General features: G+C 51.0%; 67 protein-coding genes across 67 annotated transcripts, besides 2 other annotated features; 30 read left to right on the forward strand and 37 right to left on the reverse strand.

The window, feature by feature from the left end:
* Positions 1-290: 290 nt before the first annotated feature.
* On the reverse strand, positions 291-1,811 carry TGAM01_v200090 (hypothetical protein; the record flags this gene model as incomplete). Its single annotated transcript, XM_018804640.1, has 1 exon — positions 291-1,811. The coding sequence occupies one exon, from the start codon at positions 1,809-1,811 to the stop codon at positions 291-293; it is 1,521 nt and encodes a 506-aa protein (XP_018662180.1).
* A 3,107-nt stretch (positions 1,812-4,918) lies between these two features.
* On the forward strand, positions 4,919-5,736 carry TGAM01_v200091 (hypothetical protein; the record flags this gene model as incomplete). Its single annotated transcript, XM_018804639.1, has 2 exons — positions 4,919-5,025; positions 5,079-5,736. 2 exons carry the CDS (start codon positions 4,919-4,921, stop codon positions 5,734-5,736), a joined length of 765 nt encoding a protein of 254 aa, XP_018662179.1.
* Positions 5,737-9,498: 3,762 nt separating this feature from the next.
* TGAM01_v200092 (hypothetical protein) lies at positions 9,499-12,272 on the forward strand (the record flags this gene model as incomplete). The annotated part of the gene is made up of 3 exons (XM_018804638.1): positions 9,499-10,488; positions 10,555-11,832; positions 11,892-12,272. 3 exons carry the CDS (start codon positions 9,499-9,501, stop codon positions 12,270-12,272), a joined length of 2,649 nt encoding a protein of 882 aa, XP_018662178.1.
* A 2,487-nt stretch (positions 12,273-14,759) lies between these two features.
* On the forward strand, positions 14,760-16,571 carry TGAM01_v200094 (hypothetical protein; the record flags this gene model as incomplete). The annotated part of the gene is made up of 1 exon (XM_018804637.1): positions 14,760-16,571. One exon carries the CDS (start codon positions 14,760-14,762, stop codon positions 16,569-16,571), a length of 1,812 nt encoding a protein of 603 aa, XP_018662177.1.
* A 609-nt stretch (positions 16,572-17,180) lies between these two features.
* On the reverse strand, positions 17,181-18,416 carry TGAM01_v200093 (hypothetical protein; the record flags this gene model as incomplete). The annotated part of the gene is made up of 2 exons (XM_018804636.1): positions 17,181-17,899; positions 17,969-18,416. 2 exons carry the CDS (start codon positions 18,414-18,416, stop codon positions 17,181-17,183), a joined length of 1,167 nt encoding a protein of 388 aa, XP_018662176.1.
* A 1,471-nt stretch (positions 18,417-19,887) lies between these two features.
* On the reverse strand, positions 19,888-20,691 carry TGAM01_v200095 (hypothetical protein; the record flags this gene model as incomplete). The annotated part of the gene is made up of 2 exons (XM_018804635.1): positions 19,888-20,184; positions 20,257-20,691. The coding sequence occupies 2 exons, from the start codon at positions 20,689-20,691 to the stop codon at positions 19,888-19,890; spliced, it is 732 nt and encodes a 243-aa protein (XP_018662175.1).
* A 3,285-nt stretch (positions 20,692-23,976) lies between these two features.
* Positions 23,977-24,882, reverse strand: TGAM01_v200096 (hypothetical protein; the record flags this gene model as incomplete). Its single annotated transcript, XM_018804634.1, has 1 exon — positions 23,977-24,882. The coding sequence occupies one exon, from the start codon at positions 24,880-24,882 to the stop codon at positions 23,977-23,979; it is 906 nt and encodes a 301-aa protein (XP_018662174.1).
* Positions 24,883-26,810: 1,928 nt separating this feature from the next.
* On the forward strand, positions 26,811-27,800 carry TGAM01_v200097 (dihydrodipicolinate synthase; the record flags this gene model as incomplete). Its single annotated transcript, XM_018804633.1, has 1 exon — positions 26,811-27,800. One exon carries the CDS (start codon positions 26,811-26,813, stop codon positions 27,798-27,800), a length of 990 nt encoding a protein of 329 aa, XP_018662173.1.
* Positions 27,801-28,726: 926 nt separating this feature from the next.
* Positions 28,727-30,687, reverse strand: TGAM01_v200098 (dihydroxyacetone kinase 1; the record flags this gene model as incomplete). The annotated part of the gene is made up of 4 exons (XM_024548479.1): positions 28,727-29,352; positions 29,414-30,027; positions 30,095-30,605; positions 30,681-30,687. 4 exons carry the CDS (start codon positions 30,685-30,687, stop codon positions 28,727-28,729), a joined length of 1,758 nt encoding a protein of 585 aa, XP_024406694.1.
* A 2,210-nt stretch (positions 30,688-32,897) lies between these two features.
* Positions 32,898-36,308, reverse strand: TGAM01_v200099 (tRNA(Met) cytidine acetyltransferase; the record flags this gene model as incomplete). The annotated part of the gene is made up of 4 exons (XM_018804631.1): positions 32,898-33,111; positions 33,181-35,967; positions 36,033-36,218; positions 36,292-36,308. The coding sequence occupies 4 exons, from the start codon at positions 36,306-36,308 to the stop codon at positions 32,898-32,900; spliced, it is 3,204 nt and encodes a 1,067-aa protein (XP_018662171.1).
* Positions 36,309-37,247: 939 nt separating this feature from the next.
* On the reverse strand, positions 37,248-38,292 carry TGAM01_v200100 (hypothetical protein; the record flags this gene model as incomplete). The annotated part of the gene is made up of 2 exons (XM_018804630.1): positions 37,248-37,927; positions 37,986-38,292. 2 exons carry the CDS (start codon positions 38,290-38,292, stop codon positions 37,248-37,250), a joined length of 987 nt encoding a protein of 328 aa, XP_018662170.1.
* Positions 38,293-39,118: 826 nt separating this feature from the next.
* Positions 39,119-39,898, reverse strand: TGAM01_v200101 (protein SYM1; the record flags this gene model as incomplete). Its single annotated transcript, XM_024548480.1, has 3 exons — positions 39,119-39,504; positions 39,643-39,803; positions 39,879-39,898. The coding sequence occupies 3 exons, from the start codon at positions 39,896-39,898 to the stop codon at positions 39,119-39,121; spliced, it is 567 nt and encodes a 188-aa protein (XP_024406695.1).
* An 889-nt stretch (positions 39,899-40,787) lies between these two features.
* On the reverse strand, positions 40,788-45,215 carry TGAM01_v200102 (hypothetical protein; the record flags this gene model as incomplete). Its single annotated transcript, XM_024548481.1, has 3 exons — positions 40,788-41,440; positions 41,499-44,961; positions 45,015-45,215. The coding sequence occupies 3 exons, from the start codon at positions 45,213-45,215 to the stop codon at positions 40,788-40,790; spliced, it is 4,317 nt and encodes a 1,438-aa protein (XP_024406696.1).
* Positions 45,216-45,288: 73 nt separating this feature from the next.
* On the forward strand, positions 45,289-46,494 carry TGAM01_v200103 (40S ribosomal protein S11; the record flags this gene model as incomplete). Its single annotated transcript, XM_018804628.1, has 4 exons — positions 45,289-45,332; positions 45,753-45,928; positions 46,120-46,358; positions 46,426-46,494. The coding sequence occupies 4 exons, from the start codon at positions 45,289-45,291 to the stop codon at positions 46,492-46,494; spliced, it is 528 nt and encodes a 175-aa protein (XP_018662168.1).
* A 719-nt stretch (positions 46,495-47,213) lies between these two features.
* TGAM01_v200104 (hypothetical protein) lies at positions 47,214-48,225 on the forward strand (the record flags this gene model as incomplete). The annotated part of the gene is made up of 2 exons (XM_018804627.1): positions 47,214-47,684; positions 47,788-48,225. The coding sequence occupies 2 exons, from the start codon at positions 47,214-47,216 to the stop codon at positions 48,223-48,225; spliced, it is 909 nt and encodes a 302-aa protein (XP_018662167.1).
* Positions 48,226-49,583: 1,358 nt separating this feature from the next.
* On the reverse strand, positions 49,584-51,383 carry TGAM01_v200105 (hypothetical protein; the record flags this gene model as incomplete). The annotated part of the gene is made up of 1 exon (XM_018804626.1): positions 49,584-51,383. One exon carries the CDS (start codon positions 51,381-51,383, stop codon positions 49,584-49,586), a length of 1,800 nt encoding a protein of 599 aa, XP_018662166.1.
* Positions 51,384-51,778: 395 nt separating this feature from the next.
* Positions 51,779-55,284, forward strand: TGAM01_v200106 (folylpolyglutamate synthase; the record flags this gene model as incomplete). The annotated part of the gene is made up of 4 exons (XM_024548482.1): positions 51,779-52,831; positions 53,696-53,830; positions 53,904-54,805; positions 54,864-55,284. The coding sequence occupies 4 exons, from the start codon at positions 51,779-51,781 to the stop codon at positions 55,282-55,284; spliced, it is 2,511 nt and encodes an 836-aa protein (XP_024406697.1).
* Positions 55,285-55,459: 175 nt separating this feature from the next.
* TGAM01_v200107 (hypothetical protein) lies at positions 55,460-56,896 on the reverse strand (the record flags this gene model as incomplete). The annotated part of the gene is made up of 1 exon (XM_018804624.1): positions 55,460-56,896. The coding sequence occupies one exon, from the start codon at positions 56,894-56,896 to the stop codon at positions 55,460-55,462; it is 1,437 nt and encodes a 478-aa protein (XP_018662164.1).
* Positions 56,897-57,454: 558 nt separating this feature from the next.
* TGAM01_v200108 (hypothetical protein) lies at positions 57,455-59,531 on the reverse strand (the record flags this gene model as incomplete). Its single annotated transcript, XM_018804623.1, has 3 exons — positions 57,455-57,499; positions 57,568-59,352; positions 59,418-59,531. 3 exons carry the CDS (start codon positions 59,529-59,531, stop codon positions 57,455-57,457), a joined length of 1,944 nt encoding a protein of 647 aa, XP_018662163.1.
* Positions 59,532-60,456: 925 nt separating this feature from the next.
* On the reverse strand, positions 60,457-61,377 carry TGAM01_v200109 (GTP-binding protein ypt5; the record flags this gene model as incomplete). The annotated part of the gene is made up of 5 exons (XM_018804622.1): positions 60,457-60,804; positions 60,873-61,064; positions 61,125-61,151; positions 61,215-61,234; positions 61,302-61,377. 5 exons carry the CDS (start codon positions 61,375-61,377, stop codon positions 60,457-60,459), a joined length of 663 nt encoding a protein of 220 aa, XP_018662162.1.
* Positions 61,378-62,383: 1,006 nt separating this feature from the next.
* Positions 62,384-63,622, reverse strand: TGAM01_v200110 (hypothetical protein; the record flags this gene model as incomplete). The annotated part of the gene is made up of 1 exon (XM_018804621.1): positions 62,384-63,622. The coding sequence occupies one exon, from the start codon at positions 63,620-63,622 to the stop codon at positions 62,384-62,386; it is 1,239 nt and encodes a 412-aa protein (XP_018662161.1).
* A 2,772-nt stretch (positions 63,623-66,394) lies between these two features.
* Positions 66,395-67,924, forward strand: TGAM01_v200111 (hypothetical protein; the record flags this gene model as incomplete). The annotated part of the gene is made up of 1 exon (XM_018804620.1): positions 66,395-67,924. One exon carries the CDS (start codon positions 66,395-66,397, stop codon positions 67,922-67,924), a length of 1,530 nt encoding a protein of 509 aa, XP_018662160.1.
* A 2,756-nt stretch (positions 67,925-70,680) lies between these two features.
* Positions 70,681-72,078, forward strand: TGAM01_v200112 (hypothetical protein; the record flags this gene model as incomplete). The annotated part of the gene is made up of 1 exon (XM_018804619.1): positions 70,681-72,078. One exon carries the CDS (start codon positions 70,681-70,683, stop codon positions 72,076-72,078), a length of 1,398 nt encoding a protein of 465 aa, XP_018662159.1.
* A 663-nt stretch (positions 72,079-72,741) lies between these two features.
* Positions 72,742-75,012, forward strand: TGAM01_v200113 (hypothetical protein; the record flags this gene model as incomplete). Its single annotated transcript, XM_018804618.1, has 3 exons — positions 72,742-72,967; positions 73,050-74,782; positions 74,842-75,012. 3 exons carry the CDS (start codon positions 72,742-72,744, stop codon positions 75,010-75,012), a joined length of 2,130 nt encoding a protein of 709 aa, XP_018662158.1.
* Positions 75,013-75,881: 869 nt separating this feature from the next.
* On the reverse strand, positions 75,882-79,568 carry TGAM01_v200114 (hypothetical protein; the record flags this gene model as incomplete). Its single annotated transcript, XM_018804617.1, has 1 exon — positions 75,882-79,568. The coding sequence occupies one exon, from the start codon at positions 79,566-79,568 to the stop codon at positions 75,882-75,884; it is 3,687 nt and encodes a 1,228-aa protein (XP_018662157.1).
* Positions 79,569-80,625: 1,057 nt separating this feature from the next.
* TGAM01_v200115 (hypothetical protein) lies at positions 80,626-83,632 on the reverse strand (the record flags this gene model as incomplete). The annotated part of the gene is made up of 3 exons (XM_024548483.1): positions 80,626-81,088; positions 81,187-83,514; positions 83,583-83,632. 3 exons carry the CDS (start codon positions 83,630-83,632, stop codon positions 80,626-80,628), a joined length of 2,841 nt encoding a protein of 946 aa, XP_024406698.1.
* Positions 83,633-83,993: 361 nt separating this feature from the next.
* Positions 83,994-84,940, forward strand: TGAM01_v200116 (hypothetical protein; the record flags this gene model as incomplete). Its single annotated transcript, XM_024548484.1, has 2 exons — positions 83,994-84,228; positions 84,318-84,940. 2 exons carry the CDS (start codon positions 83,994-83,996, stop codon positions 84,938-84,940), a joined length of 858 nt encoding a protein of 285 aa, XP_024406699.1.
* Positions 84,941-88,204: 3,264 nt separating this feature from the next.
* Positions 88,205-88,396, forward strand: TGAM01_v200117 (hypothetical protein; the record flags this gene model as incomplete). The annotated part of the gene is made up of 1 exon (XM_024548485.1): positions 88,205-88,396. The coding sequence occupies one exon, from the start codon at positions 88,205-88,207 to the stop codon at positions 88,394-88,396; it is 192 nt and encodes a 63-aa protein (XP_024406700.1).
* Positions 88,397-101,147: 12,751 nt separating this feature from the next.
* Positions 101,148-101,327, forward strand: TGAM01_v200118 (hypothetical protein; the record flags this gene model as incomplete). The annotated part of the gene is made up of 1 exon (XM_024548486.1): positions 101,148-101,327. One exon carries the CDS (start codon positions 101,148-101,150, stop codon positions 101,325-101,327), a length of 180 nt encoding a protein of 59 aa, XP_024406701.1.
* Positions 101,328-104,065: 2,738 nt separating this feature from the next.
* On the forward strand, positions 104,066-105,238 carry TGAM01_v200119 (hypothetical protein; the record flags this gene model as incomplete). The annotated part of the gene is made up of 1 exon (XM_018804614.1): positions 104,066-105,238. One exon carries the CDS (start codon positions 104,066-104,068, stop codon positions 105,236-105,238), a length of 1,173 nt encoding a protein of 390 aa, XP_018662154.1.
* A 230-nt stretch (positions 105,239-105,468) lies between these two features.
* Positions 105,469-106,910, reverse strand: TGAM01_v200120 (phosphatidylinositol glycan, class U; the record flags this gene model as incomplete). Its single annotated transcript, XM_018804613.1, has 3 exons — positions 105,469-106,327; positions 106,397-106,664; positions 106,754-106,910. The coding sequence occupies 3 exons, from the start codon at positions 106,908-106,910 to the stop codon at positions 105,469-105,471; spliced, it is 1,284 nt and encodes a 427-aa protein (XP_018662153.1).
* A 395-nt stretch (positions 106,911-107,305) lies between these two features.
* TGAM01_v200121 (hypothetical protein) lies at positions 107,306-109,282 on the forward strand (the record flags this gene model as incomplete). The annotated part of the gene is made up of 1 exon (XM_018804612.1): positions 107,306-109,282. One exon carries the CDS (start codon positions 107,306-107,308, stop codon positions 109,280-109,282), a length of 1,977 nt encoding a protein of 658 aa, XP_018662152.1.
* Positions 109,283-109,687: 405 nt separating this feature from the next.
* TGAM01_v200122 (hypothetical protein) lies at positions 109,688-111,721 on the forward strand (the record flags this gene model as incomplete). The annotated part of the gene is made up of 2 exons (XM_018804611.1): positions 109,688-109,948; positions 110,045-111,721. The coding sequence occupies 2 exons, from the start codon at positions 109,688-109,690 to the stop codon at positions 111,719-111,721; spliced, it is 1,938 nt and encodes a 645-aa protein (XP_018662151.1).
* Positions 111,722-112,366: 645 nt separating this feature from the next.
* TGAM01_v200123 (hypothetical protein) lies at positions 112,367-114,133 on the reverse strand (the record flags this gene model as incomplete). Its single annotated transcript, XM_018804610.1, has 1 exon — positions 112,367-114,133. The coding sequence occupies one exon, from the start codon at positions 114,131-114,133 to the stop codon at positions 112,367-112,369; it is 1,767 nt and encodes a 588-aa protein (XP_018662150.1).
* A 2,020-nt stretch (positions 114,134-116,153) lies between these two features.
* On the forward strand, positions 116,154-117,476 carry TGAM01_v200124 (hypothetical protein; the record flags this gene model as incomplete). Its single annotated transcript, XM_018804609.1, has 1 exon — positions 116,154-117,476. One exon carries the CDS (start codon positions 116,154-116,156, stop codon positions 117,474-117,476), a length of 1,323 nt encoding a protein of 440 aa, XP_018662149.1.
* Positions 117,477-118,416: 940 nt separating this feature from the next.
* On the forward strand, positions 118,417-120,504 carry TGAM01_v200125 (hypothetical protein; the record flags this gene model as incomplete). Its single annotated transcript, XM_018804608.1, has 4 exons — positions 118,417-118,827; positions 118,914-119,161; positions 119,229-119,867; positions 119,928-120,504. The coding sequence occupies 4 exons, from the start codon at positions 118,417-118,419 to the stop codon at positions 120,502-120,504; spliced, it is 1,875 nt and encodes a 624-aa protein (XP_018662148.1).
* A 531-nt stretch (positions 120,505-121,035) lies between these two features.
* TGAM01_v200126 (hypothetical protein) lies at positions 121,036-122,674 on the reverse strand (the record flags this gene model as incomplete). Its single annotated transcript, XM_018804607.1, has 2 exons — positions 121,036-122,017; positions 122,082-122,674. 2 exons carry the CDS (start codon positions 122,672-122,674, stop codon positions 121,036-121,038), a joined length of 1,575 nt encoding a protein of 524 aa, XP_018662147.1.
* A 2,983-nt stretch (positions 122,675-125,657) lies between these two features.
* On the forward strand, positions 125,658-128,186 carry TGAM01_v200127 (hypothetical protein; the record flags this gene model as incomplete). The annotated part of the gene is made up of 3 exons (XM_018804605.1): positions 125,658-125,897; positions 126,048-127,722; positions 127,885-128,186. The coding sequence occupies 3 exons, from the start codon at positions 125,658-125,660 to the stop codon at positions 128,184-128,186; spliced, it is 2,217 nt and encodes a 738-aa protein (XP_018662145.1).
* Positions 128,187-133,037: 4,851 nt separating this feature from the next.
* TGAM01_v200128 (hypothetical protein) lies at positions 133,038-133,424 on the reverse strand (the record flags this gene model as incomplete). Its single annotated transcript, XM_024548487.1, has 1 exon — positions 133,038-133,424. The coding sequence occupies one exon, from the start codon at positions 133,422-133,424 to the stop codon at positions 133,038-133,040; it is 387 nt and encodes a 128-aa protein (XP_024406702.1).
* Positions 133,425-134,968: 1,544 nt separating this feature from the next.
* TGAM01_v200129 (hypothetical protein) lies at positions 134,969-135,190 on the reverse strand (the record flags this gene model as incomplete). Its single annotated transcript, XM_024548488.1, has 1 exon — positions 134,969-135,190. One exon carries the CDS (start codon positions 135,188-135,190, stop codon positions 134,969-134,971), a length of 222 nt encoding a protein of 73 aa, XP_024406703.1.
* A 2,347-nt stretch (positions 135,191-137,537) lies between these two features.
* TGAM01_v200130 (hypothetical protein) lies at positions 137,538-137,874 on the reverse strand (the record flags this gene model as incomplete). Its single annotated transcript, XM_024548489.1, has 2 exons — positions 137,538-137,612; positions 137,761-137,874. The coding sequence occupies 2 exons, from the start codon at positions 137,872-137,874 to the stop codon at positions 137,538-137,540; spliced, it is 189 nt and encodes a 62-aa protein (XP_024406704.1).
* An 826-nt stretch (positions 137,875-138,700) lies between these two features.
* Positions 138,701-139,062, forward strand: TGAM01_v200131 (hypothetical protein; the record flags this gene model as incomplete). Its single annotated transcript, XM_024548490.1, has 2 exons — positions 138,701-138,869; positions 138,935-139,062. Coding segments are annotated over 2 exons (297 nt in total), but the record flags the coding sequence as incomplete, so codon positions are not given.
* A 1,233-nt stretch (positions 139,063-140,295) lies between these two features.
* TGAM01_v200132 (hypothetical protein) lies at positions 140,296-142,120 on the forward strand (the record flags this gene model as incomplete). Its single annotated transcript, XM_018804604.2, has 3 exons — positions 140,296-140,439; positions 140,569-141,510; positions 141,581-142,120. The coding sequence occupies 3 exons, from the start codon at positions 140,296-140,298 to the stop codon at positions 142,118-142,120; spliced, it is 1,626 nt and encodes a 541-aa protein (XP_018662144.2).
* Positions 142,121-143,418: 1,298 nt separating this feature from the next.
* Positions 143,419-144,093, reverse strand: TGAM01_v200133 (hypothetical protein; the record flags this gene model as incomplete). Its single annotated transcript, XM_018804603.1, has 1 exon — positions 143,419-144,093. The coding sequence occupies one exon, from the start codon at positions 144,091-144,093 to the stop codon at positions 143,419-143,421; it is 675 nt and encodes a 224-aa protein (XP_018662143.1).
* Positions 144,094-150,450: 6,357 nt separating this feature from the next.
* On the reverse strand, positions 150,451-150,594 carry TGAM01_v200134 (hypothetical protein; the record flags this gene model as incomplete). The annotated part of the gene is made up of 1 exon (XM_024548491.1): positions 150,451-150,594. One exon carries the CDS (start codon positions 150,592-150,594, stop codon positions 150,451-150,453), a length of 144 nt encoding a protein of 47 aa, XP_024406706.1.
* Positions 150,595-154,166: 3,572 nt separating this feature from the next.
* Positions 154,167-154,209: a sequence feature (Short protein (TGAM01_v200135, PON30715.1) was converted to a misc_feature.).
* A 69-nt stretch (positions 154,210-154,278) lies between these two features.
* Positions 154,279-154,322: a sequence feature (Short protein (TGAM01_v200135, PON30715.1) was converted to a misc_feature.).
* A 674-nt stretch (positions 154,323-154,996) lies between these two features.
* On the forward strand, positions 154,997-158,252 carry TGAM01_v200136 (hypothetical protein; the record flags this gene model as incomplete). The annotated part of the gene is made up of 2 exons (XM_018804602.1): positions 154,997-155,158; positions 155,238-158,252. 2 exons carry the CDS (start codon positions 154,997-154,999, stop codon positions 158,250-158,252), a joined length of 3,177 nt encoding a protein of 1,058 aa, XP_018662142.1.
* A 1,492-nt stretch (positions 158,253-159,744) lies between these two features.
* On the reverse strand, positions 159,745-160,463 carry TGAM01_v200137 (adenine phosphoribosyltransferase; the record flags this gene model as incomplete). The annotated part of the gene is made up of 2 exons (XM_018804601.1): positions 159,745-159,887; positions 159,983-160,463. 2 exons carry the CDS (start codon positions 160,461-160,463, stop codon positions 159,745-159,747), a joined length of 624 nt encoding a protein of 207 aa, XP_018662141.1.
* A 3,717-nt stretch (positions 160,464-164,180) lies between these two features.
* Positions 164,181-164,626, forward strand: TGAM01_v200138 (mitochondrial import inner membrane translocase subunit TIM10; the record flags this gene model as incomplete). Its single annotated transcript, XM_018804600.1, has 2 exons — positions 164,181-164,278; positions 164,431-164,626. The coding sequence occupies 2 exons, from the start codon at positions 164,181-164,183 to the stop codon at positions 164,624-164,626; spliced, it is 294 nt and encodes a 97-aa protein (XP_018662140.1).
* A 570-nt stretch (positions 164,627-165,196) lies between these two features.
* TGAM01_v200139 (hypothetical protein) lies at positions 165,197-167,952 on the reverse strand (the record flags this gene model as incomplete). Its single annotated transcript, XM_018804599.1, has 2 exons — positions 165,197-167,618; positions 167,705-167,952. The coding sequence occupies 2 exons, from the start codon at positions 167,950-167,952 to the stop codon at positions 165,197-165,199; spliced, it is 2,670 nt and encodes an 889-aa protein (XP_018662139.1).
* Positions 167,953-168,856: 904 nt separating this feature from the next.
* On the forward strand, positions 168,857-170,310 carry TGAM01_v200140 (hypothetical protein; the record flags this gene model as incomplete). The annotated part of the gene is made up of 3 exons (XM_024548492.1): positions 168,857-169,007; positions 169,078-169,244; positions 169,282-170,310. The coding sequence occupies 3 exons, from the start codon at positions 168,857-168,859 to the stop codon at positions 170,308-170,310; spliced, it is 1,347 nt and encodes a 448-aa protein (XP_024406707.1).
* A 1,168-nt stretch (positions 170,311-171,478) lies between these two features.
* On the reverse strand, positions 171,479-172,904 carry TGAM01_v200141 (hypothetical protein; the record flags this gene model as incomplete). Its single annotated transcript, XM_018804597.1, has 3 exons — positions 171,479-171,967; positions 172,039-172,501; positions 172,573-172,904. The coding sequence occupies 3 exons, from the start codon at positions 172,902-172,904 to the stop codon at positions 171,479-171,481; spliced, it is 1,284 nt and encodes a 427-aa protein (XP_018662137.1).
* Positions 172,905-177,043: 4,139 nt separating this feature from the next.
* TGAM01_v200142 (hypothetical protein) lies at positions 177,044-178,030 on the forward strand (the record flags this gene model as incomplete). Its single annotated transcript, XM_024548493.1, has 5 exons — positions 177,044-177,143; positions 177,273-177,296; positions 177,347-177,562; positions 177,623-177,795; positions 177,860-178,030. 5 exons carry the CDS (start codon positions 177,044-177,046, stop codon positions 178,028-178,030), a joined length of 684 nt encoding a protein of 227 aa, XP_024406708.1.
* A 233-nt stretch (positions 178,031-178,263) lies between these two features.
* On the reverse strand, positions 178,264-180,362 carry TGAM01_v200143 (hypothetical protein; the record flags this gene model as incomplete). The annotated part of the gene is made up of 5 exons (XM_018804595.1): positions 178,264-179,310; positions 179,403-179,419; positions 179,489-179,972; positions 180,073-180,175; positions 180,241-180,362. 5 exons carry the CDS (start codon positions 180,360-180,362, stop codon positions 178,264-178,266), a joined length of 1,773 nt encoding a protein of 590 aa, XP_018662135.1.
* A 1,507-nt stretch (positions 180,363-181,869) lies between these two features.
* TGAM01_v200144 (cutinase palindrome-binding protein) lies at positions 181,870-183,412 on the reverse strand (the record flags this gene model as incomplete). The annotated part of the gene is made up of 2 exons (XM_018804594.1): positions 181,870-182,024; positions 182,110-183,412. The coding sequence occupies 2 exons, from the start codon at positions 183,410-183,412 to the stop codon at positions 181,870-181,872; spliced, it is 1,458 nt and encodes a 485-aa protein (XP_018662134.1).
* Positions 183,413-185,483: 2,071 nt separating this feature from the next.
* Positions 185,484-189,491, forward strand: TGAM01_v200145 (DNA repair protein RAD50; the record flags this gene model as incomplete). The annotated part of the gene is made up of 2 exons (XM_018804593.1): positions 185,484-185,693; positions 185,775-189,491. 2 exons carry the CDS (start codon positions 185,484-185,486, stop codon positions 189,489-189,491), a joined length of 3,927 nt encoding a protein of 1,308 aa, XP_018662133.1.
* Positions 189,492-190,222: 731 nt separating this feature from the next.
* Positions 190,223-193,821, reverse strand: TGAM01_v200146 (kinesin family member 11; the record flags this gene model as incomplete). Its single annotated transcript, XM_024548494.1, has 2 exons — positions 190,223-193,234; positions 193,321-193,821. The coding sequence occupies 2 exons, from the start codon at positions 193,819-193,821 to the stop codon at positions 190,223-190,225; spliced, it is 3,513 nt and encodes a 1,170-aa protein (XP_024406709.1).
* An 870-nt stretch (positions 193,822-194,691) lies between these two features.
* On the reverse strand, positions 194,692-196,551 carry TGAM01_v200147 (DNA repair protein RAD50; the record flags this gene model as incomplete). Its single annotated transcript, XM_018804591.1, has 1 exon — positions 194,692-196,551. The coding sequence occupies one exon, from the start codon at positions 196,549-196,551 to the stop codon at positions 194,692-194,694; it is 1,860 nt and encodes a 619-aa protein (XP_018662131.1).
* Positions 196,552-200,537: 3,986 nt separating this feature from the next.
* TGAM01_v200148 (hypothetical protein) lies at positions 200,538-201,617 on the reverse strand (the record flags this gene model as incomplete). Its single annotated transcript, XM_018804589.1, has 1 exon — positions 200,538-201,617. The coding sequence occupies one exon, from the start codon at positions 201,615-201,617 to the stop codon at positions 200,538-200,540; it is 1,080 nt and encodes a 359-aa protein (XP_018662129.1).
* A 2,791-nt stretch (positions 201,618-204,408) lies between these two features.
* Positions 204,409-206,501, reverse strand: TGAM01_v200149 (hypothetical protein; the record flags this gene model as incomplete). The annotated part of the gene is made up of 5 exons (XM_018804588.2): positions 204,409-204,492; positions 204,557-204,637; positions 204,708-204,802; positions 204,864-206,135; positions 206,201-206,501. 5 exons carry the CDS (start codon positions 206,499-206,501, stop codon positions 204,409-204,411), a joined length of 1,833 nt encoding a protein of 610 aa, XP_018662128.1.
* On the forward strand, positions 206,049-206,543 carry TGAM01_v200150 (hypothetical protein; the record flags this gene model as incomplete). Its single annotated transcript, XM_024548495.1, has 2 exons — positions 206,049-206,091; positions 206,161-206,543. Coding segments are annotated over 2 exons (426 nt in total), but the record flags the coding sequence as incomplete, so codon positions are not given.
* Positions 206,544-207,608: 1,065 nt separating this feature from the next.
* Positions 207,609-209,594, reverse strand: TGAM01_v200151 (hypothetical protein; the record flags this gene model as incomplete). The annotated part of the gene is made up of 1 exon (XM_018804587.1): positions 207,609-209,594. The coding sequence occupies one exon, from the start codon at positions 209,592-209,594 to the stop codon at positions 207,609-207,611; it is 1,986 nt and encodes a 661-aa protein (XP_018662127.1).
* Positions 209,595-210,472: 878 nt separating this feature from the next.
* Positions 210,473-212,316, forward strand: TGAM01_v200152 (cytochrome P450; the record flags this gene model as incomplete). The annotated part of the gene is made up of 4 exons (XM_024548496.1): positions 210,473-210,574; positions 210,660-211,490; positions 211,642-211,856; positions 211,911-212,316. 4 exons carry the CDS (start codon positions 210,473-210,475, stop codon positions 212,314-212,316), a joined length of 1,554 nt encoding a protein of 517 aa, XP_024406711.1.
* A 584-nt stretch (positions 212,317-212,900) lies between these two features.
* TGAM01_v200153 (enoyl-CoA hydratase) lies at positions 212,901-213,809 on the forward strand (the record flags this gene model as incomplete). The annotated part of the gene is made up of 1 exon (XM_018804585.1): positions 212,901-213,809. The coding sequence occupies one exon, from the start codon at positions 212,901-212,903 to the stop codon at positions 213,807-213,809; it is 909 nt and encodes a 302-aa protein (XP_018662125.1).
* Positions 213,810-215,599: 1,790 nt separating this feature from the next.
* On the reverse strand, positions 215,600-217,030 carry TGAM01_v200154 (hypothetical protein; the record flags this gene model as incomplete). The annotated part of the gene is made up of 1 exon (XM_018804584.1): positions 215,600-217,030. The coding sequence occupies one exon, from the start codon at positions 217,028-217,030 to the stop codon at positions 215,600-215,602; it is 1,431 nt and encodes a 476-aa protein (XP_018662124.1).
* A 15,434-nt stretch (positions 217,031-232,464) lies between these two features.
* Positions 232,465-232,799, reverse strand: TGAM01_v200155 (hypothetical protein; the record flags this gene model as incomplete). Its single annotated transcript, XM_024548497.1, has 2 exons — positions 232,465-232,558; positions 232,651-232,799. The coding sequence occupies 2 exons, from the start codon at positions 232,797-232,799 to the stop codon at positions 232,465-232,467; spliced, it is 243 nt and encodes an 80-aa protein (XP_024406712.1).
* Positions 232,800-236,492: 3,693 nt separating this feature from the next.
* Positions 236,493-236,852, reverse strand: TGAM01_v200156 (hypothetical protein; the record flags this gene model as incomplete). Its single annotated transcript, XM_024548498.1, has 2 exons — positions 236,493-236,739; positions 236,794-236,852. 2 exons carry the CDS (start codon positions 236,850-236,852, stop codon positions 236,493-236,495), a joined length of 306 nt encoding a protein of 101 aa, XP_024406713.1.
* A 1,636-nt stretch (positions 236,853-238,488) lies between these two features.
* Positions 238,489-240,311, forward strand: TGAM01_v200157 (hypothetical protein; the record flags this gene model as incomplete). The annotated part of the gene is made up of 4 exons (XM_018804582.1): positions 238,489-238,622; positions 238,693-239,547; positions 239,638-239,932; positions 240,015-240,311. The coding sequence occupies 4 exons, from the start codon at positions 238,489-238,491 to the stop codon at positions 240,309-240,311; spliced, it is 1,581 nt and encodes a 526-aa protein (XP_018662122.1).
* Positions 240,312-247,971: the final 7,660 nt, after the last annotated feature.

A 247,971-nucleotide genomic window follows, 5' to 3' on the forward strand; every position in this document is an offset into this window, starting at 1 on the left:
CCTCTTTTAAATTTGAAGCCAGCCAAATACACCGTATCTCCTTTATATATTCATCGTGTTAAACCATCTCAAGAGAGAACCTCGGCTAATGGTAGGTACTCCGGCGATGGGATGGTGATGCCAAGCAATTAGTTGTATATCCACTTCCAAACATGAGCAGCTCTAACATATCTCTTATACTGTATTCCTCTTCCACTTTAAAATACACGAAAATACGAAAATCAGCTTAATATTTCCGGCTCAAGGGATATTTCCAGCTCATTGTCAAGTTATCTGACAAGCTATTTTCATCAGCTTATCTCTGCTGCTTCACCAGATGCGTCTGTGTTGATAGGTTTCGCGCTCGGCTCTTCTTGCGCAGTTGTTGGGATTTCTTCTGACTTATTTCCTGCGTCTTGGCTTGCTCTTCTTTCAGACTCCTGTAGTTGAGTCAAGGTAGGAGTGCTGATTTGGCTGCCCCCTCTCTGTCCATGGTAGTGAACTACTTGAGGAGGGGCTTGGCCGGCTTGAATACCAAGCTGTTCCGTTGGATACGGGTTGAGGTCTTTGCTCGAAGTCGAAAAAGTAGAGACAATTGGTTGGTGATATCCGTTGGTCGAAGTGCTTTGCGTGGGAGTATGGCCGAAGTTGTTGTTATGCTCTGTCTGGGTTGGGGTGCCCGCATCATTGGGAGATCCAGATGCATCGACAAGAGCTCCAGTCAGGCTGTTCATCCCTCCTTCGATATCTCGGAGTAATCGAACGTATTCTTCTGGAACCAAGCCGCTCTCCTGAGTCTTTGGGTCTTCTGCCACCAACCAGCCCTGTCCGTGGCGGTAAGACACCCAAATGATCTGGCCTTCCACCAATGGCAACTCGTTCTCGTTCTCTCGTTCAAAGTCGAAGAGAGCCACGGCCTTACCATGAAACTCTTCATCGGGAGAGGTAATGGTGAACTGATAGTCACGCGAGTAGCGGGATTGGTCCACTCCAGGGCCGCCCGGTGATGATGAGCGGCTGGAGTCCGAGCGGTACCCATCCATGTCGTTTTCACGGCGTTGCGAGTATTGGTATGTATGGCCATGATGTCCTTGATCTGGGGGGTATGTGACAAGTTCACCGCCGGGCCCATTCGCTTCGCCTCCACGGCTCACATAGTATCGCTCGCTTCCGTCTCCGCCAACTCCCAGGTAGTAGCTCTGGCTATCGTCATAGCTAGAGCTAATAATGGCAGATTGGCCTCTGTCAGGGTCGCGACCAGTGCGCCCTCTGCCAGTATGGAGAGCTGCTGAGGTTGATTTGTGCTTCCGGTGTCTTGTAGAGACCACCGGGCTCTGTAAGTCTTCATCTTCGCTATAGGGAGGGCCGTCCCCAAAATGAATTGGCGGTAAATCGTGGGCTCGGCTGAATCCATCCGGTGTCCATGAATCCCACGGCATCTTTTGGTCCCACGAGACAGACGGCTCGGAAAGCCGCCTTGTTTCACTCATGGGCGTCGTAAGCCCAGACGGCGGCCCTGAGGGCTCGGGTGGCGGCCCGTAGTGCATGGGATGCATGATGGGATATGCGAAGTCGCGCACCTGCGTGTAGGCCAGACTCGAGGGGAACATGGGGAACACGTGAGATTGAGGCCGCGATCGGGGGGGCAGCGATCCGGTAACAGAGTATTGTGACAATCTGTTCTTGGACGCATATGACAGTGGTCGGGATAATGTACTATGGCGATTCGATGTCGAAGCGTTCAGCGGGGCTGGGTCAGAGTCGATTGCGTCTGGCATCGTCGAAGCGAGGTCCGCCGGGGACGCTGCTGCTGTGGGCGAATTCATCGACATTGTTGCGGTTGCGGTCATCCCTCCAAGGTGCTGCAGTCCGATGCCACCAGAGAGAATCCAGCGCTGCTGCCTCTAGCACCACGCCTCGGCCCTTGGGAAACCAACTTGAGCAGCCGCCGGCAGGCAAGCAGGCCTTTATCCAAATTCTTCCAGCGCAAGTCGAAGCAGGATGGTTGTCTCCGGGACAGCGTCTGTGCTGTGTCTCTGGTTGTAGCGGAGCGAGTTTCGGTGTCGGCGAGAGCAATACAGACAGAGATCGGCTCTGCGGAGGTGGGAGGCTCAGAAAACCCTAATCTGAGACAAGCGGTCGCTGGTGTGTCAGAGCAGGGTTGTTTGCAGAAGAGGCGTGAGGGAGGCTAGGGCGGTGATCTGGAGGGATGCTGGTTCTGATGACAGCAGAAGTGCTAGGACTGCAGTTGACGGGTGCCCCCTGCGCTGCTGCAGAGGCGCTGCGGGTGACGTTGGAGGTCCTGACGCAGATTTCAAGATGCGAGGGACTGGGCGAGTGCGGGAGATGGCGAGGCTGCCTCGCGGAGCAGAAGTTTAGCTTGGAGTCGATCGAAGCTGAGCGATCACACAATGTACCGCCAAAGTACTTGCGCTGGCTGAAACGCACTCTATTAGTACTCTGTTAGTGGCGAACCGCTGTCAACGTCCAGTCGGCTTCGATATAGGGCTAAATCTGGTCGCCGTCCAGCTGGAGTCAGCGCGTCGCCCGCTAATTCTACTGGCCGAGCCGCAGCCAGTCCAACGAGTCCGCGCCTGAAAAGCAGAGGCTAATATGCCTATCAACGTAAATTTGATGGATGGAATCGGTAGCGCCAGAATGGGCGAGCGGCAAGGCGAGCCGCTGATGGTTAATTTTGAGTTGTTTCGTTGGATTGGGTATATGCAAGTAATCCTCTCCCGTCTCAGGTATAAGTTGACAGCTTGGTTTCTGCGAAGCGGGGTGTTGATGGCCAAGTTGCGCAGCAGCTCCAAGTCGATATCGGGATGAGTGCCAAGGAAGTGGCTGAGTCTCTGGCGTCGTGTACAATCGCAATAGCATGGACTTTTGATTATTTACACGGATAGTTCAGTCAAATGCCACGGAGCCATTGCCTGGGACAAATGGTGAATGTTTCGTACGCCAGCTTAGAGAGACTGGACGCTGCAGCCTATTTCATACATGACCAACACTGGATGTGCCGAGGGAAAGCAGCCAGTACTAGGACACCTAATAGAACTCGGTGGGATCAATATTTCAGTTAGATTAGGCCATCAGACGAATTCCGTTAATTCTTATGCAAGATCAGCTACTTCGTGGTAATACCTCATGTCCAGCTGCCAGTACGTGTATTCGACAGACGGAGTAATACGCCTCAACACTACCACATACTGTATGTACCATTATCTCTGGCGCGTGGGAGATCTGTCGCTACCACATTACCTGGTAATAGTACCTCGTAATACCTAGGTACCTACCATGCCAATATGGAGGATTACTACCTCACCTACTATAAGCCCGTGGGAACCGCAAGTCTGGGTTTTGCTGCTCTAACCCCACATAGGGGCTCTAAACCTCAAACATGGTCCAGGTTCATACGAGCAGAATTGGGATTGGTAGCAATTTCGTTTCCATCTCTGATTTCCGCGGTCAGAGTTAGCTCGGTCAGGTTCCACGGAAGCTATAGTGGTATTATTCGTTGACCAGGCTGATTTTGGGCGGTATTACCTTCAATGGTTACGTTGCCATGAGGTTGCTCTGAGGTTCAAGTGGACGGGAGATTTGCTAAGTGGCGTGCCAGATGCCTTGCCCAGAACGGCGGGAATACCTGTATTGAGTGTGTTGAGCAAACCAACGCACCCGCGCATGAGACTGATGTTAATTAGTACCTACTCTTCAGAGAGTGGAGGATCTACGATACTGTCACATGTAAGAAGCAGGATGCAGACTGCGTGATCTCTTGCTTAGAGTGGACTGAAGAGCAGAATCAACGAGATGAGATGCACAACCCCAGATATTCAAGACGCAAGACACCGTACGAGTGTCTCACAGTGCAATTTCCCAGAACCCTTCCTGACACATTCCGTCTGGCGATGGCAGGCTTTTAATAACACATGAGAGGAATACCTACAGTGGCATCCGTGCTTCTATTTTTGGACAGCGGCTGCGGGCAGGGGTTGGTCCACGCCAGACGCTGATTGGGAGAAGCCTAAGCGTCGTTCGTTTCAGGTTATGCGCGTGCCTGCAGGCCAATCATAGAGCTACAAAAGGACTGCGATGGGGGCAACTTTCGGGGGAACCAAATTTCATGAGGATGCCTCCAAACAAGGCAGTTGGTACTGCCCAAGTACAGCCTTTGTACTGCATGAAACGCTCTCATGGGTAACAACTTGAAGTACCTACCATATGCTTGCTCCTGTATATTTCATGTCCCGTGCTCCGTGGAATTTTGCAAAATGCTTTTCTCTTCTACAGAATTTTATCATAGAATCCAAGTCATAAAATAGTCGCTTTGTGTGAGCAGTCCATGCATCAGTTGGGAAAGAAAATGAATTATGGCAGTGCTCATGTTCATCTCATTCATACAAGGCTTGTTGGAGGGCCGTAATTACCTAATACAGATATCGAGCTAAGCTATCAGCCCGCGATTTACCCGTAGGTCGCCTAGAGCTCCACCGCCAACTTTTCCTTTCACCTCACGACTTTCAAAAGCTTCAATATTGCTTTATGCTCGAGCGAAATTAACGAGCCCCAGCGTCGCACAGCCAGCACCCGCCAATGGCTGATACTGGATGAATGCGGACAGATACATGTTACGCTTATCAAAGGTAGGAAATGAATTATGAAACACCCGTGAACCCCCTTCTTCTATGATGAACCCTTTATTGGAGCTGTCTGAGCAATTGCGCTCTGATGAGAAATTTTTTTTTACTTAATATACGATTCAAACTGATGAAGAATTCTGCAATTTTCAATCGCGCTACCACTGGAAGTTTCAAAAGTTTGCTAACGCTAGTGGATTCGAACCAGATTTAACTCACTGCCTTGAGCTGGATAATGCAACATCCTCTTTCGTGTAGCTATCACGTAACCTCTTGCCCAGGATAATTAACTATTCAACATGGAGACTGCGAATGGTACGACAACGGAGCAGAATGGCTCGACACAAAATGAGAATGGAGAGTACAAGCTCAGATTCTGCACTGTTTGCGCAAGCAACAACAACAGGTCGGTCTCAATGGCAGATGATCCCTTTTGCGTTCTTCCTAATATAAATCCAGATCCATGGAAGCTCATCTCCGACTCTCGCAAGCCAATTACCCTGTAATCTCCTTTGGCACCGGCTCTCTCGTCCGGCTACCGGGCCCGACAATCACCCAGCCAAACGTGTATCAGTTCAACAAGACATCGTACGATAGCATGTACAAAGAATTAGAGGCGAAAGACTCTAGACTGTATCGGAACAATGGTATTCTGAACATGCTAGGAAGAAATAGAGGCGTTAAATGGGGGCCCGAACGTTGGCAAGATTGGCCCGTTGGGGTCCCAAGGCTGCAACACTCCAGTGACAAGGGCAGCGAGGGCGTGGAAGGCGGTGTCGTGGACGTAGTCTTCACCTGTGAAGAGCGGTGCTGGGATGCCGTCATTGACGACCTCCTCAACCGTGGCTCTCCGTTAAATCGCCCGGTACATGTGATCAACATTGACATCAAAGATAACCACGAGGAGGCTGCCGTTGGTGGGCAAGGCATTCTCGATCTTGCCAATTCTCTCAATGCCGCCGCCGAAGAGGAGCGAGGCGCGATAGGCTCGGCGGCTTTTGACAGCGGGAGTGCGTCTGCCCGAGCGAGTTTTGACGAGCGAGTTCCAGAGATTATTGGCGCCTGGCAAGAACGTTGGCCTAATCTACCATCAACCTGGACTCTGGCGTGGTTTTAATGGAGAGATGGGCCCGACAAATCTCGCTACGTCATCTTTGTTTTTTTTTTTTGTTTTTTTTTTTCACGGCGACTATGAGCACTTTGGATTTGGCGTGGCGTTTGGGCGACCTTGCAGGTAGTGATTTGGCTCGTTTCTTTTAATTGGGTGCATGAGAACACGCATAAGAATTTCATACCAAGCACATGACGGCCCTGCGAACTCTTGATGGCTAATATTCTAATCAAATGGCCATGGGAAAATGTCTGGTCCTCATATTTTCGATTCCTCCGCTGTAGGAATGAATGATTATACAACAGTAAAATCTGCGTCTTACCGGATGGCATAAACACACCACGCAGAATAAGGTGCTGTGCTGTGCTTAGCTTTGTCTGTTTCGCGCATGCCCTAACACAAGAAATGTGGCGTTCCTCGGATCAAATCGAAACCTCGTATATGCATCAACCCGCGTCTAGCCCGGGCAGCTTGCAGCCTTGCTAGATTGCCGGCATTTAGTCTGCCAATCGACTGTGCTCCGGACTACTCCAATGCAAGATCTCCAATGACATGTTCCAGATTGGCTTTGGTGAGATGAGATGAGTAGATAACGGCACGGGAATCTTACATTGTTGGTTTCGGGAAGCACCCGAAGAGTGGGTAACAGGAGAAGATGGTGGGAGGAGAATGCAATGAAACGCTCGTGGTATGGTTCGTATTGCATTGTAAATCTTCCAGTTTCTGCTATAAAAGACTGCATGACAATTGCTCAAGTTTGAAGAAAATTATAATGTTTACTCTCTTTGCTGTTCTGGTCTGGCTCGAGCACCAACGCGCTATTCTCTGAGACTGGGAACTCTTTTCCTGATAACGCAGGGGGTAATGATCATTAAATGCGTATGGTAGGTCGCGTGTTGACGCTCAAAGATGTTGATAGTTGTCATATTAGTAATAGTTTAGGTCGATGATAGTTCATAATGTCCATTTGGAGAAACCTCTCTTATCAGGTTCGATATTAAGACGAAGCACTATCACCGTCGCATTGTCTCACGCGCATGACTGATATCAGCAATGGATACTAATGCCCGGACAGTTATTACAGAGTAGCATTGGCAGCAGCCGAAAGCACTAGCACCAGACGCTATCGTCATGGATGGCCAGGGCAGCTGGATTGGCTGCAATCAAGCATGGGTCTATACCTACTACACGTAATCTACGAGATTGCCCTCGATGCAAGATTAGCTGAGAGCTTCGCAGGACGACTGAATTGTTCACAAACTTTCGCGACTGCCACCAAATGATCATGCTTGTAGATGGTCGGACGCAAACAACTTCCCGTTGTTGAAGCTTTACTATTTGTGTATCTAATACGAGCACAGCAGCATACGAAGCGCTATATATAGATCAGAGCAAACTCCCATTAACCTCCTCTGTGCCACCATACTGGGGGCAACAGATGTTAAATCACCGAAACTTGGCTGCCTTGTATCGGATTCTGGTGAAGACAGAGCCCCTGTTTGGCGGACCACAGGCATACGAAGTCATGAGGATGGAAAAAGAAAGATCAAGTAGGAGTAAATCAAGCATGTGTTGCCACAGCTCGATGGTACTCTTGGGCCTTGTCCTGGTTGCAGCCTCTTATCTAACGGTTTTCATCAACGTTGTGAAGATCATATATTCGATATTGCACGTACTTGTATACAAACGCATAATATGTGAAACATATGTAGAGTAGCCTAAAAGATTCCACGTGCTGTCTGACAACTAAAGTTGACATGCAGAAAAGAAAAAGAAGAGTAAAAAAAAAGTTAATATCTCAGTTGCAAGCATTCTGGAGGCCTCGTTCCTGGATCATGAACCGCACCGCAACAGCCCCCCAAAAAGCGCCACTCTGGCCCCGATCAATACCTAGCGTTGGCGATTGCAGAGCAAATCAGGACCCGGCGAGACCGCAATTCAGGGGAACATGCCCACTCCCCCAGCTCTAGCCGAAGGGCTATTCGAATGGCGCCAACGCCACGAGGCAAGGCACGGAAGACTCGCATCTGTTTTTGTTCAAGGGACTCCTGCTTTATCCTGGGGGCCACAGCTCGGCACACGAAATGATTGAAATTACAGATGTAAGTATTTGAAAAAACAAGAAGAAAAAAAAGAGGTGCGAAAGAGGACTATGTAGTAGAGTGGATGGACACAGCAATTGGCAGTTTGTCTTTACGCTGTGGTTGAGTGCTAGTCACAAGCGCTATTATATGCACAATTGCACACCGACGATTGGGGATCGGTGGGGAACGACTATCTCATGACCTACTGTAGCAGCCAGCCAGTGATGATTTGTAGCATCGAAACCAGAAGATGGTCCGTACTATAGAACTTGTCCTATGTACATGTTTGCAGTAAGGTACATGTAAGCAAGTGGTGAAAGCTTGCAACCCGCACAGCTGCTAATTGTATTAGCGAGATGCACTACAGAGGGCTCTTCCCCTGGCCTTGTCCAGTCTGCTGCTGATGCTGTAATTCGCATGTGCTAGGCCCAGGTACTCCGTACTTTAAATTACCACCGCCACTGCTGCCCGCGCAGCGGTTCCTTTTATTGCTGGCCGCCGATCGATCTCTGCTGTTGCGTCAGCCCTTCCAGTCCTGCCTTTTTCTGCAGCGGCGTCTCTCCCTTCTATTAACCGCGTTCCCTTCTTGAATCTCCCTCCTTCCCTTTCCAACCCTTGTTCAACTTGACTAGTACAAGTGTTTTGATTTTCACAGTTCCATCCATATCTCTTTTTGAGTGAGCATTGCGGAAAGTACACGCTACCTGCTAGCATTGCTTGTCTCCCGTGCCAAGCTCCATCTCGCTCTCTCTCTCTGCACTTGTTCCCTTCCCAACCCCGACGGGGCGCTGTCTGGAAGAAATTGCACTCGACTCTGATTTACCAACAAGGGAATAGCAGCTCATTTCCGACCTGCGCCAGATCTGTCCAGCAGAGGCTCCAAAGCCCCCCCCTTTTGATTCACCCCCGGACGTGTGGACAATCAGCCCTTTCGATTCGAGCTGCGGCATCCCTGCCTTGCTGTTTCAAGCGCCGTCGCGAATTTTGCTTCTTCCCGGGTCTTGCGCCACGCCGGTTCCTTTCACCCAGCAGATACTTACACACGAGCCCTGCCGGCGCCTGTCTGTCGAGTACTTGCCTGGCCGCGTGTACCGCACGGCTCGTCCCAAAGCAAGTTTCTTCCTGGCAGCAGCAGTCCCGAGAAGGGACTCACAGGGCTTTGCGGCTCTCAAAAACTGCCGGCGCACCAACTGGCCCATCCGCCCTTTTAGCGACCTCAACCTCGTGGGAACGCCCAGTTTACGGCTTCCTAGACCCTCCCTCATTCCTGACTGTGCTCAGCGGCCGGTCCATTTGCCAACTGAACTGTACTGTACTAGTCCTCGAGCTTCTTCCCTGTTTGTCACCCCCAACGACAGCCCAGCTTTCAGCTTTTCCCATTGATCTCAACAACGTCCATCCATCCCATCGTGCCCAGCCTGCTACTGGATAGCAGCACTCAGCAGCAGTTCCCAGGGGTGCCACACTGTGGGGAACGGGCCTTTTTAGCACCAGGACAGGCGTCGTCGTCGCCGTGGCTTTGGGACTGGTTCTCGGTGGCGTCTGTTTGGCACGACACTACGCTCGCACAGTACTTGGACTTGGCAGGCACACAGACACAAACCGCCAAAGCCTCTCCATCGTGTGGCGTCTAAGCTAGCCGCTTTCTTTCCTCTTCCTACTCTCCTCCTGCTTCCCTCCCACCATGAGCACCATCAGCGATCGCAATGCGCCGCTCTCTCCAGTGTCTGTAGGCGGCAGCGAGTGGTCCTTCTCCCGATATCAGGCCAACGACAACGGAATCCTCCCTCCTCACGGGAACCTCGTGTCGCCTCCCAACTCTGGAGGTTCCCCTGGGATCATGAGCATGAATGGCTTCCCCCCGGGGCCTACGAACACCGGCGGCCCGTCACCACCGCCCTCTGTGGGCCGATCTAGCAATGGCATGAACATGTACGCGCGGAGCGAGGCTGGAGGCGACAACTCGCCCATTGCCCCGATAGACGAGAACGTCCTCGGCGAACACTATGTTGCTCTGCGGGCTTTCCTGCAGCAGCGCGATCCGAATTCCAAACAGCAGCCCAACAAGGCCCGCGACAAGCTGCTGCGACTCTCCCCGGTGCAGTTCTTCGAGTTGAGTACGGACGTCTACGATGAGCTGGTGCGTCGCCAGACAGCAGCACGCATTCCTCCCAATGCGCCAAACGTGCCGCCAGGCTTCCTGTTACCAGAGAAGACCTTCCACCCGAAGCGGAACCAGGCTCGCCAGAGATTGTCATCACTCGGACCTCCTCGATTTAGGGATCTTGCGGCCGATGTGTTTCACGAGCTGGAGCGCAGGTTTCCGCAATTCGTGGGCGGCGACATCCCCCGTATGGGCAGCTCCATGTCCAACAGAGGCGGCCCAATAAATCGCACAGGGACTCCCGTTAATGGCGGCGACTACCCGCCGAGGGGACAGAGCCGCGGCCGAAGGCCATCAAACGCCAGCTCCATCAGAGGACCGCCGCCGCTTGATGCGTACGGCGTGCCTCCATCACCCAGCATTCCTAATGGCAACTACGCTCGACCAATGCCGCGGCACCCTACTCAGAATAACACCATTGTCCCTAACAAGAGCACTATGATTGAAGAGGATGACGATGGCTCTGATGCTTATGGAGCTGGAGATGGAGAAAATGGAGGAACTTCAGAGGTATGCTTGTGTTTACTTTTTCTTCTTAATTTGTTTATGGTGTGGCTAATATCAAATTTGCGATAGGCGGATAAGAAAGTAATCGAGGACTACGAGGCAAAGGTGAAGGATTTGGCTGCCAGGCTCACAAGCATGGAAGACGCAATGAAGAAGAAGGAAGAGGAAATGAACAGTTTGCGAGACAACCAGTCACAAGCCGCAGCCACAGAAGAAGAAAAACAGGAATGGGCAGATCTCCGCTCAAACCTCGAGAATAAACTAACAGAAGCGGAGAGTATGAGCAACTCACTGAAGCAAGAACTGGAGCGTGTGCGCGAGGATCACGAACAGGAAACAAAGCAGCTCCGAGAACAGGTACGGCAGAGCATGAGCCAGATGTCCTCTACAAGCATACATGAGGATTTGCAACGAGAAAATGACGAACTGCGACACTCGCTGCAGCAACAGCAGCAAGTGACGGAAGAGGCGCGAGCCGAGGCTCAAGAGTTTTTGCGTGAGATGCGACAGCTTTCTCTGCAAAGTGGATCAAAATACGAAAGACAGGCAGAGCTTGAAAAGACGATTGCACAACTGGAGCACGAAGTTGGCGAATGGAGGAACCGCTACGCGAAAACCAAGACTCAGATCAGAAGCCTTCGAGGCTCTTCCGCTGGATTCAGCGTAGACGGAGAATCCACGAAGCTACCAAGCGACAACACCCTGCTGGATGAGCGTGGCCAGGTCAAGGATGTCCACGTCACCAAGTACCAGATGGCCATCGACGAGCTTTTGCAGAAAGTTCGTGAAGAGAGCCCGGAGACTGTCATCGATGCCATGAAGGGGGTTGTGGTTAGCGTCCGGCGAATTACGAGAGACCTGGACGAGGCTGCACCACGCGGCAGCGAGGCGGCCCAGCAGCATGGAAAGCTTAGGGCAAGAATTTCTGCCACTGCAAACAATCTGATCACCGTCTCCAAGAGCTTTGCGACGAGCTCTGGCATCACGCCAATCGCCCTTGTCGATGCTGCAGCGTCTCATCTCACAGTCGCTATTGTTGACATGCTCCGAGCTGTGAAAATCCGACCAACGCCTCTTGAGGAGTTGGAAGACGAGGAAGACGGGTCTGTAACTCCCATCGACTCCTCCGGTTTCTTTTCCCCACGCAGCGTTGCTCGAGGATCAGCAACCCAGGACGGCCTACCTCCTGCTCCTGCTTTCAAAAACCTTGCCAGTATTAGGGCGAGCATCGAGTCTTCGGCCTATAGCCCTGTAAACTCCCCTCGAGAATCGATGGCTCCATATGCAAAGGGGGTGCCCAATGGACACAGTGATGAGCATAACGACGGCCAGATCGAAGGTCTCCAGGTACGGGCTTAAGGCGACAATTCGCAATCTCGTATACGGCATGACTGACGATGGTTCAGATCTATCTTGAAGACCAAAACGCACTGTTATTATCCGACGTCCATAATCTTGTTGAATGTATTCGCGCCAATGGGAATATCCGCCAAATTTCCATGGAAATCGACTCCATTAGCGATATCGTTAGCAACCTTGTCTCGGAGACCCAGAACACCGGCCGCGGTAGCATGGTGACTCGCCTAAGCAAATGCCGGGACCACCTTGTCGAAGCAAAACATCGTGGACAGGACATGGCAGATTCAGGAGCTCATGAACAAGAATGGGGTAACTGGACCCAGACATTACCACCCATTGCTTTCGAGGTTGCTCAAGAAGCCAAGGAGCTTGTTGATGCCATAGGAGAGCTGGTAGCATCATCACGAGATGCAGATGACTTTTCATGAGATTGACAAAGTGTCATTAATCATTAATTAGGATAAATCCTTTCTAGAGAAGTGGACCAAGAAGGATATTTGGTGGACTACCTATGGGCATTGGTCGAGCTCTTCAACGGTGCTATACTACCTTACCTACCTAGTCGCTTTTTCAGACCACGGTGGCAGTCCTCCCTTTCTTCCGCGTTTCATCTCTTCTTTTTTTCTTCTTCTTTCCTCTTTTTCTTGTCTTTTTTCTTTTAGGGGCTGGGCAGGAGTCTCAATACCCCTTGTGTATATTTTCTTGACAGCAAAGCTTTGTTTGTTGGTTGCTTTTACTCCACATGATATGACTGGCTTTTTTTTTTTTTGGCCTGGTTACCGGGATGCGGGAAAGAATGGCCTGACGAATTTATGCAGTCGGGAGAAATAAATGTGCTGGTTGGCTTTTGAGCGGTGCGAGGAGGCATCGCCAGTAAACGACGGGTACTCCGGGTGGACAGGGTGGACAAAGCTGTTTGTGAGCGATAAAGGGTTAGCTACTAGCCCATAGAGAGAGATGAATAAATTAACACGGCGCATGAAACGCTGTTCTTTCCCTCCTAAATTACATGTTTTGTTTTCTGTCTCCTGGTATGTGTGTGGTTGAATTGCGTAGCCGTATTGGATATTTCCGACTTGATATGACTTCTAGTCTAGTACCTTTTATAGGCACCGACTGGCGATAGCTACATGTACTTGTTTTACCCATACTGTCTGTCGAGTTCAAGGGTGCAAACTGAATACTACTACTGTTGAAATATTCTGAACCTGGAGATGATAAAGCTGTCATACGTGAGGGTTGTAGTGGCTGAAAATCACATCTACTGGGATCCAAAGCGGCCTACCAGACCCCGGACGGCTCCCCCGCATCACCAAGACGAGAGATCGCATATCCCGGAAGGGCAACTGATCCCTGTTCCCGCGGCCGGAGTGATGAACGCAGCCAGCATTGGGCCGATGCGATCTGCGCGCCAAGGGCCAAGAGGGCAGCAAAAGGCACAATCAAAATGCAATGAGAAGCGACAGAAACACTTAAACTTGCCCAGCTGCATGTGCTTACAACCACAAGCTACTAAATCGCTAAAGTAACAAAGCATCCTGGGGCTGCTCAACCAACTGCTTCTCTGCACCGCTAGGCCTATTGGGTGCCCCCAGTGGCACAGCGAGTTTCCGGATTCGGCTCCAGGCTTTGTCTCCAGTCAGCCAGATATGCGCCTCTTGCGCGCGCGAACTAGTGATGCAAAGCGCATGATCTCGCTCGCTTGGATCGTTGTGTGACGTACGTAAACGCACGACGGACGATTTTCTGGCCCCCTTTTGGCCAGATTGGGGGGAGGGTTGCATTATACACACGACTCAGTAGTTTGTTTCCAGGCAGCGTGCAGGACGAATTCGGCTTTCGCACGCCTTTCTTTGCACAAGACAGGATAAGGAAGCAGAAAGTATTACAGCAAGATTCCAAAATGAAGATGAAATACAATGAAAATCATAATGGTTTTTTTATTTGAGCAAAAGGAAAAAAAGTCTGCCAGCTGAACAGCCAGTATCGTCTAGCACCGCAACCAAAGGAAAACGAAAACGCCCCAAAGGCTGCTGTTGCCACCACCACTTTTTCCTTCTACTACACATGCATGTACCTATTGAGAGTTTTTGCTTTTTCCCTCTTCCTCCCTTTTTACTGTCTTTTCCCATGTACTCCTATACTTCTCCTTTAGCCTGCATGCACGCCCGCCATCTCGAGGCCGGCCTGGTAGCAGGTACCCGAAACTAGCTCCAACGCAACGGAGAGGCCGAAAATTTTGCGATTCAGGTCTCTTCGTCGCGAACGTTTTTGGCCCGTCTTTCTTTTTTGCTTCGATCAATGTTTATTATCTTGCGGGACTCTTCTACTTTCTTTTGTAACGATCAATCCAGACTTCAGCTTCTGCTCTCCGTTCTTCTTTCTCTCTCGCTCGTCCTTGAAGCCATAGGCTGCTGACTTCTAGGCTTGACGCCTCGTCCGATTGCCGGTCTCGTTCTACTTATTTTCTCCTTGCCGCCTGTTGTTTGTTGCGCGCAGCCAGCCCTACCGCTTTCTCTACCGGGTCGCATAGCTTCGCCTTTGACGGCCGCCTCGTTTCAGCCCTGCATCTGGTCAAAGACGGGCATCTCCTTTAATCCACGAATTATTTCACTTTTTTTATTTTTGGTAAAGAAAGAAAAGGAAGCCTTGGACGACAAGTACGGCCAACAGCATCAACGAAGCGGCCACGTTTTCAGCGCTGCCTTTAGAACTCCCTGCGGCGGCCCTTTCAAATTGATACCTGTACCTACATACTACAAGCTCTCTCTGCGTTACCACCCACCAGACCCACGGAGAGTCCGAGGAAGCCTGCCCGCATCTGCAGTCTATTTCGTTCCTATTCTCCCATAACACTTGCAGCGGCTTTCGGGGGTAACCCGGTGGGTACATTACGCAATTCTAGACGCTGTTCGATGGAGGCGAAGCGTCGCTACGAGGCCAACGATACGGCCCGCGACACCACTGACATCCCCCTTGGCGCGCAAGGCCGCCTGGAGGAGAGCCCTGCGGACATGGACGCCCCTCAGCCGTTGCTTTCGTCTCCGTCATGTGCGCCTCTTGAGAGGGGCGCTGGGCGCGCCATTGAGGCCGTCGCAGGCGAGGGCCTGGCAAACGGGCAGAGCTCAAATACGGAGCCTGCCGCTCAGCAAGTACGGCAGGACTTACAAGGACGGCTTCCTGCATCGCTTAGCAGCAGCAACAACAACAACAATAACAACAAAACCACGACGACAGCAGATCCCGATCTTGCTTGCGAACCTTTAGCAGCTGTAACCCTAACCCCCGGTGAAATGTCCTCGTCAGAACCAGTCGCCATGGAAGAGCCAGATCAGGCTACGAGGCCACAGTCGCAAGACGAAGATTCGAAGGTCTCTAGCTCTCTCCATCCTGTGTCAGAGATAGGAGAGCTGCCCGAGGAAGAGCTTGAGCTAGCTAGGTTTGCTAGCTCTTCAGAAAACTATAGCTCTTCCATCACTGGGAGCAGTCGAGCAAGCTCGCCCTTGAGCGAGCCAGATACTCACGGCATTGCATATACCTACGATGGACCACCGGGCCATAGGATCTTACACCTCAGACCAACAGCCGAACAGTGGGAGGATTTCCCTGCACTCCTGGCTTTTGCTCGCAACCTTCATGCTGAAGTCGACGGCTGCTTCAAGATCATCCTCCCAGAAGAGCTTCAAGACCCGCTTCCAGAGAAGGACTCGCAGTATGTGACGGCCAACGCTTATCGAATAAGACAGATCAACCACAGGACATTCTGGCAGGTCAGCACCGTACCGAGCGAAGGCGCCTTTTCATCTTCAGAGCCAGAGGGCGAGCTCTCTGGGAGTGTTGACGAGAATTTCAAGAAGCTAAAGACGCTTTTCAACAAGAGCAAGGACAAGCAGATGCGCAACGTGCGTTACCGAGTTGACGTCCCCGCGTGGACAGCTAAGCAGAGACGAGAAGCTGGCGTGCCAGACAGAAGCCCCATCCACCCGTTGGCCGGCGACAAATTGGACAAGACAAAAGCGATTATTCCCGGAATCCACACGCCGTATGTGTACGAATCAGCACAGCATTTCGGTGCTACTTTCCAGCTCCACGCTGAAGACTTTCGCCTTTCTTCCCTGAATCACCTTTACAAGGGTCGCAAGATTTGGATTGTGGTCCCTGCTACAGCCGTCGACATCGCCGAAGAAGCACTTAATCGAAAGGGCAAGTGTTCGCAATTTATGCGACACCGCGCCGAGTTCTTCTTCCCGGAGAAGCTCCAGAAAATGGGCATCCCGCATCGAATCGTCGACCAGCGACCCGGCGAGACCATTGTCATCCTACCAGATGCCTACCACGAGGGCTTCAGCACGGGATACACCTTGGCCGAAGCCAAGAATTATGCAGACGATGATTGGACGGCGGATACCTATCAGCCGTGCCAGCCGAGCTGCCAGCTCATGACGGCTATACCGGCGGAGTTCATGAGGCCGCTGCAAGAAGGGGAAGAGAGGCTCGATCTGTGCGCCGGCTATAAGGACGTTACGGACGAGGCATCAAAGGCTTCGGAGCAGCAGCAGCAGCAGCAGCAGCAGCCAGAAGTGGAAGAATCACTGCACGCCGAGATACAATGCAAATCAAATCCTACGCTAAAACGACCAATTGAACATACCATTCCAGACGAGATTGTGTATAAACATCCCAGGCTCAATCAAGATTTTAATCACTCTGTACATGCAAACGTCTGATGGTCGCCATGGAATATCTTTTTTGCATTTGGGACGTTTTTGAAAGCCTGTTTTTAATCCTGGACAAGGAGGAGTACCGTTGAAAGGGACAATAAGTGACGATGTAATGCATGGACGAATGGGTTTTCTGTTGATATCAGGAGTAATCAGGATGGGCGTATCTGTGTTTCTTTTTGTTCGCACAGGGATTGGTAAAGAAAAAAGGAAGCCGTACTGGCGGAGTTTTCTCTGGAATGGAAATAGAACTGAGGGTCGGAGCTGGGTGTTGGACTTTTGTAGGAGAATCACGACTCTCCTCTCTTTCATGTTTTTGACACTTGATTTTTCTACTGTATATTCCACAAGCAAACAAGAATGGGCGTTGTGACACAGCTCATGGGAATATCAATGTAGCAAATAAATTGATCTTGATCAATTAACCCATTCGATTTCTTTTCACCTCCAACATTCTTGCATTATTATCTTGACAAGATCCAACTCGCATACTCTATAGAGTGATTATTATAGAACATTATTCCTCGTAGATTCATGTATCAATTGCACCTCTCACAATCACCTGGATCATGATGGTCAATTTTATCTTTTCCATTCATCCATCATTTTTCATTCTCAAAATCCTCCACGTCTCTCCTGGTTCTGTCGAGCCATCTCGTCCCGGAAAGTATTCTTATTACCGCCAGTGGTGCCCTGCTGCTCAAACGTCTCGTTGATAGGAGTGCCAGCCAAGCTACCCAGAGCCTCACTATCGCGTCGACCAGCGATGGGCGCATCGTGATAATCTCCGTCTCTCAAGTGGTCATCCGCGTTGTGCAGCGGAACGCTATCCTTCCTCGAGTGAAAGATGTTTCGGCGAGCCTTGCGGCCGTTGTAGCCATGACGAGAGCGGCTCATGATGTTGCCGAGCTGGATGCGGCGGCTCTTGCGGTTCCACATGAAGAGGCCGACGACGATGAAGACGAAGCAGCCGAAAGCGAGAGGCAGCGCGATGGAGAGCGTATGACCCGTGGGGAGCTCGGTCTTTGAGTTCTGGGGTAAGGCGGGCTTCTGGAAAAGCACTGGGAGGGCAATGGAGCTGTTCTTGTCGTTGCTGCCCTTGGGAGCGCTCAGAAGGGTGATGGTGATGTTGTTGGTCTTCTCGCCCATGAGATAATCCTTTTTGACTTTAAGAGGCCAGAAGCCCCAAGAGGCTGGCACCTTGTTGTCGTCGAAGGTTTCAAGCTTAACCCACTCATTGCTTGTCCTGTTGAGATAGTCCAGGCGAACAGTGATTTCATAAGTCGTGTTGGTCTTGAAGTTGGTCTTGTTGTAGTAGTCGGGATCCCAAGTAACTGGAATGATACAATTAGCAACTGTGCCTGGCGGATTCGAATGCATATATATATATCGAGGTCACATACTGTAATAGGTGCTCCCCGTGAGAAGCGAGCTGTTCGTATACGGTGTGCAGAAGGGAGCGTCCTTGCCGTCCTTGTTGTAGCACCGCGAAAAGACTCCGTCATTGTTCTTGGATGTGGCGGTCGGGTTAGGCGGCTGGCCAGTGCTGGTTGTGATGACGCCCCAGCTCGTAAAGGTGTACACCGAGGCTGTGATATCGTGAGGCGCAACGTCGACAAGCGTGGGCGTTCCGCTGATGGTGGTGGCTTTTGGCGTGATGGTCTTGACGGGCGTGCCCTCGTCGCCGACGGTGACCCAAGCAGCGGTTGGATCGGCTCGAGGCTGGAGATGGGCGCGACGGTGTAGAGCCTCGAGGGCCTCCAATTCGGGATACGGAGCAGCGGTAGGCATGGCCGCGGCTGGGCTGCAGAGAGCGGCCGCGGCAGCTCCAAGAACCGCAATGGCATGCATCGTGGGTCGACAATCAAAGGTTTGTATCCCCTAGGATTTCGCTGGTCTGGCCGATTGATTGATGGTAGGTCGCGTCCAAAGATGGCGTGGGGTGAGCTCTGGAATAGAACTGATCGTTACGCGTATAGCATAGAGAATAGAAAAGTAAAGAATGAAAAGAAGGGGAGAGCTGGAGAGCTGGAGAGGAGAAAGGTAGATAAGATAAAGAGTACGAGAGAAAAAGGAGAGGGAGGTATGCAAAGTTTCACGCCCGCCAAGGCCTCTCTCTCCTCGACTACTGCTAGCGACAGCTACTCCGTATCTTGGTATGGAGTCTCTTGTTCGCTAAGCTCATAAGGTTACATGTAACTACAGGCGCATCCCGCAGGCACCGGCCCAAGCCTAATTGCCCAAACAGGAACAGCGAGGCTTTTTCTCGGCGCTCTAATTTGATGATCCGCAAGCAGAAAGACAAAAATCCCGCTGGACCTGCAGCCGCCTAGCGTTGGCTTGTTCAGTGGGGTAGGGAAAAGGGAGATGCTGCTGTTTTCGAGGTTTCTTTCTTGCTTTCTTGCAACATGCGGTGTGGGAGTGGTATTGGGTGTTAGATGTCAACTTTGATATTCTATCTTGTACCTCGCAATGCCGAGAATATCTGGGTACCTAGGTACTGTAGTAATGGAGATACACGACACGGCAGTAACGTAGAATTGCGTCCGTCTGTGCATGGAGCATTCGACGTCTGTACGAGCACCTGCATTAGTTTAGGGGGGCAGTAAGCGAACACCGCTTCGTAACGAGAAGGGGGGAAAAGAACTGACCAGTTTGATGCACATAAATGCCCTGCCAAGTCCCAGCGTAACATGCGGGTTTTCTAACATGATACACAGAAGCATCTGCCAATCAATGCCTGCTCACCGCTTCGTGTCGTCTAACTGGTGATGTCACGTACAGCATGGCGGTGATATAAAGCCAGGTTCATCCCACTGTCACAACGCTTTCTATGGAATTTTCGCCGACCGCTATGTGATGATAACATACATAAAACTATTTAAGAAGTAAATCTTTTGGCTGCATTCAATAGTTACGTAGTGGTGGGTGTCAAGGGCAGTTAGGAAACCACAATCACCAATGGCCCATGCTTCCGTATGTTAGCAGTAGAGGCAAAAAGCTACACAATTCATAGGTAGATGACCAGGCTCACCATGCCTCTTTTTTCGCTCAACTACCGTAGATATTATGCACACTGGATCCTTTAGAATCACCGATTGGCAGATGGAAATATAGATTATAGCTCGATTATGTCCATTGGTATCAATTTCTAGCAATAACGCGACCCATACTATGCATCATTATTCCTCCGTGTCATATATCACATATCAATTCGAGCCTATCGTCAGGTATTAAGTCAGTCCCGCTGAATGCCCCTAGGAAGCTCCCTGTTACGGCGAATGCCATATCTCGACTTCAATCTTGAGTAGACGACCGAGCTCTATGGCGTCACCGTGCGAATGGGCATTCCGTCGTCGTGAAACTCAAAGGCTTTGCCTCTGCGTCTGCCTCCTTCAAGGCTGCCCTTGATATCAATCGCTCCGTCGAATCTAGTAAAAGGCGTAACATCTTCTTCTTCGTCCTCTTCTTCTTCATCATCCGATATAAAGTCATCGTCTTCGCTATCCTCAAAAACTTGGCTGTGCATGGATGCGGCAACACTATTGCCACTTGAATCTTCTGCGGTGATATACTCATCACGCCAGCGCACGCGATCCGCTCTAGGCGATGGATCATTCTTTTTGATAGTTTTCAGCGTTAGCTTTCAAGTTTGTTCTCTTTCAAAACGGATGATTGTAGATAAACTTACGCGACTTTGTGAAGAGTCTGCAGCAGGAAGATTCAAGAAGGACTGGCGTCTCTCACTGAATCGCACCACAGGCAGCTTTTTAAAGTATTTGGCTGCAAACTCTGCCTTTCTGGCCTTGTCCTTTGCTTCCCACTCCGCACGAGCCTTGGCCAGTGCAGCCGCTCTCTCGGCTTCAACTTTGGCACGCTCTTCGAAGAGCTTCTTAGCAATCGCGGTGCTCTTACAATCTTCAACAGGGCACTCGTAGGGCGTCATCTGGCGTCTGAGTCGCTGTCGGTTGTCTTCAGGGAACATTTCGCATTCAGAAGGATGCTGCGATGGCTGGCCTATGGCGCAACCCTTCTCCAGGAGAATCCTGTTATCGCGACAGCGATCCCAGGTGTAGTGTTCCCAGTAACCGCAGTATCTGCACTTGATAATGTATTGCAGACACATTTTATTTTCCTGTGAGTAAAAATAACAAATATGTTCAGTCGTAGTGGTTCTTTTTTCTGTTCTGATGTACGATGTCTGTGAATGAGGGAACAACGCTGTACAGCGAATAAGGGTGTGAAGGGGAGAAGAAGTTCTGGCAAGTGTTGCAAGAGAAGCTTGACATTCAACTCTTGGCAAATTTCAGAGCATCATGGCAGATCAAGCTGCCAGGTGAAGTCTTAGTGATCAGTTACTGGGTAAAATAGCACGTCTGGCAGTGCTTTGTGCTGGGAAAAATATCAGCCCAGGGGCTGTCATGGCCTGATGGAAGAGCTCCGGCGGCTACTAGCAGATGTCAACGCGCTGTAGATGGCAGTAGACAGACAATCGATAGTATAACTCACATTTTCTTCACTTTTGGGATTTGCAAGCCAAATTTTGGTCGATGTCAAGCGGCAGAAGCAGCTATTTGTATTGCATGCGTGGATGGGACGAAATTGCCTGCCTTGATGCACTTGGCAATCAATCACTATCAATAGACGCCAGATGAGGGTTCTTGGAGCCAAGGACATACAAGGATACAGAAGGAAAGGAAGTTTGGTTGATTTGTGCCTACGATTCAATGCAGTAGCAGCATTCTGGAGTCACAGCCTAGGAGTTATTGGCTTGTCTGGTGTATATGTTTTCCAAAGATCAAGCAATATTCATACTTTTCAACAATTACATAGTACACATTTCTCAAACTTTAAGTCGTATCTATAGAAACATACTAGTACAGTTATAAGGGGCTGCTTTATATACGAGTCGATGTTGGAAAAGTTAATACAAAGGGGCTTGCTTTTCTACTCTTACAGCTTCCATTGTTTTCAATGTTCAGCATTCATCCACATACTTCAAAAGCTTCAGTCATTGTTGAGCGCCCCGTAGTTCAATCCTATGTCTGGAACACTCTGGCTAGGTACAGAGCATAGGCATAGTTCCAATTTTAGCCCAATCTTGGTACGATCTTGGCATTGAATGGAGGATCACGCTAGAACGCGCTCCCTGTAGATGTATATGGGAACATCGGATCGGATGCAGCACAAAGACAAACATCGTGTACATCGACATTAGGGCAAAGAAGCCATTCAGCAGTGCATGTACGCAAGATGATGTCGATTCATTTGTAAGCAGTGTGGAGATGCGGTTCGTGCATGAAAAAGGTTGGCGCGATGGCTCTCGGCTGGTGCCGCAGCCAACGACTGGTGCTCCGCCGCATCGAGAGCATTAAACACAGAGAGATGCTAAACATGGAAAAGACTAGGCCGAGTTTCGAAGATGGGCGCAAGGTATTGTCGGATCGGGCTCCACTAGCTATCAAATAGCGGCGCCTATCGCAAGTCACTGGATGTCTTTTTATTTCAGTGTCCAGACTCCCTATTCCAGTCTCGAAACTCCAAACCAAGGCGTCCTGCGAGGAAAGAGATGCTTGATTCATCAGCTCTGGGATCTTTCTATAACAAGTAAGCTGAAGAGCGAAACTTGGAATACCTTGCCACGTTTGTTATCTATCCCCCTGCTTCTTTTCTCCTTTTTCCACTATCCAGTCGCCACAATGCCACAGCGATACGGCAAGTGCGGGAAGTAAGGGAAGTAAGGGAAGTAAGATTACAATTCTCATTTTTCCATGGATTGTGCGTTGAAATGGACATGATTGTGCACAGAGTTGGGTCCCAGCTTCATCTTCCGCGCCCAGCCACCTATCAGCTTGGCCTCTATTGATACCTGCTTGAGAGCGATAGTCCTATCACTGATAAGTATTTATAGCAGCTGTGGAGCTGGGAACCCGTATGTCAGCTCTGGCGAAAGGCCATCAGGCCAAGTTTACTCCTCGCAAGCGGCACAGGTAGAAACAGTCGAGCCTGGTTATGCCGACTGAAGCCTCGTCCCCGCATTGCTATGCAGAGGCATCCTTTTGCTCAGGCTCGGATGTACGGTGCTCCCTAGCTGGCTGATCGTCCGTTCATCCTTGCAAACCACACAGACATGGGCTTCGGTGCCTCGTGCGGTCGCTTTGCGTCAGCCAACGCTCGTAAATCTGACTGAGGGATGTGAGGGATGTGAGGGATGTGAGAATCTGCGTCTGATACAGGAAGCCGTAATTTGCCAGCAGTAAGCGTGGGCCGAGGCGGATGGGCGTAGCTGGACGTCTCTTGCCCATTCTGGCACCGAGGCCGTCCTGGAGCAGCCATCCAAGTCAAACGGCCGCTGTGGCGGCCTGGCCTTGATCAGGCTCTGGCAACAAGCATGGCCCGGCTAGCAGTGGCTGCTCGGTGGACGAGTGTGTGGTTGGGCTGAGCACAGGAGATCCGAATAGGAAATCAAACATGTAGGGCGCCACTCCCGCAATGAGACCCTGGTAGGCCTAGATGGAGGATTGAAGGAGACCGGGGAGTTTAGATATGGAACCAGGGCCTGCAGCCGTACGTCCACGCCGCAGGTCGAGGCTTGACTCGTCCCTTGTACTCTTTGTTTCCACACATCTGCTTTTCTTTTGTCATTTTCTGTTCCTTTTTCTCTTTCTTTCCTTCTTTGTTTACTTTTTTCTTCTTCTTTTGATTTCTCCTTTTGCGATTACATAGCAACAATCAGCAGCATATTGTTTTCTTGCTTCTTCGCTCTTTCTTGCAGCAGCACTCACAGCACTCACAGCACAGAGCATATGATGATACATGCATGCGGCCAGCCCGAAACCCTGGCAACCATGCTGCACGCACCTGCCTTCAATTATCAGACCAGATGAGCTCGCATTTCTCTTCTTTCTTTTGCCCAATGCCTCTAGAGACGCACTCTGCTTCGGCATCAATGTTTCCCTCTACGACCGCTCACAAGATGTATTGTTCGGCTCATTTTGGAAAAGGAAACAGCCGCGCAGGCTTGTGACTTATTTCAATGCAATACGGAATATAATGCGTCGTGCTAGCCAGGGCCTTTTCCGGGGTGCTACTTGGCTGCATATTGACGAACCAACCGATGGCCAAGATTCGAAGAGGGGATATCCAAGACGATGCACGGGGACGGGACAGTCCCCCTCCCATGAAACCAATGATTCTACCTATAAGGTAGGTAATATTCGTTCGGTTGCTCGTTCACTCATTACCATTCGTATATATGTGTACCTATGCCTATGCCTATGCCTATGCCTATTCCCATCCCTATCAAATACCAACACAACGCCAACATAGAAGCTGATATCGGCCGACATGGCCAATTATTAGGCCAAAAATCGCCATCTTTCCTCCTCATTACCTACCACTCCAGCCTCTCTCAGCTTTGAACGCCCATCTTCTCCCGCCAATCTCGTGCCGCTTGGGCAATCTGCAAGGCCGCAGCCTCGATCCGCCGTGCTCGCTCCGGGAGACTATGGTCTCGTCGCGTTCCAGAGGGTCTCTTGAGCTGGGCAATCAGCTCGAGCACAGCCATATGATCCACAACCTTGTCTGGGTCTCTCATGCTCTCGCTGCTTCGATCTCTGCTCCCTGACACCGGAGTCATCCTCCCAGACACGTTGCAGCCGTGCTCGACGCCGTCATAAAGACAGTTGCTACATGGCCCCGTCACGCCAGGCGCCTGGCCGATTCCCTCGGGGGCCACGACGCATTGAGGAGAGATGCCCTGGCCCGCTCGGCAGCGGCCACAGCGCCGGTTGCTGGTGCGTTGCTCAACCCCCCTCTCGTACATCATGATTGCCTCTGCCACTCGAACTTCGCCAAATGCAGGCTCTCCGCGCCATCGCCATCTCCCCCATCTGCGCACAGTAGGAAGTGGGCTCAGAGCCTCAATAAGATACGACCAGGGTCGTACGGATGGCGGCACTGACACGTCGTCAAAGACGCATAGGGCATGCATTTCTCTCATGGCTAGATCCTCCGTTTCGCTTGGGTGGTCGCTGGCGTGCCGCTCCAAGCCTCCAGGCCACCCTTGTATTGAGGGGCCCTGATCGGCATCGTTGTCGCTCTCTTCAGCGTCATATTCCATCTCTAGCTGGATCTGGTGCATGGAACGACCAGCTATGACGGCTGCAGGGTTTGGCATTGAACTGTCGAGGACAAGCGGCGGTAATTTCAATGCAGGGCCGCGGGCTTGGGCCTGGATATCAGGAGCCTCTATCGCCATTGTTGTCGTTGATGATATTGGCCCTTCGTCACCTGTGGCCGGGTCGTTGATGCTCATTTTTCACCACGTCTCGATAGAGGGACAAGCGAGATACACCGGCTCAGCAGGGCTCACGGCGCATGGCGCTCCCGTCACACATGTGGCAGGACGACGGCCCCAGACCCAAGAGAAGACAAACACCACAGATGCTGACGGGACAGAAAGGGAGCAGAGAGAGGCGCCTTTTGAGCATGGGGCATGGCCGTGTTTTTAACCTATTCAAGAAAAAGAGGACGGAGCACGGCAGTCATGTACAAGTACCATTTTGCCGCTCTATTGGTTTTGTTGGCTAGCTGTGCCCTGCACTCGCGCAGCTTTTACACGCGTGGGGGAGGGGGTATAGGTTTATTTTGGATCCAATTTGACTTTTGGGCTCTCAGAGGCCAACGAGCCATGGAGCAGCCTCCGATAGCACGGGATACGCCCCCCTTGCTCTTGCTGGCTGGACTGCCGACGAGGGATTAGGTAAGTCTAGAGTAACGAAAACAGACGTACCGACGCCGACGATACGGCTCCATCCGAGCAAGGACCACACCCGCCGCCGATTTCTCACAGCGACTATCAGGCGAACACAAGAGCCGGCAAAGCGCTGTTGGGGGCCGAGGGCCGAGCAGCCAGCTTCTGGCGATCTGGAGAGAAGGAGAGAAAATCAAAAAAGAGGGAGGGGGGGCCAAGGCAAGGGCAGCTCCATTCGCTGGAGGCAACCCAAGGAGACAAGAAAAAAAAAAGCCCTCGATTCCATTACCCCGTACTTTGCGACGTCTAGCCGACCATCTCCAGGATTTCGCAGTGGACCCTCGCTCGTCTTAGAAGGAGCAGCGCGAGCATTTAACGGGCGCCCTTGTGCATACGGCATGGCATGGCATGGCATGGCACGGCGGGAACGTCACATCCACCGCTTCTTCAGCACTCTGCCACAATACTACCCGTTTGTATGTACAAGAACCTACTATTCGCAACGATGCAGCGGCGTCAGGCCGGATCTGGGTTGGCATCGAGTCGCACAGCAGGCCTCCAGCTCAGGACGCCTAAATACGGAGGCCACGTCCAGCTGCTGCCGATTCGGAGTCGAGGCGTGATTCCCCCGCATCCAGTCCTCCTCATCGCCTACTAGATAGCTACCTACTAGTACTGGTACCTGCAATTGCTGTTTGCTCTCCCTGGACGATCACCACCTCCCAGCTTAGCCCACCTCCCCAAGCTTCCGTCCCCTCCCGCAACCCCAGTCTACTGTCAACCTAAGGGATCCGACCGATCGCATGGGATCCACGCCTCCCAGCTAAAGCCCCGTGGAGCAGCACACACCTGCGCAACTGGCCCAATGGCTGCTGCTGCGTGCGGTGGTCCCGTGGAAGACGGTGACTGTGTGGGGTAGGCAGCGAGGCCTTTCTACTGCAGCCATCGCGCGGAGAGGGCGTTTTTTATGTCTGCTTTTATGCACGTCGAAAACGAGCCTGATTACGGACGAGTACGTAGATACTTCGTTCCTCGTACTCTGGAGACGAAGACTCAGAGTCTGCTCCGTGGGGGGATGTGGTGGACCGTTATTCGCCAAGCTCCAAGGTCTGCCGTGGGGGGTTATGGTTAAATCTGAGCAGAGAAAGCAGCCACACTATTCAGCGAATTATATTGCGGAATCCCGGCCAGTGGTGTGCTGATGCTTGCTCCAGCTGTGCCTGGTAAGATGCTTGCCGAGTGATATATACCGAGCACTGCCCCCATTTTGCGACTGTGTTGGTGATGGAAGCCCCCCATCTAGCTTTGAAGATTTCTTGATATAAATGCGCTGATACTGCTACAAGAGCCAATGCCATTCAGACCCCGGAGCATCCCCGTCGCATATCGGATTCCTACCGCTTAAAATCCATATTAGCGTTTGTTGTTAATCCACTTTTAGTGTTGTTTTCTTTGAATTTCTTTTGCCAGTCGCCTTTCTCGTCGCGGCAATGACAGCCTCTACTGAACCCAATGGTTTCTCCAGCCATAATGGCTCAACTCATAATTCAATCTCACCGTTAACACCCGGCCTATACGTTCCTACCGTGGCATTCTTTACCTCCGAAGACAACATTGATGAAGCGACGACAGCGGCGCATACAAAGCGATTAGTTGAAGCCGGAGTTACGGGTATCGTGACTCACGGTTCCAATGGCGAGGCTGTCCACCTCGATCACGCCGAACGACAGCTTATAAATCGTATTACCCGATCAACCCTCGACGCTGCGGGCAAAAGTGACATGCCCCTCATTGTTGGATGTGGCAGCCAATCTACGCGAGAGACGATACAGCTATGCCGCGAGGCCGCAGAATCTGGGGGTACACACGCTCTCGTCCTCCCACCAGCCTATTACGGCAGCTTGCTGTCGACGGAGCTTATAATGAATCACTTCAGGGCGGTAGCCGAAGCTAGCCCAATCCCCTTGCTTATATACAACTTTCCTGGAGCATGCAGTGGATTGGACCTAAGCTCAGATACCATCTTGGCATTGGCGGAACATGCCAACATTGTCGGTGTCAAGCTGACGTGCGGCAACACGGGCAAGCTGGCTCGTGTTGTTGCTGGAACACGTGGTACAGGATTCAGGACCTTTGGCGGTAGCGCCGACTTTGCCATTCAGACCCTGGCTGTTGGCGGGCACGGTGTCATTGCCGGATTGGCCAATGTGGCTCCAAGGGCATGTGATGAGGTTATGCGATTATGGCGCCAAGGGAAGACTGAAGAGGCGACGCTGCTGCAAGGGACAGTTGCCCGCGGTGACTGGGCCGCCATCAAGGGCGGCTTTGTGTCTGTTAAGGCCGCGCTGAACAGATATTACAGCTATGGCGGCGGACCACGACCGCCCTGCGCGTTTCTGGAGGGCAAAGGCTTGGAGGCACAAATGGTGGAGTTTGCCGAGCTGATTGAGACTGAGAAGAAGCTCGGGACCCTGGCCTAGTCACCGACATCTCCACTAATATCTCAGGCAGACGGATAATAAAGATGGGGAACGACGTCCGAATGGACTTGTGGGGCGTGGGGGAAATCGAGTCTGACAAGAAGCCAAGCCAGCGAGGCGAGCATGACTGTGGAGGCTCTTTAGCGGGGACGGAACTCAGATCCATGTCTACCGGCCTGCGCTTTTCTCGACTATTGCCTGCTAGAACGTCGTCTTCTGGCCGCTAGTATGGTGGAGGAAGATACTGTACACAGTCTTGAGTTGACGGGCAAGGATATACGAAATACGAAGACAAATACCTATTTGTAGGAAGATGTAGATACAGATGTTTGCTTGGCTTGCAATCTTGACAGAAGGGGATACAAGGTAGATATAAAATGTACAGAATATTGATTTCAAGGTCAGACGCATACACATGAATCAAGACTGCGCCATCGTGTTACCCTGGATCTTGTTCAATTAAACATGAAAAATTCTCGTATAGGATACTCGCACTTTGCAAGCTGCTAAAAAGGCTAGATAGCTTATTTGATAGATCTTATCCCAAGACTCTATATATTCATATCGGAAAAGATGTTTGTGCGTATGCCATATGCCTACGTATGTGTAGGTACGTATCTATGAATTATACAGATGTGCTAGCCCAAATACGATTATGAAGGGAAAATGCTTGTAATGTTCTTCATGTGGGAATATGCAGTGATCTGGCGCAGAGAGAGCATACCTTGAGTTGAACAATTCGCCTAGATGCTTATATCATGCAGATGGCCAAGACGGTATTATTGGGCTTTTAGTCAATTAAAGTCAACTTAGTAGCGATACTCTTGTCTTTATTTAATCTTAAAATATACAACACAGGCGGCGACTAGATACATTTCCCGCAACGTAGTCCTCCCATCTCTCCATAAAATACAAACAATAGCCTCTCAATTCGGAATTTCCAAGAAACCCTCCAGCAGCTTGACGAGGCCATGTGCACCAGGGTCAGGACATTCGTTCCAACCCTCGGAATTGACATAAACAGACCGCCCCAGGCTAGCCTCCATGCCTTTTGTTGAGTCTGAACCTTTCCTCGCAGCTTCGACGGCTTTCTGAACATCCAGCGTCTCGGTCAGTGTATTGACGAACGGTACAAGAGCATCCACCACGGTACGATCACCCGGCTGAGCTGGTGTATATTTGGCCAGGCTCTTAAGTGCAGCTTGGAGGGCGGCTGCCCAGATCTTTGGAGTGACAGTAGCCTTTTGGCTGGAAGATTGATCTTGAAGACCCGAAGACAGAGCGTTGATGAAAATGGCATAAAGTGCGCCCGAAGTGCCGTCCATACTTGACTCGATGACTTGTGCAATGTTTCGGACGAAATGTACCGTGTCGAGCTCCCCTGACGTAGAGACGCTTTCCAGGTGTTTCAAAACAGCTTCGGCGCCCGTCTTGAGACAGAGTCCACAGTCGCCGTCGCCGACAATGGTATCAAATTTTGTGATTTGAGGTTCGGCGACAATGAGGCTGTTAAGAGCTGTCTTGAGCTTTGTGATGGTGAATGCGGCGTCCACTGTTCCAAGTCAGTCATGCTGCTTTGCCGTAGAAGTGGGAGCAAAAGTTTTCAGACTTACAATCGAGATTACTAGGAGTTGAGTCATCATGAGAAGGGGCTTCCTGCTTGATCTCTGACTTGGCAGTATCAATACCGTGAACCCAGTTTTCAGGGCGCACAGCTGGTGACCAGCCAGCTGCATCGGCAGGGGCATCAATCAGAGGCAGAATCGCATTATCTGTTACTTTTAGAATGGTAATGCTAAATCCCAAACCGTTCAGACTGGTCATGTATGTGCCGCTAAGCAGTCTTGACGGCTTGATTTTGTAAGAAGCATCAAGCTGGTCAATGACTTCGGTGGTGATGGCGCCGAGCTCGAGGGGGCTGATGCCACCAAGATTGTTGACCATGACAACCACCTCCTCCCCAGACTTGACATTGATATAAGCGCGATCGCTGTCTGACTGATCAAGGAGTTGCTTGAGCATGGTCTCAACGAGGCCTTTCAGGGTCGTCTTGACGCGACCAAAACCCTCTTCGTTGTGGATACCCATACCAATCTCAATTTCATCGCCAAGCTCATCGGCAGTGATTTCTCGACCCGGTACGTGGACGTGAGCTAGGGAGGCGCCAACTGTGGCCAGGTTGTCAGAGGCTAGACTGGCAATTCGAGCGACCTGTTCAAGAGACTGGCTGTTGCCCAGAAAAGGAGAGAGTTAGAAGGATATGATGAAAGCAGCATGGAATAGTCAAGTCTTACCCCTGAGCAGCAGCGGCGGATGCAATCTTCTGCACGAGAACAGTTCCGGCCAAACCTCTCCTACCGATTCGACCTCCACGCTTCCTGCCAACGCCAACATCATCTCCAACAACCAGGAGCTCGGTCTTGATGCCCTCGGCGCGGGCCTTTTCCACTGCCATGCCAAAGTGCAGCATGTCGCCGGTATAGTTCATAATGAGTACCAAAACACCCCGCTGCGGCTGCTCTGCGCCCACGCGGCGAATGGCGCGGAAGACTTGCTCAGCCGAAGGAGAGGCGAAGACTGAGCCAGCAACCGCCGCTGTGAGGAAGCCCTTGCCGACAAAGCCAGCAAATGACGGCTCGTGGCCAGAGCCTCCTCCGGAGATTAATGCAACGGTGGGCTGCGAAGCCGCATCGCGAAGGAAGACGGTTTTCTGTGCCGCATCAAAGGCGATGGAGGGGTTGGTGTAGGTGGCCGAGCGCAAAGCGGCATTGACGAGAGCGAGAGGCTCGTTGGCGAAATGCTTGGCTAAGATGGATGTCTGTTAGCTTGCTTTACTTGGAATCTCAAAACTCGGTAAGATATGAGAGGCATCATGCATACTCGACATGGCGAAATCAGAGCAAAAAACAGCCGTTTACTCGTTTCCAAAACACGAGGGTGATGGTAGAAGCAGTTTCTCGCAAGACCTCCATCGCTTCCCCGCGTGCCGAGGCCTCTGCCATATATATCTGTTCGAGAATTACCCCATTCTCTTAAGCGTCAAAGGAACATGGTCTGGATGGTTCCTTTTCCTTTTTTCCGTGTCGACGAGATCCGTCGCGAATGGGGGGCAGGCGGGAGAAGCTCCCACGCAGGACGAAGGGCTGAAATATGGCTTATACCATATAAATTGGCAGACCGCAACCCCGTGCTGTCGTCGTGACCCCCGTGTAAAAGAAGAGGATGAAGAGGCGAGAGGGAAGAGGGACACGCAGGGCAGCCTGTTGCCAGCTTTAACTAAGCAGCGAAGGATTGCGGAGTGACTGCTGGGCATTGGAGAGTTAGAGGCAGAGTGTTAATTAAGCCACTATCGCGAAGTGGGAGGTGGGAGGGAGCTATTGCTTGCTTAAGCGCTACGTACCGCCCAACAGAACCCCCAAAGTGACCCCCATCGTTATCCGTCGGAACAGGTACTGGAATACTTAGGTATTGGTCTTGTTCCTTTTTTGAGAAAAAACCTCGTGAGAGTGAGGGGAACGGGACTTCAAATGCTGTGTCAGGCACTGCGCCCAAGTTATGCTCGATCGAGTGCTATTTATGCAACTCATGCCTAACCTGCAACGGTCCTCGTGCTCGTCTCTTTTCGTCTCGCATCATGCGCCGAGTGACCAATACTGCTGCTACCCTATGCGGCTCCAGCATGCAGGCTTCGGATGCTGACAGTTTCTTCACTTGATAGGAGGTAGCACTACTATTAGTAGTAGAAGCAGTATTACTCTAGGTACGTATCCAGGTACTACACATATCCATTTCTGCGGAAGCCCACAAGCGACGTTTTGAACCGAGGAATCGGATGTCGCCTCACGGCTGCGGAGAACTTACGATTGTACCTGTACCCCATACTCCATGCTCCAGGCGCCAGTCCAATGCATCTAACTTCGCCGACATGCCAGCTCAGCTAGCAGCAGACATTAGTCGACGGCCAAATGGTGATTGCGGCGTTAGCTACATATGCCATGTATTATGCCGTCTCAGCCATCCACAGTAGCGACCTCAGCTAACACCAGCCCAATAATCTTTACTACTCCTACTCCCTCCCATTGCTTTTCGTCTCTAGTTTAATATCCTCCCGAAAGACCGGTCCAAAGAACAGATGGCACAGGCGTGCATGCAAGCTGCCTACTAACTTGTATGCCACTAGTCGTATACGGTTCGCCTTGAGGCCTTCGTGCCTAAACGAGAACCGGTGAGAGACGCTAAATGTCCAGACTGCATATGTGGTGATGCTGCGATGAAGAAATACTTTGCAGTGCCCAGTTTCTGCTGCATGCGGCTACTTTGTCCACAAGATCAAATCCTGTTTTCTCCAATGCACAGCTTGGCTTTTCTTTCCCTCGCTTTCCATCGTTCTATTGAGGGGACGTATGTCAGACAGCGCGCCTACGTGTCAATGCCCCCTACAGTCGACTGCATGCATATAGTACATCGTATAGACCATTTTGTGATATCAGCTAAGCTACCTCTTAGTTAGGGCGTCCAGCTATATACAAAGCAATAAGTGACATGCTGCAAGAATAACCGGCATGTATGCAGTACATACAGTACCTAACGGTGAGCAAATGCATGCGGCTGTCATCCATCCGGTCTTTCCCCACATCTTTACTTGTCAGAATACCCTTTCTGGCAAGATCGTGAGTGTTTTACTTTGTCTACACCCTCGGCCGAGATCCTGCCATGTGATACTCTATGGCACATTCTTGAAAGATATTTCTAGATACGGACTCGTTGGTAATAGTATTGCGTATCGAAGAGCTTTGGATATGTACTCTTGGAACGTTGGTGGCTATACTTGGTATAGCTTACTTGGGTCGAAGCACAGCCTCTATATCAAGTTGCTTGAATTTCCTGAATCATATGTGGCACTGACTACCTGTATTTCTAGATGCTATCATCAAGAAATTTCATCAATCGTCTAATGAAAGTAAATTTTATTATCTTGAGTCTGAAATATCATCAGTTCTAGTCCAAAAACGCCACGCCCAACCTAATCTCTAGGATGTTCTCTTTTTACAACCCGTTTATGTAGGTAGTTAGTACATGCTTCTCTCTCTGTTTTATTTATTTACCCTTCTTCCCCTTCTTGCTCTTCTTCCGAGAGTTTTCGCCAAACTCCTGTTCATACACTTCGGCTGCTGTCGTGGCCCCTGCCGCCTTTCTCTTCTGCTTGGCGGACTTGACGCTGACTACAACGTTGGATTTACCGTCCTTTGCGGCGCTCTTGACTTGTTTTTCTGCGTCTTCCCAGGCCGGCGCATCGCCCTCAATTTCATATCTGAAAAACCACGTTAGTAACGAGATATCAAATGAGGTATGGGGGAAAAAAAAGCAAGGTGCTACTCACTGGTCCAAAGGCAGAGAATCAATCATCTCCTTCTGCTTCTGCCTGAGAGCCCTCAGGGCCTCGTCACCACCCTCCTCTAGTTCATCATCTAGCGCAAGATCAAGGGGGACGAATCGCTCATCCACATTCTCATCGTCATGGGCGCCACTGGCATCCTCTCGGCTGACGCCAATGTTTCCGGCCCTAGGGAGTTCGGCATCAGCGGCTGCTGTAACCAGTGTTCCGAGATGCGTAGTGAACTTGCGAAGAATCTTGATGAACATGGCGAGAAGCTGTGAAGAAGGGGTGTTGAGCTCCTGGGCAATCTCATCAACATCCTTGCGCTGCAATCCGATGGCGAGAAGAATGGATCGCTGTACTCCCGACAGGCTGACGCCATTCTTAAGCTTGCCAGTGAAATACAGGTTCGCAATAGTAGGCATAAGATCCAAAATGACGTGATAATCAAGCATGTTGTTCGCATAAGATTCAAGTCGCTTTAAATCAAAGGGCGACATGAGCTTGTCCAGCTCATCCTTTGTGAGAGAAGAAAGGGGTATGCTATCGAGCTGTGCACCGATATTCGCTGATTCATCAATGCTTAGCGCAGTGATGGCAGAGAAGGTTCGGAACTGGTAAGATAGTAAGGACAGGAATCTCTTCTGGAAGTCTCTTGAGAATGCGCCCAGCCATGTCTTATCGCCACTGTTTTCAAGAGGCCTGAGCATGACGCAAGTATGCTCGCCGGTAAGATCATTAGCAGTCTGCCGGAGGTATACGGGTGAGAAAGAGGAGCGCTTCCAGAATTTATGTAGCTCCTTGGTCATGCCATAGCTGACACCAACGTAGTCAAGTCGCTCTGGCTTCTTCTCCCACAGCTTGGAGAAGAGAGGAGCCATATGCTTATCATCTCTGACGCTGATTTTTTCTTTCAAAAGGGATTCCTTAGCCAGCTCGGCATCAGTCGCCCGAGTAGGCTTGTCGTCCATTGCTTGGTCCTCGTCCTCCGAGAGGTTGGCAAATCGGCCTTCATAGTAGTCAACGAGAAGCTCCATTGCTCGCTTTCCGTATCCCATGGACATATACTCTGGGTTGGTTGCAATGCGAACAATTCTGGCTCCAGAGAGAGAGGCAAATTCCTCATCTTGGAACTGCTGGCTAACAAGCCAGGGAATCAAATCACCATGTGGTCTCTCTCCTCGGCTCAAGCTGTTGATCACGCTTTGTCGAGAAATCTTTCCTTCCAAGGCAACCTGGATAACACAGAGAGGTTCGGGTAGTCTGCCGGTGCTTTCGGATGTGGGAGCAGTGAGGACGAACAGCTGGTGCGCCGGCGCATCACTCATAAGCTGGAGGTCATCTGGAGAATTCTTATAATGACTGGCGACGTAAAGCGCCACCATCTGTTGCAGGAAGGCCTCAGGAATGGGGTGGAATGAAAACAGGGTATCGCGGTTGACGTTGAGGAGCTCGCATTGTGACGGGTCAGGGCAGCCGTTGATATTCGCCTTTGATTTAGGCAGAGTTGCGTCGAGACAGAGAAGCTTGTTCAGCCACTTCTCAACTGAGTCTCCCTGGGTATATCTGATGGGCTCTGCGAGGGTGATTTCACGTAATTTCCGGCTGGCCTGAAATTCCTCTGTTTTTGAAACACGCCCAGTGGATCGGTCAGCAACTTGAGTGTCGTCGTCTGTCGCGGCCTGTCGAGATTGTTCTCGCAGCTGCTTGATGAGTTTCAGCGAAAGCGAGCGGCCAGTACCCTCATATCCGTTGATAGTGGACGCCATGAAGACCAAGTAAGGTCCCATCAGCTTCTTAACAAGAGGCAACGGAATGGCAGCAGCTTCATCAATAACAACCAGTTCGGCCTGCCCAAGCACATGGGCATCCTGAGGGCGGATGTACTGAATTGTCTGCCTGTGTTGTCGGTGGATGTTTACACGAACAATAGCCTTGTTGAAATCCGGGTTCGTACTTTGGATAATAGAATAGTCCGCATGATCAGCATAGCCGAGAGCGTCAAAACCCTTGAAGACGAAGTCAAACAGTGTTTTCAAGTTCTCTGGAGAGGGAGACGTGATGAATATGTTGCTGTATCCGTAGGCCACGGCAGCAGCCACGGCGACTCCCATGGCAGCGGATTTTCCTCGACCTCTAGCAGCTGTCAAAGTGACTGTGCTTCGCAGCGTCTTTTCAGCGATCGCATCGGTAAAGGTCAAAAGAGCCTTTGCCTGATCAACCGTCTTCGCGAGGCTGATGAGGGATCCGACTGGCTGCTGCTCGTGGTGCTCATCTTTTATAGATTCCAACTCTATCATTTGCGGAGTCTTGACCTGGTCTGCTTCCGGAGGCGGCAGAGCCCTCACGTTCTTGCCGCCTGAGATGGGCAGAACATTGAGCTCGTCGTCGATAACCAAGCAGGAGTCGCAGCCTCCTAGAGACAACAAGAAGCGCTCGTTGAACCTTGCCACAACGTCGTCGTGCGCCTCCGTTCGGTATTTTGAGTGAGCATCCATAGACAAGTTGTAAAGCTGTCGCAAACTACTCATTCCCTTGAGCAGCATAATCACCAAACCACCACCTTCGACCGTTTCGATCGTCCGGGCCAAAATATTTGGCGTGATAGCCTCGAAATCTTGCAGAATGCACATGCCATATGTGTTACCCAAGATTTTGTCCGTCTCTTTGTAGTAGGTGTAGCGGATGTTGTGCAGGGAAACGAAGAGCTCGAATGGGTCCTCAGAGTTGGCTTCTCGGATACCGCGCCTGATCTCTTTCTTGATTTTGTCTTCTCGCTTCTTCCGGTGACTAAATGCATTCATTTATTAGAACACCAGCTAAGTCAAGCAGTCTGTTAACGCCAGTGTATTTACCTTGTGAATCCCAGCAGCTTCTTCTTGTATGCCCACAAGACGGATTTGTTCTGCTTGATATCTACCATGGACATGATATAGTGAAGTCGGACAATCACATCCTTGGCTTGGTCGCCGACCACAACGAAAAAGCTTCGCTTCTTCTCTTGGAGCCCATTTCGAATGAGCGCGCCAATGCGCTCGTCTCTATCAGGCTGGTCAGCTATGTCGCAACAGTATGAAAGATATATAGACGGCTAATCACTAGCCAGCAACTTACACTTGCTTGCGCTGCATCTTGCAAATACTTTGTCACAGCCAATGGTCTGTGGTAAAGGATTGCGCAAGAATTGCTTGCTTCAGACAGTTTATTGCGGGACCTCTCTCATACAAAAACTCCAGTCCCGGCCAAAAAATTCCAAAAATTTGGCGGTGGAGCTGAATTCTGCCGGGCGGTGGGCGCGATTAGCTGCGTGGGTGTGGGACCTGGCCGAACTTCTCACCGAGGCGCTGCGCCGGTCAAGAATGTATACTTGGGATAAGATGTTATCATGAATCATAGGCTTGATTTTTGAAAATAATCTATTAACGCTGCTTAATGAATAAACTGTTCTCTGACGCGCTGATGGAAGCCACTGACAGTCTTTAGATATGTATTAGATTCACAAAGGCTTGACATGCCACTGTAAAATAGCCTGATCTATATGGCTTTCAAGAACCTCGCAGACTCGACTGGCCTGCGGTGCCTCATAGCAATTAATCCATCTGTTTTCTCTTTCCGATATGTATATGCATGTACGTTTTGTATATGAGTTTGGAAATAGATTGCATTATTTCTTATAGAATTCCCACGGTGATAAGCCAAGATAAGAGCAAACCTGCAAGCCAATCACTCATTTAGATTAGTACGCAGAGTAAGGAAACATCTCCATCGACCAAGCACTGTTGCTACATGTTCATCTTATTCATACTAATTTACATACATCGATCTAACGGGAAACGGCCGTGTGCCCCCAGTCATGCACCATGGCATATGACAAACTGTTATCATCTCGAGTCTATGGAAGAGGAAAAGTCTCGGGATCGCGATGCGTAACTTATGGCTGACCAAAAAAATAATCAACCGCCAGACCAGACACCAACCCAAGAACCTACCAAATCCCAACGCAATATAAAACGGAAAAAATAATAACCTCAAATGATGAAAGTCTATACCACAAACCCAAACACAACCCCTTAAGTACGATCCAGCTTACGGCGCAGGTTCCTTGTCTTCTTCATCAGCTTCTTATATTTCTTCTTCTTCATCTTGAGCTTTCGTTGCCGCTTGACGCTAATAGCATAGAGGTCACGGTTGCCACGAGTCTGATCAAATCGCAGTTGGCGGAGAGCCAGGCGCTCCAAGAAACTCCGAGGCTGGCCATCCTGGATAATTCGCGGGCTGTGGGCGATGATCCTGATTTGGCCGTCTGGCTCGGTTGACTCCTCAATGGTGAACATGGCCTTGTACACCCGGTGGTGAGAATCTTCCAAAGCCTCAGCCTCAGCAGCAAATCCATCAACTTCGGAGTTTTGTTGCGCTTCGGGTAGCGGAGGTGGGCGGAAAGGCAAGAACTCTCCGGACATGGTGTCGACTTGCAGGTAGATGCTCGACTCAGTGCCATCAGGGTTCTTTACGTCGACTCTCTGCATGCCGTCGCTGGCTCCCTGGTCTTGGCCTCCTATTGTCACCTGAGCCATGGGGCCTTCCAGCTGGTCGATGGTATCGGAGAGCGTAGATACAGTGTCCCGTATCTTGTTCGATTTTGTTCGGGGCGCAAAGATGGTTGCAAAGTGCTCGTCCGTAACACTCCTGGGCATGGTCTGTGTGACGGAAATGGGACGGTGGAGCGAGAAGAAGCTGGACAAGCTCAGGGCTGGAAATCCAAGTTAGTATAGAGAGAGGTATCTAAACTGGGCGTTTTCGACACCTACCTTCTTGAGACATGTGGTGAGTGCTGGGAACACTGGGTAGCTTTTTGAAGGCTGCATCTCGATCAGCCGATTCCTTGGGCTTTCGTTTCCTGCTGCCCTTGCCCTCTCCGCGAGACGATGTTGACGCTGGTACGGACTGACGAGCTGCGATTCCGTTGGGCTCATCGGATCTCGAGGGTTTTGACGAAGAGAATCGACGCTGGGGGCGGTTCAAAATGAAGCTCGAGGCTGTGATCTTTGGGGCCGACGCGGCGAGAGCTCCTTGAGGAGCAGAGGCTGCCGCACGCCGCAACGACAAAGGTAACATTGTGTCGCCGGATTCGGGATGCTGGAATAATGCTGGATGAGGAAAAAGGGGAAGGAAGGGGCTTGATTCGAGCGCTGAGGCTGAATCTGATGATGTCTCGTCAAAGCCCGGATTTGGCCGCTGGTTCGGTAAAACGATTTGCAAGGCGGCAAAACTAGGGATGAGTCAGCCAACACTAAGCCCTCTGTGGCCTAAGGAGGCAACGCCTGAGCAACAACTGTATGAGTAAGCCCTGGGCTTATCAGGGATCTTGATCTTTGCGGTTATCAGATCTGGCTGGGAAAAATGGAAGAGATGGCAATGAGGGTTCAAAGTGAGGATCCAAAGTTAATGATGGGTACGTTTCAGTACAGAGGACGGAGCATTGGGAGTCACATCGCACTTTGCGCCCCTGAAACCGGCATCCATTGATACAAATCCCCCCCCTGAATAAGACGTAAATCCAATCATCGGACCCGATCACAAGACCGCCACGACGTCAGCAAACTGCAGGGGGGCAGTAGTGGCCTATTCTGTCAGTGCACTCGATAGGTACCTTGAAGCGATACAGGAAGTAGATACTAAGTGGTAAGATTATCACTTCATTAAAATAGCATCGTCATCATCGATAAGAGGTGTTAGATGAAATGCGTAAATGCACTGCGTCGTCATGCATTATGATTGATTATCGTGAGGTGCAACACACATGGTGCTCGCACTCCGAATTATCTCTAGCCTTCTATCTTATATCCCATTTCCTTTCTCTAGCACAAGTACCCATATAAACCTCAAAAGACAAAAAGACGTAAAAAGGAGCAACTAAATTCCTGTCGTCAAAGATTATAACTTAGGTGGCAGGGGCAGCGACCAGCTCGTGGCCCTTGTTCTGGCCCTGGCTGTTCACCCAGCTGAGGTAGCTGTTCCAGCCAATGGAGATGACATTGGCAAATAGCAGACGGTACTGCAGCGGCAGGAAGGTGAAGTTGATGAACTGGACAAACGGCCACAGCATCCAGTTGGCCTTGAGCGCCGGCCACCAGGTGGTGTCGAGGCGCTCCTTGGGGCTCTTGCCCTCCATCGTGGCCATGCTACCCAGGAAGACTCCAATCATGACGGGAGCGAAGAGTGTCTGGTCAGCCGCCACGCGCGCCAGCGTCTCAACACGGGCATTTCTGAAGGTGACGCGACGGGCGAGGAAACCCAGCCAGGTGGTTGCAACAGGCCCAAAAACACCTACAATCGGTTGATTAGAGAAAAAAAACTTCTTCATATTTTAATGGACCTGAAAATTGGGTGCTGTGCTGGCTGGCGAAAAGGAGAGAGAAGTGGTGATGGTGGGTTTAGGCAGCAAAATAAAAGTGAAAAACTTACATCCACCGTAGAGCGCCATACGGCCTGTTCGAGCCACATCGTGGTTCTTCAGGCCCTTCTTCTCGACCAGCTGCTGAGCGGTGAGATCACCAGTTGCAAAGAGCACCGCAGTCGTCACGCCCTGAGTGAGCAGAGGACGGGCTGCGAGCCTTCCATTGTACCTGAATTGCAAATGGTCAGAACCAACAAAAAGTAACAAGATCGCCGCTAATGAGCAGGGTGGTGGCAAAACTTACCATCTAATGAATGCTGACATGGTGAAAAAAAAAAAAAAAAAAAAAAAAAAAACAGAAAATCCTAATCTATCCCTCTAGTGAAAACGCCCAAACTTGTAAAGATTGAAAGGAGGAGAAAGAAAAATGCTGTGTTGCTGAAAGTTGAAAGATATTGGCGAGTACCAGATAGTCTCTTAAATAAGGCCTGTCCGAGTTCGCGTCGGTTTGCCAAATTGGGTAACTCCTCTCAACTAGCAAGGCTGGGCGCCGATGTGCGGAGAAAAATCTGAAAATCAGCAACGAGGCGCGCAAGTAAGTGCGAAGGGAACGTTGAGTTGGACAGGTTATTGGATTGATGAGAAGAAGAGAGAAGAAGAAGAAAAATTCCAAAAAGTGGCAAGGAAAAACAGGAGAGCTGGTGGAGGGTCGATCATTGGAGCTGCATGTACAAACCGGCTGCGGGGGGGTAAATCTCGCTAAAACTTGGTGTTAGTCGCCAAAAGCACGGCTATCGCGAGATTTACCCATGGGGTCGGTCCCAGCTGGAGAGCACCTTGCCCGAAATGTAGCCTCCGTGATTATTGCTATCCGCTTCAGTGGACTCCGCACTTTAAGAAGTTTATGGACCTTGGGAAGTATTAGGCTTGTTACATGTAGCATCGATCGAGAAAGTAAAGCAAATGTATATACACAGTACTTCCAAGTAGGCAGGTACAAGTTCCCTGATATATCCAAGTCCCGTGTCTGGCGCGGGAGAAGGGATTGAAAGAAGTGTTCCAGCAAGAATATTAAACAACATACTTATCTATCAATGATAATGCAATTACAGAGCATCAGCTCAAGGTATCTTATGTCCAACAACGCCTATTCAACCAAGTCAACCATATATACCCAATCCATCATGAGTCGTTACAACGTCAAGTCGAGCTGCTACTGCTTCTTCCCCCGAGCAATGAGCTTGTTATATAGTTCAACCACTACATTGCTCCACGGCTCACCCTCAGCTCCGACACTTTTCCCTATCCTGGTCGCCAAAAACTCTCCCACTTTGCCCACATTGAATTGTTCTCCATACACAACTTTGGCGTCTGTCGAAACGTTCACGTCCACCCCTTCCGGCCCACTGGACCCTCTGAGATGAAATACCACCTCGACTCGCGTTTCCAGAGGCGCTAGAAGGAGGGAACTAGTAACAGCAATACTAGAGTCAGATGTCTTGGTGACTTTTGTTGGAAACGTTACATTGATGCGTCCAACTTCTCGAGAAATCCAATTCGAGTGGTCCCATGCAGCTTGCACTATTTTGAGGATGTGCGACAGCTTTGTGCCGCTTTGGGAAATTGTTCGAATGTGATCGCGTATACATTGTAGAAGGAATTCTTTTTCTGGTGTCTTTGGTTGAGGATTTATCTCACGACTGTCAGCAATGTACCACAAGTCTATACGTGAACTCGGCTGCTGTGGCTGGAAGGCTGTGATATCGACGACGAGTTCAATCTCTCGTTTGTACGTCATAGAGAGCGTCGGTCCCGAGATTCCTGTCACCGCCCAACCGTGCTCCTTTTCAAGAGCCCCTACTCGAGCTATTACTGATGTTAGCTACTGTAAAGTTCATGGTTGACAGTCATAGAACACGCATACCTTTAAGATTGTTCACCTCGGTGCTGGTCCAGCCACGGCACTCCTCTCTGATTTTCTCAGATTCCTGTATTTCGACAAGACACTGCGCTTTTCGACCCACCAACTCTTCCACATTAGCCTCTGAAGCTTCAAACTCTTGCCGAAGCTTGGCAATAAGCTTCTTCTTCTGAGCAATATCATCGTCCAAACTGACCAGCTCTTCTCGAGTGGCTTGGAGCTCAGCAGGATCGCAGTCGGCCAGTTCTCTGGCAGCTTCCTCAAGATTGTTGCTTTCTTCTTGTAATGATTCATACCGACCCACGAGGCTGGGCATCACAGACTTTAGAAGGGCCTCTTGCTCTTCTATGATTCTGACATCGTCATCCATGCCACCTGAGATGCTGACAAGGCCCTCCTTCAGTCCCTCCTGAAGCTTCATCCTCCATTCGTACCACATGGCCTTGCTGAGGTGACGGGAATGAGTTCTAACGTTTTTGAATTGATTGTCCATCAATGCCTTAACCTCAGGGGTTGCAGATATGTACTCCTGAAATAGTGGGGGGTTGTCTTCAAAAGTTTCGGTTTCAATCTCTTTCACTATTCTTCGACCCTCGGAGATATACTTCTTCAACTCTCGGCAAGAGTGCTGATATAATTCCAGCATCGGTACAGTACAAGCACCAGCCACAACGCACCGCTCAAGGGATCGATCATCTTCTCCATCCGGCAAAATGCCACTTTGGGAAGTTCTTGGAGCAATTGTGTGGCGTCGTTTCGTCGTTGTAAGCTCCATGAAGCGAATTGAGGTGAGGTCTAGGAAATCTTGAAGGTGCATCTGGCCTTCCTCCACTGTCTCCATAGGCAGCTGATGGATTTGGACATCGTGAACCGTCTGGTTTTCTCTTGCTGCTCCCAGGAACTTGCCCCCTTTTACAGGGGATGAGAAAGCTGACTGTGATGTCCTTCCGGCAAAGTCAAAGCTGAGTCGACTTGACCTCCTGAGTCTTCCGGTTGTCTCTTCTTTTGACGGTGGAAGTTGAAGTCTCACATTTTTCACAGGGCTGCCCTCACGCCCCTTCAACCTCTTTACACCATCATTCTCCTCAGCTTCTTCTTCATCGTCCGACTCAAGGGGTCGTTTGCCCAAAAGGCCCCTGGCACTGCCAATGTGGAGACTCTTCCGACCTCTCAGGGGATTTCGCTTGGGGCTCATACTATCAATCATCTCTCTAAGGTTAAGTGTAGCATCTCTATCCGTTTGCGGTTCAGGCCGACCAAGTCTCGGCTGGCTTCCTTCATCACTTTCATCATTCGCTGCGGCCGATACCTTAGGCTCGTCAAAGGCAACGGTGCGTTTTCCAGGGACAAATATGCTTGCTGAATCGCTCAGAGACTCTCGACGATCGAAAATAGCTGCTACTTGAGGTGACCCTAGACCAGTTCGATCTGCACCAAGGCCCGAAAGCCGCCGAGGAGTAGAGCTCTTCTGTGGAGTTGACTTCGCAGCACTCTTGGGGGTTGATTTTGTAGCACTCTTTGGGGTTGATTTCGTAGCGGCTCTAGGAGTTGTTTTAACCGGCGATGGCGTTCGGCTCGCTCTCTGCGATGTAGAGCTTCTGGCTGATGATCGAAGAACACGACTCTGTGATGTCGGCGTCTGTGCTTTTTCAGATGATGCAGCCTGTCGTGGCATCCTCGAGGATTTGGGTGTTGCAGTCTTGGGAGTCGTTGAAAATATGGGTATCTTGGATAATTTTGGCGTCTTTGACAGGTTAGGAGTCACCGGAGTTGTTGCGAAATCGATCAAGGGCTGCTCTTTTCGTGCTTGTGGAGTAGCATGCTGGAACAGATTAGCTCCTCGAGTAACCTGCAATTCAGCACCAGGAGACTCGAATAATCTCGTTGACGATTTTTGAACGGGGGTGTTTTGCTCATCAAGAACCTGTGATTCAGCTGTCGGCATTGGCTGCTGAGAATTCTCTGGTTCATTAGCTTTCGTTCCAAATAAGCTCTTTCGGAAAGCTCTGGATGTATTTTTAATAATTCCGCCAATGGCCGTAGTAAAGTCCATGCCCATTGTGACATCCATTCCAGTCGTCGCGTCATCATCGCCCTCGACGTCGTCCGCTTTATTGTTGACCACGCTGTTTTGAGCATTTGAAAGAATGTTTCCCAACCCGACAGTCATGTCCATTGTGGCATCATCTGCATCTGGTTTCGACGTTTGATTCAACGTTTGGCGACGAGCAGCCCCATTCTCCTTTTGATGACGTGCTAGTAGGCCACCCATAACACTGGTCAATTCCATCGACATATCTTCGTTTCCATCATCATCGTCGGTGTCGATGTCTCGTAATTGGGGATAGCGGATGCCCCCCACGGCAGTGGTGAGTTCCATCGTAGCCTCTTCCATAGCACCACCATCTACCTCACCGGATTCAAGAGGCGCATCATTCTCTTTATTGGAGAGGACGCCGCCAAAGGTCCGAGTCACATCCATTGACACGTCTTGCTCCGGTTCGTTGTCAGCCTCTTCCGCGGCAGATGGCTTGATAATTTTTCCGATTGCTTGAGTTATGTCCATGTCCATGTCCATGTCCATGTCCATCTCTGTGCCGTCCTCATCTCTTCCAATACTGCGCCGGTTCAAAGGAGATTTCGAGGCCGCTTTGCTTTCGCCAGCAGAGGCGGAGGCAGAGGGCTGCTGGTTCGTCTTTTTCACCCAACCGAATGAGGGTATGATCTCCTCACCATCGTCAGATTCCTCGCCCAGCTGCTGAGTCGCCGCGAGTCGCGCAGCAAAGCGAAGAGCTTCGTCCAGCGTAGATTCATCCTCGATATCCTCTATAGATCGACTAGAAGCCACAGTGGTCCCAGTAATATCTTCTGTCTCAAGGCTCATCATTGTGCCGTCATCAGAATCACTGTTGGAGTTTTCATCCTCAACCTCTTCCTCCTCGTCGGTCGCAACTTCTTCCACCGCATCTGCAGGTTCAGAATCTGAGCTGTATATGATTGACGTTGGGGCGTCAACTTGGCTTTGGATGATATTCTGTGTGGCAAGGGAACTTCTCCTCCCCTTGACATTCTGGTCTTCGGCTGAAATTGGGGCGTCGGTGTTTCGATTAGCCAATCCCGAGCCTGACTTCCTTCTTGATTCTGCTGCATTTCGATTTTGCATATATTCCACCTCGTGGAAAGTGTGCAAAGTTGCTTCAGCAGCAAAGGAGACTCTGCGATTGGCTAGCGATTTTCGACGGGCGTCTCGCCTCTCTCTTTCCTCTCTTTCCTTGGCCGCGGCTTGTTGTTCTTCCTCTGTCTTCAAAGCTACTTTCGATCCGCTTGATTCATCTTCCGGTACGCTAGGTGCCGATGCGCCTACTGATTTCCTCAAAGCTTTAGACTTCAGTGGCGGAATCTCTGGCAGAGGAGAGATTGAAGGTTTCAGAATCGAGCGAGGCAGTTTGGTCGGCACAGCGAGAGACTGTATAAAGTAATTAGCTGTGCTCTGAGACTCCATATCAGAAGCATCCATACCGCGCGCCTGTTGCCAGTTCCTTGCCTGAGCGCATCCAGCCCCCCCGGGCCTATACTCTTGCTCCGTGACTTGCGACTGGCCGCCAATGAGCCGCCAACGTCAATTATATTATTTTCTTTGCGTGACAGCTCTGTGTGTACACCGATGGACTTCCTGGCGCGGCGCGTAGGCGGCAAAGTGGCTTCGCCGGGCGCCGACATGTTGGTGATGATGCTGGTCCTGCCTCGAAACCTCCGAGGCCAGGAGCTCCAACTTGACGATAAAAACGACCCGATGACCGACCGCGTTTGTTTACTTTCGCGGGGGAGTAACGGTACGTACCGCATAGGCACTAAGGCACTGCCAATTTGAGGGTCCAGCACCAGCCACACTTGAAACAGCCACTAATCCCCTAGCGCTCCACAACTGCGTGTCACGTGCCGGTGGTTTCGATTTGGCCAACGACTGCCAAAAGAGAACCATCACGTGCCGATAAGGCGAGATCCGCTATTTTGATTCGCCTAATCAGCCACTCTAAATTTTGCAAGCCCTAAGGTGGGAAATGGACCCGAAAAAAGTGCGCCGTTGCCCTACTCCTCCATTCTGTGCAAAACCATCGACATTGTCTTCCCACCCTCTACGACACGCCCTCTAGTTACGGTACCTCCCCGGAGAAGGATAATTCAAGATGTCAGTTTTGCACGACAGCGCTGCGCGATACCTCGACGAACATTATTTTGTACTGACATTTATGCCAGGGCGACCGAGTTGACCGTCCAGTCGGAGCGTGCTTTCCAGAAGCAGCCTCACATCTTCTTGAACTCCAAGACCAAGACCAAGAGCGCCAGACCGGGCAAGGGAGGACGACGATGGTACAAGGATGTTGGTCTGGGTTTCCGTACCCCCAAGACTGCCATTGAGGGCAGCTACATCGGTACGTGCGAAGCAAACGATTGAAAGAACCGGGTGGATCCAAAGGGTTGGCAAATTGAGAGAAGCATCGAGAGAGCGATGGCAAAAGATTTGGAGCGCTGAATTCGAGCAACGCGACGAAAACGAGATGGGAATATACGAACTGGGACACAACCTCTGCCGAACTGGAATTGCTGACTTTGGGCAATATAGACAAGAAGTGCCCCTTCACCGGCACCGTCTCCATCCGTGGCCGTATCCTGACCGGCACCGTCGTTTCCACCAAGATGCACCGAACCCTCATTATCCGAAGAGAGTACCTCCACTTCATCCCCAAGTACTCTCGTTACGAGAAGCGACACAAGAACCTCGCCGCCCACGTCTCTCCCGCTTTCCGTGTTGAGGAGGGTGACCAGGTTACCGTTGGCCAGTGCAGACCTCTCAGCAAGACTGTACGTTTTCCCCGATGAGCTCTTCCTCGACAACTGAAACCACCAATACTAACCGCTTTGTCTGCAGATCCGCTTCAACGTTCTGCGTGTGCTGCCCCGAACTGGCAAGGCAGTCAAGAAGTTCTCCAAGTTCTAAATTGGGTTTTTCTTAGTGGCATTTTTGGCGTGATAAACATCAGGGGGGAATATAAGTCAATTCTCCGCTGAAGGGTCGGCATGGGAAGTTGCTTTACAAAAATGAATTGTAGACGCAATCGTGAATAAAAAGGAATTCATGGCTACGATCTCGACGTCTCAGGGTTGTTTACGACGCTTAATTTGATTCACAAATTCAGGAGCGCGGTGCAAATAATCTTGATGATGAGGCCCCCCAAGGTGATGAATGAATAAAATCCAATGTCTAAATACTGTTTACCAAAAAGTTTTACAATCTACCGTTGCTGCAGTTTTACGAGACGGCCGTAGTATTACGAGAATACTACTTATTTTGATTAAGTGATGCTGCATATGCTGCCAACTGCTATATCAACCCGCCTGTTCTATTCCATGTTGCGGTCCAGATCCTCATATGTTAAATTCTTTAACTCTAAACAGGTGCTCCAGCAGTTTGGCCCTCAACACGTCGCGACGAATGGCAAAAAACGGCATAACGTAATAATGCACGTTGACACATGCGCCGGCGTACATAAAAACGTACAGTGCACCTCTCCACATTATGTAATATTCGCACCCTTGTCAAAAGTGTCTCCCGGTAAATCCATTCTTGTTGGGGACGTCAGAGCCACCTTGGCCCAAATAAGAGATCTTGATACCCCTGGGTCGCCTTCTGCGGCTCCAACTCTCACTCCTTTCACCATGGGCTGGCTACCTTCCATCTTTGGCGGCGATGCTCCCAACCCGCTCGGCAAGCTCGATCCCAAGCTCCGCGAGTTTCTCGAAAAAGAGTCGCCGGTGAAATATATTCCCAACCAGACGACAACGCCGACGCGGCGCCAGGATGCACCAGCGGCGGTAGAGTCAAGGGCCGAGGCGGCGACAGTCCCCTCTGCGAGTTTATATCAAGACGGACGATATGCGCATCTGTGGAAGAACTACAGGCCGCTGGCCGAGGTCGAGGAAGAGACGTCGACCGATCACGATAAGCTGATGGCCGTGTTGGAGGGGTACAAGGAGCGCAAGGCCGCAATCGCCAGGGCGGGACTCGAGAACTGCGCGCCGCAACAGGAGGAATGGATCAACTGCATGAAGAACGGCAGCTGGGAGGATCAGTTGCAAATGTGCAGGCATCAAGTGCGGCGTTTTGAGAGATGCTACACCATGCAATCTGTATGAAAGCCTCTTCTTTGTTTTATCTTGGCTTTGCGCCCTTCACTGCAGAGCGCGATACAAGCGCACAAAAAAGGAACTAATACTGACAAACAATTTGCAGAGATTTTTAAGAGCACTCGGCTATGGCTCAGTAGCAGGGCGACCCGCCGAAGTCGACGAAGACATCCAGCTCCACGCCGATGCGCTGTTCCAACGAATGCTCCAGCACGAAGCCGAGGTCGAAAAGGCCAAAGAAGCCGGCACCCTCATCCCATCCTTCGACCCCTCCATCCCCAGAACAACAGCCACTCCCGCAACCGCCGTCAAGCCCTCTGAAGAGCTCCAGAAGCAGTGGAAAGAGAAGCTGGACCAGCTACCCGAAGACGAGAGAGCAGCAGAAGAGGCCGCTCTGAGAGCCGACTTGCAAGCCAAGGCGGACGTTGCGCGAAACGTCAAGAAGATTTGGGACGCGAAGAGAGAGGAGAGAGAAGTGCGACGAGCGGAAGGCCAGGCAACGTTTTCTGATACGATTGCGGCGCTGTTCAGCAAGGGTAAATGAGGATGGAAATGATGCTTTAACGGACGGCTACTACTCATGAAGGCTTTTTCTTAAAGGTGTTTTTTTTTTCTTTTCTGGCTTCTTTTCTTTTCGTGTATGTACTTTATATCAACCATGGCTGCATAGGCATTTTGTGTTTGGCTCTTTTAATGGGAAGACTGTAAACTACAGCATCTGAGCGAGGATGGGGTTACGTGTATCTATTCATCATAGATTATAAGGGTTTGAGGATAGGACAGCATAACGTAAGATTAAACAATGAAATCTCTTTGGATATAACATCTCTTGTGGGACTGTATGAAAGGATCTTTATGGCATAGGTGTCCATCGTACATGAGGGCATCGATATCAGGCTGTCGCGCCGATCGAAACGTAAAAGGCACATGTTGTCTTTTCTCTTTCAGACATAGCCAAACGTTATGTTTATCTGATGTTTCATTACTTTTCTCTTTACAGCTGAATCCCCAACTGAGACAGATTGTTCTTCCAGGGTGGGTATGTTCATCACATCCCACTTTCTCTTCTCTATAAGCACCTTGAACGCACGACTTAATACACCACTTGACCTTGCAGTTAACCCCTTTCCACGGTCAAATAAATAAAACTCTCAAATCATTAACCAGTCAGCTCTCAAAGAAGGATTCGACAATTTTGTCCTTGATAGAGCCACACACCACCGCTGTTCACAACAATAAGTTGTACGGTTCCGTGGTCTAGTTGGTTATGACATTTCGTTAACAGTTAGTTGACACCACCGAAAAGGTCCCCGGTTCGAGCCCGGGCGGAATCACGTTCTTTTTTTGCTTTTTGCACACTGATTGAAAATATGTTCATTTTTGACTCCTTTTGAGTCGGTCATGTTGAGAAACATTTGAGATTGCTAAAATTGCATATCATTTTTCGTTTCTGGCTTCCTTCATCCTTGATGAGCGATTGATGAGCATTATAGCAATTTTTACTCCATACAAAAATGCTTGAGGTCTTGCAAGATGAAGAAGCAAAAATATCTCATGACATTATGATAAAACAGAGACAATGTAAAGGGCCTAACGAATCACCAAAACTATAGAGACTGCCAAGTCGAGTAACGGTGTCAGAGAACCCTTCAACTAGTCATTCTTGGAATCGCACCGGAATGGAAAGCAGATTGATAGCTGCAACCCACTAATGGTTCTGTAAAAGAAAGAAAGCGTTCCGATGGATAGGTCAAGGTTACAGGGAGATCGATTTTACGCGCTAGGTCAGTAAATACGGCGGTACTTTTGTAGAGATTTCCAGGCGTCACGTTTCCAAGGCATGAAGATTTGCTCAATAATATGGTGAGATTTATCGATTATACGTCGACTATCCTCTCCATACTACTGGCGGGAAAGCCGTGCCGCTCTAAACCGGCTGATGGGTTCCTCATTTTCCTCGTCACGTATAGGTTTGATGGGAGACTCATCCGGTTTGAGGAACCCACCTTCTCGCTGGATGAATTTTTTGCGCATGCGTTGGTACTCATCAGCAACCTCTCGGTGGGTCATTGCATCATTGACCTCATCTGGAGGGATTGCAGCGGCTGCAGGCTCTCGTTCGACTAGAGTATCGGCGATGGTAGTACCTTCTGGACCGGTTGGCACTTGCTGTCGCTCCTCTTCCATAAACTTTGGCCGAATATCCAAAGGTCCCTTGGGAACAGCACTTGCTGAATTTGTGTTATCCCTGGTCTTCTTGAACCGTGAGGCTCTTTTTGCTGGCTGAGCTGGAGGTTGGACTGGTTTTGAAGAACTAGATCGTTCAACAATATCGCTTAGAGGATCAACGATGTCCTCCTTTGTGTCGCTGACTGTAGGAGCAGAAGGCTCGCTTTCAGGAGCTATGTCAAGACTGGGCGCAAATCGCACGCCCTTTTTTGACTCAGGTTCTCCGGATTGCCTCTCCTTGAGATTCGACTTTACCGGACCTGCCGCTTTCGTGAAGGTAGATGGTGATGACGCATCGGCTTCTTGCTTTACCAGAATGCGGCCAATGCCTTCGTCATAATCATTGTCGCTTGACTCCGCATCGTCAGCTTTAGGCTGAGACATTGACGATTGTGACTTGATGCCAAGTTTCTGCTCGAGTTGAAGCATTCGCTGACGATACTTGTCCGTGACAACGCTGCCCTTGTAACGTCCGTATTGATCCTCGTCGTCCTCTTCATCTTCATCTAATTCGTCGTCAAAGTCATCAACCTCCTCTTCGTCTGAGTCGCCTTCCTCAAGCTCAAGCTCGGCAACAACTGCCCCAACTTCGCTCATACCATATCTCAGCATCTGCTGCCGCAAAGCTGCATCTTCTGGCGACTCGTCCTTGGGTATGAAAGCAGCTTGCATGCTAATATCCTCCTGGTTTTTGGCGGAGCTCATAATCTCTTTGACACGCTTTGCTCTCCAGGATATCTCAGGCTCTTGTTCTGGTTCTTCAGCGGTCTTTGTGTCTTCCGAAAAGGAAACAGATTTTTTGGGGGTGTAATCGGATTCTGTAGAAGAAGGCTCAGATGGAGCCACAGAATCAAGGACTTGTTCCTTGGCTTTAGTCGGCTTTTCCTGATTTTGAGGCTTCTCCGAGACTAGGTCTTTTCCCTTGGCCTCCGGTTTTGAATCATCTGAAATTCCCGCCTTTTTAAGAAGAGCTTCCACGTCTCCAAAAGAATCGCCGGGCTTATTCAGCCGAAACGAGACAACGTTGTCGTCGTCGTCCAGTTCTTCGACAATGTCCAGAATAGGCTGTCCTTCTTCGTCGTTAGCATCAGGCTGACTGATGACTGTCGCGGCAGCGTGCTTGTTCTCAGCGGTTTCGAGCTGCTTCTGCAGCGTCTCAATATTCTTTGATACATAATCAATACGGCGCTCAAGGACATTAACAATCTGTTGCTTGGTCTTTAACTTTGGCTGACCAAAAATCTCGTCAACCTCTGTCCTACTTAGGAGCTCGCCGTCAAATTCGCCATGTATGCGCTGCAGCTCTTTGGCTTCGTCGACTGCGGTCACCGCCTCGACCTCTTCCTTGAGACCCTCATATTCGGCATCCCAGGTTTGCCAGTGCTGCAGAGCTTTCTGTAGCTGATTGACACTGTCTTCAAGCCGTAGACGGTGCTTTTCTAGGTCAGCAAAACTGTCTCTAGCATCCGACATGGCGTGAAAATGAGGCCGACGGTGTCAGCAACCTGTACACGATGAGAGGAAAATTTGGTAGTGAGGTCGGGCACCAGCATGACTAGGTTTGGTGTTGACGGAACAACTTCGGCTAATAGTAATAGGTAACGCTTCTTCAAGGTGGAGTCACTCGGAACAACCATTCACTCGAGCTTATCGAGATCGCTGTTGCTGCCTCGCACTTGCACGACGCCAACTAGCAGCTAGGACGATAGAAGAATACGGGGAAAGTAACAGCGTGAAGAAATGTGAATCTCAACCCCCACCCAAAGTCAATGGGGGCTTTAGGTTGTCTACTTAAACCGTGAACTGTCAACACCAACTCGAGACATCTCCAGGCCCAGATTAAAACGTTCCACACTCTCAGGCGTACGATGGCAGACCCCAAGGTCGAAACCAAAACTCTCGAGGCCAAGTGTCTCTGTGGTTCTGTTCACTTTACGGTGGATGTCCCGGTGGCATCTCTCCCTCTTCAAGAATACCTCTGTCATTGCAGCGTCTGCCGCTTCTCGTCTGGGGCGCCATGCAACTTTCACGCAAGGCTAGAACCAGGGATCAAGCCCAATTGGATCGCACCTTCAAGCGAGAAGAACTTGACGACATACTCCATTGAGGGTTTCGGTTGCACGTATGATTTCTGCTCCACTTGCGGATGCCATGTTGCGGGAGTTGGGCTGGACAGAGAGGAGTGGACGCCTGCGACTTCGATATTCACAGAACACAGCCCAGACACCTTTGAGTTGGAAGGCCATTGTTTTAGTGACTCGGCCTTGGACAAGGGCCTCTCCCAGGCCCTGACACACCTGGAAGGACGCAAGCTGCTGGACTACAACCCTCCCAAAGACAGCCCTCGAGCCAAGACTGTTGAGCCGAAGCCAGAAGTAGGCGAGGACGGACAAGAGCGGCTGCGGGCTGAGTGCCATTGCGGGGGCGTATCGTTCACAATCAAGCGTCCCTCGCCAGAGCTGCTTGCGAATGAAATGCTGAGTACATGCATTTCTCCCATTGATCAGAAGAAATGGATGGCCAGCTTTGACTGTTGCGACGATTGCCGTATCGCAAACGGCACGCATCTTATTGGCTGGACGTTTCTGCCTTTGTCGTACTGCGAGCCAGAGATCAAGAGCGATGATCTGAAGATTGGAACTTCTAAGACGTATGCTTCATCGCCAGGTGTGTTGCGAAGCTTCTGTGGTACTTGCGGCGCAACCGTCTTTTACTCGCACGATGAACGTAAACATCTACAGCCAGGTGACTGGCACGTTGTTGATCTTGCAACGGGAATCCTTCGAGCGCCAGAGGGGGCCATGGCTGAGAACTGGCTAACCTGGAGGTCGCGCTTGGCTTGGGCGGACAGTGGGAAAAGATTTGATGCGTCGTTTTTCAACGGGCTGGAGGAGGGAATGAAGAAGTACGTTGTTGGCAAGGTGGGGAGGGAATTGACAGGCAACATTGCGTGATATTCTCAGATGTTGAACGTGACAGCGGTGTATTTTGTCATCTTAGCTGAGAGTTGTAGTACTGCGCTTTACATCATAAAGAGAGCCATCCGCGAGAAACGCGGAATCGAAATCAAACCGATTCTCATATACAATACTAATATTGAGATGAAAAGTCATGGAGTTGTGAATTATTAATTTTTTCCAAACAGACATAATCTCACTGCAATGTAACTGCGGGTGATCTATTACGCCGTCGACACTGATTCGAGAGTCCTTCAGCTATGACGATGCCGATAGTATCCGGCTAAAAAGACGCTATGATAAGATCAATGGCACCGTCTCTTTTCCAAAGAGCAACTTTCGTAGCAATCCAACATTAAAGAAACAGAAAACGAAGAGACAATCCTAAGATCCTAAACTCACCCACTTCATCGGCGAAATAAACGAGACGAGATAATCTGCCCGACGCTTCTGCAGCTCAACCAACTAAGACTGACCAACCAATTTTTGACTTTTCCTTTTCACAAACTAGAGCCGATTCCGGCGAAGGCTTTCTCACTCGTCAGTGGGGGTTTTCTTGGGGAACCTTTTATATGAGGTCAATCCTGGCGCGCGCAGCAGATAAGAAAAAATAGAAAAGGAAAACCCCCTGGTTGATTCGCAAACCGATGCGTTATGCATCAACACGACCCACGACCTTTTTGTTCAGATTTATAGCCAGGCGCATACGGACTGTGCGAAGCATGGCGTCTACAAGCAGGTCTTACAATGTATGAATGTCTTTCGCTCACTGCATTGTTTGTTATGCCGTTGCTGTGAAATAACCGATTCTCATTCCATGTCTTATAGGATGCGATTGACAAGCTCAATGAGCTTCAGACGCCGTTTGCGGTGATTCAAGCTCGTCACAAGGCTGGCATTTTGCCTGATTCTGTCCTTGGCATCGCGAAGATGAGGGCGTACCTCACCCGGATCGGATATACTGTGTGTAGTCCTCTCATTTCTTAAATCTGATGAAAGGATGCAACGAGCTTACTCTCGTTATTCTCTGCTTTAGCCTGCGGACCTTGATCGCCTAAACATCATCCACGTAGCGGGCACAAAGGGAAAAGGAAGCACCTGCGCCTTTGTCGACTCCATCTTCTCTCAGTATCAGCAGCGGCATGGCGGTCCTCGCAAGACTGGTCTCTTCACATCGCCGCATCTCATGGCCGTGCGTGAGCGGATCCGCATAGACTCCAAGCCCATCTCGGAGGAGCTTTTCGCGAAATACTTCTTCGAGGTGTGGGATCGCCTCGAGGAGTCGAGAGAAGCACCTGACCCGGAAGTGCCGTTTGGATCAAAGCCGGTGTATGCCCGCTATCTCACCCTCGTGAGCTGGCACGCGTTTCTGCAAGAGGGCGTCGAGGCGGCTGTGTATGAGACCGGCATAGGAGGAGAGTACGACTCGACAAATCTGGTGTCGAGCCCGGTTGCGTCGGGCATCAGCACGCTTGGCATCGACCATGTCGCTGTCTTGGGAGACACTGTTGAAAAGATTGCCTGGCACAAGGCCGGCATCATGAAGACGGGGAGCCCGGCATTCACGATTGAGCAGTTACCCGGAGCAGAAGAGGTTCTCGTGAATCGAGCCAGGGAAAAGAGCGTTGATTTGCAGGTGCTGAAGATTGATCGCCGCTTGGAAGGCGTGAAGATCCGACCCAACGCCACGTTTCAGAAGAAGAATGCGACTCTGGCAATTGCCCTCGCAGAGACGGCCCTCAAAAGACTGGGGCTCATAGAAGGGACCTCGGAGGCGGAGCTGCCGCGAGAATTCGTCGACGGCTTGGAGCAGTGCGTCTTTAGGGGCCGGTGCGAAGTGAAGCAGGAAAACAGGGTGACGTGGCATCTGGATGGCGCCCACACTGCAGACAGCTTGAAAATGTCGTCCAAGTGGTTCGCCAGCGAGATCACTGGCCGGTAAGACATGAGGAAGCCCGGGTGATGAGGGAGTAACATTTACTTACGATATAACTAGGACTGGCCCAAGAGTCATGATATTCAACCAGCAAGGCCGCATTGAAGCAATCGATTTCCTTCAACCCATCTGCAACACCCTCAAACGCGACGACGACAACAAGCCATCTTTCGACCACGTCGTCTTCTGTACAAACGTCACATACGCCCAAACAGGCTACAAGCGCGACTTTGTCAACAACACCATCGACCCCTCCGAGGTCGACAAGCTGACCGTCCAGCGCAGCTTTGCTGAAAAGTGGTCTGCCATCGACCCCAAGGCAAAGGTGGTCGTCCTACCGACCATCGAAGACGCCTTGAACTATGCTCGGGGCGTGGCGGCGAGTGCTCCTGAGGGTGAGGCGGTGCAGGCGTATGTGACGGGGAGTTTGCACCTTGTGGGCGGTGCGCTGGGCATTCTTGAGGAGACGGATGCTTTGTAGTAGAGATGGAATGATGTGATGATGGGAGCTTTGTGAAGAAAAAAAGGGCAAAATGATAATGGTAATTGAAATTGGGGCTATAGACAAAGATGTTATTATATATATAGAGACTCGCGTGACGCAACCAATTTTGGTGTATTTCCTCTTCCGTCTCTCATCTTCTCCTCTTCTGGGTTTACGATTCAAGAACTTGCAGTACACTTCCAACAAGATGCAAACTCCCCGTAACCAAAACCCTCTTCTTTGACCCGCCATCATCCTGCCCTTGCGCAAGCCTCTTCGCCTCTGCCACTGAATCCGCAGTATTGTCAAATATCTGCACCTCACACCCGGGAACCAAGCGGCGCATCGTCTCCGCCGCCTGCTTCTGCATATCGATATCCCTGAGTTCTCCATCGGGCGGTCTTGGAATCTCGTTCCGTGTGAAGATGGCGTGTCGGAAAATGTCTTGTTTGCCTGCTTCCCTCTTTGTAGCTTCGACAAAGTCTGCTAATAGTTGTGATATGTTCCTTTCTTGCTGGTTGAATACTAGTATCAAGGGTTCTTCTGTAATTGAATGGTGCTGGATCGACCACTTCGCCACTTCTTCCAAGCTGTCTTTTGTGTGCGCTCCATCCAAGAGCCACTCTACCGTCCCGTCATTAATAACCTCGCATCGACCTCTGAGTTTCGCCTCCTGCAGTCCTTCAATCATCTCCTTGGGGATATTCTCCAGTGGCCTATCTTCTCTCATGCCAAGATGCTCTCTCACGGCCATGACAGCAAGCGCCTGGTTCTTCTTCTGAAAATCTCCCTTCAACAGACCACTCACACCACCCCATCTCTCAATGTCTTCATTTTTAACCTCCACCAGCTCGGCCTTCTTTTCTGCGGCTCTCTCTCTTAGCACCTTCATGACGCCCGGCTGCTCATCCAACTTCAGTGTAAATCCTTTCACCCCAGGCTTCAATATCCCCGCCTTGTGCCACGAAATCTTCTCCACGGTGTCCCCCAGCATCGCCACATGGTCAATCCCCAACTGCGAAATAACCGCGGCCGAAACAGCCTCCGGGGGGAGTACATTCGTCGAATCATACTCGCCTCCAATTCCACACTCAATGACGACATCTTTTATCCCCTCCTTGAGGAAGATATGCCACGCAAGAATCGTCAAGAACCGAAAGTAAAACGGCTTCGACGCCGTGCCTTCAGCCTCAGCAGGTGCCATGCCCTCCTTCACAGCAGCCTCCGTCAGCCGATCCCAGACTTCGAAAAAGGCACTAGCAAATGCTTCTTTTCCCACAGGCTCGCCATTGATAGCGATGCGCTCCCGCACATTCACAAGATGCGGGCTCGTATACGTGCCCACGGAGCGATATTTCGCCAACATGGCCGTCGCGTACGCGCAAACGGAGCCTTTGCCCTTTGTGCCCGCCACGTGAATGTGCCGCATGCGAACGAGGTCCTGGGGCGTGTATCCTGCGCGGCGAAGCCATTCCAGCATCTCTGGGATGGCGAGCGCATTGAGGTCCTGGGGAGACTTTTTCTCTGATGATTCGAAGAGGCTGGTGACGATGCGGTTAGACTGGAGGAGAGCCAGCTTCTCAAGGGCTGCGTTGTAGTCTCGAGACATGATGCTGCTGTACTTGCGGCTCCCTGACTGGATTGATGATCTGATGGTGTGATTTACAGGCGTTTGGGTGAGTGAAGCTAATGGGAAGCGCACTTTCTGGGCAAGCCTAAAGCTCATTTTTCGAATACGCATAAAGCAAAGAATAAGATCAACGAGGAAAGAATGCTACACCATCTCATTCACTTCTCACTGGGTTTCTTGAGGACTGGCCACAACGCTGATGTAATAATAAAGATGGCGTTGTACGGAAGTTCCTGGTTGCAGATACTAATAAATGGCGGGGCACAGTTTTAGGAGCATCACCACCAATCAATTGATACTGATATCAAATTCTATATTCGTGTCAAAGGAGAGGATGCGGTCTTGAATTCAGTCACTAAATCACATAGAGCATTTAAAACCAACATTATATACTTTGATGCAACATCATCTTTTGAAACTTGAACTACCAGTATCTATTCATAACTATACACGGGCCGGAAGCCCTCTACTTTTTTTCCTCCTCTGATTCAATCAATATACAGGACCAAAGAAAAAATCTCAATACTAATTTTATTTTTACTCTACGCGCAAGCTCTGTAGTCTAGCCTCTGCAGCAATGACCTATAGTATCACAATTAGCAAAAATGTCCTTATGTTAGAAAAAGGGGGCATAGTAAAAGGATACTCACATCAAGCGCTTGTTGAACCTCGAGAACCTTTCGAGCCTCAGCTAGCCAATCCTTACTCAAAGTCTTGGCCCAACCCTGCAGGCCAGTCATCTCTCTGGTCGCAGCATCCAGGTCTCCCTCCTCCAGATAGGTCTGCGTGCGAGTCAAGATGCTCTCGACGTCGTCTCCCTCTGCAAGACCCTGTTTCTTGAACATGACGTGGCTGAGAACCCAGCTAGAGGCGTGGCTGGCAACGCCCGCATCGTCGGGTAGCAGAGAGGCCTTGCGAACCTCGCTGGCAACGCGGCGGAACCTGTCAATCAGCTGGGATGAGGTAGCGATACCCCGCTGGTAAGCTGAAGGTGTGATTGAGGCAACGGCAGCATCGACGACAGCGTCGTCTGCGGCAATCTCCTTGAGGGCGACGAGTTCGCGGATAAAAGGACGAGGGTGCTGGCCATCCTCGAGACTGGCGCGAACGGCCTCGACGGCGACATGAAGCTGCTGGGTCTTGAGATTGGTGTCGACAACCTCGTTCCAGCCAAGGGTGAGCTTCTCCAGCTGTGACACAGCTGACGAGAGATCGTTGAGCTTGCCAATGCGGCTCTCGCGCTCCTGCTCGACGCGGCTCTCAACTTCCTTGAGGAAATCCTTCTTCAGGGCAATAGCCTGTTCCAGGAGCTGGTTCTGGAGCTTGTCCTCGCTGAGCTTCTGCTCACGCTCAAGCAGAAGGTTGATTCTCTTGTCGTAGCTGTCGCGAACAGTCTTCATCTGCTCCTCAAACTCTTGGCGCCAGGCAACCTCCTGCTGAGCAATGGAGCCCTCAACACGTCGGACAAGCTCGTTGGCGGCAGTATCAAACTCGGCAACGGTAGATCGGACATCTTCAGCCGCCTTCTTCTCAGCCTCGTCCTTGAGAGCCCTCAGACGTCCGCCAATCCTCAAAACCTCATCCTTGGCCTTGTTGATGGTCGAAGAGTACTTGTTGTGTGCGCCGTCGGCGTTGATAACCAAGATGAGATCGTTCAGCATGTGGACAAGATCTCGAACGATGGGCTCCTTGGCATCGGGCAGGGTCATCAGATCGATAGACCTCAGGGGCTTAGAAGCAGTCTTATCCTTGGACTCGGGCGCAGCGGCCTTGAAGGTCTTTGGCTCTTCCGGAGTAACCTTGTCGACGGGCTTAGAAGCGACAGCAGTCTTCTTCTCTAGCTCAGCAGGCTTGGAAGCCTCCTCAGGCTTGCTCTCAGCAGGCTTCGCGCCTTGCTTGGCAGTGGGAGAGGCGCTTGTGCGGCGTCCAGAAGGCTCTGTCTTGTCGGCTACCCTCCAGGAAGCGCCGCTCTGGGCCGGGATTCTGACCTTTTCGACGGCATCAGGATGTCTGGCACCGCCAAGGTGAGCCTGGGGGAACCTCTTCTTGAATTCCAGCTCCTCCAGGTAGAGGACAGCCTGCTCGCCAAAGGGAATGTACTCGGTGAAAAAATCGTGGAAGGAGTCGTTGATGCGCGAGTACCACACTCCGGCGCCAAAGCCAGCGCCACCAAGCACAATCAGAGTCAAGATAAAGTTCCTCAGTCTCCTGAAGAAACCCTTCTTCTTCTTTGGCGGCGGGCTGGACTTGGGCGCCGCGCTCAGGCTCTCGGTGGACGTAGGAGGCGGCGGCGGCGGCGGCGGCGTGGGGGGGATTTCTGCCGGAGTAATGGTCGTGTCGACGGGGGCCTGCGCAGGAGGAGGAGGCGTGCGTTCAGAGCTCAGCGTCTCGGACGTGGGCAGAACGGGGGGCGTCTTCTGATCGGCGTAGAATCTCTAGATATAGCACCGGCTCGTCAGTCGCAAAATTTCCCCTCGGAATTCCCAGAAAGCTGCATTACCTTGGCCAGCATGGGCGCTCGTTGCGCCGCGGCAACAGACCATTGACGCCCGGCGGCAGCCGCAACGGGCTTGCCGCCTAGCAATCTCGCTGACCGAAGCGATGACCGCAACATTGGAATTGCAATGGCCAGCAAAAGACGAGTGGATGGAGGTTGGATCGAGATGCCAAGGCCAAAAGTTGACCCATGGAACAATAAACGCTCAGGGCAAAAGTTCGGCTAATGGGAGCTCCAGACGGCCGGCAGGAACCGGATCCGTGACGCAACGGATGGCCAATGCCATGCCGGTAATGCATTTATGGCTGCAGAAAAAATGAATATTGATATTCAGCCATAAAATTATACGTGTGTTTCTTTAATTCGTTTCAATTATTTTCATTTCTTCTTTATACTTTGTGCTGTCACGCCAAGTCTTTTACTCTTAAGTGCACAACTTAGACCGTCCGTGCATACATACAGGTACCTGTTTCTCGACATTCGATGCATCGATCCACCGGTTCATACGCCCCGGCTTCTGCGGGAGCATACCTGCATCCGCAGATGAAGCACATTTCAAGAGAGCAAAAATCACGAGCCCCAATTCTTATCAAAGCAGCAATCTATTAGACGCTCAGTCATATTCTTCGAAGGACAGAATACACATCGTTCCCGTATCTTGTAATCCTCCACCGGACATCTTGTAGCTCAGAAACATGCCCATCTGCAAGAGAAACTACTCTTAACTCTCTCTCTTTACACGTTGCAGTGCATCAGGAGGGGGCACAAAAAAACCAAGGGTGCATATTAAAAAGGGGGAGCAAAATAAAAAAAAAGGTCCATAAAGAATAAATCGTCAGCCAATACCCTCCAAACCCAAGACTCCGAGAAATTTACGACACACCCGGGCTTGCACAATGCAAGCCAAGGCTTTGAATCACTGCTGTCAGTCTATCCCGGCCTGAACCTGAACCTGAATCGATCACTCCCACGTATTCGTTGCTGGACGTAGGGTACATGGGCATCATTAAACGTCCAGCCGTAGCATCGTGTCATGTATCGTTTAGCAGCTGCATGGTCCGTTGACATTAGTGTTGGAATTCTCTGGAGCAAGACTGACGCCGGGTCGTTGGCCGGGTCGCGCATGTCTAGGTCCGGCTTGATCCAAGGGAAGCTTCTTTGCAATGGCAGTGAAGAGTTCTCGCACGTTCTCGGCAGTCTTGGCAGACGTCTCGAAGAAGAGAAGGCCGGCCTCTCGGGCGTAAGCCTCGGCATCTGCAGTTGGGATGGCTCGCTTATCGGGCTGTTCGTTGACTAAATCGAGCTTGTTTCCAGCAAGCGCAATGATGATGTTCTCGTTTGCTTGACGCTGTAGTTCTTTTACCCAGGCCTTCGCTTTATCTAGTGATGCCTGAAATCCTGGCATTAGTACGAAGCCAAAGCAACGTCACCCATCTCTGGTGTAATCTTTCAACGTACGGATTGCGTGATATCGTATACAACAACGGCACAGTTGGCATTTCGGTAGTACATGGGAGCCAGCGACTTGTATCGCTCCTGGCCGGCCGTATCCCAAATCTCGAACTTGACCGTCGTGTTCTCATCTAGGGAGATGGTCTGAGTGAGGAAAGCCGCTCCAATAGTAGATTCTCTGAAGGAGTCAAATTGATCCTGACAGCCTCATTAGCGACACCGTACAAAAGGCTTCATGGCATCGGGTGCGCAACATACCTTGACAAAACGAAGGACTATTGAACTCTGCACCAGTACATTAGCTTTCCCTGTGCTCGGCGCCGCAAGTCAAATTGTGGCAAAAGTTACCTTTCCAACAGCAGACTCGCCTGTCGCAAAAGCTACGTTAGCACACTGCGTATCATCTCGGTTGATTCTTTGTTTTGACAAACGCACCCAAAAGGACGAGCTTGAACTGCGCAAAGCGAGTGTTGAGGCCGGGTCGGCCAGCGGGCGGTGCTCGAGCGGCCATTCTGAGGGTTTGTTGATGCTTGCTGCGCTATGCCGATATGCGAAGAGGCGGGCGTCGTCGGGCGGGGGAATGGTCGCCGATAATGTCAAATGCTGGAGAATCTGCTCGGGCGCCAGACAAAGGCCAGTCGAGATGTCACAGGTGGTGGCGATAAGGGCCGTTGATGCGGGCTGAGATGCGCAGTCGATGGTATGAAGGCGGCAAAAGAGTTGAATGACCGTTGAGAATGGAGTGGCTGCGGCGAAAACGGGTACGGGCGAGGTACACGTCAGGCTAGAGGCTTGAGAGGGTCAGATGGCCAATGGCTGCCTCTGCATTATGTAAGCCAAGGCCTGCGAAATTCTTGGCTCCCGCTACAGTCCACTGTCTTGGTTAGGTCAGTGTTTTAGCCGGTGCCTGTAGACGCCCGGCATCATGTTATTTGGCGCTGAAGGGAAAATAGCAGATTTCTATGGCACGAGATTGTTTTGTCTTTCTTCTGCAGATTAAACTCGATTGTTGCCTCGATATTTTCTAGTTTACCTAGGTAAGCACCGACGTAATACAGTTGATTTTTCATCTCTTCAATGGGTGTAAAGTCCGCTAAAATCAGTCAGGTGTGAAATCTTTGAACAAGGATAAACAGATCCAACCACAGTAAAGCAGTCGCAATTAGATATGCAAAAATTCTTAATTCATTAGATCAATCTATATGTACAAGTTTGTCTTATATATGTATATACGTGCTCCCCAGCTCTGACCCCAGATTGCTGTGAAGATGCTATTATAAAGTCGTCCATCCCATCTTTTTATGTTGTGTTGGGAAGCCTCGCCAACTCCATACCCAGAGAATAAATTCTGTCCACGCCAAATCATGACCATGATAAACCCAAAAAAAAGCAATGTATAAAAGTCCTGCACGCAGAGAATCCCGGAAAAAAAGGAATCGCTTGCGGCCGGACGGAAGAAATGTACAGCCTTGGTACACAAGAGGGATCATAGCCTCTAGACGTGCGTGGAACAAAGCTTATGGCAGCTGTGCTAATAGCTGTAGCTGCCGCTCCTGCTCCAATCGTGCATTCTCTGCTTCAATCCGCTTGTTCTCCACGTCTTGGATGATCTGGCTCTGCTCATTCTCCGAGTAGTGGCCCCAGTTGGCAATGTTCTCGTCCCACCTGCGAACGCATTCGGAATCCCAGTTGCAGTCTTCGACCTGGCCGTAGGCAGGGTGCTTGAATCGGGGGTGGCGGCTGGGCCAGTTGGACGCGTGGAAGTGGTGCTTGACGAGGGCGTTGCGAGCATTATGGTTGCCGGAATCAGAGTGGCCTTGTCCGGCGCAAAAGGCCTCGACGGTAAGGACGAGGATGCCGCCCACCAGCTTGGACTCGTCCATGTTATGGAACTGGTCCCAGGTCACCTTGGGTCCCTTTGTCTTGTGGTTCATCTCCTCGAGCATGGCGGTGGTGAATGCAGAAGGGCCGGTGCCGCTGATGACTTGGTCAAAGTCGAGCTGCACTTCGCCCAAGGCCACGCCCTGCTCTCTGGCAACGGCCTTGAACCACTTCATGATGTTTTCGATTAAGCGCATCATGACGGGCTGCTCAGGGCGCGCAATAAATGTCCATTGGCAGAAAGACATGGACTTCTTTCCCAAGATGGGGTGGTCTTTGAACTCGGGCTGATCAATCTCAATGCCGATAATCAGGTCAATGTCCTTTTCGTCGTAGCGATCTGGGATGAAGCGGTGGAAAGGCTTCATAGTTTCGACGTCAATGTCGGCGTAAATACCGCCTTCGGCATACATGACCATGTATCGCAGAAGATCGGCCTTGATAATGGGGAGATTGATGCTCTTGTAGAACTTGACAATGTCTGGGCGGTTGTAGCCATGCGGGCCATACCGGTCCTCGATGTATGCCATTTCGTTGGCATCGGTGATGACCTCGTATCGCATGCTTGGATTCTTCTGAGTCCATGTCTGCGCCGTCAAGAGGTCACGCTCTTCAAAGTTGAGAGGGTCAACTTTCCATGTTTGCCAAATCTTTTGCGGAAATGTGCTGCCGGGCACAGCAGGGGCTTTTGGTTGGCGGCGAAGGACGGCGGTGGGATTGGGGATGGCCAAGACCCAATCGAAGTTGACAATGAGGAGGAAGACACCGACGATGGCGAGGTAGAGAGGCAGACATCGTCTCATCTGTGTGGGCACCTTGTTGCGGAAGGGGCTGGCTGAGGACATGAGCCTCGGTGATCCCAGAGGAGAGTTCATGATGACTGACGCCTCCTTTCTGCTTCTCTCCTTGTGAAAAAAAGAATATAATGGCGAATATGGGAAGATAGAAATGGCAGGGTCGCCTTAGAGAGTGGGTATCATAATACACACAACCGCCACGAGTATAAAAATAAAAGAGAGAAAAATGGGTTGAGAGGCTTGCTATCTGATAGCACAGCAGAGTCAAACGACTGAGGATTTTCGAGCGTAGTTTGTGTCTGTTGCGCCTCGGCCACGTAATAGACCACTGACCGGTGAGAAATACTCTCTGCACTGGATGAATGTAACAAAGTTTATCCACAGTCGTCCTCGTAGATCCTGTAACCTGTCTGTCCTGGCTATCAAGTATACGAGCGAGAGAGACTCGACGATATCAGCAGAACCGGGGGGAAGAGAGACGAGAAAAAACAGCCGCCGCTCCTGGCCTATGCGCGTATTATACTCTGGTCATATTGAAAAGAACCATCCGGGCCGTCCATGGGTGCAATTACAGCAGATTCGTCACTTTGGGATCTCCCGCCTGGCCATCCAAGACCAGGACGTGGAAGTACGAGTACAATCGGCCGATGCCACTGGCTGGGTCCCCCCAAGCAGCAGGGGTGGGCTGCGCACTAAGACAGCTTAGCTGGATGGCCTTGAGGATCCCAGGCTCCATGCAGGTGCAGAACTTGACTTTGGCGTGGCGGATCCCTGCAACAGCCGGCCAGGGGATCTCTTGATTACGTTTGGGGCCACAAGCACGACGAATTGCTGCGATATTAGAGCCGGCCACAGCTTCCAAAAGCGTCCTACGGCAGCGGCAGAGACGCACAGTGAGAATTGCAAGGAACGGCTGCGTTGGAGAAGAGCCAGCTTGGGGAATACGGGGGAGACCCAAGTGAGTCTAAAGGACCTGCAATGTCCGCAGGACGGTCCATGTTTGTGGTCATCGGCATAATGTCACGGACTTTTTTTTTGTTGTCGCTCTCTACTTGTCTCATGTAACCTTTCAATGTTATCTGGAAGTGACACAAACAGTAATTCGCCGTGTGATCACTTATAGCATGGCAATCCGAATTGCAGCCTCTTCTTTGGGCAAAGTGAGTCCTGGCCGTCTTTCTACGGCGGTTCTCCCGTATGAGCTTAATTTAGTACAGTATTGGGCAAAGAACAAGATACACCAGGATTCCATTGTGGCCGGTACCGGTACGAGTGGCTGAAAAACGGCGAGGCCCGCAGAGGCGCAACTACAAAAGAGCTTCTGCTTACTAGCTGAGACGGCGCGCGGGTATGGCCCGACACCGACTTCTGGGCGTTGTAACTCTGCGAGGTACTGCTACTTTGGAGCTGCGTGATGCCATCTACTGTACCTGCTGTTTGTTGCCCTGGAAGATAAGGCAATAAGCAACAAGCACGCTGCAGTGGCCCGTGAGTTGGAAAATAGGCCAATGCTACAAGTAGAACCACCTGGCCAAATCCTTGCGTGCATGCTGTTATCAGGCCTGTCCATTATCAACTCTCAGACTTTGCTCAGTGGCTGCCGTAAAAACGCCTCCCGAGTTGGAATGCGGCCTCCTTTTTTTTTCCTCGTTACACCAGACCAATGACGAAAATTACAGCTGAATCTGCGCCTTAGTTGGCCGGTCGTGTGTCCGAGGCGCCCAATCAAGCCTCTCCCACCACACGAGATGCACAGCTCCCGTCTTGTCAGGGCCCAAACGGCAGCATCATTCCCTGATCCAATGGCACTAGACAGTTTTGTGTGGGTGAGGGGGTAGTCCATCCCCCCATGCAGAATGCAAGCCACCGAGCAGGGGGGCCCCTGCGAGATGGAACGCTCTTCCGCTGAAAGGTGCCTCTCCACGTTCGTCCTGGGCCGCGCAAGAAGAATCGTTTGATGGAGCCCCGAGGTTGCGAGCAGCAGATCCCAATGTGCGGGAATACTGGCGCTGATGCTCGTTCCTTGTGGCGTCTTACAGTATGGCGCTTGGCGTGCGGAGAGCAGAGTTGGTGGTGTGGGCTATGGACATGCACTCTGCCTTTCGGCTGTTTCTCATCCAACTTACACGGGCCACGCCAGCATAAACAACAGATTTCCATGTGAAAGTTTGCAACGTCCTCGCAAAAGCAAGGCAAAACTGCTCATCGCCGGCTCTGGGCGCATTCCGGAATACCGAACATAGCGCTCGATTTGCCTCATACCCATGCGTCATCGCCTTGTCCTTGCCCCCCCAGCTTCTGTCAAGGTAACTCCCCCTCTCCACCGCCGGCTGGGATTCTGGATCGTGCTCGGCATCACAAAGTGCTGGTCCTTGAAAATCTCTCGATAATCTTTCGGGTCATGTCGTCAGCTTGCAACTGCGCCTCTACGCACATCCCGCACCAGACTCAACTAGCCCGCCTGTAGCTTCGGGACCCCGCGTGCCATCGTTGCCTCCGCATGCTTCTGACCTCGGGACGAGCCTTTATCATCTGCATCTGCTCTCGTTTTTTCGGCTTGTGAAAGCTGGGGAAGCATCTGTGCGGTGGGACTCCCGCCTCGTGTCATCATCCTAAGACCAGATTAACGAGTACGAAGACAGTCCGTGACCCCTCGGACTCTGGGGTTACGGGGTAGTAGATCGATCATCGAATCGAATCGACCGAATCTGGGGAAACGCGTGGTGGCCTGGTCTCCCGTGTGAGGCTCTCACGACTGAAGTTGCAACGAGCTCTCTCTTTTCTCACTCTATCTTTGCCCCCTTTTCCCTTTTCTTACTGGCGGGACACGCTATTCATTCGTACACCAGTATGATCGAAACCCCCATTCTCGACACCAGCAAAGACTGGGAAGAGATCAAAACCGACTATGATCCGGAATTGAGCAAAGAGTCAAAGGGATATACCATCTGGAAGGCACCCAGCCATGTACCCAAGCACAAACGAGCTCTTAGCCGCTTCATCACTCTCATCCAACGGATACCAGAGGCCTTTACAATAGCCGAGAATCTGCGCCCGACGGCCTATCTCGATGGCCTCCGCGGCTTTGCAGCCTTCATTGTGTACTGGCATCACCACGAGTTATGGGTTCACGGCTGGACAAATCAAAACTCCATTCTGGACAATGGCTTCGGTTACGATAGCAAATACTATATGGCTGCATTTCCCTTTATTCGAAACTTCTTCACTGGCGGACACTTTGCCGTATCGACCTTTTTCATCATCTCTGGCTATGTTCTATCTTTGAAGCCGCTGAGCCTCATGCAGGCCGGTGAACTTACTAAACTGGGCGACAATCTTGCATCGGCCTTCTTCAGACGAGCCCCGCGACTCTACTTGCCAATAATCGCCGTCATCGTTGTATATCTGACGTCGTGGCACATGCTTGGCTTGTGGGCCAATGGCAAGACAAAAGCAGAGAGCTGGGCGGATGAAATCTGGACTTTCTACTGCGAGTTCAAGAACTTCACCTTTGTCTTCAAAGAGGGAGGCGTGCCCTGGCTCAGCTACAACGGTCACCTGTGGTCCATCCCGGTCGAATTTAGAGGCTCCATGGTCATCTACGCATCGCAGTTGGCCTTGTCCCGGTGCTCTAAAACTGCCCGGCTATGGTGCGAGGTGGCATTAATTTGGTACTTCATGTTCGTCGCAGACGGCGCTCACTTCGCCATGTTCTGCACCGGCATGCTGCTCTGCGACCTGGACCTCTTGGCGAAGAAGGACGAGCTTCCGCTGCTTCTATATCGCCTCGAGCCCTACAAAGACTTCATCTACTACCACCTTCTCATCTTCGGCCTCTTCCTGGGCGGCATCCCCGGCGAGAACTCGGACGTCGAGAACCTGCGCAAGAGCCGCGGCTGGTATTATCTAGGCTGGTTCAAGCCTCAGGCAGTCTTTGACTACAAGTGGTTCTACCTCTGGGTCGCGGCCACGTTCCTGGTTGCGGCCATCCCACGCATTGCCTGGCTGAAGCGGTTCTTCGAGACGCGCTTCTGCCAGTACCTGGGCCGCATCTCCTTTGCGCTGTACATGGTCCACGGCCCAATCCTGACGATTCTGGGAGACCGGCTCTACGCCGCCACCGGCTGGAAGACGGACGAGCACCTGCGGCACATCCCCCACTGGGTGGACAAGCTCTACCTCCCCAAGTCGGGCCCGCTGGGGCTAGAAGTTTCGTTCCTGGTGCCCAACCTGATCCTGCTGCCCCTGACGCTGGCGCTGGCGGACGCGGTCACCAGATGGGTGGACACGCCGAGCGTGACTTTTACGTCGTGGCTGTACCGCAAGACGCTGGGCGGCGGCACAGAGCCGCTGCTGCTCGGGAAGCAGGCCAGGGCGTGAGACTGTGATTGGTGCCCCGCGGCTAAAATTGCATGTTACGAGCGAGCGATTTAATATTTTATGTTATTCTAGAAGGAAAAAACGGCCGACGACTAATCTTATTTTCTTCTCTTGGCCGAAGGATTCTTGACAGGCTACGGGCATTTGTCTGTTCCTGCAGAGGGCAATATGGGTTCGGCATATTTAATGAAACTACTGCTGCATGTTGGTTGTTGGTTGATGGGCTCTTGGCGCAAACGAGTACATGTACATACAAATATAGACGGAAAGAATTTGATTTGGGATTTGGATGCTGTTTAGGGCTCGGTGAATTTAAGTAAGGGGCTGCGGGCACCCAACAAACATGGATAATGTCACTGACGGTTTTTTTTTTTTTTTTTTTTTTCACTTTGGAAATTAAGTACCATTGCTAGCTTTCCGGCTCACGCAACCAACGACAGAAAAGCTCATTTCTTCTCTAAGCGACTTCTACGGGTTTGCTTCTTTTGGCTAGGCGTTTGTTGTTCTGGAGCAGCCATCTCCTGACGATTATAGACCACCAAGCTTACCGATAGTATTGGATATCTAGGCAACTGGGTAGTAAACTAATATCCATCGAAGGCGCTGAGGCTGCTCCATGCAATATCTTCATCACAAGTTCGTCTGCGGATGTGGCTGAACACAACGATTGCCTAGCTTGGGCAGGGCAACCCAGCGATCTCGTCTATCTGCTTGGCCCAGTGGCTGGAGTCCGCTGATAATCCTCCTGCCAAGCAGCTGTATAGATGCCTCGGCTTGACTGTAACGCATGTGCCACACGTTTGACAGCAGGTAGACATGGAGTGAATCAAAATCAATACTTTTATCAGCTTGACAACAACCACAGCAATCAGGATTCAAGATTCTTCTTTCTTTCTAGCACACGACCCTCGTCATCATAATGTCATCCCGCTCTTTTATTGCCTCTCCTTTTTCCCTCTCTCTTCAAATCCGGGGCACGCGGCGATATACCACAAAGATACTGTAGAAAAACCCACGGAACGGCCAAATGCCCAGAAGCAGTCTAAGCGCCTGACCCCATCCCCGCTGCGACCTTGTTTGATTCCGGCAGTGCGCAGTGCCGATCGCTGATCTGCGCCCAGCACGTTCGGTGCCAGTCCTGGCAGAAAGGCTGGCCGCTAGAACCGGATCTGGCCCAACTTTTTCGACCTTTCCTCTTTTTTTCTCTTTGGCTCCGGTTGAATGTGCTTCTCTCCCCCTGGTCGCTTGGTGGAGGCCGCTAATATGTGGAGGTGGGACATGGGCTAAAGATTATGGAGAGCGAAGAGCACAGGTACATGTACATGTCCAAGTGCTTCTCTGTGTGCAGCAAAACTTGGAGTTTTGGGGTTTTTGGGGTTTGGGGGTGAAATCGCATCCTGTTTTCCCTCGGCTTCTGCTTTTGCATATGACAATCTCTCTGCTTCTAGCTGCTAGTTGCTATGCCCTAGTTCCCAGGTTTCCAAGGCCGCTGATGCCCACCAGCTTTGGCTTACTGTCTCTGTCTGCCTCATCTGACCAAAACGTCTCAGCAGCTGCAGTGCCTATTTGCAGATACATCATCACCAATATCACATCCGGGCTAGACATTGCAATGTCTGTAATAAAGTGCTAGCCACACCTTAAAGGTTACATCCTACCATCTCAGCGTGCCGGGCTCCCTGGCACGTTCCAATCCGTGGCGAGAGCCGTCTCCACTTGAGTCTGCAAGACTGCTCATCCTCATTAAGCTGGCTCACTAAGAGAATTTGCCTAGCAGTAGTCAAGTATACTCGTGCAAGGCAGATAAGGATGGAAGAATTCGGTCATTCGCTACGTACTGTACGCATAGCAGCCTCTTACATCATTTGCCCATCCTGCTGCTGCTATACGCCCCTTGCAGCTGAAAGACGAGTAGGTACGGTATAGCAATTGGACAGTACCTCTTCACCGAGCCACATTGGCTGCTTATCCAGCACATCGCATGGCTTACAGTCGCCATCATTGCTTCTCATCTTCTCACCGCCGCATCTCGGATCCCAATCGGCGACCATTGAACCCTGCAACTGAACTGCAAATTTTTCTGCAGACATCTCCATCCAGGCCTGAGCGTCTAGTCCACTCTCCGCCATCGACACCGTCCATATCACCGTGCTTAAGCGACTCCAGAGTCCCAATTTCGCGGTGGAGCCGTAAACCCCCAGCTTGGCTCGTTTTGGCCCGCCTGGGCTTTTGACTTCCTCTTCTTTGTATCGTCTCTCATCTCGATGGTTCTGCATTTGGGAATCAGGCTGTGGTGGCGTCGATCTGGGTGCGTGTTTGCAGCCTCGCGTTAAGCGTCTATCTAAAGGATTATCTCGCGTAATTCTATCTCTTGAATGCTACAACGCCACATGCTTCCGGGGCCTATTTTTTCAATATTGAGCTTCCAGAATAACCAGTTATTCCATTTCTCGTCCCCAAAACCTAGTTACAGAACCCCCACGCGCACCAGCGACCAGGTTGCTGCAAACCGGAGTCTGTCTTTCTCGACTGTGCTCCTACTAGGCTTGGCTTAGTAGTAACCTTGCTGCCGTGTTCCGGCGTACATACGGATACCAGCAACTCTTTGCATCGCCAAGAGAGGAAATCCACAACCAACTTCAAGTGAGGAAGCTTCCCCTGTCAGTGAGGACGTCCCGTCTCGTCCTGGAACAGCAGCTCGTGTCACACGATCCATAATTCTAGGCCAGCAGCTGCTGGCTACCAGCGACCTCACAATGTTTGGAAGAGACATAAGGCGCTCATTGCTCTATGTGGTGCCTGCTCTCATCATCCTCTGCACCATCATCAGTACATATAGGTTATCACCAAATGAAATCAGGATAAATCGATGGATGCAGCCGGCCGACGGCAAAACCGACTTCAGTCAGGGCAAAGAAAGTGTCGGCTTAACTCATGAAGAAGAAGCGGAAGCGCCGTTAAGTTTTGGAAAGCCTGGGGCTGCGGGAGATGCTCCGAAGTCGTATCCCACAGGAAACAAGTCTGCCCCTCTTGATATTCAGACCTCTCACCAGGAGATCTTCTCAACCTCGACTTCGGATGGAAAGTACTTTTCCATCGACTTTGCGGGCAAGCACAATGGCATGAACCCCAACATCATCCCGCATCCAACTCTGGAGAATACGTGGATCGTGGCAGCTCAGATGGTGCGAGGGGAGAGTGAGCAAACCGTTTACTTCACAGAACTTGTCTGCAACGCGGCTTTTCGAGGCAATGTCTTACGATGCCTTCAGCCTCCAAATGCCCTCCCTGTTGTGCCAACAAAGGGTGGCAAATGTGAGGGCGATCTCGCGTACTTCAGCTCCAACATCGGTCCTCATGACGCCCGTGTTGTGTACGGTCCAGATACGCCGTACATCATTTACGGCTCGAATTCCCAGTTCACGTGCTTCGGCCAGTTCATTCAAGACTTCCGCGAGCTTATCGACTGGCAAGGCCGGGAAGTCGGCTCTCAGAGTTTCCTTGAAGGGACAGAAATGCAGCGCCCGCTGCCTTGGAATGCCATCGAGAAGAACTGGTTTCCCTTCTGGGACCCCTTTGGCAACATGTACATCCACTACGACGTCTCGCCAAAACGAGCCTTTGCGCAAATCAATGCTGATGGCACAGTTGGTCTCGATCTATCAATTGGAACCGAGGCGGAAGACGCCAAATGCATTGCAACATACTATCCCCCCATCCTCAACTCTCTCGAGTCAATCCACCAGGCGTCCAACTCGCTTAAGATTACCATGTGCAAGCGAACCGATGCCATCTGCATTGCTAATGAGAGTAACACCTTCATCTTCACCATATGGCAGCACAAGACCTTTTACAACTTCCACGGAGTCTACGAGCCGTACCTTATGCTCTTCCAGGAGCACGCACCTTTTGCAATGCATGCCGTGTCGAAGAAGCCACTCTGGATCCACGGCCGCCAGCAGCAAATGGACAAAGACACCTCAGACATGTTTTATGTTACATCAATCGCTTGGAAGCGCCCCGGCGTTACGTATCACGGATACTTGGATGACGAGCTTTTTATTGGATTTGGCATTGAGGATAGGGAGTCAGGGGCTATCGACGTTACGGCTGAGGAGTTAATGTCGGGACTTGGGCTTTGCACAGAGGCATAAGAGGCACAAAATACCCGTTAAAGTGCCTTTCGATGCCTCCGTTTTCTACATCTTACTTTTTTTTCCTATTGCAACTTTTGGATAAGCCACTTTGTTCTTATTTTGGGTGTACTAGTCCTATATCAGCTACCTAGAGAGTTTACGAAGAGACGAATGAAACTTAATGTTAATTGTAGCCAATCCAAAACACAATCACCCGACGCCCGATGAATGCTAATCTGATACCCGAGATGCTGTACGAGACGCTGTACGAGATACGATACGAGGCTCCTTAAAATATCAATTCTGTTACGTGAAAGGGAGAGGCGATAAAACCCTTTTATTTGCCCTCTTCCTTGCCCTCTGATATTGCGCTGCCCCTCCAAGGCTCTATAGGGGAAGAATAATCAAAAAAAAAACTGCGCCACTCCCCCTTTTGCCTGCTGTGGCTTTGCAATGACGTTCTGACCACTTGGTGAGGCGGTGCAATTCCAACGTCCTTAGCTGGCATTACAAGCAACATCGCATCTCCCTCATTCTTCATGTGATTGATCTGGGACGAATACAGCTGAGCTATTCACAACACAGCAAACAGGGCTGGCAACCTAGAAATTAGAGACCCCAGAGAGCTGTGCGGATACAACCAACGGCGCTGTGCCTGTACTTTTATAGCTGTTCAGAGCAATGGCGCACCTAGCGGCAGCTAAGCTGCCCTATCGCGATATTAACCTCAAGGTCACCAGCGATGCTTATACGTTTACGTCGCCTTCGTCGCCCGATGCGCCGTCTCTGGTGATTGACCGACCGATGGGAGATATTCGTCTGGCCCAGGGCGGCTTCAATTCAACGAAGCGAGCGACGCGCGTCTCCAGCATCTCTGGTATTCTTGGCATCATCCAGCTGCCACTAGGTCAGTCTCTCTCTAGAGCTTCGGGCTCATAGATAACGCCACGATTCATACCGAACGAGCTCTAATCACGATGGCACTACAGACAAGTATGTCATCATCATCAGTAAAGCCCAGCCTATGGGAAGGCTTAAGGGGCAGATGATCTACAAGGTCATCTCGACTGAGATTCTCCCCATGCGCGAGCGACAGATCCACGACCCGGACGAAGACACCTTCATCAACCTCCTCAAGACATTCCTGGCTCAGGCGCCTCTGTACTTTTCCTACTCGACCGACCTGACCAACTCCATCCAGCGCCAATCCCATGCCGACACCTCCCGACCCCTATGGCTGAGGACGGATGACCGCTTCTTCTACAACAAGCATCTGCAGTCAGAGCTGATACGGTTCCGGACCGCCGGCTCACGCAGCCAGCCTGGCCCGCAGCCTGCTACCGATCCGTACATCCTGCCTTGTATCTTTGGCATGCTCGAGATCAAGCAGACCAAGTTCAAGAGCACGCCCCTGACCATCACCTTAATCTCCCGACGCTCACGATACCGTGGTGGAACTCGATTCTTTACTCGTGGTGTGGATGAGGAGGGCCATGTCGCCAACTATAACGAGACGGAGCAGATTGTCATTCTCAACGACAGCAGTACAGGGCTGGGAGGATTTGCGGGTAGCAGTGATATGCAGAGTGGCAAGTTTGGCACGTCGGCAGGCCAGGAGGTGCAGATCCTGTCCTACGTCCAAACTCGTGGCAGTGTGCCGACTTTCTGGTCTGAGATTAACAACTTGAAATACACGCCAAAAATTCAAGTGCGAAGTACCGATGCTGCTCTCGCCGCGGCAGCGAAGCATTTTGAAGAGCAGATCCGTATCTACGGTGACAACTACCTCATCAATTTGGTCAACCACAAGGGGCGAGAGCAAAAGGTCAAGGAGTCTTACGAGCAGATGGCTAAGGCTCTGGTATCTATGCCCAAAGAGCATCGAGAAGCCAATCGCCTTACTGATGAGAAGTTTACGACCATCCAACCGGGCTCGAGCCGCCAACAGTTTGATCGCCTCCACTACGTCTACTTTGACTACCACAGCGAGACAAAGGGCATGCAGATGCACAAGGCCTATGCTATCGTCGACAGGCTTCGTGAAGCTGTTGATGCGCAAGGATACTTCCGCGGCGTCGATATGCCGGGAAACAACGACGGGAGGATCGAAGCCCGCAGCCTGCAGACCAGCGTCATGCGCACAAACTGCATGGACTGCCTCGACCGTACCAACGTCGTCCAGAGCATCTTCGCTCGCCACATGCTCGACCGCATGCTGGTAGATGTCGGTCTGCTCGCACAGGGCTCGACATTCCGCAACGAGGATCCCGAGTTCGAGGTCCTCTTCCGCAACATCTGGGCCGACAATGCCGATGTTGTGTCCACGGCCTACTCTGGAACGGGCGCCATGAAGACCGACGTCACCAGGACTGGTAAGCGTACCAAAATGGGAGCCTTGCAAGACGGTCGCATTGGTGTCACCAGATACTGCCTCAACAATTTCCTCGACGGTCCTCGTCAGGATGCCTATGACCTCTTTCTCGGAGTTTATCAGCCGGGAGAAGCCAATGCCGGTACCAACCTCATCTTTGGCGACAGGCGGCCGATTCTCATCCAGGCTATCCCCTACATCCTTGCCTTTAGCGCCTTCATCGTTCTCGTGGGCATCTTCACCCCACGACCACCGAACTCGAGCGTTCTTCCCATGCGGCTCTTTATCCTCTTCTGGTCCAGCGTGGCAGCTTGGTGTTTTTACTTTGTCTGGACTCACGGCATGCTCTATGTATGTGATGACTCGTTTTTCTCTCTCTTGACACGTTGGCAACTAACACATCTTTGTAGGTAAACTGGCCTCGTCTGAACCCGCTGTCATATGCTGTTGATGGCTACGCCGACAACTTCTCCAAGGCCAGAAAGGACAAGGTCATTGGATCATTCGTTGCTAGACATGAACGTGGACTAAGTACTGCCCGTTTCATCAACGCAGAGGAGGGTAAAAAGAGGATTGAGTAAATTATTCTTCCTTTATCTTGGAGACATGATCTGATGGCGTCTGCTTCCTTTCGATCTTATACTTGTCTTCACCTTGAACTTTCACTTTCCCTTCGTCGCTGTTAGACTTTGCTTGCAGACGCAGCGTTATTCCTGTAATCCTCCCTTTTTTTTTTTCTTCTTGTCCCCCTATATCTTCTTCTTTCTAGGCAAATTCCCGTCAACAGGCGAGAAAGTTACCTCTACGGCCCCCCATCATCTTCTCCATTTTGTCATTACTATTTAAAATTTTACACTTTTCAAATTTGGGAGTTGTAGTCCCTATTCACGTGCTGCGTTAAGTTTTGAAAGAAAAGAAAGAAAGAGTCTACAGTTTCACTTATATAGACAGAAATTTCTCTGTTTTTTTTTTTCTTTTCCCAGCTGAAAAGATCGAAAAGGTTCGTATTGGAAGAGGATTTATAAAATATTTTATAAACATATAGTCAATATATTTGCGTAATTGAAGAAAGTTGAGAAAAGTAATTTGATGATTTATTCATTTAAAACATGTATAAGTTTAAAAGCGAAGCCAAGACAGAAGAAAAAATAATTTTTAGCTACCTCACTCCATGGCTATGCACCAAGTTATCCCTTCAAGTCCAAAAGATATAATGAAAACAGTAAGGCACTAAAACCCAGATTTGAGAAATGTAATTGATATTGTTGAAGGGGGGTATCAGACAAGAAAAGAAAAGTAGAACAAAAAAAATGGAGCTACAGCTTTATGATTGCTGAATCCCCATAATGTTAATAGTAACAGTTATAGAGCATAATGTTGATGAATGTTACATTCAAGGCTCTTTAAGAGTATTGTTTCCGTCCGGGGAAGAGTATAAACTGTCTTTCCATCATAGCCATAGAAGCCACTTGACGCCCCGCAACACACCCTTCCCAACACCAAGGAAGACGCGCAATATCATCACCATGAACCAGACGTACCACATGAAGCCCACGAGCAGCCACTCCACCGTCAGCCAGAGCCCGCGCCTTAGCCAGCGGAACCTCCTGCGGCGCGTCTGGAGCATCTTCTCCATGGTGTCGACAACGTGCTTAATCTTCAGGGGCTGGCCGAGCGCCAGGTCGCGGCTGATCTCGTCTGCCTCGTCGGCAGCGTTGCGGGCCATCTCGGACAGGTCGTCAGCGAGATGCGTGCGGACTTCCCAGACGCGCGTGCGCAGAGCGTGGACGGTCTTGTCCCTGAAGTAGTCGGCCGAGGATTGCCATCGCTGGCCCCACGACTGGATGGCTACGCCGAGTGTCTGGGCGGCGAGGGGATACATCTCGCAAAAGGGCCCTTTTTGCTCCTGAAGCTGGAGTCTGACCTGGACTTGGTGAGGAGTAAGCCTGGCAATATCTGTCCAAGGAACGCCGCCGGGCTCTTTCTGGGAGGTGGCTTCGTTCAAGGCGAGATTTTCCTTGCTGAAAGGCTTGTGCTGCTCGTATGCGCGGCGGTGCATCTCCATGGCCATGACGCCAGAGCTGAGTATCAGAGCCCGCATCCTGGCAACTTCGCGCTTCGTCAGCTTCGCCGGGCCGCTGTGCAAACCACGATCCGCAATCGACCAATTGTGGCCCAGCGAGCGTCCATGCTGATTATCCTTGTCGCTGAGTGAAATGGCTGAATTCAGACGCTTGTCTGCGTCTCGGACTCCGTCGGGGATGCTGTTGTTTAGTAAGGATTCAGGGTCAGAGACGTCTGAGTCTCCTCCTAGTCGAAGTTTGCGTGAAATCGGAGGAGATGCAGACGACGATGCGCTTCGAATGCTAATCTGAGGGGGCCGGAGAAGATCAAGCTCGCCGGGCCGACGACCATCAGCTTTGGTGGGCTTCTCTTCGCCATTGGCAAGGTGGCGATAGCTAGGCATGTGTCGGAATTCAGGCATCGTATCGAGGAAATGCTTGGGCTGCCCTTCTTGAATTTTTGTAGAGGGTTTCCGCGATAGAGTCATTGGTGTTGATCTCCGTCCTCTCATTCTATCGCTGTCGGACTCATCCGTCGTATCGAGATCTTGTGTCTCGCCAGCTGCGTCCTTTTTCCGTATCATGTCTCCCAGCTTTGAAACACCGCCTCGGAGCACATTGTCAATGCGTGGCCCTTTGAACATGCCTCGTAGGCCAACGCCTTCATCAGTTCGAAGCCGAGCGCTAGCCATTGGACGGAGATTCTTGCTGCTATCTGATCCTCCAGGGAGCAGCTTTCCAGCTGGACTAGACTGACGCCTGCCCCTGCCCAGAGTGGACGTCGAGCCTGAGCGTGCCAGATTGGTTTCACGTTTCGACAGTCGGCCCTCTCCATCATCATAAGGGTCGTCCAATAAAGGCCCTCCGCGAGCTTCGCCGTTCTTGTCACGCATCAGTTGTTTAATCTTGTTGATGGGGTTTCTGGTGGGAGATGCTGATCGACTATAGAGTGGCGAGGTTTCAGCACTGGCAACCGACTCAGATTTGCCATTGCGAATGGGTATGGCCTCTGGTGAGTTTGGAAGTGAGAGTCGTTTCCCTGGAGAAATGGAATGATGGTGGGCATCAACACTCGTGCGTGTCGGAGATCCTTGCTTCAGCCTGTCAAACATGGCAGCTCTGCGCTCGGAGTCGCTGATTTCCGCCACAGAAGAGCCTCTTCTGCTATGCAATCGAGACGGAGGCTGCTCAATGCTTCGGTCATCCGCGCTCTCGTTATGGACCAGAGCCGACTCTTCGAGTTCTCTTTCGCGAGCCTCTCTGGCCACCATCTCCATCATCTGTTTTTGGAGTAAATCATTCGAGTTGCTAGAGATGGTTCCCTTACGAACCAGCTTCGCCCTCTTCTTTGGCTCACAATCGCTGTCGCTACTTGAATCTTCCGAAGAGGAATCCTTCCCGTGGTGACCACCACCACCGCTTGCATGTCGATGGTGAAAGCCTTTTATGTTATGAAACTTCTGTTTGGCTCGATCCTTGGCACTGGTATGTGATAGCTCTGAGCGAACTTTCGAGAGTCCAAATTCCTTTCCTTCAGGAATAGTTTCAGTCAACTCATAATCCCTCGTTGTGAATGGCGAGATCTTGCTACTGGATTCCTCCACTTCTCGAGACAAAGGCCTGCTCAAATCAGAGGATACAGATGGAAATATTTTACGCCAATGGCGATCTTCAATAAGGTATTTGTGTCCGTTTTGCTCCAGCCAGTATGCGTCGGCGATGACATCGCAAGGGTCCAGAAACCAGTCCACTCGAGGCCGTCGCGGTCTGGCAGCAGTGTCCGCAGGCGAAAGCAGCATATCCGCCTCTTCGGCAGAGTGGTAGGGAGGAATGGAAGGCCCGTCATCAGCAAGCGGCGTCCCCACTACTGACTTTTGTCGGTAGACCGTATCAACCCACTGCCTGACGCTGTCTACATCGCTGAAGCCCTGCCGCTTTCCGTCGATGACCTTTCTCTCACGAGCCCGTACTTTGCGATTTCGAATGTATTGCAAGGGGTTGTACTGCCGGCCCAGCGTTACAGCGAGCGCTTGGGAGCCTACTCCAAACGGAGAATCTGGTGAGCTCCCCGATGTAGGCCTCTCGAGACCCGGCTTCAAAGGAGGCAGCACGTCAAGCAACCGTCTGTACTGCGACCATAGCTCGAGATGTACTTTGGCCTTGTGTGCTCTGGCCAGTGTCGACGCAGAGAACTGATACCGGTATTGCGAATCGTGGGCACCCTCAAACGAGGATTGGAAGTTTCCGCTGCCTCTCGATCCAGGGACCAAGGGTCCAGACGATGGTTCTTGGAGTAGATTGGGGGTTTCCGTCCGTGAAAACTTGCGCTGCTGCTGAAGATGTTGTCGGATATTATTCGAAGAGCTCCCGTCCGGTAGGGGGGCGAGTCGTGGAGGAGCGGCCGTTCTATGACCGGTTCGTCGCGAGGCCAGGCGCCGAGACTCGCTCAGACTGAGCGCCATATGCACAATCTGCGACGAATCCAGATCGGCTACGGGGTGCGGGTCTTGGTGGTGAGAGTCTGCGAGCATCCTGCCCTCGGCCGAATGGCCAGTGTTCGGCGGCGAGTTGGCAGGCTCTCCAGACGGCCGGATGGGCGCAGAGCTCTGTCGCATGCCCCGTTCAGGGCCGGGACCAGCCTCAAACGAAGCATCACGCCCACCACCCAGCTGCAGCTGCGGTATTGGAGGAGCAGGAGCCTGGGCGTGAGCAGCCCGCTGTCGACGAGATCCCAGCAGCCGTCCTCCCCCAAAGGCGTCGTGCAGCAGGAACCCGCCGCCCAGCCGGCCCTTGTGCTTCTTCTGCGCGCGCTCTCGCTCCTCCCGGTGTGTATGTGCGTGTCCGTCGTCCGCGTGCGAAGAAACTTCGGTATGGCTGGAGCTCAGGGGGTCGTGGTCGTCGTGGAGCAGGTCGTCGTCGTCCTCCCGCTGGCTGGTCGCAACGCTCGACTTGCCCATCTCGTGGCTGCTGTTCGGCCGTCGCTCTGGCGTCGCAAGGCCATCTCGTCGCCCGTCTCGGTGGCTAGCTGAGAAGAATCCTGCAGACCGCGGCGCAGGCATGTGATGATCGGCCATTGCGTCGGCACCGGCACATAGTCGCCAGCGCCGCCAGCTCTAATGTCCGTTGTTTGAGGTCGTCCTACTGCAGGCGCGAAAGGGCAGGACACATAATTAAGAATTACTGCAAGGATATAAAGAGTACAGGAACAAGGAGAAAGAAGAGAAGAAGATGATTAGAAAGAATTAAAAACTTGGCAAAACGTAGACGAGTTTGAGAGACAAAAGGGGGGGAGTTGTAATGAGGGGTGTTGCAAGTTCCGCTACCTGTAGGGATGGGAAACAGGCGAACGAGCTTCTGGTGATGCGCATCAAGCAAGGCAGTGGAAACAAGCACAAGGCTCGCGCTGCCACTAGGCTAAGAGCAGTCAGTATCCAGATGCTGCACAGATTGGCTGATCGCCCTCGGGACAAAGAAAGAAACTCTGCTAGCAGCAACAGCGTCTACAAGGAGTAAAGACGATCGATAATCGCCCCAATGCTTCGTCTTTCTACAAACGAGGCGCAGCGCAAGCCCAGATTTCACTATTAGGGACGCGCAACCAGCTTCGGGCTGCTGTTCTGCGCTCCAGTGGCTTTGGGGGCCCTTTTTTTGCGGCTGAAGCTCGGACATTTCGGGGCCTCCAATCTCCAAATAATCTCTGCGTGAATCAGGTCAAATCATGCCAAAATCTAGCGAATGCTTGGGCGGGCCTGTCCCTGCCTTTGGAGATGAGATCCGGTTTTTTTCTCTTAGTGCGCCCAGCATGTACGAGGATGTCACTGACACGCTCAAATCGTGCATGGCACATAAAAATCATGCACAAGCGCCATCTCGTCACGTCAAAAGCCTATTTGCTCGGCAAGTATGATATCAGTGCCGTTTTCAGACTGAGATCGCATCATTCGTGCAGCATTTTTCAGTCATTCATTTCATCTATCACTCTCGTATTCCCATTTTATGTTTATTCTTATTTCTTTATACAACAAATCTATCGTACACTCATTATATAACAAGCACCAAATACACCAAATATACATACCCCTACCCATGCCTGTACTTTACAGATTCTAGAACAGAGATCTACAGGGCACATCAGGCTGCCACAACCTCATCGCATCGTCCGCACAGCCCTTCCTCCTCTTCAGCAATATACTTCCAGCACCGGGAACACTTGCTCCCCTTTGGCGGCAGCACATGCACAACGCCCTGCACGCCGTCCACTGCAAACTCCCTTGAATAGCACCAGTCGTGACTCTCAGGCGCAAGGGGGCTGTTCAACTCCACCGATGACACCACAAACATGGCGTCCAGCTCGTCCAGGTACTCCTTCAACACGCCCGCCAGTCGGTCATCATTCACGGATATGTTGACGGAGCATTGGAGCGAGCTGCCGAGGGCTTTCGACTCTCGGCCCTGCTCCAACCCCGCCTTGACTGCGTCGTGCACGGCAGATAGGATAGGCAAGTCGAGACGAAGTTGCGCCTGATCCATTGTCAAGCGCGCGGGATCAATCACACGTGAGTTATAAAGCTGCCGTGCCGGATTCTCGAATGACCTGCGAGGGGGTTAGCGTTTTGTTGGAGAAAGACACAAAAAAGGGACCCTCTAGGCACCAATGGTGAAAGTGAGAAATCACATGCGGGCACAACTTACAAATCTTCTGCCATCCATGTTGGCCTGTGAGACCAGGCTTCCTCCACCAGCATCGGCGTTATCGGTGACAGCATTCGCAAGAATCCGATCAAGATGGGCACCAAAACACCGCCCCCGTCGCCGCAGTAGAGGCGATCTTTCAGCGCCTCCAGGTAAAACGCGGAGAGATCCGTCGCAATCCATCGGTTAATCAAACCCGTAGCCTTATGGAATTCGTAGTTGCCATATGCCTCCCAGACTTGGGCCATGACATCCTGAAGCTGCAAAATGGCAATCTGGTCAAGCTTTGTCAACGGTGCTTGAAGCGCAGACTGATGTAGTGATCCAAGGAGCATCTTCAGCGTTGTACGGTATTTGATCAGTGCACTGTGTATGGGTTGCAAGATGGATGCTCCCACTAGAATATCAGATGTAAAATCACTGCTTGCTGCCCAGAGCCGCAGGGCATCGGTGCCAAGCGCATCATATCGCGTAACAGTATCATTTCCTTTATTCTTAAGCGGAGGCAGAAGCTTGCCTTCCATGATTTCACTAGGACCGATGGTGTTTCCTAGAGACTTGGACATCTTCTTGCCCTGCGCATCAAGCGTAAAGCCATGTGTAACGAGTGTTCTGAATGGTGCAGCAATGTCAGCTCCAGACTTGCCATCTGCTGTTTGAGCAGCCACAAATGTCAGGAGACTTGACTGGAACCAGCCTCGGTGTTGATCAGAGCCTTCAAGGTAGACATCCACAGGACGTCCAATCTCTGTCCAGCTGCTTCCGCTGTCAAACCAAACATCCATGGTATCAGTTCCACGGCGATATTTTCCTTTTAGCGATGGTTCAATCCAAGTCGTATCGTCTGCGCTATCCGAAAACCAAGCGTCCGATGTCTTTTGTTCCATGACAGAAATGATGTGTTCGATAGACTCATCCGTCATGACTGCGTTTCCAGCTTCATCGTAAAGGGCCGGGATAGGCACGCCCCAAGATCGCTGTCTAGATATGCACCATTCACTTCGACCTTTGACAAAGCTTTCCAGACGAACCTTGCCAGACTCTGGGACAAAGCGCACTTTGCTCAATGCCTGCAAGGCGTCTTCCTTGATGCTGCCGACGTCTGCGAACCACTGTGCTGTAGCGCGAATAACGACTGGTTTCTTGGTGCGCCAATCGTATGGATACTTGTGTTGAAGTTTATGAGTCCAGAGCACATCCTCACCAACCAGATTCAGTACAGCTTGGCTTCCACCGTCAAGAATAGAGGGTGCAGACGTTAGTTTTTCAGGGTCATCCGGGTAAGCCTCAGGAGTAAAGTAGCCTTCATCCGTAATAGGTGCAAAAGCCTCAATGTCCAACGCCGAGCACACTTGATAATCCTCTTGTCCATGCCCGGGCGCCATGTGAACCAGCCCAGTTCCTGAATCAGCAGAAACAAAATCAGCGTGAACAATAGGCTGTAAAGTAGAGGAAGCCCCCCTCAGCTTATTCCGATATTGTAGACCCTTTAAATGTGAACCAGGAATCGATTTCGCAACGAGCACTGCGGAGGGTATATTCTTTTGCACCTCTTCGATACGGCTCTCCGCGACCAAGAGCCCTTCATTCCCAACTTGCAGTAACGCATATTCGAGCTCGTCGTGCACAGCGATCGCCTTATTGGCAGGAAGCGTCCAGGGGGTAGTTGTCCAGATGGCAGCATACAGTTGTCCTTTAAACTCGTTCAATCCGGGAATCGAGCTCCAGTCAGACATGATGGGGAATTTAACATAGGCGGCAGTCGATACGTGATCGTCGCGATATTCCAGCTCCGCCTCGGCCAGAGCCGTGCGTGACGATATCGACCAGTAAACCGGCTTGTGCTTGCGATATATGAGGCCGCTGCGGACCATCTTCTGGAACACGCGAAGCTGTCGGATCTCAAAGGCCCGGTCCATGGTAGTCCATTTATTGTCCCATTCAGACGCAACTGCAAACGACTGAAATCCCTTCATCTGGTCCAGAATCGTCTTGCTTGCCAGGCGCCTCGCAGACTCTCGAATCTTGGGCGGGCTCAGTCCCTTTGTGCCGCTCTCGCCGAGAGCTTTCATCTCAATGGGAAGGCCATGGCAGTCCCAGCTCGGCCTATACATGACTCGTCTACCTCCTTGCACCTGTATCCTGTTGATCATGTCCTTGAGGGTCTTATTGATCGCATGGCCGGCATGGAGCGGCCCATTGGCATATGGCGGGCCATCGTGAAGCACAAACGGGTTCTCTTTGGGTCTATTGTCTGTCTGCCACTTGTAGTAGCCGTCCGTACAGTCGCGCAGGAGTTGCTGTTGGAACTTTGGATTTGGTCGAGCTCTGGTTATCAGTCAAAGGTCAGCAAGCTATCATCTCGTGATTGTCATCTGAAGTTCGATCCAGCTTACGGGAAGCTTGAGCGGGGCAGCCTCAGCGTCGATTTCCATGACTTTGACATTTTCGTACCAAGACCATGCCGGATGACTGGTACGCGCTGGGCCTCGGGGCCTCACTGGGCAGAATGCGGCGTAATTGGCGGTCTTTGGCACGGCAATCCCAAGGAATAAAGGTTTTTTTTCTTCTAGCAGCCAATCTCTCGCGACATGCCACCACTCACCCCGCGCCAATTGCGATCCATTGCTCCAATTGGCCGCTATGGCGGGAGCTTTTACAGTGGCTGGACCCTGTTTTTTGGCGGACGAATGTGGAGCAGAGCCTCCATTACATCACTGGCGAATGAAGCGCGAGCGTTGACAGCTCCCTTTTCAACGTTCACGCTTTTTCACGATAAGCAGGCATTTGTAGTAGAAGGAAACAAAATGGCGCCCATACGCCGGTATTTGAGAATCACAAAATACTCTGTCCTCGAATGCAGGATATACTTGGACAACCCGGCACTGGCACAGTCATGGCTTCTGAATCCGCGAAATCCAATTCTCCCACAGGTCATCGAAGCCATCCGGCCGCTGGTGATACCGAAGCTACGTGAAGAGAAAGAAAGAAGTAGGAAAAAGAGCGCCAAGAAGAAGACAATCAAAGATGTCATCGTAAAGGGTAATTTGTCCTTCCTTCTCTCTATCCTTCTCTTGGCGCATTATATACCTGGTGCGAGCAAACAAGTAGAAATCCTAACTTGCTGGCAGATGACTTTGAGATATCCATGTTCCTGATGGAAACCAGCACGCGCCACTCTCTACTTTCAAAACACAAAGTCTTCCACGATAAAGGCCAGTCTACAATCCAATCCAACGCATCCAAGCTCATAGCGGAAACGAATTCCAGTCCTATCGACGTCGACGCCAGTGATTTCGCACCAATCCGCATCGAAGAGGACAGCGACAACGAGGGCATCGCGCTCAGTGACATTCCATCCGCCAACACTCGCCGGCAAGCAAAACGCCCACGGAGCAACACCATCGAAGACGACGACGAAGATGATTTGTTTGTAAATTCTGACGACGACAACGGCGATGAAGACGACGCCTCGGTTATCGATGTGGACTCGGACAGTCGCCGGCCAAAACGCCTCAGGGGCCCTGTGAAACTGCCCGCTTCAGAGTCCGAGGGGCAGTTCCACGACGACTACAAGAAGAAGCTCGCAATGGACGTGTCATATGAAGGGTTCGCGATTTACGGCCGCGTGCTCTGTTTGATCGTCAAGAAGAAGGACGCCAAGAAGACGGCGCAGCAGAACCTCGGGGGCCAGGCCAAGATGGAGAACTGGATCACGTCAACTCAGATTCCGGTCGGCGAGGATGCTACATGATCAAATCGAAGAAGGGAAAGAGAAGGGGGGTGTGGCTGGAAGCGAAGAAAGAGGAAGAGAAAGGGAAGACTCGGCATTGGTCATGCCAGTTAGTCTCGCGTATACTGAAAAACCTGAAGCTGAAGCTGAAACCACCACTTTTTGCGGTCTTTACATGGACACAGCTTTCGCATATTACACATTTGACTCTTTTACGGCGCCCATCAGCCACATGGCACAATTCATGGCATTGCAGAAAATGCGTTGAATCAAGCTCATGCCATCCAAGCACGGTTGAGCGCTCAAGCTGAGTAATGCTATGCAAAAGTGCCTCAACTCGAAATCGACGAAATCCACTGTTATAAATGCCCACTATCATGGCATGAAAGCTCCGGATCAGATCAGAGACCCCTGGACCAGACACTGACATCATAACGGGTCCCCCGACCACATGTCTTGCCGTTTCATATCGTCCGGGTAGCCCTACTATTTCTCAAGTAATGAGAATTGACGGATTGACATGCTCAGCATGCCTCGGTTCAACCGGGCAATGGATCAACAAATCGTCTGTTATCGCACCCATGCTCATCTTCAAACGTTTCAAACGGGCCATCCCGCTACCCTTGCCTCCGTATTCTCATGTACTTACACCGACCTACGTGTACACCTGTAAATCAAATGGTGGAGAAGAAGGAAAGCTATCATATACGGTATATAGATACTGGCCCCCCCAGCACAAAAAAAATGGCGATTTGTGCGGAGGTTATACTGTTAGCAGCAAATCGTCCATGCTGGATCTCTCATACCTGGCACGTCAGGTAGTCCAGGCCAGGCTAAATTAAAATTCCCGCCCTGCCAAGGTGCCATTCTCGTGTCTGATGTTGAAGGGTTTCCTCAGGTGAGAGTCTAGATCTTGGCCTGTTTGTTTGCCAGGTGCTCCGTACGATAGGCTGAAAAGGTGCCTCTCAGACCGGCGGGCTCTTCTTTGTATGTACATAGTAGCTCAACAGGGACGTTCATTTACACCAAGCGCCGTAATTGGCCCGTCAACGCGAACAGCCCGGGCCGTGATTTGATTAATTGCCTCGTCTCGACTCACCACGTGAGGCGAAACGACAAGGCTGCGTCGCATCCCATTGGCTGTGCAGAGCAACGGGAGCTGCCTCTGGCCATCTAGCCTGCATAACTCCGCATGTTTGCTCCGTCTTTTTCGCTGTCGCTCTTGTCCCCTCTGCTGGTGAGTAAAATAGGTACATGCACGAAGGTATGTTTTTGATATCTATCATTTTCAATCAGTTCGAGATAACGCATAGTAGTTGGGCAAGGGTATTTCGGGTCAATGGATCATGTGCGCATTCTGCTGCGTCTGAGGTGGCATGTTCCAATTTCGACGAGTCATTGGGCGCAGAAAGCACGTCACGTCACCGCAACTTTTGTTCGGGTCATTAATCTCCAGCATGTACAGTATCTATCCTTTTCCATGCTCGGGTAGGTCGCGGTAACAGGCCGCAGGGCGGCTATGAAGCTCGGCGGACGGGCTGGCGATGCTGATGGATACGGCCGAGCGCCGCAACATCTCGGCGGCTATCGTAAGACATGCTGGGCTCAGATGTCCCCATGTATTGCAACTCTACCCAGGTAGATTTGGCCGGCGGCAGTCTCGTCAGTGCCAGGGTCGAGCGTCCAACACGGCAGGTCGAAGGGCAAAGATGCAATTGACATGCATACAGGCGCCCATCGTACGGTTTGTTGCTTCTGCGTAGCATCGAGCAATTAAAATTAAAAAAAAAATATATATATGTATCTGTGAGTTCAATTAGACAAGGGCCAAGACGTTGGGGGCATGCATAGCCCCCCGCAGAGGGGTTTGCAGTTTGCAGGCTGCGCGCGGGAAGTGAAGAAACGGGAACATCGTCGAGCGCTGGTTTGCCGAGAATACCGCGCCAGCCATGCAATGCACAATGTGATGTACGGCATCGCTGCGCGCATGACAGGACCCCCGAGATGCGTGGATCTTGCGAGGTACATTGGGCGCAAGTACCGTTTGTCGTTGTCTGGTCGCGTACCTTGCTGCACTCCGCACCCTCCTGCCTGTCCGCAACTCAACGATGCGTTGTCAGACAAGACAAGACAAGCCAAGACAAGCGAGTCCGTCCATCCATCTCAGCAGACCCCCTGGCCAAGGTGTAGCTCCAGCGGGCTCGCGAGCTGAAGCTGTTGCTGGCTGGCCGTTCCTAGACCGTGGTGTGCGGTGGTCCAGTCTTCGTCTCGGCCACACAGGCGTCTGCGCGCTACACCCTCGCTAGCGGGCTCTCCCCTCCGCTAGCAGAGGGCAGAGGCTGAAGCCATCTCGAAACCGACGGCCGTGGCTGCGGGCTAGTGCAGCAGCGCGGCTTCGCAATCCTTCTGACCAGGCAGCGTAAGATAGAGTTTGCCGGAGGATCACTGAGCCGATGCCGAAGCGAGCAATCAATCAGTCAATCAGCGTCGCCAAGGCTGCAGCTGCTTTGCTTTGATTAATTGACTGAGAGGCAGCCTGACTCTTCCTCCATCCTCTGCCAATACGAAGCAGGGCCGTATTCGTTACACGCTGGAGTCAATGGCTTGCCTACCCTGTAAAAGGGCGGCAGCACCACGCCTCCTCCACGATCTGCCCACTTTATGGTGATTCGAATATGTATGATGGCATGATGGGCCTAATTGTGGTTTGTACCTTACCTGCGAATAGGTACGGTACAGTAGCGACGGGGGCGGATGGCCGTCCGTCTCGACGTAGGGCCGTGTTAGCATCAACACCGGACTTGCTTCTCCGCGCGCTGTCGTCATATATCCCAAGCCTGAGAATGAGGGGCACCACCACTACCAAAGTCAATGCGACGACGGCGCGAAACGAAATTCATCTCAATTCGGGGTAGTAGTGGTCGAATGCAATAGGCACTATCATCCATTCATCCGTGATGGGAACTCCCGATGGATGGGACTGCATTTAGTACCTCTGTACGTTCGAATACTGACTTACATCGCAGCAATCTACACTCGGCAGAGCTCGAACCACTCACGGCTCAATCGGATCGCGTACTGTCCACAGTAATCCATACTCCGAGGTAAGACGCAGTTACATCCAACAATCGATACCAAGACACAAAACGAGGCGAAATAACCGAGCCATTGACTTTCCCAGCAGTACCGCCAATCCCCGCACCAGCCAAAGCATCTTCTCGATCGACTCACACAAAAAAGGTTGCATCTTTCATTTCAGAAATTGCAGACTACAAAAGGTACCTGATGCCAAGGAAGAGGCCGCGAAACTCTAAAGCCCTTTCCGAGCAACAGTTATCACACACAGTCACACGCTTTTCGTCTTCGCTCCAGCGCCCTGGATCGTTTACCCCAACCAGCAGCACCTGCGATTTGCTGGAAAGAGGCGAGGTGTGGCATCCCATCGCTGGCCCGGCGATCGCCAGGGGGTTCGCTTGAAAAGCCACAGCACCCCTGTCTTCCACGTGGGATTCTGGTGGCTTTGACGGGCAAGATTCTCGTTGGTGGAGCTTGGAGCCTTCTTGGTCACTGCGCGCCGGCCGAATAATTTGGGCAAAAAAGAAAGGATTGAACTGATTCATTCACCCATTCAATTGCGCTCGACTCCACCTCGCCGAGAGCTAGCGATACCTATCCAGTAGGCTATCCATTGGACTTGTGGCGTCTGTAGTTCCATGCTTTTTTTTTTGTCCAAGTTTAATCAGCATTTACACGATCAAAGGCGTCAAGATTCACCCAAAACTCTCGCTTCCGAGTCGCTCCGGCGGACGCGTGCGCCTTGCTGACACCGTTACAGCGACAGCAACGATAGATCGGCTCCATAGCAGTCCATCGCCGAGCGAGCCGGATTTTCACTGAACAAAGTCGCAGTCGTCAGCCGTCAATCGACAGGAGAAAAAGTGCCATGGAGAGAACCGAGCCGGGGACAGAAAACGGCAGGTGTCTCGTGTGTAGTACGGGTACGACAACATATGGCGTGAGAGAGAGGAGAGCTGTGCGGGTTGTATGGGTAGCATGCGTCATGTAAGTGATAAGTGATGCTGTTTAAACGGAACCTATGCAGTGTTACGGTAGGGCACTCTACGATGCTATAATATAACGCTCACGCCACAAGGGATTGTACCGGCCCTCAGTAAGTTGAGCAGTGGTAGTGGTGGTGTTTAGTGATATCCCACAGGATCAATAATCAGCATGCCGGGCAGCTGCATAATGAAGGATGCGGTGCCTGACCGCAGGTGAGCGGCACGGCCAGCGCATTGCATCGCATCGCATCGCTTCCTCACAAGGCTCGACCACGATGCCTCCATTCAGCTTTCAGCTTGGCAGTTCGTAATATGCGTGTGGCTGTGTTTGGTACGGGAGGATGGGCTGCCGTGCGGCTGGAGACGAGGGTTCGCGAGGGATCTCCCGCCGTCGCATCGTGTGGCCGCAGCGATGCGCTGCTCTAGCGACATTAACTCGTCTCGTCCCAGAGCCGTCTGCCGTAGGTATACCGTTTGCAGGTGTGTTATTGGGCATAGTGCTGAAATCCTCCTGCAGCTGCGGGCGCGCTCAGCCGTCGCCGGCAGCTCCATGCCCTTGTAGCGAGATGGATGACCCAGTAAAGCGGTTTCACCCTTCAAGACAAGGCTGAGCATCATCGTGAGGATCCCCTGGTCCACGAAGCGCCCGATGACCTGGATTGCGCAATGGTGAGCATCGTCAAGGGCCCCAGAGCACAAGATGTCTCGCAATGCTCAGCAGGGCGGGTGTCTTGGAGTGACACGGTAGATCGAGCTGGCATCAGCAAACGACGCAAAAGACGCAAGGATCCCCGCAAACATGGCCGTGATCATCTGACGATGGACCAGGGCCGAGCTGGAAATCCTACCATGCACGGCGAGCCAGCTGACTCAGTGAAGAGGGCAGTATTGCAGTAGCCTGAGTGAATCCATGTCGCAGATGGCTTCGTGCAAGTACCAACAATTGTATATCCTGGTAGGTAGCACTATCAGTTTCTCTTGATTGATATTTGTGCTTACCGGTTCATCCATTGGGAGCTAGCATGGTGCAACTGCAGCGCGTCGCACAAGGTACGAGATGAGCGGTAGGCATATTGACGGCCTCGCCGTCTCGCCTAGCTGCCAAGCTTTTGTTGTCGAACCAACGGCCAAAGCTTAATGAAATGAGAAAGGGTGAAACAAAAAGGAGCAGAGGTTCGATGCCCTGCTAGAACTCTCATTCGAAGGGAAAATGGAACGACTCGACGGCCCGACGGCCTAACCAAAGCATATCGTGCCCAAGTGCAGGTGGTGGTTGCTCCCCGTGGCTGCTCGTATGTACGAGCTCGAGTTCAGGTTCAGGTACCGCGCAAAAGCAGGGCGGCATGGCAGAAAGCTTCAATGCTCCCTCGGAAAATGCGGAGGGCCGGCTCAGCGCGGTGATTGGCAGGCGCCAGTTTGCGCTAGGAGACGAGGCCCAGAGGGCTGGAAACCGACCCCCTGGAAGGGCTGGAGAGACAGCTGGGGGCCAGGGCCTGCACCGCTAGCGGTTAGCTGTGCTGTGCTGTGCTGGCTGATTGTGTCAACATTTTGCTCTGCTGGACGCGGCGTGTGCTCTGATTTGACACATCGATATTGATAGGGCTTGGAGCGATGCTACCCTCTGCTTACCCGGCGAGATCTGCCCTCTATATAGGCCCCAGGCACTGAGTTGGCAGTTTGTACCTGTAATAAAATGCAACATGAGCTTAAATGCGCGCGCCGTGTGTCTCAGGAGGTGGCAAAAACACGAGCGTGCGACGGGCGCTGGAATGGTGGTGGCTTGCTGCGCTGTATCTGTTGCTGGGCAATTTTAAATTGAGAAGCGTGGTCGAGAGGTGATGTGTCAGAAAGGCAGAAGATAGTAGATATCAGTAGACAGCACCTTGGAGGGAATAGTCGCTTTGCAGGGAGGTGAGGAAGGTTTCAAGGTACCTGCATAGGGGCGAGGAACAGGCTCACGGAAACCACAGGTCATCCAGAGAGCAGCGGGAAGGAAAAGTCAATTGCAAAATGAGCAAGGTTTCGGCTTATTTGTATGTTTCCCAACAAAGTAAAGAAAACTAACTAATTGATCGAAGAGAATTGGAAGATAGCGGTGTAAAAAGTCTTTTTTTTTTGCCATTATCTCAATCTTACAGTTCGTACGGAGCTATCGTCATATCAGCCTATTAAGGTACCTAATTTTGGTCCTCCCCCCGGCACGCCAGCCCACCGGTGATTTATTGACAAAAATTCCGTCTTTTACGTCGAAGATTACGGTGGATTACAATTCACAGTGGCTTCCTGTATTTGAAATACAAAACATGAAGATAATCCAGACGGCAGATCGAGTGGGAGAGAAGAGCGTGTGACTGCCTGTTTCATATTAGCTGCTAGTAGACAACTGCTGAAACAACAACAAAAGGTCACCACTACAGTTCAGTCATTCGGCGCAGGAGCTGCATCTCGGCGTCATGATCTGTCGTGATGAACTCCTGCTCTCCGCATGTAATTTTGGCTTGCATCTACTTGTACGAACATGCCTGTCCTACTCGCACCAAGGGCTGTCTGTCGTTCTTCTAGAAGGGATGGAGGGGGGGCGTGTGTAGCCACCGTAGGGCAAATCAATCCACCATCACTACGTTTCGGCACAAGGGAAGAAAGAAAAAATTAATTCAGATACCAACCTATTAGTACGGCACGATAATCTGCCCGCTGGCTCGATCAACTCGAAACAGCGGTGTACTGTAGTGCTCTGGTGGTTTTCTGTACTTTACTTGTAAGAGAGAGGCGTGTGGCCGCCTGGGCAATTGGTGCCGATTCGGCTGATGCCGCTTTGGGAGATTAAAGAGGAGCGCTAGTGGTGAGACAGCGTCGAGTCGAGCCAAGCGATATCACGAACTGCGCTGCCCAGCTTTTAGCCCCGAACGCTGCCACGGCACTAGGAAAGAGGAAGAGGCTGCACGTGCGTAGATACGGAGCCCTGGTACGAAGCAGTGCATATACTGTACATGCATTCCTTCCTGCAAGGCGAATCCTGCGGGTGCTATAAACGGTTCGCTAGCGGAGGATTGCGTGTGGTGGTAGATGTCATGATACCATGATAGTGATGCTACCCTATCATGATACGTTCTTGGTTGCCGGATACGATGCTGTCGATCGGGCTCTGCTCAAGGCATCCTTTGTGATTGCTGCTCTTGGTTTCTATTTACGAAATCAGCATACAAAGCAGAATGTACCGGCCCGAGGGCTTGAATCCTTTTTTTTTTTTGGCCAGCTAAACTAGCGGCGCTCTAGCCCAAAGCACACCGACTGCCGATCTGTCAAAGAAAGGTGAGATTCAGGATGTCTGGTGCCTTTTTTTCTCTTACATGCTACCAAAGAGTGACTACTGCCTACTGCCTAGTGACCAGTGCTAGGCACGAAGAGAGAAGGCAAAAACGGCGAAAAAGATGAAAAGGGTGGGTGAAATCACAGATGCCGAAACAGCCTTATTCCCGTCGTGCTTTCTAATACACATGTACAAGTAGTACCTATACTGTTGTAATCGTACGTCCACATACTCGTGCCACCGTTACCAACATCAAGCACCTAAAGTGAGACATTGGAGTAGGATCACAACGCCAAAGCGTAACATCTGCCTCCAAAAAATAAAAATAAAACCACGCCATCAATGTCTCACCTCTAACCTGCCGTGTGTCGTTATTTCGCATCACATGCGAGTACGAAATCAGAGCCAACATGAGGCTAAAAATATTTCGAACTGATAAGCAGGGCACCCTGCCTCCCAGGCAACAAATGACAGCCTATTATTCAATCCACACACGTCAAAAAAATGTCCAAACAAAAAAAAAAAAAAACGGCCTGTCAGGCTGGCCACCCCCCCCCTTCCAGGCCAGGTACCCGTCGCGGGGTGGCTCAGACACACGCCGACCAGCGAAAAAGGATGACGCCTTATCCGACTTACCGACAGCCCTGTCATGTCATCAATGTCTCTTGGTCTGTGTTTACGAGATAATGGAGAGCATATGCTAAGTAACGAGTCAAGTTAGATCACTGTGGCATCTCTTTCTTGCCCCGTGCGCGGCCAGTCTATGCTACTGAGTAAGGTAGACTCCAAGCTAGAAAACAAGATGATTCTATTTTTCCTTCTAGGCTCATTCATCGTGTTGAGAGAGGAGATGTGGCGAGTGGGCTGGGCCCCGGATATATCCGGAGGCTCAACTCTTTGCCCGAGCCAGAGACGAGTGCCCACTTTACTGGCGAAAAGGGTCGTTGGCTATCTTTTTCCCGTTTGTCCATCTTCATTAAGGGTCTCTCGGAGACGTTATCGTTGGTAGCCTTGTATACAAACGGGCCGGCAGTTTTCTTTTTTGTCCCAAATGATGAATTGCGAAAGACTAATTAAGCCGCATATAAATGCAGGGTGCAAATAAAACTAGCCCCAACGCATGCTGTGCCCGCAATGATCCTGGGCAAACAACCCAGGGCTGGCAGGGGCGTGTTGGGAATTTCCACGACATACTGTAAACATACAGGCCTACTGCCAACGCAAACCCGAGTAAAAGAAGCAAGAATAAAAAAAGAGGAGCCCCATCTCAAGTAATGATTTCATCGTTTGCCCCGCCCCGAGTGACTCTTAATTTGGAACGTGCATCGATAGACAGATGCATGTGTCCAGCGTAATCTTATTCTAAGCTACTCTCGTATGCCTGTCGGGCTATTTTTCTGGCGGGTAATGAGAATACTCCGGGAAAAAGAAAAAAAAAAGTCAATCCCTTGCATCTCAGCGCCAGAGACAATCTCCACATTATTTTTCAATATTAGAATAGCATTCTTTTCTTTTTGCTACTGTAAGTGAGAGCGGGGGGGAGCTTGGGGGAATTTTTTTGATGGATGTGCGCACCCCAATGGAAAAATTGGCCAAATCGGGCATTTGAGTGACAGCTTGGGGTGCATCAGACATGAGACTCGCATATTGAAGCTGCCATGTGAGTCATGCTCAAGCCAAGCCCGCATGCTGAAGCCCGACGATACGATGGGGGATAAAGATTGACCGTGCAGGGATGATTGGCGGTGTTAGTCCATTCGCTGCGCTCACACACACACACAAAATAATCACACAAATTCACTGCTGACGGCGGGCAAAACTACTGAATGGTAGTGCTCAGCCAGACGACTCCAGGTTCGTGGGAAACCCCTACTGTAAAGCTAAGAACGTGGCTTTAGGCAGGGCAAGGCTGCAGCGGCTCATGGAGGGCGAGACGAGCGTCCTACTGGCTGGTTTTGAGTGATAGATCGCCGCGGCATCTCGCCCCAAGCACATTTTGATATGCACAGACGGGCGAACTGTGATCTTAAACACACCGCATTAAGACGCTAACAACGGCCAGCACAGCAAAGCACACGCATAACAGCGCCAAAAAGTCCATGTCATCATCGACGGCTTTTTCATCTTTCTTAGCTTATTTTTGGGGTCCGCGGTAGCAGTCACGAGCACCAGACGACGGGACCGTAGGGTGGGGGAGCACAAGAAGGATCCATTTGCTCGCTGAGTAGCCGTTACCAAAGCCTCGGGCGGCTCGCTGAAAATTTTGACTCTTTTCTCATCTGTTGGTCGTAGTACTGTACATGGTGTTCCATTAATAAGATGGAGAACCGATTGCCGATAGGTTCACGTCAGGCTTTGACCGAAGCTCGGCTCTGCACCGTCCCGCAATGCGGTGAGAAGCGAGCTAGGCGCTTGAGTCGTGAATGGCATGCGTAGTGTAGTGCAAGTGGGATTTTTTTTTTTCTTCTCTTCGGTCTCCTCCCGGATAGCGTAGACGATCCTCTTGGCTGCTGCTGCGGTAGCATTTGCAATGGGTGTGTTATAGCCGGGCTCTGAATGGAGAGGAGAGACAAACAGACGAGAAGAGTGAATTGCTTTTAGCCCCAGGGTAGCTGAGGTAGCTCTCTTGATCGGGGTAGCATCCAGCCTCGGCGATAACATCGACTTCACGAGCAGGCCATGCATCTAAGCGCCCGCCAGGCCACGATCCTACATCGGAGAAGCGTACGTAGTTCAGTTCACTTCAGTCCAGGCGAGCGAAAGGTACTGTCCTTGTTGAGACGTCAAATGCAACACAAGACCCTGGGAGCTTCTCAACACTGCACCGTTTCACAGCTTGCCGATGGGATGGCTTGCCAGGGTCGATCAAACCGTCCAACCGTCTATCGATGCGAGCAGCTGACACAAGAGACGACGTCCAAAGCCCGACGCCCCGCAATAAACAATACATAATCGCGATCTACTTCTGTGGCAGCCCTGCAGATCATCCAGAAGGAGTGAAGCCCAGGCCTCTCGGATCGTCTGGCTCTGGCCCTCTGACGTCGCACTCGGACGATGTGCGCATCGCATCTACACCGCATCGCCGCATTGAGACACCGCCTGTGCGAAGCAGAAGATGCAGAAAAGTCATTCCAGAGATCCATAATCGGGTAGCAAATGCGCTAGAAGGTTTTTCTTCCTTCCATTGCTTCGTAGCGCAGCTCCATAGCTATCCACTGCTCTTCATGCAAAGCAGCAGTCCGTTTACCGCCTGGACGAGATTTTGGCGGTCAGCGAGCACGCAGTTCACTGCAGATATCCATCAGGCTACGAGACGGGGCCGCCAGCGCAAAGAGGCTCCAGCGCGCGAACAGGGGTCCAAAGGCCGCCAAGCCCGCACTGCGCTGGGGCGGCGCTCTGCTGGCGAGGCACCTGATCAACTTTTTTTCCTTCTTCTCTGGCTGTAGCTGCCCGCATGTCTCGAGTGTGATTCGCGATACATGTGGCCAACTGCGAAAATCACACATGCACAGATGCATGAACGTGCGCTTTGCAGGTTGATGACGAAAAAGCGAAACAACCCGCCAGACGATCAGAATAGGGATTGTCCGCATCAAGAAGAAAGGGCATCCCTGTCTCAGCAGCAGCACCCTTTTTCTTCTTCCTTGGTGTACTGTAGCATGCAGTACGGAGTACCGTAGAATGCGTCGCTCACGATTATTCGCCCACGCTGTAGCATTTCGTTTTCGCAGCCTCAGCTCTGCATGGCTCCAGTCTGGGGTGAGCATCCAATTTCAGAAGTGGCCCTGGTGCCCCACGATTTTCTGGCTGTGCAGTTCCCCTTCTGGCGGTGGCCAGAGCGCTGACTTGAGAAACCAAGCAAAATGAAGGGCAAAAGGCATGAAACGTGCTAGCCCTTTTCTCCACAGCATGACAAATTTCGGCACTAGAAGGACCAAGAGGGCTTCCAGAAGACTTCCATACGGTGGAGCCGAAGTGCTGGGCGCTCCGTTAAGGGGAGAAACGAGAAAACGGAGGGCCGTTGTGGGCCTGGCCTGTTTGATTGACCGGTTTGATAGCACGGAGAAGTGCGAGCGAGGCCCTGTAGCCCTTCTGCAATGGGTTCGCACGCCCGATAGAGGGCGCTGGGGAGAGTCGGGGCCTTGTCTGAGGCAAAGGCGCGATCCAGCAGTGTGTAATACGGTAATTAGATACATGCGAGTACGGCGCGCTACTGCTGAGAGAAACGGAAAGGGGGCTGTGAGAAAGGCAATCAATCAGTCAATCAATCGAATCAGCCAACCAGTCAATCAGTACATCAGTCTATGCGTGTTGTGTCATTCCATCTCAGACCTCGGCCGGCTGCCTTGTCGCAAGAGAGGCGCCGGCGTAGCAGCGGTAGGCGGCAGCCTGCCATTCAACTGACACCAACTCAGGCATGGAGGTATACCTGAACTCAACTGATTTACGCCGGTGAGCGCTCGTACGAGCCAGGTAGCATTTCCTGCCTTGGCTTTGCCTCATCTAGGTAGGTACGGCTGGGCCTCAGCATGCAAGGGAGGACTGCCAATTTCAATTTACTTTGAGGCCAGCTCAGCGATACCACCAGGCCAAAAACAAACCTAAACCTAAATACACATCAGCAAAAAAAAAAAAAGCCACCTCACCGTTTCGTATCTCGCTGTCTGAGTCTCTCGCTCGCCCTCATCAAAAACGCCCACCGCTATGCTTTCCTCTCTCAGACAGGGGCCCCGGCCTCAGCAGCGGCAGGGATCAGGGCTCGACTCAAAGCTTCTGCCCCCTGTGCCTGTTTCAATTTCCTACCAGGCCCCGCTGGGCTGGCCGCTGCGTCACGGCCAGGGATGGCCCATCAGCTGTGAGAAGCGCCCAGCATGAGTTGATCCGTATCGAGCACGGGCACACGGGAAGACTTGTGGGGGCTGCCATCCATCTTGCGGTCTGGGTTTTCTCTCTGCTCTTCTCGAGAGGTACAAGCCCCGCTGGTACTCGCGCCGGGCCAGACTGGGCTGACGTATGTATGTCAAGGCGACAAATGAGCACCAGCAAAGCGCGCTTGGTTTTCGCACGCCCTCCAGCGCTGCACGCCCCCCAGATCCCACTGAGTACGAGCACTAAACAGAGACCCCCCTGGCGCTGCGCTACTCGCACGCTCTCTCTCGTCAGACTTGCCTTTGCCTTCCAAAATACATAAGGACATCTTGCCCTCGCTTCTCTCCACGAAACCCGTCTACTCTCCAGATCACCAGCATCAGAAACAACAAGGAACATCTTACACTTCCTCACTTCAAAGCCTCTCAGACTTGAACCTGCTACTTGCACCTGTGCATACCTCGCTCAAGCCCATCCACTCGACCATCCACTTACACGGACCGCCTCTACCGCCGTCCTCAAACAACAACAACACCACAACTCTCAAGCTTCACAGCTTTCTACACCCTCACAATGCCTGCCCAGCGACCTTCTCACCTTCCTCCCTGCCCGGGCCCCCCGCCCAGCCGACCTCTTCCTCCTCTGCCTAAATGAGTGCCGCTCCTCTGAGGACCACCATTCGAACTTCAGAACAAGAAACGGCTACACTCTCTGTCATGGGCAATCCGGAACTCCACACATATATACAAGGTTTTCAATCTTTTCTTTTTATATTTTGAGATGCGGAACCCCAATGGCCTCTACTCCTCCTCTTCGTGGGGGACGAGACGCAGGGTTCCTGTCGGCAACGGGAAAATCGCAAGCCATCTGCTATGCGAAGCGGATCTGTGATGCACGTCACCACTCTATTACCACTCTGTAATACAAATGCCTCTACCGCTGCGGGGCTGCAACATCACACAATCTACATGCGACGCGCTCTCCCGAACTGGACATGGACTTGTCTCGCCGCCACGGCCGAGATGCAGTAACACCTGCTGCTGCAGCAAACCCCACCGAGCTGGGCCTCAGCGGCGTGTCGACATCGAATCACCAACCCTGCTCTCATCGGCATTGATCAGAGAAACAACAGCTTCTCTCAATACAACACAACCGCATAGCCGCAGGTTCCACCATTCTCTCAACGCTTGGCCACCTGACGGGCTGCGTTCATCTCGCTCTCCATACCGTCCTCGCTGGCTCGAGCGGGTTACTTGCGCATCTTTCTCTGCATCTTCGACTTCGCTTGTGTTGTATTGCGATTCAAATCTCATACACGCTTTTCTCTTTAATACTATCCATGTAATACTTTGGGACACTTTCTTCTTTCACTTTCTCTTTCATTTCTTTTGGGAGTTTTTTTTTGCATATCTACTTGACGTCTATGGAAGGCGGATGGGGGGAACAACATCATCGGACGATTAGGAATTGGGAGGGACCACACTGTACTATTACTATCAAGGAGCATTCGTGGGTGCGTCGCGGAATACCCTGGGATGTTGACGACCTGTTTACTTTTGGGCTTGGGAATATGATTTGGGCAACGATTGAAACGCGGGATTGAGATTATCTGATTACTATTATTTTGCCCAGTTTGGCGAACATAGACATTGCAATGAAAACCTTGAGCATTTCTGCCACTGTTACTTTTACTTTACAACTTTGACTTCGTGACTCTTTGCTCCGTTCCACTCGCCTCTGTTGCCTGTCTAGTATATTTCTGGTGCTATGATCTTTGTTGGGTGATCGTCCGATGCGCCCAGAAATGACTGGTCGCCTGTAATTTGAGACAGGCATGGGGCAAGGTGTTTTATTACTCAAACAGAACAGCCAGTGCTACGTTCCGCATTGAATCTCGTGCCCTCTGGCTGCGCCTCCGGAATACCACGCTGCGACAAGGCAAGGCCTGGATCAAAAGAGAAAAAAGGCCCAGATGGCCCTATCGCCGATTCACACTCAATGAAAGCAATGCATGGTACGTTACAAACCCTGGACGGGCATCATCTATTCTTCTCATTCTTTCTCATTGATGTTATGTAAATAACTCGGACTATGCCAAGACTTTTCTTTCTTTTTTTCTTTTTTAGCCATCGTTGCCGCATTCCGTATGCCAAGATTCCTATTACGCTACTATTACACACCCGCTAGGTGCGGCTCTGAGATTAAACACACTCAGCTGGTATGCACTTTTAGCGGAGAGGAGAGTCAGCGCTTTCCGCGATTACCGTATAAAAGACGATAAAAAAACTAAAAACAAAAACTAAAGACGAGATTGTATCCTCGGTCTTCACATTCTCTTCCGAAATGGTCGGGGGGCTGGCAAGAGAGAGCGAAGAAAAAAAGGGTCTAGGCATGTGGGGGAGCAAGTACATGTAGGGAATAAAAGGAACGGGACTCTAAAATGAACCGATTGTTTTTCTTTTCGGCCGAGGCTATCACGGGGAGGCCGCCGGGGATTTCCAAGTTTTCTCAGGTTAATTACTAGCTAAACCTGCCTGGCATCAAAATATGCACCACTTGGGACGAGAGAATTGTGTTGAATTGATTAATTGCCGGATTTTTTTTTTCTTTGGTTCTTTCTTGATTGAGCCAAGGCGAGATGGAATGTTGTAAGGATACCCATGATAATGTGCGACGAGAATAGATACTTTAATACGATAGCTTAACGCTGAGGAATAAGTGCCGTGGAGCGTACTATTGCTTCTAAATAGAAGCTATTACCTTTTTTCTATGCCAAATTTTCCTTCCTTCTTTTCTTTTTCTCGGGGCTTCTTCTAGTGGGAATTGGCTAAACAGCACCTTGAGGTGGCGGTGCTAGTCAAGAGTCCATTTGGTTCTTAATTAGCTGATAATGACGAAGCTGCCTAGATTGAGATCGGGATCGTGGCCATGTGGTTTTCTTTTCTTTTTGGTTCTGATTTTTTGCTAGTTTAGGACTTCATGACTCGGAGAGATTTCGAAAGGAATCGGACCACGGTGGCCGGCTGTGATCCTCTTCCGAGATTCAGCGATATGGAGCAAGTATTACGGAGTAAACCACTAACCACTCGTTATCTCCATCTAGGAGGGTAAATAAAGTCGTAATAGTGGCATGTACTATTAATTACACCTTGTACACTGGAGTTCCTCATATTGAATCGATGTTCCTGTTGCGGATAGCAGGACGCCCCCCTGTACAGATCGAAAGCGGAATAGCCCGTTCCCCATACAATTTTAATTACAACCTGAACACTGCATATCTGTGGCGAAAGCGAAGAAAAAAGAAGGCAAATGGAAGCCCGTAATATTAAAAATATGCACGATTAAAGGGGGAAGAGGCGATTTGCGCCTTTGGGCGGTGGTACTGTAGCAGTTGTTAAGTCGCATGCGTTGCACGTGCAAGGCAAACAAAACAATTAACTAACGTTTTTAACGTTTCAGAGTCTGGTTTAATTCAGGGGTTTGTAAGAGTAAAAGAGCAACAGCAGTCGTGATGTAATAGACATCAGACGGCAGATGATCCTGATACGAGTACGCTGCTGGCTGTGTTTCAACGGCGCCGGCAAGATGCTATTCCTCCGAGCCCGTCAACTACGTGTAAGCCAGCTGTTCTTTGACATGGAAGCCTTGTGCCTGGGATGGATCAGGCCTGGATCCAGAACCTGAACAACCTGGACCTCGCAGCTATATTGCGACTCTACAGCTGGCGTTGCAGCGCAGTGGCGATAAGAAGCGCCCCAAACATGGTGCTGATGGCGGTGGGCATGGCAAGGATCATCCGTTCCTGGCAACACCGTCCAGCTACAGCAGGAACCCGTTCGTTCCGTTTACTGCAGCCTCCAAGGTTTCTGAAACATAAATCTCGCCACCCACGGACCCTCCTTTTTTGTTGGGGGCCAGGGCGAAAGGGAACAAAAACAAAAGGGTGCATCTAAGCAGAAATCGTTTGCAGCTGAAAAATAAAATTGCGATGCGATGCCGATTGCGATGGTCGACCCCGATGGCCCAATCAGGCCAATCCCACATATCCCAGAATGCCACGAGAGCCCCGGCGATCCCCGGGGCCACGTCTCAGGAACGTGATTCGCTGTGCAACGAGCAAATCATCTTCTTGAGACGCAGGAGACGTCACGTGCGGATGCGCGGCTGAAAGGGGGTCTGTCTCTCCTTAGTCTCAGTCAAATGTCGATTGTTGGTGGTTGTGCGGCTGGGTGAGTTGCTTGCCACGTATCCCTGGCTTTTGATATGGTGAATCCTGGGATAAATGTATGGATGTAGCTACATGCGTTTGATAGGATCTTGCTCTGTTAGTCGTTGCCAGGGATCAATGGTTAGGGGAGTATTCATTGGCTAATGCCAATGTGTGTCTAGGACTTGCTACTAGCTTGAGTGAAAGCCCGGCTCAAGAGGACGCTTGGTTGAGTCAACGATGAACGAATGATTGACACGTTCCCTTGCGTTTCAGCTCGCCAGGGTGGGCATCGAATAGAGGCTGGTGATCGTCTCTCGTACCACGGGCAGTGCCACATGACCCTGGAGTTCTGCCTGGAGAAGCACAGCACATGTACCTCAGGCAGAGGATATGTAACTCCAGTCATGTTGTGTGACGTGTGGCCTATGACGGGGTTTGTATTGCGTGCAACCTTCGCTAAATAGATTCTTTCGAGAAAAGTTCATCATGCCACCCAGTGCCATCAATACGAGCATGTGTTGTCTGACAACATGGAGAGCTTGAAAGGCCACACGCCCCCTCTTGCGTTACAAAATACGGATAGTATGTGCCCATGACACTCTTGGCAAGACATGGTCTGAGGGCTTGTTTCTATATCGGGATGGAAGCATATATGGTTATTACTCCGTGTATACGAGCGTCTGTCTATCGAAGTGCTATTGAGATTAAGATGTCTTGGCACGATGTGTTTTCTTTTATGACGTGTAATATGCCTTTTCAGGTCTTGCCAAGGGTCCCCCGGATTTTGTTTTCAGCCGTGTCAAGCCACTTCACATGCGAAATGAAAGAGAGCAGGGCTTTTAATAGCTGCTGCTAGTGGTATTTGTTTGAGTTCTAGCTGCTCTTTGGGTGCCGAAGCCCATGTCATCTACCAGCACCGCGAAGCTAGAGGCGAGCTGAAGTAGAAGACTATTTGCAATTCTACTTGATAAGAGAAATGAGCCGGGCTGACGTACCTTGAATTGAATCTGATGATCCACGTGGGAGAGTGCTTGCCACTTTTCGAATCTTCTTGTTTCCAGGTTTAGTAGGGGATGTAGACATGCGCTACTTGTGAGCCATGTACCATTGCCAATTTTCTTTTCAGAGCGGCGTGCCTTATGCTATCGCTGCTAGTTACACAATCTAACGGGTCTGTGTGGCACATTGGCGATTATATCTCTTGTTGATAGAGTATATTGTCGCACTGACGACACGAGAGCAGCAATTGTGGCCTGATGTTCCTAATTTTACAGGTAGCACATGGCCTGAGCTGCTGTGCCCTAATCATATTGAGCCACGTTGTCGTCAAGCATAAGATATGTTATGGGCATTACAAAAGCTGTAGTTACCTACTATCGTTAGTATCGCATTGTGTTATAAGCAGAAGCGGAGGTGTATATGATCCTGCTCTAGGGTATATCATTGGCAAACGTCTTAAGAAATGCAGTGAACGGTCCGCATCTTTTTCAAGAGCAACTTTGGTTGTATGATACACTTGATTGCCAAAAATGCTTACCAAATAAGTAATTGTAGAGCTCATATATTGTAAAACTTTGGTGCAATGGATCACAGGCCTGTAGAAGGATGTCGGTTCATGAAATGAGAGTAGCCATATGTGAACTTGCTGAAAACAGCAGCTGAGTCCCCCTTTTTCCTCTTACAACAGTATCGAGATTGATGAGTGATGAGATTTATACGGGGTTCTATTTACCATATAGGTGTAAATGTATACCACGTATATCTAGGTACATGTAGTTACTCGTGCCGACAGCCTCTCTAAAGTTGGACATCTTCGGCATGGGCTGGTTACGCCACCGCTATATTCAAAGTCATGAATTGGCGGAGCCTTCATATGATATGATTCGAGTATCATAAGAAATAATACTACCTTGGACTTTGAACTTTGAAACCAAGCCAGGCCATATTATCTTGAGAGAGATGGCATGCTACCGCTTACTGTAGTAGTTTATCCGAAGAGACTCACGACAAGATATCTTCGACATGAACAACAACTGTAGCAACATATTTCTTCATAAAGTGCGAAAAAACCCTCCTGTTATTGTTCTCATTACCATCTTTATCATTAGCGAATCCCACTTCCTTGAATTATCGCAACCATTCAATGAAGAATAAAGGCATGAGGTTGTTACTAGTGGCGATCTCTATGCATGCACCAGTCACATTGGCCGAGTAAGTCAAAATTGTGGAGCGGCGACCAAACCTTTTTTAGGAATTGATGCCTCTTGCTCTAGTCCCAACCTTTTCCACGTAAAAGCAACGACGACTTGATATTGACATTTTAATCACCTTGACGTAAGAATTTATTTCTTAATCTGCTATCAACTCAAAGAGCGCTTGACGATCATTTCATAACACACCGTGGCCCCTCACGCTGCTGCGATAGTCTCTTCCTTGTGCAAACACCATCAACGTGGCAAACCCAACAACTCGGCAATGCTGGATCTTCATGTCTGGGGCTCAGCTTTTGGGCTGCCCTCTATTGATGCAGAATGTTTGGCCATCATAACCTACTTTCACAACGTGCTGCCCGCCTCATCATGGCGCCTTATACCCAGCAACGATCCCTCTGTCAGCCCTTCAAGTAAGCCATCGATTTCCACCCTTCATCACTCATTCACTCATCCTATCTCGGAGATGCTCGTTTAATATGCAGGATGCTGATTCTCAGTGGTATAGATCTTCTACCAGCATTAAATCACGAGGGTAGCTGGACAAGCGGATTCCAGCCCATTGTCCAGTACCTGGCATCAGAAGCTCTTTGCGATGACCTGGACGAGAACCTCAGCCCTATCCAGCGGGCAGACAGCGTCGCATACAGCGCCTACTTGCGAGCTCACGCAGGACCTCTTGTTGACCTGTCTCTCTACGTCTCTGCGGCCAATTGGGCCACTGCTACCAGACCAGCGTACAGCTCACTGCTGTCGTTTCCCCTGACGTGGACGGTTCCAACTTTGATCAGATCAGAAGCCATTAAGCGCGCCGAGCATCTCGGCCTCGCTGAGTTGGACAGCGACTTTGATCCTAGCAGCGGCCTTCATCTTAGTTCCGGCAGAGATGCGCTACCAGAGACGTTTCGGCGACATATCCCTCTGATGACAAAGAAAACTGTCCATGAGGAGATGACGCCGGAGCAGGCTACGGCAATTAGATTATTCGGTCTGACTGAAGACTGCCTTACGGTGCTGGATGATTTAATAAAGGGAGAGGATGAAGATCACCCTCGATCCTTTGCTGAGGCATCAATTACTTCTCTAGACTGTTTAGCATTCGGATACTTGGCTCTTATGCAGAAGCCTGCTGTACCCCGAGCTTTCCTCAAAGACTGGTTAGAATCGAAAACTCCAAGGCTACACAAATTCGTCGATTCCATGCTCGCGCTAAGCATCGCTGAGCGCGGCGAGCTTCCCTGGACAGTCCCCGACCCGACCTCTGCCGTTCGCTTTAGCGGTCGTGTTTTCGACTCTGTACTACGCCATCTGCCCAACGTAGGCGAGCGATACGCATCCGAAGTGCGCCACAGGGCTGAACAACAGACAAAAGGCTTAGATCAAAGAGCTATGATGTTGATCGCGGGCGTGGTGCTCACCGGCCTGGCGACTGGTTATGGTTTTCAGACATATAGGGCGATGCAGCCGTTTGGGGCGCCAACTCAATCGTGGCAGCCCAGGCGGACGCAGTCACGGCTGAGCGAGTTTGGACAGCTTGGCTCGATGCTGAGTAGTGCTATGGGACCTATTCAGCCAATGCCCAGTGGTCTCGATTTTGGAACTCGAGATGACGGAGGGCCTGGTGGAAGGTTAGTGGAAGTGGATGCCGAAGTTGATTAAATATACCAGGGAGAAGGATAAAAAAAAATCAAGCCAAAGTAAGTAAATCTCAATAACTGGTAACATCATTTCATTTGGTGTTTGTTATTTCGCTATGATAGATGCTTGCTTGCTTCCTATGAGCCGTTCTCACCGCCATGGTATTTATATGTTTAATCCGCATAATGATGTCCCAAATCACCCCCTTTGAAATCTATTAGTGTTCCATTCCAGCGGGCACCGCAATCGCTCTATATTTGTCGAATCTCCTTGCCCACCATTTCTGGCCTCTCCACCTCCCACTCATCTCTTAACACGGCAAACGTCAAATCGGACACGAACAAACTCTGGGCTAGACTCCACACCAGTGTAATGGCATAAAAGAAGTTGGCGTTGCCGCTGCCGGCGTATATCCACAAATGGTAAAACGCAGGGCCGAGGAAGGTCGCGTATAACATGGTGGCAGAGGCAACATATGTATATCGCATAATGGGGTATAGGTGCCGGTATAAAGCCAACATGGCGAGGAACAGACTGGTATCTGCGATGGATGGGTATGGTTTGAAGACAGCAAAGATACCCAGGAGAATGGTCAAGACAGCCAGAGGTTGGGCGCGTAGTCGAATCGAGAGGCCACCAACGTATATCACGAGGTGCAGCCAGAACACAGCCAGGAAAAAGCCCCGGAACGAATCGAATATCTCAATGAAAAAGTACCACCATAGTCCCACGTTGGGAGTCAAGTCGGACAAAGTGAGCTGAATGCCATATGTTCGTGCCAAAAAATCCCACGAGTTGCCTGTCAGGGCAAAAGACATGGTTAAAAGCAAGGAGATGCAGACAGAGGCGATCAGGACAGTCTTGATCGAGAATTGTATGGCGGAGCCAATACGTCGCTTTTCAGATTGGCGGTCATAGGCGAGAAGGACGAGAGGTGGGAGCAGCAGGATCGGGTACATGGATAGATAGGAGGCAAACGAGATGGCGACCATGGCGTTGAAGGGGGAGCCAGAGAGGGCCTTTGCGATGGCAAAGAGAATCGCGCAGTTTGTGAAGACACTGGTTGAGCGGCCAATGCAAGTCGCGAGGGTATAGGGATTGAATAAGAAGCTACATGTTTATTGTTAGCAACCAATCACATGCCCATTGGTTTCAATTCCGTGGATGGGGCAGTCATACGCTGCAGCTACCAGAAGCCCAGATGACCTCTTCGCTCGCCGAGGAGATGTATATAGCTTCGACTGGCCGGCCTCTCCCGAATCGGCTATGACAAGGAGCGCATATGCGCTGAGGAGGTCCACGAGGATATACAGCACTGCCGTAAAGATGGGCCATGTCTTGACGTCCGGGAGCAGCGAGAACAGCGGGAGGAGCAACGGCGCCTGGTGGAAGACGCCACCGTCGTAGGGCCAAACATTGTGGTTATATAAGAACAGCCCCTCTTGCACTATGTCGCCAGAAGCAATAATCGAAAGATTGTCAGCGCATCAAGCTCAATTGCCGTGTCTCTGCGGTGGGGTCCGCGATGCGCCTTACATCGTTTGAAGCTTGTCACGGGCGTGGAGATCTCGACGCGGCCGGTCAGCAGATCGGGCAGGCTGGGGAATGCGGCAAACAAGATGAACCGCAGCAAGGCGGCGCCAGCGAAGACGCCGACCTTGCTCTGCAAAGTCATGGTGGTGGTGGTCGACATGGCATCTCCTAGGCCATGTTGAGGGGGGATGGATATTGGAAGCTCGGAGGTTAGATGCTAGCACTACTGTACGGAGGCCACTTGGCCGCAGCTCAGCCTTGCTGCCATTGGCATTGATGTTTAGCGCTCCTCTCCAGGCTGCTACAGGCCTCTACAGGCGGCCCTGAGAGGTGGCTTGTGAGTGGCTTGGGCGGGTCGGGCGGTGAGATCAATTTGGCAGGCTAGTCCCAATAAAGGCCACGACGTGGGCGGTGGCGCATGGCATTAAAATTTCCAGCTTGGTAGGAAGAAAAAAAAAAGTTCAGTCGCTACAATTGGCGATTTTACTGCCCCGCGGTCCTTTTTTTCTTCCAAAGAGCAACAACACCGCATATCGCCAACAGTCAATCAACACAATGGCGCGGATAAAGAAGAAGGGACAGGCCGGTGCGGCCAAGAACTTTGTCACGCGAAACCAGGCGATCAAAAAACTGCAACTCAGCCTCCCCGACTTCCGCAAGCTTTGCATCTGGAAAGGAATCTACCCTCGCGAGCCTCGCAGCAAAAAGAAGGTCTCCAAGTCTTCTACTGCCTCGACCACCTTCTACTACACCAAGGACATTCAGTATCTCCTTCATGAGCCGCTGGTGCAAAAGTTCCGCGACCACAAGTCTCTGGAAAAGAAGATTTCAAGAGCATTGGGTCGAGGAGATGTCAGTGATGCCAAGAGACTAGAGACCAATGCCGCCCGCCCAGAGAAGACCGGAAAGCCGACCTATACTCTGGATCATGTGGTTCGTGAGCGCTACCCGACATTTGTTGACGCATTGAGGGACTTGGACGACTGTCTCTCCATGCTTTTCCTCTTCGCGAACCTGCCGTCGACCTCGATGGTGCCTGCCAAGATGATTGCCCGCTGCGAGCGACTGTGCCTCGAGTTCCAGCACTATCTCATTGTCTCAAAGAGCCTGACCAAGTCTTTCCTGTCAATCAAGGGTATCTACTACCAGGCAAACATCCAGGGCGAAGACGTTCTATGGCTGGTTCCGTACAAGTTCAATCAGCGAATCGTTGGCGATGTCGACTTCCGCATTATGGGGACTTTTGTCGAGTTCTACATGACGCTTCTCGGCTTCATCAACTTTAGACTGTATACCTCAATTGGCCTCAAGTACCCGCCCAAGTTTGATGCTGTCAAGGACGAGAATGCTGCCGAGCTGGGTGCCTTTACGCTGGAGGGCAAGACTCTGATTGGCGGCGAAGAGCAGCAGAAATTGGAGGACGTTGCTCACAAGCCGGATCCCAAGGTTCAAGCTGCCGTCAACAAAGTTCTCAAGAGCATCACAAATGGCGACTCAAATGGCGCTGCCGCTGAAGAAACCAAGACTGAGGACAGCGAAGAAGTTGACCAGGATGCAGCTGGTGCCATTGACAAATTTGAGCCCGCTGCTCCTGGAGGCGACGAACTGATCCAGCCATCCTACAGTGGCACCAACCCCAACTCTCTCTTCTCCAACTTCACAATCTACCTGTCCCGTGAGACTCCCCGTCAGCCACTCGAGTTCATCCTCAAGTCATTTGGCTGCAAGCGAGTTGGCTGGGATGCCGTGCTTGGTGGTGGTGCTTTCACAACCGACGAGTTAGATCCATCAATCACACACCAGATTGTCGACCGACCCCCTATACAAGCTTCAATGGATGAGGACGGCGATGGTGAGGACAACCAGACTGCACAGAAGCTGGCAGCCAACCGACGTGTGCCTGGACGGATATACATTCAACCTCAGTGGGTCTGGGATTCCGCCAACGACGGTGAATTGAAGGAGCCTCATCTGTATGCCCCTGGCACATCGCTGCCACCGCATTTGAGCCCCTTCGTCCGCAAGGTGCAAGGAGCATACGATCCGACAATGCCTCTTGAGGATCAGGAGACTGAACGTGAAGCTCTTGAGGCTGGCGATGATGATGAAGAAGCTGATGCGGACGAGACCGTAGAAGGCATGGATGTCGCAGAGTCAGGAGATGAGGACGAGGACGAGGAGGACGAGGATGAAGACGAACAGGATGAGGAGGACGAAGAGGAAGAGGAAGAGGAAGATCACAATGATGCCCTCCAGCGCCAGATCGAGCTTGAAGCAGAGATGGCTGGTAAGACGGTTCAGTCAAAGACTGCCAACCCCAAGACCAAGGCCAAGGAGGATGCACGAAAGGCACTGGCAAAGAAGGCACGTGAAGAGGCCGAAGACTTGGAGCGAGCCAAGGGCATGCTGAGCAAGAAGAAGAGAAAGCTCTTCGAGCAGATGGAGTACACAAACAACAAGAAGAGTGCAGAGGATGCCAAGCTGCGTTCAAAGAGAAGAAAGGTGGAGAAAGAGAAGGCGGGCAAGGCATAGATTCGGGATGTACTATTTAATATACTAGTAGTAAATGGGGTTCAACGGCGTATATGTGGTTCAAATAAAATGATTTCTTATCTTTAATAGAAACGATTTGCGATAAAAAGTGTACAGTAGTGATTTGTTGAATGAGAAGCCGCAAATTCGTTGATAAAAGTTGAGAGACAGCGATTTAGTAAGAGGGACTGAAATTTCTTCTTAGCACGTGAACTTATACTTTTCACCACAGCATTTCGACCTCAACCATAGTTCTCATCGATGTTGGTGTCAACTATTGACTTCTTAATGAAAAAAAGAGCAGCAATTTCTTTTTCCACAAAAATTAACACGGACATAATTTCAAATTTATCGGTACATAAAAGACCCATCTATCGATACCTAGGGATGCGGTGATCAACACACATGGATCGAAGTTCTCCAGAATGGGATCTCGACAGCGACGACATCGCGTCTGTCACTTCTCAAGACCTCCACGATAATCGCCCGAATCGCTGGACGGGACAGCAGAGACCATGGCAGCGCATGACGGCAGAGGAGCGGCGCCTGTGGCAGTCGATGGAGGCTGTGGAGGATCAGGATTTGGCGGTTCATTTGTACAATGCGTTTGCGCTCAAGAAGCGCGGCAAAGATTCCACGACGGCGCAAGATGTCACGGTTACTATGGTATTTCCATCCATTATTAGATTGCCCTGTTGAATTGTGGCATATGATTAGTGGTGGATGAATATGTGAGAGCGCTGGCTTACTTTGGAGTGATAGGAAAACGGGCAACAAAGCATATGGGCGCCCCCAAAGGTTTGGACCGCATGGCCGATGAACGAGAAGCATGTGCCCCGACAGAAGGATGCCTGGAGAGAGAATGATGGGTTTGACAGATTCACGTTTCGCAAAGCTGAGAAACAGATGCCTAGCTCTGAATTACACGAGGAACTTGGAGCGACCATATTGAGGATAGCCGGGGAGCGCTTTCACAAAAGCAAGAGGAAAACTGTACTCACGTCTATTGAAGGAGATCCGACCTCTTTAGATATAGGAGGATCTGAGAGAGAAGTCGCAAAAGCGTCAAGTATGCCAGCTCCGTCATCCCCATCTTCCGCGTCTGGTCATGAAGACGTGAAAATGATGCTACTTAATGACGAGGGAGGTCGAAGTCATGGTAAGGATGAAGGCCACTCAGCACGATCAACTGGAATGAAGAGAAAGGCTCCAGAGACATACGAGCCTGTAATGTCTTCTAATGACGACGTATCCTACGCGCTCGTCAAACCTTCTGTTCGGCATATTCTCTCACAGTTGGATGCTACACTACATATCCTCCACAGCGCCCGCATCGCCACCACAAACTACGCATCTGATTCGTCCGCAACATCCGACTCAGAATCCGACACTCGCCCTGGCCCTAAACGAGGCCGTGGCCGCCCTCGCAGCACGAAGCTCACAGGAACAACAGCCTCTCCACACACAGGCGGAGCCACCACGCCCAATGCCAGCAAACGTGGCCGTCCTCGAAAGGTCCGCGTCCCTCGCGAAGGAGAGACTCACGACGAGATGCTTGTTCGCATCGCACGCGAATCGCACAGGAGACTTCCCAACACTGCAAAAGACAGAGATGCAGCATTCGAAGAGTGGCTCCGCCAGGGCGACGAGAAGCTGGAACGTGAGGCGGCCCTCATTAGAGAAGAGGAAGAGCTGGGAATCGATCCGCATGCTAGTGCCCAGGAGAGACGACTTCGCAGACTCGGCCTCCGCGACTGGAGCGATGTACTCGGGGCTGCTGCGCTAGCAGGCTTTTCTCACCAAGTAATTGCCAGGACGGCCAAGCGATGTGCGAATTTATTTGGCGAGGGGATGGTTATGCGGCGCCTGGACGAGGTTCCAGCTTCGAGAGGACCGCCTTTTCACACCATGGAGTATCGCCCAGAGAAAATCAACCTCAACGGTCCAGATAACAACTCTGAATCGGATAGCGGAGAGGATGCTGCCACCGCTCTATCATCTCGTCGCACCTCTCGCCAGCCATCACAGGGTCGCCTCTCATCTCGCCGCCTCAGCTCCTCGCCCTTTCGCGGACGTTCCGGATCCTCAGCCCTGCGGAGCCGCTCGCATTCAAAATCTCGATCTCGGTCGCGCTCCTCGGCCGGCTTCCACTTCTGCCCGGTTCCAACCTGCGAGCGTTCGACTACGGGTTTTGCGCGCAAGCAGAATCTTCGGCGGCATATGCAGCTTGTGCACCCTGGGCGCGGGGATGACGAGGAGGATTGGGATAGCGAAGATGAGGTATTTGGGGCGGTGCATGTGGATGGGTTCCTGAAGCCGATTCTGGCTGCTCGTGGATGGAGGGAGAATGTAGCGGCCAGCTCGTTGGTGATTAGGAAAAGGGGGCGAGAAAGGCGAACGGGAGAGGATGAGGACGAAGATGAGGATGAGGAATTATGATTCTGAGAGAGACCTATAATTATGAGTGATTTTAAGGGAAAGATGTATAAAATGGTTGGAATTTTGAGTGTGAAAATCACTTTTAAGGATATACTCTCAGGGCTTAGAATCACTTATGCAGGCAAGTATTGGCTAATGCTTAATTTCGCTATTGATCTGTTTTACACCGCTCCATGACAAGACGTCTATACCCAAATGTCCCATAATATACACACAAGGGGGAAAAAAAAAACAGAGATAATGCCAAAATACCAGTATCCCGTAGCTCTGGGGTGATGCTAAACCAGAGTGCTCGAGCAGCCATACTTTACAGACATGCTGCGAAGTACTAATGCAAGATACATGAAACAACGCCAAAAGACAAGAAGAAGTTACACCGAAAAAAGGCAAAGGAAATACCGGAGAAATCTAAAAGATATCTTTCAAAGGCTGTGTGAGTTGTGTGTTGTAGAGGTTTTGATGCTTGTGGTATTCACAGCCCCGTAAAAGCTTTGCCGGTGAGTTTCATGACGCATTCGCTCAAGAATGACAAACCACCGCTGAAAAGAGTTCATAATGAAAACCGTAGCTTCCCTAATAACTCGCTTCATGCCATAACAAGCCATCAAAGCCTTCTCTTATGCTCCGTGTCATTAGTAAATATTCTCATCTCTCACCAGTTTCAGCCTTGGTATCGGCTTCGGCCTGAGTCTGGGCTTCGGTCTGGGCTTCAATTTCAATTTCAGCCTCTGATACACCCGTTACAGCTCTCTTTCTGGCTTGTTCAAGCTTTTCCAAGGCCTTTTTAATAATATCGTATTGCTCGCTCAGCGTGGTTTGAGTCTGGGCCCTTGGCTCCTCTCCCCAAGTTACGGAGGGTTCATCGTTGCGCTCGAGTAGATCTCCCAGATAGAGTCGTATATCCTTGAGTTCATCAATCAAAGAGGAGAGATGAGAGATTGCATCTGTATATTGTACATCAACTTCTTTGAGCAAGGTGATTTGTTCATCAAAGTTGCGCTCTTCCTCAATCAAGTTCCCAATATAAGCCCAGATAGCAGACATGAAAGACTTGGGCTTGGTTTTCTCTGCGCTAGAGAGACGTTGGGCCTGGTCATTGATTGCGCCCAGGTGAGTCTGACCTTGATGAAGGAGTAATGATAGAGCTTTTCCTTCTTCAATGATCTTGTCTACCCGATCCTGAACAAGGTTGATGTGCTCAGAGTATTTATCCAACAAAGCCCGATCGTTACCGGCTTGTTCCGAGGACTTGAATAGACTCAGTGGTCGGATAATCCAGGCTACGGAGGGAGGTAGAGAAGGCGACTCTGGTTCCATGGAGAGAGAGTTGATGTGGCGAAGAGTCCAGCGATTGATGTTTATGACGGAATCAACCGTTGATCCAACATGGATATAAAAGGTCTGCCAATTTCCGCCTACCTGGCCGACCTTTGCTATGTAAGCATTAAGTTCCATGATGAAATCCTCCCGAGTCGCGATTTCGTTCTCTTTGAGGAGAGACCTTAAACTTCGAGTAGCGATTTCTGAACGTTTTAATCCAAGCGGCATAGAGAGACCATAGGCGCTCTTGTCTAGCACACTCTCAAATCCCGATTGAACTTGCATGAGTTTGGTAAAATCGATGAAGGAAGCAGCAGAGCTACTAGACTTTTCGGTTTCAAAGAATCCAAGCCGAAAGTTGGAAACGCTGGGAATCTCATTGATAGAATCGAAAGAAAAGGACTGGATTTTATCGCGGGCAGCCTCAAAAGATATGCCATTCGAATGAACAAGGTATGCTGCGAGAGCGATTATGAGAGGTATTACGGCGTAACGGTAGGAGAGCGAAGAGACCCGAGCCAGTTTCTGAGAAAAGTTTGAAGACGATGGCAAATTTGAGTCAGTGTGTTGCCAATCAAGTGGTCCCTCATTTTGCTCCCTTAGAAGCCTAGCATATTCCCTCTCCTCGTCCTCGTGCCAAGTCCCGCGGCGCTCGTCATCCGACGCTACGCTGGCTTCCTCTGTATCATCGTCGACCATTGCGGTTCGCGAAGCCTCGCTCGCGACTAGATTATTGGCATCGACGAGAGGCATCCGGAGCTGTAGCTCGGGTCGTGGGTATGAGATACGTTGCGTGGACGTATGAGCGCTTGAAGGGAGGCTTGGGCGGAAAGGTTGGCGCAAGATTACTTCCTCGTCGTCTTGGTAGGTGTTGAAATCGCGGATGCTGTCTTGAGAAGCAAAGCTCGTGCTACCCAGACTTTGTGAAAAGGATTGTTGAGTGGGCAGCCCAGAAGATGGCATGGCACTCGAGGGAGGGCTGAATTCGTAGTCGAACGTCGTATCAATAATACTCGTATCGAAGCTGTCATTTTCGCCATCGACAAGGCGCCACGAGCCCTCGGCGGGGATTTCGCGCCGGCGCGGCGGCATATTTCAATGATTTGAGAGGTATTGGGAATCGCACGAAGAATGGTGAGCTGGAATGCGGGTTGGGAAAACGAGCGATGGTAGGCCGGCCGCTTGTTGCCACTCTTCCCTTGAGTTTAAGGGAAGGGACGTGTGTTGGTGGATTGACGCTAGATCGATCTAACCAATGTCGCAAGATGCTCCAAGAATTGGTTCAAAATCTGTCGCTTTCCAAGGCACGATTCACGGCCTTGTCAGGGAACTTCCGGAAAGCCCCAAGGCGTGAACGACGAGGCAGGGGTCGCAATCGCGCGAAAGAGGCAGCAGCAGCTGTTAATATAGCAATGCAATGTTTTGATCGACGTGAGATGGCGGGATCGCGTTGTGGCGACGGGAGATGAGTCATACGGCTGGTGATGGCGAATAAAAGAGCAGCAGGCACAAGCAGCGGCCAGGCAGATGCGCCCGATATGCGGGATCCAGAAGGCAATCGCGGTGGATTCTTGTGGTGTTGATGAGAGAAGCTCGGTTTAGAGCTAGGCTGCATTGTCTGCGGGTCTGCTACTTTAGTGCCGGCTAACTCTAACGGTATGGGGAGCACAGCGGGGGAGGAGCCGCTGCTTTAGTGGGCAGAGCGTCTGTAGGGGTTCAATGTTCTGTAAGGACCTAGGCAGATTAATTGATGCGATGCGACCCTCGCAAGGCCCAGAGAGAGCGTGCTGATCCGATTCGTTGGTGCTCGAGCTCGCGAGGCTGGCAGCTCAGGGCGGCAGATTGCGAGTTTTTTGATGATGGCTTTTTGAGAAGCGATATGTACAGCCGGAGGCGGGTGTGAATGTATTCCGAGAGCCAGGCTGTAGTATATGATGAGAATCCCCAAATGGCACCAGAATAGAATGAAGAAATGACAAGCTGCTCCTGCTCCTGGTGGGCTTCATGCTTTGTTTCGGCCGAAAAGATTATGGATAAAGTTTCATAGGCAGGTAATAGACGGCGCTGTTTTTCTGAGTAGATGCGACGCCTCTCAGCTTGAATGCGAGACGATAGCTAGGCAACAGTCCGGTTAACCGCGCGCCATTTACGATCGTATGTGCGATAATGATCGGAACACCGATGACAGTCAGAGAAGGCGAAAGACGTATGGAATCACTCTTTTCAGCGTAGTTATTGCGTATGCTCGCGAAGGCGTGAATTGAAGTCGAGTCTGGTTTTTGCGAGCGGGAAGTTGTAAGTGAGAAACTAGACATGGCAGCCGTTGTTCTTATGTATCACCTTGGACTTGGCCATGTGTCTGGCTGGCACATGAAGGGTCTTGGTCTTACCGACCCAACTAGTCAGACAGATCTCGTGCATCCTTGTGGCCTCTCACGTCTCAGTAACGGCTCATAGAGCACAGATGTTACTGGCTTCAGTATGCCATCAGAACGCAAGGGCCTTATAAGATGACTCCTATTGAACGGAGATGAGCAGATCATGGTAAACCGGAAGAGTAAGCGCATGCGCCCAATTTTTCACCAAACATGAAGCCTATGGATATGATGCCATCATTGGAGGATTTTCTCGTAAACCCCGCTGGAGGGGTCTTGATTTGGAAATGCGTTGGGTGAGGTAGCGGATTCGCGTTGACGATCAAGGGACTGTATCACATGATGCTTGTATTTGGTTCTCGCGTACAAGCCATCAAGGCGCCTCATGACCCGATGGCTAGCCGGCGCACAAGCTATCAAATACTACCTAAGCTCCAAAATACAATGCAATATTCGCATGAAAGCACCATACACAGACTCCAAATGTTAATACTACTAGCAAGCTCTGAACGCTGGAACCGGCCGGTGGGCCCGACCACGCACAGATCCACGGGCCGAAGCCACCCCAGCCAGACCTCGGCTCAAGCTGATTCGATCTAGCCGTTCAGCTTTCATAATCGGATCGCAGCGCCTCTCAACAACACGGCGATGCATCCTTGACAAGACAACGAAACGACTCAGCACAACACAACACGACAGACACCGACAATTCCTAGCCGCAGCTCAATGCCGACTTGATGAACGACTCGAGTTTCGTCCAGGCCCAGCAGCGCGTCGCTGCCCGACGACAGGCCCGCGAGGCCGAACAGCGAGCCAGGACCGCGGCTCAGCGCGAAGCCTCTCGCGTGAACACGCAGCTGCAGCGTCTGCCGTATCCGCTCAACCGTCTTGCCAATGCGTGGGACTCAGCATCTTCTATAGAGAACACGCGGCCTGCGTTCCGCGTGGCGCAGGTCGATGCCGAGCTCCTAGACGAAGAGCTGCTGGAGCTCCTCAAGGGACAAGTCGGCGATGCCCTCAAATACTATGCCGGCGGACATCTCAAGGATGACTGGTCTGCAGAGATTATGCTGGCGCTAAGAGCTATTCTTTTCAAACTGACAGTCTGGGATAACGATGCGACGTACGGAGCGGCTCTGCAGAACCTCAAATATACCGACGCCAGAAAAGGGGGCCCAGTGCTGGCACCACCGACGAGACTACAAAAGTCGCTGTACGGCTTCGTCACAGTATTTGGAAAATACGCCTGGACAAGATGGGAAGATTGGCTCGTAGACCAGGACGATGGATATAGCGATCCTACCCCTGTGGTGCAGAGACTATCCCGATTGACGTCTGGGCTGACAACAGTCCACTCTGCGGCGGCATGCGTCTCCTTTCTCATATTCCTGTTCCGCGGACAGTATCGCACGATTCTCGACCGCGTTTTGCGCATGCGGCTTGCACCTCCCACAAGCCACGTCAGCCGCGAAGTCTCATTTGAATACCTCAACCGCCAGCTTGTCTGGCATGCCTTTACCGAGTTCCTCCTCTTCGTTCTGCCCTTGATTGGCATCAACCGTTGGCGGCGATGGCTAAGCCGTACCTGGCGGAAGACCAAGGATATCGTCAGCACAAAACAAACTGGTGATGCTGCCAGTGGCGAGTACGGCTTTTTGCCGGAGAGGACCTGCGCCATTTGCTACCAGGACCAGAACGCTGCGGCGTCATCAGAATCAGAAATCATGGCGGCAGCAGCTTCTAGCGGCGTCATTGGATCGGCACAGACTGATGTTACCAATCCATACGAAGCCATTCCCTGCGGGTGCATCTACTGCTTCGTCTGCATTGCCCAGCGCCTAGATCGAGAAGAGGGCGAAGGCTGGACTTGTTTGAGGTGCGGAGAGCATATCAAAGAGTGCAAGCCGTGGAACGGAGACGTGCTCGAGCCATCCCGCAAATCAACCTCGACCAAAACGGTGGCATTTTCGGATGATGTGGTGGGAGGCTTTTCAGACGCAGACGACGCATCAGTCATTTCTAAAGAAGAGGCTCTCGGCGGCTCTTCACCGAAGCGTTGAGAAACACACCTACAAAAACCTTTACCCAGCTGAGCGCGGGGTTGACTTATAGAGAAGGCATTAGCGAAGAGAGTGAGATTGAGGTTACGGGATTTCTCTGTACATGTATAATATGAAGCGCGAGATGGGATTTTTTTTTTCTCTTAGAAAGTTTGGAACTGGGTGCAAAATTTGGACACATTTACAGCGTATTATTGCTTGTTTCGGTATATTCAGTCAACAGCAACAAAGGGGTTGACGCTGAGGATTAGCCCTCGTTTATAAAAGAAAAATACAACAAATATATAGACGCTTCAGAAAGCAACTACTGTGAGGGCATCTAGATTTACTTGCACGCGTAAAGGCTTAAGGTTAGAATACGTGAACATACCTACCTTACCAAGGTAGGTAGGTAGGTACCTACTCAAGTCCATGTAGCCTTACCGAGGCGTGGAAAGTCGTCCACCACTATGCCCGCTAAATTGCCTAGCAGCTTAGTGCTCTTAGTGCTGTCACTGATGTCATGCCGGCACACCGCCTTGTGGCTTCAGGTGGCTTCAGGGGTCCTCTGGCGGCAACCGCGTCATTCTGCCGCCCAGCAGCAGTGTGCAGCAGCTAGCGCCGATGCCTCTGATCTGAGCTGTGGGAGGCATGTATGCGCAGATTATAGACAGCTTCGCAGTCCAACCACGAGCTGCGGCCTGATTCCCCCCATCATGCAGCTGCAGGGATGCCCCTCCGCGCACGAGACCCTGCTGTAGGTCATCTCTCCATATTGGCTGCGCCTTTGTTCTCATGTGAGCGAATCGCATCTGGATCCGACTGCCTGCAAGACCGAGCTCGAGTCAAGAGCTGTTTTGGAAACCGAACTTTTACAACCTCGAAAAGAGAGGCTGAAGGACGAGCAGCGTCGCTCGCCTCGTGCCCTCTTTGTGTATCCTGCGTGTTTTTTTTCTTGGCCATGCCCAGCTTCTTTCAATTCACCCAAGGCACTGAATCGCGCGTGCGGCCTACAGACTCGTCGCCTTTGCTTGGTCGCTACCGAGCAGTGCCTCCCCGCCCTGGCATCGGACAGCGTCGCCCGAGCAGTCCGCTGGGCTTGCTGTCGAGTCACTATGAAAATGGCCGTGACAGCATCCATGTTGGATACGGAGCGCTGATTGTGGCCGAGATCGAAGCTGCGCGCCTGGGCTCTCTGGGCAACTCTGGCGTCGGAGATGACGAAGCGACGGCTGGCATGTCGAGATGGGAGCGGTTGTGGCAGGGATACTTTATCGATCTTTTTGTTGATCCAAGGCCGTCGGCGGTGAAGCGCGTGGTAGACAGGTGGTGGAGTCGATATGGTCTGCTGGTGTTTCTGCCCGCGGCACTGGTATGTTGCTTATACGGAGACTCTTGAAATCAGGCGGGTGAGCGTTTTTGCAGTTGCGCTGAAGCTGACACTCTTGTGTAACTCAGGCCGTTGCCTGGTGCGCAGTTCCTTTCCCGCAGTACTCGTTCCCGGACGAGGACAACGACGGCGCCGAGAGTAGCGTTTGGCTGCGGCTTACACGGGCTGTGGCGACGTTTGACAGCAAGACGCCGGGTCACGGAGCAGCTCGTGTGCAGGTCAACTTTTGGTTCTTCCTGTTTGTTTACTACGGCTTCTACAACCTCAGCGCGCTGATTTGGATCACCAAAGTTTTTAACCTCTATAGATTGAACTGGTAGGTGGTGGCTGTTCCCATAGAGCGACAATGCAGCTTCAGCCTGACTGACGAAACTCTTTGCTAGGTGGCCGCGGTCTTTCGGCTTTCCAGTCACAGTCTTTCTCTTGGCCATCCTATCTCTCGCCGTGCCCATTCCCGTGTACTTCATCCCTTCCACTCGCTTCCTTACTGCCCACAACACAGCATGGGTATCATGGACATTCATCATCATGGCCATGCCTGTCGCCATTGCTTTTCTTATTCTCATGACGAATGAACGCCATATCGGGCTGCGGCACTCTCTATCAGAGACGCAACGCATCTTTACGACCTCGTGGTGGACGGGAGAGCCCGACTCATTTCCCAACCGAGAACGCCGGCGCCGCGATTTTCCAGACGACCTCTGGGAGCAGGATGTCTTGAGAGTCTTGCCTCCTTCAGGGCCCACTAGGGTGACCCTGCGGCGGCGATGGCTGCCTGCAAGTTTTGTGAGGTTTCTGTGGTTCTGCGTGGCGCTCTTCATCGGGCTGATGGCGTATGTTTTGGGAGAAGCGTATGCCGAACTTTATCTCCGGACGTTGCCGCACAATAATTTTGAGACTATTGTATATGTATACGGCTGGGTGGTGACGGTACATTTGCTGGACGCTCTGACAGGCTGGGTTCTGGGCATTAAAGAAGGCGAGCGTGTAGGGAGCTATCCTTTAAGCTGGGTCTTTAAACTGTTTGTCTCCCCCTTGCAGCTTGTGTTTGATTGAAAACTGCTACTAACACACTTGACCAGATATTTCATGTTGACGTATCAGACCTACGTCCGAGCTCTGTACGCCCGTCTTCGCTCACCGTCCCAATTCATCATTCTTCAAATTTTCTCCTCCACAGGACTGGTCATAATCTCGCCCATCATGATGACTCGTCTCTTTCATAAGGTCCTCACCATTCTAGGCCTTAGCGGGTTAACTTACGAGACATACCAAAAACTGCAAACTCGAAACCTCTTTATACGATTTTTGGCCGAAAATACATCAATGGCCACGTTCCTCGGAAGCATCCTCGTGCTCCATTTCGGCGCCAACAAAGAGGTGTATCCGTACTTCGCCTTTGACAAGGCCGAGGATGAAACTCTACAATACGATTTCAACCTCACGTTCTATGCCTCCATGGTTACGTGGGGATGCGAGCTGGTGGCTAGTCTTGTTGTCCGGGGGCTGATTGCCCTCTTCTTTAGAATTGACGTTGGGTTGGAGGGCAAGCTGGATCTGGCGGTTTGGCCGGAGCTGCTGCCCACGAGCGTGGCGGTGATTCTTCACGTTTTGCAGAATATGCTGTTCTCGATTATACGTTTACAATTTCGGAGTTGAGAGAAGAAGACTCTTGCCTGTTGGTGGTGTGGAAGTTTAGTCTTTGTTGGTGAGGAAGACCAAAAAGTTGTTCCGGATTTCCTCCAGTCATTGTTGTATCATTGGCTTCATTAGGCATTGCGATTGATAAACCGGACAGATTTCTGTTTTTGCTTTTGCTTTTCTCTTTCAGATAGTTTGTCTGTTTGCCTTTCTTCTTTCTCTCCTTTGCTGCTTTTGTGACAAAAGTAGCCTGATACCCACTCACGTTTATAGACCACTCATTCTCTTGCAATTCTTATAGAAATCTAGATATCTTCGAATGCTCGCAATTTTAGAAATCATCCCCACATTTCATTATCCTTCATGCTATCAAGTGCAGCAATAAACAAAAACCTCAATATTAAATATAGAGATCTTTGGAGTTAATCCAAGCCAGCTCTTTAGCTAATCAAGTAAAATTACAATAGAGTATTCGCTCACTCAGAACTTTTGTCTGCGACATGTTTCATCAAACAAATAAAAACAATAGGCAAACCCCCAATTCATATCCTAGTTCTTGAACGTAATAGTCTTTGTCCTCACCCACTCCTCCAGTCCAGCCGTTGCGTTGAAGCGCCCAAACCCACTAGATTTGGTTCCTCCATGGGGCAGAGCTGCTTCATCATGGACAGTCATGTCATTGATGTGAACGGCCCCAGACTCAATCCCCCTCGCGAAGCGAAGGCCCCTCTTGAGATCCTCGGTGAAGACGGCAGATGTAAGGCCATACTCTGTATCATTGGCTAGCTGTAGGGCTTGTTCTTCCGTCTCGACCTCGTAAAGGGCAATTGTTGGGCCGAATGACTCAGTCTTGTAAATGTCCATGTCGGGCGTCACGTTGTCGAGAAGGACAGGTCGCATCTCAGTCTTGCGCGCCTCGTTGGCGCTGGCATCTCCAAGAAAGACCGTTGCGCCTTTCGAAGCGGCGTCTTGAACGAGAGCCTGGTTGCGCTTGACGGCCACTTCGTTGATGAGGATGGCGCCGGGACCATTGGAAGGGTAGAGCTCGTTTACAGCGGCCTTGAGCTTCTCTTGGAACTGGGCCTTGACGTTCTTGTGGACAATGATTCTCTCCGTGGCCATGCAAGTCTGGCCGCCGTGGAAGAGGGCACCGAACGCGCATTTCTTGGCAGCAAGATCCAGGTCCGCATCGTCCCACACAATGGCTGGTGCTTTGCCGCCAAGTTCGAGGAGGACTGGCTTGAGGTGCTCGCCAGCGAGTCTTCCGATGGCCTTTCCGACGTTGGTGCTGCCCGTGAAGTTGACTTTCCTGACGAGGGGGTTGGCAATCAGAGCTTCTGTAATCTCAGCTGCGCTATCCCGGTCGTGGGCAATCATGTTCATGACGCCGTTGGGCAGACCAGCCTCGTGGAAGATGGATATCAGAGCCCGCATGGTCTGGGGCGAAAGTTCTGAAGCTTTCAAGATAGCGGTATTACCTGCAGCAACAGGGCCAACCATAGAACGAGCGGGCAAGATGTAAGTAGCATTCCTGGTTTGGGATGTGAGATTATGGCGGATAGAGAGACTCGAGTGAAAAGGGGGCAGCGGCTTACCAAGGAGCTACAGACAAGACGACACCATAAGGCTCTCGAAGGACGATTCCACTTGTGTCAGGATCCATCAGCGTAGGGAACGAGCCTTCGATGGAGGAGATGCGCCCAGCGGCGTCTCTGATGAGGTCGGCCGATGTGTTGATGTTGAACAGAGCCCACGGCGCGGCAGCTCCTGTCTCACTCATCATGATCTGGGCCAGTTCATCGCCCCTTTTCTGGAAGAGGTCGGCAGCCTTGAGGAAGATGTCCCGACGATGCGAAGGCGTTGTCCTCCTCCATGTCTTGAAAGCCTCGGCTGCGGCATCAACGGCGGCATCTGCGTCTGCGACAGAGGCGGATCCGCATCGGTGCGTTACCTCGCCAGTGACAGGAGACACGACGTCGAAGATCCTCTCGGCATAGTAGTCGCTGCCGTTGATGATGAAGGGCACCGTCGGCGTGGCCTCGGCCTCGGACCTCGTCTTATTTGCAGCCTGGCTCTGTTGGCTGCGAGTTGCAACGGAGTGAAAAGAAGGTCCTTGTCTAAGCGCAAAGCCGTTGATGTGGCGAAGCACAAAACGCGGGCGCATCAGCGATGCCTGTCGTAGCGCCATCTTGAAAGTTGTTGCTTATGCTCTCTTTGTGCTCTATAACTGGTCTGCAGCTACATGCGCTTTTGCTTCCTCCAACTTGGTGTTTTTTATCCTTAATCTCGACGAGTTCTTAACCTCGATGAGCGACGGGGTTAAAGGTTGATCTACAATGGTCTGTGCGGGGTCAATTTCAACGACTCAGTTACGAGAAAATTGGTAATGTCCGCTGCAACTCTGACAACGGAGACACTGAGCAAGGCCAGGATCCTTTCCACGCGTCTTCGATTAGAATTGGAGACAGTCTTTCGAGTAATCAATCTTGTGATTGATAAACCCTTGTTGACGTTGCACATCAAGAGAAAAAATGCTACATTGAGTTAATGCTGGGGTTGCCCAGCAAGTGTGGAGATTTTCGAAGAGAAGCTGGAGTTGTGAGCTGTTCCGTGATTGCATGAATCATTCGGCAATCAGCGAGTCGAAAAGAGCTGAAAATATCAACTTTGGCAGCCATGTTTGCTTATTGCTTCTTTTCCTCATTTCCACTGTTCCAGCTTGTCCGGCTCTAGAAAGGGCTGAGACACAGTTGCGGTGTTTATCCGGATGACTTCTAGAAGACTGTGTAAGTGACGGTGCCATTGCATATCTCTAGCCAAGGAAAACGCGGTTAAACGCAGCACCCACCAGGTTCCGGCAACGTGCCAGGAAGGACAAATTGGACTTCGGATTTTCTTTGGGGGGTTTGTATGCGAGTTCCGTGATCAGGCACCGGCTTCAGCACCATTTTAACAGGTGGTGGTGTTGGTTTGCGGTCCATCTTGACGATTCAATGTGACGAACACCGTATGTCGATTTCAATCAAGTGAGAAGCAGAAAATGAGAAGTAAAAGTGAGAAATTAAAGCGTCACAGGCAGATCAATCAGATCTTGGAAAGAAAGAGTAGCACCAAAGGGGCCAAGAACAAGTGTCGCCTTATATAAAACTCCACGGCTTCCAAGAGAAGAAGAAAGCCTCAAATGAGCTAAAGTTGCCGATTAGAGTTACGCCCGAGACAAGGCTGCAAATCCGATCTGCCAGTGTCCTTCTTCCGATTCCGATAAGCGATGCGCTTACTCAAAGCTAATCTCAGGGTTTGTTCGGGCGCAAAGGCGATGCGGTCTGCGCCATTCGCCCAACTGTCTGAGGCGGTGACAAGATACCCACGTTGGGCTGGAGAAACGGGCGCTTCTGGTATTTGCCAGTGGTGAGATGGGGCAATGAGGTTGAAAACGATCTCAGGGGGCTGACTCCAGCTGGCCGGCACTACTCCGTATCCGGCAGATGCAGCACAATTCCACGTGGATTGGGATGTGCTTTGACGAGGAAAGAGATGCTGTGTCGAGATATTACACATACACAGGCGATTTATATCAGTAATACCTGTGAGAGGCAGCACGATATCAATGGTGGCATCGGACGATGGCTGGACTGAATGCCTTAGGTAAGCTGCTATGCCCGGGTAAAAGACGGAACAATGCAGAATAGAGTAAAGAATACTTGGGCACATGTGGTGGCGTTTTGAATGGCAAACAGCAACAATACTATTGCCTATCCGAGTGACTCAAGTCGTAGGGTCTCACTTAGTAGCTTGGCAAAAAGGCAAAAAGGGCGACTCGTGTTTTGCCTGGTTCATGTCACGAGCAGCAGTAAGTAGGCGGCCTAGTATGGATATTAGTACAGCCGCACTACAGCAGGTACAGTAGGCCGTTGTGTATCATGTCAATACAGTTCAATATAGGTAAGTAAAGCTAGTGATGCCATCTTGCTGATTTTTAGTTTTTATTGCTCATGCTCCAGCTGTGCTCGTAGCCCGAATCATCTACTACAATTAGTCACACTGATCCTTCGAATTGCACCAGACGCTTCAACTTATACGTTCCGCTCCCTCTGGCGCCTTACTTACACGTCCCGTCTAATAGACAAACTCAGTAGCTCCGCGCCCTTCTCCGTCCAGCGGCATTAGCTGCTGCACCTTGCCATGAGCCCAACACCCTCCACGGCCCAGCAGCCAATCAGCGGCCGCAACGGTTCGCCATGTCCACAGTCACAGTTTGATGATGACCCCGCTTCTGAATAATTTCTTTGCGCGCTGATTGGCTCATGGCCGCAACCAGCCTCTCAGTAGAGCCCATCAGCGCTCGCCATCCCCGCTGTGGCGCTCTGTGGATCCCCAGTTTTCTTTTTGGGATCTCTTTGGACACGGCCTGCAGATGGGCGGCGGCCGGCGATTGGCACGTCGTGAGCACTTGCATACGGAGGCGTGTGATGCTGGTACACCGGTTGCCGCAGTGCGTAGCAGGTGCATGGCCAAGAGGCATTGGCGATGGCACAAGACAGCAGAATCAATATCAGTGGCTGTTTCTGGGATGGCGCAAACATGGAGGTGCTGGAGTGCTTAATCAGTGCTAAACTTGCAGCGCAGCACCGGCGAACGTACAGCGCCGTTCCGTGTGCTGTGATTGCTAGCGGTGGGGTCGGGCCACGGCAGAAAAAAAATAAAATCGCCTACGATGACCGTTGCAGCAGCTGTATGTAAGCCCGCCAGCGGCCGGGCCACCATGCCTTACTGAGCATCCGCCAGCAAGGTACCGTCGACTTTTCGCCAGGCGGCTGCGACTTTTCCCTCCGCCATCACCAAAAAAGGTCGGCCGTGCTCAGTCCTCGTCCGCACTCGGCCTCAGCATCAGTCATTCGACCCTCGTCCTGTTTTTTTTTGTTCTGCCCGCCGGCCCCGTTGTTCGCATCCATCGCATCGCATCCGCGGGCCACCGCCGCTGCTCCATCTCGCCGCAGCCTCGCGCAAAGCGACCCAACAAGCGCCGCCAACTTGAACCTCGCCGCCTCTCTCCCAGCCGCGCCCCTCCATCCATTGCTCTGACGACACCTGCCAGACATCTGCTGCCAGCACCGTGTCTTGTTCGCCGATAGGCAGACAGAACACCCTCACAGGCAGCACCGCAGACAGGCATGGATGGCTCACCGGGCCTTGGTCGTGGGGCCGCCTCGATGAGCCCGACCAGCCCTGCCAGCTCCCGCCTCGGCAACGGAATGCCCAAGCGCAAGAGGAGCAACGGCATGGGGGGCCTCGAGAGCAGCCCCGGCAGCATCAACGACGACGATCACGGCGACCATAATGATCACGGCGAGCACGACAAGAAGCGCCAGCCGGGCGTCAAGCGAGCGTGCAACGAGTGTCGCCAGCAGAAAGTGAGTCAGCCCCTCCGACCTTGGCATCTCCCCCACCATGCTTCCTTCAACACCCCTTCAGTATACACTTCAGCAACTTGAGGGGCCGGGCCTCTCTCCGGCAATTGATTTGTCTGGTGGCTAATTCGTGGTGCAATTGCTGCGCAACAGTTGCGGTGTAATGTTGTCCAGGAACCGTTCCAGAGCTGCTCGCGGTGCAACCGTCTGAAGCTCGAATGCAAGATCGAATCCAATTTCAAGCGCATAGGGAAGCGGAGTAAGCACGCCGAGATGGAGAAGGAGATTGATCGACTGCGGCGTAACATCGCCCGGGCACAGGCTCAAGGCTACATCTTGGAGGACGACGAGACGCTCAACTCCCCCATGGCCCCGAGCACCGCCACCTACTCCCACACGCGAAACCCTTCCTTGATGGGCTCCGACGAAGCTGTGTCTTCGCTGCTGCATCTCAAGCGAGGAGGCTCGTACAGCATGCCGCGCTTCTCGCACGAGTTGGAGGGAGTCCAGCTGACTGACGAGGGAGTCACCAACCTGTTCAACGAATTTTTCGCCTTCTACCACCCCTTCCTGCCCTTCTTGAATCCCCAGCAGTCTCCGGACATGTATCATCAACAACATCCCCTTCTCTTCTGGTCCATTGTCGCTGTTGCCGCGCGCCGGTTCAGTCCCGCCAACTGCCCGAACCTCATCTCCAACCTATCGGGGCCCCTTACCAGATTCCTGTGGACCACCATTGGTGAAGTACCCAGCAACTACTATGTCGTCAAGGCCATGTGTTTGCTCTGTGCTTGGCCGCTGCCCACGAGCACAACCACATCTGACCCGACTCATATCCTTTGCGGTGTTATGATGAAGACGGCGACTGGAATTGGATTGCATCGCCCCAACCACATTCAAGATTTCTCGCGAACCTCCGTCGAACTGAACACGGAACAGCTTGCTGACCGTGTGACCACATGGGCGGTATGCAACATTGTGGCTCAGAACATCGGCACAGGCTACGGCCAACCAGCGTCCTCGTTGTATGACTGGACACTTGCCCCTCGACCAGGCGACGACCCGGGCTTGCACCTGTCTCCTGAATTGGAGGCCCGGCTTCAAATCGAAAGATTCTGTGACAAGGTCTCCAAGGAGATGTATAGCAACGCTAGCGATCCTAGAGGAGTTGCTGGAGACGAGCATCGAGCAATGCTCATGAGGGTATACCGACGCGAGTACGCGGAGCTATATGCATCCGTCATGTCCCAGCAGCTGGGCCCAGTTGTCAATTTGCATTTGCGGGCCGCTGCCCTGCACATGAGACTGGCGGGATTTTTTGATTCCAGCAAGACACCCGGCTATCTGGATGACTTGCTGGGTCTGTGGCGGGTGACAGTCAGCTTTCTGGATGACTTGTTAGAGGTAGACAAGGTAACCTCTCCGCGCGACAACATTGGCGGCGCCTTTTTGCTCTATGCCACCAACTACATGCAGCAGATGTTGGTAGCTGCCGCCTTTACCTTGCTCAAACTGATGAGGTCTTTCTTCTCCAAGACGATCGACTTCCAGCGTGGGCGAAACCTCTTCCACCGCTCCATCCAAGCCATTCGAGCTACCAGTGTGGTGTCCAATGACTTGCAGTGGCGTTTGGCCGAACTAATGGTGCAGATGTGGAACGGCGCCCGTTTGGATCAGAAGAACTACAACCATGAGGACGATTCTCCCATCCAAGTCGACGACAGCCTACAGCTCAAGGTGCGATGCCGCCACAGCATGAGCCTTGTCTTCGATTCCGTTTGGCGATGGAGGGAGGAGTATCAAGCTTTGGGCAGAGGATCGCTCGAAGGTAAGAGATACGCTTCGACCTGTGGGTACACCAGCTGCAATTCAAACCTGCAGGATTTTCCCTTTTTCTTTTGTTTTCGACTCTTTTCTTGTTCTCGACGAGGAGCAAGTCTTTTTTTTTTTATCCAAGGCCATATGAATGCTAACATGTCTCTTGTTATAGCCGCCTTAAAACATCCTACGAACCCGGATTCGGCCAATGAGTCCTCAGCCGCGTCTTCGCAACTTGACAGCACGTTGATGCCATCACACACTCTTCCCACGCCCAACAACATGCTCACTGCGAATGGTGTACTAACACCAGGCGCCCCAGGCTTGACTGCCCCTGCAACCGTACCGACCAGCGTCATTGGAAACATGAGCTACGGCGACACCACTTATGACTTTTTCGATCCCCAGCATTGGATGTTGGATGGCCTTCTTGATTTCAACTATTCGTTTGTCCCCCCTCTCGAAGGTGCATAGAGTGCCCAGGCTGGTTCTGAAGGGGACGGGAATTTAAATCCATGAGTCGGTCCATCTCTTTTCTTCTCATTTCTCTTCCATTTGCTCCTCATATCTCTTTCCCTCGCTCCCGGAGAAACCCTGAATCCTAAATGGCACGTTGGCAGAGACGACAGAGAAGATCGCTAGTATTAGACCGGAATGATTTCGTGCTGTGAAACAATCAGATTGCAAACAAATGACATTCCATCGTGCTATTCCAGGGAAACGAAAGGGGGAAAGATTTCATAAGTGAGTTTGCGTTTTTATACCAGAGTGCCTTGCTATTATGTTTGAGTGTTTTTTTTCCTCTTTTTTCATTTTTTTTTACTTTTTCTTTGCGGCATTTCATTTTGGGGCCCGGGAATGCCGCGTAGACGATTTTCTCGCGGATACTATACCCAGGTCTTTTTTTCTTCCTTTCTCGTTCTTTTCATATATATATAAGGCTACGGGGAGTATCATGTTTATACGCTTGCAACGAGGCTTTCTTTATCATTTCACTTCTCGCGAAAATTCTGGAGGGCTAAGGCATTATTGGATCTCGGGCTTTTTTTCCCCATCTTTTTTCCTATCTTTCTTTCTCTCTTTCATTTTCGCTTTTCTCTTCTATACACTTCGGAAAATGGGTTCTGGCTGTGGGCATACAGACGTATGGGCAAACTTGTAGGTAGTAGTATAATGAATAACTGTATATTGTATGGATCCTGACGCTTTCATTGTTTTATGTCGACGTGTCTTGGTGATTCTCGTCATGTATGTTATTGATGCATGCCCATCCGAAGGCTACCCTGTACGCTTCTAATTCTGTGCCGCCTTCTTTGGCCAAGAGTTCCTCCACGGGTTGAATTGAAGGAAATCAAGCTTCCATTATGTCGATACGAACAAAGACAAGCTGATTTGTAGCAGACTCAAGGAAAACGTTCTGACTGCGTCATCAGCTAAACGAGTCGTTTGGCTACGAGTCATGAAGTTTCAACAAGAAGGTCACGCAGAACATGAAAGAACACGATTGGTCTTCTATATCAATCCAAACATCTCCAGAAGAACATATCATATCAAAACATATATTACAAGTATATACAGGAAGAGGAGAAGACAAGTGAAGAAAATTCGACACAGGTCATAGAAACGAATCTCAGCAAGGAATAGGTGCCGCGAAAACTTGGGTTATGCAAGCAAAGCCTCCAAGTCCCTTTGATCAAGTACAACTATCAACTCTTCTTTTTTTGCAAGAATCTTGGATCTCCACATTGAATGAAAAAGCATATTCGCATTCATGTACGGAAAAAAGGTCGAAGAGTGAGAGAGCTCCCATCCTTGTACGCACACCGCCAACCATACTTAAGTGACTGAGTCATGTTCACCCAAAAGACAGTACATTGATTGTATCTTGACATTTTGATCAATGATTAAACTTAATGCATTACAAATAACCAAGTACTACATCAAGCATCCGTCCACAGTGCAGTTTCCTTTCTGTTTCTTTCTTTCTTGGTGACTGCCATGAAGAAGAGCAAGGATGGGAAAAAAAGCAGCATCAGCAAAGTAAACAAGAACAACAAGATGATCTTGTATGGGCTAGCAATTTTATTCCCATTCAGTACCCCAGCTCATTACTTCTCTCAGCCTGCGCTATAGCAAACGAAGGAAAACAAAAGAGGACAGAGTAAAAAGGGGGGATTATCTAGAACTTTGAATATACTTCATGCTGTTTACCAAGATTATTAGCGATCATTGGCATTCCAACGAGAAAAAGAAACACGAACACGTCAACGTCCAAAACTGTGACGACATCTCCCTCTTACGGCGCTAAACCAGCTTTCCTGCTGTTGGTCAGCGTACTATCAGAAAAGGGGAAGAAGGTCAATTATTGAAATTTTTATTGCCTTATTTGAGCAATTTTAAGTATTAGATTAAACCAAAAAGCTAAAAAGTTTCGACTGTACCGGGTGACATGGGTGCGAGTATGAAATTCGCCTGAAGAAATTTTATCACTGACGTATCTGCTGTGTCGTGTTGGTTGGTTCCCAAACTGCCCTGTCATCTCCCTCTTCCACACTTTTTTTCTTTTTTTTCCATTTTAACCGTTCCTTCTTCCAAACGAGTTGATCCAAACTTGTCTGGACCCTTATTTACCTTCTATTTCAGGGTAAATTAAGCACCCGCATGTTGGTCGTTGTGTCTCTCGCCTCACCGTAGTGTTATGCGCAACCCATGACCAACCTGTCTTCACTTCTTTCTGCCCCCCATCTAGTATTTGTATTCTAATCCCTAGCAGCTAAGAAAGAATCGGTCGTTATGTTAGTTCCTATGCCAACACTCAGATAACGGGAGGAACGGCTAATGCCGCCAACGGGATGAGCATCTTCCCTCTACTGCACATACCACGCTGGCCAAATGCCGTTGTGACTTAGCTGCCGTCCGTGAGCTTGAGCTCAGAGTAGAGGAAATATCTCCAGGACCGTTGTCCCCCCTGATCTGATAATGGCTGTGTCGTGGCGTATCGTTGCACTTGGCCGCTCACATGGGCCTCGTCCGGGCCGCGACAAGCGGCCGGCCCCAGGCGGCCCAAAATGCGACCGCAATGGCGTCTTCTCGTGGAGAGAGATAGTAGACATATAAAATAGAAAGGCGCATTTTTGATTCTCCCTCTTTTTCTCCCATGTTGAAATCTGCCTTGATTGAGGCGCGGGTCTTGGTCGAAGCCGAACAACGACCAGGGCCATCGCGATTGCTCTTCCACCATGATCAACTGAGCATCTAGCCAGCAAATCATACCGCGTATCCGGGGTCGAGGCCAGCAAATTGCCAATTCGATCCGTTACTGTCAACGTATAGTGAGCTAGCTATTGCTTCTCCATCACCGAGATAAACTAGCTGGCCAAAGAGGTTTGCACGCCCCTCCCCTCACTCCTCACGGTACTTGATGGATTTTCTACCCTCCCAAGTCCTCATTTTCAAACTTATACGGAGTACATTCCGCTTGATAAACTGACCAAAAAGACGAAAAAGCCTCGGCCACATTCTGGCTTCGAGTACGAGGACCGGGTTTGATTTGCTTAAGTGGAGAGAGAGAATGGAGAGGGGGCCGTGCTGGCCTCCATCAAGTCTTGGAAACGATCGAGGGAATAGTACACGCTGGTCAACCAACAGCAACAAAAGAGCCCCGTCTTCATTCCTCACCCGAATGGGGTAGCATGTAGAGACGAAAAGCAAATGAAGGAAAAGGGAAAAGGTCGGATTTGGGAGGGAGATGCGCAAAGGAGCCAACACGATCGGTGAGGGATCCTTTCGGCCGATCTGGCGGAGACGTTTGGCAGTAGGCAAGAAGTCGCCGTTTGTGTTCCAACTGCCGGCGGAGTTGTCGAGCGCGACCCATCATGAGATCCGGAGATCTACGGGAGATGGCGACGTTGGCACCATCGTCCCGCTGGCTCCCGCGTGCTTACTTTGTAATAGGCCTGTGAGATGAATATTGAGGACATGACTTTGGAAATACCAAATAGACATTTGTAAAGTCTTTACGAACACGGCTTTGGAAATCACTGGGTTTCGGGACAACGCTGTGAGAGTGAGAAAGATAGCTTGCTCTTTGAATCGACGGGTTATCTGCGCGACAAACGGAGCCTGAAACGATGCTGACTTGACTGGAATTAGGCAGCGCTGGATAAGTCTCGACTCTCAAATACGCTCGGTCATTTGCCCCCCTCATCAGCACGGAGGTGAGCAGATACCCGTGGCTGATGAGCTCGGTCAAACCTATTACGAATAGATGATGTCGCTAGACAGGGAACAGAGCGGTGGCGAATGAGAAGACGAGCAAAAAGAAAGGAAAAAGCAATACTCATGCCTCTACTTGTAAGGCATTTCAAGCAGCGTAGGGCAGATGGACAAAGTCGAAAAAACCCATGGTTTCAAGACGCACTGCTCACCATAGTGTCTCTCGATGCTCCTCTTCTCGCTTGGCACTTCCATGCTAGGATTAGGCCACCGACGCTGTCCAGAATACAGCGTACTCTCTGGCCCCCCCTTTCTTTAGGCGCCCTTGGGTATCTCTAGATGCACACATGGTCGGCATTTGCTGACCTAGTTTGGTTATCGGTCATGACCATCTGCCCTTCTGTCTATGAGATCACCTGCCGAGTGAGGGCGTGGGAATATTATACGATTATCGAGAGGACGGACCATGTGTGACTGGTTTGAATATGACTTTGAGCGTGGTGACATCCGGCGGTATGATCAGCAAAAGGTCACGGCTCTTGTGCAAAAAGCTAAGGCACGCGGGGGATGTGTACTCGGTGCTTGGCCTAGAAGCTCGCTATTGGAGCCGCCCTGGCAACGAGAAGAGACTTTGGCTTATCATTCCATTATGGTGAAAGAAATTCGTCGACCCGGACGAGTTTCCACCCCCTCTTTCAGCCAGATGTTCAAGACGCGGGCTTTAACCAAGGAGAGTGGTGCGGTCTGTTTCTTCGCTCACTATTGGCTGATTGGGCCGCATAATGTTTGCAACTAGGTATCTTATGAACCTGCATAGCCAATATATGCGCGTGGCTGGCATCATATTAGCCAATGCCAAGTCACGAAGAGAACTGGTCGAGTGGGCTGCAAAAATCGGCAATAACGGTGCGGCTTTTAGCCCGTGTGCTCCGTGAGAAGTATGAACAGCACGCGTCTTGGAGGCTAGACCTCAGAAGATTTGCAGCTAAGGAAGAGGATCAGAGTGAGCTAGCCAAGCTTGAGCCGCTCATACTGGCGAGAAATGCCAGGATAGACTCCTAGTCGAGGCACGGATGAAGCATGGGAGAGGGCGTGGTGTTAGGGGGCAAGTCATTCGCCTGCGTTCACGCTCTTATCCCGCATACGGGCGGTCGATGGTGGCAACAGAAGTGCCACGGCCATCATACCCTTATGGGTGGACAAGAGGCTGTGAAAAATCAAGGGGCTAATGGAGCCAAGATACTGCTCTAAGGCAGTAAAGAACCCTGTATCCGGCATCATCCCAGTGCCATTGTCTCCACGCGCATGGAGAGGGAGGGAGCGAGCTAGAGTACTAATGCGAGAAAAAGTATCTGTACTTTCGAATAAACCTGTGGCTACCAACTCATCCTGGCTTGAGAGACCGGGATGTGAATGGACAGAGACGTCTCTGTACGCGCCTAGATTCTGAACTTGGATTCGATGATCTCTATTCTTGGCCCCAGGCAGCGACAGCATGCTACTAGTATTCGACACTTTGTCAGTAAAATCTGCAGATTTGCTGAAGCCTACGGCACTGTAAACGAGCCAACCATGGCAGTTGTCGACACTTCTGGATTACGCTACTTCGGAGTAAGTACCCAGGGTGAGAGGGCAGCAGGACGACTTGTCGCTCTGTGCTCCTCACCTAAGGAGAAACTAAGGCTGCCTAGCTAGCAATGTGTGTGGCTCACCTTGCTATAGAGTTTAGTCGAGAACAACTTTGGTTCATAGACAAACATGTAATCATCTGACGTATCGTGGCAGCTTGAAATAGAGTTTGTGTACTCCGCAGGCAGGTTCTGCTCTTAAACGTGGGTTTAAGGAACGTGTCTAAGGTGAAATCGAAAATGATTGAGAATCGATGTTATCGCCGCTATCCAAAGGAAGGAAATACGGGTCGTATCAGTTAACCACGAGGCAATACTTTACTTTCAGAAGGTACAAAAGCGGGCTTGCAGGTAGCGCACTGCTGGGGGAAGAGGAAAGAGGGGGAGAGGGGAGAAGGGAGAAGAAGGCGTCGCAATCATGATGAACCAACAGCACAGCAGATTGAAAATCGTGGCCTAGTGCTCACCCGCTATTGAGAGTGCAGAGATAAAGATCGACTGCTAGTTGCCGGTAATCTGAGGCCTTAACGCCTTGCGGCGGATCATTCCACGCCATGCTGTTTGATTTCTCAAGTGCTCAGTACTAACAAGCAGCTCGACCATGCGAAGTTCACGTTACCGCCAGAGAAACGTCCAGAGGACAAGAGTTGGGGGAAATCGAAAATGAGCACATGCTAGTACAGAGACATGGGGACATGGGGACATGGGGCGAATCGGACTAGCCAAAACAGGCACCAACAGCCAGTGCCTGTATTGCTTACACGTAAGAATCGCTTAGATCGATCAAAAGATCACGTAGAGCTAGCAAGTCGAATACAAGATCGCCTTCTGGTGTGGTAGTTGGGGGCCTCGCGGCTAATCGTAGACTCATAGGCGCGGGCTTAGCAATGAAGCCGCGGCAACGTCTTGGAAACGCAGAAGAAAGGGGGGAAAGCCATCGCTTAGATGGCTGCAGAGTCGGCGCTTAGATGTGAAGAACAATGACCATCAACAAACAAACGATTATCCGCTGTCGAGATAGCCGCCGAGTGTTCCACTCTTGATGGATGAGGGTAGGGGGAGCCTGTATAGAAGCTTTTGCAACAACGATATGCTAACAGCGTAGAAAGGTGTAGAATCTGAGGGCAAGAGGCAAAGGCGCAGAGCGAGACGCATTTGGCACGGGGTTGACAGAGTAATTCGGTACTCAGCGTTCCGTAACCATGACCAACAACATTTAACAAACAGGCCAAATCACGCAAACAAGGAACGGTCTGGGGAGAAGTCAGGGGCAGGCTAATGCTAAGAGCAGCAACAAACTAGGTACCGTTTGTTTTACCACCCCAAATGGGCAGATGATATGCGAGCAATGGCACTACTTATGGGCCTCGTGTGAGATTGCGCACTGCGAGATGGCTCAACGCAAGGCTCTTTTCACTGTTGTAGCAGATCCTTCGAGTGAGGCGAGGCAGAGCAAGGCCGCAGGGCAAGGCCGCGGATCGAGTATGAGGCGCAACAGCGCTCGTGTATGAAGCACCAATGGCGTATGTTGGCAGTGTGAGGTGTAAAAGGACCCGGAGAAATACGAGACATGGCCCTCCTCTTCCCTAAAGACAATAACGTAATCGCAGAGAATAGCCTAGTCTCGCTAGGCATCCTGAAGAACAGAGGTCACTGAATGCGGCACCGAGCACCCCAGCCAGTACGAAAAGCTGCATAGGTTGGCGGAAATAGAAAAATGCTGTTGGTCGAGAGGCCGACCAACCTGGCAGAGAGGAGGCAGGATGCCTCTAATGATGGCCTTTTGCGGCGAGCAGGTAGGTCTGTAGTTACAGTGCAGGCTCGCTTACTGCGCTATCGGTACCCAATCGTAGGTGGTTTTAAGGCGGGTAGACGCGCGCGTATGTGTGCCGCTTGCGGCCTAGCGTAAAACGCCGGAGAGGTCGCCCATTGGCCGAGCAAGGGCTGTGCGGGCAGCAGCAAGGATCCCTGGCTTGTGGAGGGGGCGTGATCATTATTGTCCAATGCGGATCGAGATAATCCCTACTAGCGCGTACCGACGGGACGGATCGCACTATGCTAGTGCGCATTAGCGCAATGGGGCACGACGCCATCAGATGAGTGGCCAGACGCGGGGCCGAACTCTGCTGCGTCGTCGCAAGAACCAGCACGCGGGCGAAAAAGAGAAAAAAAAAGAGCGAGAGGCCTGCCCCCTTGCTTGGCTCTCAGTCCCAGTCGGATCATCCACAGGCTGGGCCTATCACTTTCGTTCTCGATGACTCCCTTCCCAGGCCAGTCATTCTGTCATTCCGCTTCGGTTTTTGTCCTCCGGCTGCGACGTCGTGCTACCACCGCTAATCATTCGTCCAGATAGGGGCATTGAAATGGTGTGGCGCTACTGCTCGGCCTCTGTCGTCAGTCGGCGGTCATCCCTCCGACTCCCCCCATGCTGATGCTCCGCATTTTGGGATGTGCCGTTATTGGAGTTGCGGCAAGATCATGTTGGACAGCTTTGTCGAGTCAAAGCGGGAAAAAGAACCAGTCAAGGCTAACAGCAGGAAACGTTGATCGTTGGCACGATCGCTTCGGCAGTGCGTTGAGAACTACTGTCTCCCGTTGGCGAGGCAGGCTCAAAGCTCTGCAGCCGTCTGCTCAGGGCAGCGGAGCCGCATATCTCAAGCTCATGCATCTCTCTCTCGGCCATTGCCATATGGAGTACGGCTTCCTCTCGGACGAATTCCGCCAGAATACCCCATGCCGAATGGGTTGCTGCCGCCTTGCACAAAAGTTCGACATGACCTCGACTCCGCTGCGCGAGATTTGAGAATGTTACGGTCCCGACAGCGTGGAAATTAAGGCAAGACCTCGTGCGTTCATACAACTGTGGACGGGGGTATCGGGCAGCATATGCGATGCGACCTGTACGCACTCGAGCGATGCATTTAGGTGGGCCGCTGTGAGTATAGAGGACTGCTCCGTATTACTCTACCATCCAATGGTGCTGAAACTCTGTCTTTGTTGTCATGTCTCTCCCGCCTAGGCCTTGTACTTGACTCGGTCAATAGCGACGGGCTTAGCATTCTCGTAGGGCAGTCGGAATTGGCTACTGCGTGCACTGAACTCTGCTAAGTGGGACTGGTGTCTTGCCAGCTTGCACTGCGTGTTTTGTCAAGGCTGTTCGACGTCTCGGCAGCATGGCTTTCCGAAATCTGGCTTGGCTGCTGCAAAGTGCACTAGCTGTGGCAGAAGGAGATGAGAGCCAACCATAATAGCGAAAGCGGGAGCACCAGGCGTTCGCTCTATCCTGAGGAGTGGCTACTGTCTCTCATGAAATTTGCTCAAGGAACAGTGCTGCGCTAGAGGTCAGAGGCGTCAAGAGTGGAATCAGTGCGCATGAGCACGGAGCGTGGCGTGGCAAGCTTCCGCTACGCTATTTGCCTGGGCATCTATTGAAAACACATGATTGCCACCTGACAAGCCATTGAATGATGTGATGTGATTGAGTGACTGGCTGAATGGCGGAGTGAATGGAGGGCACATTTAGCATTCTCCTAGCTAGCAGTCATGATCCACTGGGTAAATAAGCAACACAAGCCGCGCCCCCTTTCAGGGACATGTCAATCGACAGCTGCTGATCTACCGGCCGGAGCCAGGCGAAAGAAAGCGGGGGAGAAGGAGCGTCGATGAAGAGACGTATCGAAATCGTAGTCTGTAGATTAGATCCTAGCACCTCTGTCTCTCTGAGCTGTTTTGAAGCAAACGCCGCCATCATCCGAATCGACATACAAGCAGCCGTCGGTCGCGACGGGTATCAGCCTTGGCTTTGGGCGATCATCTTCCTCCACGGGGATTGCGGATACGTCGTTGGGGCACACTGGTCGGGAGGCAGCTTTTAACGCAGACCGCTCTGATGCTAATCTCCTAGACCCGTGGAGTAGAGGCTTTCGAGACTTGGAGGTAGCTGCAGACCGAAGCTAGCGGCACTTTCAATGAGATGCTAGGCTCAGGGCACAATCCAAAGCGTGGCCTGGCCAAGGACGGCGTGGCTCTCTCTTTGTGGGATAGATTCTGCGCTTGAAGTTAGGGCGTGTCACGTCTGCCGGCCGGCTCCTGGCAAATGCTGTTAGGGCCACATACATGAAGAGTCTGGCTTTTTTTTTGTGGCCACGACCAGCTGCGGCAGCGCCGTAGGCTGAGACGAGTTGCTAGAGCTTTGCAAACCGCGGTTGACGATGAAGATTGGCTCCAAGGAAGACGCCAATGTGGACATGGCCGGCAGTTTTGGCCGCACCGTGCTGCTGGCGATGTGGTGCAAAAGGCAGTGCTGCGGTGCGGCCCATTCAAGGCAGACTATGAGAAGACGAGATAGTTTGCCTTTCAGACTGCACATTGATACTAGCACGCAGGTACGAAGCGCTTCAGCAGCCCGTCAACTGTCCTTTGCGCAGTTCCTGCAGTTTTCGAGATGCTCTGGAGTAAGGCAAGAGCTAGCGTGCGGAGGCTTGTACTGGTTACCGCTCGGCTTGGTAGATGGCGTCACATTCCATCAAGTACATAGAACCTCTGCCTGCTGGCTGAGGAAGAAAGCGCACTAGACCCAGCTGGGACGACGCTTCAGCTAGGATAGCCCTGCTAGTAGTAGGTCGAACTGGAATTTTAGAGCAGTGAATGATTTCCAAGTCCCCACCGCCCGGCGGATCCTGGTTTCTGCCACTTGAGCTATTGAGGCTCCCTCGCATTGCCCTCACCATTCACCTCATTCGGAGAGCTGCGAGAGATGGCTGACTACTAGTACGATCTCGGCAATCGCGGTGTCTTTTGTGCTTTGGATGCTCATGCCTTGAGCCGGGGTTTTGCATCTCCCAGCGCACCGCGGTCTGCCTTCGGTTTCTCCCCCGTGGCGGCTGGCTCTGCCTTGGATACGATACTACGGATCTTTTCCCCTCCCTCGCATCGAACACCCCTTGCAGCCGCTATGCCACAGATCTGGCGCGCAAAAGATTTTCAGCCTTCATTACTCTTTTCAAAGGCGGCGGTGGAGGGTCCAGCTGAGCGTCTCAGAGGCTATGATATCACGTCTTATAGCGGCGGATGTGTCCATCATACTAGCTTTTGCCCGCGATGCAGTCGGGGCCCCGATGAGCGTCTTCACATGAACAGTGGGGATGGATTTGGCCCCTGCAGGAACCATCTCTGCGCAGATATACTTTGCTCCATAGCAGTTACGAGTATATCGCCGACAGATTATTCAAAGCTGAAAGGCTCACTGCCTACCTACCTTGGAACGCCAGTGGCTCTTCGAAGCACTTTCAGATGTCTCAGCTGGTTCTCCATAGTCAGTGACCGCCCCTGGATGTATAATCTTTGCTTGTTTCGATTGGCTCACAAACGCATATGAAGCCGACAGCAGCAACAACAATTCAAGGGCAAATCTATTAATCCATTGGGTAATGTCCGATGATCACGTCCGGTACTGGATATATACTCTGATATTGGAATATACCTACTACGCATCTAATTACACGTAGTCGCCCGTGCTCACCGACCACCACCGGGGCAGAAATGATCGAAAGAGACACTCACTTCCCCTTGGTCTAGTGTCGCCGCTGCTATTGATTGTTCTCTGGCTCTGACTCGGCCTCTTTTTAGCATGTCCTTATCCCCATCCAGTCGTATCCGACAGCCAGCAGCTTGCAAGGACGGCCTTTCTATTGTCATGTGTCCACCGCATGCTTTTGAGCTGCACTCGTCGGACTAATTGCAGTACGTACTCGATACAGACGGCGGTGGTGCTACTGCACACACACAAAAGACACACTCGGCATCTCCTTGGATCTGCTAGATCTACGCCCCCACCTGCTCGCTCCCACGCCCCGGTCTACTCCAGCAAAAGCCCAATCTCCAGTTCGACGTGTTCTAGCCTAAGTCGCACCCTCGGCGGCTATCTCATGCACGGCATGACAGTATCTGCCACTGTACGGTACATTGCGACCGCCGCCCTGCCTGCACCGACAGGGGGCTTAGTTCGACGCCATACGACTCTAGCTGCACTCCCCGACCCCCCGGTCGATTGCTGATACCAGGGTCAAGAACAGCGATCCCCTGTATGCTAGTCCCACGCTGTGACACTTTGTACTGATTTTTCGTGCTCGTCGACTCACTTCCCTGCAATCTTGGATGCTACCTGAGAGCTCGCCCGGCTGTTGATCTGAGCCTCCATTTATACAAAGACTGTTGCCATCTCTTCCTGTCTCATTCCCCTCGCAAGATTCCCTTCTTCATCCACCACTTGAGCAGCTCTTCTGTTCTCCCCTGCCAGATCATCAGCACCTTCGATCATCCACCGCCGCGACCAAGGCAATAGGCGGAATCCTTCACCTTTGACGACTCTTTGCCTATTGCAAATAGTCCACCCCTCATACCCGCCTTCCAGGCATCTTTTCCCTCCAATTACCTGGTACCTAAACGTGCCTCGTTGCGAATCCCAAGCGACACAAATCTCCTTGTTCTTCTTGGTTTTTAAATACACGCCAGCTATTACACCAATCAGCTTCAAACGTTTGATTAAGCTGCTGCGATTTGCTACCATTTGCATCGCCGCCAGCATTCGAACCGTCGGCTTGTAAAGGCCTTACTGCCAAGCTCCACAGCTGCAGTACAATCGCACTTCTTTTCTCTCTCTCTTTCTTCTTTCAATCGACAAGAAGTCCTTGGCTGGTTTTTGGAAACGTCCAAGGCACTTTACCCAAAGCTCCACCTGCATGAACATGGTAGAGCAACAACAATACATTACTGCAGGTCTACCACACACAGGTGACCTCGCAGGATCTCACAGCTTGTCTGACGACCGATCCATCGTGTCTGTGGGCACTCCAACCTATTCAGAAGTGACGCCCTTTTCAGCAGTACGTATTTCCCGCCTTTGTCCTGAGAACCTTGCTCTCTGTTTGGCCGCTTTGCACCTCTTTTCTCCCCAATCTTGTCCTGCCTCTTGCAATGGCTACAGGCTTACCAATCGTTTTTTTTCCCCATAGGTCTCTTCTTTTAACATCCCTGCTTCGTGCGACTCGAGCCTTCTTACTCCCATCTCTACCACCAGCTCTCCCCCGCTCCAGCAGATCCGTAAATTAGGGGCGCAGTATCCCCCTCCTCCGAGTACTCCCTATACACAGGTGCCAACCCCTCCTGGAAGCTCCAAGATGTATCACCAGCCGTGGGGCAGCCAGTTCGACATGCACAATCAAAATGCGCACAGCAGCCCCCCAATGAACAGCCATGTTCCAGTGGCACAAGACTTCTACATGGAAGAACGCCGCACGCCCAACCCTCCGTCGGAGCCATACTATGGAGCCTTCAGCGTATCCGATGGCCCAGACACGCAGCCAATCCACAACCAGGGCCCGGCGCCTTATTATGTCAACAACATGGGCATGGACAGTCAAAGCTCCATGCTGATGCGAGACAGTCGTCAGCTCCCATTGGATCCGCAACACCGTGACATGGAGCGCGTTTCTCACCCGCCATCCCTTCTCAGCCAGCCGCACAGTTCGCACTATGACATCCGGCGAGCCAGCACAGATGATCGCAGCTATAGCAGCCGTGCCGACCCCATTCACCGCTCTTCCAGCGGTTCTCCTCGCCGCCGCCCTGTGACTCAGGGCAGCACGCGGGTGAAGAAAACAAGGTCGTCAAAGAGGGGTGGCTCGCTTCGTGGTCAGCAGCAAGCTGACCCCGGCGATGAACACAAAAACTGCTTCGGCCAAGAAGTCCCTCCACCCATCAAGAAGGGATGCCCCGAAGAGGAGAGATGCATCTTTGAGTCTCGCTGGAGACACCGCTCACAAAGGGGCCAAGATATGTGGGACAGCATCCAAGCCGACTTTACCAAGAGGTTTGGCAAGAAGCACGGCAAAGAAATGCTACAGATGAAATTCAAACGTGGCCGTTCCAAGTTCTATGACTGGCTTGACCAAGATGTAAGTCGACTATGCTATTCCTCCTCCGTCCTGCTCCTCACGATGCTAACGGCGTTATGCTATTCAATAGGAGAAAATACTCGAAGCCGCTTACAAGAGACTAGAGAGAGAGAGATATCAACTCATTCTCAACTACTTCCTTGAAATGGGCGGGTCCCGAAACATGCTTCTAAGCGCCAGCGACATCGAAATCAAGATTGTCAATGACCTCAAGTGGGAAGAAGCGATTTATATCGAGGGCTTAGACGAGTGTATCCGCCGCCGCCGCAAGTCCGTTGTCAAGAAGCGATCCAGCGGTCGAGGAGAACCAGGTGGAGACATTGCTGTGAGCGACGACCTATTGCGAGTTTCACAGGTCCCTCACAACGAAGACGAGGTGATCAATCAGGTATTCGCCGCACGACGAGAGCGCTGGGACGACGACATGTCTACTGTAAACGGTGAAATGATGAATGCTCATTTGTGGGAGAACCGGGCTCCGATCAAGATGGAGCATGAGACTCTACTTCCTCCGTCTGAACATCTGGCACGCATCCACGCCCATCCCGTCGCCAGCCCTTACATTCCACCGGTATCAGTGTACCATCAGTCAAATTCAAAAGCACCTTGATGTGGGGACTATGGTAGGCGTCAAGGCCACAGGGGATGAAGAAAAATCATTCGGCAAAGGAAGATTTTGGGGTGGGCAATACCCCAAGACGTCTCTTTCACGCTCTTTTCTTTGTTTTACTATTTAGAAATCTTCAGTCTTCTCGATGAAGAACCACCATTCTTTCTTTTTTCTAAGATATCACGCATTATTCTTGAAGATTTGTCTTATTTATTTGTCTTGATTTTTTCTTCTTCTTAATTTCTCATCTAGTCTTTGTCACCTTTTTATCATCTTTCTCTTGTTCATGCTGGTATAGCCAAGGGTTTGGGGGGGAGGCGGGCTTGGGATGACTTAAAGACGGATACAAATCTCACGATATCTTTAGATGCATAATGTTTTTGGCTTGCTGAGTTTACATCGCATTGTCTATAGGAAACTCCGTCATTAAACGCATGAGGAATACCTGCATAAAATAAACAATCAATACAACGTTACTACGATATCGCGCTTGACTCAGTCAGGAGAGCAAAGTCTTTGTATCCCGTTTTCTGTTGATGAAGGACTTCTACCACAACTTGGCTATGTACCTACTAATCTATCTTTTTACGACAACTGAGAGATGGCATATGTCGGCCATAATTAGCCAGGTGTACACGGCGATAAAGGCGGGCGGCTTGCGAAACTGTGGGCCGCAGACAGCTCGCATTCTGGCTAGGCCATATCCTGCGACCATGGCCCGGAAGGTACTTGCTGTAGGTGTGTGGACGCTGTGTCTTCTCTCTTCAAGTTCTTTCCGCACGCCTTTGAAATGGCCGAGAAACACCGAGTAAAAAGTACCTGGAGTGCAAAATGAAGAATTCGTACTGTGCGTTTTCTACCTCCTTGTAGCTGGGCGCTGTGCATGCATGGCATGGACGGCTGTTTGATTTACTGGTGACACGGCTATAGTGACCGCTGTACGATTTAGTTCAGGTACCGTACCCAGACGCACCCAACGTTGGTGGAAGACCTCCCAGCAAAAGTCGCCCAGTGCTCAGCATTCAACAGCAACAGCAGTCATCGTTTTCTACTTCAATAATAATCTTCAAGGAAAAAAAAAGGAAGGAAGCAGAAGAAATAAAAAGAAATAAAAAAAAAGACGCCAAAAGAGAAAAGGAAGGAACGTGAGGGGGAATGGGACAGAGTGGGAACGAGAAACAGCAAGGCAAAAAAAAAAGCAAGGAGGGAGAAGGCTGCAGCGCAATGCTTCCTCTCATCGCAAGAGCTACGTAACAGTCAACGACTCCAGCTCTTTCCCTCGACATTGCCTGAATGAGTCACATACCAGACAGCTGATATGGTACAGTCTGCGGCTTAACCGCTTTCTCTTCCTTTTCGCCCTCTCCATCGCCATCACCATCTGCTTCCGCCTCTGCTTCTCTCCCATTCTGTGCACCCTCGGCCCACGCATGGCCTCGCACCGCAATTTCATGCTGTGGCCAGCTTGCTCTCACCTCCTCGCCTCTTCTTTTTGCCCCCTCCAGGGTTTGTGATGCAGCTGCTTCTGCTCCAGGCAAAGCGCGAACCCGACAGTTGGGAACTGGTGGTGTGGGCTCGTCGCGGTATGGACGGCCAGGCCGTGTTGCCTGTTGCAAATGCCTGCTGGGCGCGTCTTCTGAGCCCTGAATGGACAAGATGCCTTGCTGTTTCCACCGACCTTGCATCGAGACCTGGCCGCCCCCGTTTTTGCCTGCTTTGCGGTGGCCCGCGAGAGGAGAAAAGGCGAGATGAGACGAACGGTCGCGGGTTTCCATGGCATGGCTGGCACGCCAGCCACAGGAGTCGCTTATGGTTGGATGCTTGAACGGTGCTGCAGCAGCCCTGCCGGACCTATGAAGGGCGCGTTCTGCTGCCAACCTTTGCGAAGCTGTCTCCAAGACGGCCGTACGGAGGCGCTTTGTTGGTGGCCAGCGAACAAAAGCCCAAACTCGGGCGCTTTTGGCTGCGAACATGCAGCACACACCCTTCGTTGTCGATACGCATTCCCCATATGGAGCAACTCTGTACTGCAGTGCTCTGACAAAGTACACTCTCGTACGAGTACCTACACCTTGCTCCCCTGGCTCTTTGCCCGTTCCCTGTTACGCTACAGGCGGAGTGACAGTGCGTGTGTTTTCACATGCGAGCACGCTTGCACTGTCCGCCCCCCGTCTCCTCCGACCCCATTGACAATGAGACGCTGGCATTTACTGTGCTCTTCTTTTGGCTTTGTCACTGCCATGGGGAAAGATTGAGATCATCTTTCTTTGGTCGCGCCAGAGGAATGTTTACTGCGAGAAATGGCTCTGACAATCGTTAGATGCTTGGGTTGAGAATGCTCGAAACTTGGATTTAGCAGCCCGCACGATCACAAAACGATTAGCTAGCATGGTCAGCACATGGCCGGCTGGCTTGGGATCGTGTCGCTTAAGACCGCCAGGGGAGCAAACCTTGGAACAGCTGGGGCTGAGGCCCAAGCTCGAAAATCATGATCCAAGCACTGTTAGTGCAGATGCGCTAGATGGTAGCATTGCAGAAGAGGTGCTATTCAGCCAAGCAGAATGCCTTCCCAGAAACGAAACACGAGAGAAGCGAAGAAGCGGACAAGGGCGACCTTGAGCCCTCTTACTCAGCCTTTTGCTTATCCTTTTATTCCGTGTCTATCTTTTTATCAAGTTCACATTCGTGCAAACAGTTCAGCTGCTGCTTCTAATACTACCGACTCTTAGTGCTTGGCAGCACATGGCAGCACGGGCAAGATAAAGTATCAGATGTGCCCACAATGTCAAGCCGGCCGGCGGATAGGGCGCTTGGTAGCCGCCTCGCCATCGATCCCGCTCGCTAGGAGAACAGCTCGATCGGCCAGTAGCCGCGCAGAGAGAAGCCTTTTTGAACGTCAGTTCGCTATTCGCATTGCGATTTCGACGGCTTTGCCCGCTCTTTCCATTCTATTATTTGCATTTTTTTCAGCGTGCATCTTACTTTCTGCCTTGGCCTTGATTTTCGGGCGGGATTCGCGGATGAACACAGTCACACTGTACGGCACACCCATACCCTGTCGGTCCCGACAGTCTGGAAAATGACGCGGTGGAAAGCGGATTCGTAATTTGGGGTCCACGCCTCCCATGAAAACAGCAAACCAGGCGAGGAAGAAGGAATGGAGGGCAAGGTTGGGGGCAAGGGGCTGTCCCTTCCTCCTCATTTCCCGGCTTCTCTTTCGATCTGCGGCCTCTCGACCCCGAATAGCAAAGCAAAGCAAATCCAAAGAACTGACTGTGTCAGAGTATAGCCGCAGCGTGTCTTCGGTCAGGTAATGGCAACTCGGCTGGCGGCCGTGATTTTGGCTCGTATCGACGGCGCGCTCCGGCCGGCCGCGGGACGTAATGCGGAGTCCGTGTCAGCCGACGTACGGAGCAGTGCTCCAACAGATCGATAAAATGGCACACAAGCAACACTCCATAGGGGCCAGTCGTGTGAAGTAGGAGTGCACTTTTGCATACCGTACGGGTGACATATGGTATCCTTTCGAATGGACACACTTCATACAGCGTATGCATGGAATAATCCTATTCGATTTCGTTCATATCCATCAAGATGGTGCGGCAGTGCAGTGCATGCAAAAGTAGCATTGAGTACAAGCACACGCCCTCGTATAGCAGGGATAGCAAAGCCAGCGAAGCAAGCCGTTCGATTTATCCACCCATACGCACGCCCAGGATTTTTTCTACCTGAGCATCCAGGTACCTAGCCATTACAGTGAGCTACTGTACGTGACAAGCGAATAGCCTGATTTCTGCTGTTCGGCTTCTCGAACGTCGTTCAAGGATGAGGGCTGAGGCTTGCGGACGGTTCGCTACATGACAAGCTTGTTTGGTCATACGAGCGACACACCCGACAGCTTCGAGAGACTGTACGCGGTATGAGGTATACACAGCAACTTGTGTATATGCTGATTGCTGTATACACTTAGGAATAAGGCGGCTATGAGTGGAAACCTACAGTCAGGTGAAGTCCTAGAAGGTAGAAATACAGGGCCATCGGAAGAAAAACAAAGGCAGAGGCAAGAGGGTTGCAATGCGTTTGGCATCATGGCCATGACACCTGCATCTCTTCCCGACCGTGTATGCCGCAGCTGCTCGGGAGTTGATTTGGGTGCTTGGGTGTGCGTGACCCCGGGCAGTGAGGAGGTGCCGAGGCTAGGCGGAGGAGTGGTGTGCGATGAACGTGATGAAATTTGCGCAGAGACAGCACATGCTACCAATAGCCAATAGGTAGGCAGCACTGGTGTACCTACTCTACTGTACTTACATGCCTACTATTGACAGAGCTCAGATATTTGATAAGTCATGCAGCAGGTAAGCAGCAATCACATTTTAAAGCAGCCATCTGCACTGTGGTAAAACCCGTGTGCAAATGGCATGTCACTGCAGCCAAGATGTTTGGGATTAGTATACCCTTCCATCACCGCCCTTGGCGCTGCTACTGTCAATTTGGAATACCTGTCGTTGCAAGGTCAATGAACGAATGGCATACGGGAACTACCAGAGCTGGAAACCTCCGCCAAAGCAACGGCGTGTCAAAACTGCCAAGTACTTCACATTGACGTCGAATTGGCTCTGAAGCAGCGTGATTGCCTGAGCGGGACGGTCTTCCGGGTCGATACACAAGTTAGTGAGCCTGAATTTACTGGCGCCATCTATTTCCGATCTGCTAGTGTACCTATTCTGCTGTGCAAGTCTCGATTAGGCAGACAGACTTGGCCAAGTAAGGTACCGACAGCTTGCATGCCGCTGTGCTTCTATGCTCCATACGCTGTGCCTGGAGCTTTGTACCACCAACTACTACCTACTGCACTGGAAGGAGAACGGGAGGCTCTTTTTCCTTTTCCTTTCTTTCTTGTCGGTCAAGGGCTCTCATGCCGTACAAGGCGAGGTGAGTGGCTAATCTAAGTGTGAGGCTAGATTCTTTCATTTTCTTTCAGCCAGCCGGGCTGAAAGACTGGCTCTCAAAAGCTATGGCACGGTCCTCGCTCGGCATTGCAGACGTCTTGCTATTAGTGACCAGTTCTTCAGCTTTGGAATCGTTTGTACCAATTGAGTTGTTCTCCCGGAACCTTCATCTCGTTGAGTTAGCGACAACTGTAGAACCGAAGAACCCCCTGCCCATTTCAAGTAATCCGGCGCTTGTCCTGTTGCGGCGAATACTGTTCTGTCCTCTTGCAGTAAATAGGTATTTTTGCTGCAACAGGACAAGCGCCGAATACTTCCACCTATCTAGCATGATCCTCTGTATCTTGTCAGTGCAGACTGCTTGAGCATTTTTGGTAGTAGGTACACGTATAATGCATGACAGGCCAGGAATTTGCTCGCCTAGGGAGACACACCTACAAAGCTCACTTCTTTCTGAAAGTGGAGCAATTCGAACTTCACACTGTCCTCTCATACTTCCTGCACGGATGCTTTTACTATTCAAGACAATTCATTTCCGCTGAGTACTTTCTTCTTGAAGTCAACTTAGCGTACTGGAAAAGGATTGAATCGTGGTCATGACCAAGTCTTCATTTACGTTACTGCCTTTAGGACACCGCTATATTCGGCGCTCGCCGAGAATATAGCTATGGTTCTCAGGCTAGTAGGAGCTGATGACACCAGGGGGCGTCGTTGTGGCACTCTGCAGAACTGGGCGTTGTTATAGTTACACACTAGACTATGCCAAAGAGGGATGGGAGAATTGCCGAGATGTTTGATATTCGCTGCCATAGCACTACTGGTAGTATGGAGTACGAGATAGATTTCATCCCGATAACATGCACCGGCTAATAGGCTGGGGAACCGAGGCCGCTTCATCAATCTTGCAATTTGTTGCAGGGTTAACACTTGAACAAGGGGGGGTAGCTCTAACAGACGTTGAATTGGTATGGCTACGCCGCCTGCCAATGTCTATATCGTCACGCATGAAAACTTTGAATCAAGATCTGCAAACATTGTACTTGGAAAGTACACTAGTTAAGGAGAATTCCCTCCGTATCTTGTCTCCAAAGTATCCAATTCTATGACGGCTACGGACAGCAAGCACAGACCATTGACCAAATCAGGCAATTAAGCAAACATTTGAACTAAAGAGACGAACGACCAACAGTTAGTAGGGGTTTTTGTCGATGTTTTCAGCTACAACTGCTAGTTACTGTACTACTACTGGCCGCTAAAGTAGGGGCGAGCCAAAGCCGCCCTGGCCTCAAATGTGAGGGCTGGCATAATTAGCCACAATTTGCCGCGAGTCGCGTGCAATGGGGTAAGTTACACGGCATTTGACTAGCTGATGTTGCTACTTGTAGACCTTCGGTGAAAGCGAGCAGAAGAAGTAAAAGAAAAAGGATTTGGAACAAGGTGTTACGGAAATTTGGGGGCGATTTTCCCGAACATATCACCGAAAACGTGCTTTGTGGTGTTGGTGGCTTGCTGTATTACCTCGAACTAGTACGGTAAGGTAAAGTTCCAGGTGTGGGAGAACAGAAGTGCCGTGCCGAGTCTCAGATTTGGCTGTACTACCCCAGTTGAACGCTGGATGATTCTTTTTCTAATCTGTACAAGACAGAATACGAAATTGAAATGCTGTATAGGCCCGTGATAGCTTGACGCCCCCGCCCCTCCCCCCCTTTTTTTTCCAACTCTTCAATGTTCATGATGTCAATGGAACAAGTAGATATTGCAATGTCGGCGATATAGGAGCTTGAGCATGCCACGTGGAGCTTTAATGACTGAGGGTGGGACAAGCCACGAGGGCGTCATCGCCGGTTGCCGAAACGAAACCTGCCATTGAGCGTTGGCTTACGTATTCATCTCACTACTAAATGTGTACAGTACGCCATTTCCACAAGGCTGAGGGGGTTAGGCCAATTCAGAATGTAATGTTACATGTGGCAAGCGATCTCAAGTGTTTATGGAGTATGTTGATTCAAAACATGAGGAAGGGGGCGTGTTCCTTGGAGCATTGTTCGCCATTGAGCTCTCCTCCACAACAGTATGGAGAGAAGGACAAAGATTTCACGTCCATTCGGGCAAGGTACGCGAAATGACACGCGGAAATATGGGAATAAAGGAAGAATCCGACCAGCTAGCACGTAGATCCGAGGCTCAGAGGCGCTTCGAGAGCAGCTCGCACTAGGGGAAGCACGCAAGTGGAAGCCGAGAATCCAATGGAGAGCCCTGGAGCTGCTTTCCTTCTAAGGCAGTAGACGAGGAAAGCCTTACAGAGAAGGCCCCATCTCCAGGTTTCTTCCGAACACTCCGCTCCGCTATGGAAAGATGCGAAGAAAAACCCTGCCCTGATTTGCAGCGTACTCGTTATGGGCGCTTTTTAGCGTGATGATCGGGGTGTCTCAGGTTCTTGCGCTAAAAGGGAGGAGGTTGAAAACGTGGAGACCGCGTGTGCTGTTGTGGAAAAATTGAGAGAGAGAGATTCTTGCAAAAGGGTCCTCTTAGCCACTTCACCGTCATCACGCGGAGAAGGATCTCACCGGCGTCTCGAGGCGTGGTTTTAGGAGATTTAGTAGAGACGCCGACTAAAAGAAGCCGAGTGTGTTCGTCTAGTCGAGTAGAAGTTAAATAGGGAGTTTAGTTCCACGGTGGCTTCGTGGCGGCTTCGTTATTGTTGAGCTAGCCACGTGGAATGTCCGAGATTAAGGCGTTTCTTCACCTTTAGTGCAGATGTTCGTATGCATATGCTCATTCGCCTTTCGACCATGACCTCGATGAGGAAATAATGAAGCAAAGACGAAGCTGAATAGCTTCACTTAGGGGCTAGCCATGTGGTTTTCCATCAGCCTCTTTTTCTGAGGTGTGAAACGGTGGTGGCTACATCCTTTTCTCCTCCCTAGAGCTGAGCTTGTTTCTCCCCTTCTTGATGTACCTCTCGGTGTGAAGTCGTGTTATCCATTCTTTTCTCACTAAGACATTGTGTGAGCAAATCAATGGCTGCTTGTATGATTGAAGGATCCGTAGTGGCCGAAACGCAACTGCACTCGCACCAGGAGTCCAGCAAACTCCCAACTTTCACCGCCAGCATTTCAAATAGCTTCACAGTGTATCTTGGAAGCAACTTGTTCACGAATTGAATTCTTAGGGCTGTCCTTCGCGCGTTTCACTAGCGCTGGGTCTCGCGGGCCCTAAACGCCAGGCTATTGTACATCACCCGTCGCCTCGCTGCGTTCCGGAACCGATTTGGCTAGAAGTGGTCGTTTTCATAATTGCCCTACGGAACTACTACTGCTGTTAGTCGTGTTAGCGGACGTAAATGCTGCTAAGATGGTTCCGGGCATACGAGTACCAGGTTTATAGGTATGTGATCTTCCGGGCTGGAAAGCCGTGCCAGGATTCGGCGCAGCTAGAGGCGCTCACTACAGCCGAGGGAAGGCTGAATTTGAGTTTTCCTAAATTAACAAGAGCAAGGGATCGATTCCCTATGGCTCTAGCCATGTGCTGCAACTGCCGCTGGATGGAACACAATGTGAGCAGTCGCTAACAGAGGGACACAGAAAGGGGAGGGTGGAGGGTTACTTAAACCACGATGATTAGTGGATGAAATACTACAAAAGTAGAGAGGAAACGGTTCTCTTCTCCACAAGATGATCAACAAACCCTGTAGCACTACTAGGTAATCGGGGGAGGGCTGTCAAAGCTGCCATGAGCGGAAGCAAGTCTGTCACCGGCCGGGCTTGATTTGCGCGGAGCAGAAACCTCTGAGCGGCTGGCACTTGCAGGCTTCGTGAACGCGGCTGTCGCGTATCTTTTCGATATTAGTGGCGGCTGGGATGGCTTTTTGAAAGCTGCAGCACGGAGTTATTCAACTGTACCGTCTGTCCTTTCGCCACTGCCCTACATTCCAATACCCCGAATGTCCTTCTCGCTCCTGGGTAGCTACAGGATATCATCAAGGCTGCCATGACAATAGCAACCGCAATACAAGACATGTGAAGCACTGCAAACGATCCACTTTGCGGGTCACCAATTGTCCTTCAGCCATACGGGATGGAAGCCATATGCGGCGTGTGTCCAAATCTAGTCCTCGCCTGCCAAGCGAAAAGAGAGAGAAAAAAGAAGACCAAAAAGCCATATCTGGATGAGGGGCGTGCCGTGGAAATGTGACACGATTGTGCCCTGGGCTGGGGTGTGGGACACGTCAATCTTTTTCGATTGAACTGAATCACACACAGCCGCCTGTCTAGATTTTGTGCTCTTTTCTCTTCTTACCTCTTCTCCACCCCCCTTGGTGACGCCTACATAGCCCATCAGCCATGTGATCTGGAGCCGCCCCTCTGTCAATGTATCGTTCGCCTCGCCAAGTCCACACAAACCTGCTGCCGGCGATTGCCAAAGACGGCACGCCAATACCTCTTTGTCTCTGTGGCCACAATGGATGGACAGGTGTGCCTGGAGAAGGGGAAGGGGTTCCTTGTCACGGACAGAAGGGAAGTACAAGCAATAAGAAGTGGTATCTCCGGAGTATTTGGAGTGCAAATACTCTACACTTGTACCACCCTGGGGGAAAGAAGAGCATGGGTGGGCAAAGTACTAGTAAGAAAAAAAAAATTGAGTGCAAGTATAGCCGTCAGACAACGGAACGTGTCCGTTGACGCTCGATCGGTCGACGTACAGATACAGATCCATCCCTCTTCGGCAGGGCAAAGCAGGCATCCGATCGCTTGTGCGAATGAAGCTCCGCGCGGAAGACGAAAAAACTGGCGCCTCGTGCTGCAGGCAAGGACTGGACTGGTCTCGCCATGCCATGCCAATGCCACGATGCTTGAATATCGCCTAGCCTCGAGTAGGGGAGAAAAGGCTACTGCCCCTAACAGCAGTAGCGACGCCATCACTGCATGGAGCCCTGCGCAGCTCGGCCATAAGTGGACGAGCCCAGTCCATGATCAGCCTTCCAAACGCCCCCCTTTCCCCTCTAGCTTGGCGCCCGTTGAGATTGAACGAGGATCCTCCGCTCCCCTGACAGCATCGAGCTAGCCAGCACAGCAGACAAGTACCTACAGTACGGATCCCTTAGCCCACAAACTGTGGGGGATAGCTGCTGATCTCTCGTACTTCCTAGATTGGGCTTCGCCGCAACAAAGAGGAGACAAGATGGCGCGACAACTTGCTCTGTTTTTATTAGTGTGAGATGCTAGCACGAGATTCTCTAGCCTGCTAGTACGGTTCAGAAGATGCGCAGAAGCTTTCCGAGTTGCTCTTCATTTAGCCTGGCGGGGAGAGCGATCCGGCAGTAGTTTAGTAGCGTTTGCCTTGTCTATGATGTTCCGATATGCTCTGTTTTAGGATCAACGTCCGGGATGGACGCTTCCGAGGCCTTTTGAATAATGTCAAGGGCTAAGTAGTCTTTTTGTATTTATGATGTATTAACATTTAGTTCGAATTCACAGCATACATGTGTAAAATAAAAATGGTGCGGAATTAGGTATATGAGAACGCGCAGCTCGTATTGGAGGAGGCAGAGTCCACGCAGGGAACCCACTGTCAGCCAATGTCTTTTGACACTTACTTCTTACCTTATTACCCCCCTTTCCTATCGACCTATCAGAAGCACTCAAATAGATCGACTCAAAAGGCAAACCGAAAGGCTGAAAGAGATAGCTTCGAGGAGGGATCTCAGATGGCGGTGTTGCTCATCGCCAGGCCCATTATCGTGGCCCAATTCGCAAGGGTGTCTCTCATGAAGTAGAAAGCCCTACCGCCTTGAAACTCAGCCAATTGTTCCAAGTTGTGGAACAGGGCGTGCGAGATTGCTACCTTATTTCCAGCAAATCATTGCTGATTTGCAAGGGTTCTCTTTACTCTTACTCCGTAACCCGCATCTATTTGAAAATGTGGCGTTTTTTTTCGGACGAACTCGAGCATCCTTCCACTGCGAACATCCCAGATACCTGGTGGATAATACCTGGCCGGACTCCGCGTGGCTCGCGCTGTGCTGCTTTTGTCTATTTCCTAGCGTGGTGGAGATCCTACCGGGGAGATAACGGGTTTGTCATTAGGAGCAGTTCGTGGCCAGGGGTCCGCGAGAAAAGGCATGTCCAGCCAGGCATGGATGCTGAGCATGGGGTAGTTTCGAGAAACAATCGCCGACAGGGCTCGTATTACCGCCGGCGCGCTTGAGCATAACTTGATATTCTGCGTCTGTTGGACGTATCGGCAGCTCGTTTCTGAGCCAATTCGAGGCGAAGTCTTGCAGGTCCTGCTTCAAATAGCCCATTTGTGGCGTGGCAGTGACTCTCAAACTAGAGCAAGCTTGACTCACTAGCCAGGTTGTTGAAGGAGTGGGATACATGTTCATGTAAGGATTCATATTGTTGCTAGTTATAGGCACGCCCGTAACATCAAGAATTTCTATTCGAAGTATATCTGTGCCTCTTATGAGGCAACATCCGATCCCTGTTCTTGCTGCTCTCGCAGTTCCAGCGATGCATTGATTAGGTGGCACCTAACACAGGTGAGTCGCATGGTCAATTCCTAAGTAATTTGTGGCGTATCTCGTTTAGATATGAGATGCATCAGCTGGCTCCTTGGTCCTATGTGTTTGTTGGTATAGTAAGGTAGACTAGCCATCAAAAGCACCGAAGGATCGAGAATCATCTGATGGGAATCAGCTAGTCATGTACTCGTATGAACTAGTCATTGGAAGAGTTGTCTCTGCGTTTGCTGCCATGACTTATGAGACTTTCAATGCTCTTCCACCAGACTCAGATGCCGTCCATAGACGCTGCCACTGAAATAAATGCCGGTGTATGACTACACCCAGGTAGTACATTGCCGCTGCTGTTACACGGCCTGCACTTGTAGCTGTCTACCTTTTCGCCCTTGTCCGACTGGACGCTTTCTTTGGAGAATACACGCTCTGGCCCTTTTATGTTGCTAGCGTCCTTGGCTCTGTCCTGCAGAAACATCTTTCAGTAGCCGAGCCTGTTGACAATGTCGGTTATATTGAGCCCAGGTTGCAGTGTATATTGGGGCCATGTTCCTTAGTTTGGTCGTATTTGCCCAGCTGCTCATCTCATCGTATTCCAGCCAATCATAGGTACACGAACGAGGCTGCAGCTGTCAGATTGTGCGCCATCGATCAAAGAGCTCGTACTGTCACCAATCACAAGTCCAGCTCACTGTGCAATAGCCCGAAATACGGACAAAGGGTTGTCGACCTGCATTGAATCACACGAATGGCAATAAAATACCAACCAAGAGGCGAGAGCATGAGTCGCAGAGTCGCACGAGCCGGATGCTTCCCTGGATCTCTAACCGATGGGTAAATATTGAAGTTCTTTGTCAGTAAAGCCTTGTTCGAATGACTCATTACTCTGTCCTATACTGACACTGGAGAACAGCCTGCCGGGTAAACAAGAATGACAGTCCAGCTGTTCCTAGGCTGGAGGTTAATAGAGCCGGAAAGAAGCATACTCGCGGAGGATGCGGAGGATTGATAAGCAGCCATTTGCGAGCTTCTTATTGGGTAGAGTGCGAGACGCTAGGACGAATGCGTCGCTACTCCAGCCACATTTTTGACACACCAGCCACAGATTTATGTACCTGACGTGCGATCGCCGTGGCGCCACAGAAAAGATGACAGACAGCACATGGCGATGTGGCGATTCAACGGCCAGACTCGGTGACAGCGCCGTTCGCAATTGACGTCTGCTATAGAGCCAGATTCGCAATAGTAGAGAGCTCTCAAAGGGCTTCTCGCTTGCAAGCAGCTCTATGCTGCCGCCGCCTTCGATCCTCGCCTTTCTCCCCCAATGAGTCGCCCGGCACGTGCCAGCTTCCGCGAACGCCTTTGCTGCGATATCAATACTCTTCGAAGCGCTGCGGCTCCGGGCCCAAGATGATGTTGTTGGTGGTCGCATTGCTATGGCTAGGCCACTCGCTGCTGCAGCCAGTAGGGGCCATGCGCTCAGACTATCTGGCTCAGCTGCGGCAGGACACGGTAGACATGTTCTATCATGGGTATAGCAACTATATGAAGCATGCGTTTCCTGAAGATGAGGTGGGTTTTATGTACCGTGTTAGACACGTCAAGATACAAGTAGATAGAAGGCTGACTGCTACGCTTCCGATGTTTTTAGCTTCGCCCAATAACATGTACTCCCTTGACGCGAGATCCTCATAATCCTGGGCGCATCAACTTGAACGATGCGCTTGGCAACTACTCCTTGACTCTTATAGACAGCTTGTCTACTCTTGCGATCCTGGCTGGTGGACCGCAGACCGGATCGTATACCGGACCGCAAGCTCTGAGCGACTTTCAAGATGGAGTGGCCGAGTTTGTACGGCACTTTGGAGATGGAAGATCGGGACCATCCGGTGCTGGGATACGTGCCAGGGGCTTCGATCTGGATAGCAAAGTCCAAGTGTTCGAGACGGTTATCCGCGGCGTGGGAGGTCTATTGAGCGCACATTTGTTTGCTATTGGGGAGTTGCCCATTACTGGATATGCACCCAAGCCAGAGGGAGTCGCGGGCGATGATCCCCTGGAGTTGGCCCCTATTCCGTGGCCGAACGGGTTCAAGTATGATGGCCAGCTACTGAGGCTTGCTCTGGACCTTTCTGAAAGATTGCTTCCTGCATTTTATACCTCGACTGGCATTCCATATCCTCGAGTCAATCTCCGCAGTGGCATCCCCTTTTATGTCAACTCTCCCCTCCACCAAAACTTAGTCCTGGAGGAGCAAAGTAGCAATCCAGAGATCACTGAGACCTGCAGTGCTGGAGCTGGAAGCCTCGTCCTAGAGTTTACAGTCTTGAGCAGACTCACAGGAGATCCGAGGTTCGAGCAATCTGCTAAGCGGGCTTTCTGGGAGGTGTGGCATCGCAGGAGTGAAATCGGCCTGATTGGCAACGGGATTGATGCGGAACGAGGGCTATGGATCGGTCCTCATGCAGGCATCGGCGCAGGCATGGACAGCTTCTTTGAGTACGCGCTCAAAAGCCATATCCTTCTCTCGGGCCTTGGGTTGCCTAATGCTTCTGTCTCGCACCGACAGAGCACAACCAGCTGGTTAGATCCGAACTCCATACATCCTCCTTTACCACCCGCGATGCAGACATCGGACGCTTTTCTTGAAGCATGGCATCAAGCTCATGCGTCGGTCAAACGGTATCTATATACGGATCGGAGCCATTTCCCGTACTACTCAAACAATAACCGCGCCACTGGCCAGCCGTATGCTATGTGGATTGATAGCCTTGGTGCATTCTATCCAGGGCTCCTGGCCTTAGCAGGCGAAGTGGAAGAGGCTATCGAAGCAAATCTGGTCTACACTGCTCTTTGGACCCGTTACTCTGCGCTGCCGGAACGCTGGTCCGTCCGCGAGGGCAACGTCGAGGCGGGCATCGGCTGGTGGCCAGGCAGGCCCGAGTTCATCGAGTCCACATACCACATCTATCGTGCTACTAGAGACCCCTGGTATCTGCACGTCGGCGAGATGGTTCTCCGGGACATTCGGCGTCGATGCTTTGCCGAATGCGGCTGGGCTGGGCTTCAGGATGTCCAGACGGGAGAGAAGCAAGATCGCATGGAGAGCTTCTTCTTGGGAGAAACAGCAAAATACATGTACTTGCTATTCGATCCAGACCACCCGCTGAATAACTTTGATGCCCCCTATGTCTTCACCACAGAAGGCCATCCGCTCGTCATACCAAAGAGTAAGAGAGGGGGTCCTAATCGGGAGAGCAATCGCAGCATAAAGAAGGGCAAAGACGTTGCAGTCTATAGCTATTACGATGAGAGCTTCACAAACTCATGCCCTGCACCTCCGCCACCTATGACAAATCAACTAAGCGGCTCGGCCACCGCTGCCAGGCCAGACTTGTTTTCTGTTTCCCGATTCACAGATTTATATCGGACTCCGAATGTACATGGGCCTGTTGAATTGGTTGAAATTAATGACAGAAAGAAGGGCCGAGTGATGAGATACAGGGCGCTCTCCAACCACACCCTTTTCCCATGGACTCTTCCGCCGACTATGCTCCCTGAGAACGGCACTTGTGTTGCACCTCCCGAGCGAGTTATATCATTGATCGAGTTTCCGGTCAGTGATCTTACCAGCGGCATGGGGGCGCACTTTGGCGCACAACTGTCGTGGCAGAGCCATCTGGGGCCGACAATCACCGTACTAGAGGGGCTGCGACTTCAGCTCGAACAAGTATTTGACTCTGACTCGGGCACCTATAGGTGGAGGATTACGCATATTGGTAATACCCAACTAGGCCGATACGAAACAGTTTTCTTTCATGCCGAGCATGTCAGACATCTCAAGGACGAGGCGTTTTCGTGCAAGAGAAGGAGGGACTTTGTGGAGATTGAGCTACTGGTAGACAACCCAGAGCAGAATAGCAACAGCACACTCGTGGTTTCCGAGGATCTCATAGCAGCTGAGAGCGATGACATAATGGACAACGACACACTCAATGTCGAATCACTGGCTTCCGACTCATTATTTCAATCAATACTCCGCGCTGTGTCTTCTGTCTTTGAGCCGGTTTATACCGCATTACCAGAGTCCGACGCAAGCAAGAGCGGCGCCATGATATATAGCTGGGACGCCTATACATCCACCGGTCCCGGCTCATACCCCGTGCCGGCCATCTTGGATACTCCCATCACCGGCAACCCGTTCTACAACTACAGAGACCCGGCTTCCAACTTCCCCTGGTCAACCGTCTACCTCGCAGATCAAGCCTGCGACGGGCCGCTCCCTGCGTCTGTGGCTCGTGAACACCAGGTCATTGTCATGCTGCGCGGAGGGTGCTCCTTTAGCCGGAAGCTGGACAATATCCCTAGCTTCTACCCAAGCGAGAGATCCCTCCAACTAGTCATTGTTCTCGATGAGCCATCTGCTAGCGATATTGATGACGATGAAGATGACGATGATGACAGAGGCAATATGCCCAGGCCGCTGCTAGATACAGAGCAGGTGACGCCCAAGGGCATGAAGCGCTTACATGGTATTCCCATGGTTCTTATGGGAGCTTCAAGAGGCGACTATGAGCTATTTAGACAGGCAACGAAGGTTGGTATGAGAAGAAAGTATCGTGTTGAAAGCCAGGGGCTCATCGTGGAGAATGCCGTTGTCTTGTAGTTTTCTTGGAAAGAAGGCTTGATGGTGTTGAAGAGGAACAATTTCATATAAATACGCATATAGCAGCATACATACCATTACCTACATATACACACACATATAGCACGTATACATATCACGCAGCATAGATACACAGCGCTTGTTTAGGATAGATATAACCAGCATGAGGTTGGAGAGGAATTCATCCAGGAAGATTGGTGGATATTCCAGTCATTTTATTTTCTTTTACTCTAATTTTCACTTGCTCGAGAAAAGACTTTTTTGAATATTTAGATGGATTCCGTGTTTGCAAATGTAGCTCATTTGAGAAGCATCGGCCCCTATGAATATCATTGTTGCAATTCTTCTTTCCGCTTATAAAAAGCGATATTACCAGTTGACGAGGAGCTTTGACGCGCCTTGGCTAAAATCTCCTCATCACAAAGAAAGAAAACATCAAAACAACAAAAGCAGCTGTTTGGAAAATAAAACGGTAGAGATAGATATAGTCAATCATTGCATCTAGCTGTTTTCCAACAACAAAGACAGCTTCTAGACTCGCCTTGTCCTCCAGTAAGACGGAGGCAGGCCCGGCGTGCTGGGTAGCTGAAAGAATCTGAATTGTAAGATCTCAATCGTAGCAAGTATTCATTATAATAGCGTTCACCATGATAGCATCGGTTCTACGATAACATGACTGTGTTTTGAGGAATCTTAGACATCAATGGAACTGGACTGTCAGAGAAGCTCAAGCGGAGGTTCGAAATTCTCAAGAAAACAGAGAGATGATTTTCATTGTAATAGAATAATTCCTTTTAGGCCGTAAATGATCAATTATACTTCCCATCATGACCCCAGCAGATATTCAATCCAAATAATTCTTCTAGTCTTTGCTCTTCCACCGTGTGCTCTTCGTTGTTGAAAATCGTATCCCCCTTTTCGTCTTCATCTACTCCTCCCAGCTTCTCCATAGCGTAATGTGGTCTATATCGTATTATGTAAAACGTAAAAGTAGAGATGAGAGTTTGTCGTAAAGCAGACAAGACAGAGAGAGCACGGCACCCACTTCCCATTCCGAATCAGAGAAGAAAACGCTTTCCATAGTCTATTGGTTATTTGATATTGTAATATGCGAAAGAAAATCCCCGTATTGAAAAAAAGAGAAAAAAAAAAGTAAAAGAAAAAAAAGATTTGTAAAACAAAGAGTTTAGGAAAGGTACCCAAAGTCCAAAGAAATGATCCAAGCAAACAACTTTTGATATATATGTAAAAAGTTTGTCGATAAGGAGGACCACAATAGCCAAGCTTACAGCCCCAGCAGAAGAAGTTTCGTTCGTCTTTCGCGCCTCGAGTCGATTTTCGGCGCTGACAAGTGATAGTGGAACATCCAAGTGGCATTTCTCAATCGACTAGAGCTGATGGTGTAGAGAAATTGATGCCAGGCGTGTCATCTTTTTGCTAGAATGACGCTGCTTATCGAGAGAAGAGGAGATGGAGCCCTTTCTCGTCAAAATTAAGGGTTCTCAAGGAGAATAGTAGTAGGAGCGCTGAGCTTATCGCGACCGTTGAGGCCGGGAATCTCTAGAATGAAAAGGTAGCCAACAACCTGGCCCTTGAGCTGGTGAACAAGATCTGCCGCCGCCGCCGCCGAGCCACCTGTATACAAAGTTAGCATTCTGGGCATTACACTCGCTTTTATTTTGCACATGGAAAGGTCCAATGGGGCCCACAAATGGGAGCTCTGGACTTACCCGTGGCAATGATATCGTCAACAACCAGCACCTTCTGGCCCTCGGTGATGGCATCTGCCTGCATCTGGAACAGATCCTTGCCGTACTCCTTGATGTACTCGGCCGTGACGCAGGGGCCTGGCAGCTTGCCCTGCTTTCTCACAGCGGCAAAAGGAACGCCGAGGCGCAGGGCCACGCCGGGGCCAAAGAGGAAGCCGCGGGCATCAAGGCCAACAATGACATCGGGCTTGTTGGCGCCAAACGACTCGGCGATTTGCAGCTCGAGGGCGGACAGCAGCGTGGCATGGGCCTCGGGGTTGGCGAAGAGGGGCATGATATCGACAAAGCCAATTCCCGGGATGGGGAAGTCGGGGAACTCGCGCAGCGTCTTGCGCAGGCTTATCTGTGCACCGGCGAGTTGGGCGGTGGTGGAGGAGGCGGCGGAGGGCTGTCGTCCCGAGGCATCTTGGCTGGTGGTGGAGGATTGGTTGGTGGAGGACATGGTGAGGAAGGAAAAAAAGAAGAAGAGAGAGGGGAAAGAAGAGAGAGGAAGTAGAAGAATAAAAGAGGAGGTTAGGCAGACAGGATGCAGAGAGCAATAGGAGGAGCAGATTCTGGGGTGGTGTGAATTTTTTGTTTTGGGGTGGCAGGATAAGCCCAGATAGGAATTGGTTTTTTCAGTTTTTTTTTTTTTTTCCTGCTCCCACAGTGAGCAGCGCAGAGAACGGCGCGCGCAAAAAGGAGGGGTGGTGTGTCTTTTTTTTTTCTTACTCTACTTTCCTTTTTTTCCCCTACCAACCTACGTCCCTCCTTCCAATGGAATTTTTTGGTGGGGAAGCTCGCAAAATTCGCAGCAGGCAAGAGCTGCCCAGCTCAATGGAGGGGGTGCACACAGCAGAGGGGAAGGCACGATACGATGGCTACTGCAGCTTGTGTATCAGAACCATTGCTAGGTCCATTGGCAGATTACTCCGGCGGTACCTGCTCCATGCACGCAGCGGCCGTCAACGGCCATGTCCCGGGCCGGTAGCCAGGCGCTGCTTGGATCTTGGAGCCCCGGTCGAAACAGTAAAATATGGAGAGTCGAGTAATCATGCTTGTCGTGTACCTCGATAGTGCTGTGCTTGGCCCTTGACACCTGCAAAAAGCATGGAAAGGACAGCTCAGCCCAGCGCAGGCACAAGCAACGTGGCAGCCACAGCAGCTACAGTTAATTACCGGGCCTGGTCTATGTGCAAGTATGTTGTCAGAGAGAGACAATTCGCACCGGCCGTGATGCTGATGTCGGTGCTGATGCTACCTGACGCTGAATACCTGGCAGGTACGGAAACGATGGGTACAGCTAAGATGCCACTTAAGCATGCAGGCACTATCACTCCGTAGTGGCAGCAACAAGCGAGCCTCGGAGTACGACTTGGCAAGTCTTGGACAAGTCTCCTCCGTATTACAGTAGGTGTTTGCTCCCAATTGCCGACAGATGGACGAGGGAGCCTCTGATGTAAATGAACTGTCGGTGTGCGTTTGCTGTTGACTAGAGCAGCTTATCATGCCGGCGTCCGTCTTCTTTGGCTTGCTACGTGCTGTACTACTGCTACTGCTACTAAGGTCAATGGCTCTCGTGCTATTACCTACTGGACACGGCTCTGGCTCAGCTCAGCCGCCCGGATAAAATCACTCAGGCGAGGTTCCATCTGCCAAAAGCACCGGTGCTGCTGCTACTTGGACTTACTGTACGCACTCCTCCCCAAGCCGGCAAAGACTGCGTGCGCGATCAAGGTCCAACGATCCTAGTACCTGGTAGCAGCAAGTATAGCACCATCAAATGCTTGTCTAGCAGGTCAGTAAGCAAAGCAAAGGCAGGTCGCGGTAGGGAGCGGCTCCTGCTAGCAGCGCGAAGCTGGCCGCTGAGCTGGCCTCTGCTTCAACCGGGCCGTTTCGTCGCAGCCCGATATGAGCGTCTTCATGCCGGTTGCTCCGTCCGTGCCCAGCTATTGTGGCATAGCTGGCACTGATCTTTGCTGGGGACAGACTGCAATGGCAATAATGCCGTTGACATGTGTACTACTAGTACTGCTACCAGGTCAGTAGTACGAGTACGAGGCACGATGCCTCGGATTTGGCATCTACATGTGGCTGCACATGCTGCCAGCTCCGGGGAGCAATACAAGTACGCGCAGCTATCAATGGGGTTCCGAGGTGCGCTCTCACCATGCCAGATTCGCGTCCAGACGACGGCTGTGATCCAACCACCGCCGCCAACAAATGGCCGGCCAAGCCTCAGCCCAGGCGTGACATTCATTGGCCGCAGAGAGACGTGCGGCGATATGCATATGCGGGCCCATGGTCGCTGTCTCGGCTACGGAGCTCGTAAAGTAGCTCTGTCCTGTAATTGATGGGATGAATACAATGCCTTTTTCTTTCTTTTCACTCCTTTCTTCTATTCCTTTTTTCTTCTCCCCTATTTTAAAAAGATTCATCTCGCTTCCCCCCTCTTATTAAGTTATCTGGCTCATTACTTACATGCAGCCGCCCTATTGTATTACAGTATCGCGGGTGTGCCAAAAAAAAAAAAAAAAAAAAAAAAAAAGAAAAAAAGAAAGCTTCCGTCACAATATGCAGCATCATGCCATGATTTGACCGACCGAGCTCCAGTATAAGACTCCATATATGGTTTTGCTTTGAGTGCGAGCAAGCCCGCCGCCACCATGGAGCACACAATGCGACCTGTCATGGCCACTACTGCGTGCTCCTCCGTTCAGACGCATGTGGCCGTGCACAAAACCTGTTCACCGAGTCTGCTATCGCGCTCACAAGGCACAGTTCATCGCCACGGCCATCGTGATGGGGTTGCAGCCGCATCGGCCTGGAACTAGGCATCAGCTTGTCATGCAACTCGCACACACACCACCTTGTCGCGATAGTAGCAGCAGTAGCAGCAGCAGTAGCAGCAGCAGTAGCAGCAGCAGTGCTCCAATATCAAGATAAGGCTGGCACATCTGCTCAAAGCTTACCCACCTCCACAAGCACCCGTTGCTGCAATCTCTTCCGTCTCCCCGATGTGGCTTGCTCTTATTGTAAGCTCGTATCGTAATGTCTAGACATTGATACACAGGCACGGTGCGACGTGACTGGCTGGAGACTGATACAAAACCTAAACTCTGGCCAGCGCCTCTTCTTCCCGCTGTCCGTTGTGGCACGTTCCTGTCGTAACCGTCGTACGCCTATTACACAATCGATGGCGTGAGGATCCAGGCACTTTGCACTCAGCCCTTAATTACACACCTTGTTGGGGAAAAACATGGGGGGGCCATGCCAGACATTCCGGCGGCTAATACATGTGCCATTCGCTGCAAGCATCTATCATTGACTGTTTCGGCGATGGGATAATTGGACACGGATGAGTCAAGGCTCCGAACGGCCAGCTGCAGTTGGAAAATGCAACCAAGCCCACGCCAAGCCCAGCCTATAGACTGAACTCCTCTCAATCTCGCCCGCCTATTCGTTCGTCTATTCAGAAAGAGCTCATTCATCCATTGATTCGACACTTTTGAATTGCTGTCTCCAGAGTGGCTTGTCCAAGTACTCACGCCATGCCCAACTCACGCAAGCTCTCCAGGTTTACAAATAGTTATACCAGACGCTTATGCTAAGGCACATTAACAATAATTTGATGGAGTAATCCCCAACACCCCACCAGCTTTTAGAGTGCGCGGTGCGCGGTGCCGCAGCCATTTGAATTAGTCTCGTCACCTCATCGCGTCGCTGTCCACTGGCGTCTTATATAGCGGGCAGAAGCGGTGAAAGTGGCCCTACAGCAGCGCCGAGTGTATGATGATTAAGATGGCACATTTAAATTCACTATAATGAGAAAAGGAGTAGATAATACATCTCACATGAAAGACACGCATGGTGTAAGCAAACAGCATGAGGTTTTACCAATATCAAATGCGCATGGCGCAACTTTCAATTTGGTAGAAGCCGCCTTATCGATAAGAATGTTATGTAAGCAAGCCTGCCGGGAATGGAAATTTTGCTCCTCTCAGAGTCCCAATTCAAAATCGCATCTCCAAAGCCGCAGCCCTGTGACGACATCAAACAAAATCACCCATTTTCCGACCTCAGCGAAAACAATTGAAAAAAGGGACAAGCCGAGAGCAATCCTGATTCTTTGGAAACCTCCTTTTCAACCCTCATCTCACAAACGTTCACAACATAAACCATGTCTTTCCTCGGAATCGGCCGTCCTCAACCTACGTCAGAGCAGAAGATTGCTGCTGTCGAGGGCGAGATGCGCATGATGGCTGATACTTACAACCGGTAAGTTTCGATATCCCTTTATCCTACTCATCTCTATCTCTCTCTCTCTCTCTCCGTCGGATATACCTCCTCTATATGAAAGTGGAATACTACATCACCTCAGCCGAGAATGAAAACTACGTAATGCTGATTCCAAAAAAAAAAAAAAATAGACTGCAAAAGACTTGCCAGAAGAAGTGTGTTCCTTCCGACTACCGCGAGGGCGAGCTCAACAAGGGCGAGTCTGTCTGCCTCGACCGCTGCACCGCAAAGTTCCTCGATACCTCCATGAAGATCAGCGAGATCATGCAGCAGCAGGGCCAGGCCATGGGTGGAGGACCTCAGGGTGGTCCCGGAGGACTGTTTTAGAGGAAAGAAAATAAAAAAGTCACCACAACAAAAAAAAGCCATAGAGAATATTAGGGAAAAAAGGAGTAATCTTTTATTTTTCTTTCATGGCATTTTCCTCCCCTCTTTGTTGGATGTCATGCGTGTGTACGAATATAAATGAGAGAGAGAGCTGTCTGGAAATATGCGGCGGCGACAAATGTTTTGAAAATGGAACTTTGATATTAAGGGATCACAGCATATACATATATATCATATCAAATGTATAAAGCTATTCAAAAGAGTATACTGGGTGCTGTCTAGGCGCAGCATCATCATTGTGATGAGTGAAACATCTCCCTCTACGAAATGGTATCTATCCTCTTGCAAGAAAGGCAATAAATGTAAAAGAAAAAAAGGACAGAACAAAGATGTCGAAAGAGGAGCAAAGAAATAAAACGCCAATTCTCCACGAATCCCGTTTGAATGCATCAATATCCAACTCCAACCCCATCCATCAGTAAATGCTAATTAAAATGAAGTAAAGAGGGAAACAGGTAATAATAAGCAACGAGGGGGTTAAACTCCAAAGGATGCAAGCTCGCAATATCATCAGATATTACGAGTAATGTTGGGGCCAGTGCCCACGCCAGTCAAAGTTCTCACAAACCAATGCAGCCAGCTCTCTGTCTCGAGCTGTTTTCTCAGCTCATCGGCTCGTCTCTCAACGTCCTCGACTTGCCTCTCAAAGTTTTTGATGCCGTCTTCAACATCGTTGATTTTTTGCACCAGTGCATTGATTTCGTAGTCGAGGCGTGCCACAAGAATTTCAATCTCCTTGACACTCTCTGTCAGGCTGGCACGCTCTTCTGCCAGCAATTCGTCGGAGCTGTATTTGACTCGGTGATAGATCTCGCTCAGATGATGATGCAAATTTTGTATCTCAGCCTTGTCCTTGCCATACTTTTCGTCAAGTAGATGGACGAGCTTGATCTTGTCCTTGATCCATGGCTCGATACCATATACAATCCTATCGATATGCTGAGCGAGGTGGCGAGCGCTTACCGCTCTGGCCTCGGCTTCCTCATCATCTGTTTCGTCCATAATATCAATGAGTTCGTCCCATGATAGTACGGCTTCTTCAGCATCGCCAAATGACATGCGACGTGCCCATCTGTTCTCATTGAGGGTCCGTTTTGTGTGTAGCTCTGCAAAGTCACCACAGCTATGACGCCTTGATAGGGCCAGCTGGTGGAAATCTGTTCTATTCCTGATGCCCGGGCAGATGACTTCAATGTCGCTTTCGTTGGCAGTTGATGGCACAGCAGATGGTGCTCTCCGGTGCATATCAGGGCCGAGAATTTCTAACGATCTGTCCGACTCTCTTGGCTTCCGTTCATATTCAAGAAGCCTTGCGGCTTTGAGATCTGTTGTTGACGAAGGTGAAGATACTGCCACAAGTCCAGGTAAAACATCTGGATCTCCCCGTTTAATGGCACTGAGATATTCTTCCGGCTTCGTTTTCCACGTAAATGCTCGGCTCACTACGGCGGCAGGGCTCGGAGGTATGCTGAAACTCTGCAGCGCATTGGCAGAGCCATTTCCGTTCTCCAAAACTTCCTCTTTTGTTGATATTGATAGACGGGTCCCGTGGCCTCTTCCCCTGACACCGTCCTTGAGACGTCCAAAACCTGATCGAGCATCGCTCATCTTTCCAGCAACGCTCTTGAACACAGTCTTATGCAGCCCATCCTTTTCCCCAATGCCCTCCAGCATGCTAACTGTTGGACGAAGGGCCATGCCAGCATCAGGGGATAGAAAATCATCTTTCTGCTTCATTCCAAGTTCCTCCTCTACTGGTAGGGAGTGAGCTCGTTTATCAATCTGGCTGTTTGCGTTAGTCTTTGTTGGAGATAGTCCCACGTCGTTGTCGTGGTCATGCTGCTCTAGGGGAGTTCGGCGCGGCTTGCCATGCCAAAGCCATTTCGGTCTCTCGCCATACACCAAGCTAGCAAACTTTTCAATGTCCACGGTTTCGATGTCTGCAAGACCAGCCTTGTCTTTGCCGGATACCATATCCATAACAATTTCTCCTCTTTTGCCTCCAATTTCCGTCACTGTCGACTTAATAGCTTTTTGTACGCCCCAGTCTTCCTTGACTGCCGCTTTTGTGGTTGCTGTGTGTAATTTAAAAAGCGTCTGCTGATCTAGTCGCCGCGTCTTGTCCAGTTTTTGTGCTTTCTGGAAGTATGAGATGCCGCGTTTCGTGCTCTCGAGGTCGAAAACATCCTTTGAGACGGGGGCACCTTGCCAGTGCAGTCGGTTTCTCGCTCCTAATAGCATTCCTAGTAGGGCCGCAACGGTCGACGGCCCTAGAATCCCATCGGTCGGTTCGTAGTTGTAATGCTCAGCTCCAAGATCTGTCCACCAGTTGTTAATCGCCCTCTCCGTAACATCGCATAGCAGGCCATCAATGTAAGGCTGTTCCAACTTGTCGAACATAAATAGTGCAACCTGGCAAAGTTTGATGAGCTCGGTGACCGCTTGGTTGAAGGGAACGCGGTCACTAATTCTATAGAGCTGCTGAAACTTGGACTGTGCCGCCTCGGTAGGTTCTGTGAGTGTCAAGCCAGACCGTCCAGAGCACCCTAGTCGTTTCAAGTCCTCGTTCACAACGAAAAGGTGTCGGTATTTCCGCAGATCTCCGTCGGGCACAGCGATGACCGTGAGTGACGATGGAAAATTGCTGAGGTTTGTAATCATGAGCTCTCCAAGCTCAGTATTTTTGGGTCGCGCATGGTTTTGTTCCGTCTTTTTCAGATATAGTCGAACTTGTTCGGACCACTGGCTCTCGTCTGTTGATACCGCCAACACGCCAACCACGATGGAGTCTTTCTCGTCGCCGGTATAGGTCGCAATAACTAGAGTCGGTGGTTGCCTTGAGCACGCCCACTGCTCGACAATGTACAGGTCATAGCCGCGAAGGACGCTTCGTCGTTGAACCACCTCGACGCATGGATCGGTCTCGAGATACCTAGATTGGAGGGAGAAGAAGAAGAAGTTAGCGGCTATGCTGCCATGGGGCTGGCCTTTCTCGCCGATCTCCAAGGTCAAACCTACTTGAAGGCGATGGGATCTGGAAAGACGAGGTGTCTCTGTGGCAGTCCAGCGCTGGATCCCGATGGCCCTGCGGCGCGATACGAAGCCGTGTCAACCATCTGCGTCTCCGTGGGCGTCAGGTGCATGTAGTAGTTCCCATCCGGATGAGTAGATCGAGTGGCGGTGCGTCGGTCCAGCCTCGACAGTCCGGAAGAGTCGTCGTCTCGGTAGACTCTCCCGTCCTGGGAGAAGGACGGCATTAAGGACATTGTGGAGTTCGCCAGCCCCTGGAGGCGTGAAAGGCCAGGTCGGGCTAATCAAGGAGCATCTTTGAAGGCCAGAGAGCCGGGATCTGGGACAATGGCGATCCTGGAATTTTGGCGCCTGGCTGCACTCGGTCACTGTGGCTTAGTGCGCTGGTGGTGCCGGCATGTGATGTAATAGAGCGAAGTAGTGAGGTGGTAGCAGCGCACTATTGGCCACTGCTCCATACAAAGTGTGCGCTGCATCTTGAACCTGCAGCTACTCGGCATGGAGTAGCCAAAAGCTTGGCCTTGCCCAGGGCGGGGCAAATCTGCTCCTTAACGGGGCTCGCCTTAGTGAGGCCTCTGAATCACGGCTGTATTTGAGCAAGCAGGGCTCCGCAGCAGCGCCGTCATTTCGGCTTCGCAGCTTTTATACCCAGGAATCCATGAAAGCAGGCAATGTCTAGTGTCACTTGGATAGGTGCATGCATATATATGCATGTATGTGAAGATAGTGAAATGGTAATAACGCGTTCAATAGAGGGGCTATAGAGCAAGACACACAGCAGCAATGCGTTTCGAATTTGGTGTACGGTATGTAGGTAATGAGGCACCAGTTATTGCGTTCAATAGTGGAGGCCGTAGCAGCTATTCAGTAGGTGCGTGCCATTCAACTGTGCACCGAAAGCCGCCTGCGTTCCGACCTATCGATAAGACTACGGCGGTAGCAGCACTACTCGGATGACAACCTCCAACCTCGCTTCATCCAACTTATACCTAAGCCAAACAACTTCTTGGAGAGCCCGTCCGCAGGGCAGAATTGGTTTTTCTTTCTTGCTCGCTCCCAGATAGCTTTCTTTTGAGCTCTATGATCCATTGCATTCTATAGCCACATTGCTCCACTGCCAAAGCATTCTTGCCAGCGACAATGGCTGGCTCCAACGATGACATTATCTCGCCATTTGGTCCGCTGCAGAATGAACTGGCACGGATGAGAGGGGCGAATCTCAACGCTGCTATCCAAGATGTCGACAAAATTATCGAACATCTGGTAGCAGCTCGGGAGCAGATTGCTGCGGGTACGAATCCTCTGTCTCGAATCCTCATCGCTTGACTGGGCTGGCGGCTGACGTCTCCATCTTGCTACAGCTGACGCCGACCATCATCGAATCAGCATGGAAATGACAAAACTCCAGAACCCCGTCAAAGGACGACTTGAAGCCATCAACAACGACCTCAGAGATGTGACCAAGGCGCAGCGGAGCTTCGGAAAGGCCCTCGACAAGGCACGCCTCCATGTCCACCTTCCCTCCTTCGTGTTTGCAGAATGCTAACTTGCAATTTCTCCTCCAGGCCTTGCCGCAGAGGGAACTACCGATGGGGACAGATGCCATGGCGGATCACCCATCTCTCATAAACCGCGCCATAGCCATGCATCTCGTCCGAGAGGGCCAGTTTTCCGTTGCATCGACCTTTGTCCGCGAGTCACGAGACCACCAGCCCCCCCTCTCATTAGAGCCCTGGTCTCCCCGTACGGCGCGTACCGATGAAGACGGCGATGACGACATGCAAGGAGGCGGAGAGGAGGAGAGGCTTACCGGACATGGCGTCAGCAACTATCCCGAGGACCTCCAGGGGCAGTTTGCAGAGATGTACAGTCTACTGTCAGAGCTAAGAAACAGGAATCTAGGACCAGCTATCAAATGGGCACGCCAAAATAACAGCAGGCTGGAGTCAGCGGGGAGCAATCTGGAGTTTGAACTCTGCAAGTTGCAGTTCGTGTGGCTTTTCAAGGGGCCCGTGATCAATGGACTGCCTGATGATGAGAGGAATGGGGCAAGGGGCGCATTAAGATACGCACAGGAACACTTTGCTCGCTTTCAGAGTCGGCACCTGAAAGAGATCCAGCGACTTTCCGGTGCAATCGCCTATGCACCAAACATTGAGCAGTCTCCCTACCGACACATCTTCCAAATCGATTCGGCATTCGAAGATGTTGCCGCCTCATTCACCCGCGAGTTCTGCTCTCTATTAGGCTTATCAGCAGAGTCACCGTTATATGTCGCCGTCACGGCCGGTTCCATTGCTTTACCTCGACTTGTCAAGTATAACAAAAACACCAAGGAGAAGAAAACAGAGTGGACGACGGAGAACGAGCTGGCATTCGAAACGCCTCTCCCGCCATCCATGATTTACCACTCAATTTTTGTATGCCCTGTCAGCAAGGAGCAGACGACGGAACAGAATCCCGCCATGATGCTCCCTTGCGGGCATGTGATTTGCAGGGAAAGTCTGCACAACATGGCAAAGGGCTCAAGATACAAATGTCCGTACTGCCCGACCGAAGGCCATCTGAAAGACGCCATCAAAATCACGCTTTGAGTCCCCCTCTCTTTTCCCCTTCCTTTTTTCCTTCCTTTTTTCCTTCCTTTTTTCCTTCCCTTTTTGTGGTAATGAAAGGGGAGGATTTGGCTTGATATCTATTGATAAACGAGGAGGGCTTTGGATCGTTTTTTGACGGCGTTTTACGGTATTTCATGTTCAACAATGGCCTCGTCTCCATTCGCTTATTATTTTTTCGTCTATCAAAGCGAGGATAGTATTCTTTCCACAGCATGTTTTTGGGAGGTTCTTTTCTCCTCTTTTCCTTGATAAGCAACTGGGTATCTACCTATTCATTTTACAATTCTTTCTCCAGGCGAAAATTACAATCATAGTGTTGGATCAACTGTAGGATGTAAAGTGCACTTTTTTTGTAGGATTAGTGCTGTTTCAAATCAGAAACAAATCCCAATATATAGCGTAGCATCGCACACAATAAAGCCTCATCTCACCCCCACCCCGGCAGCTCTCTCACTCTCAGCCATCTACTACCTCATCGTAATTTGGTATCGACGACGACATAAACATGTTTATTAGAAGGCATAAATCAGTATATTCACGACAAATGAGAGATGAAAGAGAAAGTCTGTAATCAAAGGAAATACGGAGAAGAAAAATAGCACAGATTGATAAACAACGAATATCATCACATTAAAGAAAACATAGCTGCGAAAAAAAAAATTCTTTTTTCTTTTTCATAAGAAAAGCAAAAAAAAAAAACAACAAAAGTAGTCAAAGGAGTGACACGGGGTCATCTGTAAGCCACCAGCACCCTTCGATATGATGATCACGGGTATCCAAGAAATAAACTCCCCGCTGTCTTCGGTGATATTTGCGAAGCACAGATCCAACGCCCTTAAATTGCTTGAGCCTACTTGATGAATCAAAGAAACAGACAAAGAAAAATAATAGTTAACAAAACAAAAAAAAAATTGGTATCCATTTAATTTACGGGATATTATCAAAAGATCCCCCCTCCAACATGGCCTTTTTTTCGGCAGTCAGTTAGCCTTGATATATGAGCCTGCTTTGACGCGGCTGTTATTGGATAAATAAAAAAGGGGGCCAACCCGTTCCCTTTCGTAAATTCGTGTCTTTTATACATTTCCCACATTCTCCGCGGCCTGGAGAATGATCACTTTTCTCTCTGCGCGCCAAATGACTCCTCTTAGTCAATGGTCATGCGGTTCTGCATCGGGGTCTTGACATCGTTCATGCCGAATGAGTTGATGTCGTTCTTCTCGTCCTCCTTGCGAGCAGACAGCAGGTGAGCCTTGAGGCCCGAGCCGAAGTTGTGCATGCAGATGATGGCATTGATGATGGTCATAATGATGAGCAAAATGGTGATGACGGCGAACGCGGTGAGAGATTTTCGAACGGCAAAGTAGGAAGAAGCGCGGCTGGGTTCGTAGATGCGGAAGAGCTTGAAGATGAAGTAGGAGAGGCCGCCAAAGTAGAGGACGATGACGCAGATCATGCCAGGCTTGTTCTCCCTCTGGGTGAAGAATGCAGCAGCAAGCAGAATGGCAATCGTGACCGGAATGGTGGCAATCGTGAGAGCGAACTCGGGATCGGTCTTGACAGCGACGACGACGACAAACTGAATGATGAAACCCAAAAAGAAGAAGAAATCGAACTTGAGTAGGGCGATGTAGATCTGGCAGTCATGTCAGTCGGGTCTGGTCGCGGATCTCATTTGAGTCCACTGCTCATGTATTAAGTGCATACCTGGTAATGAAGGAAGCGCTTCTTCATGCGATAGTCGGCGCCAATGTTCTTGAGAATGTCCCAAGCAAATTGCTGGTAGAGCTTCCAGGTAATGTATACCATGATAATAGTGGTGACAGCAATGATGACAGGGGTGGCAATAAGGTAGGCCTTGATATCGTCCCACAGCATGGCAGATGTGATGCCTTGCTCCAGCGCGCCGTTGACCTCGAGGATTCCAAGAGCCATCTGAATCTGCTCAAGCTGGAGGGCCGAGTAAATCAAAAGAGCCAGATTGGCGACGCAGACGCCGATGATCTGAATCGTGTTCTTCATGCGCAGCGCGTCCAGCACGAGGATCAATTCGTAAAGGAAACCGAAGATAAATAGAGTAAGAAAGGTAGGGATCGTCTTGTATTGAGACTGGACCTGAGGCAGTGGTACATATGCACCCAGGCTCAGCTGGAATTTGCCGAAAACATAGCTGTGAAGGCGCCTTAGCTTCTGATAGCTGTACCCAAGGGGAAATGAGATGAAAAGAGAGTGCCAACATACGCTTCAAAGGCCAGGTTGATGAGAGCCTGGATACCAGTTACGGCCAGGAAGGCCGCAGGCCATCTGCTTTTGACGAAGGAAAAGTCGAATCGGCTTGCGCCAGTGCTGCCAGCAGCACCAGCTGTTTCGGGGTTTTGGTGGAGGCTCGCGTTCTCAGTATACGTCGGCTGAGCGTAGGCGGCCTGAGTGAGAGATGCCTGGGGATAGGCCTGGCCGTACTCCGCGCCATAGTCGCCGCTCTGGCTAAAGGAGCGATGGTGATACTGAGCGCCATTCTGGTCGAAGGTCGGGTCGCCTCGGTCGCCTCCCAGCAGGGAGTTTCGAGCGTCCATTGCGGCTGCCACGATGAATATTGCGTGACCCCTACCGGGAGTCTGCGGGAAGCGACAAAGGGATAACGGAGCGCTGCTGGTGCTTTTGGTGAGCCAGAACCAGCTATTTCATTCCCAGGCCAGAGTTCGCTCGAGAATTCCTTTCCGCCGGTCGCAAGGTAAGAAGGGAGGTTGGTGAAACGGTCGTCGGTCGAAGGATGAGAAAGTAAAAAATAAGGGTCGATAGCGAGAGAGGAAAGAAGCAGCAAAGTCAAGAATAAATGGGAATATGGAGTAAGCAGAGAGAAGAAGGAAAAGAAAATCTATCACGACTGATAGAGAAGTAGCACTTGGTCGATTGGACGAATAAGCCAACGACGAGCCAAGCGGAAATATGGAACAAACGAGAGACTGGAACAAAGGTGTACTAGTAGAAGTAAGGCGGCGGTTTGAGGAGAAGAGAAGAAGCAGAATCGGCTTCGCGCAGATGCAGAGAGTCAAGAAGCTGGGAGCGCCAGGGGGCAATTTTGGTCGGGTCGAGGGTTAGATGGGTCAAGATGAAACGCACTTTCGCGAGGCAGGGGAGGCCATGGCACTTGTACTTGTATCTTTTAGTTGGTGGTGGTGGTGGTCAGGGCGCTGTGGGAGCCGTTCAGGGCCTTTTACTGAGTGTGTGCGCTGGGCTCAACTGGTGCGAGTGCTAGCAGAGGTACCCGTTGGCGCGTGGCGTATGGCTTCGCCCACTACAGTATCGCTGCTCTCCTGTCTGCCACGCACGGGCACTAGCATTACGAGGTCGCACCAACTACGGGGCATCCTTGGCTTTGGCTGGACGAGTTGCTTTTATCGCATTTTTATCACACGGCATGTGGGCACGATGCGATCCAAACGGGGCCGCGGCCGCGCAAAGGCAGCAGGAAAAGCACAACATGGCGAGCAAAGCACGAAAGCAAGGAGGGCCGCAAGGGTCTCGTCTCTTTCCGGGGGGCATGCCTAGGCTGGGCTGACCAGGCGGAGTCACTGCGAGCTAAGCTGGGCTCTCTTTGCGTTCCCGGGATGCGATCAGCGCTGCAGCCCCGCTTGAAGGGTGATTAGCATGGTGAGACATTGTTTAATACGGTACGGAGGGAGCGCCAAGTTGGAGTGAGGCTCGGCGTGAAAGTACTTGTGCGGCACTGGTGACGGCAGTGGTGGTGCCATACTGTGAAGCTGTAGCTGCGAGGTACCTGCCTACGCGTATCAAGCCATCCGACTTACACGCTCGCCAGCCGAGGGGAGCTCAATTTGCGAGCGCAGAAGCAGTTGAGAACCGCTCCGTATCGTACGGACCTGTGCTGGCGGCATGACGATTTTAGGAGCAGGCGATGATGAGTGAGTGCAGCAGCGAGTTTACTGGATTCGCTGAGCGATACGAAGTGCTGCTGCGTTGATCTGCAGAGAGGGCATAAAGGTGGGTTCGCTGCATCTATCTTTGCATCATGCTGTCTAGCACTGCTACCTTGACATTCTTGTATGCCTAGAGCCCAGTACCATGTACCTCTGAGCAAGGCCCTGCTTTCCTCTAAGATTATGTCAGGCATCTGATAGATTATGCCGCAGCACAGACGGAAGCGCAGAGTGCCGTACCGTTTTTAAACTTGAGGCTGTGCGCGCCGATTGAAATGACAATCGTCGCTTCTAAAAGATCCACCACCAAGAAAAAACCCAAACTGCCATCTTCAGCCACCACCCCATTGCATTCTCCACGGGAAGCTTAAAAAAAAAAAAGTGCGTGGCGTCAGCCGACCGCAGATGTATTTTTGGAAATGCTGCAGTCAGCTACGAATCGGATCTTCCAACTATTTTAATCCGGGCAGCAGCTCGTGCAGCCCTTCTGACGTAAATGGCCTTTTCTTCCTGTTTTGTTGGTTCGATGTTCTGCAGGTACCCTCTCGGCCCCTAATACTAATAGCTCAGATAATGAACTGCCATTTAGTTAGATTGAATCAACTCCCAAATATGGCACGAGGGATCGTCTTCGTGAGCCGCGCTTGCAAGCACCGGATCCAAGATGCCGTGCCGGCAAAGCCAGCCGCTCGGACAGCATCTCGACGCCCGCCCACTGCTGAAGGTGAATAATGAAAAAGGGCGTGACTACTACTACACAACCGTGCGATAATGCAAAAGCACATGCTTCATTACAGCTATCAATGCCCAGAATTGATCTTCTGGTTTGTTAGTGAGCGTGTACCTTTTCGTACCGCCTGCCTTTGCACCCGCGTGCGTGGTACCGGTGGGTCACAACGGCTGCAACGGTCACCCTTGAACAAATCTGCTGCACGACAGCCCGTATTCCGTTTCTCCCTTATTATGTCTCATCCCATGCCATGCCATCGAGTTGCTTGCCGATTTGGGGTATATCTTGCAAGGCTATCTCTCGTAGAGATTTCATCTTATACAGGTAATAGTCTGCAGACTGTAAAAATGAGATACACAGAGCCAACATCAAATGTGAAGCAGGTCTCCTGCAACGCAACCACAACAAACAGCTGCACATATCAAGGGGCATGCCATACTTGCAGAAAGAAAAGGCGCTTCTGAGAAATGCCACTCTGCTGCATTTTAAAGGGCCTGTCTCTTCCAGATTCAGCCGCCAGCAGTTCGTCTCAGCGCCACGCCGAAACACGCCGCAGCCCCGTACTGCATCACGGCGTTCCTAAGCGGTCACACGGTTGCCATCCTGCATCTGCCACCTGCAAGAATCTGCACTATTGGCGTTGTTGGGCTGTTTATCTGTTTCAAGCGCCGGACGCAGTATCTAGGAGTCTTTTTCGAATGTTCGAGGCATCGGCATGGCGCGCAGCTGCATACAGAATTCGATGGGACATGCGTGTAAGCTGCACCGCCGCTATCTGTCGACGTTCGGCTTTGAGACGCACGCAGCCGTTTCAGCGCAGGCATCACACAGTTCAAGTGGTAATGTAGGAGAGCCTCGGCCCAAAGAGGAGATTCCCAAGGGACGTTTGCTGCTGCCAGGCTGCCATCACATTCACCTCGTTTCATCTGCTGAGGCTCTGGCATTGGCATCTCCTTCCAGAGAGGACGGGAAATCCTTCCATCGTTGTGAATCACCTGGTTGACAAGTAGATGCAGCACGTTCATGACTGATAATAGCATCAAATTGATATCAACCTTGAACACGCAGATGAGCGCGTCCATCATCTCCTTGCCCTGACGGCAATCCCAGGGACCGCCTCCACTGTAGCGTGGCTGTACAGGGCTAGCAGAGCGCATGCGCCGCCGCACTGACAGAGGCCGCCAAGGGTTAGCCTCCCACTTCCCAGCTGCCCGGGACTCCAGAACAACCGCCGGAAGTGCTCCGTTTACAGCATGCAGGCAGCGTTAGCACGAGAATTATAGCACGGCGGACGCCCGAGGCCGAGATCCGGCAAGGCAAGCATGATGTTCGGAGGATATGTTAAATGAGAAATGACGTTGAGAAAGATCTCGCTACGAGTCCACTCCTTTTTTGTTGTGTCTTGCTCTTCTTTTACACTTTACTCGAATAGACGTCGTCGGTGATTGGATCTCGTCGGTTACGCGTCAGCCCTCGAAATGCCGGGAGACTCCATATAATCTTCATGCGCAAATGGGACCCATCTGGGTCTATTAGACGGATGTGGTTTTGTAGATGCGCTGCTGTTAAGGAGACAGCCGTAGCAAACTGAGGATTTTATTGCAGAGCCTATGAAGCTTGTTGAGATGCTACTTGCATACGTTTAGCACAAAGAGGTCTCTCGATGGTGTCTCTTCAATTGGCAGCTAGACATTTTGAAGCTTCTAACTGATGCCCCTTATTGGGACTGACACCCCGCAATGGATAACGGCCTGTTGGGACCCCTCTTATTCCCTCTCTACCCCCTCCATTAGCTCAATATTTTTCAGCTGGGCCAGGTTCACTGCATCGTCTTTGTTCCAGCTTCTGTCTGTCTGTGGCCATCCATTTTGGCACGGCGGCGGGGTAGCTTCTTCAATCGCGCGTCTAGAGCGTTACGTAGTGTCGTATATATAAATCTAACTGTGTTCGATTCGGTCCCCTTTTTTGCACATTCAAAAGTAAATTCCTCCTGTCCCATAGAACTTTGCATCTGTTTCTCAAATTCAACAAAAAGAAAATCAAAATGGATTCACTCATCAACGCTGGCAAGGAGTACCTGTCGGAGCAGCTGTCAGGTTCAGGCTCCGGCTCCCATCAAGGTCAAGGCCAAGGTCAAGGTCAAGGTATGTGCCGCAATCCATCTACCATCGTCATCGCCATCATCATCAACCCCCGAAACAAACAAACAAACACACAAACAAACAGACATGCGCTGCTTGCGTAGCAATACTAGAAGCTAACAAACATCTCAGGCGGCCATCTTCCTCCCGGAAACAGTCAGTTATTACTACCCCTCCACGTAACCTCCTCCCGAACGAATACCTAGTCCTGACTCGAAGCTCGATTCTATATACAGATGCCTACGGTGGTGCGTATCCTGCCGGCGGCGACTTCCACCACGAAGATGAGGAGCTGCGCACCGCTCACCAGCAGGCCTCGCAGTACGCTGGCTCTTCCGGCAACAGCGAGATCTTCTCCAGCGTCATCAACTCCATCAGCCAGAAGAAGGGCCATTTAGCCAACAGCGACATTGATGAGCAGGGTTAGTTTCTATCTCCATGTCCCCTATGGACATGTATTCTGACTGCCAGTCTTCCAACAGAGGCCATCCGCAAGCACCAAGAGACCTACTCTCAAGACACCAGCGACCTGAGCTCCAACAGCCTCGGCTCCGCCGCCGCGATGCAGGCGCTCAAGAAGTTTACTCAGGGCGAGACAGGCGGCAACCAGAGCCAAGGCGCGTTTCTAGGCTTGGCCCTGTCTGAGGCCAGCAAGGTATATATATCTTTGCACCCTCTAAGAAAGAGAAGATGTCTAACTTTGATGGTGTGATTTCTAGCTCTTCGACGCCAAGGCTGCCAATGGACAGGTAGCTTCCGATGCCAGCAAGGAGTCTGTCATCCAGCAGGCCGGCGAGATGGCTATGAAGATGTATTTCAAGAGCCAGGGCGGTAGCAACCAGGGCGGTGGCGCGTCTCAGCTGTTGAGCCTCGCCTCCAAGTTTTTCTAAAGGGCCATTATTTGGTGTGTGTGGGTGTGTGTGTGTGTGAATTTATAGCACTCAACTAGGTGTAGCCTTTTTTTTAGTGAAGTTGACGGACAAAACGATGAAATGAATTTACGAAGATTTTTGACGTCTCAGAAATACCCCTCAAGATAATGCTTCTGAAACAAAGCACGCATGCTGTTACAAAACTTGAAGATTCGGGACATATAGCTTAACCTTGTCTAGCTTCATGTTTACTACTGGCCCCCAGCCAACGTAAACACATCTACCCAAGCATCTGGCCGTCTGCGCCCGTTGGGGTACTCTTCATGCAGATATTCCTCGGCCTCCCTCGCCCATGCCAGCAACTGCTCTTCACTTCCCCACTCACCCGTGGCGATCAAGCTCACAGGCAGTTTTCCCTCGCCCTGCTGAGGGTCGACATAACCTACCGGGGCGTTGACGGACGGCGTGCCCGTTACGTTGGCCAAAAAGATGTACGACATGTTCCTCAAGGTAGTATTGGTGTCACTCATACCGTAGGCGTCATCTCCGTCCGCGCGTGGCCATCCGATTAAGGGGGTTGCCGGCGTCATAATCAACAGGCCCGGGTACTTCTGGAACAGAAACGCCAAGTGGCGCATCACCAGTGTGCGCAGGCTGTTCATCTTGACATAGTCAGCGGCCGATGGCTGCGCGCCCACGGCAAGGAGGATCTTGTTGGCTCCCCCAATGAGCGAGAGGTGGTCAGCCGGGTTGGGCGTCCTCTGGCGGGCCTTTTCCGCCATCTCGGCGATGCAGAGGCCGCCGTGGGCGACTTGCATCTCTGAGAGGTACGGGATGCTGATGTCGACAATCTCGTAGCCGCGCTTGGCGGCGAAGTGGTCGAGTGCCTTGTCGCACAGCTCGCGCACGGGCGGGTCGGCCTTGTTGAACCAGTCGCGGTAGACGCCCATGATGCGCTTCGCCGACGGCGACGGGGGGATCGACAGCGCAAAGAGGCCCTGGGTCGGGCAGTCTGGGTTGGGCTGCGTCATGACGCGGTAGGCGATGGTGAGGTCGGCGACGTTTGCTGCCATTGGGCCGGTCACGCACATGGTCATTTGCATGACGTGGGTGCGGTGGTGAGTCGGCTTGAGGCCGTAGACGCCGTTGAAGTGGGCGGGGATGCGGACGCTGCCGCCGGCGTCTGTGGCGACGGCGATGGGGACGATGCCGGCCGAGATGGACGACCCGGCGCCGTTGGAGGAGCCGCCGGGGTAGTAGGCGTTGTTGAGATGATTCAGGGGCGTGCCTTGTGAGACCTAGATAGGGGGTGAGTGTGAGTTAGCTATGTCTATATAAACATATAATCCAGATTGGTAAGAATATGTCTCTCCGGGGCAGGCGTAATTACATTTAAGCCGCTTGTATCTGTGCAAACTCATCAGTAAAATGTACTTCAGGAACGTTATTCAACAGCGTGAAGGTAGTTAACCGTACCTGATCCCAATTCATGCATCTTATTCTTGCCAAGAACAACAGCTCCAGCCTCCTGAAGCTTCTTGACGGGCCACACAGACTCCTTCTTGACCGCAAAGCACGCAAGCGAAGGGTTATACTTCATGCCAGTGTGATTGATGTAGCCCTCCACATCCGTATCGTCCTTGACGCCAATCGGCACGCCGTCCAGGACTCCGATCGGATTGCCCGCAGCCCATCTCTCGGTGGAAGCCTTGGCAGCCTCCAGAGCGAGCTTCTCGGCGCCGTGGGCATCTGCCCAGGCGTCACTATACTTACCCGATCCCGTGGTCAGGGCGAGAAGTGTCTCTACTACTTTGAGGGGAGTGGTCTTGCCGCTCTTGTACAGCTGATGATAGTCGCTGATGGAGTAGTAGCGTGCGTTTGACGATGCGTACTTGGAGGTGAGCAGCTCTGGCTCGAAGTCTAGCATTGGCCCTGTCGGACCTAGGGGCGTAACAGTGGGCTAGAGAATATCCAGAGGAAGCGTTGGTCAGCAGCTGATATGAGAGAGAGATATCTTAGACTGTCGTGGAGGGAGTGTTGTTATTCAACCATTTACATACGTGGAAAGTAGACTCGATGTTATCCAGCACATGCATCTCTTTGATCTTGTCGATGCCGCTGTTACGGTAAAAGTATCCTGCAATTAAATTGGATCGAGCAATGCTAGATGAGAAAAGGTATTCTCGCTTTAGTTCGATGTCATCACTGAGAATCTCATGCATACGTACAGCTCACCACCTAGCATGAGAGGAATCCCTCGCAGAACGGGATTGTGGTCTACTCGCTGCACATATCCCGTATCTGGCCCTTCCTCGGGCTTGGGATAATTTGCAAAATTCAGGGGAGCCATGGTTGTTTCAATTGAATGGCGATGAGCTTGCTTCAAGATGACTGGGAAGAAATGATGAGGATGAAAATACTTGAGCTTGAAAACAGCAACACAGGCAAGACTGCAGGTTGGGCAGAAAGTCGGTTCAGTCACCTCTAGCGTCTCCGCAATGGGTCCTGATGATAGCCTACAAACCTTTGAAAGAGCTCTATAACATTATCAAGCCCCGTTGATAAATCTTGAATATGTTGGACTCTACAGGTCAGGTCAGTTGGATTGTCAACGCTTTTTGCCAATCCGGAATCTTTGATGACGGGCCAATACGCCTTTATAAACAGATCGCCGCTTAGCAGGACTCGTGTATGGATACTGCCATCATTTCTATGGGACGCCGTGCTATTTTAGCTGCAGTGCTGAAAAGAGGGTGCATCCGAGGCAAATTGGGCGGGGATCCTTCAGGCGCGAGCCAGCACAAATGAGCTAGAGCTACTAATGATGGCAGCAGTGCCAATATCAGATTCCGGCAGAACGCGGGGTTCTAGTGGCTTGCCGAATTTCATGTGAAAAAGTGACTCCGGGGCAAATCATATTATTCATCGTTCATGTTATTTTACGATGATAAATTTGGCGATTTCGGCTTATTGGCTGAGCTTGGTGAATCGACCCCTAGCTTTTGTTGAGCCAAAGTCATGCCAATTAATCCATGTTTCAACACCTACCCGAGAAAGAGCAATCTCGAGGATATGAAATGACCAGTCACTTTTCACGCGCAACAGCAAGCAACTTTATGTGAAGATTCAATGGTTGCTGTTTAGCGTTTCCAGTTATTTCATTTTTCTTAGTGGCTTCTCAAGGAGAAAATAACCTTGGAAGCTACCTGGTGAATCCTCTGCTTTCAAGCTTGCCTACTATCGGTCTGTGTAAAAGGGGACGCGAAGCTGGCCAAGAAGTCCTAGCTCGTACGCCGAAATATTTTTATTGTAAAGTAGGTGGCAAGAAAGAAGTTGAAAAGCAATAACAAAACAATAATAATAAGCAATGCCTTAATCTATGCGTGTTCCAAAAGAAAAATAAGCAGAATATTGCGTAATGCCCTCAGGCAGAATCGCCACGAAAATCCGTATGTCCGTATCCGTCTAATTCTGCTCCCAATTGTTGCCTCCCATGGTATCATAATCGTGTACAGATGCCCAAAACAAAAGGGAAACCAAAAGAAAAAATGACAACAAAACAAAGAAAATAAAGGAAAAAAAAAAAAAAAAAAAAAAGTCCTCCAAAGTCGTTTTCCTCCAGAACTATGACAACAAGAACGGTAAGAATGTGTAAGCAGGTCCCTGTCGCCAGTGATATATGCATCTTTAAACCAAATCAAACTCCATTATCAGGGTTCCATCTTAAAAAGCAGTCAGCGTCGTCCCGGTCCGGCCGTATTGTATACCGAATAAGTTATATCTTGCTTCGTTTTCCAGTCCTTCCTGTCATTCCTCGTCTCTCGCTTTCCGGTCGAGAATTTTGATAAGTCTGTCCATTAGACGGGAGTTGGAGTTGCCGTTGGCTTCGTTAATGGCGTGCCGATACTGTTGTTGCGCTTTTTTTCCTTCTTCGCCCACCGCAACCCGCAGGCGTTGCAGAGTGTCTTCGGCCCGTTGGGCCCCTTTCGCCATTCTGGAGAGTCGAGAGTACCTGAGATTTCATATTAGTAGCTGTATTAGGATATAATGCTCTCCCAGCTGGGAACAGCAAATGATTGTCCAAAAGGGTGCTATACCGCAATCTGTGCAGACGTATTCTTCTGCCAGCTTCAGCTTCTTTTTCTTTTCCCCTGATCTATTATCCCGATCCATGGGAATAGCAATTCCAGCATCGCCTTTGATGAGCGTAGGGCTGCGGTTACCGGCAGCCATCCGCTCTCCATTCTCTATGCCGGTCAACAACGCTATGGTATCCGCCGAAGACGTTTCAATCCGAGCCATTTTATCACGTAAAGAGTCCTGGCGACTTTTTGACGTGGCATCCTCTAGGTTTTGCCTCGTTAATGCGCCATCATCGTGTTCAGACGTTATCCTATCCTGGGCCACTCTGGGAAGTGGTGTCAAGGACATGCCAGTTCCCTCTGATGGGGTGATGTCTGACCGCCCGTCTCGACTCTGGGCCCACTGCCTCTGTGCTTCCTCCACTTCTGCCTCTTCCTCTCTCCGCAGCTCAGCGATGCGGCGCCTCAGCCTCTCATTTTCTATCTTGTGTTCCAAAAACGAGTCCAGGAGTGTGGCATTTTTCGTCGGGTATAGCCGCGCCATCATGAAGACAGCCTGGCAAAAAGGCGACTGGTTGTTTGGATTTGGAGCAAACCCAGCAGCCGCAATGTGGGCATGACCGACGGCTTCGAATATCGCATACGCGCCATCCTTCTTCCTCATTCGATAGAACATGCGTAAAGAGTTGCCGGTTGCGATAGACTCGTGGAGTTCGGAGACAAGCACGCCCTGGTCATCGGGATGGATCAGGTCCTTGAGAAACAGGTCCTGGACCTCCTCGACGGTGTACCCCGCCAATGCCGTGATGCTGGGAGATGAGAACCTGATGCGTCCGTTGGAATCGAGCAGCTGCAGCAAATCGCTGAGCTCCTCGACCACCTTTGCCGGCCAGTTCTTGCGCTTGGTGAACTCGGTCAGCGAGTTGTTGCTGCTGTTATTGGGTTGGTTTGCTGCCGTTCCTGGAGTGAATGCGCCCGCTGGTAGAGGCCCCGCACCGGGCACGTCGTTGGCGACCGGATTGAATTGGTTCTCGGCGTTGAGGATGGCGTCTGGCGAGATCATGTCGCTGCCAACTCCGCCGCTGTCGCCGTCCAGCACAGACACTGCCGAGTCCAAGCTCATGGGCAAGTCGCCGCCAAAACTCTCGATGATGTCGCTGTTGAGAAGGGCCATGCTGCCGTCGTCGGTTCTGAGCGCATCGGCCATGCTGGTTGAGACTGGGATGGCGTGGCTGTGGCCTCCCAGGAACGCGGGGAGTGCATCGAAGTTGGCGAAGCTGAACAGGTCCTCGCGGAGTGGAGGCTGGCCGTGGGACATTGTCGCGGTATGCTTATACCAGCAGCGGTTGGATTCCAGGCATTAGCCTAGCGGGCAGCGGGCAGCTATCGTTTCATTCAGTGGCGCCCTCGGGGGGCGTTTTACTTGGAAGGGACGGGGGGCGGGCGCTGTGACAGCGGGCGAGGCCACTGAAGCTGTCTGCTGTGCGGGCTGCTCGGGGGGAAAGAGAGGCTTCTGGCAGGCTTTTGGATGGTGATGTATTTTAGTCGGACGTGCAGCATCAATAATGGAAACAGAAACAGAAACAGGCACCTTTTTTGCGATATTTCAGCTAGTCCAGGATTTTCGCTAGCAGGCGGCTGACTGATGGCGAGCAGAAACACCTCGCAAGCGCTGGCTGGCAGCCCGGAGAAATGACCCCGAGTGAAAAGCGGGCTTGATCTTGCCCTGATTGGAGCTGTTTCAAGGCCTCAAAGGGCAACTGGTCTCCCTCGCGTCCTGAGAATTCACCAGCAGCAGGCCGGAGGGACGCAGTAATACTACCGGGATGTCGTCTTACGAGAGTGATGCTGCACCAGCTGATAATACGCCAAGCTGTTTACCGAAATAGGTATTACTTGTAGGCACTTTTACTACGGTTTTTCTTTTTTTTTTTTTAAGTGCCATGGCACGCAAGTCTCTTCCTGCTAGGCAGGGTTTGCCACCTGAGTCTCCGCTATTAAAAAGCAAAGAATTGTCTCTTAGCGAAATTTAGAAAAGAAAATGAAGAATAAACAGCAATGACATCAAAGCAATACAGAAAAGCCAAAAGTTGTCAAAAGTAGCATTGCCCGCTATCAGCAAAAAGCTGCGCGGGGGTGGGCAAATGCGCAAAAAGCGACCGACCCTGAAGATTCCCAGCAATGACGCAACCCCCTCAAAATCCTGCAGCCTCTAATGCTTTAGCGGCTGCAGCGGGAGGATGTGGCCAGAGACGCTAAAAAGCGGCCCTCCAGCTTTTGATTCTGATTGATTCATGCCGCCTGATGACGGAGGATTATCGTGTGTGTCATGTATGGGCTATAGTGCTAAAAGCCTAGCAAACGGTACCTGGTGGTATCTGGCGGGGCCTGCGGGCATGTCCAGCTTGGGCAACCGTGGGACGCATCTGATCAGAGGTCCCTGGCACGCATCATCACCAAACAGGCACATGTATTCGCCAAATAGCACGCAGCACTGCAATTTACCAAAGTCACAACAGCGCTGTGACCGCTGCTCAATTCATTTGCTCGGTGCACACACAGTTAGGCCTGCTGACCGGCGCTTCGTGCTCGGCTTGGTAGCGCAGCCAGTTGCTCACAGCTAGCAGGCCTCGGGCCAGCAGAGGGCACAATCCGATTCGACCACTTGGCGGGGGTCGCGCGATGGGCAATGCAAGGGAAATCTTTTTCCTGATGCATCGCAGCTTGGCTCGGGGGCTGATCTGGAGAGCCAACCAGCAGCCGCTATTGCGTATACAGGCTATACATAGACATATGCCCGTCATCTGGGCCAGATTGAGTTGGGCTGATCAGGACACGACCCAGCAAGCAAACAATCATCACGCAGCAGAGAACAAGAGCGAGGAGAGAGAATAAAGCAGAGCAAAGAAAATAAGAAAGCAAACCTTGTTTCCGCCACATCTGCCGTGCACCCAATTGTCCATCCGACGGGCCATCCGTGATGCACATATTGCGAGCGGTGGGACTCCACATAATATGCAAGCCAGAGTCGTCAGTGGCTGTGTGCGACGCAGCACCAAAGGAACTGTACAGACGACCAGCCGTAGGGAGGGGTCGTGACTTTATCTTATCGTACACCACGTGAGGACGCATCTGTCCGCCGTTTCACTCAACGCGTGACCGCTGCCTGGAGCGCGTTTCGCAGTGAAGCCTCGAGAATCTGGCTGGTAGGCATCAGTGGCTGGATGCAACCATAGACTGAAACCAGTGCAAGGCGACAGTAGCACCGCAAGGGAGATGCCACAGCACTGACTCTCGCGTCTCATTCTGCCATTGGGTCGTTCTACAGCTGCCAGCATTTGTTGCAAGCAAAGTATTGAGCACAGTTCCCGTGATCCAGCCTGTGAATCATGTCGAGGATAGACAAGCTCTCCATCTCCGGTGTCCGGTCCTTCAGTCCAGCCGTGCGTGAGGCTATCCAGTTTAACACCCCGCTTACCCTCATCGTTGGCTACAATGGATCCGGAAAGACGACCATCATCGAATGTCTCAAGTATGCGACCACCGGTGAACAGCCCCCAAACAGCAAGGTTGGGGGTGCCTTTATTCACGATCCAAAGGTAGGCTTTTCGATTACGCTTCTGCCTGGCATGTGTCTGTGCTATTGTCTTGTGTGACGGCTGATAATGGTGTCTGTCTAGCTCGCTGGCGAAAAAGAAGTCCTGGCTCAGGTCAAGCTACAGTTTCGCTCCATCAACGACCGGCAACATGTGGCCACTCGGAGCATGCAGCTCACTGCTAAAAAGAACACCCGATCGCTAAAGACGCTTGACTGCTCGCTGGTGGTTGTCAACAATGGCGAGCGGACGACAACTTCGACCAGAACAGCACAGCTTGACGAAATGATTCCCGAACGACTCGGCGTTTCTCGCGCTGTCCTCGATGCCGTCATATTCTGCCACCAAGATGAATCGCTTTGGCCACTTAGCGAGCCTTCAGCATTGAAGAAGCGTTTCGACGAAATTTTCGAGGCCCAAAAATATACAAAGGCCATTGAGAACTTAAAGGTGCTTCGGAAGAAACAGGTGGAGCAGCTTTCGATGCTGCAGAACGACGAGGCCCACAACAAGGCCAACAAGGATAGGGGCGAACGGGCTGAGAAGCGTATGAGTGGGCTCCAAACTGAGATTGAAACGGCTCGCGACAAGTGCGAAGATCTCACGAAGGAGATGGAGGCAACACAGGGTAGAATAACACAGAAGCATCAACAGGCCAACAGCTTCCTCCAGATCGTGCAAAACCTCAACAACAAGCGGGAGCAGCTTGAATACCGCCAAGATGCCATTAACGAGCTCAAACAGACAATTGATGAATTGCCTGAAACTGATGATGCCCTGGAGCGCGCTCTGTCCCAGTATGAGGAAAGTATGGGGCGCTATCAGGAAGAGGCTGAGCAAAACAAGGCACAGTACGCCGAGCTCCAACAAGAACTGACAAACCACCGCCAAAGTCAATCGGCAAAGTTGGCCGAACAGGGAAAACTACAGTCTGACAAGGAGAAATATGAACGACAACTAAAAGCGCGAGTGCAGTTGGTCCAGGAGGCTGCAAGCCAATACAACTTTAGAGGCTTTGATGAAGACGTAAGCGATCAGTATATACAGGCTTTCCAAGACAAGATTCAGAAGCTCTTGACCGAAAAGAGGCGAGATTTGGAACGACTCCAGAAGGAGAACGCCGCGGAGCTAGATAAGGCTACAGCCGTCATTACTGAGCTAGAGGGGCGCAAAGCGGCCAGGACTCAAGATCGTGTCTCTGCCAAACAGCGCATGGGGGCTATAGAAAAGCGTACAAGCGTCCTTCAGAATGAAGCTGGGAACATTGACGTTGATGAGGGAGCCAAGGCGATTCTTGACGGACAGCTTAATGAGCTGGAATCTAGATTCAAGCATGCCCAGCAAGAACTGGAAAAGTCAAACTGGGACCAACAGCTGACTGAAGCCAATGATAAGCAGTGGCAGCTGGACAACGAAAATGAGAAACTTGGTCGCGAGCTCGTTGAGTGCACGCGGCTGGCGTCGGAGCGCGCACAGCTGGAGCTGAGGAAGAAGGAGATGTCAGATCGAAAACGAAAACTTGACACTCTGATAGAGACGTGGAAGCCTAAGCTAAGTAGCATCCTCGGAGATGACTGGGAGCCGCATACTCTGGATTCTCGATTCCAGTCGATTCAAAGCCGCCAAAGCAAAGCCGTACAAGAGGCGCAAAAGCGTCGAGATCAGACAAGGCAGAAACAGCAGAAGGTAGAGTATAAGCTAAAAACTGCCAAAGAGACGCACAGTAAGAAGACGCAGGAGATGAACCAGCGGAAGCAAGAAGTTGTTGCTGCGCTGCAAAACGTACGCGATAATGCGGTGGTGGAAGACTATGTGGACGAAGTTGCTGCTGTGGAACAACAGGTTGAAGAGCTCCGGACCGATCTCAGCCTTTTTGATGCCTTATTTGACTATTACAACAAGTGCAAGCGTATGCTGGATACACAAAAGAAGTGCAGGCTGTGCGATCGTCATTTTGACGATGGCCAAAGCGCAGCTCTTGACCGCCTGAGCAAGAAGATCGATAAGCACTTGGATCCAAAAGGCAAAGTCGATACTGAAAAGGACTTGAAAGAGGCCGTGGATAATCTGGAAGCGCTGCGTGCGGTGCGATCAGCGTTTGATACGTATGAGCGACTCTCAGCAGAGCTGCCCGCTCTCCAAGACGAATGGAAAACTGCTGAAAATGAATTCGAGACTCTGGAAAAAGAACTCGAAGAAGAAGACGCTCTGGTTGCTGCAGCAGAGGAGAAGCTAAGAGACCTCGGAGATTTGGCCAAAACAGTTGCAAATATTTCCCAAACTGTCAGAGATATCAAGGATGCCGAGGCCCAGGTAGACCGCATCGTCTCGCAGCAATCGTCTGGCGGCGTGACTCGCAGCGTAGAAGAGATTCATGAGCTTCAGTCAAGCATATCTGAGCAGATCAGAACTCTGAAGAATAGAATCACCAAGCTCACAACCGATAGGCAGCGGATGAAAGACCAAGTCAACTCGCTTGAACTTGAGAAGAGTGAGCTGCGGAACAAGATTGGTCGCACCGCAGGACAGCTTGAGAAGAAGAAAGACCTGCAGAACCAGATCCAGACACTCAAAGAAGACTACACCCATCAGCGCGAAGTGATCCAGAGGACCGACGAAGAATTGGAAAAATTGGAGCCCAGCATTACAGAGGCACGGTCAGCTCGCGATGAGACAATCCGTCATGGTCGATCAAAGGAACAGGTCATTACTGACGAGCGAGATGCCATCGCCAATTCCATCGCCGAGATCAAGAAGATGGATAACGATATCCAGGACTATGTTGATCGCGGTGGCCTGACCAACCTTGCATCTAACCAGCGTGCCCTCGCCTCTCTCGACACAGCCATCAGCACTACAGAGAAGGAGATCGCCGATGTTACAGTACGGACCAACAAACTCAAGCAAGACATTGATAGCGGAGATCGGAAAAGGAAGAATATTAGCGATAATCTAAATTATCGCAAACACTTGCGGACCCTCGACGTTCTACGCAAAGACATTGGGGACCTTGAAGATCGAAATGCTCACGAAGACTACGAAAGGCTTCAGGCGGAGGCCCGTTCTCTGGAGAACACAGCCAACCGGCTGGTAGCAGAGCGTGGGTCTGTCATGGGCACAATGAAGTCGAAGGACGAAGAGCTCGGCCGCCTCCTACAGGAGTGGGACATGGATTTCAAGGACGCCAAGAAGAAGTACCGGGAGTCCCATATCCGCGTGGAAACTACAAAGGCGGCGATCCAGGATCTGACCCAATGCGGCTCTGCCGTGGACAAGGCGGTGATGCAGTACCACTCCATGAAGATGGAAGACGTCAATCGCATCGCGAGCGAGCTATGGCAGACAACGTACCAGGGCACCGACATTGACACCATCCTTATCCGCTCAGACAATGAGACTGCCAGCAACAAACGCAACTACAACTACCGCCTGTGCATGGTCAAACAGGACACCGAGATGGACATGCGGGGCCGCTGCTCGGCAGGCCAGAAAGTCCTTGCCAGCATCATCATTCGCCTGGCCCTGGCGGAGTCCTTTGGCGTCAACTGCGGGCTCATTGCGCTGGACGAGCCGACGACCAACCTGGACAGGGACAACATCAAGTCCTTGGCGGAGAGTCTACACCGCATCATCAAGACGAGGCAGCAGCAGAGCAACTTTCAGCTCATTGTGATTACGCACGACGAGGAGTTTTTGAGACATATGCGGTGCAGCGACTTTTGCGATAGCTTTTTTAGGGTGAAGAGAGATGAGAAGCAGAATAGCGTGATTTCGAGGGAGAGCATTACCAAGATCTTTTAGACAAATCAAAGGGCCTTCTTATTGGGATGAAGTTTGCACATGAGATATCTACAATTTATAGCGTCAAGGCATGGCACCATGGAGTTTAATGAGGCGGTGTGTTTCCCGAAAAGGCTGCTTAGTAAAAAGTATGATATGAACTGTCCCCAAAGAATGGTAATAAATATAAAAGTGCAAAATAGAGTCGAATTTTTAATCGTACTAATATCTTGAATCATGAGATGAAAGACGAAAGAAAGACACAAGAGGGAAAAGGAGGAAAACACAAAACACACGGGTATCAGATGCTCAATAACCCTGAATTCAGCACCAGTAACAACATGAGAACCAACATGATAGCCACCCAATCCCAATCCGTTCCAATGACCTGCCATATTTCCAATCCTCTCTTTCCTCTTTAATAAAGGAAAAAAGAAGTGCCCAGCGCACAAAGTAGTATGTACGTGTATGTGTATGAAGAAAGAGCGCTCTGCATCCCGTATAAACCAATCCAAACTCCCGTAAATTTTATAAACTGCGTTGAACTGCCATTTTCTCTCTCCCTCTCTTCTCTTGGGAAAGTGAAGCTTTGTCGGCCTGGAGCAAAAATGGCTAGTAAAGATAATGATAATGGTGATGTAACATTTTACATCCACCGCTGTTAGGAAAAAGAGGCAGCTGTTCGCATGTATGACGCAGAAATCAGATACTCTTTTCTCCCCCCAGACGATTGAGAAGGAAAGAATCCCCCCTCAACTCATCCGCGGACTCTTTCTCCTAGCCTCAGACAAAGCCGTCAGTGGTAAGTTCTCGCGACCTTCGCCAATCAAATCATGCTTCCTCAAACTCGTTCGCGTAGAACGGTTGCTGCGCTTAAACAGCGGCATAGTGTGATCTGAGGCGACAGACATGAGGCTTGAGCCAGGCTCAAAGTTGATGGCGCTGGTAGTAAGACTTGTCGATACGTTGGGGTGGACTTCGCGTAGCCTTGCGATTCTATCTGAGAGGCTATCGGCCGACGACGGTGTTGGTGAGCTCATCTTTTCGGAGGCATCCAAATCGGCAAAGACAATCGTATTTTTGCTGTCATCTGCCTCAGTGGAAGCCTCGTCAGGAGTTTCTTCGCCCGTCTTTGAGAAAATGAGGTCGGGTGCTTCAGTGCGAGGCAGGCTCGTGGGAAACTGATATTGTGCTTTTTGAGGGGATTCTCCAGTCGGTTGATAATCCTGTAGTGCTGTTTTACCAACGTGGTCCCGCAGGCTCGCTAGAGGCTGGCATATCTGGGATGTGAGGGGCTCAAGACCGTCGCGTAGATCGCTAGTATCGAGCTCCATGCCCTCGCCGAGATTTTTGACACGGTCAAAGGTAGTTTTGAAGTGAGCAGAAATACTGCCGAATGACTGATCCACTGTATTAGACAGAGACTGTAAAGCTTGTACATGCGATTCGTGATGAGTGCCGCTCTCAGACTTTGCACGGGCCACGAAGTCGTCCATGGCCTCCATTTGGACATCCAAGTCGTCAATCTGTGCCCCTACGACACGTACGGTCTCAGCATGTACTTGGTTGGCTGTGGTGCGGATAGCATTGCTGCGGTCTTCTGCCGCGTTCCAGTCGTCCTTCAGCTTTGTCTTTAGCTGCTCGCGCGATTTCTTGACTTCTTCCAGCAGCTCGCCTTCCTTTGCGTCCCAAGAATCCATGCCTTGGCCATACTGAGAAATGGCCCCTTCGAGAGATGCGTTGTAATCGGTCATATTCTTTTGGACCTGCGAAGTCCTCTCTGCGAATCGGTTCTCTTGCGCTTCAGCCTGAGTCGCAATCAAAGCGGAGATTTGCGTCAAGAGCTTTTGGCGTTCTTCAGCCGCCACTCGCCTCTCCTCTTCCAATGCCTCTTGCATGCGTGTAGAGATGTTCGCATTTTGCATCATAATGGTGTTGGTAGCGCTCTGCAGCTGTCGCCTTAGATTGTCGGATTCGAGGCGTTGAGTGGTGATATGTCGGACTAGTTCTTCGAAAATAGACTTGAAATCCTTGCCTAGAGAGCTATACGAGGTGTGAAGCTGGCCATGAAAGTCGGCCATCTCGTTCAGTACATCACCAGCAATCTTCTCCGCAGCGTGCGCGATGGCCTGAAGACTTTCGCTGACCCTTTCCTTGACATTGTCGCGAATCTCCTTGATTTCCTCCAGCACCTCGTCCATTTCGTCCTTGGATTTTTGCTTCTGCTCTAAAAGCTGCCTCTTGGACTCTGCAAAAGTGTCGAAATTCTCATCCAAGAAAGCCTGTGTAGCTGAAACCTTTTGCAGTTCTTCGTCGACAAAGACCTCCATCCTTTTCGATACGCCCAAGATTTGCTCTTGCTGCTCTTTTTGGAACATGCGGATGCGTCTTTCCACCATTGACGTTATCTCAGCAACTTGGGACTGAGATGAGCTCCAAGCCGTTCGATTTAGCAAGTGTAATTCTGATTTGCGCTTATTCTTCGCGTGAAGACCATTGACATCTTTGACTGTCTTCTGTAGCTTGTCAATCAGAGCGCTACCAATCTCTGTCAGTCTCTCCTCCGTCTCTTCGTGAGCCTTGCGAAGCTCAGTTTCCTCTGCCAATGTCTTCCGAGTCGCTGCGAGGATGATGTCGGTTTGATCTAGAACACCCTGTGTGTTTTCCAATTGCGCCTTAGTCGCCTCATTGTCCTTCTTCATGCCCATAAATGAGATGTTGAGGGAAAAGAGCTCTTGGACCTTGTTTCGTAGGTTTGTTTCGAGCGTTTCCAGTCGCGCGCTTTGTTCCTCCATCACGATCCGCCTTGATTCGCTTTGCGCCGTCATCTCTTCGTACATGTCATTTGACAGGTATACGCCATTGCGCTGTCGTGTTGATATTAGCTCGCTCTTTAGCTTCTCAATCTCCACGGTAAAGTCTCTAAGAAGCATTTTCTTTGTAATCATGTGTAGCTGAGGCTTGTTGCGGATATTCTTGGCGCGAAACGCATATTCGAGTGTAGAAATTGTTTCTTCGAGGTTGCTTTTTGAAGGAGAAATGGTGGCGATAATGCACGTCTTTGTTCGACCACCAAGCGAATCCTGCAGCAGACGAGTCAATTTGGACTCTCGGTAGGGAATATGGGGGCTGCGATCCACCAAAGCGTTGATGACTCGTCCAAGAGTGAGCAGCGACTTGTTGATCAAGCCGGCCTCCACTGCTCGCTTGTTCTCTGCGCCTGATCTCTGGATGTTTTCACTGCCGGCCAAATCCACCAGATTCAGCTTCCCTGCGCTAACAAGCTCCTCTGCGCCCTGGTCGTTCGTCTTCTTTACATATGCGGTAATGGTAAAGATGGTGTGGCCTCGAGAACTCAGATCGTTGCACTTGGTCGCCGCTACCTGACGTTTCAGGCTGCCCTCCTGGAGCACCTTGATTCCCTCAGCCGCGTTTTTGATGTGTTTTTCCTCCATGCCTTGGACGAGTGTAGTCGCATGGCCCTTTCTCGAGGCGTCATCGTAGATCTTCAGCTTCGCGCCCTCGTCGGTAGAGAGCAAGTCGCGGAGCTCTTCGTTGTATAGCTCGATGAATGAGCATTTGACGCAGCTGTCGGTCCCATCGATCTCGAGTTTGTTGAAGAGTTGTTGTAGCACACGAGGGATAATTCCGGCTTCGTCAGAGAGCATGCCTAGTGTGTCTGACATGTCTCCTGACATTGTGTATGTCTTGCCCGTCCCTGTCTGTCCGTAGGCAAATATCGTACAATTATAACCGGCAAGCATCTGGCCAGCCCTGTTAGCACATTCTGGATACGATGGAGACGCCCCAGCTCGCAACAATTCTGGGAAAGCATAGAGTAAAAACCCACCTCTTCTAGAATAGGCTTCACCGTATCGTCAAACACCATGGCTTGATCTGCCGCTGGCGAGAACACGCGATCGAAGCTATACGACTTGTTGCTCAGCGCGTTGGCCCCCATGGACAGCTCAATCATCTGGCCCTTGACGCCGTCCGAGTTGACAACGACGGCGCTGTTCTCCTTGACTTCCCGCTGACTGCGGCCGCGACACCGCACCACGACGTTGATGTTGCTTTCTTCGCCTCCCCCCACCACCACGTCGGCCTCAAAGTCGCGCTCCTTGCGCTTTGTCCCGGCCGCTGCCGCAGACATGGCCGATTCGGCGGGCGATATGGCGCTCGACCGATCGCCTCGTGCCGCCGCAGAGAAATGTCGATGTGTTGAGATGGTTGAGGATCTGACGCTGCTGCCCTGACGCGTGCCGTTTCTCACAGCGGATGATCGTGGATTCGATGAGCTCATTGCTGTTCGACTGAGCTCCCGGTCGGAGCGTGCTCGTAGGTGAGCCATTCTGAGAAAGCAGTATGACCACCACTGCCGATAAAGGCAGTCGTTCCAATTTTTGCGTTAAGGTATGTGGATGTATGTATGGCTGAGTGCTGTTGTTGTTGATATTTCCTTAGGCGGGATTAAGCTGTGGAGATTAGGCGGCAGATTGTACCGGGGTACCTCTCTAGCGCAAGTCGGCCAGTGCGTAAACAAAGCCTGCGCTCACCCCAAAGACACACAAGATGCAGACACAATCGCTAAAGACTGTGATGGAAATAGTGATATGGAGGAAATAGGCATCTGTTGCGACACAAGGTCAATTCTCTTGGTGGGGAAGGGCCTTGGGAAAGCATCTGTGCGAAATATGCAGGCATGTGCCGGGGATCAATCAAAAGTATGGGTTGGTAGTGTAAATACAGGGGCAGTATAAGCTACACAGTCATACACGCAGAATCGCCACTGTCGTAAAGTAGATGGTACTAACGTAGTGCGGAAAGCGGAACTGGTTGTAAAGAGCCGTCACCACAGCAACGTTTGAAGCCTTTTGATTACATAACCCTATAAAACACTTGTAAGACAGCTTTGAGCTAATGATACGCAACAATTGAATCTCACAATGGCCAAGACATGCATCATCAAGTGTCTCATTTCTTTTTATTGACATCATTATATACTGGTGTTGGTTTTAACCTATATGCAAAATCTACAGCAAACAGCAATGTAGCCAAGAGAAGAGGTATGTTGAAAAGGACTCTATTGTCCTCGGGTGCCAAAATCTCCTTCCATCGATCTTCCATTTTCCATGAATATCATCAACGCCGTAATCCAATGTGAGATAAAAACGAGGCATTAAAAAAAAATTGGTATCGAAAAGCGGACAAATATGCCTTTTTATTTTTCCTCAGTAGCACCCACAGCCTTCTCGGCATCGGGCTGCTTCTGCTTCAAGTTTTGCTTAAGCGATGCGAGACCCGTCTTGTGCTCAGTGTGTTGCTTGCTGAGCGTCTTCTGCTTGATGAAGAAGCTAATGAGAAGACCAAGGAAGATGAAGCAGGTGTAGGCGATGAACATTTTCTGCATGGAGTTCCAGTAGGCGGTTTTGGCAACCTCTCGCTGGTGACCCTTTAAGCCGGCGACTAAAAACACGCTTGAGGCAGCCTCAGCACCGGAAAGCTTCTGGGCCAGCTCGGGTCCAAGTTCGCGAATCAGATATGGCTGCTGCTTTTGCATCTCATTGTCGAAGATGACGCCGCCAATGACGACAGAGGTAGACGTTCCAAGCTGACGCAGAAATTGGAAGCTGGCAGTAGCGGCTCCAATATCGCGCGGCTCAACGTTGGTCTGAAGGGCAATGAGAGGAGACTGGAAGATGGGGCCAGCGCCAATACCGGCAATGATTTGGAAGATGATGATCTTGGCCCAGTTTTCATTGGCGCCCAAATCAATAAGGAGACCAAAACCAAGGGTCATGAAGCTGAGACCAAATATGATGGGGATCTTGTAGTTGCCCGTCTTCTTGATGAAGATGCCCGTTGCAGCCGACAAGACGGATAGAGATAAGGCGTATGGCAGGAGATATACACCAGAGAGAAGAGACGAGGCGCCCAGAATAGCCTGGTAGTACAACGGAAGCCAGTAGCTGCCGGATATAAACGTCATGGCATGCAAGATAGACACGCCGTAAGAGGCAATGCTGGTTCTATCATTGAAAAGCCGAGTGGGCATGACGGGATACTTGGCGATTCGGGCCTCGTAAATGCCAAAGAGGACGATTGTTACAACACCAAAGATGAGTAGGCAGATGACGGTAGCAGAGTCCCAAGCGAACTGAACACCGCCAAACTCGAGTCCAAAGAGCAGCATAAGTGTACCGCCAATGATGAGGAGATTGCCAAACCAATCAATGGCCGCCAAGCCCTGCTTGATGGGCGTGCGAGGGTTGTGCAACTTGAGAACGAAGATGAGGATGATCAGTCCAACGCCGCTCAAAGGCAGATTGATGTAGAAGCACCAACGCCAAGAAACCTTGCTGGTAAAGACACCACCAAGAATAGGTCCGATGGACGAGGCAAGGGCCCAAATCATTCCAAAAATGCCAAAGTACATGCCGCGCTTGCGCATAGAGAAAAGATCGGAGACGCAGATGTTGGGCAGGACGATAGCGCCGCCACCGCCAACACCCTGAATGGCACGGCCAGCAATCAGCATGCCCATGCTGTTGCTAAGGCCGCATACCAGCGACCCAATCCAGAAGATGGAAACGGCAGCGATGAGGGTGGGCTTGCGGCCGAAGATGTCGGAAATCTTGCCCCATGTCGGAACGAACGTGGCGTTGCCAAGCATGTAAGCGCTTCCGATCCAGACGTAGCCGGCGCTGGAGTTGAAGTGGTTGGAGATGGTCGGGATGGCAGTGGTGATGATGGTTATGTCCAGAGCGGCCAGGAACAGCGCCAGACACAGCGCGAAGATGACGAGGGTGGTCTCGACCTTTGTCCGCCCAGCCTCGGGCTCATCTGCTGGCGGCTGCTGCATTGGAGGTCCCTCGACAGCTGGAGTCGTTGTTGTTGCCGATGCTGAGGCCTCATCCTCCTTTTCGACTGACGAGATGCCAATTTCCTTGTCCCCCAATCCTCTGCTGGCATCAACACCAGCTTCGACGGCCTTGAGCTCGCCGTCAGTGCTGTGCGCAGCATCAACTGTGTCGTCTGATCTGATTCGCCCGTTGGGCGTTGTGGCTTGATCAGCAGCCATGACGGGGGCGTCGACCGGCCGTGAAACAGCACCCGGGGCTGGATTTTACTGAGACTTTTTAGTGGAGATTTCGCGTGGCGACACCTCGTGGCGATCTATTTCGATTTTTCGTTCTTAACCCGTCTTGTCTTGTCTCCAGCTTCAAAAGCTTTGCAGAGCCGCGTTTTCGTCGCCTTTGATAGGGAGACAAACTACAGAAACCGACAGGACAAGTGAAAAGGGAGTGAATGAAAAATGAATGAGCTGAGAGCGGACTATCCAACAGAGGGGGTGCTAATGGTTATATAGAAGGTAGCCGTCACCGGGAGCCACAGATCGCCCCCATTCCCAGCAGAATAGGGAAAAAGAATGAAACCTCGAATTGCATCTTGGCCTGGAACTGAGAAAAAGCCGAACAGATATAGCAAAAAGCCATCGGCCGGCCCACTAAAAGGACCAGATTGTTTGCACTTTCGTATGTACGAAGGTGGGCTGCGTAGAGCTTCGGCGTGGGCTTGGCCCGATTCCCGGAAGCCGGCACGGCACAAGTGCAGCTTGGCTGGAGGCAAACTGCATGATGCGGATCCAGGGCCTGGCTCTTGGCCATCTCGGGCGCTGTGTCGAGATCGAGGCGGCGTGATGCGAGCTTAGAGCCCGTTTATCGCCGTCAGACTGGCTCTGCTGTCACTGCGGCGTGCTGTCACTGCGGCGTGCTGTCACTGCGGCGTGCTATTAGCTGCCGTTCGTCTCGTATGTCGTAGACCGTGAATGCTCCCCACGAGCGACTGGCCCCCCCGTATCTCACCGCACATACTGGATGCACTTGTAATAAACGCCTTCCGCCTTGGAGTTTGCACCACACTTCCACGCTTCTCCCCGACTGGATATTGGAACCTTTTTTCGCCTGCAAGGCTCCATAAGCGGGGGGCGTGCCATCTCATACCGGGCCCTGCAGGGCATCGGCCGAGAGCGGGTGCCAGCGCTGGGCTGGCTGGCGCTGGGTTCAGAAGCTATTGGGCGCCCGTTCCATGTCCCCTTTGATATTAGCCGATGCCAGGACTGTTCTAGCTGGAGTCCCAGGTCCGGGGTTTGCGCAAGCCCGAGCAGCGACGCGAGTGACGATGGCATAAGTCAAGACTTTCGCGACGGCTTATTAGACCAGATGCTCGGTGCTAAGAATGGAGCTGTGTGTCATGTTTTGAGAGTCGGAGGATGATAATTCGAGAACAGCATAGATGAATGATAAATCAAGGGGGTTGAGCCCGCATAAGCGTCCATCTTCTACATCAGACGATTTATGGCAGGTTGCATGAAGCTTCAATGGTGACAGCATGGAATACGAAGTATTACCGCCTGTATCGACCGATGGCACTCACTCCAGCTGAAGACGGCCCCTTAACGTCTGCGAACCCACTACTAGAAGAAGAAAAAAAATCTGCCCCGCGCGGCACTTGGTGTAGTGCATGACTGCTAGGGATTGGGCGGCCTACAATGTGACCAGTATCATTAGGGGAAGGCAACCACAGCCTACCTACAGTTCTATGACTATACATTGCACCGGACGTCTTCATGTTGCTAATGTTTTCAGAAGTTTGCTGCCCTTATGATAACTGCCTTGAAAGTGACTTGAGGCTGAAGCCTGCAGTGCATGAGGCGCAAGAGTCACTGAAACCTCTTCCGCAATAACCTTTATTCCCAGCAACTCACCGACATTGTTGACTTCATTGATTTCACTCTCCTCTACGCGCAACTGTAAATACGCGAATACGGCGTATATCCCTATTTCCCTCTCCCGATTCCCCATCTGGCCGTTCCAGTTTTTTTTTAGTGTTTTTCAAGCTTCTTTGGCTACGACCGTCTAAGCCAAGGAGCTCCACCAGGATTTACCCAGGTAGGCAAGTATATCGCTAGACGCTGACCGAGTCTTTGGCTACCTGAGCAGCGAAAAGGGCGTGCTGACCATGAAGCAGAAGGCATTCAGGAGGGAGAGAAGGATAGAGATAACCCGAAAAAAAACGCTTGCAGACCGATTGTTGCCCAGTACCGCCACTACGTACAATCAGAGAAATTGTAACCGCTAAGAAAGCCATGGAAAGGTGCCTAGCAAGCATCATAACGGTAAGGCTCATATAGTTGCAGCATCAATACGAACATCTTATCTGATCAAAGTGCACACATAAAGAGACACAGTCCTCGTTTATATGTTGGCCCTCGACATGGAAACCGCTGTCTATCCTCAACTTCTCCAATCTGCGCTCAAGTAAAGACCTCGCCAGCAGCAAACAAGGCGAGATCAGATATAAGTCATTTCGATGAACAGCACAAAAAGATTGAGGCAGTACTCCGTGAAATCGCATGCCAAGTAACGACATTGATTAACCAAAAGGCCAACTATCAAATGGAAAGAGCTTTGTCAAACGCTACATCAGAATTGCAATTTTGCGGCGACGTTACTATAGAGCAGTCCCCAAGTGATGCTATGGCTGCGGCTGTAGAGGCCTCTTCGAAGCCTTTCGACGGCCAGCATATAGCAATCTTTGTAGACGGCTCTTTGGTCTGGAAACACAATGGCAGAGCGAATTCGATTGCTCACCTCGGCGCCGCTGTTGTTTATAAGTCTCCTGAAGGCAGCCAAGGCTGGGAAGAGAGGTACTACTTTGCCATGTCCAAAGAGCGAAACCCGCAAAAAGCCGAATCATTCGCCATCGCGCAAGGTGCAGCAGTTGCTATAGAGCTTATAAAGCGACTGAGACGTCAAAACATCAGTTGCCCCGGGGAAACGGCTAACAACTACAGTGTGACCATCTTCTCAGACTGCCTAAGTGCTTTGGGGCGGGTCAAATATCCCCGAGAGAAGAAACTTGTCGTCAAGACTCATCTGTTCAGCGATCCCGATATCTGTAAACTCATTATGAGATCCCAGCACCTCCAACAGATGGGAGTTCATCTCAGGCTATGCTGGGTCCCTGGTCATTTAGGGGTTAAGGGCAACACGCGTGCTCATGAAGCAGCTAAGCTGGCCGCGAAAACTCAAGGGGTCACCGCTCTTGTTGATGAAGGATCACGGTGGATTGAATTAGAAGTTCCAAGCGATGAATGAACAACCAACCATTATCACACATCAAACAATAAAAGGAGAAACTAGCTATGACAAAAACTAAGGGACTAATGGCACAAGCTAGCTGAAGACTTGAGTGCATTTATTGGACGTCAGTCGACCACTGAGATCTGACCTATGTCAGCAGAGTCTAAGAAAAGAGCTATGAGTTAGTAGTCGTGGTCCAGAAATACGGCCTAGACATGCAAAAGAATTTGCATCACAAACTTTGATGCACGTGTCGGTCATTATCCAAGGCCGAAGTGCCGATCTTACGTAGGAGAGGCATCTTTGCAGTACAGAAGAGAAAATTTCACGATATACTGCTCGGAGCTCCGAGATGCGATAGCCGATATATCAGGCAGCTATGCTTTAGCAAGGATTAGGAATGATGTCGTGTTCTCTTGATGGATCTATTTTGTAAATGATCGCTGAAACACTCTAAATATAGTCATGGGACTCACTCCTGGTTCTATTCGGAGATTCAAATCTAATCTCCTTTTTTTCTCTCTTTGTTGTGCTCATCACATGTAAGAAAAGTCGTAACAAATATAGAATAGCTTGTATCATTAAATTGCACTATAATGGAGCGTCATAGTAATGATTTAAGAGGCTGTAGGTAATGTGAACTTCCATATCTTGGCAGCATGCTTGACATAAACTGTGCGCTGTTGAGCTGAGCACACATACATGTATCCAGGTTGAAGTATACAGTATACATGTAAGCTGCTGAGCACAATGTCCCGTCGCTGACAACACAGTCGATCTCGGTTACCTTCCCGGATCTAACGTATGTTCACTGGCCAGATTAGAATAAACAAGAAAAAAAAACCTTTGGAGAACGTCCTGAAGCTGGGATCTAACATGGTGTCGAGGATACCCAGAAGTTGGCAATGGCAGCACTTGTGGATTAGACTTTGATGTTGTCAACAGCCCATTCCATCATACTTCGAATAGCTCCATCCTGATCCCTCACCGGCACATACCCCAACCTCTCCTTCGCCTTCGAAATATCCCAGCAACACCCTCGATCAAGATGATCAATATCCTGACGCCGCATACTCGGCCTCTTGTAATTCAGCGTCAAGATCGCATACGCCCATTCCGTGCACGAAGCAATGCACTGAATCATATACAGCGGCATGACCTTCACCTCGTCCGGCTTCACCGGTGCCCCAGCAGCAGCGTAGCAGCGCCGCATAAACTGAAAGAACGGCTGTGGCTTTCCGTCACTAATAAAGTATCCCTGGCCATCAGGCTGAGCATCTTGCCTGGGAGCAGAGTCAACACGCAGCAGCGCCTTGGCCGCCAAGACGTGCGCTTCGGCTGCTTTGTGGACACTGCAAAACTCAAACACCTTGGAATCAGAACCGACCTGCATCCTGTGCTCGCCTCTCTTGATGCTCCCCAACAGCCGCGGCAGCAGGTTACTATAGTCGTACTCTCCGTAAACAACAGGAATTCGCAACGTTGCCGTTCGCAAGGCAGGGCTATTCGCAGCAATAACCATCGCATCAGCTATGCCTTTCGTTTTGCCATACGCATTACTATAATTCTCTGCCGTATACAACTGCCCTCGTTCCTCATCAATAGGCTCCTGTGTCGGCACAAGAGCCGAATCAGACGAAGTATAAACAAACACCCGCGTCTCAGAACTAGCAGCCGCCGCGTTCAACAAGTTTCGGGTTCCGTCAATGTTGGTGCGCTCCAGCTCTGCTGCCGGTGCTGTCGACGATGGAGAGACGGTATGAATGACAACCTGTGGCTTAATCGTGCTGAAGAGCGCGGTGAGCTGCGCTTCATCCGTGATATCGACCGCCTTGTAAGTAACGCGGCTGTCTTGATCCGGGTGGCTGTCCGGCGCCCTGCTTGCGACGTATATGTCACAGTCCGGTTCCAGGAGGAGAGCACGAACGACATGCGATCCCACAAAGCCTGCTCCGCCAACCACGAGCACAGATTGAATGTGAGGCTCTGTGATGGTAGCCATGATGTGGAAATGGCAAAATTCCAAATTAGGCCCGTGTCTGAAAGTTCGGTGATAGTCAATGGCAGCAAACCAGAGCTTACGTGTCGGGGATGAGCTATTGAAGGGCTTAAATACAATGGCCTTCGTTGGCTAGTCTCAAGCGGGGTCTCGCCCGTAGGATTCCCCAGGATTTGTCCTATTCGCAACTCCTCTTGGTAGGAATCAAAACATAGAATATAGCGTCCATGACCACACGGGCAGGTTTAGCGCGGGCAGTATTAAGGCAATGCTTTTGCGCAAGCCAATCAACCTTTGCAAGTAGCCAGTGCTGTACTAGATGAGCTGATCCAAGTTAGAGATTGACAAGTGAGATCAGATGCAAGCCCCGGCTATGAACTTGGCTCGACAAAAGTGAAAAATAAACCAATATCGATTCAAGGAACCACGAAATGGTTCCAAAAACATGTTTATGCATAATGTTATGTGATATCCCAGCCCAAACCAGTTCCAAAGAGTAATCCAAAAGAAAGAAAATTACAAAATTACAACCGTCGCTCCAGTAGAATATATGCTAAGCTCCTTTCTCCCTGTATCAACCACCAAATCCCCCTCCTCTTCCATGCTTCAAAAAGCCCAATACTCAGAACACCGTTAATGTATTAACGTAATCATTCTTCAAAACCTCAAACACCATCCCCGGGAATCCATATAGCGTAGTCGTAGAATCGCCATTTGCCTCTGGCCGTCTCGCCCCGCTCTCCTCCCATCCGCCGAGAAACTCGCAGCTGCTACCTGGGCTGTCTCCCCAGCCGCGGTTCAGGACCATACCCCCTTGTCGCGGCTGAGTTTTGTCTGTAGGATAGACACCTTCCCATTTCCTACTCATGAGATTTTCAATCGTCCTGAATTCCATCTCCGAGTTGACGGGGCCATCGCTAGACAAGTCATCCAGATAGCTAATTTCCCATCGACATCGGCGGTGGCGGTTGAACTCGTATGAGCCGGGTATGTTGCCATGGAGCACCAGCTTTGTTGCGACTAGCCGATCGGGAGCATGAGTCTTGATTCCATTCCCAATTTCGTCTGGTACCTTTGTTTCGCCGGGTGGGAGACTGGAGGGAGGGACAGGCGTAGACATGAGTATGTCAAAGCCAAAGTAGAAATAGTTGTAGAAACACTCTCCTGACGCATTGCTTCCTCCATCTTCCTCGACCGCGGCTTCATTCTCCGACTCATCAGAGCCGGTATGCATCGATGACTGATCCGTGTCCGTTAATTCGTCTGGTCGCCCTAGGTCTTTCATATTAGGGCGTCCATGCGTGTTGCTGGCCGCTCGCATCTTGTGAATGACCATTTTCTGATCATTCTTGCGGTATATCGCATTCGGCGGCCCAAGTTCCGCCACCAGATCCTGCGGCGTCGTCTCGCCGAGGATCATCCAAAATGAACTGGTGGTCCATTTTCTAAATAATTGTATCTTGCCTCCACCGTGTAGTCGTATCAAAGACACTTCATCAGGGTAAACGTCTTTTCCTCGAGGTAGCATGGAAGTCAGCTTCACGCTAGGCAGCACCTCTGTCCAAAGCGTCGGCCGTACTTCTGCCCATGAATTCCCACTGAATATCGCCATGGAAGTTGCAATTTGAGACGACGAGGCAGAAAGTAATGAAACGACATCTTTATCTGCAGAGTATACTGAAGTCGGCACCGAAAAGTTGAAAGCCACGCCAGGGTATGAAAGCACATATGTTCCGCTGCCCTGAGATCCCGCCGGAGGTATGAATTCGCCCGCGTATGTTGGTCCCAGCAGTCGATGATATATGTGTCTGAAAGTAGGCCCTGCCGTTGACTCTCCAGGCACCTCAGGAGCAGTAGTAGCACCGGCTGGCCGTACCAGATCCCGGTCCTTAAAGGTGATGTGGCTCTTTGTAAAATCGATCACTTCGATCAGCCGAAGGCGCTGCTCAGGGCCGTCGAATCGCAACCTGATGCCGTTCTGCGGTAGCACGACGCATACTTGTTCGGTGACGGGCTGGTCTTTGGAGTAGAGGACTTCGAGTTTCGGGAACGCTTGCGGCTCGGCCTTGACTCGAGTCAAGACATCGTGGACGGACGCGCCGAGGACTAGCAGATGGAGATGGGTTAGGCATAAACTGGGCTTTGGGTCCATACAAAATATAGCTTCAAAATTTACTCACCGAAGAACCCAAGGGCCCTGCCGGGATGAAGCTGCGCCGTAAAGAGCGCCATAGGGGGAGCGAGATGGAAACGCGACAGACCCAGGGGTCGGCGGGGTTGCGAAAGCAGTGACACTCTCCGGATATGGGATGCAGATGGCGTCTCGATGCTTGAATAGAGGCCGTTGGATTGCGATGTGGGCTTTACAGTGTGATGCTGCTATATTACAAGAGCTGTTTTTGAGAGAATGGAAACGAAAACTCGCAATCATATAATTGGTACCTAGTAGTAACAGAGGTAGGAATGTCGCTTACTGGTGAGGCAGCGTCACGAGCTTAAAGTTGGCGCAGGGACCAGGCGTGTGATTGCCCATGACGGCATGACGTGGGGCGCCTGGCCGCCTGGGGAAAGATTAGATAAGCAGCCCAGCTTCCACTTCCCGATGATACTAGTTAGTAAGGTACTAGTCTAGGAATCAACTTGTGAAGCTTGGCGTGTATTCTTATTTCCACACTCATATATAGTACAGGTACGATTATTTCGCAGGGCCATCCTCTTTGAATTCGCCAAGCTCGTACATTTTGCCGAGCAAATGAATTAGGCAGTTCTTCAACCATCAGCTCTTCATATTTCCTCAAACCTCGCCACTCCTCGGCTTCTGCATGCGAATAACCTTGTCGCAGTTCAACAAGCACAGAGGATCGTAAGCCTTTTTGATCTGCATCTCTCTGTTAAATGATTTCCTAGCAATTCAATAGAATAAAACACGAAAAGAAACTTACCTGGCGCATCGCATCCACCGTCGTCTCACCGAGCTCATGAGGGAGGTAGTCTCTCTTGACTAGGCCAACGCCATGTTCTCCCTTTATTTTAAAGGAGCCGGTCAGTACTTGAAGGCACGCCGGGTTAAGAAGGAATAGCCTTTCAACTTACAGAAACAGTGCCCTCAAGCGCAATCGCTCTCTTGACCATCCGCGAAACAACCGCCTCTGCCTTCTTTCGCTGAGCCTCGTTGTACAAAAGAATGGCTGTTTCATCCCTCATAGTTAGCAATTCGTTCTCAGTCGTTTAAACAGAAACAATCCTTACTGTGGAAGTTGCCATCTCCAACATGCCCAACAATTGTTGAAAACAGCCCGCTCTTTTGAATGTCCTCCTTGGTCTCCTCAATCACCTGAGGCAGCTTGCTCATCGGAACGGCCACATCCCCAGTCCACACTCTGTCGCCCTCCTTCTTGACAGACATGGTGCTCCATAGCGCTTCCTTTCTCGCGCTCCATAGCTCTTCTTGCTCGGTGGCGTTTCTGGCAAATTCAAATGTCTTGCTTCCCGTCTGCGAGGCAAGAGACTTGACTTGAGCAATCTGTTCCTTGACACCGTTGGGCGTGCCGGTAAACTTGAAGAACAAAGTGGGTGCTTCGGTCCATGTGCGTGAAGTCGTCTTGGATATGTTGATGCACCTCATTTGGTTGTCGTCCAGAATCTCCACTGCCGCAACGGGAATGCCTTTTCCTACGACCTCCCGCACACAGGTCGCTGCGTGGCGAATCGTAGGGAACGAGCAGACAGCAACACTCGTAGATTCAGGCTTGACTGTCAGCTTGAGCGTGGCTTCCGTCACCAGACCAAGGGTGCCCTCAGATCCGATGAATAGCTTGGTCAAGTCGTAGCCAGCAGAGCTCTTACGAGGGCGCTGCCTAGTCTTGATGATTGTTCCATCTGCCAAGACAACTGTCAGGCTGAGAACCCACTCCCGCATCGTTCCATATCGGTAAGCATTCGTGCCGCTGCACCCAGTGCCAACCATGCCTCCAATCATCGCCCCAGGACCGGGGTCAGGAGGGAAGAATAGGCCCTTTTCTGAGAGATGATTATTCAGCTCCTCCCAGCCAACGGCAGGCTGAACAACCACGTCAAGGTCCTCCTCATGCAAAGACAGAACCTTGTCCATCCGGCCAAAGTCGATTGAAATGCCCTTCCTCGTCGGCGTGAAATGTCCCTCCAGACTGGTTCCCCCGCTATAAGCAGTGACAGGAATCCTCCTCTGGTGGCAAATCTTCATGACTTCTGACACTTCCTCTGTCGAGCCGGGGTATACCACGCAGAACGGACGCTCCTCCGGGCCGGCAGGATGCGTCGACCAATCGGATGTGCTGTGTGCTTCCGTCTGTATTTCATCGGTGCTCACATTGTCTTTGCCGACAATCTTGACAAAGTCTGCCCATGCCGCTTGCATGTTCTCCAGCTTGATGTTATGCGACGGCGGTGTCGTCTTGGATAGAGGCAGCGTCGAGTTCGGCTCAGGTTCTCGTTGCCGGTATGTCCCCAGCCAGTATGAAATGCCAATGCCCGATAGGAAGACTGAAAGGCACGCCACAAACGTTAGCAACCACCACAATAACAGTCAAGATCTCAAGGCAGCTCACGAAAGGTAATCATCCAGTTCCGCGAAGGATCTGTCATGTCTCTCCACTTCTCGTACTGCTCTCGCTGCTCCCTCTCTCTCCTCAACCGCGCGCCAATGCTGCCCATCACCTGGCCCTGGAACGTCCTCCCCAGCTTCTTCTCATTTCCCTCTGTGGCAGGCTTCGGCCTCGGCCTCTCGGGTTCAATGTCCGTTGCGTAGTGTCGCAGCGCCGCAGCTCTTGGCCGAGCGACCGCGCCCTTGAAGCTCTGCAGAGCCACTCCCCGGCGCAAGGGATGCGCTGCCGAGCCGCACTTGAGCATTTGGTCGTGCTAGTCGGAGGCTGTCGATTGTGTGAAGATTGATTGTGACCGGCCGCAGCAGGCAATCGGGTGCTCAAGTTTGCAAAGGCGTGCCTGACTCGTTGTTGCATTCAACTTTCGCGACGAAATGTGAAGCTTGACTTTTGCGATAGTGGGGGTGGGTCTGAGATTCAGTACATACCTACTGTACCCATTTATAGCTGCAGTTGCTTGAGCTAGCAAATGGGATAGCCGCGGTAATGAGGTCGATGCGGAGGACGAACACCGCCGTCCATCACATTCCTTTAACCAAGCTGCATGATTTAGTATTAGCAAATGTTGTAACTTCAGTAACGTAGACTCAATTGTTCCATGTCGATTGGCTACTTCGGCTACGCACTCATCTACAATCGGGCTTCAACCTGCGGGTTATTAATCTTTCGGTAAAGGAAGAGCCTTGGGAAAGTACATCTTTTTTTATACAATCGAAAGGAGAATACTTGTCAGCTTTGCAAATGTTTGACCTTCACTGCCGCAACTCCAGGCAGCTATACCATTGCTTGTAATAAGCTTGTATATGTTTCTATAATCGTACAAAGACTCTATTTAACCAACCGCATTATAACTATGTGCTCTAAACTCCACGTGAAGTCGATCAAAGTCAGATACTCGCATCTTCAATTTGAAGACAACCACCTTACTCATGACTCCGTGTCCTCTGGCATAGTCTTGTCAGGTACACGCATGATAGACCTTGATAGATCTCAAGACCACGAGTTGACTCATGGTTTCGTGTTCTCTTGACTCGTAATTTCATGTCTTCTTGACTCACGGTGCCGTGTCTTCTGACATCAGTCTTGCTGCCGCTAGTCTTGCTGCTGCTGTATACAAACCAACGTCAAGGAAAAAACCATATCAAACGCAATAGATGCTCTACTTGTAAGCTTTGGAACGCCTTGGAACGCCTTGGAACGCTTTGGAACGCTTTGGAACGCTTTGGTCTCAATCTCGGAGGGGAAAATATGAGGTAATAAGAGGAAAAGGAGAGACAAAGAATAGAGAAAGGGTAAAGAAGAGAAGAAAAGACAGAGGGTTACTTCCATGGCACTACCAAGTCTCGTAGACGAATTAGAAACGGCCAGCATCGCCAGTTTTCCACACCAGTAGAACGCTGAATGTCGGTGTCTCTCCGAGGGTATAGGTGAAGAAAGCAGCGAGATGCTCATCATTGTTAATCACCAATGGTATCTCGCCGCCATTGCTATCCTTCACAACGCCTTCAATCCTAACACAAGCCGCTCCTGGCAGCTTGTCTGTCGCAGCTTGTCGCAGCTCCTGCACTGATTTGGAGCTCATAGTAGCTATCCATAACGGCTCGCTAGGAATAAAGGTTGATGATGGATGCATTCGGAAATACACGGCGTATGCCGTCGATATTGGAGGATTATGGTGAAATAACTGCGCCGCGGGGTGTGTAGTGCCATATGGAGGAGCTACATATGACTCGTTTAGGAAGCCCGTGCCAGCATTCGAATCCAGTAACAATGGCTGTCCAACCGTCGAGTCCAAGTGCACGTTGGGGGTGTCTCCGGAATTGAACATTTGCGGAGTAGTCAAGGGAGGGGCTTGCGGGCGTAGAGCGGCAGTGGGAGCATCCAAAGAACCCCCAACCACGTGCGATGGCTGCAGAGATAGAGGTAAATAAGGCGTTATAGCGCCACTGTTGTCGGGACTCAATATAGCTTGAGGAGTATATGAGGCGTCAGACACATCGTCAAGTGCGTTTGGGGATAAGCCATCTCCCAGATCTATCTGACCAGCGGATAGTCGCGGGCCGAGTAGAAGGCCAGTATCATCATGGTTGGTGTCCAAATCATTAGGGAACTGGCTCATGTCTAGCTCAATTCGGTCAAGCTGTGCCTGTTTTTTCGGGCTTCTGCTGGCTCGATTGTCGCGTAGTCGTTTCAAGGTATCCCGGGATAGTACGTCGAGAGCTTTGACTTTAAGACGGTTACTTGGATCACTGTCTATGTCGTCCAGAATCTTCTGGATCACATCTGACCGGCTACCCCATAGCCTTCTCAAGTCGTCCCATTGCTGAGCTGTAGGCGTGGAGTCAAGTTTTGTGGTAAACCCGGCTTCGATCAGCACCTCGTTGAAAGCAACGCGGGCATCTCTTGCTTCTTGGGGATTTATTCCTAGGGCATTCTTGACTTCTGCTACACTCATTTTAGAATCCATGGAGCGCATCCTTTTCGCAATGTCTGTACAGATGACATCCAATGCTGCCTGCTTGGATTCCAATTCATCTTCGGGCGTCCACAGCTTGTGGTACAGCTCGGGTTTTATGTGCAAAAGACGTGTCTTGGCAGCTTCCCATTTCTCAGATCCGGCAGATTTTTTGCTGACGTCCATGGCCGTACAGATGTTTTGAAATGCAACACGGAGTGAACGATAGGTAGGCTTGTCCAGACCCAACTTGCTTCGAGCATCGTCAATCGTCATTTCTGAAGGAAACCGTACGATGGCTCCAGAGGCGTCCGTCTTGAACCGATTTCGTTTCTTCTTGTTCTTGTCAGCTTGGTGCTGCGCCGACTCAGTGGCGTTCGCATCATCGTCAAGTCCGATTCCAGGCGAGGGCGTCGAAAGAGCATGATTTGATACGCCTTCATCAGCGTCTTCAGCATCGGCCTCTCGTTCGTCTTCTCTATCCACTCCCCGTTCCCCCTGCCCTTGCTCGCCGTGTTGCAGAGATAAGGTACTCTCGCCCGCATCTAGCAAAGCAGAAGGTTCCAGATTCTCCGGTAATTGAAGCTCATCATTGGAATTAGTGGTAGATGTATCGATAGCCTTTGCTTTTTCATTATTAGGACCGCGAAACAGCCATCTATTCTTTAGACGGAGCTTCATTATTTCATGCGGACCCGCGTCAAAGCCTTCATCAACAAGTATTTTGATCATCTCGTTGGGGGAGAAGTTCTGCTCCCACAGCTCCTTGATCCGGCCTAGGAGCCGGTCATCTTGGCAGCGGCTCTTTGTTTTGAGCGGGAAGTCCCAGCGCCGGAACTGGGCCTGGAAGGCGCGTCGACTATCATTAATTGTCAGTTCCGCCATCTTGGCTACACTTTGCATCGCCGTCTCTCATATCAGCAATTCGAAAATTGATTTAGGTAGATGCTTCAGCTTTGTCCGCATTGTTTGAAAATTGTACCATTCTATGGTGAGGCGTGGAGGGTATCGCAAGCATCATCTACTTTCACAGGGATTCGTCACCATGCAAGTGTACAGTTGGGCATACCTCGGTGTGAAGCCAAACCCGGTCTTCAGATGATCCATGATGCGCTCTAGGGACCAGCCCTCGCGGATATATAGCCGGTGACATGTTTCTTTATGGCTCTCCCAATCGTAGCCCATGACTGGCATGATTCCTTATGGCTCGCCCATTCGAAGCCCATGATTTGGCGACGAAGTGGTTGAACGCATGGTTGAGTTTGGGTGGAGAATGTTGTCGGATGCTGCCATTCGGCGACATGCAGCTTTAAGCTTCACGGCGATTAGTCATATACGGTGCGAATTTTGATTTTGTTGAAAAATATACTGTATATGCTTCACTCCACATTGCACGTTCCACAGGCATGTTATAGCGATCGGGTACCTGTAACCCCACCCACATGATGTACTTGATCCTGCAACTTGGCTTGTGATAGTCTACCAACCTATTAAGACATGCTCTAAATGGATTTGGGATTTAGCAATTTCTCTATACGTTGCGCTACAAGTATTCATCCAAGCTATCTAACCCAATGGAGGAAAACAGAGAGCAAATTAAGCGCCACCACCCCAAAATCTTATGGTATAATGAGCTCCCAGCTAGCTAGCTTAGCATATAAGTGCAATCCAGCGCCGCGTTTATTTGCTACTGGTTGACTCTAAATTCTATTCAGACATTCTAATTGACCAGGCTGGTCTCATCTCACTATAACCATACGGCCATGTCCATCGACAGGCTGTGGCTCCTGGGCGCAGGCTCAGTCACTGCATTGGCATATCTCGCAGTACGACTTGTACACCACCGTTCAAAGTATCGTGATCTGGTATGGCGTCTACTGGCTAGCATGTACATCGTGCTAGCAGCTAAATCCTTAAAAAAGGAAAGCTTCAAATGGCTAATTCATTTAGCCATGCCCGCCACATTCGATGATCTGGGGCCATTTGAAACTCATTGGCGAGTACGTTGAGAAACTGCCCCGGGGAATACACATGCAGTCAGTCATCTCGGAGCTCAAAGCAGACTACGATCTTCCTGATGTCTTTTACATCGACCTCTGGCCTCTTGGCCCGCAATTCATTTTCTGCGTCTCTCCCGAGGCCTGCGCTATCCCGACGACCGAGAACACATTTGACATGCATGAAGAGGTCGCCAAATTTTTAAGGGGCAGCGTTGGCGCCAGTTTCATCGAAGGGACGAATGGACCTCTCTGGAAACATCTGCATCAGACGCTTGCGCCTGGGCTTACCCCAAGTGTTATACGAGGGAACCACGGCTCTATTATTGAGCAAGCTGCGACTCTTCGCCATCGCTTCTCGGAAATAGCCAAGTCTGGCAAGGTTACCGATATACGCCACGAGCTTGGATACTATCCATTTCAAGTGATGGTAAAGATTCTCTTGAATGAAACGCTCAACACGCAAATCTACGACGACGTTAAGAGCGCTATCGACCTCCAGGGAGAGATTAATGCTACAAACAACCCTTTTGCGAAGTGGCGCTTTGGCAGGGAAGCGAAGCGTTTGTGGAAACGCATAGAGACAGCTATCGAGCCGAAAATAAGGGCTCGATTTACTGCCCTTCAACAACAGGATGTTGCTCCAACCAAGAGCAGTGTCACATGCCTATTGGATAGAATGATGCTATCAGAGGTTCAAAGTGGGCATTCTTTGGGGAATAACACCATGAGGATAATGCTCGACAAGTACGGCGGTCCCCTTTCCGAATCGTCAATCGTACATGTATGAAATTTTGCTAACATGTATATTGGCAGTGTAAATGGGTTATTAGCCGCTGGATATGGTACCACTTCGGATGCGTCAACGGTGCGACAACCCTGCAAAATCATTGTTCTCTCCCTTGAAAAAGTTGAAATCTAATCTTTGACCCCAGTACATATTGATGCTTCTCAGCGTGTTCCCAGATGCGCTCCAGAAGTTACGAGAGGAGCACGACCGGATTTTTGACAAGGACCATGACAAGACAGTCCAGATGCTTCAAGAGCAGCCCGGGCTCATCAATAACCTAGCATATACTACGGCAGTCGTCAACGAGACACTGAGACTGTTCACCGTGGGCTTTAGTGTTCGCGCGGCGCCATCTGGCATGTAAGCATCACATCTTATTTGCTGCATTCGCTTGGTCTCTAACCGAGAGAGTAGGCCGACCATGGAATACAAGGGCCGATCATATCCCTTGAAAGACCACCTCGTCTCCATTTCCCAGCAGACAATGCATTACAACCCCAAGTACTTTGATGAGCCGACACTATTCAAGCCAGAGCGTTTCATCTCGGCAGAACCAAGTTTTCCTCGTAACGCATACCGGCCCTTTGAAAAGGGTCTGCGATCTTGTCTCGGCCAGCCACTGGCCATGGACGAAATGAAGATTCTGCTTGTCATGGTGGCGCGGTGGTTTGACTTTGAATTAAGAGAGCACAATCCCTCGGACAAGCCAAAGTATTCGTACACCGACCTGGATACAAAATTGGGCGACCATGCTATTCAATCTTGGGCTTTTACGGCAGGGCCGGCTGGCAGGGTCATGATGAAGGTTACGGAGAGGTGATTTAGAGATGATCCGGGAATAGGGGCAACCATTGCCAAATGCATCTGCAGGTTCTATTGATCGAGTCCAGTTTATTTGTCTTGTACAATGAGCCCTACAGACCCGCATTTAGTCTTGGTATAAATAGTGAATTGGTGAATTCTTAACATTCTCAGTCTTTTGAGCCACTTTTAATGATGAAAATAGAACCAAAGTCCGGTATTGTCACTCTGATTCACTTCGTATCACCATTATACAGGGTAGAGCGCTGAGAACAATCTCGACGCTAGTACCCCACACATGGACTCGGCAGCAGCCATCGATTGACTGTGGGGAACCGAGGTCCACGGCTCCCGCGTCTTAGACGTGCAATCACATCTGTAGTGTCTCGAGTATTACAGACGGCATCATCAGAATCTCATCTCATCCAAACTTGGTCCATTACAATCTTTACACAATCACAAGAATCCTCAACTAATTCTCACCTCTCACCCTCTTACTCAAATCTTGCTGTTGAAACCCCAGACAGCCGAGTGTCTCACACACTCAAGCCTCCCAACCCCAACACCACAAACTCAAGATACACATCAACCTCGCTCACAAAAATGGCCCCCGACCTCCCCTCCAGCTACAACACCTTCACCCTCCCAACCCTCCTCTTCTCCCACCACCCAGCCTCCTCCGCCGCCGTCACGCCCGTCATCATCATCAAGCTCCACCGTCCCGCCGCCCACAATGGCTTCACCCAAGAAATGGCCCGGTCCCTCATCGCCGCCTTCAGCCTCTTATCCTCCGACCCGCGCGTCCGCGCCATCGTCCTGACCTCGTCGGACCCCAAAAACAGGCTCTTCTGCGCAGGCATGGACTTCAACGCCGGCGGCGAGCAGAGCGCCAGCGCAGACGTGCACCGCGACGAGGGCGGCCAGGTCAGCCTCGCCATGTACAACTGCACCAAGCCCGTCGTCGTGGCGCTCAACGGCTCCGCGGTGGGCGTCGGCATCACCATGACGCTGGCGGCCAACATCCGCGTCGCGAGCAAGGACGCCAAAGTCGGCTTCGTCTTTGGCCGCCGGGGCTTCTGCTTCGAGGCGTGCAGCAGCTTCTTCCTGCCGCGGCTGATTGGCACTTCGAAAGCCTTGCACCTGGCCACCACGGGCGGCGTGTATCCCGCGGGGCATAAGCTGTTTGACGGGCTGTTCAGCGAGGTCGTCGAGGCGGGCGAGGTGCTCCCCACGGCGCTGCGGATTGCGGATGAGATTGCGGCCAATGTCAGCCTGGTGTCGGCGGCGGTGATGAAGAACCAGGTGTACCGCGCGCCGGCGTCACCAGAGGAGGCGCATCTTGTGGAGAGCAAGCTGTTTTACTCGCTTGTGAGGAGCGAGGATGCCAAGGAGGGGATCCAGAGCTTTTTGCAGAAGAGGCAGCCTGAGTTTAAGGACACGATAGATGAGAATGCGCCGCCGGGATATCCGTGGTGGGCGCCGGTTGATGTTAGGTCGAGGTCGAAATTGTAAAACGGGGGTTATGATGTATCAGCAAATGTGTCGAACAATTGTGAGACTCTTTCTTGAGCATAAAAATTGTAATCAATATCAAATCTTTGCAATGATGTACAAGAGAATGTCAATAGACTGGCATTATCCAAGTTCATCGCAGCAATCACGCGTCAAGATTCCAGCCAGATATCCTACCGCCTTTCACCAAAACACATGCATTTCATAGTTTCTCTCATTCCACATCAAAGAGTTCATCAAACTCGAGCAAAGCATTTACTCTCACTCAAATCTACAATAACAGCTTCTCATCCCTCACCGAGCCTCACCGCCAGCCCACCCACCCTTCTCCAACTCCCACCAGCCCAGTGTAACCCAACCCTCCTCCTCACATGTTAAAAAAGAGACAGACCGAGATCATCGCTGTGCCCCTGGTGATCGATCCCTCTTTTAGGCACAGACGATCTTGATTCGCGCCACCTTGTAGCGAATCACATCGTCCCAAGCAATCTAATGCATGGCGCGTAGTATTCATGCTGTATAACAAACAACGAGGCCACCTCCAGCGATAAACACTTGACGGGTTTCGTGCAGTAAACATTGAGGCTTTTTCAACAGATAGACAAACAAGTTAGCGATAACACTTATGCATGCGGACATGCATACAATATAGTACCCAGTAAGCAAATATCAAAACAAACAAGTAAACAAACAATATAAACATCACCATCTACATCACACACACATGCACAAGTAAACATCACAGTAAAATTATTGTAGAATGTCAGTATAAATGATTTAGAAACTTGTTCGTATTTCACACCACGTAAAAAGTCTAACAGCTACATGTCCCTAACAAAAGACCTTGTGGATGGACCTCTATGGTAAATATCCTAACCTCCGCCCAAAAAAGTTATTAAAAAACCCTTTTCCCTCTCTCCAGAAAAACATCCCGCGCGTATAGACGCCCCACGAGAGTCGTTCTGTTGAAAACCTCGAACAAGCTTCCTTCATTCGCTGGGTATGCCCCAAAGAATCTCTCTTTTTTTTTTTTTGTCTTGTGGTTCTTATTATTTGTTTCTTATGTTCTGCTTGGGGTCTTTCTCAAAAAAAGGAGTGAACTTGTTTTTGTTTTCCAAATGTTTCTCCTTGAGTAACTCTCCAAAGCGCGGGTTTGCCCCTTTGGTAAAATGCGTATATCCATCCTCCTGTATGCAATTCGTAAAAGTTCCAAAGAATGGAATTCAGAATAGAAAAAAGTGAAATTCATCAAGACTCAAAATCATCCCGTTTTGAGTGATCAGAGAGAAAAAGAAATAAAAGTCAAACATATCTTCCGCCCAATGCTTGGTAACCATTTCCCAATGGTTGTTGATTTCCCGTAACGCCTTGCAGAAGACCAAAAATTGCAGTTGTGTTTCGCATGATAAATAGCAAAAAAAGTAATAATGGCATTGCCTGATATGTTTTGCCTGGGGTCTGTTGCTCCCCGACCGTAACTCAAGAGCCGTGAAAAGGGAAGAAAAAGCAAAAAAATCATGAATTTGAGGCGGTGATAATGTCCAGCCTCCTCGACTTCGCTGTTGATATGTGTCGCTAAATTGATTGGTCGAGAGTGGTAAAAAAGGTAAAACAGTGGCGAAGAAGAGTATTGTATATATACATGTGATCGTATGTAGCATTTCGCTCTCCTGCAACATTGCTGTTGCTTAGATTAGATCGAATCCAAAACGGCAGAGAGATGGATTCTCGACTGTTTAGTATGGGCAGTCGGTAAGGTATGGGGGCTGGAATGTGCTGCAGACAGCGGCCTATGATCGCCTGGCCAGCTTAAGAAGGCGGGTTCGCAGCCAAAGAATAAAGGCCGTCCACAGGCTGTTTGTCCTGCGTTTAGCCGTCTTACTCCGCGAGGGGGCCTGGAATTGCTCGTCCGCGGCACGGTCACCACCATTGAGGGGCTCCGACTCGTTCTTCTCGCGGACGCTGGACGAGTTCCTGGCGCTGGAAAGCGTGCTGGTGTGTCCAAAGCTGGTTTTTCGCTTCGAAGCCTGCGCGCGCTCCGTCTTTTGCGCCTCCTTTGCGTCGGCGCGCTCCCGCTTGCGGATCTGCTCCCGGGCGTACTTTTCTTCCTTTTCTCGCTCCTTGGCCTCGAACTTGCGGCGGGCCTCGCGGACCTGCTCCTGGCGGCTGACGGTGTCCATCTCGCTGCGCGAGCGGAGGCGGAAGCCGTTCATGTCGAGGGAGGTGCGGAAGGGGGAGATGGGCGATGTGGAGGTGATGGGATTGGAGGCCGACTTCTGCTGGGTAGTGGAGATGAGCAGAGGCACGGCGGCGGCGGCGGCGGCGGCGGATGAGGAGGCGTCGTTTGCGGACTGATTCACAGCGCTTGCGAGACGTTGCACAGAAGGGCCCGAGTTGGAGCGCGTGGTGCTGATCTTGACCGAGGACGGGCCATCTGAGCTGCTGCGCTGGCTGCCAGAGAGCGACGGGCGGTCCGCGGGCTTGGAGCTGGGCGAGTTGGAGCGCAGGCTGGACGAGTACGAGAGCTTCTTGGTGGCGGTGGCAGCGGGCGAGACGGGCTCGGTCTGGCCAAAGGACAGCGAGGCAGGGGAAGCCAGCGGCTCATCGGCGTCCAGCTGGCGGTGGTCCTCGTCGCCGTCGCTCTCGGCAATGGCGCCGGTCAGGTCGCGCTGCTGCGGCAGGCCGCCGTCGAGCGACGACACCGAGTTGGCGTACGAGTGCAGCGGCGGCGTCGACGTCCGGGGCATCTGCTGGAAGGGGTGGACAAAGGAGCCGACGCGGTTGGCCGTGGGCTTGCTGGAGGCGCCGCCGCTGGTTGTGCGTGTATGTGAGCCCGAGAAGGTGTTTGCGCGGCCCAGGCCAGGCGGGCTGACCAGCTCGCCGCTGAAGCTGACGTCGCGCGAGAGCGACAGCTTTGCCTTTGCCTTTGCGCCGCCGGCTGGTGCGGCTGTGTAGGAGCCGTAGGTGTTTCGTCGGTTCTCGGTGGTCAGGTCGTCCAGGTCGCGCGATCCAAAGTCGAAGGAGCCGTACTCGACGTCGGGCGTGGTGGCCACGGGCTGGTCGTCCCAGCCGCGGTTGAGGTCCAGTGAGTTGCGCTCCGAGTGGTGTGAGTGGACGTGGTGCAGTCTCTTGAGGATGGGCTTGACGACGATGCGGCTGCGCGACTTGGTGAGCTTGCCGTGGCCGCTGAGGCCGGACGGCTGTGTTTGTAATGAGACCATGTTGTTGTGTGAATGTGTGAAGTGTGAGTGTTGAGTGATTAAAGGTAAAAAGAGGATTTATTAATTAAAATAAAGGGAAGAGAGGAAGAAGAAGAGGAGGAGTGAGGGTCATACAGATACGCAATGCTGTTGTGGCTTGCTTGCGTATGCGTATACGTATAAGAGAGAGAGGCTATAACGGGAAGTAGACGAAGAAGGTTGATGGCTTCGAATATGCTTCCTTCTGGGTTCTTGTTTTAAGTTTCGGAATTTCGAACAAAAGCCCACTTTCCACTTTCTCAACCAAGCCCCCTGTCGATGCAAAAGATTCGTTTCGTCTGTAGTCTCTACCTACACCGACTGCAAGCCATCGTTGCCGTGGTTCCTCCTGCGTGCAGTTATGGATATGCGGGATGGGGTTTGAAGGAGTTACACGGCCACCGACTGTGAGACTCCACCAGACGCATGCATTGGGCGCAGAAGAGACGTACCCCGAGGCAAGGCAGTGAGGACCCGAACGACCAAGCCAGGTGGGAATTAATAGTATCTCGACAGGGTTTATAAAATAGGAGGAAAACGGGGCCGCTGTGCAAGGGAAAGGGGGCAGGTATATGAGAGAACTGGCGAGGATCAATAGGTACTGGAGGTGAAGCCGAAGATGGGCGGTGGTCGCGGGTCCGGGGGGGCCCAGCGCCTCTATGTACACAATTTGGCACTACAGGCGGTGCTAGGCAGGGCACTAAAGCCCGCTGGATGCGGCGAGCTGTAGGCGGGCCGGTTGGCCTGGAACAGCGCCTGGGCGCCCAAACAAGAAAAACGTCTGGTTCGTTTGGTGGGCCGGGGGTCTCGCGATTACGGCCGGTGCTTGCGGCGCATGGGGCTCCAAGGGCGGTGTTGGCTGGGCGCGGTGGCAACAAGTTTTAGAGGAGCTGGCTTCGGCCAGATACTTGGACGAGCAGGAGGGAAAAAATGTCTCGTACGGAGGAATAGACGCAGCCTGAGTCGCAAAAAGCCGCGAAAACGGATTTTGTGGCTTGATGCTTGACACTTTTTTTTTTTTTTTTTTTTTGCTAGATTTTCTTTTGCTTCTCTTTCGTCATTGTGTTGTACAGTATGCAGAAAGGTATATTTGGCTGGGCGCGAATAAACAAGGCAGATGCCAATTTAATTAATCAGACGGATTGGTTCAATTAATTTACCCCAAAGATCCTTCCCAGCCTCCCGCCAGTACGAGTATAGCAATCCCGATACGAGTATAAATCACATAAAACCACGGTTAGGTAGAATATACCGCGGCACGTGGACGCGACAACAAGCGGCGAGCCCAGCATGGCCCGGCCGGGGTTGCGGCTTCGACAGCGTTTCCAGACGTTCCGCAAACCCTTGACCCGTGGACCGGCGATGCTCATCGATGGAATGATAGCTCATCGTTTCTGGCTTGTGTCTGTATACTGTACAGTACCGGTGCTGTATCCTTGTGGGGAGCGCCGCAGGGGAGGGGGGATCCGAATTAAAAGAAAAAAACCGGGGGCAGCCAAGAGGGACGCTATTTCCATCGACGAGGTGAAATGAAGTGTACCGCCGCCGTAATATTACTCGCTGCGCGCCGTGAAATTGCACTGCACCATCCGTACTCTGCTGTACCCGCCTGGCCATGGGTACATGTACTTTCTGTAACGAACGCTATGAGCATTGGCATTGGTTTTAATATTAACCAAGCGCCCAGTCGCAGCGTCATTAATTAGATTTTGACGGCAATAAAACCCACGGAGCTGTGCTCGAGTCCGAGGACAAAGACGACAAATTACCGCAGATCTGTTCTCGTCGTCTTTTAGAGTTCTTGGTTTCGTGCCAAAAGCATCCGGTGTCAAAAAAATCATCTCGGCCCGCGTTGCTTTTTTTTTCCCTCTCACTCACCGTCGACCCGAGGCGTTCTTGTGCCCCACGCTTAAATGGGATTGGAGGCGCCTTTTTGGCACTTTACTTGTGACTTTACGGAGGCATATAGGCGCTAACTGTCCAGTGATTCTTCATCTTTCCTTGCTTTTTTACTTGCTCTAACCCCTCTTTTTTGTGTCTTTTACTCATGATTGTGATTGACAACTCAGACGGGCGCACAAGAAAATCCATTCCCAGAACCTGCAGCTCCGGAAAGGCGGTCATGATGCATACATCTCTTCCCCCCCTTGTTCTCTTTATGTCTCTCTCGGTTTATTGGGAGTTGCGGGTCGCCGAGCTGGAACTAGTCCCATGTACTTGGTACCCTCCACGACGGGGACGGCGGCAGCGCGGAATGCAGGCCTTCTGATCCCGGACTCCGTACTGGGTACCGCTAGGCCTGTCCAATCTGCTTTATTGGATGCTCCGTATTAATTAATCATTACAAAGGGCCTCTTTCTTGCTTTCTTGTGCGAGACTCAATAAAATGAAGGAATAATCCCGCTTCCCCGATTACTGCTGCTGCTGCTACTGCTGCCACTACTGCTGCTACTGCTGCTAGTATTAATGAGAGGGGAGTTTAGCGCCCCATGCGAGTATATGCGCAGAGAGAGTCAAGAAGCAGCCGCGGCACCAGAGCTGAAATGAGAATCAAAATGAAATGAGACGAGTGAGTGAGTGAGTGACTGAATGAATGAATGATTCATGGAGAGGCCCATCAGCATCAGCATCAGCACCATCACCGCCTATTCCACAATGCTGGCTGGTGCCTGGCAAAGCTGTCCTCTGCTGCAGCTGGAGGGACGCATGCATGCATGCACGCAGCGCATCGCATCGCATCACAATCATGACGCGATGGATTGATTGCATCGAATGCGAGAGAGGCAGGCATAGCAATCAACAGCCATGCCCAGGTTGCCAGGCTGCCGCCGGATGAAGCGATACATACGAAAAGTACCTGCCTTACATTGGATGCCACAGCTCGAATTTGCGCCGGTGTTTGATATCCACCAATCCCCGCCTGCGCCCTCGTTTTGTTTACTTGTGTCACTCTCTGTTACTCTCTGCTACTCTCTGCTACTCTCTGCTACTCTCTGCTACCCAACCAACGTAACATTGCAGCAGCTCCAGCAACTCCGCGTGCCCGTTCAAGCTCGTGTCCTGCAACTCTTCAACTCACTGGTCTGCTTCTTCTTCTCTTGCCGCCCTGCTACAAGAGCTGCTGCTACCGAGCATTCACTCTCGTGCGTTGCGCTACGCCTGCTAGCTGGATGCACCTCCCAGGGCACGACAGACCCGATCGCCAGTCTACGGACGCTCATTGGCGTCTTGGCGAACGTCGCTGGAGCAGAAACGCCCTGCAGCTTCTGCAGCAGCACGAGCTGGGGGCAGGCAAGGGGACAGACGGGAAAAGACACACAGAGAGACCGACCGCCTCCAACTGCCCCAATGGACCCGCGCCCGTGCAGCTTTTCTGCGCTGTGCTGCCAGTGCGGTGAGCGAGTTGAGGGAGCCTCTCTGGATCACGAGATGGGCCTCGTAAGCGCACTCTGCTGCAAGACAGGCTGCACGCAATGTCCCCGTGGATGTGTGTTTTGCACGGTATTAGAGTGCAAGCAGCGTGCAATTATCGCTGCAACACATAAAGCCTGTCTCGGTTGAAAGCGACAAAGAGCGCCATGAGGAATTCTGCCCGGCTGCCCTGGAGCAGAGGGAGAGGCAGCGTCCCAATCCGGAAGTCAGCCAGCCCAGCCCAGCCAGAGCTCAAACTCGAGGCGCAACAAACAAAACAGAGAGCCCTGTTCAATATGGCGGTAAATGATCTGCATCTTCATCCTGAAGCTGTGCCTGGATTTGTATCGCTGTATGCTTGTACTTGTATGCTTGCTGCATGTGTGCATGTATGTACCGCTGTACCTCGAAATAGCAGCAGCACCGCCGCCGACCCGGGGTCAAAGTGACATGGCACGACATGGGGTCGACTCAAGAGGCAAATGTCACCTTCTGCCACCGCCTTTCCATCTTATCCCATGCCGAGGGGGAGGGGAAAAGGATTTCGCCTACATTACCGCCACCACGATGGGGCTGGCTGCGATAAGAATAGGGACAGAAACAAGGCAGAGAGAGCGAATAACAGCTGCGAGAAGCGGTTGTGTCTCCTATTTGGCCCCCCGGCATCATGTACGGGCTGCTGCTACAGCTACTAGTAGTGTTACCAACGTGTAAGTTGAGTCCATATATGCGGCCTGGAAGCAGGTATGCGACGAGAATCTGGCGGTGGAGGGCCAAAAGCACATGAATTGCGGCCATGTATACGTGTATGCGGGATTCGTGACAAAAACTCCGTAATACGCGCCCCGTGTAAGCAAGACGCGAAATCTTGATTTGCGTTGCTACACATCTCAAATGCTGTCCTCGGTAATAATATCAAGGCTTGTTACCTAGGCAGTCGATACTGTCTCTCACCGCGTTGTTAAATGGCTGAGCGTCTATGTATCTCCAAGACTACGTAATGCTCCATATACACCTTCAAAGCAGTCAACATGTCCATCTCACTCTATTCGTTCCCAAAAATTTCTGTGTCTTATCTCCCCGCTCCTCCGTAAAGCTCACTCAACTCCAACCCCGCTCCGCATGTCTCAGTTCTCCTCATCCATCCATCTATCTCGATGCGATGCGTCTGCCTACAGTAACAAAAACCGCCAAACCAACGTGCCTTATAAACGTTCCGCATCCTCCTCGGTGTCACTTCTCTATTAGCTTGGCTTTAGTCCCCTCTAATCAAAGTCCCTTCCCCGAATCTGCGCTATCGCAACGCCATTCGCCCGGGGGGTTCTCGCACATGGCGTTTCGCCTGTTGGGTCTGTGGCTTTCCCTGTAGTGACATTCGTTCGAACGACGTCTCTCGGCCATTCACACGCTTTCGACGTGGCGGGAGTGACGGTCCCCAGAAGTGGCGCTATTGCAGATTTTCAGCCGCTCGCCGATGGCGCTTCTCCGTCTTGGAGCTTCAGCCGTGGTTTGACAGCCAGCGATATCCCAGCCTTCCGAGACTTCCTAACGAGGTCGACGAATATTAGACCATGTCATGGCGTATAGAGCTCACACTGGTACCGCATCTAGTAATACTCGTAGCTTCTATCTAACCCCTCTCTTCAACATTGTGTGTTGCCACAGTACTCGCTCTTCTGTGCGTATTGAAGGCTGAGTCTTCCCATCAGTCGGGGCGCGGCTCAAACTTGGCCCATCAGCCCGTCTCGTCTCTCACGGAGCGATCATCGAGCCTCGTCTGCTCTTCGCGGCGCGACTGTTCCGGCCGCCAATCGCTCCCTCGCGCTGACCTCCAATCATCTGCCCTCGACTTCCGCGCCTCGCCCGGCTTGCCCGACTCGGCCCCGCTTCAACTTCCGGTGATGCATTGAATTGAAAGTGTCATGTTGATCACATCGAGCCATTATGATGAGCCCGTTTTGACAGGTAGACGGGTAGAACTGCGACGGATATTGCGTATTGCTCAGCCTTATTGCCGACGACATCCGCAGCCACAATGCATCATCATCTGAGCCACTTACACGAGTCCAAGGGCTGAGTGAGGCATCGGCGTAGCGGCACTGTACGTAGTACTATGTAGCTTGTAGGATGAGCCACAAGAGCGCTCAGCTGAGGAATCCATAAAATCCTCATCATATACTTCATCAGAGAGTTTGCCCTTTGTGCCCGCAGCTCAGCCACAGCTGCAGCTCAGCAGTGTCATCAAATCGGGTCCGCCAAGAATCTCTCATCAATTTGCTCTACCACGTGAGCCTTTTCAATCACCACGCGGAGCAGTCACCTGGTCTCGGTTCCAACATACAATCTCTAATAATGCTGGTCTTTGCAACTATACCGACTAGTTTACTACTGCCATCTACCCCTCTGCGATCTGTTTTTCGATAATACCTACGACTACGACTAATTCAAGTCAAACCCCTCATCCCAATCGTTCGCGGACACTAACTGCTAGGCGCTCGATCAAGAGTCCACTGTGGGGGTCAGACTTTGAGATTTGGGCGACATATAAGTCATGCCGCTGTAAAAGTAAAGGTCCATTGTCCCTCGGTGGCAACGGAACTGGCTTCTACAAGCGGACTGGTACATTTCACTGGAGGCATCTATCGTAGCTCGGAAGATTTATCTCGGATTTTTCCTCTCCTTATTGCCACTTTGATGGGCTTGCGCCAATAACCTCTCAGGCTACCGAGGCAAGCAGATCCACATCCGTATCAGCCTTGTGGTAATGACCACATCATAAACCTCGAATGAGTGAATAGATGTCATCTTGGTGAAATCGTACGATAAACATCCTTGTAAGGCTATTCATCTATACCACTGACGTAGCAAATGCGGAATTTATCCATGACAGCCGTGTCTCCGTGGTGCTCCGAGGGACAACCAAGCATCCGTATCTAATACATTTTGAAGGCAAAAGAACAAAACAAAAGGAAATTTACCTAAGTGACGTCATGTAGCAAGTATACTAACGATAAATGAATCAGAAATCAACAGAAATTCTCCCATTTCTACGCAATAAGCGGCTGGCAAAATTTGACCTCACTATATAAACTCGTCGAGTCAGTGCTTTCATGAGTTTTCGTTGACTCGTAATAAGAAATTGTCAATGGTGACAATGTCAAGCTTGATGGTTCACAATATGCCCCTTTATTGAAATGGTCACGCAGATAATTTAAGTAGACGAGAAGACATGTGAAGCTCATAGGTATCATCTATATCTTTCAGTCTCCATACCGTCCAGTCTCGAAAGACACGATGCTTTCACATTAGCTCAAGCTTCATAAGAATAAACGAGTGATTGATTCGATATGGTGATCTGAAATAATACAGTTGTAGCTTGTGACTTTTACATCTCGGATCAATTTAGTAAGCCAGATGAACGTTTATAACAGCAATGAAGTAACCTTTAATCTATGAGCAGAGCATACATGATGCTGTACTACTCTTGCAATAATGACGTTTTCACAAGATGGTCAACATAATTGCAATTTAGCATTTGACGGCGTCAAGGCACATAGACGGTATATTCCACATGTCAGAAATTTCACATGTCAGCCCAGGCTGCAAAACCTTAACAGCAAGATGGGACTGCTTATTTTCCCTCTGTAGGTATGGGACAACTTTTGTGATTTAGAGTCAAATTTAGAGATTATTTTAAACTTTTACAATGCTGGTCAACATAGATACGCTCTCCTCAGGTTGACGTAGAGGGCTTGTGTTTAAAGTAATAGATTTCTTCCATCAGCTACTGTGACTGCTGGATATCGCAGTCTGTGTAGACTACTACTATCAATTCTCATGTTTCCATTAGGTGTTTAATTAGAAGCAAGTTCAATCTCATCAGCCAAAGTGGCTCCGTGAATTACCCATATCCTCAACAGTCGCATGCTTTGTGGCTCTCCGCTCACTCTATCTGAAATATGCTATTTTTTTGAACAAGTTCGTTTGTTTATTGTATCAAGGTATATCAAGCGGTGTATCGCGTAGGAGCGACGCGCGACGACATATATATATATACATCCAGCCATTGCAGTCATAACTCTAGATAAGCGCAAGAAAATGAAGGTTTCGCGCTTTACTTTATCTCAATATATTGCAGCCCGCCAGTTCATATAGTTGTTCGGCACTCTATCCATTGGCCTCAAAGCAAACTAATAGTATTGCAATTAAATTGTTGGGTTCGTTTGAAAGGCTTCACTCAACCCGTTTACTTATACTGCATTGTTTCCTTTGTATTTAGGCCCTATCGGTTGTAACAGCGTGTTACCTTTTCTGTATTTTGTAACAGCTTTATTGGAATCAGCGCTCCAGATGCCAACCCCAAACTATTCACATAGCTAACAGCCGTAGCAAAATATGTCAAATCGGCGTTCCGCGTGAAGAGGGCTCAAAAAGCTGCATTATAATCCTGTTAGATAATTCTATCATTAAGAATTACATAGATGTCCTCTTCTTTCTTACGTTGGCCGATGCCAATGACAGAGCAGGTGCGCGCGGTGCAGACTATATCAACCATTTAGGCGTCAGGACTTTTATTTATTCTTCCTCCTCTGCAACAAATCATGTCCTCAAAAATACTTGAGTATTATAATCGAGTATTATAATCGAGTATTAATTCATGGTGACGTTCGTGTTGCTCGTGCATGGTAGGCTCCGATATGCCAAACAAGTACCACCGAGAAGAGTACACGCTTCGTCTCGTGGAGAGTTTAAAGAGAAACTTTCAAATATTCTCATCAATTTGAAAGGGTGAGACAGTTAAGATATTCATACTCAAGGCGAAAAGAAAAAACAATTTAAAGCAGCCTCCAGACCATTTAGGGGGCTTCAATAACAAAATTCGCGCGCGTTAGAGGGGAAATGGGTGTTTGGACGTGTATCCGTGCGAACAGGGGAGCAGATCGATTTTTACAGGAATTATATATATATCATGGTATAAAAGATTAGAACCGATAATGATGAGAAGGACGATCACTTTGTGTGCCAAATAACTACACCTTTCCAGCCATGTAAAACCTGCAGTTCATGGGACATTCCTGTCTAAGCAAGCAAAATAACTTGCTTTAACATCTTTGAAATGTGTAATCACGCCCATTGACTTACCACACGCGAATCTGACATATAATTCTTTTAGTCTACACCCTCAAGGTTCCAATCCTACCATTCATTGTCCAGGTAAGCATACATGCTTCCGTAGACCACTCCGCGCGCCATCGCACTGACATGTGTCAGACTTTTGTCTCCTCGATCTTGTAACGTCTCCCCTGCTCATTGATTAGTATGTCTACACGTATATGTCAACATCCTCTAAATAAATACTTACAGTCTGTTGGGTCGTTGGCAGGCGTTGGGATGGGAGGAGTTGCGGCTGACTGCGGCGGTTGGTTTGGCATTTCCGGCCACGCAAACGCAACAGCATCATCGAATATTTCCATGCAAACTATACATATAAAGATTTGTCCTAGCTCTAAGACTTTAAACCACGAGTAAAGAAGAGAGATTGAGGCAAAGAGAAAAAAAAATACTCGTGGCATTTTCTTTTGTGCGCAATTGCGCAAAGTACTACGCCGCCTAGTACATTGTAAGGAACGGCTTACCAACACTAAACGACGCGTGGAGAGGCACATCTGCATCTATTCATACCTAGCCAACAGGAGGGGATTACGCTGATATACATAGATGGCGGACATCGGATGCCTGTGATTAAAATGATGCCGCAGCTGAGGTAGACTTGGCGAAGAGGAAAAGCAGTCATCTTTGCCTACGAAGTCCAATGTCGTGACAATATGTCGACAGATAGTGATCATCCCCAGGCTAATGCTCAATAATGAATGAAACGCTATTAGAGACAGTCGAGTTCAAACTGATTACCTCTTCCGATAACAGACGTCGTTGTTTTGATTCTTCTCATCCTCTTGCCTGTTCCCGTTTTTATGAACGGAGAAGCAACCGCAGTGCGAGATAGCGTTTCAAATGGTAGAGATAGTAGTATCACGTTATTCTCTTTTACACGTCTCACTCTTCTTTGTTCCACGTGTTGTCAGAGTCAGTGACAAGCAAATGATAGAAAGTGAGCTTCGGACAATGCAACATTGATGGATCATTCACAACGCCCTAATTACCGCGCTTTGAGAAAGTTTAAGAATGACTTAGTATAAAGACATTGGATTTCACATATAGCTTGTGTTAGAGCAAGATAGTGTAATTGCCAACAAGTTATATCACAAGAGCCAGGCCATCACCGGATTCTGTCATATACATGGGGGATTTGAGTAAAGTATCTTAAATTGGTGACAAAGGCTAGTTATAAAAGACAGTAGCTCATGTATATTGCCTTTTATATGATTATTGCCCTGAAACGAGTTATTATATGCAAGTTTATATAATATCAGGTCGCTTGGTGTTTCTAAGATGAAAACATCATTGGATGATATATGTATGTATATTGTCTGCCTCTTTATTTTACGGATGATTCTATCCAGATTTGACCCTCTTTCAGTCAAATTGATGTACTTGTATACAACTATGAGAGTACAGAGCTTTAAACCTAGAAAAAAGATAGACTAGTATCTTGGAACAGACCAGCACAGACACCTCATCAGCACATCTCAAGCAGCATACACCGGCGCGTCTTTGAGCTGTGGTATTACGCAAAAGCCAGCTTGCCAAGACATGTATAAAACGGCATATACTGGCCTACTATACCCGAGACATCAAACAAGCACAATGACATCAGCTCGGCCGTCACCGCACGCAAGGCTGTCTCTCTCATATATGACAGCTCTCATTTTATCACCATCTCTCGTTTATCGCTCATATGAAACCGCGTCATGCCGATCGCGCCGACAGTAGCATTACAATATCAATGGTAAAACAGGTTAATATAAATAAGGGAAAACTCAATTCATCCTGCAACAGGCTTTATTCTTCAACAGTCACCGTGCCAGAAAGGGTGTGGGTTTCATGTAGAGAGAAAGGGGAAAAATCCCACCACCACCATCATTGTCGTCAGCCATCACCGATCTCCAAAAACGAAACTCTCTCACCACCATCAATGACGCCATCCGGCGTTGCAAGTCAGATGTAGATCGACAGTGCATTTCTCCTTTCGGAACGCCCTTCTCCGCATCCTCCCATAGGCGACCTTCCGATCTGATTCTCCATCTCCACTTCTCCATCTGCAAATTGCAACCCTTTTTCCGCATCAGGGAATCTGCGAGGATGCACGACGACGTCAAATATCCTGCAAAGAGCCGACAAATAGACCCTGTGTGTTTTGTGCCTTGATTTTTTCGATTTCTTTTTTATCCATTTCCTAGCTTCGCATCGGAGTCATGTACACACATACGGACATACATACATACACACCTCTTACATGCCTCTGTGCCGCTGGTGATGCCTCGCAGGGAGATAAAACATGATTCATCATTTTCAATTTACTGAAATGGCTCTGTAGCTTGGCTTCCTCTGCCCTGGTCCTGCATGGCATGATGTACATGTATATGTGGCTTCATCACTTGCCTGTATTCTCCCATTGGTAGAGTGCTTCCTCCACGCCTCTCCCGAAAAGAGTAAAAAACCAGGGGTAATGTTCCGTGTTTGTACTTATGGATGTGTGGTACTTGGAGGGTACTTTTTCTCATCCTCTCAGCTTGTCATATGTCATATTTTATTCCCAGTTGAGGACGTCTTGTATAGATGTACCTGGTGATAGGAAATGATGGAAGAAAATTTAGATCGCTGCTCTTGAGGGCAGCCGGCGGTATTATACTGCAGAGGACGTCTTTTTTTGGCGATATTTTGGAAGGAGGAGCTGTCTTTATACACGATAAATTTGGCAAAGATGCTATCTATCTGCGGCACAATGACTCAGACCAAGGTATTTGAGTAGAGTACCAAATTACGCCGCTCGTCGAGTAAGAGGTACATCAAGCAGAGGCACATTCCACAACGCACGATGCTTGACAATGAGAATAATAAAAGTAAAATGTCTATACTAAATCCATTCCAGTTTCTTTATGAAGACAATGGGCCGTCCCTCTATAAGTTTTGCAATGAAAGAGCAAATATTCAGCTAGATTCTACTCATGCCACAAGTCGCCGTCTTCCCGTCTGCAATCGGGTGCTCACTTACACGGATACTTCTACATGGTCCTACAAACAACATAAAAGCACCACATACTCAGCAATATTATTCCTTCTGTTGACTTTCAAAAAGGCTACGTTAGAAACAAATTTACTCAAAAGATATAAGGCACGAAAAGTAAATCTCCAGTTTTAGCCATCTATACCCAACGCCTCTCGCAAATCACGTTACAATACCATAATTTCCCAAGCTTACAAAAGCCAGGCTCTTTGCTCCAGATGTTCTTGATCTCAGATAGTTCAAGTGTCGCTCTTAGTGGCGCGTATCATGAGGATACAGTTTATTGCTGTTTGCTTGCTTATAGATTGTAACTACCGACTTGAAAGCGGAGTTTTTTTTGCCGTCTCAATGCTTAAATAAGCCAGGACGCTATTTCTACATATTAGAAGCTTAAATGGCCCCATTCGCGCCTTATGTGAGTTCTCATATGACAGGGAGAACAAACGAACGGCTGTAAGTGCTCGGCCATCGCGCATTCTTATCAATAATGAGGCTGCGCCATAGTTAAACGTATTTCAATATGACAATCACAAGATTATATCGCTACAATTGTATCTACTTGCTCATCCACCCACTCACAATACAGATCCGACTCCCTGTCTCGAAGTAGCAACGAATCCAGTCACCCTTTTCGAGACAGCCCGGGCCATTGTTACAGCTATTCATTGTATGCATGCAAGTGTTTATCTCAGCCGTAAGCCATACTTATTCACTCTCTAAACCGAAAGCCAAAATTGTTGAAATGGAACACACGTTCTAGCCAAACAAGGTGAAAGTTACGCGGCGATTTGTCACATTGTGCTTCATTGGCTGCCTGCAAAAGCTTCGCCCAAATTAACGCTCAAAAAGGCGAATACCGAGAAACATGCACTCAAACCAATCAATCAATCCTTTCTTGAAAGAACCGAGAGGCTTGAGGAGCCGTTTCCCGAGCATCCGCAGCTACGAGTGTAGCGCAGCATCATCATCTCGTCTCGACTAGTTGATCTGGCCATATACGTTATCCAAGTCAAGAAAAGAGAATGTGCACGTCCACTTATGCAAGCACTAAATTCATTCTCCCAAAGACACAAACAAGTCAATGCCTTTTACCCGTACATATACGCGTAACGAAACCGTCTTTTGTGTGGCTGTGGTGTTGGCTAGCCTACCCTATCTCCTACAGTATACCAAGATGAATGAAGATAATCATGAACATCTCGTCAAGATATCTCCTTAAACGTACTAGATATTCAGCATCGCCTGAGCATCTAAGACCAACATAGCTTAACATGTCTAAGCTTACAAAGAAGAGCTCACACAATGTCCAAGTCATACTGCATAAGCCAACGATTCTCGTCTTGTTATGCAGCTGGAATTACGAACAAACGCACACGTTGAGAGCAATTCCCTAAACGGTTTCCCAGACAGTAACAAACATTGGGGCAACGTCCTCATCACCAACGTATACTACCGTAAAGAGCAATTGACACTCGCCGAAACATATTTGCGCCTTCTGGGACATTAACCCAGTCACCACCGTATGAGCTGACACGAATACTGGGAAAATGAGCAAATTTTTTTTTTTTTCCATTTCTTCGGCTTGTAAAAATAGGCTCCTCTGGCCAAGTTTGCTGATAGGGCGCATACCGGCTTGTTCTTGGTATAAATTTTCTCACTTTCAGTTACTACCACTGGGTACTATCAAAAAACCTGTGCCCATACCAGTTGTTGGTTCTGGCTTCGCGGAGGGAAATTTGCTTGTGGGCCAGGACTTTTGCATATCTGTAGTGCTGAGTCTAAAGAACCGAGATGCAGGCTAGCTTCGTTCAAGTAAAATCCATCCATTCAATTCGTAGGAATTGAAATGACGACGGGTGAATTGCTCATAGTGTCCGAGCTTCATAGGGCTCGTTTAGAAGCGCCGTGATGGTTCAATCTACGAAGCGGAAGAGGGCTTCTTTGCTCCGGTCACGCCACGCAAGCGCGCGACGAATACTGTCGTTAAGCATCAGACAGAACTCCGTAGAACAGACAATTTCTCAGACTCGCATCTTGGACTTCTTGCGGCTAGGCCCAGAGACGCCCGGGCAGCGTGGATCCAAACGGCTGTGGTCTTGAAGAAAGCTTCAAGCGCCTTCCATAACGGTACTCACTCCGTTTATGTGATGAGAGCAATCACACCAGATGGGAGCCGCTTTGGCTTGAATCGACGGGCCAAGGAAGATCGCTAGCATACCTGCGGTCGGATCCGTGAGCGCCCCTCACTCGCAGCACATCCTCAGCCGGGAATATTAGTGACGTGCCTGCGCGCAGAGCTTGTCCGCGGAAACGGCTCTTTCCTCTGGCTGCAGAAATGTCGAGATTGGCGCGCAGAGTTGCGAGCAAGTTCGATGCGGCGCCATTCCATCGCTTCTCAAAATGGGCAACAATGGATGGAGACTCGATGAGACGTTGATCCTGGGCCAGGCCGTTGGTTGTGGACACTCGCTTTTGGCTGAGGAGTTGGCATGTCCACCATCCCGCGCTCGTGCAAGTCGAGCACTAGTACTAATGATATTACTCTGCATATCCAAGTACAAAAGAATGCTGCCTTGTGTGCGACAGGCAATGCCACTTGTGCTGTAAGCCAGCGGCGACCTCCGCAGTGGGACATGCAAACGGTCCAGTAAGAGTGCCATTGACGGACTGGGGTCTGCTATCAGTCGAGCCCGCAGCTGCTTAAACGATGCCTTTGCATGCACAACGACTTTTGCCGACTGCAGTGTGAAAGGGTCAAAATTATGCCATGCTTGTACAACAAACAAGGTGGTGACCAGGCATGGAAGACCCCCGAAGGCCAGTCTGCTAAAAGACCTCATTAGCCGTTATGCGGTTGGCTGCGCATTGCATGACATGTACTTTTACTTTTACCACTTTGCAAGCTCCCATGCCCCCCTCGTTGGCATTTGAGCGTTTACTTGTACAAGTAAGAAGTACCCAAGAGACACACTTGCGTATAAATCCCTCCATCGCAGCGAGAGAACTGCCGTTAGCTGGGCGTGCGTTGAAGAAGGACGTGGGATGTTGTTGGAAGATAGACAGACCCCTGGCAGGTTTGTTGGTTGGTCGCCCACTTATCCCGCAATGGCTAAATTCGCATCATTGACAGTCGTTTTCTTCAACTCTGGACTCGATCCAGTGCAGTATACATGCGGCGGTACCTTGTATCCATAAAGAATCGCAAGACTGCCAAAAAGGTCGACCTGCGTCGCGGAAGAGCATCCTGTGCTTCCGCGACGCCTGAGCTGGCCACATGTAATAAAGAGACGTCCTTAGCAGCAAGATTACTTGTGCTACGCTTAGTCTACCCCGTAGTACCTATCTAGGCCGCCAGCCATCCGATATGGAGGCCGATCATCGCGCTGCGGAGCATCGCATCCCGCCATGGAACCTTGGGGCCGAGGCGTTGCCGTGGGACGTGGATAGGGCAGTTCTTCTCGTATACCGGTACTCGCCATGAGTCAAATACTAGGTAGAGGTATACCATCTTGGTTAGAGGACGACACGATTCTGTAATGGAGCTCGGCTGCACCAAACTTGCAATACTTGCAATAGAGACGAGCGCTAATCACAAGCCAGATCTGCAAACCAGCGCCCGCTGGTCGGCTCTCGAGAGACATTGGTGCATGAGATAGCAGCGTTCACTTATACTGGCAGTCTATACGAGCTGAAACCAGTGTCCCAGCACCAACAGCAGCAGCGAGAGCGACAGCGGCCAAGACCAAAGCAACACCTATCACTGCCAGCTGTCTAGGCCTGTGAATCGACGGAGCCGGCCCGGGCCTATTTGCCTCTTTCATCAACAAGCACTGAGTCCTTGAATACTCCCGAAATAACCCCCTCCCCCGGCTCCGCAGCAACTCGGTATAATCAAAGTTTCCAACGAGGTGAGCCTGGCTCAGCATGTCAGCACCTAGCAGATCGCGGCCCAGGCCTTGTGCTGCCGGTGAAGTACAAAGTATGTCTGGCATGGCGGTATACATACAGTACAAGTATACCAGGCAAGGTGGCGGTAAGATTGTAAAGGGCTGGGCGGAGCACAAGATGCTGTGTGCCTGGCCTAAGAGAGGCAGGACGACGAGCATCTTGTCCGACGTACACGCACAGCGTAGCAGCACGAGCACAAGGTAACATTTGAGAGATTGTGTGAGGGTATTGGCCGACTTTGACAGATCAAAGTGGGCTTGGCTTCAGGGGACGGTAGGATGGCGGAAAGGTTATTAGTGGCTGGCTTGTGCAACTGTGGATTCGAGGTTCCGGGGTCTTTGGAGAGGTCCAGGGCCAGGCCATCGAACGCACCGCAAGCGCAGGCACACGCACACGGGATACGGAGCCAGGCCTTTGCTTCACAGGCAAGCCTCGAGCCTCAAGCTGCAAATCTCGTCGATGGAAATGGTCCCAGATAGGCCCCATCCGCGGTGAATTACTCGTACAAGTGGCCCGTTCCGGGTGTTAGCACATAATCAACAGCAGCTATGTTCATTACTCCATAGCGGCCCACCGGTGATCAGTTGGAGATTTACCTGCGTTCGGATAGAGAACCCAGCAGCTGTTTATTTTTTTTCTCCTCCTCCCCTTTGGGTTTCCTCCCCCTGCCGCCAGCAAGCACTGCATGAGTCTGGCCAAGGGGGCCTGCTCGCAGAAGCAGAGAACGGGCAATGGAAGAGTCAAAGACGCAGCCACGGCACAGATACAGCAGGTAGTGCTGATCTTGCAACCCGTGCATCCTGGCCCTCGAAAAAGCCGCGGAGAATAAGCAGCAGGTCCTCCATATTCCATCAGTGACGGCACTCGTACGAGTATGTGACGAAAGCTTGCACTCGCATTATTCGTACGAGTTACTCTGTAGTAGTGTGTTGCAACGGCAAGGTTCTGTGAGAATGCCTGTACTTTGCGGTCCTGGCATGCCTGTTTTGCAAAGTGAGAAGTGAGAAAGGCCTTGACAGAGCAGGGTCAAAGACCGCGCAGGGGCTTGATGGAGTCGCCGTCAACCTGTGAGGAGCTCTACTTTGCAGGGCATTCGTAGTGTCTGCACTCGTGTGCTTCTTGCTCGTCTTCCGCTAGCGGTCTGGCGGCCTTGCATGTTTGCTCCAAGTCAAACAAGATATTTCGTTGCCTGATGGATGCAGGCAGCTATAAACAGTGATCCTGTCTTCGGCGTTCCCCGGTCGGGGTTGACGGCATTCATGAGCAGAGGATAAAGTACCAATGGCTGCACAGTTACTTGTGCGCATCCCCATTGCTTGAGGTAAGAGGTTTACCTTTAACTTGCCTGTGGCAAATTGACAAATACACAAACAAGCAATACCATATGGGCCCTTTTTGGGCCCAGGACCAGGCCACGCCACGCCACGCGACGAAAAGCAGGGGAGAAGCGAGACAGCATCGGAACAATAGGTGGTACAGACACGATAGACGAGAGGGACCCTGAGATTTCGCCGCGCTTGCTGGAGCAGGGCGAGTAGGTACTTTCTCGCCTGTCTCGCCCCGGCATGTCGTAGGTACCAGCCAGGTATTGTCGGCGCAGAGTGCTCATCGTGTCTTGTTCATAATGTGCCACACGAACTACTGGGGAGGTACTCGTCGCACACGGCACGGCACGGCTCGAGTATGTAGCCTTCCGCAGCTGTACTCGAAAAGCTTCATTCAGCCTTGAACCAGCGCCTGCTCGATGCTGGCCCTGTGCCGCCGAATGCATGGGCCGAGATACCCCGACAACAAACCGCCCTTTTCCCTGCAAGATATCGCGACTTCTAGAAGGCCTTGGTGCTTATTCTTGTTGGACTGCTTCAATTGCCATACTGCTAGCACCCAGGTAAGGGGGTACCTTGTCCTCGATTACTGGCGCTCAGTAGAGGTAGGTAACATGTCATTTATGCACCAAGTATGTGCACGTATCCAGGAAGCGTTTGTACATCGTCGTCGAATGCTTCTTGCACCGCTAGAAGCAGCTCCCAGGAGTGCTGCGCAAAGGGTCCACGGCATGGTCTCGGTTCAAGGTCCCCCTTTTCACTTAGCAGCCAGGTATTCCTGGCCCGCCATGTCGTGGAGGACGCTGTTTGGATACCGAATCTGTCCCGCCGCTTTTTCTTCTTCTTTCATCTTCTTTCGCTATTGCCGGGATCTGCATTTGGGTATTGAACAATGTGGTTTCTGCTCTCTGGCAGCCTTGCTAATGTAGTAATGTGGTGGGGCGTTGCACGCTCAGGCTTCTTGGATCGTTTCTGAGGGTGCTCCGTAGACCATTGCCTCTTGAACAACAAATGATAGGATATGTCGTATCAAACACTCAGCCGATAGATTTCTCAGCCTATCTTATTGCTTCTTTTTTTGCCTATTTTCGCCTTTTCGTCTTATCAGCGACAAAAGTATGCATCCAATATGCGAGAGTCGTTGCATCGCATGCTTCATCTCAACTCCCATACATACACGACTGCTGTGTAATGTCAAATTAGTCTTTTAAGGCCAAGCCGCCCCGTTGGCGGCGGCGATGATCTGCCGCCGTCACCCCCGTGGCGCGGACTACCCGCCAGCCGTGTCCAAAATAACCAGCCACATGCTTCAGACAGCTCATCTCTGACGTCCAGCCTATAGGATATGGACCGTCCATTGCCATCGTCCAACAATGGAACAGCCGCCTACCTACCTACGTGTTCGTGCATTATCCACCGGGGTACACGCATATACGTACAACGAGTATGTATGTGTGCCTTGTCGAAGGCTGGCATACAGCCGTGTGTCGATCTGGTTGAATCGACCGGCTCAACTACTCCGTACCTTTGTTCCGGCCTCACCAGCATCGACATGGCCCATTGTTTGTCATGGTGACATGGATATCGGCTTAGCCATTGCAGGCGACATGGCCCATATTGGGCAGATCAAGGCACGATAATGTCCACCGCAAGGAGTACCTGCATTTCAGATGCCAGTTGTTAGACGCGCTTGGTCACCGCGGCTGTGAAATGGCTGGAGCCGGCAGACTTCTTTGTGCTTCTCTGACTCTCAATCTGCCTTCTAGACGGTGTGTGCGACGTCGGAATGCTATGCAAGGCATCCCAATGCGAATATCGTATGGGCAGCGCAGGCACATCAACAACAAGGGTCTGGGCAGCCCCCAAAATGTATCTTGATCCTCTTACTACATCCAGAGTAGTACGCTCTTCATGGAGAGACCGGCGCCCTGCCCACCGTCTCAGATGTACTGCAGGTACTTGTGAGATGTAAGATGTCGGAGGGGTCAAACGACGGTATTGTTGCGTCCATGTTACTTGAAAGATAGTGTGCGTGACGAAGCAGCTCTCAGCATAAAGGGATAAACTGTGGTAGGCATAGGCAGGTTTTTGTGCTTAACCAGCTGCCTATCCGCGAACAACTCGCAGCTTGCATTGCAATCGTGGATCTCAACACCAACTTCGTCTTGTCTCTGGCTGCGAATGGCGATGCATCGTCCACCCACCACTCCCACGCTCTCCTCGACATTATCTAGCTCATTACTTAGTAATGCCATCCATCCAGTTCCTGCACTTGCAGGCTCGCGTACGCATCTGGCAACCAGTTAAGCTCAAGTTCTAAGCTTTCTCGGAGCCTTACTAGCACAGGCTCGATGATAACAAAGTCGTAGCGCAGGCAGAGTGCAGAGTGCAGAGTGCAGAGCACAAATAAGAGCAGCGCAACGCACACAGCGCAACGCAACGCAATGCATAGCGCAGCGCAGCGGGACCCACGGAGGGCTGGACGGCCTCGCAACAAAGAGGCTCCATACCTGTACGAGGGTCGATGCGCCGAACCCTGTCTGGCCTCGTCGCCTTGTCTTTATCCGTTATTGCTTCAATCTCCAAATCGCTGTCTGCTTGCTCGCCCTGGTCCTCGCCTCCCGCATTTACAAAGGACTAGCCTGCTGGCGCCATCGCCCCACGGCGATTTGACTGCTCGCAAACGCTCGCTTGGCCAGAGGACCCCTCCTCGGCCCCATTCCATCGACGGTTCTCGAGCCCGCTGGGCAACGACACGGCGTCTGCGAGTGGCCAGCTGGGCGGATGCTGAAGGCGAAAAAAAAAAGCACCAATCTCCAGCCCTGAGAAGAGTCAGTCACAAAGTCACAGCTGACCGGCGCCAAGGGAGGACTGACTCCAGCAAGTAGCGAGCGTCGAGTGGCCAAACAAAGAGCTCACGCCACCAATGGCGCATGTATTATGGCCTCGCTAAACACTAGGCGAGCTCATACGAAGTAGTATTACAGAATATAGGCCGCCGTGCTAGCAGTATCTAGGCTGGAGAGCCTATCGCAAGCCGACTACTGCGACGAGCGCGCCGTCTGGATGCTCCTTTAGCGTGTCGTGCGGGCGACGATGAGAATGGAATGGTCTCGTTTCCATGACGGCTCCTTGCGCTTTGCACAGGCAGCGAAGACAACAGTCGAGAGAGAGCAAGAAGAAGAAAGGCCCGCCGGGTTCGGGGTCGGTGGTGGCTGTGGAGTTGCAAAGTCGCAGAGGTTGTTGACCTGTAGTATTTTGCAGAGAGCACTGGGCAGCTGTGCTACAAAGTCGCCAGCTAGCCCCAAAACAAGGCGGTACAAGCAGCAACATGGCCGTGAATTGCAGGAATACAGCCACTCCCCTCCCCTCTTCCAGTCTCCTCCAGTGCGAGCCGCCTCCTACCCCCTACCCCCCACCCCTCCCCGAAGCCCCCCGCTAAAGACCAGTGCGGTCCCACCCTTTGGCGCCGTCGATAGGTACTGGCAAATGCCCTGTAGGGGAAATGGGCGATGGAGGCTACCCAGCAGCTACTCGAGCTAGCAGCGCTGGCCTCGTCTGCGCGGCGGTACTTGGTGCGTACTTGTCCCTGCCATTGGTACGTGGCTCTGAGCACAGCGAGGTTGCTAATTTCATCCTCCTCATCTTGTTAGCATGCATCTACTATCTGGCTTCACAGGCATCTTGGCCAGACCCTCCTGGCTCCATCGTCTCCATGCTCATGCATGGCATTGGCCTGGGCTATATCGGAAGCTTGCTTGATGGCGCCGGCCCGGCCATGGCCGGGTTAGCATCGCATCGTCCTATCGTCCTTTGCTACCTATATAACTGTCGTCGAGACGTTCCCCATCGTTCAACGTGGCTGCCATGCTGCTCTCTCCTCCCTCACGACCTCTTCCTCCTCCTCTCCTCTAATTAATAACACCTCCCAGGCTGTTTGGACTCCGCCATGCTCGAGTCTGACTCCTAGAGCCCTCGTCTAGCGTCTCTTCCCGTTCGCTTGTCTTTGTGTTGTTTTGCTGCTCTTTTGTGCCCTCCTCTTGTCAGCCTTCTCCCACCTCTCGTACTTGCCTTATAACGGGCAGGTTGTACATATACGCCATCTTTGGTTCCTTCCTTGTTCTTTTGCAGCGTATTCGGGGTCTAAATCTCGCCAATTGACCTCTTTGCTTTTTACTGCCCTGTCTTGAAAGACCCGATTTGGGTTAGAGCATTCACTCGCTTCTTCGTGGCTACGGGAACTCGCCTCACACAGGCGGTGGAGGCAGACGGAAAGAAATTCCGGGGTCTCAGCTTCAATTGGAGCTATTAACCAGCTCGCTGCAAGAGGGTTCCTTGTTCGATCTTGTTCTTCCTCATTCACTGCACCGTGAGAGCTGCAGGTAGCCGGAGAGAATTTTTCTGCCCAGTGCTGGATACTTCAGCCCGGCTTCATCCTCTGCTTGTGATCACCAATCTCTCACCTCTACGACCTGCAATCGAGAAAGGGACACCTCATGAAAGCCTAAACATCCTTTTGGTCTACTTCGTGAAGAAAAATCTTATTCCAGCAATCCCAACAGCCCCACACCATGGACACCATGGACAAGTTTCTTAGTGAACTGCCGGCCAAAATGATGCCCCTGGTCCCCTTCAGATTGCCTGTCGTCGAGCCTGGTTTTTGGCAGTCCGCCACATTCTGGACATACGTCTTTTGGATTCTGTGGTAAGTTGCTTTGCCTCGCCTCTCGAATTGGATCTGCGGCTCTTGATATCAAACTAACGTATCATGATAGGCTCCATCGATATGTCCGGCTGCTTGTTCACTGCGTCAGCCATTGGACCTACAAATCGAAGCCGATCCCTAGCAAGCCACTCTTTACCCACGACGACGTCACGGTTATTATTCCTACTATTCATAATGCGTTTGAGGAGCTTCGACCTTCGCTTCAGAGCATCCTGGCCTGCAAGCCGGCCGAGCTGATTCTGGTCACAACGCACGACAAACGCAAGGCTCTTGACAAGCTGGCCAGGTCCCTCAACTACCCCCGGGTCCGTGTCATGAACACTCACATTGCCAACAAGCGACTCCAGGTCTGCGAGGCTCTGCCTACCGTGGAGACTCCCATCACCATCATGGCTGACGACGATGTGGCCTGGCCCGCTACCCTGATGCCCTGGATTCTCGCCCCCTTTGAAGATCCCAAGATCGGCGGCGTCGGCACCTGCCAGCGAGTGAAGCGCGAGTGGACGGCCCCGTGGTCGGTTCGCATTTGGAACTGGCTCGGAGCGGCATACATTGAGCGCCGCAACTTTGAGATATCGGCTACTCACAACATGGACGGCGGCACCTCCTGCATGTCTGGCCGCACTGGGGCCTACCGATCGGAAATCCTCAAGAGCCATGACTTCCTCGACGGCTTCAAAACCGAAAAGTGGAGAAAGTGGATCTTGAATGCTGACGACGATAACTTTGTCACGCGATGGTTGGTGAGCCACCAGTGGAAGACCTGGATCCAGTATGAGCGCGAATGCGAGATTGAAACCACTCTGGAGAATGGCCCCAAGTTCCTGTATCAGTGCTCCCGCTGGGCGCGTAGCAATTGGCGAAGCAACTGGACCAGCCTGGTCAAGGAGCGGCACGTGTGGAGGTAAGTTGCGCCTTAAAATCGGGGTTCATGGCCTAGTCGGGGTGTCTAAAATAGCGCGAGCGTACTAACGAAAATGACTTGGAACTGCAGACAACAGCCTTGGTGCACCTACGCCCTCCACTTCGCGACCTTTACCTCTCTGGCCTTTGTCGTCGACCCGCTTCTGCTTGCCTCGTGCTGGTGGGCGACGGCTGAGTGGCATGTCCAGTACCGACACTACGCCTTCTGGGCCCAGTTCATCTTCATGTTTGGCTTCACCAAGTTTGTCAAGCTCATGGGACTTTTGTTGCGAAACCCGAGCGATGTCCTCTTTGTTCCCGTCTCCATTGTCTTTGGATATTTCCATGGTCTGATCAAGCTCTATGCCCTCATTACTCTTAACATGGTAAGTTTTTTTTCTTTTTCTTTTTCTTTTTTTACATTCTGGCTCTCCATCATCAATTGGTGCTAACAGGCTCGTTATTTAGACGTCGTGGGGCAGCCGAGCTGACGGCGATGCAAATGATGCGCAGCGGCTCGCGCCGGCGCCATCACCATCTAAGGTATTGACGACTCCTCGTGGTGCTAAGTCGCTCATCCGCTTTAACGTCCGTCAAAAGGGAGGACTGACGTCGACGCGGACCGAGCAAGATTCGGCATGGGAAAAGCACGGATTCGCTACCTACGAGTCGGGCACTTCATACCCCGAAAAACATGAAGTCGCTGGCATACAGAATGGCCATGAACAACCACAGTCGATGCACTTCAGTAACGCTTCTCAGTAATGAGTCATGATCAATTATCCCCCCCTTTTTCCTCCTTTTTTTGGGGGAGGATCTTTACATACACAAAAAAAGAGGCCAACCACCTAGAGACACTCATCTAGCTGGGATTTGGTTTTACGTGAGCTACGAGAAATGATATTTTTTCATGGGATACTGGGTTTGGTACCATGTCATGAATTTTAGGGCATGATCAAAAAAAAGGTCTGCCCGATTACGATTTTTATTGGGCCGTTTAGGGCGGGGTGGAAACAACAAATTGCACTACGGTGGTATCTAACAGCAGCAGAATAATGGGCTCTGCTGCACATGGACATATGGGACGGAATAGGATGGAATGGATGGAACGCATGGAATTTTGGTTGATTTCTAGGGCAATGTATTGGCGTTGATTTGGGCACACGATTCCCTGCTCAACAGTGCATTCCCGGGACTGTTATGGCTTTGACAACAGGTGGCGTTCTATTTGACCCATCAGGCGTTGATTGCTTTAGACTGCCCTTTTTTTTGGCTCTTTGTTTGTTTTTCTCTAAATTGTCAATGGAACGGAACGGGACGGGTACAGGACGGGATTTACAAAATTTAAAAAATCACCCGGATTAGCACATCACTCAGAATGATATTAGTACGACGAATTTGTCGTCTACGGATTACCTAGGTAATAGAATTGGTAATTTTATCTCAAAAACGTGGCAGTGTCTTAGAAAAAGAAACTTGACTCACCCAGCGATTTCTGCTTTTCGTGGCTGGACGTTCATTGGCCCGGTGATATTTGGCGAAAGGCTGTGCTCGGGCAGACGGTGTACTGCCATTGGCTGCCACCACCTGAAGTGAGACACCACACGCTCCTCGGGAAAAGTGCTGAACATCTGATAATTCATGCTCGTGATTTGGCACTCGAATACAGGATACACGTTTGTTTCTCCCTTTCTCTTACTGCATTCATGCAGGCCACGCAATGTAATTTAAGGCAAGGTGAGTTGGGCCAAGCACTGAATACGAGCAATTGAGCAATAAGAGCGAGCCGCTGCAAGGGCATGCTTACCGAAAGAAGCTATGAATGTGATGAAAGAGCAGCCAAGATGATGTGTAATATGACAATTGAAAAAGGAGCAAAGGGGGAGGGAAAGACAGCATGCCACTTTACACGTCTTGATTCGATGACAGGAACTGCGCGAGAGAGAAAACAAAGCCAAGATATTATTGCGTCTGAACTATGAGGTGCAGTTTGCAGCGCAGACCGGCAAATGTCAAATGAGGTGTTACTACGTATGCGAATGTGGCTTGTGCTGAGTTGCACGGCATATGTGACGGGAGGCAGAAAAGATGATGAACCAATGGGTGGTGATGGTAGTACAGGGCGGCAGATTTGATAGGGCGCGGGCCAAATAGGCAGTCATTATTAATAGTAGCTATGGGCAAGGGGGAGGGGGGAGATGGAGATGGAGGGGGAGATGCAACGCCATGTAAGGTAATGCAATTCTTGCATGATGCGGAGATCTCGATGATATGCATGGGATACACGCTGGGGGAGGGATACACACGCACGTCAGGCGGTTGAGGATGAGTCCGCTTCTGGCGAGAAGGCCAAGACTTGGTACTCGATAGGGAGGGATGGATGGATGAGATGATGCAGGACAGAGAAGCCAGTGGAAGGGTGTGGCATGGCGTATCGAATCTTCATGAGCTCGTGATGGTAGTACTAGCAGTAGTGCTCGAGGCAATCTAGCTTGAATAGCTAGAATACTAGATACTGATGTAGGAATAGAGCCGGAGGGGAAGTGGTGTAAGTGAAAGACTACGCGAGGCTATGGCGTCGATAAGAGAGCTGCTAGTTGACGTCCATCTGGCACCCAAAGCAGAAAGGCTCGACGGCGGGTGGGACTCGAGGTGATGTGCCTGCTGGGCTAAAATGGCAGTTTTTGATCGACGCCCCTCCCTCCTAAAAGAAGGCCTGAGATAATAGCCGGGGGGGTGGTTTGTGGGCTCTTCGCTGATTGAGCCTTTTCCCGATCACGATCACGATACGGAGCACGCTGGGTTCCGGATCATCGTATTGATGAAAGATGACAAAAAGGCGACAAGACAGAAAAGGGGGGTCAATTGAGCAATTAATCGGGCGCTGCAAAGCCTCCAGGTGGCTTGCGTCAAGAGGTGCGTCTGCGGCAGCGCTTTGCCCGTTTGCCTGCGTGAGGTTCAAATTGACGACTGGCAGGCAGAAAATGCGATCCAGATGAATTAAGGAGGGGCGTGCGAGCAAGAAAAAGGCTGAGGTGGGAAGGTGGGGTGCGGAACGAGGCGTGCTGATCAATTGCGCAAGTACCACAAGTAGCTGCAAGTCACTGGGCCAGTGGGCTTCACTTCTCTTCCTCTTTCTTTACTCTACGGCACGGCACTGGAGCCACCACAGAGGCCTTTCGTCGTCGCTGGCACGGGTGAATCGCAGCGAATGGCCAGTTGATGGCCCGTACCTTGCATTGCATGGTTCTGGACCGCCTGAGATGCGCAATTCCCCGACGCTCGCCCTCCATTGGCCCTTGGACCGGGGGGGTTCTGATGTGTGTAATAGGGGAGAGGGGGGACGACAACCTCGAGCATACATGTACGTGTGCGCTGGACGTGGATCCTGCCTATCAAGCCGTGCCATCCCATGCCATGCGGCTCGATGCGATGCGATGCGATGCGATGCGACCATCGCCCTCTCTTTTATTTCTCACGGCAACAGGCGCTATGCTGCTTTCTGCCGGACGTGCAGCCTGCAGACGCAGGTCCAAGCTAACGTGGTGGAGAAGAGCAGAGAGCAAAGCGTGGCGTGCATGCCCATGGCCTGTTTTGCCCGTGGCCCCATCGCCAGAGCTGGCCCAATGAGCGATGGTGATGGCTTCTTGTCAGAAAACGCCGTCATATCACACTGACAACGGCACAGGCGCTGGATATATTGTATCCCTATACGAGACCTCAAAGGATCCGAGTGACGAGTGCGCTGCTACGGCACCGACATGACAGAAAGAAGAACATGACGATTACTATTACCTACTATAATCATCCTTCCACCGTTCAGGTCGCCTCAGACGGGCTGCTCTTTGCCAAAAACGAGAAATTGCCGTTTAGGGCCTCTGTCTTTAATGACAAGTCTGGGTGTTGGTGTCAAGGTATTCCAGTTTCTCTCTAGGCGAACCATCACATCATGCACACAACAACTACCTACAGGCCAAGTGTCACCTGCCAGCCTTGTGCGATTCCCGGATGAAGGAAGCAGAGCAGCCAAAACATGCCCAAAGAGGAATCAATACGACAAGTACCCCTCCCTCTTGGCGGCGAAGTGGCGGCTAGCCACATGAACCTTTGGTCACTGGATTTGAAGGGATTCGAGCTTTTCGGGCTGATGGCTTCCTCTCTGTTGCCATGAGAGTCGAACCAAGACAAATTGGCGTGAGGCTGTTTGCACACTAGAATGGAGGGGAGGGGGGAGGCAAGGAGGCTGTGTGATCCGGAGTCAAGCTCCATGTTGATCCGTCTGCCGACTAAGGGTTCCCGAATGGGGCTGATCTGAGGCCCTCTGTCGAGCTATTTCGTGCCGAATGCAAGACCCATTGATGTGCCCGCTGGGGCCGTGCTCGCGCGCGTCGCTGATGATCATGATATGACGAGTACCGGCCGATACTGCCATGCGTAGGAAGGACCCCCTACCTCTACCTACCGCTAGCACCAGTAGTTAGATGACCACTGGGACTAAATGGCTAACCAAGCGAACGTATAGGGCAGAAGATGGAGACGAACGGTGAGATACGGCGAGCAAGCGCCTCCAGCGGCTCCGCAACCCCATACTGGCTTGTGCGCTGCTGCTGGCGGCCGCTGGGGGTACGCCGTCGTTGCTTGGAGCTGAAACGCCTTGTGGTGAGGGGATTCTGGTCCTGGGATGTTTTACATTAGCGACGAACGACTCGACTATCAAGGATCATCCATGGAGGACGTGGTGCCAAGTACTTAGTAGCAATACTACCTACTCGGTTGAGGATAGAGATTTCCTTGATTTTCCTTTGCTCTTGTCAGATCACATTGAGGCTGAGACGAGCGTCATCTGCGACTTTGATGTCCGATGAGGCTGGAGCGCCAGCTAGATGATAGCTGCTCTCGGATATCCACAAGTCAAACAGGCACGGGACATTGCGTTTGCCAGACAAGGCTTGGCCGTCTGTAAATAGCGTGAGAAAAGGCAGCGGCCGCTCGGAGCAATTGGGTTGCTTTGGGGGATCATGTCCGTGGCTCATCACGGCGCTCAGTCGCATTCAGCCTGGCTGAGCTGCCGAGTACCTTGACGCCCTCTGCATGTGCAAGTGGTGTTTCTGTTGAGCCTGCCATCGCTGCTCTACATTCGACGTTGAGCCTGGGACGATGCTGGACGGCATGGGTGCGCAGAGATTGGCCATATGCAGGGCCCAGCCCTTTAGGTAATCCACTGCAATATCCGGAGAGACTTGAATAGTCCGAAATTTATCGCGATGGAGTTCGGCCGGTAGCCGCAGCCGCAGCCGTTGCGGCAACGGCTGCCACGATAAGACATGAAATGCTCATCAGTCAAACACCATATGGGGCCCTGCTCAAGAATCCAATTCTCTTCTTCATATGTACTACTGTTCTTTCTCTTCGCCTTTCCAACCTTCCTCTGCGGCTTGTCGGCGCGGGCGGAGCGGGTGGCTTGTGGCTGTAAGCGGGCGGCAATAAAAGGCCAGCGAGAAGCCAGCAAGAAGCGCATGGAGACGAGGCCCCGTCTAATGCGGAGAAGAAGTGCGTGGCTGACTTTAGCGGCGCTCTTTCACCCATTTTGAGCCCGGACTTGCCTGCTCGTAGAGGAATGGCTTCTCCATCGTGTCGAGCAATGTTTTCGATAGTATATACGGCTGAGGTATACAAAGAAGCGATAGCCAGGCCCCACGTCGAAATCCTTTCGGAGTCACAAATCAAGGGTCCAACGAGCATTTCGAACGAGGTAGCGTCTGTGAAAGATGCTTGTATACAATTGAGTGCATGCCGCTTTGGCCACCCACTCACACACGCAATGTACATGAACCAAAGCTGGGAAGAAAGAAGACCATGGAGAAAGTTGATGGATTTGCCATATGGTGCTGCTATGACAGAATTTGAATACAAAATGGCCACTACCAAATGGCAATGTCTGCCGCTTATCGATATACCTGCATGAGCGACTGGTCTTTGCATTTCAGGCATTATCACATTTGCTGATCAGGTCCAGCTTGTCAAGAGCCTTTTTCCCCTCCGGAAGCTTGAGTCCATGCATGCACGTTTACGAGCACACGTTGCTGGCCCTTGTCTATCGTCATTTCCGTGCTCTCATTCCACCTGCAGAGCATGATGCGATGGTCAGATTTGGAGTGTACGGCTGGTTCCTAGCGGAACAACGCAGCAGCCTGTGGGGATGTCTCGGGGACTGCTATGCCCAATTCTCTTTCTTTTGCTTCTTAGGAACCCCGCGAAAGGCCGACATCAACGACCCAAGCTCTTCTCGGTATGTCGCTTCGTCGTTTGGGGACCATGGTGGAGAGGAGACGAAGCCGTCAATGAATGGGCGTGGACTACGTGTACACATGTGCTGTCTCTTATACAGTACATACTCATGCTGAGGGCGCAAAAGTATCTCCGTGGTGGCCAGCTAGATGCAGGCTGCATGCGATGCAATCTGTAGCCGACAGGTCAAAAGCTGGCATATCAAAGGCTTGTTGGAGCTTAGCCGGTCCATCTTTAAACGAAAATTCCAACGTGTGCCATCGAGGCGCCCTGAGTGCGCGCTTCCTTCGTTTGCGCCACTCACACGCTCAGCAAATGCCCGCCTTACATGCACCCTGCATGACAGCCAACCACAGGCTGCTCGTGGCTGCTTTTTTTGCGGCGTTGTTACTGTACAATGTACCTACTGCTTGCTCTTCTCTTTACACGTCAAAATAGACAGGGCCCTGGCTTGAAGTTTAAATTCCAGCCACCGTACAGTTCAAAACTGTCAAACAGAAGGTTTCGGACGGTGGAAGAAACGGTCCCTGACGAGCCGGTCCGTCCGGAAGGCTAATAAAGCCTGTTTGGACGAGCAATGACTCGCAGGGTCGAACTTTTTTCTAAGCGGACGTCATGCTCTATTCAAATTACAAGAGAGTACACACGCACAAAACAAATGAATCACTTTATCCGCTATAGCCAACAATGAACGATTTGACGTCTGAAATCGCACCATGGCCGGCCCGTATGCGCACGTTGCACCGTTGACGGCCCATCAGCGCCCCCGGCGGCACACTCTCTGATATAGGAGCCCCCTCCGAGCGACTCCAGAAGCGACATCGCCCCTCTCCGATTGTTTTTCGCGGTCCTCTTTCTTGCGGTAGCTTCCCCCCCAGATGTGTTGCACGCAAAGCTAGATAGAATGATTACGATCCATTCTGTATCCACTCGAAGAGAGAGGTCCATTGTATTGCGGCGGCGGTTTACCTCCGTAAGTCGGGCCACTGCGGGACGGATGACTGTAGTCTTGCTACCCTGATACTACAAACGCGGGGGAAAGTGGAAGAAATCAGGATAAGCACCGTTTGTTTTGACTGGCTCTGACTGACTCTTCTTCTGCCCAACTTGCTTACGTATTAGGCCTGCCACTAACATTACTCCTATTAGTATCATCACCTGCTTGGCTCTACTAAGCTGACGGATGGCCAGACGGACGTGTGAAAGCTTCGTCTAAGACGGAGGCCAGGAGAGCGCAGGCATGTGCATAGTTTGATACACCTCACAGGTTCACAGGTACCAAGTCCAAAACCTGCGGGTGGCAGAGAAGGCGCGGCAAAGATCGCTGGCCCGCGTACATGTACGCAAGATAGAGTGCCCTTGTAAGCTTTGACTTGGCATCAAATTGGCGTCGCATGGCCTGTGGCCCCCCAACTGCCAGACTGTTTCCGCCTCGGCCGTATCCCCCACCATCTTCCTCCCCCTGTAACCGTGCTCTTCTTTTATCAAGATGTTACATACGTCAATCACACTCTTCTCTCTCTTTCTTCGGTGGTTTTGATTCAACCTTGCATATTTTATTCAAAGAGGAAATTAGCCGGCATCAATTCTCTCAGCTGGCGGGCCAGTCATATCTCTTTGGTGACAACTCCTTGCTTGCGGTCGTGCATCTATCTCTGGATCCCAATTCTATCAGATATAATATATTTTCATATGTGTGTGTTGCTTGCTCCTCTAATCAATGCCAGGGCCTCCAGCCTGCAGGTTGGTTAGGGTGGTGGCCGAGTCAAGCGAACCAGCGACTGAGGTAATACACATCGCATTAGCTGAGTGGGAATTGTATGAAGAAAATCCCCACTCGACTCCTCTCTACGCCGTCCTCCCCCGGCTAGCTAGTCAGTGGAAACCCCAGGCAAGAATACGGGGGATGGGGGCTTATCGACTTTCAGGTGAGGCGTCGTTCGCTTGCCTTGCGGAAATGATGGATCGTGGGCATCATGATCGATGGGGGAAGGCGGATGAGCCGAGAGGGAGGGGAAGCTGCAGTGCTACTACCATACAAGTATAGCACACTCTGCTGCTATTATTGCTCGTATGTCCCCAAAGAGGGAGTGTGCAGCGGAGAAGACAGGTGGACGAACAATTTTGTGCATATTTT

This window comes from Trichoderma gamsii, assembly GCF_001481775.2.
Source record: "Trichoderma gamsii strain T6085 chromosome Unknown Scaffold_1.2, whole genome shotgun sequence".
NCBI lineage: Eukaryota > Fungi > Ascomycota > Sordariomycetes > Hypocreales > Hypocreaceae > Trichoderma > Trichoderma gamsii.